The sequence below is a fragment of the Caloenas nicobarica genome, chromosome 4 (genome assembly GCF_036013445.1).
Source record: "Caloenas nicobarica isolate bCalNic1 chromosome 4, bCalNic1.hap1, whole genome shotgun sequence".
NCBI lineage: Eukaryota > Metazoa > Chordata > Aves > Columbiformes > Columbidae > Caloenas > Caloenas nicobarica.
The window spans coordinates 24,658,137-24,901,929 of NC_088248.1; the positions used below are offsets into that span (position 1 = coordinate 24,658,137).

Below are 243,793 nucleotides of genomic sequence, written 5' to 3' on the forward strand. Positions count from 1 at the left end.
AAGCATCGCGTCTCAGAGTTGGAGCATTGGCTCTCTTAGTGCTTTTGCAAGAACTCCAGCTCTCCAAGGTGGCAGGGCTTGGAAGAGTGACTGTTTTGCCCAAGAGCAGCATTTGGTAGCTGTTATTAAAAGTGATTGTGGGATTTGACAGCTTCCTGAAAATAATCTCGCCTTTGTAGACAAACAGCTGGAAACAAAACATCTCACCTTCCTCCAGGGGATGTGCCAACGGGTGACAACAGAAAAAACCCACATTTTTCAGGAGCACAATGAGACGATGAGGCAGGTGTGCAGCACGCAGCCCACACCTGCAAACGCAATGGTTTCCCTTCTGTGCTCTCATTGATTTTTAACATGCACAAATACGCTGCTGTGCTGTGAAGCAGCAGCCTGATCCCCGAGCCCTTCACAGACCCATCGCTGGTGGGGTCTGCACCATCCATTGGCACCAGCTTTGTGCTGCAACTGGGTGGGCTGACACCCAGGATGGCATGGCAGGGGCACGGTGTCGGGTTTTGGTGTAATCGCCCAAGGAGACCTCGCGGTCAGAGCGCCCCTGCCTGGAGCAGGCTGACACGGCTCTTATGTCCAAATTTAATTATTAGTTCTGCAGGGCGGTCAATGAGCAGAGCAGTGTGCTCCTGAACTGCCCGGGGCCGAGGCTGCGGTCGGGCCTGCACCGTTCTATTTCCACGCCCTGGAGCTATTCTGGAAGGAAACCTCAGGGCCAAAAATAAGTAAAGAAAACAAAAGCAGAAGGATGCTCGGGGCGTGTCGGGGAAAAGCCGAGGTGCTGGCTGCAGCCTGTGAAAGGGGTACCCTTGCCATGCAGCACGGTGGCCAGGGCACCTTCAAAACGTGTGCGGGGGGCACCAGGGGCAGCCCCTGCCCCAGCCTCCACCTCTTCCCACATGCTGTCGGGGACCGGAGAGCACATGTGCAACAGCCACAAAGCAATGAGCAAGGAGAGGGTGAACCAGCAACAACGTAAGAATATGGGATCCCTTTCTCACCTCCCGTACCTCTCACAGCACTAACCTAAATGCAAACCAACATCAGCGGGGCACAGAGCTTGTTATTTTTTTGCAAACAGTCGATTTTAGAATAAAAGCAGGAGGGGAGAACACCTAAAACGCAGCATGTGTCACCCTCAGTTATTAGTAAGCAATCTTTATATATTGGCCTTCTGCAACCACACATTTCGTATTATTTTCTTTTTTTCTCTGAGGCAGGAAAGCAGATGAAGCAAATTAACTTTACACACCTGGCAAGAAGTGGGACACAAGCAGCTCTGTAACCTGAAGCACTCTGAGGCAGCCTAAACTCTGGGGAACAGAAACCCAGCAAATCACTGAGGCAAAATTACAGGGTTATCAGAAATACCAGCACTTGCCACTACCATTCAGGTCCTAATGTGTTTGAGCAGTATCTGTATATCATGTTTCCTCTTTTTTCCTTTTTCTTTTTCTCTTTTTTAACCTTTTCTCAGGAGGAAAAAACAATGCACATCAGCTAGAATAAGTTACCAGAACTGATCCCACCACCAGTCTGCTGCCTCCATCCACATGTGAAAGCCCTCAAACACAGCCATACAACAGAAACAGGAGGGGAAAAAAACCCCCAAAATAAACCTCAATAAAGGGCCTATTTTCAGGAGCAGAGCAGGCAGAGAGCCCGGGTTTATTGCAGAGGTAGCCACTGACAATCTGTGCACCCAGCTGAGGAATCCAGCTCTCTGCCAAAGTCAAATCAGTGTCTCTGGACAGACAGACATCTGGATGGCATGGAGACATGCTGTGCAGGCTTCCCACCTCCCCGTCAGTGCACACCCTGCTCAGACCTGCACAAACCCTGTGTTTGGGCTTAAAAAGCTGCCATTTACAGCAGAAGCACAGCGCACAACATCGAAAGTGCTGAGCTTGCACCAGTTGTTATTGTGTACACACATGAGCTGCACAACACACGTATATATAACCATATATACACAGACACGTGCATATCTGTTGCAATAAGTACCTTAACAATCAGGCACTCATTTTGTTTTTGAAAAAGAAGGCTTGGAAAGCTGTCATGCTGTAAGGAACCTACGTTTTTCTCTACAGGTGAAACAGCAGCAGGTCTGGGATGGGAGACCTCTGCTCCCCGGCTGCAGGTCCAGCTCCTGCTTATAGAAACCCGATACCTACTGCTAAAATAAAAGAGCAGCCCTTTGCAGCTTTGTATTTCAGGGGATGAAAACAATAAAACTTGAACTGCAGATCACTTGCTTGCTCTGCAGCTTGTATATCTCCATAGCAAGTTAGGGGTGCGGCGCAGGTAACGACAGCCTCGGTGGATGCTGACCCTTGCATGTTATGTGCCACCTCATGGTGCCCAAATCTTTAGGGCAGCACCAAGGGCATCACAAAACTCCCAGGACATGTCTGAGCCAAAGGGAGACAAAAGTTTTTTTCTGCCAGTTTGTCATTCAAGTGCATGACATTGAAGTAAGCTGGAAGAAAAATTTCCTTAGAGCATTTGAAAGGTTTGTGATGTTTGGGGTTTTCACTGAGGTCAGAGGCTGTTTTCCCATGGCTGAGACTTTTCTTTTGTTCAGGCTGACGGCAGTAGCGATGCCGTCAGAGTTTTTTTCCTCCTGCTGAAAAGGGCAGAGAAACGCAAGCAAATCCTCCCAGCCTCACCACGTGCTTGGCAAGGAGCAGTTCCCATCACAGAAATCCATCACGGAGGGCAAAGAAGAGGCATTCTCATCAGATTTTTTCTTCCACCAATATTCCCATTCTACTAAAGATTGAAAAAGGGCCAAGGAAAAGCCTTGCAGCTGACTGCAGCCTGCCATGGGAACCCCAGGACACTCAGCTGCACCACCAAAAATGCTGATGCTGGGTGGGGAGTGTGCTCCACTGGCCATGAGGGTTTCTCTGTTTCTCCCACCTAAGTCAGGAAAATACAGGGGTTGAACAAACACAGCTTGCCTGCTGTGGCCACCTCAAGATCAGCTACTGCAGTCAGGCTTGGCATTGCTACCTCCCACTGCTGCAGCCACACCAGCTACTTTTTAAAAATATATATTTTTCTTCTTCTTCTTCTTCAAAAGGACAAAAACAAATAAACAAGCAGAAACCTTTATTTTAAGATGATGCACACTCGTGTTTTCACAAACCCAAATGCGACCAAGAATTTCTGCTTTAAACCCCAAATGCTGAATCATGGGTAAATCACTGCATTCAGCTCCACAGGCCACCCCCCAACATGCAAAACTTGTCATCTGGGTGAACAAGAAAAATGCATACATTGATGTGGGCATTTTTTTATCCTTGCCTAACCCAGCGGGCAAGCTGACCTTTACAATTTCATCGCCCAATCAACCCGAAATGGGAAGCAGGGACACCTGCAGCAGCAGCAGCGCCTGCAGCCAACCTTCCCAGCTGCTTTTCCAGCCCGCCTGCCAGCAGAGAGCAGGAACACTCACCTCAGGTGCTCTCTGCAGACACGCACATGCCACAAAAACCAAGGACACGAGCTACAAATTACTTAACATCATTAAAGCAAGCATCTTTTGGCCATGCTATCTCTGGCTGTTCAAAACCTCACCCTGCAGAGTACCATCTGCCATGGAGCCCCTGCTGATGGCATCTGTACACAGGTGAACAGCATTCAGTGCTGGGGCTGTTTATCCTGGAGAAAAGGAGGCTGAGGGGAGGCCTTATCGCTGTCTACAACTACCTGAAAGGAGGTTGTAGCATGGAGGGTGTTGAGCTCTTCTCCCAAGTAACAAGTGATAGGATGAGAGGAAATGGCCTTAAGTTGCACCAGGGAAGGTTCACATAGGATACTGGGGAAAATTTGTTCCCAGAAAGGGTTGTTGGGCATTGGAACTGGCTGCCCAGGGAAGTGGTGGAGTCACCATCCCTGGAGGCGTTTAAAAGATGCATAGATCAGGTTCTCAGGGGTATGGTTTAGTGCCAGAGTTAGGTTAACTGTTGGACTTGGCGATCTTAAAGGTCTTTTCCAACCAAAATTGTTCTATGATGGGGACAGCCCAGTGCCACCAGTGTGCCCAGACACCCACCCACCTTCATGGACACATGCTGCCTGGGAGGTTTCTCAAGCCAAGGGCTGAGTTTCCCGGCTGCGATGCCCACGAGGGACGGTCCCATAGGAAGCCACCCCAGCAGGACTGGCAGGCGGCAGCCAGCCCTGGCACCGGCTCCCTGGCCGTTGGGGAGCAGCCAGCCAGCAGGAGGCAGATTTCGGGCATTGCTGGCGGGAGCGTGTGTGCAACCACAGCACGTGCAGCCGCAGCACGTCCCTGGGAAGGCACACAAAAGGGGACCCACGTGCTGCATGCCCCGTTTGCAAGGCACATGCCCCTCCTGCTCAAACTAACACCAAATCACCCCAGTTTTTCTCTCCATGCATGAAACAAGAAGAGGAGGAGCACCTGCCGTGCCCTTTGCTGGAGGGCCAAGGCGAGCGGCCCCGTCCCCGGCTGTGCAGCGCTGCTGATCACCCCAGCACCACTCGCAGGAGGATGAGGAATGGAAAGAGAGTTGTGCACAAATTGCAAAAAAACCCAAAACCAATACAAGAAACATTTCACAGAGCAATTTCCTCCTGTCCTTGCGATGTCTTGGCCATCCTGCCCATGGGTTGGGCTCACCACAGAGCTGTGGGACGCTCCCCGTGTTCCATGAGGGGCCCAAATAAAACCTCCTGGTCCCCATCCCCATGCAAGCACCACCTCTGATGGCCCCGGGGGATGTGATCCAGCCCCACAGCTGAGCCAGCAACCAAAACATCCTGGTTGCTTGAGCAGCAGCACCGCTTGCTGGGCATGGGAGAGTTCACAGCAGCGCCCTTTGCCACACAGATGAGCTAGCAAACACGTCATTACTACAATTTTTAACCGAAGCGACACTTGTCACCCAGCTCTTTTTGCACCTCTGGGCTGCAAGAAAACCCACGCTTGTTATTTTTCACCCCAGGTATGGGGCTGTGCACCAGCATTTTGGTACCTGCAACCCTGACAGGCATCATCATCACCATCACAGCATCCCCAACTCCTCATACAGCTAACGCAAAGGGTCCAAAAAATAAGGGGCAAGTCGCAGCAGAGGTATCCACCGTGAAGTGGGGGGCAGAGGAGGCAGGGTCAGGAAAGCAGTTTGTTCCCAGGGTGGCAGCATGGAGAAGCTGCACGTTTCAGAGCTGATCTCATGCAGAAACAGAAAAAGCTTACACGTGGTGGAAATTCAGACATGAATTCCACTAAAACCAGGAGCTGTTCAGCTCTCAGCTTTTGTGGTAGTGGAAGAAGTCTACAAATTAAGTGCAGTTTTGCTATAAGTAGCAAAAAAAAAAAATGTTCTCACTTCTTCACTGGTTCTTTAATTCAGTATTGCAACACCCAGCAATGCCAGCGCTGACTCGAGGCAGCTGAAAGGCATGCACCCACCTGCACTGCCTCCTCGGAGGCTGCTCCTGCAGAGCCACATCTCTGCTCTGCAAAACCGTGCAGCTACACAACAGCCCACGGCTTCCTCCATCAGCACCGATACCCACACTATGCAGCTTGTTCTACACGCACGAACAAGTAAGAAGAGATTGCATGGGATATTTAAACAAATAATGTGTTGTTTACTTGCTTGCTGGTAGAAGAAAAAAAAATAATAGGCACACTAAGTAATCTTAGAACTACCTGGACGTGATAAGCCCTTTTCCCTCACTCACCTTTGTCTCTGCTGCAGGGGACCTGGCACTGGGGCCACCACAGGCAGCCAGAGCCAGTGGTCTGGGAGAGCCCCTACACCTCGGGGCACCTCCTTACCAGTGCCTTGGGAAGAGCAGAACAGCCTTAGCTTGCAGCAGGTGGTGGCCATAACATAGCAAAGCCCCAGATGCAGTTCATTGAGGTCATTAATCAGCTTTTCCCCCCACTGCTGGGTCACCTGGTGGCAGAGCTTGGCCTTTGGGGTACCTGGAAATGGGGGAGAGGGGAGTGGGAGCACCTCTCAGCCTCTGCTTTCCCCTTCACCCCCAGCACACTGCAGTGTCCTGCGCAGACAGCCTGCCCTTTGCTTCCCGCTGGCTCCAGTCTGGACCCAAATCACAGCAGCCGTCTCCCCCAGGAGAGAAAAAACAGCAACACTTCAAACCACACCACTGTGGAGTCTGATGTTTTTAATGGTAAGTAAGGAAATCACCAGGGTACATTTCAGCATTGAAATACGAGTGCCATCAATGCAAAAAAAAGAATACAATATAATGTTTTCTGTACATTTCTTACAAAAATATTACATACATCCCATCCCAAAGTGGCACTTCACACACCGCTGAGCCCACGCACCGCACGTGCACACACCAGCTGTAGCTTTTCTTCCTTACGTACAGGACATGGAGCCAAGGGAAAGCTCCTGGTGGAGTCTGCGCAGATGCTTTTAGGGCAGTGGTAGGTAAATATGAAGTGTGAGCGCAGGGACCCTTCTGCTGGGCACACCCAGGCAGAGCTCCTGGAGCACTGAGCCACCACCATGCCCTCATGGCAAGCGGGCAGCATCATCCCTTTGGCACTCACAACTCTCAGCTGCTCTCTGGTTTGGTATCAGAAACAGCTTTTCTCACTGCGGTTTGGCCTTTTCCCCACGTCCGGCATCACCTCCTGCTTCACACCCCACGCCGGGTGCCCAGGTTGAGCCCTGGCGAAACACCTCTGTTTTGTCCACAGCATCTTCTCAGAAAGAAGTCAACCAGGCCATAGAGCAAATAAATTAAACCCCTCCTCCCCCCACCCCACCCCAGTGCCCCCCAGCACTGACAACACTGTGAGGCTCACATCAGTACCCATCCTGGCAGTCGTTGTCATCATAGTCAGCAGCAGGTTTGTTGCGGAGGGCGCCCGGCCGCCGCTTGCGGCTCCCGCTCTCCAGGCTCTGCAGTGAGCTGTCATCCCCACGGCTGCTGGACTCACGGGTGGCATCCTCCTGGGAGCGGCTCTCTTCATCATCATCATCATCCTCCTCCTGGGACTCACTGTTGTTGCTCTCCGTGGACCTGCTGTCCTCACCCGCATCATCCTCTTGGCTGCCATCATCCTCCGGCGATGTGCTCTGGCTCTCAGCTGATGTGCTCGGCACATCCTCATCGGAGTTGGAGTCATTCCTGTCCTCTGACTCCTCCGTGGTGTCCTCTGGAGACTGGCTCTGATCACCATCATCTTCCCCAGACTTGCTCTGGTCGCCCTGGTCTTCCCCAGACTCGCTGTCGGGTACGGATGGCACACTCCTGTCCTCGGCAGACTCCCGGTCCTCCTGCCCTTCCTGGGGCTGGCTGTCACTGCGCTCACTTGATGTGCTGACCACCTCCTGGGAAATGTCCTCTGGGGAGTCCCCCAGCTCTTCATCCCTGGACTTGCTGCCCTCACCCTCCCTGGAGTGGCTGTCCTCCTTGTCCCCTTCCTCCTCCTCGGAGCGGCTGGGGCTGTTTTCCTCTGACTGGCTGCTGGTGGGCTCTTCCGACTGACTCTTGTCCTCCACAGATGGGCTGTCTTCTTCTGATTCAGTATCCTCCACCTCCGGGGACCTGCTATTGCCCTCTTCCCAGCGTTGGGAGCCAGCCGTCCGGATGCTCTCCCGGCTGCTCCCCAGGGCACGGGGACCAGCGCGATGCCCCTTGTAGCTGCCACCAGGGCCATCAAAGACAGAAGGGTCATCACCCTGCATGGCTTCGTCCTCAAAGTCATAGCTCTCCTCCTCCTGGCTGCTGCTGCTGCCTCCTCCCTGCCTGTAGGTCCGCTCGTACCAGCTGCCGCGGTAGTTCCTGTACTGGTGGTGGTCTGCACTGATGCTCTCACTGCTGCTGCTGCTGCTGCTGTCACCAAGCCCTCTGCCAGCCCCGACGTCCCCACGGCCAAAGTCGTGGCCATCCTCACCTGCCCCATCAGCACCAGCCACGTAAGTAGGACCTTCTCCACCCTCCTCCTCCTCCCTGTTCGCATCAAAGGTGTCATCCCCGCTGTCGTCCTCCTCATCCAGGAGCCCACCAGTATGGGGGGGAAGCCCATCGCGTCCAGCACCAGGGTGGTCTCCATCACCACCATCATCAGCATCACGTGCATCCTCCTCCTAAGGAGGTGACAAATGGAGACAACTGTGAAGGCTCACAAGTCATGGGCACTTTCGGCACTGCTCGCCGTGCAGGCCAAGCAGTGCCTTGATTGACAGGAGATTTGGGACTCAGTGCATTGTCCTGGCAGACCAAAACACCCCTCTCTGCTCACTCACCAGAAAACCAAGGCTGTTCCCCTGCCGGGCATTCGTGTCCTCATGGTCCACCTGATTCATGTGCTGAACCTCCCGAGCTCTATCTCCCTCATCTCGGCTGCCGAGTTCCTTGCCCACGGCATTCCCACCCGCCAGATCCCCAGCAAGAGCATTGTCCCCCCTCTCCGCATGGGCAGGAGGGTGTCTGCCATCTCCACCACCCAGGAGGTCGCCCAGCTCATTGATGTCACCTTCATTTGCTGTGTCCTGGAAGCAAAACATAGAAACATTTTAGTTGGAAGAGACTCTCAATATCATCAAGTCCAGCCATTAACTTAACACTCACTAAACCGTGTCCCTAAGAGCCTCATCTATGTGTCTTTTAAACACCTCCAGGGATGGTGACCCCACCATTTCCATGGGCAGCCTGTTCCAATGCCTGGCAACCATTTCAGTGAAGAAGTTTTTCCTTTGGTTAATTAAATGCCACTGCATGTTTACTGCTATTGCTGCAGGACAACATATTGCTCGTATAATCCATGCAAGCACTCAAGCCTTTTTCATTACTTGTACCTCAGCCCTTCACCTGTTTCTGCTGATGCAAGAAAAAAGCAGCCACCAACAAAAAAGCAACCCAGAAAAGCACAAACCATGGTGGTTTGGAGCACAGAAACTCCCTTTTTCAGGAGCACCTCCCACCTTACCTCCTGCTGGGCACCACGTCGGGGGCGGGTGGGATCCTGGCTGGGCACCTAAGCACATCCAGGAGACATCTGATCAGTGACCAGCAGTTAAGCCATGTACCTCAGGTGGGGCAAAACTGCCAGGGCTTGGGGTTTGGGTACCTGTGCAGGGGCTACTTACAGGGTAAGCATGGGCTACGACCCAGAGGAACAGCACCAAGAACGCAGCTCTCATGTTGGTTGTGGTCCTTGCGGCTGCAAAGGGGAGCAAAGTATTTGCACATGCCCCACAAAGCCCTTCCGACTGACACGGTCTCGCCATCCCGGCACATGGCGCCCAGCCTGACACTGTCATCAAACAAGCCAAGGATTTGTCCTCATGCCACCTCCTGGCATCTCCTATGCAGAGACTTCCCTTTAGTTTGGGGTTTGAAATACCTGGCCTTGTTCTTACAGACTTTTTGTCTGAGCATCATTAAAGAGTGGGAAAGCTCTTCCAAATTTCCTGTTCCCACAACGATGACATCCACCGCCCAACCGAGCTTGGTGGCCAAAATGGGAGCCGGTACCACGGATGAGCAGCACTTTGAGACCACTGGCTGCAGAGCTGTGTCTCCCACCTGGCATGGTCCCCAGAAGCAGAGCACCCCGGTAAGATAACCCTGCAGAAAGCCACATCCCTGGTGGCCTCTGGGTCAGTCTGGCATCCTAGGGAAAACTCCCTCAGAAGCAGCAACCCTCTGACAACTGCAGCAGTAGCTGCTGCAGAAAGCAAGAGCAATGCCGTTGATCAGAGAATCATAGAATCATAGAATAGTTTGAGTTGGAAGGGACCTTCAAAGCTCATCCAGTCCAACCCCCTGCCATGAGCAGGGACATTTTCAACCAGATCAGGTTGCTCAGAGCCCTGTCCAGCCTGGCCTGGGATGTCTCCAGGGATGGAGCATCCACCACCTCTCTGGGAAACCTGGGCCAGGCTCTCACCACCCTCAGTGTAAAAAATTTCTTCCTTATGTCTAGCCTGAATCTCCCCTCCTTTAGTTTAAAACCATCACCCCTTGTCCTTTTGCAACAGGCCCTGCTAAAAAGTGTGTCCCCAAATTTACAACCCCTCTCCCCAAATATTGCCGTTTTCACTCAAGGCAATACCAAAGCAACCCAAAGTAACCAAAACCTTTACCTTGAGGCGTTGTACAAACCACCGTCTCCTCCAGTGCTGGGGATGGGGCGAGCCGGCTGCCTGCAGTGGGATGTCCCAGGCTGTGTGTCCCGGCGTGGCCGTGTGGGCATTTAACCGCTGGCCGGCCCCGGCCCCGGGCCGGGGGCAGCCAATGGCACCAGCGGGCAGCGCTGCCCCACGCGGAGGTGTCACCGGGAACCGGCCTCCCACACTTCCTCTGGCCTCCGCCGGGACGCCGGCCCTAAAAAAGCTTCTTGTGGTTTTAGGATGACGAGGCGGGCTGGCAGCTAATGACTGACTGTGCTGGCCCTGTGTTTTGACTGCTAAATTTATTCCCTTCTCACACACTTCCCACCGTGACACACACACAAACAACTACGGCATCGCCCGTGCTGAGCACTGGACCCTGTCCCGGGGACGGCATCCACCTAACGTGTGCACTTGGGGTGGCATTTGCCCCGTGCCATTGGGCAGGGTGCTGAAACCCACATGGGATCATTCCCCTGCCAAGACTCAGCCTTCCCCTGTGCTTCGGGGCAGAAGCACAAAGCGCCGTTCTGCAAGGAGAGGTGAGAGATGCGCCATCCCTGGAGACATCCCAGGCCAGGCTGGACGGGGCTCTGAGCACCTGATCTGGGTAAAGATGTCCCTGCTCATGGCAGGGGGTTGAACTAGATGAGCTTTGAAGGTCCCTTCCAACCCAAGCTATTCCATAATTCAAAGATTCTATGATTGACGTACCTATTTTCATGCCCACCTATGCACATGGGCACTGATGCAAGGGAGAAAGGAAATACTGAATGTAGGTGCATAGGGAAGATTGATACCACGGCCCACACCCCCTGCTCAGAGGGACAACAGCACCCCCAGAGCTTCTTCCAGCTGCTGGCCAGGGGACAAAAACTCTGCTCTGGAAAACAGGGGCAACAACGCATGTGTACGGGCATAAATACACATGGGCACATATATAAAATTATATATATGAATACACATAGATGCACCGCATATACCACAGGGCTTCTAGGTGTAGCATAGATTATCTGCTCCAAACAACACGGTATGCTGGCAGTGCAGATAACCTCTCCTCACTCACAGGTAATACAAGAAGGGGTTTGCAAACCTCCACGTCCGCACACATGCAGAGACCCTGACACGCCACACCTGCACCACTCTGCCCGGGGGGTTTGGGACAGGACTGGCCATACACCCGATGTGGCCCCTGCCTCCCGCCCCTCGCCCTGCCCCAGCCTGGGCGGAAGAAAGTCGATTTCCTCACCTAGATTTGGCCGCTGCTAAATTCTCTGTGCGTGCAACACCCCCTCTCTCCTAATAAAAACATGCCCCACATGCAAATAGGCTGCTTTGAAGAGGGCAACACGTTCCCTGCTCTCGAAGCTGGTTTCTCTCCATGGCCAAGCCGCAGATGATGGGCATAGCCATGGGGAGAGGGGGCCAGGAGTAGAGTGCATATGGGTGTTTTATTGGGGGTGAAGTGTAAATGATGGCATTCATGCTCTGCGAGGAGTGTTGGCACGTCCTTGCTGGCTGGGAGGAGGTGTTTCTGCTGCCCTGGGTAGAAGAAAGAAGCCTTCAGATGGGGACGGGTGGGCCGCTGTGGCAGGAGAATCACAGAATCACAGAATCACACAATGTTAGGGATTGGAAGGGACCTCAAAAGATCATCTAGTCCAATCCCCCTGCCAGAGCAGGAACACTTAGGTGAGGTTACACAGGAAGGCGTCCAGGCGGGTTTTGAATGTCTCCAGAGAAGGAGAATCCACAACCTCCCTGGGCAGCCTGTTCCAGTGTTCTGTCACCCTCACTGAGAAGAAGTTTCTTCTCACATTTAAGTGGAACCTCTTGTGTTCCAGCTTGAACCCATTACCCCTTGTCTTACTGTTGGTTGTCACCGAGAAGAGCCTGGCTCCATCCTCGTGACACCCACCCTTTATATATTTATAAACATTGATGAGGTCACCCCTCAGTCTCCTCTTCTCCAAGCTAAAGACACCCAGCTCCCTCAGCCTTTCCTCATAAGGCAGATGCTCCACTCCCTTCATCATCTTTGTGGCCCTGCGCTGGACTCTCTCCAGCAGTTCCCTGTCCTTCTTGAACTGAGGGGCCCAGAAGAAGCCCACGAAACACGTCTCACCTGGCCTGGCCTGCTGTAAAACCCTGGGATGCCGCTGTCCCCTGCAATGGCCCCTTGGTGCAGCGACTCGAGTTTGCCAGAGGTGCGGGCACAACCCAGGGGACACAGCTGCAGGCTTACAGAGATTCACAGGAGACGCTGGCGCTGCAGAATAAGTGACTTAAGGAAACTTGAGCAGGGTCAGGATTGAGCCGGCAGCTTACCTGAATTTGCCTAGGATATATCACCCTCAGATAACAGCATCCCCTGTGATGTGACACCACCATGGCTCAACAGAGCCTCTTGTGAAACCAGACACGTCACTCTGCTTAATGGCACTCTCCAGAATCTCCTGCCTTTTCCCCGCATCGTTATCAGCTAGGGTACCATGAGGACTGTGCAAGGACCACACTGGTGCTGAGTGTGATGAGCATCTTTTTTCTCCTTCCTCCTTCCCTCCATGCAGGGATGCCCTGGTGCAGCGCTGGCCCCACCGCCCTCCCCGCAGCCCCTCACCCTCGAGATGGGCACCACTGAGCTGCTGGCTCCCAGTCACACATGCATCCTTGGCAGATGTTTTCCCTCTTCTTCCCTACCTGGCCACTGTCACAGATACCGTGGGATGTATTTTCCTCTTGACATGCGACAAAATTATACCCCTGTCCCCAGTTAGATATGAGTTCATGTTGCCAACCTTTTTTAGGCACCTCCAACAATTGCCATCATATTTTTTTTCTTTCTCTTTTTTTTTTTTTTTTAAACATCAAACCTGCATTTAACTCAGCCCCCAAAGACCTGGTGCTGCCATAAGTCCAAGTGCCGCAGTGTGAGAAAGGGACAAACACCAAACTCTGTGTACCTGGCCTTTTTACAACACAGGTCACTTGCTGGCCTGCCGGCCACTCATCCCAGAGGTCACCTCCATCCCCTTGGACAGCTCCAAAACACTGGTGGCACCAGCACAATCAACAGCACCCACTGCCAGGACTCTGACCGGACCCCGATCCCCCGCAACCTCTGCTAGCCATGGGTCAAAAGACCAAGATCTTTCCCCCAGATCTCTTCCAGAGAGCATCCCCCAGCATCAGCCTGCCCAGGTAGCTCTGCCTCCATTTTGCATGGAAAGGAAACCCCAGCCAACACATTGTAACCTCATAACGAGCCTTTAAAGAAAAAAAAAAAAAGCAATAATATTTAGGATTACTGTTGTTACATCAGAGGTGAGAAAAATGGACTGAGGGTGGTGGAAGCAGCTCTCTGACTGGCATTTTAAATGCCACCGTGTTTCCCCAAGTCCCATTAGAAAGAACATCCTCTCTGGAGATGCTCAGTCCCCAGCAATGGCTGGGATGGGAAGCAGCGGGTAAGGGATATGGGGACACAGAGACACCTGGTCAGGCTAAAGCTGGCGCCCTCAGATGGCTGAGTCAGAGACAAGACAACTGGTAGTGCTAGTAAAAAGATGCAGGAATATCACTTTTCTGTTAGACAAGTTGGACTGCGTGGTATTCACAAGAACAGAGAAAAGATATGAGCGCAGACAGCAGGAGAGGTTAGAAATGCCAAAACCAAGTTGGCACTGCAGAGAGCAAGCTGGTGGTGGAGGCACACGGCAGCTGCTCTCCTCCTACAACTGAGATATCTTAGCATTAAAAACTCAAGAAATTAAAGTGTTTTATCCGGGTTTTTTGGATTTTGGTTTGTTGTGGTTTTTTTTTTTTTTAAATTTAATTTTATTTTATTTTTTAAACCAACCACCTCATGGTGCTCTCTTTTTTTTTTCAGGGTAAGGTAGTTACATAATATTTACATTTCTTGTGCACTTCTGAATATACCTAAGGGTTTTGGCAGCAGCATCAAAAGAAGAAGGACCCATGAAAGGACTAGAGCAGGAGAGACCAGAACGAGAGCAGGACTCAAGGCACATGTCCTCGGCCCTTTTCCAAACACTCAATGCCTGCTCCTGCCTCATTCTTGGATCCAAATCCCTTTGCCAAGCACATACTGGTGAGAGGTGCTAAACTGCAGCGCTGCATTTGCAATGGGGAACAGGCAGGAAAAAAGTGTGTCTCCTAAATATTAATTTCACCAGTATGTGCCACGTTAGCACCAGGAATTACCCAGTGTCCAATGCTGAGAGATTTGTTCCCATACTCCTCCTCTGAAACAACGATGCTCAACCTTACAAACCAGCAGGTCTCCATGTCGCTCCCTGCTTTGCGGGGAGACAGACCGTGATCAGAGGCTGCGGGCGAAGGGCAGAGAAGCAGCCTGGATTTTGTCTCCTCTGCACCCGCAAGGGAGCTGAGCAAAGGGCTTGTGCTTGTTCCCTGAAGTCTGAGTAAATATTATCTGCATTAAATAGCAGTAATATGACACATAATGCAGTAGCTAATGATAACATTTTAGATTTTTGAAGAACAGCGTTGATATTTCAAATCTTCCTGGCAGCAAACCTCAAAGATATACTGTGATATACTGCTGATGGATGTTAGCATTGTTTTTTTTCACAGCACGAAGGTGTGCACAAGTTTGGCTTAAGCTCAGCCTTTAAAATTTGCTATTTCTCCTCACTGGGAAAAACAAACAAACAAACAAACAAACCACAACACAAAACCCTCACCAAAATAAGTCATCGGAGTCTGAGTCCTGGAGCCCCAAATGACAGACCCACACAGGGGTCCCCAAAAACCAGACCCCTGCACAAGACCAACAGCCCTCTCTCCTTATCCCCTGACAGGATGGGGACAGGATCATTAACCCACCCTTAGGTATCTACCATGCAGTTTCCATTTACAGTTCGAGAAAACAAACATGTTGAAGGCACCGACCATTTGCCCTATATCGGGTACCTATTTCAGGCTGAAATGCATTGCAGATGCTCAAAGTCCCAGTGACACCACTGAAGGAGAGTGACCAGCGTGATCTTGTCCTTCCCACCCACCTCGTGGGTGTAAGAGGATGGGACCAGACTCTTTTCAGTGATGTCCAACAACAGGATGAGGGGCAACAGGCATAGACTGAAGCATCGGAGGTTCCATCTAAACATGAGGAGAAAGTTCTTTCCTTTGAGGGTGCGAGAGCCCTGGAACAGGCTGCCCAGAGAGGTTGTGGAGTCTCCTTCTCTGGAGACATTCAAAACCCACCTGGACACATTCCTGTGCAATCTGCTCTGTCAACCTGCTTTAGCAGGTGGGTTGGACTAGATGATCTCCAGAGGTCCCTTCCAACCCCAACCATTCTGTGATTCTGCGATTCCAACAAGATGCACCATGCTCTTTCCCAACACAAGCTTCCAAAACCCCTCTCCCCACTTCTCAAGCTAATCCCATGCTCGTTTCACTTCTATTTCCAGCATTTTTCTCCCACCTTCCTCTGAGCAACTGGGTCCCTGCTCTTCACAAATGTTTTCTCCTAGAAGAAAATGCCACGCAGAGAGGCACTTGCCAAAGCGTTGCCTGCGCGGCCGCCTCCATCTCTGCTGGAGGGTGCGGGCAGACGGGCTGGGCTCTCTGCAGAAGGCAGAGATTAACTCTCGAAATTAAAAACAACTATGAGAGTAATGATGCGATTACTTTTTCCATGTGCAAGATGTGCTTGCGTAACAGGTGCCAGCTCCATTTGTTTTACGGGAGCCACAAGTGCTACTTGTGAATAACTGGGTATGTCCCTAATTACCAGTTTTCGGGCATGCTTGACCATCACGTGCAAAAGCCCCTTACCAAATGCTGGGAAGTACACATGGATGCTGCTCAGTCCCTTGCACCTACATTTTTGAGGACAGGTTGAGGCTGGTCCCTTCCACAGCCCCCATCCCTCCTTGCCACTGTCCCCACACATATGACTCCAACCTCTTTTGGGCAGGGGAGCTGCAAAAACAGCATGTGGCCTTCACAATCTGTTTGGGCGAAGGCTCACAGGTATGCATGCCTATCGGTTGTCTAAATGTTTCATGCTATCCTGATTTCTTTTTTGGGGGGGTGGAAAGAAAAAAACATCAGAAGGATATGGCTGATGTAAATTATTATATGAAACAGGGACTGCATGAGTGCAAATGAATGATGCAGAGGCACAGGCTGCCCGGAACGGACAGAGAGGTCAGGACAGGGCTGAAGACATGTGTACAGAGAGCCAGACCCTCCTCCTAGAGGCTGGTCAGCCCTCCTCTGGTTCCTGTACTGTCATTATGGCTCACTTGGGCTAAATTTATCACTGCTCAGTGTAGCTGGACAGGAAGTATTACCACAGTCCCCTGGGAGCCTGGAAAAGCTGGATAGATGCTGTCAATGTAGCCCTGAGCAGGAAACCAGCAGCAATTTAGCTCTTACTTCCCAAGGACAGAAGCAAGTTTTCAAAAGCTTGCGGTGCTTTCTCCACTACGAACTTTTTCCTGCAGAGATGCTGAACAACTGGGAGCCAGGACAGCCCAGCCTTCTGCCAGCTGGCTGGGTGCTGAGAGCAAGGGGACCTGCCGTCACAGCTCCGTGTGAAAGACAGTCCCCAGCACCGACCAACCCTGGAGTGGAAATCCTGCTCCACAGCCAAAGCATCATCTGTTGTGCCAAGGTCCACACGCTGCTTGGAGAAGCATCCCATGCCAGGCCCTGTCAGAAAAAGGGTTACCCGATCCTTGTTCTGGCTTGGGATAAGAAATCATATCTCCAAGTTGGTCCAGCCTGCAATGAGCTAAATCCCTGAAATGCCTGACCTGAGATATTCTCCCCTAATGCTGACAACATGCCTTCCCTTACCCTCTTTTTTATATATTTTTTTTTTTTTAACTTCAAAATGTTAATGGACATCACCCCACAACAAACCCGAAGAACTCAGAGAAGACTCAACAAATAAATACATCCACAGAAAATAGCAGTAGTGCAGAAGATATTAAATTTGTGGGACCGCAGAAGTTCTTTCCAGGAATCAAGGCAGCCTGCTTCTTTACGTGCAAATTTTCTCTTGTGCTTACAAAGTAATTAAAACCTCATTGTTCAAAACTCAACCCAAACCAACCGCAGGACCACACCACTGCCCTCACCAGGCAGACAGGCACAGTGTTCCTCCTGTTTGATTCATCAGAAACAGCCTAATTTCCAGTGCTAAACCCATTTTGAGTAAATTATTATCTAAAGGCATTTCACAGGTGTTTGGCAAATCCTCTACATTCAGTCGATGATTAACTCTTTATTAACTGTTGTTACATGAGTTCTGTAGTCACATCTTTCATAGCAATATTCCATATTGTATAAGGGTCTACATAATAAAAATCCTATAGAATTTAATCAACATTATATAGGAATCTACATATTTATGTTAAAACACTTTCAGCAAGAAACAAGTATTAAATCCGCATCCACACAGACTGCGATAAGAACTGAGTCTTATGGCTTTTAAGATCTAGTTTCAGGACATCTTCTATTTATTCACCCCAGGAATCAGTTTTAACTGAGTCAGGTATCGGTTATAGGGCTGGATGAACTGCTCACTCTCAACAAGATGGCTTCAACACTCTTCCTCATTTGATCTATTTGTGAATAAAGCTTTATTTTTTTTCCCCGTAGTTGTTCTTCGTAATTCTGTACTAATCAACTTAAACGAGCACGCTGTCAATGCCAGACTGAAGTCTTACACAACAGACTAATTCTGCTGGACAAGTATATTCACACCCTGTTAAACTTCCAGCTGAATTCAATGGTTCAAAGGAGTTACGTACATGTGACTGCACGTGCTAATCACAACCTGCTGACTTGGGCTATTTCCTCTTCACTATTCCCACTGGAAGTCCCTCTTGTCACACAATGCCTGTTTCAGCATGCTGAATACACACAAGAATATCATGCAGCAGATCACACAAGCAGAAATCTTTTAAAAAAAAAAAAAAAGGCTCCTAAGAAACGAATATTGGATAAGCAATTAACCTCATGCACAGAATTCACACTTTTTCATAACCATTCACAAACAAAAAGATGGGCAGGTGTTTGATAACCAAGCAGGGAAGGCTGATGCAAACACACGCCTGCAAGGTGCTGGCTGGGGAAGCGGGGTTAAGAACCGCTGCGGTCCCACAGCTGGAGCAGGTACACAAAACTCCCCTGAAATTTTTATTATTATTATTTTTAGTAACCTCAGGGCTCAAGTCACTGACAAAAGCTTTCCTGAGGGTTTCCAGTACTTGTGCCTCTTGAAATGTCCATGAGCTCCAGCGCTGCCTGCCTTCTCAAGTCACGTAAGCTAACTGGAAGGTGCCTGCACTGCTGGCGCAGCCCTGCTCAGCCCAGATGTAATTACAACCTACATTTCGTGGTTTTCTATAAGGAAGTGGCATCGACACCTCTGTCTTCCGCCAGGCACCTCTCCAGAAGCTGCCCAAATGGGAACACAGAGCCATGAAAGGACTTCCTTCATCCACCCAGCTGGAGGAGGAACCCTGGCATCATCATCCCCCAGCTTACACACCCGGGCACCCTCTGCCTTCAGCAGGCTCCAGGCACTCCTTCCTGAAGAAGTTGGGCCAGAATCACAAAAACTGTTCCATCTCACCTGTAGTCTTCTCAGCACTGTGGGCTTAAGTGCTTCACTGCCCAGCCCACGTTCAAATCTTGCCCGTGCCCACAGCCATCATTTCTGTATGTGATTCATGTGCTCCAGCTCCAGCAGGTAAGCTCAAATCTTTCCATTGCTTCCAACGCCTGGTCACACAACTGAAAAATAAATGGAATAAGAGAAGGTTTTGGGTTGACCCTCTCCCGGTTATTTTTCCTTTTAATGAAAACAAAACCCATACAAACCGACCAAGCATTAACACCAATGGCGTGCTCAAACAGATATCATCCAAAACCATTCACCTTAGCTGACTTCTTAAGAAAACTCATTTCCCAGCAGAGATCCACAAGCAAACCAAGGCCAGCCGCATGCTGTACTGGAAGACACCAGCCAGGTTTGCTCCGTCTGAGCTTGTCTTGACCCAGCGTGTGCTGTACTGGGTTTGGCTCTGACGGCCACGTCTGTAGCTGACCAGGTGTTTATGGCCACAATTCCAACATGGTGACACGGTGTAGGGAAATACTGCCATGAAAGGAGGTCGTAGCATGGATGACGTTGGTCTCTCCTCCCAAGTAGCAAGTGACAGGATGAGAGGAAATGGCCTCAAGTTGCACCAGTGGAGGTTTAGATTGGATATTATGAAAAATTTATTCACAGAAAGGGTTGTCAGGCATTGGAACAGGTTGCCCAGGGAACTGGTGGAGTCACCATCCCCGGAGGTGTTTAAAAGACACATATATGTGGTGCCTGGGGACATGGTTTAGTGCCAGAGTTAGGTTAATGGTTGGACTTGATCTTGAGGGTCTCTTGCAACCAAAATGATACTATGATGGAGGTGTGGGATGCAGCACAGGGGGCACCGGTGTGTTGGGTAAGAGACAGGCACATGCTGGGCACTGCAGACCCCTCGGCTAAGCACAGCGCACCAAAGCTGAGGCCTGGGGCTTGTGGCTTCATGGGTAACAAAAGAACTATTAATAGCAAATGTATAGTATTATATAATTGAGAATTTTACATGTAGAAATATTCTAAATTATTATTCTTCCTTTACTTTTCTGTAATGATTAGATCCGGACTAATAACAATGAAGGTCTGGAGGTTTCCAGGCCCATGTAGCACAGAGGGTGTTGGTCTCTTCTCCCAAGTAGCACGTGGTAGGACAAGAGGAAATGGCCTCAAGTTGTGACAGGAGAGGTTTAGAGTGGATATTAGGGAAAAATTCTTCATGGAAAGGGTTGTCAGGCATTGGAACAGACTGCCCAGAAAAGTGGCAGAGTCACCATCCCTGGAGGTGTTTAAAAGGCATTTAGATGAGATTCTTAGGGACATGGTTATTGCTAGAGTTCAGTTATAGTTGCACTCAATGATACTGAGGGCCTTTTCCAACTGAAATGATTCTATGATTTCAATTATACCATTGGTATTTTCTTGGTTTTATATAAGCTGTGAATGCTCTCAGGCCACTCACAAGATTCTGGGTGTAACTGCTCAGAAATGGGCATGAGTCCATCCTGATGTGATGACCATGGAGATCTTGCTCTACAATGGTGGTGCTGATGACAGGCTGCGTTTTTTTTCAGGCTGTGAACTTCAGGAGCTGAATTTCTGGGGTAAGGCAGGTGACAGTCACAGCTCCCCGCAAGGTTGTGCCTCCACATGGTGCTTCATTTGCTCCCAATTTGCATCCCACTTCCCTCTGAGGGCAGGGAGAAGGTGCAGCATCCTTCTCCTTCCCACCACCTCATCCCATAGTAAAACTATAATTTGATTCCTCTCCCCACAGCTATTTTTGGGATTTTCAGCACTGAAATTAGTACAACTCATTCAGTCAGGAAGTCATTGCTACAGCCCTGGAGAAGGGTACCTGGAAATGAATACTAGTCTTTGACTAAAAGATGTCTAAAACCCTTTTAATAAAATGCACTGAAACAGACATATAAAAAAAGGCATCTCAAAAGAATGCTCTACTCTATTATCCGTATTTCATTTAGGCTAAAGGCAGCGGAAACACTTTTATAACTATACTGTATAATTGACCAAGAAGTTTCTGCAATGGCAAGGAAATGATCAAACAAAGGTATTTAAACAGAAGTAAATAGCAAGAAAATTAAATAAATAGAAATCAAATTTTTACTACGTGAGACACATCTTGAATGGCTTAACTACATCAAGCCTTCACCAACCGCAGCCTTTTGCCTAATGGAGAAATGACCACTCAGACAACCTGTGACACATAAACACCTTCTGTGTTTCTGGTGCTGGAGGAGCTAGAGAAGATGGACATCTCATGGCAAAAGCATTTGTCTTTCCTCACTCCTCCCTTCTCACAGAAGGTCCCTGGCACCACGTGAAAAGCAAGCTGCCTCTCATTCCCCTCTCAGCCCACCCTATCCCATCACCTCTTTGCTCCCCTCTCCCCATACAAATCTAGTGACCTGAGCTACCCCAAAAAGGCATTAGGGCTGCAAGAAAAAACACCAGCCACTGTAACACCAATGCTGCTCGAGTCCGCAAGATATTTATCTCCTCTCAGCATCTGCTCTTCATTTTTAGTTAAAATTTGTTTAAAATAAACATCTCTTCAAATATCTTTCCCAACAGACAACTAAATTGTCTTGGGTGTGGACCACCTTCTAAAACTGCTCCCCTCAGGTAGTTGAAAAGTGGTATTTTTAAACCCATCGCTCACTGAACAACTGACATTACACCCACCCACCTACAGACACTTCTTGCAAGAGGCTGTAACAGTGAGACATCACACGTGCAGATGGCAGATTTGATAGGAACCTGACCTTCAGGCTGGCACAAACAATACATGCTCACTCCTCTGTATTTACTTCTATTTGAGGAAGAGGCGATTGCACAAAGTCAGGGATGCACAGAGCAAAACCCCGAGGGAAGGGAAGAGCAGATACCCAGGGCAGAAGACTAGGGGCACAATGCTGCAGGGGATACCAAAACAACAAGGGAAGCTCCCCAAAATGCTGCCTTAGAGGCAGGGTAAAGAAGCACCCAGGAGCAGGGCTATGCAAAACCACAAATTGTTTTTTGCTGAGTCCTGAGAAAGAGAAAGCTGGCATTATAGCTGAAATCATAGAATCATTTTGGTTGGAAGAGATCCCTCAAGAACATGGAGTCCAAACATAACCTAACTCTGTCACTAAACCATGTCCCCAAGAGCCTCATCTACGCATCTTTTAAATCCCTCCAGGGATGGTGACTCCACCGCTTCCCTGAGCAGCCTGTTCCAATGCCTGACAACCCCTTCCATGAAAATTTTTTCCCTAATATCCAATCTAGTGCCCCTCCCCGCAAGGAGGCCATTTCCTCTCATCCTATCACTTGTTACTTGGGAGAAGAGCCCAACACCCTCCACGCTACAACCTCCTTTCAGGTAGTTGCAGACAGCGATCAGGTCTCCCCTCAGCCTCCTGTTCTCCAGGCTGAACAGCCCCAGCTCCCCCAGCCACTTCCAGGCTATATGGAATATGAGCAGCAGAACCATGACCACGACAGGAGATGCTGACACTCCAGGCTAAGGCTGCGCTCTTCCTGCATCAACAAGGAACAGATTAAGTGCAATGCTCTTTTGGACAGAGGCATAGCTGCTTGTCATCACCAAAACACTTGTTAAATACACAATCTTGACAAACTCCTTTGCGAGTCTTCCCGTGCTTTTTGCATCAGCTTCCCCATCACAAGCAGACATGGCTTTTTTCTCCGCTTACATTTGTTGCACGGTGTTCCTCAATGGCTGCAGAGCCACTTCACACGGCAGGTGGGTTCGATACTGAATGATCCAAAATATGTCATGTGTTTTAATCCCCCGCTCCACGACTTAAATCCATCTACCTAGGCAGTCTTAAGGCTCAGTGGAACATCAGCAATGAGGAAAATGAGCCACAACAACATCCGAGGCTATTGGGACGGCAGTCTCTGCTGGGTAACTCTTTGCGTTACACTTCCCCAAAAGCTTCTGACTGCATCGCGTGTGTGAAATGATTAAGTGAAATAGCCACCAACTGAGCTACACGTGGAGATCGCATGACTTCTGTGAGTGCTTTCAGCAGAATTGCCCTTAAAATACTCCCACTGGCCTCAGGTTTTGCCTCTCATTATCAAAGCAAACGCACACTTGAATAATACAGCGAAAGCCCATCTCTGCAACTCTGAACTACAGCAGGGTTCAGGTACAGATAAGAACTTTGCAATTGAGAGACATGTCTACCTTATTCTGGTTTAAGGACCTTTCCTGTTATTTTATTTTTTCTTCTTCTTTTTAAAAATTTGGTCAACAAAACGTTTTGAACAATACAGACCATTAGCTGAGTCTGTCTGTCTGAAGGGCAAAAATAGCCATCCCTCAGTCTGAGCTTTAAAATAGCTCCTCCCCAACAGGACTCAAATGTTCCCTGCCTGGGAGAGATGTTTATTTCTCTCCCTCTTTTTTAAACTTTTAATTTCAGCTTACGTAGGCAATGCGGTCAAACACGACACAGCCCAGCGCAGCAGCTCACAGGAGACAGGATGAGAGTCTCCAATACACCAAACTGCATCACACCTCGAAGGACGAGCACCCGATTTAGCAGCCTCGGCCCATTTTGGAGTCCGTTCCCACACATTACAAGTGCAACTCATGTCCGTGCATCCAGGAGGCAAGAGCCCTGGCTGGCACTCCTCAGGCATCATGAAAAATCACACACAGAAACAAATTCAGCACAGCACTTAATAAAGAATGATAAAGAAAGAAATGCAATTTAAAAAAAAAAAAACAATATATGTTTTTGACAAATCGTGATTCCCATAGGATCAGGTCTTTGCCCCACGCAAGCAGATAATGACACAGTGAAGAGATCAGCTTCCCCACTGAAGAGAGGCTGCTCACAAGACCTGAGATAGCTGCGGGACTAGAAAATGCTGCATAGAAAAGTCAAAGAATTACAATCTGCAAGTGGAAAGAACTCCTGTATGGAATAAAACTTTGATGGTGGAGGGCTCCTGGACTAACACATAAGGTAAAATGTGAAACTACATAATCTGTATAGCTCTTGAACCTGTTTTTAGACACAGAGCTGGCCAAGTAACAGGCTAAAAAGAACATATAGGAGGACTTTTAACTTAGTCTCTCTGTGATTTTTAAAATGTTTTTAATGCCACATTTTGTTGAGCTTTTTCTCTGAAAAACCTTTTAGGAGATAGCTCAGTTTGAAAATATAGATCCTCAGCTCATATACATTTATTATTATGCTCCATCTTAAGAGACACTTGTTAATCTTGGAAGGGCTCAGGACATTGCTGATCTCTAATTGAGAAGGGCGGCTTTTAGAGTCAAAAATGCTGTGCTGAAATTTAATTTTTCAGAGTATAAAAATTTCTAGTCCAAATTCAGTACAAGGATCCTTCAGAAGGCAGTCAAGTTTCCTTTCTTTTGAGGTAAAATAGAAGGAATGAGTAATATACTAATGTAACTTAGTCTAGAGGATGTATTATATATGTGTGTATATACAAATACATATTATATAAACCCTATAATTATCAGTGATTCATTTTACATTTGGTAAGGAAGTTGTAGAGACTTTCCTTAATTTCCTGATGAGCTGTTAATGAATAACTAACACCATCTGGCAGACAATGATCTGCAACACCTGGGGAAGCCCCAGCACACGCACATCAGGGCTGCACCATCAGCCCTGGCTGTGATCAAACTCAAACTGCTTTCATGTCCATCTGGTTTTATTTGTGGTTCTTTCATTTTCCCCTCCAGTAAAAAGAGAAAAAGCAGGAGCACACAAGCTCGGTACAATATCATGGATACAATAGCCAGCTTACGTGCACAGTTCCTTATAAGCTCAAAAAACCCCACTTGAATTCCAATTTGCTTACATTTTTTTTTCAGTTCAACATAAAGCATATTTCACAGAAAAGCCAAACTTTATTTGTGAATCAGAACTACCACCAATGTCAAAACACACTTCACATTTACAAAACCTGTGAATTGAACCCTGGTACCCAGTATGGACGTGGATGGCTCAACACCACTCTCTTGTGGGCAGAGATCTGCAGGTCTCTGGCTGGACCACGCGTGCGGATGTGCAGACAACTCTAGCAAAAAACAACTTGCCTTTTCAGTCTAACTCCCTCTGCCCCCGAGTCAGTCATACCCACAGACCGTTTCTGCCAGGGAATACAATGCAAGACAGGCATGTTAATAAACGTCAGGTAAACTCTGAGCTTTTCCTCTTCTTCCTTTGTTTCAAGTGTCCATTTAGCAGCTGTCATATTGAGATGACAAATCAATTTTCTTCACCTCCCTGTACTCATTTGTGTTCTTTCTTCTGTCTTTATTTTTTCTTTCTTGTTTGCTGCATATTATCCCTTTCACTTTCCTCTATACGTAGCTTTTTTTCATTCCAACAGCCACACTCCTCCTCACTGCCAGTTAGACTTCTGAAGGCCGGCATGTAATATTCACCAGTAAGCACTCATTTTGCATGAAAATACTCCTAAGGAGAACCCCACACATCCAGTTTTCCCACCCTCCTGCTGGATAATGCATGACTTCACCGTAACAGTATAGGGTGCAATTAAAGAGCTGAGGTCTAAAATGAAACTATGTATTTTAGATGAGGTACATCAGTAATTGCACAGTACAGCAGCCCTCAAAAATGTGACCCACTGACACTTCAAGCACACAATCATGAAAGCTGTCACGTTCACTGCTAACGACCATGTGTGGATCCGGCAATTTGGGGAATATCTGAGTTTAATTAATTTAATTGGGGACTAGTCCAAAGCCCACCAAAATGAAGAAGTGGCTCTCCACTGACACATTTCCATATCCAGCACACAGGCTACAAGCACAGAGCCGAAACAAAAATGGAAACCAGGATATAAATATTCTCTTTCCAAATGAAATCATCTAATGAGTCACAAAAATAATTTCTAGGTTGCAGTTTTCCAGCAGAGCAACTCCACGGCTTCCCTCTCTGCCCCCATACTTAGCCATGATGGTACAGCACCTCTTTCTGGTGAGAGAACTGCTAATCCATCAATAAAAAGGTTTCCAAAAAGTACACCACCTCGCTACAGACTACCCCGCCAGCGCTGACGGCTCTGAGACAAGTTCAAGCCGCCTGATGACACTCAGAATAAAAACAGGGATCTTTTCTCAGCCCAAGCATTTTGTCATCAAACGCAAACCAGAAATTTTGATTTAATGAAACATTCTGTAAATATGTAACAGTTTTGATAAACAATGTATGATCCTTCAACATCCTCAAAATCAAAACATTTCCTTCCCCGCCCCTATCCCCTAAGTCCCAAGAAAGCTGTTCAAACACAGAAACAGAAAAGCTTAGAAATCACACCCGCATTTTTCAATAATAACCTTCAAACCCCTACAAGTTTCAGCTTCAAGTTCCTGCACAGTTCTTCTCAGCCTGGCGCTTTTTTTTGTGAATTAACAATTTCAAGGCAATGTTAATAGCCATTGTCTGAAAGTCTTACAAGAAAACGAGATACATACTTAGCTAGCATAAGATTAGCTTTGGAATATTTGTCCTAATTTCTGGGGAGCTACCCGAATATCTTCTGTTAGCTGAAGATCTGTCCATATCTGGAGTATTTAAACAATCACCAAAAACCACTTACCTTCCATCCCCCAATAAAGCTAATCCGACAGTACAAAGAGGCATGTTTGTGGCACACAACAAGGTTATGAACAGATAAACCCATTCATCTTTTAGTAACGCACAACAAAAGAAAAAAACAAACACAGGGAGTTCTGAAATATCACCGCTCCTTTCAGGCGCTGACTGGCTGACAGATCAGCAGAATTTCAACTCCAATAAGCATGAATTAGTTTCCAGGCAAAGCAGCAGAGATAAAAGGGGAAGGGATTTAAAGAATTTCTCATGCGCTTTTGTCAAGGTTTTATTTTCTGCTTGGTCTACAGAGATAGGGCTCAGCTGTGATTTCAGCCTCTCTTTTTTTTTTTTTTTAATTAACAATAAACTTCACAGTTGGTCACATGAACCATGGTAAATCTTCATACATTTCTCACTGTGTCTTCTATAATCACCTTCACAACGTCTATTACCATTTGGGATGAACAGAGTAGAAGACAGTAAAACTGAAATCTTAAAAAAACCCAAAACGTTAAGACATTATCTGAAATTACTTCATTTTCAGCATTTGCATTACTTTATTTTGACCTCACTTTCAATTACATCAGCGCAATATATAAAGTGTACTCGCTAGTAAGGCAAAATATTGGCAGAATGGGAAACTGGAGGCCTGACCTGCTGACTTTATGCCACTGAAGTGCCTCTCTTCTTACATTGGTGCATCTCTTTCACTATTTCTGATCTGAGAACGTCTGAGGAAGTATTTCAGTTCAGGAGGTCCTTTTAACGGAATGATGAAAAGGGAAGGAAAAAAAATTTAAAAAATAAATATTAAACTCATCCATACTGAGTCATTGCAAAACCAAAAGCTACAAAGCATCTGCTGCAGGCAGGTGCCACTCGTAGGGGTTTTCACACTTATGCCAGCTTGCTCTGTAGCATCACGATCAAAGAGACAGCACAGCCATGGTAACAGCTTCCAAATAGCTAACACTTAAGAGTTATGCAAGATCCTCCAACCGATCCTATTCATTACATTTTTAATTTAGAGCTTTGCTCTTCGCTTCTCTACCTTCTTCCTTTTTGCAGGGATGCGTGCCCTGATTTATCCATAGTGACATGAATGTACAGTATACGGAAACAAGATTGAAAAGCTCAGCAAGGAGCAGCATCCCCCGTGTTTTACCTTCCCCCAGGCCCACGCTGTGACGGCCCTGGCTGATCCCTCAGTTCAGCTCTTCTGGGACCAGCCAACACGGGAGGAACCGCCGCACCCTTGGGCTCCCCTCCCCACAAAAGGCTAAATATGTCCTTCCCACACAATGGCTGAGCTCCACTGGCCCACAGCCTGTGAACACTGAATGGTCTTTCAGATTCAATTAATTCAGCAGAATTACACAAGCCCTTTATCCCCTCTCCTCATCCCGTGGAAGCCCAGGAGATACTTTCCTTTACTTTCACCAAAACCCACAGAGCATCTTCCTTCATTGAGGCTCACAACAAAACCCACTTGCTGAGAGAGGCCACATCGGACACCAAAATATATCACAGGAAAAGCAGCAAGATTCCACAAGGCTTGAGGATTTCTGGTTCATCAGTGGCTAACCAAGGAGGAGCACCTCTTCTACTGCTATGGTACTGTTTCTCCTTTATTTTTAATCAAAACCTTACAATACCTTGTATCTAACCCTCTGCAAATTTTTTTCATTTACTGTGAAATAGCTGAAGCTTTCATAGAGTGGCAGTGTTTGTTTTGAGGATAAATCGATTCAGACATTTAGACCTAGAAGCGAAAGAAACGTTCTGTAGAAGAGAAAGCACCGGACAGTTATTGTGTTGGGGAAGATGACCTTTATCTTATCACCAGGACCATTATTTTCCATGTGATCCTGCAAAACAATAAAGCGTTATGTGATGGCCAACAAGAATCAAGACAAATAAAAGCCTCTTGCAGAAGCATACAAACTGCAGTGCAACCTGATTCCCTAACAGTTATCAAAATCTCCTGTAATACCAGTTCAGGAACCTCAATCCAACAGAAAAGACCACAAAAAGCAAGTTCACCCTCCTCTTTTCCCATAACAGAGAGGAGAGAGAGAAACTGTGTGGCTGGTCTCAGAGGAGCCTTTCACAAAGGTGTTGGTAGAACTGCTAAAAAGTTGTAGCAAACAGGGCATCCGCGAAGGAAATGCAGATTTTGGGAAACCACAAAACCTGCCAATCCGTATCAAATATAGAAAATTATTCTGGCTACTAAAAAGGTTTTATTTTTCCTCTTCTCATATTAAATCAAAGTAGCTCCTTTTGGCTTGAACTGGACTAAACTACACATGCTCTGGAAAAAAAAATCTAGAACTCAACAAGCAAAAAATTAATTCAAATGGTAGAAGGGAAGTGTAACAGATCAAACAACTACATTGAGTGAACCTGAATAGTTTATTTAAAATTGTCTTAACATGTCCTGAAATAATAGGGTTTGGGGTTTTCTGTTTGTTTGTTTAGTGGGGTTTTTTGTTGTTTTGTTTTTTCTTTTTCCCACTCCTCTTTTGTTTGTTTGTTTGTTATGCATCAAGGACTTTATGGCCAATAGCTGTTGCAGCTCTAAAACTGGTAGCATTGGAGGGATCAATTCCCACTAGCAGCCATTTGCTGGTACAGAACGAGTGGAACAGTTTTATGCTTTGGTTATTTATTTTCGTATTAAAATCTCTTCTTTTAGCCAGATCAGATCTCTGCATTTAATTTTTATATATGTACACACATGAACCAGCTTATACACATCTATAACATACAAAGACCTTCACAAGGGCTTTTGATATAGATCTATATGTAAAAATGTGCTATACCAGTTGAAATTCAAGAGTATCGTGTACACCTGTTGGTTATAGAAACAACAGATGTTGTACAGAGAATTTTCTGTTTCCACACTCATTAATTCCCCCTTGTACACAAATCTCCATCCCCTCAGAGTACTAGTGCTTTGATCATTACCTGGCCACGAGGACCACATTCTTACAGCACCTACCAGTGAGGATGTGGGCATCAGTATTTCTTGCTAACAGTCTTGACATAGCACCAAGCAGAGAGCTTTTACAAGGATTACAAGACATCAAATTTTATTGCAGTCCAAGAAAGTTTCAATGGGGTGATTTAAAAAAAAATATCACTTTTCTTGGATTCTCGTGAAATGAGCTCTCATGCCCACTCTACGCAATGAGAAACTAAGTTCCAAAATTGACCTGTAGTCTTCCAGTTCTCTTTTCTAAGTGTCAGACAACATTCATTAGTGATGGCAGCGGACTGGGCAACAACTTCTAGAGCCAGATCTGATGACAAAAGCCTATGCAGAGTTTTCTGCCAATGCTAGAGCTGAAAGTAGGTCGGTCTGCATGATTTCTTTTGTTAAAAATGCAGCATGTATTGTCACCTTCAGAAACTGTCTTTGAGAATTAATCACTTCTGGGGGCATTTCAAAAGGCAAGAGAACCTGCCACATTGCAGCTGCAGGAGGTTTGCTGTGCCTGACAACAATGCTGAATCAGAAACAAAATGCAGAGAGGGCAGGAAAGACTGGACTTGGCATCTCATCTATTCTTGAAATTCCCTCTAATTTTTTGCTAAAGAGGCAGACTTCCTGCTGTGAGCAACGAGAAACAGTGAACCCTGTTGAATCTCCTGGGTAACTGAGCTGGACTGGTGCACAAAATGCAAGTGATAGCTGAGAATGACAGGCAACACCAGCAGGCATGCCAGATGCCATTACTTCAGGGCCTCTAGACAAAAATAATGTCACTAATCAGTATTTCAAGTGACTGCTGACACAGTTTATTAGACGGCAGCCCTTGTGCAGCCTTCCTACCAAGGATAAGCTCCCAAGTCGTCTCTCTGATACCCAAGAGTGCATTGCTTGAGTGTCAGCAATGGCACCACCAACTGCAGCAGCATGAGGAATGAAATAACCCCCAAGCAGTCGTCTCTGCAACAGAGGCTGAAGGACATGAGCCATCGTCTCAGTTAAAACTTGAGCTGTTGAGTTATAACCTTTGGGTTTCCAAACAGAAGACACACAATCATGAACCTTTAAATGGCATCTTTTAAAATGTGCTTATCTCAAGGATTAACTGACATTTAACTTTACATCTATTTTTCTGACTCTCCTTACTGGAGGGTAAAGTGCTATTGTTTGCAAGTTTAGCAAATCACGCATATAGAACCATAGAATCATTTTGATTGGAAGAGACCCTCAAGATCATCAAGTCCAACCATAACCAAACTCTGCCACTAAACCATGTCCCTGAGAACCTCATCTGCACATCTTTTAAACACCTCCAGGGATGGTGACTCCACCACTTCCTTGGGCAGCCTGTTCCAATGCCTGACAACCCCTTCCATGAAGAAATTTTTCCTAACCTTCAATCTGAACCTCACCTGGCACAACTTGAGGCCATTTGCTCTTGTCCTGTCACTTGCTGCTTGGGAGAAGAGCCCAACACCCTCCATGCTACAACCTCCTTTCAGGTAGTTGTAGACAGTGATGATGTCTCCCCTCAGCCTCCTTTTCTTCAGGCTGAACAGCCCCTGTTCCCTCAGCCGCTCCTCATCAGACTTGTGCTCCAGACCCCTCAGCAGCTTCGTGAGAATGAGATGAGAAGCATTCAATCTTTTAAAACCTACTGATAATCAGAGGTTTCAGTCACCTCGCCAGATACTTCTGCTCACAGGCTGGACAGATGCTCATGCTCAACGGGCCCTCAGACACATACAGACAACAACGTATGGCTGTTGCCTGCAGCCCGTCATGAGAGGCAACTACTCTGCGTAAAGCAACTCTGCTCAAGCCCTGGCAGAGGCTTGCACGAGATGGACGAACCTTGCGGTGCAGCAGCTGCAGGATCCTACCTTGGAGCTGTCAAACATGCCCCACTGCGTCTGTGTCAATTGTACTTGGTGCACAGATGTACCCTTCGCTCCGTCTCAGCTGGGCAGCTGTGCACTGTCCTCTGAAAAAGGGTAATTCAGAGCAATTATCACATCCACATCAAGAATAGCAATATGTTTTTATTTTCCATTTAAAGCAGAGCTACATGTCTCCTGCTGGGAGCCCACTGCCATGGAATAAATGACTCAGAGCTTTTACCTTCTCCAGGTTTCAGAAAAAACATTCTTCTTTCTGAGTCTAAAAAAGGGGCAGGAGGGCCTAGTTAGTGTTGCTTTCCCAATACCCCAAGCTGAAGTCTTAAATTCTTCATTCTTGGTTTAAAAAAAAAAAAATTCATATTAGAGAAATTTCATATTCATCTTTTAGCTAAGTTTTCCTACACATTATAGCAACTACATTTCTCCAGGGAGATATCTCCTTGATTTTAAAATAGTTTCTTGTGTAATAGTTCTATACTTAGAGTTCTGGGGATTTATACTTAGAGTTGGGGGATTGGACTAGATGATCTTTCGAGGTCCCTTCCAATCCCTGACATTCTGTGATTCTGCTAATCTTACTTGTTAAAAAAAGCTTGTTTTTAGAAATTCTGTTCTGTAGGACAAATTTGGAAATTAAAGCAAGAAAAAAGTGTCTTCAAATTTAGATCTCAGCATAAAAAAGTGAATGTCACAATGCAGATCCATGCATCATATGACAGTTAGCTAATGCTTAATTTCTTCCATGACCATCATCTTAATTGCCAAATATCACACATAACCCACAAGAGCTTTCTCATCTCTGTACCTGCTAAGGCTGGCTATATTATCACTAAACTAAAATTGACTTTTCTTTCGTAACAGTGAAAGACTAAATGAGCAAGTAGAAAAATCCCATTGCCATGAGCAACAACCTTTGCAGTCAACAGGGCTGTAGGCTTGCAGGAAGAGTTCTTTGGGTTTTTTTTTCCATCTAACTAAGAGCTTTACCCTTCGACCTGCAAATCCCCTGGCTCTGGCAAACCACCTAAAACCCTTCACATGGTCTACGTGTAGCAAGCAAAAAGGTGCTCCTGGATTCTGGCAAAAGTTCTTGGCTGCCCAACCAAGTCAACAGAGCCCAAGTGACCATGGAGTGGCACCAACAGAAACACTCCTGTCACCCCTGGAGAACAGAAGGGACCACAGGCCATTGTATAAAGATTTTGTTGTTGTTGTTGTTTTTCTCCCTGTGTTGATTGATGTTGCAGCTTTCATAGCAGTCATCCCAACTTCCCCTACTGCTCTCCCTTCACAAGCACTGTCAGCATTGAAAAGAAAAATCTTTGTGACTATGGCTTTCCAGCCACCAGTCACCAACAGCTCCCTGCACTGGCTGCACAATGGGACCGGTGTTGCAGGAAGGAGACATAGAATTACGTGGTTAACTCAGAACAGTCAGGTCCACTACAAGGCACTGTCTGAACCCCAAAACTCCTTGCTCTGGAAACAGCAGGAGGAGACACTTGCTGCACAGGAATCAGTATTGCTGCCATATTCAGAAAGGCAAAACCCAACAGTTGACACTGGCAACACTTCCACGTGCATTACAGTTTAAGAGTGAGTTTAGAAATGCTACTTGATGTTTGGGGCAGACTATACTATTGGAAGAAATATTATAAATGTTTGCAACTCATTTAGACTACTATGACTAGAAAAGAAAGATACTCAACTATGTTCCTATACTCCATTCAGAGTGGTCAGACTTCTCCAATAAGTAAAGATTTATGCTTCCTATGGGCCACTAAGTTACTAAGAGAAAAAAATAATATAAAAGCCCTGTCCTGCCACCTTAACTCAGATTCATTCCAAACGCCTTTTCATTGTTTGGACAAAGGTGGCAGAAGCAACTTTTACAGCCAGTGCCAGATTTGAAAACTGTAAAACCAAAATACAACATGCAAAGCTTTTCATTTGTAGTTCTCAAACTAGTTTACCAAAACAAATATGACAAATGAGATTTTTAGAAGGAGAAACTCAGGTAACTGACATGCCCAGAGCTGTGCTGCTCACCAAGAGAAAAGAGACGCAGAAATCAAGATTACCTGTCTTGTAGTACTGCCATTCAAGCACTTCTTTCCTCAGTCACCTGCCAGGCCTTCAAAAGCATGGCATACAGTTTTTACAGCTATACATGAAACTGGATGATGCCCCTGCATTTCTGGCAAGTCGCCTGCATGACCCTCAGTCCAACAAAACTGGCCTTGATCTGAAGCAACTGCCCATACACAGCACAGTGAGGCATTTTGCATGTGCTCATTAATGGCTGCTGCTGTTTTCTGTTTTTCCCTCTGAAAACATCTTAAACAACTAACTCGGGATGCCAAAGAGATAATAAATAATTAGATAAGAGAAAGTTAGGGGACTAAATGAGTAAACTGTGAGAAAAATCGTTTGCATACTAGATATGCCCCACTAATTATTTTGCTCTTAATTACCGAAAAGATATTGACATTAAATAATGTATAACACAGGGATCTTCCAAAGCGTACACTTCAGAGGTAAGCACAGCAGTAGCCAAGATGCTTTTGCAAGCTTCTACATCCAAAAAACCCCCACCCAAACAACACCACCACCACACATACATTTCAATGTAAGGCTCCAAGTCCTTGTTTCTTGCTTCACCATTCTGTCTCCCATAAACATTAGCTGACCTGAAATTCTCCTTTAGGGGTTTTGTGCTACTCCTCTTTCCCAAGAAAAACCAACTGGATGAATAACATTTTGAAACTGTACATTGAGCTTCATGTGTCTGAGCATGGTTGACCAAACTGACTTGAAATCACTGCCAGTTCCTTCATATGCCAGGAAGTTCGACCCGCAAAAGACACGATGTTCTTCAACTAAAGACAGGGTGGTGGTTGTTTCATTCATGCTTCAACCAGCAAAAGAAACATCACGTTATTCAATGAAGAACAGGGTGACGTGCGTTTCATTAGGAAAGGAGGGAGGAAATGAAAAAGGACATGTGAGATGGAAAGTGAAAATATTTTAAAGGGCAAGGAAGGGAAGACCAAGGAGATAATTTCCAGGGAAGAACAGCCAGTAGAATGAGAGCAGAAGCAGAGTGGAAAATCCCAGTGATTCTGTATGAATACAGGAAAAAAAACCAAACCAAACAAAAAAACCCCACCACACAGCAGGAAATTAAAAAGAATAAGAATGCAATACAGTAAAAAAAAAAAGGAAACAGCAACAATATGACTTATTTTTGCTTTTCCCAGTGACACAGCTACAGCCATAGAAACTTCCAGTTCATATGCACTGCAAAAGTGAGAAGATTTGCTGGTGACATCCTCGAGGTAAAAATGACTTGCCTGCCTTTCACTCAAATGAGGATATTAGCACAGCCTGAAAAGCATTCCTAATGCACCGTGTGTTCTTCCAGCCATCCGTCTCGCACACTAGTGTGCAGCAGAGTTGGGTTCGTTGCTTCCAAAGCAGAACCACACCAGCCCATCAAGCAGCCCGGACAGCATTTCTGGGCTTTTGAGACCTACTGAGCAGAGCTTCGTCACCAAATTCTTCATACTACAGCCACACAGCAGAGCAGCCAGGAGAGACCTTGGCTGGAGAGATGCCACAAACAGACAATGTCTCAGAATGGAATAAAAAGGGACATCTTTCACAAGAAGAGTGGGTAAAGCTTTACAGGGTTGTATCTATGTGCATTCGTAACTCTGACTTTCAGTGACATCACTAGAGCTTGTGAGCACCGCATACAGCCTAAGTCCTGTAAAAGAACTAAGACCAAAGTGTTCTCTAGATAAGCTGGTCTAATGCCTGAGTTAACATACAACTACACACGGCATGGAAATGTTGTGGGTCTTCAGACTCAGCAAGTTACAGCAGCCACTACAATGCTTACAGTAGTCATTTTTAGACCATTATACACAAATTCTGACTTTTTTTTTCTTTTCATGTTTTTTTGCAGAAAGGAAACCTCCAAAATCTGCCACTGTACCATTAACTGTTGTCCTGTTCAAGATCTGAAAAGCATGAAGGCTGTAGCTCTCTTCATTTGTCTTCTAGTATCAGCTTTTGCTACTCCAGTAAGTCCTCATCATGCTATTGTTACTGTGCAGTTAAAATTTCCATTTCTATGAATACTCTGTTTTCCCATTGACCTGTACAGGATTTTTATTTACATGCAGATATTGAGTATATTTGTCTATTCTAGAGCCATTCCTTAAACTACAAACTTGGAACCCGCAGACAGAAAACTCCAGAAAAGGTACTCTCATTGTTCTTTAAATAGAAAAACATATTTTTCATCTGAAATATATAAGACACATTACCACATATGTAGTGGCTGGTAAATAGATTTGGGTTAAAAAAAGTACACCCCCTTACCCCAGGAATCTCATGCTTTGGATATTACATAGCTAGAAACAGAACAAGACAAAATCTAAAGCTCAGAAGTTTCACTTATTTGAAAAAATTACTTAAATGAATCCCCACATAGAAACATTACACCCATATTCATATAAACAATAAGCTTAACTGACAGCCAAATTCGTGGTCATCACTGCTCCAGTAAACAAGGATGCAATCCTCAAGTTATCACACATCAAGTGATCACACACAGTCTCATACATGCAAGAATTTTAGCCAGCATAGATTTCATTATCCACATTACAGAATGTTAGAGAGATATAACTTATCTTGGAAAAGTGCACTGTGGCTGACAAGCCAAAACCACAACTCTCATGGCAAAAAGAGAGCTTACTTCAGCAGCACTATGCCATATACACATGCTAACAACATAGCTTCACAATTTTGTACTCATAGTTAACCCAAATTAAAATTATTTCTTATTGTACCATTCTGGTGAGCATCTGTGGTTCAGACACAACGGACTTTGGCTCCAAGGCAATGAACGTTTTATAACATCTAAATTCAGAGCATGCTCTGCAGAAGCAAATGCAAAATCACAGCTCTTACGATAACCTTTTTAAAAAATTACACATTATATCCCAGTCTGTGCATCTCTCCTTATGCATTTCCTGCAGATCTGGATGGTGCCCTGCATTATAAAAACAAAAAAAAATTAGCTTTTCATCATGAAGTATCCAGCAGAACAAATTAGAGTATAAACACTCATTTGCAGCCTGCAGTCTCCCAGAAACACATACAGAAGACACTTGCATCAAAACAAAACATTGCCATACCAAATGAATCATCAGTTCCAAGTGAATTTGCGACATTTATCAAAGGTCAGTTGTCCCCTAACAGTAGCTAATTACAGCTACATTGACTGAAATTTGCCATCACATTAAAAGACCCAAATATTTTCACAAGCAATTGAGTCCTGAAAGTTTATTTTATCCTGAGGACAAAGGTCTAACAAAAAGCAGCAGCCAAAAGCCACGTCCAGGAACATCTACCTTGAGACTGTGGTGCACAATGAGCCTTCTTGTCAAGACATGACCCACAACATCTTTCTCAAATACTACTGCTTCAAACACAGGCACTCATAACAGGCAATCTTAATGGCTGTTTGGCCTTATATTAATATTTTCTAACTCTAGAAATCAGAAGGCTGCTTTTTGCTTAAAGACATGTAATATGTTGTACACAGCAGTGCCCAAAAACACATGTAAAGAAAACTCTTGTTGAAATTTAATTTTCAAATGTTTTAAAGTCATTTAGAGATACTTGGCAATATGTCAATCACTTTTTGTAAGGTCTCCAAGAAACACGCATTTAATATGGAAAAACTCTCTTCACTGAATTTCCATTAGATTTTAGCAAACCTACAATATTTCCCTGAAAAGGAAATATATTGCCTGCTACTTTTCCTGCATCAGCAAGTACACTAGGCAAAAGATAAACTCGTAAAACACTTAGATACCACCTTGACTGTAGGAAATAGGATACAGCTGATCTGCCAAGACCCAAATTAATATTTTTTAATCCTACCATTTTTTTAAATATTTGTATAAGTATTTGTTAGTGGAGTGTTTGTTTCCAGTTAGTCTGCCCACACCAAAGGAAATGTTCTGGCAACTTGGGCACCAAGGTCTTGTTTTCATAAATAACTCCCCAAGAGCTTTAAGGAAAATCCTTGTTAGGTGCTATATTGTAGTAAGCAATAAACAACACTGAACATCCATAGGGGTGGTTCAGACATACAGATGTTCCTGCTACTGGAAATGCCTGTACTTACCCAGTGAGTTTATGATACAGTCGTTGCCACCAAATACAAAAGCTACTGATGAATTCAGCTAGGAAGCAATGATGCATCAGACTCAAAGTACATAAATATGTTGATTATGAAACAGATAATATGCAGTGCGCTCCTCAGGTATTACAATTATACCACAGTACCTTGTGAAAGGTGCACTCTCCCCTTGCTCCTCTTTTCCCAGGCTTCCCACTGATCTCTGTAGGAAGAGGAGTATCACACCCACCTTCTCTAAGTGATAATTACTGCAGCCTACAACAAGTGCCTGAAGTTATGACACCAAATTATCAATTAAGCACTTAGGGATTTCACAAGACATCCATGTGCCACGTATCTCCTATCAGATCTTAAACAGAGTTACATAGACTTCTTGAGAAACTCCAGCAATAAAAAGGGACAAACCAAACAATTTGCTGGGAAATGGAAATTACATCAGCAGTGAATTTCATGCTCTGGGCTAGCTTAAGAGGTGCATTTACAAAGAAAACAAAGTCAGCATCATGCTTTGCAATGCGAGGCAAAAATAACATTGCATTGACTTCAAATAAATTCTGAGATTTATTGTTCTATTTGGTTTTGGTGTTGCTTGTTTGGGGGTTCTTTGTTTGGTTGGTTTTGTTTGGGGTTTGTTTGTGCTTGGTTGTTTTTTCATTTTGTTTTTTAAGATTGAAGATATTAATCCTGAAGCTCCAAAGGAAGAGAACACAGAGCATGTAGACAAGGGTGATTTGCTGCCCAGCCACAGAAACCTAAGACTACAATCATCAGTACCAGACACTGAGCACAGAGATGAGCCCAGGACCACTAAAAAACAAGGAAGAAGTGGTAACGAGCATCAAAGGAAAAATAGTCTAAAAAGCATCAATCTCCTTTCACTGCACAATAACCCAGGTTTGGCTTTTCATAACCAGGATGGCAATTTGGAAAGCAATGGCAGAGAACAGTCCGGCTCTGAGCATCACCAGATAAGGAGGCAGGAGAAACAGAGCAACATGGCCAAAGAAAGTGTTCTGAGCGATGCAGAAAATCCCGTGGACACTCTCAGTCTTGATCGTCAGCGTAACAGATGGAAATATAATAAAAACACAGTTGGTCTATCTGAAAACAACCATGAAAGTGATGAAGAAGAAGGTGTGGAAGAGGAGGACAAGGAATGGAGTGAAGAAGCTGGTTATAGAGATATGAATCACAAAGGCCACAGGACAAATCAAGGTAAACAATACGAAAGACAACAAAATGAAAACAGTATGCAATCTGACGAAATCCTGGGAGATTCCAGTCAACCAATCCGGATAACCAAGAGACACAGTGAGAAATTCGACCTAGAAGACGACAAGGAGGACAGTCAGATGAAACCCTATAAAGAAAAAGAAAACATCCTCTCTCAAAAAACCCACAACAAAGAGCAGGATGACAAATGGCAAAGCCAAGAGAGGGAAGATGATATTCAAGTAAGTTATCAGAGTGATCATGACACAGTGGTGAAAGGACAAGATGCAGAGGACAGTAGTGTTGATGATGATGGTCATGACGGTGGTGATGTTGATGGTGAGGAAGATCTCAGCAATATCTGGAAAGAAGCAGCCTATGAGGAAGAGGAGAGAATCCAGAGTAATGACCAGGAGAGCACCAGCACTGAGCTCGAAGGGGAAGGAACCACAGAAGATGAAGCTGCAGGTCATAGAGAGACTCAGGATTACCAAAATGTCAAGATTAAAGACCTCATTCATTCTGAACAAGATTATTATGGTCATGAGCCACCAAATTCTGACAGCGAGCAACAACTGGAAACAAGTAGCTCTGTTCAGGGCATGAATTCAATGGAACACAAAACCAAGGTAATTTCTTTTTAAAATAAAGTTGGAATACTAGGAAACAGGGTGAAAACTAGTCCCAAATTTAAATTCCTAATGACCGAAAGGACATTTTGGAGAACAACAGGTGTAATTTAATAACATTTGGCAGAATCTTACCTCGTTTTCTTCATTATTAGTCTGGTTCGTGCTCTTTCACTTCACATATAGTATTTATATGAATTGTACCAGAAAGGAAGTTAGCACAACTCACATAAGAGCCCCAGCCCAAATAGGCTGTGTAATGAAACGCAGAAATAAATATGGATACATATAAAACCTGGAGGCCAGTCTTAGGCTGATTAGGAAAGCCCGTTCATTCCCCTCTCCCAAAGATTTTAAACATTACCACACAAGAGTGAACAGCTTAGAAAGGTAGGGCTAGAGTCCCCAGAATAATCACCATCCTGGTGGCTATGACGCTTGCACACAAGATGAAGAACGTGAGCTTTGCCCCTTCAGACAAAGGATGATGATGCTCTCAGATCTCCCGTATTGCAGTCAGCCATTAAATAACCAGTGGACTATCAGGGGCATTCTTCAGCAGAAAAGAGTGAGTTCTGCTATGGCTGTTAAATAAGGATCTGTAATATTAAAAAAAAAAAAAAGAAATCAGAGGCATCCATTCTAAAGAGGGCAGGCACCTCCCCACAGCACCAAAGAGGGGTCTGGACTGAAGACACATTGAGAGGCAGTTCATGCCCACTGTACCTAGAGGGCCCCAGCACAAACTAAGACTTGAAATACCAATTCTGTCAACCTCAAGGCATTATACTGCTTGTGTGTCAAGTACTGCAGAACTACCAGGTGTCCAGGAGCCTTACAGGGCTCCTGTATTTCTCTCTCCACCTCCTACATTTTTTTCCAAATAACAGAGCACCTTGATACTACCAGAGGCTTTATGCACTTCTCACGCATTTTGCATAGCAACCTCTTTTTGCTACAAACAGAGCAAACTCTGCCTCAGCTCTAGAGTTGTCGCTGAAAAAAAACGTTATCCAAGTAGGTTTTTTTTCTTCCTAAGACTTACCACAATTTCTGCTTGTGTCTCTGTGATGTTACAGGTTAAGACTACAGGCGGTTCCTATGGGAAGATGGAAAGTGCAAGCAACAGGAGTGAGAGGGCTCTGCTGGGTAAGTCACAAGGCAAAGCTGTCATGTCACTGCAAACTCTGTGACTGGGGAATTTGCTGGTCTGCATTTCTTTTCTGCCTTTGGCAGCATGTGTTTCACATGACTGAACTGCGCTTGTGCATAATTCCTGCAGTGCCAGTTACATTCCCAGAGAATCCCGACCATTCACCCTTGGATTTATTCATTTGTTTGTGAATAACTTGTCTAGACAGTGCACAAATTGTGTCAGTTATACTGGACTAGGAATTATCTTGCATTGAAACCATGGAACAGGAGCTTGGACTCATCTAGGAATGGGACAAGTGCCAGTGCTGGGTTCAGCAAGGACAGGCAAGATATGTTTCACCAAAGGAAGCTGGAAGTGAATGTCAGCCCTTATATAAGAAATAGCTTTTTCTATTAAATTTATTTCCCCATCCAGCTCAAACCTGAGACTGCTAGAAGTCCCACAAAAATCCTTATTTGAAGTTTGTCTTTATTCAATGCAAGATCCAGCCGCATTTTAACAAACTTACAAAAAGCACGACTTCTTGGTGAACGTTGGGCTGTATTTTGCTTTGACTGTCATAGAATTTGACGGGAACACCTGACTTTGTCCTTCCTTCTTCCTATGATCACTAGACCCATGTAGGAACTTCCACTGCAAAACAGGTAAAGTCTGCCATGTGGACAAACTAGGGAAACCCAGCTGTATTTGCCAAGACCCTGCTGCTTGCCCTTCCACCAAAGACTATGAGCATGTAAGTATTTCATTCATTGCACAGCATGGGGGAAAAACAATTAAGATGTTTACAAGATAACACATTCCCCTGCTATTATTTAGAATAATTCTACCCTAAAAAAACATGCAAGTGGGTTTGGGTGATTCCAGTAATTGTCAAAGTATAAAGTACCCAAACTCACTGACTATAGCTTGAAAATAGTATGAACACATGTAGCCACAAAGTGCCTAAAGTGATTTGCTTTATTTGGTCTCTCAGGGATCATAGCTTTTCCCTTCCACTCAAAGTATATTTATCCATTTGATGTTTTAGAGCATGTACTGAATACTAGTACATATCTAATATGATAATCCTGTACTACCTCAGAAACTATATTACTACTATGCAAAAATGGATTCAAGTGTCACAAGACTAGGTATATAAATACAGCAAAGCTAATCCATAGGTAGGCATGTAACAACTATGATTTTCAATACTTCCCACCACATGCATTCCCTGTGGGTATTCACAACTGCTACACCAGATGTTAACAATGCCTTTATTATTTTAACGCCTATAGGAGTGAGCAGAATTTTTCTTGACACAGTGGTGGTGGTGGGGTTGGTGGTTTTGTTTTTCTCTCTTCTTTTAGGTTTGTGGTACAGATAATAAGACCTATGATGGCACATGTCAGCTCTTTGCCACCAAATGTCAACTTGAAGGGACGAAAATGGGACGACAGCTGCACCTAGACTATATGGGCTCCTGCAAATGTAAGGCTTGTTTTTCTATGAAGAAGTTACCTGGGTATAAAGAGCCAGTAGCCTTAGGTGCCAGCTGGCCCCAAGTTACCTGGTTTCTTCCTGTGCTCTCCTCATTTTGCATCAGTTATCTGCTAATTAAGACCATCAAACCCTAAACATGTCTAAAAAGTCACTTTTTCTATAATTAAGGGTATTAAGCATCTGAATCCTAAAGACATCCCTCCAGTGCTTAGATCAATTTGTTGTCAACCCTGTCTTCCCACCTGCACTTACATGCCCCCATTGCTTTAGCATCGAGATTTTTTTGAATACCTTGACTAGAAAACCAGTATTTACAGCCATGTGCACCAAAGAATCATAAATTTAAAATTGAACCCATTAGCAACATTCCAAATTTTATTAATTAACAACTCCATCAATTTCAAGCTCAACTGGAAGTTTGCTAGCAAGAATCAAATCTATCTTGGCTCAGAAATGCTTAAATGAGGACTTAATGGATCACTTGTTAACAAAAACTCTCTTGTTCGGCACAGACATCCCCCACTGCACTGATTATGAAGTGGATCAGTTCCCCCTCCGGATGAGAGACTGGCTCAAAAACATCCTGATGCAATATGTGATGGCCAACAAGAATCAAGACAAATAAAAGCCTCTTGCAGAAGCATACAAACTGCAGTGCAACCTGATTCCCTAACAGTTATCAAAATCTCCTGTAATACCAGTTCAGGAACCTCAATCCAACAGAAAAGACCACAAAAAGCAAGTTCACCCTCCTCTTTTCCCATAACAGAGAGGAGAGAGAGAAACTGTGTGGCTGGTCTCAGAGGAGCCTTTCACAAAGGTGTTGGTAGAACTGCTAAAAAGTTGTAGCAAACAGGGCATCCGCGAAGGAAATGCAGATTTTGGGAAACCACAAAACCTGCCAATCCGTATCAAATATAGAAAATTATTCTGGCTACTAAAAAGGTTTTATTTTTCCTCTTCTCATATTAAATCAAAGTAGCTCCTTTTGGCTTGAACTGGACTAAACTACACATGCTCTGGAAAAAAAAATCTAGAACTCAACAAGCAAAAAATTAATTCAAATGGTAGAAGGGAAGTGTAACAGATCAAACAACTACATTGAGTGAACCTGAATAGTTTATTTAAAATTGTCTTAACATGTCCTGAAATAATAGGGTTTGGGGTTTTCTGTTTGTTTGTTTAGTGGGGTTTTTTGTTGTTTTGTTTTTTCTTTTTCCCACTCCTCTTTTGTTTGTTTGTTTGTTATGCATCAAGGACTTTATGGCCAATAGCTGTTGCAGCTCTAAAACTGGTAGCATTGGAGGGATCAATTCCCACTAGCAGCCATTTGCTGGTACAGAACGAGTGGAACAGTTTTATGCTTTGGTTATTTATTTTCGTATTAAAATCTCTTCTTTTAGCCAGATCAGATCTCTGCATTTAATTTTTATATATGTACACACATGAACCAGCTTATACACATCTATAACATACAAAGACCTTCACAAGGGCTTTTGATATAGATCTATATGTAAAAATGTGCTATACCAGTTGAAATTCAAGAGTATCGTGTACACCTGTTGGTTATAGAAACAACAGATGTTGTACAGAGAATTTTCTGTTTCCACACTCATTAATTCCCCCTTGTACACAAATCTCCATCCCCTCAGAGTACTAGTGCTTTGATCATTACCTGGCCACGAGGACCACATTCTTACAGCACCTACCAGTGAGGATGTGGGCATCAGTATTTCTTGCTAACAGTCTTGACATAGCACCAAGCAGAGAGCTTTTACAAGGATTACAAGACATCAAATTTTATTGCAGTCCAAGAAAGTTTCAATGGGGTGATTTAAAAAAAAATATCACTTTTCTTGGATTCTCGTGAAATGAGCTCTCATGCCCACTCTACGCAATGAGAAACTAAGTTCCAAAATTGACCTGTAGTCTTCCAGTTCTCTTTTCTAAGTGTCAGACAACATTCATTAGTGATGGCAGCGGACTGGGCAACAACTTCTAGAGCCAGATCTGATGACAAAAGCCTATGCAGAGTTTTCTGCCAATGCTAGAGCTGAAAGTAGGTCGGTCTGCATGATTTCTTTTGTTAAAAATGCAGCATGTATTGTCACCTTCAGAAACTGTCTTTGAGAATTAATCACTTCTGGGGGCATTTCAAAAGGCAAGAGAACCTGCCACATTGCAGCTGCAGGAGGTTTGCTGTGCCTGACAACAATGCTGAATCAGAAACAAAATGCAGAGAGGGCAGGAAAGACTGGACTTGGCATCTCATCTATTCTTGAAATTCCCTCTAATTTTTTGCTAAAGAGGCAGACTTCCTGCTGTGAGCAACGAGAAACAGTGAACCCTGTTGAATCTCCTGGGTAACTGAGCTGGACTGGTGCACAAAATGCAAGTGATAGCTGAGAATGACAGGCAACACCAGCAGGCATGCCAGATGCCATTACTTCAGGGCCTCTAGACAAAAATAATGTCACTAATCAGTATTTCAAGTGACTGCTGACACAGTTTATTAGACGGCAGCCCTTGTGCAGCCTTCCTACCAAGGATAAGCTCCCAAGTCGTCTCTCTGATACCCAAGAGTGCATTGCTTGAGTGTCAGCAATGGCACCACCAACTGCAGCAGCATGAGGAATGAAATAACCCCCAAGCAGTCGTCTCTGCAACAGAGGCTGAAGGACATGAGCCATCGTCTCAGTTAAAACTTGAGCTGTTGAGTTATAACCTTTGGGTTTCCAAACAGAAGACACACAATCATGAACCTTTAAATGGCATCTTTTAAAATGTGCTTATCTCAAGGATTAACTGACATTTAACTTTACATCTATTTTTCTGACTCTCCTTACTGGAGGGTAAAGTGCTATTGTTTGCAAGTTTAGCAAATCACGCATATAGAACCATAGAATCATTTTGATTGGAAGAGACCCTCAAGATCATCAAGTCCAACCATAACCAAACTCTGCCACTAAACCATGTCCCTGAGAACCTCATCTGCACATCTTTTAAACACCTCCAGGGATGGTGACTCCACCACTTCCTTGGGCAGCCTGTTCCAATGCCTGACAACCCCTTCCATGAAGAAATTTTTCCTAACCTTCAATCTGAACCTCACCTGGCACAACTTGAGGCCATTTGCTCTTGTCCTGTCACTTGCTGCTTGGGAGAAGAGCCCAACACCCTCCATGCTACAACCTCCTTTCAGGTAGTTGTAGACAGTGATGATGTCTCCCCTCAGCCTCCTTTTCTTCAGGCTGAACAGCCCCTGTTCCCTCAGCCGCTCCTCATCAGACTTGTGCTCCAGACCCCTCAGCAGCTTCGTGAGAATGAGATGAGAAGCATTCAATCTTTTAAAACCTACTGATAATCAGAGGTTTCAGTCACCTCGCCAGATACTTCTGCTCACAGGCTGGACAGATGCTCATGCTCAACGGGCCCTCAGACACATACAGACAACAACGTATGGCTGTTGCCTGCAGCCCGTCATGAGAGGCAACTACTCTGCGTAAAGCAACTCTGCTCAAGCCCTGGCAGAGGCTTGCACGAGATGGACGAACCTTGCGGTGCAGCAGCTGCAGGATCCTACCTTGGAGCTGTCAAACATGCCCCACTGCGTCTGTGTCAATTGTACTTGGTGCACAGATGTACCCTTCGCTCCGTCTCAGCTGGGCAGCTGTGCACTGTCCTCTGAAAAAGGGTAATTCAGAGCAATTATCACATCCACATCAAGAATAGCAATATGTTTTTATTTTCCATTTAAAGCAGAGCTACATGTCTCCTGCTGGGAGCCCACTGCCATGGAATAAATGACTCAGAGCTTTTACCTTCTCCAGGTTTCAGAAAAAACATTCTTCTTTCTGAGTCTAAAAAAGGGGCAGGAGGGCCTAGTTAGTGTTGCTTTCCCAATACCCCAAGCTGAAGTCTTAAATTCTTCATTCTTGGTTTAAAAAAAAAAAAATTCATATTAGAGAAATTTCATATTCATCTTTTAGCTAAGTTTTCCTACACATTATAGCAACTACATTTCTCCAGGGAGATATCTCCTTGATTTTAAAATAGTTTCTTGTGTAATAGTTCTATACTTAGAGTTCTGGGGATTTATACTTAGAGTTGGGGGATTGGACTAGATGATCTTTCGAGGTCCCTTCCAATCCCTGACATTCTGTGATTCTGCTAATCTTACTTGTTAAAAAAAGCTTGTTTTTAGAAATTCTGTTCTGTAGGACAAATTTGGAAATTAAAGCAAGAAAAAAGTGTCTTCAAATTTAGATCTCAGCATAAAAAAGTGAATGTCACAATGCAGATCCATGCATCATATGACAGTTAGCTAATGCTTAATTTCTTCCATGACCATCATCTTAATTGCCAAATATCACACATAACCCACAAGAGCTTTCTCATCTCTGTACCTGCTAAGGCTGGCTATATTATCACTAAACTAAAATTGACTTTTCTTTCGTAACAGTGAAAGACTAAATGAGCAAGTAGAAAAATCCCATTGCCATGAGCAACAACCTTTGCAGTCAACAGGGCTGTAGGCTTGCAGGAAGAGTTCTTTGGGTTTTTTTTTCCATCTAACTAAGAGCTTTACCCTTCGACCTGCAAATCCCCTGGCTCTGGCAAACCACCTAAAACCCTTCACATGGTCTACGTGTAGCAAGCAAAAAGGTGCTCCTGGATTCTGGCAAAAGTTCTTGGCTGCCCAACCAAGTCAACAGAGCCCAAGTGACCATGGAGTGGCACCAACAGAAACACTCCTGTCACCCCTGGAGAACAGAAGGGACCACAGGCCATTGTATAAAGATTTTGTTGTTGTTGTTGTTTTTCTCCCTGTGTTGATTGATGTTGCAGCTTTCATAGCAGTCATCCCAACTTCCCCTACTGCTCTCCCTTCACAAGCACTGTCAGCATTGAAAAGAAAAATCTTTGTGACTATGGCTTTCCAGCCACCAGTCACCAACAGCTCCCTGCACTGGCTGCACAATGGGACCGGTGTTGCAGGAAGGAGACATAGAATTACGTGGTTAACTCAGAACAGTCAGGTCCACTACAAGGCACTGTCTGAACCCCAAAACTCCTTGCTCTGGAAACAGCAGGAGGAGACACTTGCTGCACAGGAATCAGTATTGCTGCCATATTCAGAAAGGCAAAACCCAACAGTTGACACTGGCAACACTTCCACGTGCATTACAGTTTAAGAGTGAGTTTAGAAATGCTACTTGATGTTTGGGGCAGACTATACTATTGGAAGAAATATTATAAATGTTTGCAACTCATTTAGACTACTATGACTAGAAAAGAAAGATACTCAACTATGTTCCTATACTCCATTCAGAGTGGTCAGACTTCTCCAATAAGTAAAGATTTATGCTTCCTATGGGCCACTAAGTTACTAAGAGAAAAAAATAATATAAAAGCCCTGTCCTGCCACCTTAACTCAGATTCATTCCAAACGCCTTTTCATTGTTTGGACAAAGGTGGCAGAAGCAACTTTTACAGCCAGTGCCAGATTTGAAAACTGTAAAACCAAAATACAACATGCAAAGCTTTTCATTTGTAGTTCTCAAACTAGTTTACCAAAACAAATATGACAAATGAGATTTTTAGAAGGAGAAACTCAGGTAACTGACATGCCCAGAGCTGTGCTGCTCACCAAGAGAAAAGAGACGCAGAAATCAAGATTACCTGTCTTGTAGTACTGCCATTCAAGCACTTCTTTCCTCAGTCACCTGCCAGGCCTTCAAAAGCATGGCATACAGTTTTTACAGCTATACATGAAACTGGATGATGCCCCTGCATTTCTGGCAAGTCGCCTGCATGACCCTCAGTCCAACAAAACTGGCCTTGATCTGAAGCAACTGCCCATACACAGCACAGTGAGGCATTTTGCATGTGCTCATTAATGGCTGCTGCTGTTTTCTGTTTTTCCCTCTGAAAACATCTTAAACAACTAACTCGGGATGCCAAAGAGATAATAAATAATTAGATAAGAGAAAGTTAGGGGACTAAATGAGTAAACTGTGAGAAAAATCGTTTGCATACTAGATATGCCCCACTAATTATTTTGCTCTTAATTACCGAAAAGATATTGACATTAAATAATGTATAACACAGGGATCTTCCAAAGCGTACACTTCAGAGGTAAGCACAGCAGTAGCCAAGATGCTTTTGCAAGCTTCTACATCCAAAAAACCCCCACCCAAACAACACCACCACCACACATACATTTCAATGTAAGGCTCCAAGTCCTTGTTTCTTGCTTCACCATTCTGTCTCCCATAAACATTAGCTGACCTGAAATTCTCCTTTAGGGGTTTTGTGCTACTCCTCTTTCCCAAGAAAAACCAACTGGATGAATAACATTTTGAAACTGTACATTGAGCTTCATGTGTCTGAGCATGGTTGACCAAACTGACTTGAAATCACTGCCAGTTCCTTCATATGCCAGGAAGTTCGACCCGCAAAAGACACGATGTTCTTCAACTAAAGACAGGGTGGTGGTTGTTTCATTCATGCTTCAACCAGCAAAAGAAACATCACGTTATTCAATGAAGAACAGGGTGACGTGCGTTTCATTAGGAAAGGAGGGAGGAAATGAAAAAGGACATGTGAGATGGAAAGTGAAAATATTTTAAAGGGCAAGGAAGGGAAGACCAAGGAGATAATTTCCAGGGAAGAACAGCCAGTAGAATGAGAGCAGAAGCAGAGTGGAAAATCCCAGTGATTCTGTATGAATACAGGAAAAAAAACCAAACCAAACAAAAAAACCCCACCACACAGCAGGAAATTAAAAAGAATAAGAATGCAATACAGTAAAAAAAAAAAGGAAACAGCAACAATATGACTTATTTTTGCTTTTCCCAGTGACACAGCTACAGCCATAGAAACTTCCAGTTCATATGCACTGCAAAAGTGAGAAGATTTGCTGGTGACATCCTCGAGGTAAAAATGACTTGCCTGCCTTTCACTCAAATGAGGATATTAGCACAGCCTGAAAAGCATTCCTAATGCACCGTGTGTTCTTCCAGCCATCCGTCTCGCACACTAGTGTGCAGCAGAGTTGGGTTCGTTGCTTCCAAAGCAGAACCACACCAGCCCATCAAGCAGCCCGGACAGCATTTCTGGGCTTTTGAGACCTACTGAGCAGAGCTTCGTCACCAAATTCTTCATACTACAGCCACACAGCAGAGCAGCCAGGAGAGACCTTGGCTGGAGAGATGCCACAAACAGACAATGTCTCAGAATGGAATAAAAAGGGACATCTTTCACAAGAAGAGTGGGTAAAGCTTTACAGGGTTGTATCTATGTGCATTCGTAACTCTGACTTTCAGTGACATCACTAGAGCTTGTGAGCACCGCATACAGCCTAAGTCCTGTAAAAGAACTAAGACCAAAGTGTTCTCTAGATAAGCTGGTCTAATGCCTGAGTTAACATACAACTACACACGGCATGGAAATGTTGTGGGTCTTCAGACTCAGCAAGTTACAGCAGCCACTACAATGCTTACAGTAGTCATTTTTAGACCATTATACACAAATTCTGACTTTTTTTTTCTTTTCATGTTTTTTTGCAGAAAGGAAACCTCCAAAATCTGCCACTGTACCATTAACTGTTGTCCTGTTCAAGATCTGAAAAGCATGAAGGCTGTAGCTCTCTTCATTTGTCTTCTAGTATCAGCTTTTGCTACTCCAGTAAGTCCTCATCATGCTATTGTTACTGTGCAGTTAAAATTTCCATTTCTATGAATACTCTGTTTTCCCATTGACCTGTACAGGATTTTTATTTACATGCAGATATTGAGTATATTTGTCTATTCTAGAGCCATTCCTTAAACTACAAACTTGGAACCCGCAGACAGAAAACTCCAGAAAAGGTACTCTCATTGTTCTTTAAATAGAAAAACATATTTTTCATCTGAAATATATAAGACACATTACCACATATGTAGTGGCTGGTAAATAGATTTGGGTTAAAAAAAGTACACCCCCTTACCCCAGGAATCTCATGCTTTGGATATTACATAGCTAGAAACAGAACAAGACAAAATCTAAAGCTCAGAAGTTTCACTTATTTGAAAAAATTACTTAAATGAATCCCCACATAGAAACATTACACCCATATTCATATAAACAATAAGCTTAACTGACAGCCAAATTCGTGGTCATCACTGCTCCAGTAAACAAGGATGCAATCCTCAAGTTATCACACATCAAGTGATCACACACAGTCTCATACATGCAAGAATTTTAGCCAGCATAGATTTCATTATCCACATTACAGAATGTTAGAGAGATATAACTTATCTTGGAAAAGTGCACTGTGGCTGACAAGCCAAAACCACAACTCTCATGGCAAAAAGAGAGCTTACTTCAGCAGCACTATGCCATATACACATGCTAACAACATAGCTTCACAATTTTGTACTCATAGTTAACCCAAATTAAAATTATTTCTTATTGTACCATTCTGGTGAGCATCTGTGGTTCAGACACAACGGACTTTGGCTCCAAGGCAATGAACGTTTTATAACATCTAAATTCAGAGCATGCTCTGCAGAAGCAAATGCAAAATCACAGCTCTTACGATAACCTTTTTAAAAAATTACACATTATATCCCAGTCTGTGCATCTCTCCTTATGCATTTCCTGCAGATCTGGATGGTGCCCTGCATTATAAAAACAAAAAAAAATTAGCTTTTCATCATGAAGTATCCAGCAGAACAAATTAGAGTATAAACACTCATTTGCAGCCTGCAGTCTCCCAGAAACACATACAGAAGACACTTGCATCAAAACAAAACATTGCCATACCAAATGAATCATCAGTTCCAAGTGAATTTGCGACATTTATCAAAGGTCAGTTGTCCCCTAACAGTAGCTAATTACAGCTACATTGACTGAAATTTGCCATCACATTAAAAGACCCAAATATTTTCACAAGCAATTGAGTCCTGAAAGTTTATTTTATCCTGAGGACAAAGGTCTAACAAAAAGCAGCAGCCAAAAGCCACGTCCAGGAACATCTACCTTGAGACTGTGGTGCACAATGAGCCTTCTTGTCAAGACATGACCCACAACATCTTTCTCAAATACTACTGCTTCAAACACAGGCACTCATAACAGGCAATCTTAATGGCTGTTTGGCCTTATATTAATATTTTCTAACTCTAGAAATCAGAAGGCTGCTTTTTGCTTAAAGACATGTAATATGTTGTACACAGCAGTGCCCAAAAACACATGTAAAGAAAACTCTTGTTGAAATTTAATTTTCAAATGTTTTAAAGTCATTTAGAGATACTTGGCAATATGTCAATCACTTTTTGTAAGGTCTCCAAGAAACACGCATTTAATATGGAAAAACTCTCTTCACTGAATTTCCATTAGATTTTAGCAAACCTACAATATTTCCCTGAAAAGGAAATATATTGCCTGCTACTTTTCCTGCATCAGCAAGTACACTAGGCAAAAGATAAACTCGTAAAACACTTAGATACCACCTTGACTGTAGGAAATAGGATACAGCTGATCTGCCAAGACCCAAATTAATATTTTTTAATCCTACCATTTTTTTAAATATTTGTATAAGTATTTGTTAGTGGAGTGTTTGTTTCCAGTTAGTCTGCCCACACCAAAGGAAATGTTCTGGCAACTTGGGCACCAAGGTCTTGTTTTCATAAATAACTCCCCAAGAGCTTTAAGGAAAATCCTTGTTAGGTGCTATATTGTAGTAAGCAATAAACAACACTGAACATCCATAGGGGTGGTTCAGACATACAGATGTTCCTGCTACTGGAAATGCCTGTACTTACCCAGTGAGTTTATGATACAGTCGTTGCCACCAAATACAAAAGCTACTGATGAATTCAGCTAGGAAGCAATGATGCATCAGACTCAAAGTACATAAATATGTTGATTATGAAACAGATAATATGCAGTGCGCTCCTCAGGTATTACAATTATACCACAGTACCTTGTGAAAGGTGCACTCTCCCCTTGCTCCTCTTTTCCCAGGCTTCCCACTGATCTCTGTAGGAAGAGGAGTATCACACCCACCTTCTCTAAGTGATAATTACTGCAGCCTACAACAAGTGCCTGAAGTTATGACACCAAATTATCAATTAAGCACTTAGGGATTTCACAAGACATCCATGTGCCACGTATCTCCTATCAGATCTTAAACAGAGTTACATAGACTTCTTGAGAAACTCCAGCAATAAAAAGGGACAAACCAAACAATTTGCTGGGAAATGGAAATTACATCAGCAGTGAATTTCATGCTCTGGGCTAGCTTAAGAGGTGCATTTACAAAGAAAACAAAGTCAGCATCATGCTTTGCAATGCGAGGCAAAAATAACATTGCATTGACTTCAAATAAATTCTGAGATTTATTGTTCTATTTGGTTTTGGTGTTGCTTGTTTGGGGGTTCTTTGTTTGGTTGGTTTTGTTTGGGGTTTGTTTGTGCTTGGTTGTTTTTTCATTTTGTTTTTTAAGATTGAAGATATTAATCCTGAAGCTCCAAAGGAAGAGAACACAGAGCATGTAGACAAGGGTGATTTGCTGCCCAGCCACAGAAACCTAAGACTACAATCATCAGTACCAGACACTGAGCACAGAGATGAGCCCAGGACCACTAAAAAACAAGGAAGAAGTGGTAACGAGCATCAAAGGAAAAATAGTCTAAAAAGCATCAATCTCCTTTCACTGCACAATAACCCAGGTTTGGCTTTTCATAACCAGGATGGCAATTTGGAAAGCAATGGCAGAGAACAGTCCGGCTCTGAGCATCACCAGATAAGGAGGCAGGAGAAACAGAGCAACATGGCCAAAGAAAGTGTTCTGAGCGATGCAGAAAATCCCGTGGACACTCTCAGTCTTGATCGTCAGCGTAACAGATGGAAATATAATAAAAACACAGTTGGTCTATCTGAAAACAACCATGAAAGTGATGAAGAAGAAGGTGTGGAAGAGGAGGACAAGGAATGGAGTGAAGAAGCTGGTTATAGAGATATGAATCACAAAGGCCACAGGACAAATCAAGGTAAACAATACGAAAGACAACAAAATGAAAACAGTATGCAATCTGACGAAATCCTGGGAGATTCCAGTCAACCAATCCGGATAACCAAGAGACACAGTGAGAAATTCGACCTAGAAGACGACAAGGAGGACAGTCAGATGAAACCCTATAAAGAAAAAGAAAACATCCTCTCTCAAAAAACCCACAACAAAGAGCAGGATGACAAATGGCAAAGCCAAGAGAGGGAAGATGATATTCAAGTAAGTTATCAGAGTGATCATGACACAGTGGTGAAAGGACAAGATGCAGAGGACAGTAGTGTTGATGATGATGGTCATGACGGTGGTGATGTTGATGGTGAGGAAGATCTCAGCAATATCTGGAAAGAAGCAGCCTATGAGGAAGAGGAGAGAATCCAGAGTAATGACCAGGAGAGCACCAGCACTGAGCTCGAAGGGGAAGGAACCACAGAAGATGAAGCTGCAGGTCATAGAGAGACTCAGGATTACCAAAATGTCAAGATTAAAGACCTCATTCATTCTGAACAAGATTATTATGGTCATGAGCCACCAAATTCTGACAGCGAGCAACAACTGGAAACAAGTAGCTCTGTTCAGGGCATGAATTCAATGGAACACAAAACCAAGGTAATTTCTTTTTAAAATAAAGTTGGAATACTAGGAAACAGGGTGAAAACTAGTCCCAAATTTAAATTCCTAATGACCGAAAGGACATTTTGGAGAACAACAGGTGTAATTTAATAACATTTGGCAGAATCTTACCTCGTTTTCTTCATTATTAGTCTGGTTCGTGCTCTTTCACTTCACATATAGTATTTATATGAATTGTACCAGAAAGGAAGTTAGCACAACTCACATAAGAGCCCCAGCCCAAATAGGCTGTGTAATGAAACGCAGAAATAAATATGGATACATATAAAACCTGGAGGCCAGTCTTAGGCTGATTAGGAAAGCCCGTTCATTCCCCTCTCCCAAAGATTTTAAACATTACCACACAAGAGTGAACAGCTTAGAAAGGTAGGGCTAGAGTCCCCAGAATAATCACCATCCTGGTGGCTATGACGCTTGCACACAAGATGAAGAACGTGAGCTTTGCCCCTTCAGACAAAGGATGATGATGCTCTCAGATCTCCCGTATTGCAGTCAGCCATTAAATAACCAGTGGACTATCAGGGGCATTCTTCAGCAGAAAAGAGTGAGTTCTGCTATGGCTGTTAAATAAGGATCTGTAATATTAAAAAAAAAAAAAAGAAATCAGAGGCATCCATTCTAAAGAGGGCAGGCACCTCCCCACAGCACCAAAGAGGGGTCTGGACTGAAGACACATTGAGAGGCAGTTCATGCCCACTGTACCTAGAGGGCCCCAGCACAAACTAAGACTTGAAATACCAATTCTGTCAACCTCAAGGCATTATACTGCTTGTGTGTCAAGTACTGCAGAACTACCAGGTGTCCAGGAGCCTTACAGGGCTCCTGTATTTCTCTCTCCACCTCCTACATTTTTTTCCAAATAACAGAGCACCTTGATACTACCAGAGGCTTTATGCACTTCTCACGCATTTTGCATAGCAACCTCTTTTTGCTACAAACAGAGCAAACTCTGCCTCAGCTCTAGAGTTGTCGCTGAAAAAAAACGTTATCCAAGTAGGTTTTTTTTCTTCCTAAGACTTACCACAATTTCTGCTTGTGTCTCTGTGATGTTACAGGTTAAGACTACAGGCGGTTCCTATGGGAAGATGGAAAGTGCAAGCAACAGGAGTGAGAGGGCTCTGCTGGGTAAGTCACAAGGCAAAGCTGTCATGTCACTGCAAACTCTGTGACTGGGGAATTTGCTGGTCTGCATTTCTTTTCTGCCTTTGGCAGCATGTGTTTCACATGACTGAACTGCGCTTGTGCATAATTCCTGCAGTGCCAGTTACATTCCCAGAGAATCCCGACCATTCACCCTTGGATTTATTCATTTGTTTGTGAATAACTTGTCTAGACAGTGCACAAATTGTGTCAGTTATACTGGACTAGGAATTATCTTGCATTGAAACCATGGAACAGGAGCTTGGACTCATCTAGGAATGGGACAAGTGCCAGTGCTGGGTTCAGCAAGGACAGGCAAGATATGTTTCACCAAAGGAAGCTGGAAGTGAATGTCAGCCCTTATATAAGAAATAGCTTTTTCTATTAAATTTATTTCCCCATCCAGCTCAAACCTGAGACTGCTAGAAGTCCCACAAAAATCCTTATTTGAAGTTTGTCTTTATTCAATGCAAGATCCAGCCGCATTTTAACAAACTTACAAAAAGCACGACTTCTTGGTGAACGTTGGGCTGTATTTTGCTTTGACTGTCATAGAATTTGACGGGAACACCTGACTTTGTCCTTCCTTCTTCCTATGATCACTAGACCCATGTAGGAACTTCCACTGCAAAACAGGTAAAGTCTGCCATGTGGACAAACTAGGGAAACCCAGCTGTATTTGCCAAGACCCTGCTGCTTGCCCTTCCACCAAAGACTATGAGCATGTAAGTATTTCATTCATTGCACAGCATGGGGGAAAAACAATTAAGATGTTTACAAGATAACACATTCCCCTGCTATTATTTAGAATAATTCTACCCTAAAAAAACATGCAAGTGGGTTTGGGTGATTCCAGTAATTGTCAAAGTATAAAGTACCCAAACTCACTGACTATAGCTTGAAAATAGTATGAACACATGTAGCCACAAAGTGCCTAAAGTGATTTGCTTTATTTGGTCTCTCAGGGATCATAGCTTTTCCCTTCCACTCAAAGTATATTTATCCATTTGATGTTTTAGAGCATGTACTGAATACTAGTACATATCTAATATGATAATCCTGTACTACCTCAGAAACTATATTACTACTATGCAAAAATGGATTCAAGTGTCACAAGACTAGGTATATAAATACAGCAAAGCTAATCCATAGGTAGGCATGTAACAACTATGATTTTCAATACTTCCCACCACATGCATTCCCTGTGGGTATTCACAACTGCTACACCAGATGTTAACAATGCCTTTATTATTTTAACGCCTATAGGAGTGAGCAGAATTTTTCTTGACACAGTGGTGGTGGTGGGGTTGGTGGTTTTGTTTTTCTCTCTTCTTTTAGGTTTGTGGTACAGATAATAAGACCTATGATGGCACATGTCAGCTCTTTGCCACCAAATGTCAACTTGAAGGGACGAAAATGGGACGACAGCTGCACCTAGACTATATGGGCTCCTGCAAATGTAAGGCTTGTTTTTCTATGAAGAAGTTACCTGGGTATAAAGAGCCAGTAGCCTTAGGTGCCAGCTGGCCCCAAGTTACCTGGTTTCTTCCTGTGCTCTCCTCATTTTGCATCAGTTATCTGCTAATTAAGACCATCAAACCCTAAACATGTCTAAAAAGTCACTTTTTCTATAATTAAGGGTATTAAGCATCTGAATCCTAAAGACATCCCTCCAGTGCTTAGATCAATTTGTTGTCAACCCTGTCTTCCCACCTGCACTTACATGCCCCCATTGCTTTAGCATCGAGATTTTTTTGAATACCTTGACTAGAAAACCAGTATTTACAGCCATGTGCACCAAAGAATCATAAATTTAAAATTGAACCCATTAGCAACATTCCAAATTTTATTAATTAACAACTCCATCAATTTCAAGCTCAACTGGAAGTTTGCTAGCAAGAATCAAATCTATCTTGGCTCAGAAATGCTTAAATGAGGACTTAATGGATCACTTGTTAACAAAAACTCTCTTGTTCGGCACAGACATCCCCCACTGCACTGATTATGAAGTGGATCAGTTCCCCCTCCGGATGAGAGACTGGCTCAAAAACATCCTGATGCAATATTATGAACGTGATCTGGAAAATTCTGGATTTTTAACTGAAAAGCAAAGGAGCAAGGTCAGCAATCCTTTTCAAATAAGACCATGCAGTTCCACTGTTAGAGCTGGACAAACCATGTGAAACAAGTGATTCACATCTTATGAGTTCTCCCATTTTCTATGAGCATTCCCTTTCTGGTTAAGGCAATTTAGACTCAAGTAGACTGACAAGTTGCAAAATACATTTACATGCCTCCTTGCACTCATTTAAGCTGAGACACATTTCTACTACAAATGTTCCTTTTCTCCAAGCAAATGCAAGCCAAGTGTATTACTTTGAAGTCAGTGTTTACAGACAAGAGGCAGAAAAATCAGAATTGGTGCACAACTAGATAAAAATCATTTGCTTTAGAAGACACAAAACTGTTTCTGTTTAAGAAAGTGCTTTGTGACAAACCTCCTGGAAAGATCAACTAATATGTAGATAACAGTGACCCAACTCACACAGTCAGTGCCTTTTTCCAAAGGACTTGAGGAAACTAAGCAGCCACAGTATAAGATGGAAGGTCCAGGTATGGACCATTAAAAGACAGAATAAGAGCCAACAGGCAGCCAAGAGCTCACCTGTGGAGAACCATGAGTTGAAAGGACTTGTGCTCTTCAGCTTTCCTTGACTGAACTGGAAGAGGAAGGCAGGTGATAAAGTCTGCTGACAATGCACAGGTATTCAAAGGAAGTCAGGACTTGGACTCACCATGAAGAAAATTGCTCAAGGACCTTGAGAGACTGAGCAACTGGGCAGGATTCAAGACAATTACAATAGAGAGTTCAGGGGACACTCATGGGGGCAGGGGTCCCTGCCCGGGACCAATCAGAAGTAGCTCCTCTTCTGTTTTTGGGACACACCTTGTACTTGGCAATCAATACAAAAGTACCTGAAAATGGATTCAAGAGTTAAGGGTATTGTTTGCACTTGTTAATAGTCACATACACTGTCCACTTACACCATGATATTCAAGGGCTATAAAATTACATGAGTCCCATGCTCAGTTTTTAAGAGATACAGCTGCTTTCTACCATTCAGTAGACCTTCAGCATCACACCACGTCATCTTAAAAAACAGCATGCATCTATTACCATCAGGCCTTTTTTTTTAAAGAAGGATTAATGTCAAGTGAACTGGTAACAGTAGTTTATTTTTGAAGATACACATGCCATAACTGCCTAAAAAGCCATAACTCTTGCAAAATAGTTTCAGTTAGACCAAGCTCTGGGCTGTTCTAACTCTGGAGTAGGAGGTACATGCAGTAGGTCACAGCAGGTTTACACAAAATACACTTGAGCAACACAAAAGCCCACTTACACAATTACCAAGGTGCACACTGACCTACCTGAAACATCTCATACTAAATGATATGAATGAGATGATTTCTCAGCTGGCCTATTTCATGCCAAGAGCTGAGTTGCTTGCCTGAGGACAGAAGATGGACAAATGTGATAAAATTGATTTCATCTCCTACTACACTGAGGATACTGCCCTGCTTAGCTGAGTCTGATGATTAGGTCACAGGAATTTTACTTCCTTTCCAGTTACTACAAAAGTTGACATGGACAGCAACAAAAATCATCCGGACTACTTGAGGCAAGATTTTCTTGCTGTGTATGGTCAGGAACACTGAAATCCATTTCCCCAGTGGTATTTTATCAAGTTTCATTTCTCCAAGCCACCTCCTTTGCTGGATAGTTCTCTTCAGGACAAATCTTCATCCCTAAACAAAAATATCCATTTCTCTGTTGTGTTCAGGTCAAAAAAATCTACCAGAATGACAAGCGCCTTGTAGCTGGTAACCACACAGTTGAGCTGCTCCTACATGACTTTGAGAAGAATTATCACATGTATGTATATCCTGTGCATTGGCAGTTTCACCGGCTTGATCAGCACCCTGTTGACAGGTAAAGAAAAACAATCTTTGCAGGTTCCGTTCTGATTTGCTGTTTAAGCTCAGGCTGTTCTACTATTCTAAACCACTCGAAGGGTTCTCTACATAGAGGACCAGTTCCTCAGCTGACAGAAGCCAGCATCCTCCTTTCTAAGGAAGCATTCATCTCTGACACAACTTCTCTCATTGTTTTGCTGGAACCATGTCTTGAGGAGAAGAGCAACAGGCCAAGTATAAAGGGCAGAGGCCTGTCAGCAATAATTCACTAGCAAGGTACATATAGTTTTCAACTAATACTACAGAAGTCTCTCAGTTTAAGGAGCAGATACGATAAGAAAGCAGCAGTGTTACAGCTCAGAGGAAGCTTCCAGCTTACTTTGGCGAACATGACTCAGATTTCAGTCTTTCGGTCATGACTCAGTGGGGAGATTCATGTTTCAAGGCTGTAGGTCCTCAATACCTCATGCTGATCACATCTACTGTCTTAGAACACAACTTGGCACCACTGCAAGCTTGCTCTCTCAGATTCATGGCAAAATGATAAAACTGATGAGTTGTGAACAAGTCACAGTAATAATTGTTCTAGGAAAAAAATGTTAGCGAACACATAGCAGTTAAAATATTTGAGTTTATCAGGTATTATACATCATTCTAGTGACCTGGGACAGAGTTACTCCAGAAGCACCACAGAAGAATCCACCAGGGCATCTCTGTCAAAGCCACCATTGTCATCTTCTAGCAGCTTGGATCATCTTTGATGATCCTGATGATTTATTAGAGACAGCTCTACATACCTGCTCTTTCTTTCAGATTATTAACACACTCCGAGCTTGCGCCTTTGAGAGCCTCCCTTGTTCCCATGGAACACTGCATAACCCGTTTCTTCCAAGAGTGCGATGGAGACAAAGACAAACTCATTGCTTTGGAGGAATGGTGCCACTGCTTTGGGATTAAAGAAGGTAAACCTAAAAGAACAGGCAAATGGACCAGATAAAATGTTCTGGTCAAGGCTAGGCACATTCTTGGACCACAACGTACAGGAAAGAAACTGTAGCCAGCAGCTCATGGCTCCTGTTGACAGGGGCAAATGGAACAGCAATAAGACTACCAAAGGTGCAAGGTTCTGAATTGTTTTATAAAGATAGGAAAAAGTAATCTTTTCCATGAGAAAAAGTTTGGGATGTAGTTTGTACTAAATACTGAAACATTCCTGTGCAGTGTCTGAACCTTTATGCTCTGCATGTCTCTGTCTCGAGAAATACTCAATTATTTTATCCTTCAGTGCCAAAGGAAAGGCAAAGAGAGCTTGTGCTTCTAAATCAGCCTATCAATTGAAAATGCATTTAAAGGTCTTAGGCCAAGTAGGGAAAATAACCGAGATATCTCACTGATCGCATAACTGTGCTCACCTGTAGATTGCTATATACAACACAAATGCTGTCATCACCCTATAGTTGCAGGCCAGACTGTCTATCTTACCTAACTTGTCAGATGCAACACATGCTTAGATGGTGACCACCAGACTGCGCACTTCAGGAGGCTTAGGCAGAAGCAGGGAGAGTTTCCAAGTCCTAAATGGGCTCGGCATGTGTTTAGTTTAGCTCAATACACACCAAGACTTTGAGGAAAGTGAAAAACTAGGTACTACTGTGCTGGTGATGTCTCTAGAATTAGGCAGCAGCAGCTGAGCAGAAGCTGCCATGATAGCAATTTGAGATTCACATTACTACATTCAACCTACAGCGCTGTTTCACAATCCACCTTCTTCTGATCTAGCCCCGAGTGACAGCTGAACAACGCCACCAGCCATTAAGCAAGGGTAGCAATAGCACAGGTTAATCCTGGAGCAGTTACATGACAAAAAACATTTGGCTAAATGTGTGGACTGCAGAAATGTGTTCCAAATCCTACTAGCAACTCCCTAAATCTAAGTGGAGGCCAATTCTTGTCAGAGGTCAGACATGCAGAACCTTCACTCTTCTTTCCAGCTCTTCTGATGACAATTTACCAGTCACAAGCCACACATGGAAGTAAGCTGCAAGGAGTTACCGTAATACACATGTACTGCTGCCAATGATCGTTCAACCAAAGAGGGGTTTAGGGTCAGTAATTTGGGAAGAGGAGGTGGAAAGGATTCTTGGCTCACAAACAGATCAAGGAGACCTAACACTAGAAACAAGAAAACACCTATCAAGAAGGGTCTAAATGAATGGCTCCTGAATATGACAGCAGCAACCATACTTTTGTTGTTGTTGTTGTTAGGGAAAGCATTCTCCTACATGAACCCTCTGAAAATTTGGTGTATCACTTAAGAGTGATACAGCATAAAAATGTCTTTCTGGCATCAAATGTTCATAACATTTTCTTCTCTGTTGCAGAAGACATAAATGAAAATCTCCTGTTCTGAGCCTGGCTGAACAGAACCCCAGTGCTGCACCAAAACTGGTGAAATATGTGAAACCCATTTATTTCTTTCATTAACAGCTTCATAGTTTAAGACAAAAGTGGCATAAGGTTCACTGCATTCTTATCAACTAACACAAGTGCAGAAAAGTCCTACATTCATTAGCAGCAGGAAAATTTGACTACTCCAAGTGTTTCGTAGCTAAGCAACCAGCGTTTTCCCCTGCATGTATCCATAATCTCCCTGAACCAATAAAAAGTACTAACCTGACGACTGAGCTGTTCACAAAGCTCTTCTTCGGCAGAATTACAGGATGTGGATTTTGCCACATACTGAAGAAAATTACTTTGAAACAGGACTTGTTCCCTTCATTTATTGTATTTTGTCAGTTTAACATTCTGCATAGAGGCCTTAAATAAAACAACACTCTACCCAGAAATACGGGTTTTGGCAGAACTCTGCAAAGAAAAGGTATCATGGCAACAGTTCAATGGAAATTTCATTTCAGATTTCAAGGAAAAGAAGAAACTAGAGTATTCATCATATACACCAGTCCTTAAACCATACTTTCTAAAATATATTTTAAAAAAAAAAAACACAGCACTTTCAGATGCTTCTTTCCCCACCCCTTGAAAAGCAACAGTAATAGCAGCAACGCCACACAACAGAATTCCTGCTGACAAACTGTGTCATGAGCTAGCTGTATAAGCACAGCGAGGGCGGATGTGTGTCAAAAGACTGATTAGCAACAGCTCCGCCGACACAAGGAGCAGAGGATATCACAGCTTCAACGCCTCCTTATTCTCCTTAGCAGGCACATACTTGCTTTCTCCCAAAGAAGCACCAACTACTGCTACCTTTTTTCCTGAGAAAGAAATGGTAACTATTTCTTTCACCATCTCCCAGCTTTTTCTTGCCTGAAGATAGGCACAATTTAAGCATCAAAACCAGGACAGAACAAGATTATTCCAGAATCTGATTAACTTTATGCTGTTAAACCAAGCACTTGACTGTAAACACTCCAGGCATGCTCTGCTGTAAGTAAGAAGCCCCAAATGCTATTCCTACAAAGGAAGATTAGAAAACACCTTTCACCTGAACCACATCACCTTTCCAATGAAAAGAAAATGGGATTCAGAAACACTGGTTTGGTAGCTCAAATAGCAGAAATCCACTCACCCCTCACTGATTTGCTCTTGAACCTGTAAGAGTCCAATTCCAGCATGATGCCCTGGGAGACAGTAAATCAAGCTACAATTCTTTTCAACACAGGAACTTGTTATGCAAACAAAATATTATTTTCCACCAAAACCAGTTTCACTGACAGTTTCTCCCGTAAGCCTGACTTGCCACCCACTTCACATTCTGTAATATCACACAGCAGTGTAAACAAATCAACCTGGATTGCATGTACGAAAGCATATTCTCTGTGCTAATTCCATTTGAAACAGATTCTTTTTCTGGGACTTGAAATGTCTCAGGGATAAAGATGTTTTGACAGTATTTTTTCTGCCTGATTGCAGCCTATTGCTAAGAACAAATATGCTCTTTCTACAGCCAGCAGTCATCTACCTTAAAACAATCAGATACAGTCCACACAAGGACCACTCAAGGCATTGACCTGTTCTCCACTGAGGCTAATACTCACCATCGCTCCACTCAAAATACTAGAAAAAGATGTAACAAAATTGAATTTGTCAAAGCAAAGAGGGAAGATTTTCCTTTAAACAACCCAAATTCTGCAGGGCAAACAACATCCATCACCTCATTGCTCACATTTAAATCATGGCACAATCTTATCTGCTGGTTGTAACATGAACAGGACTAAAATTACCTGACCTACTGACTTACCCTCTGTGTCAGCTAAAACAGCAGGACAATATTAAGGGAGAAGAAAAGCAGATGGGAACGGATGTTTTTAGTCAGGTCCATTAAGGGATATCCAAGTCCAGGATGCAGCCATAACCTCCAATCTTAATGGAAGGCTGACAACACAAGGGATATTGCATGAGAAACATCACCCTGCACTTCCCAATCTCCTCACATTACAAGCCAAAGCACCCACTGCTACAGACACAACAGCTTTCCCTCTGATCCGGGATAACCACTAAATCCTTTATAGATGAAGTATGTCCTCAGGACCTAGAACTGCACGTGTCGGGGCAAGTGCCTTCATCAGCTACAAGTGCTAATTCTTGTGACAACAAATTCAACAGAAATGGCCTGCTCTCACCCAGTTTGGGCTTATCTGCTAAGAGGCAGGACACTCAGCTCTCAAGGCAAGCATGAGCTCCTCCTCCATTCAATGTGGCATCTTTGAGTCACCGTGATTAGAGCTTTCAAGACAACATAAAGAGGCTTAAAACAGGAAAAAAAGATTAGCCATATTTTAGTTTAGGCTTAAGAACAGATAAAACCCCATAAACACCACAACTGAGTAACACCACCCCTGTGCAGTTTCCACCAACCAGCACCCAACAGCAGTTAACTCACAAAACCTTTCCTCCAAAACATAGTGAAATTGCTCAGTTAACTCCACAAGATTCCCAGGGTTCTCTGCATAAACAAACATGACTCCTCCAGATTTCATTAGCTAATTGGGAGGAAAGGGTGGTGTCAAAAAGGAGTAAGCACTAAAATAATTCATTAGTTAAGCAGGATGTGGCTAGTCTCAACAATATACAAGCATGTCACAGTACTGTTACACAAGGAAATTCCAGGCAATAACATTTAACCACCACCCTACATCAACATACAGTTAAAAATTCACAAAGATCCCCTCCCCAAGTCTTAACCACAACTTTTAGCTGTTACTGTCATCAACTCTGACACTATTACACAATGGACAGCAACTACCCCTTGATTAAAAACACAGGCAGAAGTGTCAGCAGCTGTTGCGCAGCTCCTTATCAGCATCGATGCCATTTAAGGCCCATGTTAGCCCCTCAACTGCAAGTTACTCATGTTACCTAAACTGCAAAAAGCACCACAATTTACAAGATTATACTTAAAGGCTGCTCATTCCACCAATCCTCTTTATGGCACAGTCTCCTCAACAGCTGTACTGCCATAAAGAGTGTGAAGAGATGAACCCTGAAATCCAGCTCTCCCAAAACACATCATCAAGTTACATCAGACATCCAGATGTAAACTAAAAGGCAATTAAACATAAAAACTCATATCTCAAAATAAAAAAAAAGAAAATCATTGAAAAGGCTCGTTAAATGAAACCACTCAGAAAATGAACTTCCCTTTATTATACAGCACTTAAACTAAGTCATTATTCAGGTTCTCATTGTACAAGTCTCACATCCCTTAAAGATTCATACTCCTGAAGAGAAGTCAGAGCAAAATTCCAGAGCTAAAGTGAACAGTTTCTGAACTATGAGTCAGAATCCCAGTGCTGTCATGCAAATCTGCAGATATGATGAAATGGCTGAAAATAATGAAGACAAGAAAGGAAACCAAGGCAACAGCTCCACGTTCATCTCATTTCACACTAGCTGAGAAATCCAAAACAGCAATCTGAAGCCTCTGAGAAAGCCTCCGGTTATCATCACCAAGTGTTTTGGCCAGCCAAATTTCACAGAATTTTCACTGAATGTCCACTGGAAACGACAATGTTATCTCCGTTTCAAAGCTGGAAAACTCATTTTCCCCTTCGTGTGCACTGGTTCATCGTTGGCATCACTCATGGCATGCACGACTGGGATCCTCACTCCAGTGGGCTCCCCGTTTGTCAGTCACAAGCTTAATGAAGTAGTTGTGACTTGCATAGAGCTTGAGGTCCTCACTGATGTCAATCCACTTGACTACTCCAGCATCATCACCTGCTTCCAGAGGCAAATTGTCCATAGTTTCACCTGTTCACAAAACACAGAGTGAGAACATGATGCTATTGCATCTTCTGTCTGACTTTTTCTACTCCCATCTGATCAGTTTTGCCCTTCTACATGACTCCTCCAGAGGCAGCGACCTTCAACTGCTTCTCAGAAATCAATTCCATTGTTCACTGAGTCTATGCCGGAACCATTTTTCATACTTGCACTATTTCATGGCAAATCTGAGTGGCAGCGGTGTAACTCCTCATCACCTCTCCTGGGGTACCATCAGCCACACAAAGAGTTCCTACAAGTCATTAGGACAACACATAACCGCCACCACAAGTTTAGTCAAACCCTCTTACTGTTGTTTCCAGAAGAGGTCTTGCCCCCAGTCTCTCCTGATTTGCATGCTCCTCTAATTTCAGCCCAATCTCATCCCAATTTCAAATCAATATACAGAGTAAAAGGCAACTAAGAGCCTACATGGAGATACCTACCAGTTTCATCATGATAGTTCACAGCCTCTGTCTCCATCCAGGCATTATCAGTGTTCCGAGGGTCATCCACATATCCTCTGTACACCTAAGATCCCAAACAAAAGCAAGCACAGTATCACAACAGGAAACAAGGTGCAATCAAAAAGATGGTTTGGGTTTTTTTTCTTTCCCTCCAGTACATTTCCTACATCACAACAACCCCACCATGACAAATTATCTTCATTTCAGCTATACTCTTGCAACTTATTTACGGCTGCAGTTACAGGCACAGAACAAGAGGCTGCCACAAGAGACAGAGCTCACCACAAAGTGCTCCTGGCTGAACAGCTTGTGGAGCTGCTTCTCCAATTCCGCTTTCTCCTCAGGGGATTTCTGCAAGGAGTTCAAGGCCTCCTCCCCAAATTCTCGCTTCAGGGTAGCACTGATCTTCTCCCCTGGGTCCACCATTCCCTTAGAGGGGAGGAAAAAAAAAAGTGACTATCCCTCAGACTCCGGTTGTTATTACTCCCCTTTGACTAGCCCTTAGTATATTCCATGCATCTGCACCATATTCTGGACATCAGAGCAACTCTACACTTAGTAGTAAAGAGCAAGCACTCACATCCTTCAAAACCTGCAGTGGCTTAAACTGTGCCTGCATTAAGCACAAGACAGGGCCAGTATTAAATACAAATAGTGCCTTGTAAGGCAGGAACAGCAGAAGGCACAACCAGCTTATGCATAATTTCCTCTCACCTCTGCAACATGAGGTCGTTCACCAAAAAACATGCTTTTATCACGCATGCACCATGTAACACCCCGCAACCTCACCAGTGGGGAAATGTCCCGGGAGCTTTCCTCTTACCCCCGGAATGGCCCACTCCCCACAGTCTCGCCTCTTGATAGCTACGAACTGCAGAATGTTTTTGCCAGTAACTGGATGAGCAATTTTATTGCCACTTCCATCCCTCTTCCACCTGCAGCAAACAACAAGAACATTCTTTGCTGCTTCTGGACACAAGAGGAGGAGAGGAACAGTGAGAGCCACACTCGCACAGCCACGCTGCCAGCAACAGCTCCTTGGACAGCTATGTGCAGCATCCGACCAACTGCAGCTGCACCAGTACCAGCCCAGAACACACAGGTAAGCATTGCTGCTGGAGCAGCACGTATGTGCAGGGTGCAGCACCTCCCAGCCACGCACCCAGCACCATGCCACAATCACCCACCACTGCCTTCAGTAAAGGATTGAGAAGAACTACCAATAGTTAAAGCAAAAAGCTAGCTAAATGAATACAAAATATTTCTTCATTTCTTCTACTTTCAAGAAAACAACTCGGTAGCATTAGCAGCCTTCTGATAAGAGTAAGATGTAAAATGCATTAGGATGATTTTCACAACGGCTCTATCTTGCATGGCGCTTCCTTGCTTGCACCTTATTTTACTATGTAATCTCCTCTGAATGCTTTCTTTGTGTAAGAAAGTTAGCATGTACACACAGATCCCTCAGGTAAAAGCGCCACTAAAACAGACCATACATGGACCCAAAGAAAAAAAAAAAGAGCCTAATGCCACCTGATATAGCAGGCCAAGCTATTATTTCCTACAGAGCGAAAGCAGGCACATCACTTCTTTTGCGGTTGAGACTTTGAGACAAAAACATATTCCTGCAATTTAGCATGCCTCATTTAAGGCCTTTTGGCATATTACATATACAGCAAAGTAACATGTAATCCTTTCAGTTTTCACGTTCGTTACTGAAGATTATTTTGTACAATGCACTTCTACTGACATACACTTCCTGGGTTGGTGTTGGTTGGTGGTTTGTTTTTTTCTTGTTGTTTTGGTTTTGTTTTAAATCTGCTTCCTCAGCATTTCAGAAGTGATTGCTTGTCAAATAGCAAGTCCTTATTCTCTTCCAAAGACAAAGACTAAAAAAAACCAATCAAACTCAAGTTCCACACATCTATATCTCTCTCCATTCAGACACCCATATCTGAATCAGCTTAGTCAGAGGAACATGCACAAAAGGCCCATGAAAAGTAATAACCTGCCCAGAGATGCACAGAAAAAGCAAAATGTATAATTTTTTTTTGCTCTACTGCACAGCACCTTTCAGTCATGTGTCCCTTACCTGGTTACAATAGGATCAGCAGCATGGTTTGGTCCCCAGCGCCCCAACAATCCTCTGCCTGCAAGGCCAGTCCTTCCCACTGGATTTCTGAAGTAAGTAGCACAGTACATTAAATGTGTTTACTTCCCCATATTTAAAATATGGTCTAAGTATTCTAAAAAAGCAGCTTTAAAGAAGTTTAAATAACAACAAAGATAGCAACGTGCATCCAGTGCCACCATACGCTTTAAAGAACAAAAGAAACAAAGCAGAGTTTTGTCCTCCTTTTTGTGTTGAATAATACAGAGAAAGGCAATGTACAAAATGGCTTTGTCATATCCCAGATGTCATGTCCTGAGATACTACTGGTCAAGCACTACCCTCATTGTGCATACAGCATTGTCTGAGAATGGAATCTAGTTTCCAAGACTACAGATGCACAGAGCATTCAGTTATGGACAAATGGCAGAAAAGTTTTTAGGTGAGATAACTCATCTGTGCTATGCCATGATCTGTCAGTGGAAGAAAATACTCTTCTGCTCTGCCAGAGCACACAAGTGGAGTGCTACAAAAGCTTCAGAGCCCAACACCTGGTCAAACTGTGGAAACGATTTATTTAACAGACCCTACTATTAGCAGTGTTAGACCTCCTCCACCTCCAGTGTCACCACAACCCTCTGCTGTGTGGCAGGCTGACCTTTTAGTGCCTCTCTGCCACAGCCTTCTTCCAGATAGTCTCCCCCAGAGACAGGAGAAATGATACCTCAGTGCAAGAGTTCGATCTTGATTTTGTTCTAGCAAGTACCATGAATCAGAACTGACGGACCTCTAAGAGCTCTGAAACTACATCACTGAAATGAATATGCAAGTAAAAAAACCACCACACTCACTGGGGCCTCCCATTTTCAACCACATACAAGCCATTCAGACTCTTCCTCTCCACTTCTCCATCTCTTTCATTGAATTTGGGAGAAAAACTTTTATCACTGTGTGGAAAAGAATAATTTAACAGAGATTAGTTATTAAATACAAAACATTCCTCTGCCCCACAAAAACCTGAAGGCCAACCACCAGATCTACAACACCCATTTGACCAATAAGTAGTTTTTACCAGAATTTAAGTTGCAGGCCCTTCCTTTTCTACAGGGAGCTATAAAGTCTCAACCTTTACTGTGTGTCTCCCTGTATTTAATATTGCAGATATATGTGCACCCCCTGAAGTATTTATTTTATTCAACCCGTCATGTTTCCTGACTCACTCAAGAACTACAATTCTACTTAAGTTCTTTTCTCATCTCCCATTCAATCCATAAACAAACAAACAAGTACATTATGACGAATTATTCCAAAATTCTTAAAAAGAATTCGGAGATTTTTTTACTTAGGTCACAACCAACACAGAGAAACAGTGCTACACTGGAGCAACCACTGTCTGTTATTCCAATCAACACTACTCTTATCTCAGTCACCAGCTCAGTAAAATCATGTGTCAAAGACCTTCACAGCTAACCAAAATCATTCAGCTCTCCAACTACCGTTTTCCTAGGTCTTGACTTTCACACCTCACTGTAGACTCACATCTAGTTTAAGAAGATAATCTTATTAACTTAGCCAATCACTATTTCCTTCTTCCACGTTCAAAGAAGAAAAGAGCCACCATCTCTACTCACTTGATTTGGGGATCTGCCCAACTGGGTCCAGCCAAAACAGACCTCGCTGTGTACTCCACAGGCTTATAATCTTCCCACTCAATCAACCAGCCCACTTTATCTTCAGGAACTTGGCTACGCTCAATGCGTGATCCAGGATACGGGGAGGTGAGCGCTTTGCTGTGGTAGAATTTCTTAACATCACAACTGTTGAACATGTTAACAGGATGAAGATGAGACCAATAGTCTGCAGATAAGTTACTGAAAGAAAGAAAAAAGCACCTCATTCCTTCAGCTTTAATCCTGTTATTTAATCCCAGATCTGCATAGTACATTTGAGCAAGCAGAACAGACGAGGCTTTTTCCACAAAGCAGCTTTCAGTAATGTGTTACTGCTTCTTTCAGACACCATGCAAATGTATGCCTGGGATCAACAAACTCTGAATTTCACCTTCAGCTTCTTCAAGCAGAAGAGTACTCTAATAGACAGACACAAAGATTTCACAGCATGAGTGAGAATGTGAGAACTAGAACTGTTATTCTGAACTGTGTGGAAAACTGACCAGTTACAGAATACAATCATAAAATCATTTAGGCTGGAAAAGAAAAAAATAACCTCTAGTGATTTTACTTTGCCATGTGTTTTCGGGAGCTAAAATACCGGTCAACAGTAAAATACTTTGAAACTAAAAGAACTCACAGTGCCTGACATCAAGCTCTTAAAAAACTCTGCATGAATTTCCTTCAACACACAAAGTGGCCCTTCTGTACTCCAAATAACTTTTTTTTAACTATTATAAAAATAAAGAGGATTACTCTGGATAGGAGGCTTAAATCTCAGCAAGGGTTTATAACCTGCAAGAATACTGTAAATATCTTGGGTTTAGAAGTTGGTAGGGAAAAGCTTTTTTTTTTTTTTTTTTAAAAAAAAAAAAATCACTTCTGGCATTTAAGGAAATATATCTCCTCTGCAAAAACGCATCCAGATTTTAACAACCGAACACATGAGCAGCACTATGATTGGACCAATGAGTTTCAGATAAAGCAAAAAGCAATACATACATTAAGTAGTAACCCTTCTACTTGAACCCAGATGTGAGTATTAGATTAGAACTAACAGAACAAACCAGACTTTTTCAAACACAGGAGTTCCAGTTCTAAACTCCTCAATCAGGCTATGAAATCTTTGATGGTATCTAGGAGAGTAGGTTCTGCTTCACAAAGCTGAAGTTGAGAATCTACCAGTCACAGTTCCAGTATACATGTTCCATCACATTCACTGCTGAGGTGATGTTTGCCAGAGCAAAATTCAACTCCCAAACCACTTGAGGTACATAAAATCTTTAACAGACACAGGGCAAAGCAAATAGTTGATACACTGCAAACCTCCTCACACGGGTCACTGTTACATCACCTTTCTATTTCACAGAATCACAGAATGGCTGGGGTTGGAAGGGACCTCTGGAGATCACCTAGTCCAACCCACCTGCAAAAGCAGGTTAACAGAGCAAATTGCACAGGAATGTGTCTAGGCGGGTTTTGAATGTCTCCAGAGAAGGAGACTCCACAGCCTCTCTGGGCAGCCTGTTCCAGGGCTCTGGCACCCTCAAAGGAAAGAACTTTCTCCTCATGTTCAGATGGAACCTCCGATGCTTCAATCCCTGCCCATTGACCCTCATCCTGTCATTGGGCACCACTGAAGAGTCTGGTCTCATCCTCTTGAAATCCACCCCCGAGATGTTTATCAGCATAAATATGATTCCCTCTCAGTCTTCTCTTCTCTAGGCTGAACAGACCCAGCTCTCTCAGTCATTCCTCATAAGATGCTCCAGAACCCTCATCAACTTCATAGCTCTCCGCTGGACTCCCTCCAGTAATTCTTTGTCCTTCTTAAACTGGGGAGCCCAAAACCGGACACAGCACTCCAGATGTGGCCTCACCAGGGCAGAGTATTTTTCAATAACTGCACCAGTTCGGGTTTACAAGACAGCCCGATTTTTGCTCCTGCCATGCCCATGTGACAACCTTGGCTACACGTACATCCCTTGCCAAGCTCCCCCTCAGCTGGCAGGGGACGGCACGGCAGCCCCGAGCTCGTCCCAGTGAAGAGCTGGCTGCTCCCTCGGGAATAGGGCACCCCCCAGCGAGGCGAAAGGCCGGCAGAGCCCCTGAGCCGGGCCGCTCCCCAGACTCGGGAGCACCAGCCCGAGCCTGGCCCGGCCACCGCCCGGCGTCACCAGCCACAGGGCAAGGTACCTGAGGGGCAGGCTGCGCTGGAGCACACAGCAGGCAGGCGGGATGGACAGCGTGACCGTGACAGAGAGCACGGCGACTGACCGAGCGAGCCCAGGCACCGCCGCACGCAGAGCGCCGGCCAGGAGCAGCATCGACACCGCCAAAGACCCCACCTCGCCAGAAGCAACCCCAGCCACAGCTCCACAGGGCCGGGCACAGGCTGCGGGGGCTGCACGGGCTGGGGGAGGCAGCCGGTTCCGAGCTGCCGCCGGCTCCCCAGCCCGGGCGCGGAGCCACACCAGCGACACCTCTACCTGCCGGACCCGGCCGCCACCAATGGACCTCGCTACAAGCTCCGCTCTGATTGGACAGAGCATCACCAATCGCGAGAGCCTCCAGCCCACCGTTTTTCCCCTCCCTTGGCCACGCCCCCACCCCAATTCCCGCCCCCTCACTGGTTGCCGCGTCGCCGGGGGGTGTGGCCGGGCGCGCGACAGGCTGGACCGTTAACGGCCACAGCTCCTCGCGCCTCGCTCGCGGCCCGGCCTCGGCGATCGCGGTCCCCGCGTTTCACGGAGCCCCGCACGGCGAGGGGAGCCCGGGGCCGGGCCGGGCGGCGCGGGGAGGGCCGCGGCGAGGGGGCGGGGCCCGCAGGAGCCGTGGCCCCTGACTGACAGGACGAGCCGTGCGTGCTCGGGCCGCGGGCGCCCCCTGGCGGGGACGACTGAGGGAAACGCCCCCGGGTCGGTCCCCAGCTGCTGCGGGGCTGACCGCCCATCGCCGCTCACACAGACCCGCCCCTTCAGCCCCGCTGCCCTCCTCCTGTGCAGGTTTCAGGGTATACTTTTACCTTCTTGCCGATCCCATTCCCTCGCCTGGAACGGGGATCGGGTCGGCGACACGGAAACCGCGGATTCTGTGTTACACCGGCTCCCGTAACCAGTTACGCCCGGCTGCTGCTGCCGCCCAGGGGCGGAACGGGTCTGGCTGCTGGTAGATCAACAACCCACGTCCTCGTCAAGAGAGATCAGAGCTCAGGCAATCAAAGGACTTCAGAAAAACAATGAATCCGCTTCTGGACCTTCTTCTCTTTTTGGGTCTGCTCATCTACTCCTACTTAGAGGCTTTTGTGAAGCTTTTTATTCCCGTGAAGAGAAAGTCCGTCAGTGGAGAGCTTGTGCTCATCACGGGTGCTGGCCATGGTGTAGGGAGAGCGACCGCCTTCGAGTTTGCCAAGCGCCAGAGCAGGCTGGTTCTGTGGGACATCAATAAGGTAATGGTACAATTTGTATCTTGACTCGCTCATCCCTGAGGCCACTGGGTTTATAGCCGTGGAAGAGAGGCTGCACACACATGGCATCTGCGTTGTCTCCTTCCACGCCTGCTCACAGTCAGTTCTCTGACTGGGTCGCTGAGTGTGGGTAGAAGGTTTTGCCCCACTTGCACTGGACGACGTGAGTGTCTGGGTCCCACAGTTACTCGGTGCTGTGAGCAAGGCAGAATGCACAGCACCTCAAAGAGTAGCTGCAGGAGGGGAACGGAGCGCTCAGCTATCTGTTGGTGGAACCGCTGCCTAAGCTGCCAGAAGGGGGCACACTGAGACTAGAAGCCTGTTGCTACAGAAAAGCTGGTTTACCTTCTGCTTGCTCTCTTCCCTCACATGTTATGCGTACATCACTGGAAGACATGTCTCTTTACTGATACAGGTGGCCATTGTTGTTTTGTACTGTGTGTGTTCCGGGCTGCCCTCTGGCACAGTTACCTGCCTGGACAGGCCCTTGATAAATGTTTAAACTAGCCCAAAGTCTCATTGCTGATAATTTGACTAGAGCTCAAAAAGCCTGGCAAGAAGAGGATGGACAGATATGAACATGCAGAATGTTGTTCAGCAAGGATCATAATGTTGTGCACAGCTGTGATCAGGTGTATGGGGGCAGGGAGCGGCTGGGCAGCAGTGTGCGGGAATGGTTTCTGGCACAGTGGATCAGAAAATATAGAGGAGTTTATCATGTCATCCCAAATGTTCAAAACAAAACAAAACAAACACCAAAACCAATCCCTAAAGAAACCAAGAAAAACCTCGTGTAAGGAGCTGTGCAAATAGGGAGGATATTGTCTAATACCTTCAGTGTCTCTTCATGCTACCCGTTACAGCTAAGGCCAAGCTCTGGTGGGGCATGAGAAGGCATGGCTCTTGTCTCCTGATTTGCAGGGACTGCTGCCAAGCAGAATGTTGTCCATGTTCACTGGAATGGGGAAGAAGGTTTAAACTTAGTCATGAGCAAGTCCTAGCTTTGGTGCTGGGAAATCTATTGTAAGGGTGGGTAGAAGCAGGCACTGAAATACACAGCCAAGGGAGGGGGTTTTTTAGGCATGGGCTTTCCTGATGCAGCCTAGAAGAAAACTGCCTTGGCCAAGGCCTCGTTCCTGAGGCCGTTAGCCTTCAGCAGCTGCTGAGGCCCAGTGGAGCTTCTGTTCTGTGCACATCAAATGCAGTTCTCCTAGGAAATCTCCAGCCTCTACCTTGTCTGCTGCAGTGCCCAGGCAGCAACACACAGGCAAGGTACAACAGTTATGCATGTGACTCTTTCTTTTCTGCCTCTGACAGCACGGCCTTGAGGAGACGGCAGCAGAGTGCGAAAGGCTGGGAGCCACTGTGCAAGCCTTCGTGGTGGACTGCAGCAAAAGGGAGGAAATCTACAGCACTGCAGAGAAGGTAGGGGAGCAGGGACACACTCAAAGGCTTACTCAGAGGCGCTCGAGTTTCAGAGAGGTCAGGAAAACAAGAGAAGTGGTATCGTACACAAATCATGCCAGCCCTTGGAATCCTCCCCTGCTTTTTGCTGCTTTCAGGACAGAGCAAGAAGTGACACTTCTGATAGCACAGCCACTCTCATCATCTTTTGAAAAGCTCTGGCATATCACACCACTTTGCCAAGTTGGCTCTTTAGACTTCCAACTCCCAAGGGACTTCTGCCTCTTAGTCTCCCAAACAGCACACAGACAACACTGGGGACAGTCAAAACCTTTTATTGTAAAGAATATGGTTCAGCTGGCTCAAAACAGTCTGTATGTCCACAGTCCCAATAGTCACTACACAGAGCATACTGTATCCATGGGTGATGTGTGGAAGGCTATAAATACTGACAGTAATTAGCAAAAAGCATCAGATCTACACCAGATTTCCTGGTACCACCGCACAGTTCCTATCACAGCTGGAAATGTGGCACCATCTTCCTCTCCCTAAAGAAACAACATTAAGAATTCAATTAGTTGTCACTCATCTTCCACAACCTTGTATCATTTTGGTAACGAATGACACACACCTTTCTGGGTTTCTTCTGTCCTAAAGGTGAAAAAGGACATAGGGGACATCTCCATCCTGGTGAATAATGCTGGTGTGATTACATGTGCTGACCTGCTCTCGACTCAGGACCACCAGATTGAAAGAATGTTTGAGGTCAACATTCTTGCTCACATGTGGGTAAGGGCCACCACCATCTTCATGCCTATGTTCTTTGGGGAGTGTTGCTGAGGAGGCATATTTACTACTGGCAGAGCTGAGCCGAGGGTCCTTGGCACACCCACAGCTAAACTGGGCTGGGGCAGCTTTAAGCTGGGGCTAGTGGGAGCATTTCAGCTGTTAAGGACATGCTGTTTGTGGTGGAAGAATAGACATGCTACAGACTGATGAGCCTTTTCTTGTATGTGCTGGGATGAGACACTAGCAGCCTTGTCGCTGACACCTGAACCCTAAAAAGCAGCATAGGAGAGATGTGAGAATCACTCCTCGTTATAGCCAATTTCCTGAAACATTCCGTTTGGAAAAGTGATTGCTAGTTCAACCAGTTCAACAGAGAGCGCATGCCTCCATGGTTCTCAGAATCTGAGGTGCTGTGCAACACAAAGCATTAGCTATAGCATTCGTTGCTTAATTAACAATAGACAGGGTCATCACTGAACATGCCTAAGAAAACATTGTTCTCTTCCACCTTCCCCAACCCTCTTTTTCCCTCTTTTTTGAAATGACTTTCAAGACCACAAGAGCTTTCCTGCCAGCCATGATGGACAACAACCATGGTCACATTGTCACGGTGGCTTCGGCAGCAGGTCATTTTGTGACTTCTTTCATGGTGACTTATTGGTAAGTGATTTCTACATCAGCTCTCTTCATGTTTATTTTTAATCGTAACTACTCCATCAGCCAGTGCAAAGTAACTGAAATAATCCTCCCACTGAACATGGTACGCTCAAAAGATGGTGCTAAGGTGGAAAAAAAACACAACAACTAGCACTTAAGGATGCCTGGATGTTCCCACCAATTTGCTTACTAACACTGACTGATTGGGAGCAATGCTTGTATGAAGGAATAGCGATATGACACATCAACTAACAAAAGCTGCTATTTTTTTTCTCTCTCTCTCACTGATCCAGACTTTTGCTTCACAAAAAAAGGTATCCTCTTCCCTTCTCCTTAGAAAGTAGGGCTTGTGTGAGGTGGTGTTGTGTTGTCAAGTAAATCTGCAATGAGTACCATTGTAGCAATGACTGTATAGAAATACTTCTAGTATCATGAGATAAAACAGCATTTTGACTTGAAACACAGCTAAAAAAAAAAAATCACAGTGCCTGAACAGTAAAATTTAGAGATTGCGTATTGTCTTTCTGCATCAGATCAAGCCCTCTATGCCAGCAGCTCCAGGCAGAGTAATCTTTCCCTGGGTCCACTCATTCTTTGAGAACCACTCACTGTTAGCAATGTGAGAAGTCCCAAGCCAGGGATTTTGCCTGGATTACACTGTCCAAATGAATAGCAATCAATAACCTGATTCTCTAGCTCCACTTTCATTTTAGAGTTGATTTATACTCTTGGCCTTCACCAATTTCTGTAGCATTACGTTCCTCCATTTTGCATGGATAATGCTCCTCTATATCAAAACTCACCTGTGAGTGTCACAAGATGCTCCTGTGTGGTGCAAGAAACAGTAGGGAGTTGTTATCCATTTCTATGATGCCCATCATTCTTGATTTTACAGATTCAGCCTGCATTCCTTTTCAGAATCTTCTAAGCTGGGGAAAAAAGGGAAGTCCACAGTTCGATGTACATTAGTTACCATTTTCTAATATCTCCTGATGTTCATCTCTCTGTTCACCACTAAGGTGGCTTTTTCCTGAAAGACACCCTGTCTGCCTTCCATAATTCCCCAAGCAGCAATATCTATTCCATCACTACACTCTTGCACAGGGAAAGATAAAATTATTCCCTGCCCTCTCTCTCAGCTGGGTTACATTTTTTCCCCTCCCAGTCAATACTGTGTGATCATTTGGGCCATTTGTAGAAAGTTAGAAATAGTATTCCTGTCTTCTCATCTGTGCTTTTCCTCCCCTGCAGCTCAAGCAAGTTTGCTGCAGTTGGATTTCATAAAGCTCTGACAGAGGAGCTGTCTACCCTGGGAAAGGATGGAATAAAAACCACGTGTCTTTGTCCGGTGTTTATAAACACAGGATTTGTCAAAAACCCCACCGCAAGGTAACTATCCAAACTGTCTTACTTTCCTTCGTTGCATCTGGGCATCACAGATTAGCACCAGGTTTAGGGCTTGTATTCCCACTGACTATATGAAAAAGGCATATAGAATTGGCTAAAGAAAATCTGCAGTGTCATTTCACCCACATCGTAGTTGCATTTGAATTACCCAAGTTTGTGCATATGTGAAATGTACTACCTCAGGTAATACTGCCCGTTTTACCACCGCAGCTCTTACAGGTGTGCTTTCCTTTACAGGCTTGGAAAGATTTTGGAGATCGAAGAAGTTGTAGAGGCCCTGATGGAAGGAATACTGACCAACCAGAAAATGGTTTTTGTTCCATCATATCTAAACATTGCATTACTTACTGAAATGTAAGTAGGAAAATAAAAAAAAGACGGGGGGGTACATTATCAAAACTGAGTATACAAGCAGCAAACGTATTAGGTTTATTCCTGTAGCATAAAAATCTGTGCTTTGGGATTCAACAAACTCTTGGGAAGCATTTTCTGCATCCTGCTGGTTGTGGAAGCGTTTTTCCTGCAAAAAGTTGTTGAGATGCTTGAAGAAGTGGTAGTTGTTTGGCGAGAGGTCAGGTGAATATGGCAGATGAGGCAAAACTTTGTAGTCCTTTTTGTTCAACTTTTGAAGTGCCGGTTGCGTAACATGTGGTGGGATGTTGTCGTGCTCAACAGAAAGGGCCCGATTCTTCTCCAATATGGGCTGCAGGCATTGCAGTTTTCAGTGCATCTCATCAATTTGCTGAGCAGACTTCTCAGATGTGATGGTTTCTCTGGGATTCAGGAAGCAGTATTGGATCAGAGTGGCAGTAGACCACCAGCTAGTGACCATGACCTTTTTTGGTGCAAGTTTGGCTTTGGGAAGTTGTTTGGAGTTTCTTCTCAGTCCAGCCACTGAGCTCATCATCGCCAGTTGTATCAAATCCACTTTTCCTCACACATCACAATCTGATCAAGAAATGGTTTGTCATTGCTGCATAGAATAAGACAACACTTCAAAATGATGATTTTTTTTTTTATTTTGGGTCAGCTCATGAGGCACCCACTTATCGAGCTTCTTCACCTTTCCAATTTGCTTCAAATGCCGAACAACCATAGAACAGTCAATGTTGAGTTCTTCGGCAACTTCTCACGTAGTCGTAAGAGGATCAGCTTTGATGATTGCCCTCCATTGGTCGTTGTCACCTTCTGTAGGCCAGCCACTGCGCTCCTCATCTTCAAGGCTCTCGTCTCCTTTGCGAAACTTCTTGAACCACCACTGCACTGTATGTTCGTTAGCAATTCCTGGACCAAATGTGTTGTTGATGTTGTGAGTTGTCTCCACTGCTTTATGATTTTGAACTCTAATAAGAAAATCACTTGAATTGGCTTTTTGTCTAACATAATTTCCATAGTCTAAAATAAATATAAAATAACAAAGTATAAAATAATAAAGTGAGTAGCAAAAGAACTAAGCGAGAAAAGCACATTAAAATGATGTATAAACACAACCACATTTATTTAAGAATGTATTCCAATATCCAATGGGAAATTTCAACAATGCAAAAAACAATTCCTTTTGCACCAACCTAATATAACACCTCATTCAAGATTAAGTTTTCTTTTATAAGCAACTCCATTTTGCGCTCATGGTAGTAAAAAATATGGTTTGGCAGCACAGAGAAACCCTGGTATGACAGCTGGACAGCAGAAGTTCACATTCAACCCAGTTTCATTTATTTTGTAGTATGATCTTCAGTGTTTGACATCACTATAATCAGTTATTTATCATGCCAGATTTGACATCACTATGCCTATAGTAGCTAGATAATGTGTAACTGTCTGCAGGAGGGAAGAATATTTTTTAAACAACCAGCCACCTGAATTATTTTAGTATGAAAAACACATACCGGTGTAACGAAATAGCAGTGCTTCTTTCTAATGGCAGCAGCGGGCATCACACACAGGAAGATTTTTTGAGTCCTCTTGTAGGTTGTTGTGATCCACTTTCTGCAGCTCACTGTTCTCAGTGGAGAGCTCAATGGCTCTACAGGCTGATAGGGAGGGAGAAGGAGAACAAGAGAACGTTTGTTCTGCACAGATGGCCGTTTCCCTTGGGCTTGCAAAAAACAGCTTCTCTGAGCCAGCAGCCTCAGCGTAGCTCCAGAAAGGGCTGAGGACCTGCTGCTTGTTAGTGTTTGTTTCTTCATGACAACACCAGAGACTGAAGTCACAGAGGCTGGGAAAGTTACTTCAGAAGGGCTCTACTGCTTCTCTCTGCCATGTAAAGCAAGATTGGTATTCTCATATGTCTTTAATATCCAGTGTAGCTGCTCTGATGAGGAGGTGTTTTCACCAGAGCTCAAGTTCCAAACCTAGAATTCACATCAGAACAACTAAATTATATTTTCTGTTAACTTTTACAGTACTTCATGAAACACTTGCTAATATCTTGTTTGCAAAACCCAACACCAGACAGTGGGGAAAAAGCTTTTAAGTATTTTTGTATCTCCAAGAGCTGCATGCTGACAGCACAAATCTGCAGAAGCATGGACAAGTCAAACCTCATGCCATCAAAGCCCTGAGGGCAACTCTGCTTTTTTGTTTTAATTTGAGGCAGGGGGACACAAAGAGACGTGGCTCATGTTATGGATTTACACACACCAGCCACCATCACAGGGTCCGACACGAGTATCCCACTGAGATTGCAAAGTCTGACTGAAGGTTTCCAATTAGACTTTTATTAATTCTTAGGTTACAGCTTATGCCAGGTGCCTCTGAGAGGGACCCCTACCCCCATTCATGCCTCTCAGTTATACTTGTACCACCCATTACCTGATCCTCAAGTCCAACACCAAGTCCAATCACTTAGTTCTGGTCACTGGTCTCTTAATTTCTTATCGGTTTCACCGTCAATGGGATGGCCTTTTTCTAAAGCTATTTCGTTCCCTTGGAGTTGTCCCCTTGGTCCTTATCTTCTTCATAGCACTCTTATCTGCCGGATTCAGTGAGTTCTTTGTTAGCAGCATTAGTTTTATCAAAAATTTTACACTTGGTCAGCTCTTGCAGCCTAAGGCTTCAGCTAATTTAGCTGCTAATGCTAAGTAACACTATTCAGAGAGAAGAAAGGAGTGTTATAGAAGAAATTTGATTAACTGCTAAGAGAAGAAATCCTACGAGAACAAATTGCATCTTGGGTCTCATTTACTATCCCATCCTTCCATAGGTCTGCTGCTTTTCAGAGCATGACAACACTTAATATGCACTTCTCTCTGTTCAATATTGAACCTTCCTGGACCCTGCAGCAGTCTTGAAACCCAAATACTGCCCAGTAGATACCCATCCTTAGAACTGCCATGAAAGGACATGGGTGGGGTTGGAGTTAAAACCAGTCAGAGATTGACAAGAGCTATGTATTCTTTGGAAATAACACCTAGTTTAAGTTTTGGTCTCAAGCCTCTGTGTGTGCACGCTTCTGCCCCCAAACCAGCTCCTCCCTCACCTGCAGTGCCACTTTTTCCCATAATTTAAGTTTCTTATCTTACATATAATTTCATGTTATTATCTCTTTCAGATTGTTTCCAGAACGTGCCGTGAGTGTTCTGAAAAAGATGACCAATGCCAAGTTTGATGCAGTTGTTGGGCAGAGAAGCACTCAGTGAAAAACTATTCTTATTTCCCAGTGGCACAAGCGAAAACAGAGCATATGCTGAGCATAGTTCAGCTGGCTTTATGGAGGACTAAGACAGATGCTTCCAAATCCATTTCCAAGGACACCTAAGGGTTTATCCCACACCTGCAGCAGGGACGTACCCACATAACACAGAGTGTTAACAAAGTAGAGATGCAGCTCTAGAACCCTAAAGAGCTGCTTTGGCTGTACATCACAGCGGCTCTATCTCCTAGTGCTGAGGCAGACAGGAACTCCCACAAAGCCCATCTTTGGGACAGCACAGCTGCTTACCTGAGTGCAAAGGGTTTGCCTGAGAATATGTTAATCTGGACTCATCCTTGAGCTAAAGTAACTTGCAAGAAGCGCAATTCATGGAGGAGGTGCGTGGCCTGTTTCACCTTAATTTATCTTTTCTTTAGAGCACATTTTAAAAGTTAAACACTCACAGTTTCATTTGCTTCTGTAGTGACTACCTGAAATAATACAGCCTTGTTTGTAATGGAATACCCAATTACATTGATTATTAATTATGCAGTAGCACCATCAACACTCCTTATTCTGAATAAATACGGTTCTCTAACCCAAAGTTGTCTCTTGGCAGCGAAAGTCATAACCAAGTCCGAGCACGGAAGGTGGAGTAAGTGGCACAACAGTGACCGAGTCAGCCAGAGTCTGCCAACCCCCAGGCAAGGCTGCAGGAACGAGACAGGTCCCAGGTCATACCAGGAAGTCACCTCAGGATCAGCAAGGTACAGGGCCAGGCATGGCACCCAACAGCTCAGCCCATGCAAGGCCAGGGCTTAAATGCGGGTGCCAGGCCAGAGGGTGCACAGGGGAAGGCTCCAGATGAACCTTCTCACAGCTCCTCACCACAAGTGAGCAGCTTGCTTTAATGGGACCCACCTCGACCAGGAGGTTAAACCCTCAAAGGTCTTTGGCCTGTGATACAGGAGAACAGCACCTGATAAAACACAGGTCAAAGACCTCTGCAGAGCACAGACTGCCTTTGGCCTATGTGCACGAGGACCACCCATGCCAAGCGTGTCTGGCTTGCAGACACTCAAGAGTGGCCTGAACATGCAGCCATCTTTGGCATAGCTGGAAATGAGTGGCTTCCAGTAGAATCCATCCTGCTCATTTGAGCATTTCATGTTATTGGGGAAACCGAGGTTCTTCAGGAAAGGGAAAGCTCTCATCATCCAGCTCTGCCTGTTCTCAGGTAACAACAGGTAGAAGTCTGTGCTGCCGACAACCTAAATGGCACAAAAATGGTTACACATTCAGGTAACAAGACATTCAGAGTGTGTTAAAGCACAAGTTCTCAGCTTGGGAACTGTGGCTTCACAGTGAAAGATTCCTGGAGCTGAGAATGGAAAAGAAAGAAGGGGTTTGAAATTCAGGGCATCAAAAAATGTTACAAGCCATTACTAAGCATACTTAGACATGGTTTGTATTTAAAACCAAAGCTCAGTTGTGTGTTTTGTGCTGGCCCAGGTTTTTTTTGAGCTGCATATTGCGTTCTTGCCAAGATGACATCCTATCACACACTTTAAGACACTTGGAGCCATAGCACATCTGTTTGGCTTTTTCATAATCTTCACTTCCACCTATTTTTACCTAGTAAGGAGTTAAAGGGTCTAAATGTACAGATGCTTCAAAAGCCCTATCAGAGAGAGTCCCATACTGGCCAAAATGTTTGTTCTAAATTCTGGAGCCTAAAGGCTAATTCATTACTTCACTTATCTGTGGTATTTGATAGTTTTCTCTTGCACTGCTGGCAAACATTCTTAACTTTCCACCCAGCTTGACCTCTCCTGGTACACACCCTCCATGTTTCTGCCATTTCGTTGCTTGAACCCTTGCCCAAAGGAAGCCCTTTTTGTACAGTACAGTCCAATGACTCCAAAGAAAAGTGCTCAGAACACTCCGATATAGACAAGTCAACATCCTGATGAGGAGGTCCTCTTCTCAGACAGGGGAAGGACTGGCTCCAGTAAGACAAGAAGATTTGGCCTCTCCTGGCCTGCTATTCCCACCAGCCCTGAGCATCTCTCACATTCTGATGACAACATTAAATTGGAAGACAAAAATCCATCTAGAGAACGAGAGACAGTACCTTCCTGCAGAGCCTGTTTCTCAGCACACTATCACCTAAGGAAGAGAGACTGTGTTCACTCCCACTTTGCCAGATCTCACTCAGTCTCTCAGAGCCCAGGGGAATCATGATGCAATGCAACTTGTGCACTACTCTGTACGTGGCTGCAGTTCCTCTCTGTGTCTCCTATGGCTGTACATCTTCTGCTTGGCATAAATAAACAGACAGAAAAGCAGGGATTTAAACCATCTCCTGAACACCAGTGACAGAACTGAACCATCAAGCCCATTGGGCTCCTCAGTCTCTTCCTAGACACAACAGAATCTTATCCCAAAGTCTAGTCATTACAGGTGCCTAGCAGGAGCCTCTATGAGCAAGATTCATACAGCCACCTACACCTAAGCCCCAAATTTGAAGAGTGGTACCTCACACTCTGGCTTAGGACTCTTTAGGAGGCAGGTTGGTGACTCGTGTTCTGCCTCCCTCTGAGGTGTCACTTGGAATCAGTGCTTCTCTGTCCTCCCTGCCTCTTCCATCTCAGCTACAGCACTGACTGGAGCCTGTGCCAGGAAAATGACAGCACTGCTAAGCCATGTAATTAGGGCCTGGCCCAACCATTGATGTATTAATTAAGAACAGAACACAGTTCCAAGAGAAAAGCAAGAAGTGCCTAGCTCAATCTCTCTGCTGGATTGACCCAGTCTCCCGCAGACAAGATGAGTAATGCTGCAGCCAAACCACCAGGACAAAAAGAAAGGAAAAAAAACATCCTTTTCAATAACTCTAATCTTAACTGGAGACTGATTTTGGTCAGAGGACAGATATTCATGCTACCTTCACTCTTCCCCAAGTGGCTCAAAAATAGCAAGTAAAATTACGAACATGATCTGGATATACCTAGGATTTCTAACTGAAAAGCAAAGGATTTAAGGTTATCAATCTTTTTCAAAATAAAATCATGCAGTTATATTATTACAGCTGGACGAATCATCTCAAACAAGTTTTCTCCAGTTCCCTGTAAGGATTGTTGTACTGCTGAAAGTCCTAGATACTCCATTACATACAAACAAGTACAAGTGTGAGTTGTGCACTTTAGACTCAATCAGACAACAAGGACCCAATTCATGCAGTCAATGCGTTTTTCCAAAAGAATTGAAGAAACTAAGCAGCCACAGTATAAGATGGAAGGTCCAGGTATGGACCATTAAAAGACAGAATAAGAGCCAACAGGCAGCCATATGCTCATCTGTGGAGAACCATGAGTTGAAAGGACTTGTGCTCTTCAGCTTTCCTTGACTGAGCTGGAAGAGGAAGGCGGGTGACAAAGTCTGCTGACAATGCACAGGTATTCAAAGGAAGTCAGGACTTGGACTCACCGTGAAGAAAATTGCTCAAGGACCTTGAGAGACTGAGCAACTGGGCAGGATTCAAGACAGAATTACAATAGAGAGTTCAGGGGACACTCATGGGGGCAGGGGTCCCTGCCCTAGACTGACCAAAAGCAGCTCCTGTTCTTGGGACACCTTGTGCTTGGCTATCAAAACAAAGGTACCTTAGCCTGAACAGTCAAGGGTATTGCTTGCAGTTTTTAATCCAGGTTTATACACTGTCAATCTACAGGTCAAATTTACACAATGATATTCAATAGTAAAAGTGCACATGTGGAGATACACTCTGTTTTTGTCATGATAGTTCACAGCCTCTGTCTCCATCCAGGTGTTATCTGTGTTCTGAGGGTCATCCACATATCCTCTGTTCACCTAAGGCCCCAAGCAAACCAGAACAAGCTCAGTATCACAACAGGAAACAAATAAGATACAATCAAAAAGAATATTTTTTTCATTTCCCTCCAACACATTCACACTTACAGAGCTTCCAACAGTCCCTTCTGTTGCCTACATCATGACAATCCCAGCATGACAGCTTACCTGCGTTTCAGCCACGCTTCAGCTTCCATACAGCTGCAGTTACAGGCACAGCACAAGAAACTGCCACAGGAGACAGAGCTCACCACAAAGTGCACAGCTTATGGAGCTGCTTCTCCAATTCTGCTTTCTCCTTGGGGGATTTCTGCAAGGAGTTCATAGCCTCCTCCCCAAACCTCTTGTTATTACTCCCCTTTGACTGGCCCTTAATATATTCCATGCACCAGCACCATACTCTGGACATGGGAGGAACTCTACACTTAGTTGTAAAGACCAAGCACACATGATTCAAAATCCGTGCTAGATTAAACTGTGCCTGCATTCCGTACAACGCAGGGTCAGGAGTAAATACAAATTGCACCTTGCAAGGCAGGAGCAGCAGCAGGCACACCAGCTGACACCCGGGGACAGCCAGTTTGCACAGAATTTCTCCTCACTTTCATCTGCAAAACGAGGTCATTCACCAAAAACCACGCTTTTATTGCGCACACACCATGTAACACCCCACAACCTCACCAGTGGGGAAATGTCCCGGGAGCTTTCCTCTTACCCCCGGAATGGCCCACTCCCCACAGTCTCGCCTCTTGATAGCTACGAACTGCAGAATGTTTTTGCCAGTAACTGGATGAGCAATTTTATTGCCACTTCCATCCCTCTTCCACCTGCAGCAAACAACAACAAGAACATTCTTTGCTGCTTCTGGACACAAGAGGAGAGGAATAGCGACAGCCACACTCGCACAGCCACACTGCCAGCAACAGCTACTTGGACAGCGACGTGCAGCATCCGACCGACCGCAGCGTTCCCTGAGCTGCACCAGTACCAGCCCGCAACACACGGGTAAGTGCTGCTGCTGGAGCGGCACGTACGTGCAGGGTGCAGCACCTCCCAGCCACGCACCCCGCACCAGCACAAACCAACAGGCAGCGAGTGCAGCGCTGGCCGGGCGGAGCGGCCCACTCACAGCCACGGCCCACTCACAGCCCCCGCCCCGAGCCCCGGACACGGAACCGCCGGGGCCGCCCGAGCGAAGCCGCTACCTGCCAGGCCTGACAAGCTCACTTGTCATTGGACGGAGCACCACCAATACGCGAGCGTCTCCAGCCTTTCCCCTCCCTTGGCCACGCCCCCACCCCAATTCCCGCCCCCTCACTGGTTGCCGCGTCGCCGGGAGGTGTGGCCGGGCGCGCGGCAGGCCGGACCGTCAACGGCCGCAGCTCCTCGCGCCTCGCTCGCGGCCCGGCCTCGGCGATCGCGGTCCCCGCGTTTCACGGAGCCCCGCACGGCGAGGGGAGCCCGGGGCCGGGCCGGGCGGCGCGGGGAGGGCCGCGGCGAGGGGGCGGGGCCCGCAGGGGCCGTGGCCCCTGACTGACAGGACGAGCCGTGCGTGCTCGGGCCGCGGGCTCCCCCTGGCGGGGGCGGCGCCTGAGTTTCCCTCAAGGGCCGAGCCGCGCTTCACCACTCACGCAGGCCCGCCCCCTCCCGTCCCCCTCCCGCCCCGGGCCTGCTCTGCTGACCTCGCCCCGTGCAAGGTCCACGGTATACTTTTGCCTTCTTGCCGATCCCATTCCCTCGCCTGGAACGGGGATCGGGTCGGCGACACGGAAACCGCGGATTCTGTGTTACACCGGCTCCCGTAACCAGTTACGCCCGGCTGCTGCTGCTGCCCAGGGGCGGAACGGGTCTGGCTGCTGGTAGATCAACAACCCACGTCCTCGTCAAGAGAGATCAGAGCTCAGGCAATCAAAGGACTTCAGAAAAACAATGAATCCGCTTCTGGACCTTCTTCTCTTTTTGGGTCTGCTCATCTACTCCTACTTAGAGGCTTTTGTGAAGCTTTTTATTCCCGTGAAGAGAAAGTCCATCAGTGGAGAGCTTGTGCTCATTACAGGTGCTGGCCATGGTGTAGGGAGAGCGACCGCCTTCGAGTTCGCCAAGCGCCAGAGCAGGCTGGTTCTGTGGGACATCAATAAGGTAATGGTACAATTTGTATCTTGACTCGCTCATCCCTGAGGCCACTGGGTTTATAGCCGTGGAAGAGAGGCTGCACACACATGGCATCTGCGTTGTCTCCTTCCACGCCTGCTCACAGTCAGTTCTCTGACTGGGTCGCTGAGTGTGGGTAGAAGGTTTTGCCCCACTTGCACTGGAGGACATGAGTGTCTGAGTCCCACGGTGCTGTGAGCAAGGCAGAATGCACAGCACCTCAAAGAGTAGCTGCAGGAGGGGAACGGAGCGCTCAGCTATCTGCTGGTGGAACCGCTGCCTAAGCCGGCAGAAGGCAGCACACTGAGACTAGAATCCTGTTGGTACAGAAAAGCTGGTTTACCTTCTGCTTGCTCTCTTCCCTCACATGTTATGCGTACATCACTGGAAGACATGTCTCTTTACTGATACAGGTGGCCATTGTTGTTTTGTACTGTGTGTGTTCCGGGCTGCCCTCTGGCACAGTTACCTGCCTGGACAGGCCCTTGATAAATGTTTAAACTAGCCCAAAGTCTCATTGCTGATAATTTGACTAGAGCTCAGAACAACCTTGGCAGGTGAAGGACGAACAGATACAAACACATAGAATATCGTTCAGCAAGCATCAAAGTACTGTGTGTAGGGGCAGTTTGCCTTATGGGGCCAGGGAATGGCTGGACAGCAGTGCACGAGAACCGTTTCTGGCAGAACAGATCAAAAACTGCAGAGGAGTTTATTGTGTCATCCTGAATGTGTAAAATAAAAAAACCCCACCAAAACTAATCCCTAAACAAACCAAGAAAAGCCTCGTGTAAGGAGCTGTGCAAATAGGGAGGATACTGAGGACCCCAGTTCAAGAAGGACAGGGAACTGCTGGAGAGAGTCCAGCGCAGGGCAACAAAGATGATTAAGGGAGTGGAGCATCTCCCTTATGAGGAAAGGCTGGGGGAGCTGGGTCTCTTTAGCTTGGAGAAGAGGAGACTGAGGGATGACCTCATTAATGTTTATAAATATGTAAAGGGTGGGCGTCACGAGGATGGAGCCAGGCTCTTCTCGCTGACAGCCAACAGTAAGACAAGGGGTAATGGGTTCAAACTGGAACACAGGAGGTTCCACTTAAATTTGAGAAGAAACTTCTTCTCAGGCAGGGTGACGGAGCACTGGAACAGGCTGCCCAGGGAGGTTGTGGATTCTCCTTCTCTGGAGACATTCAAAACCCGCCTGGACGCCTTCCTGTGTAACCTCATCTGGGTGTTCCTGCTCCGGCAGGGGGATTGGACTAGATGATCTTTCAAGGTCCCTTCCAATCCCTAACATTCTGTGATTCTGTGATTCTGTGATATTGTCTAATACCTTCAGTGTCTCTTCATGCTACCCGTTACAGCTAAGGCCAAGCTCTGGTGGGGCGTGAGGAGGCATGGCTCCTGTCTCCTGATGTGCAAGGGCTGCTGCCAAGCATAATGTTGTCCATGTTCACTGGAATGGGGAAGAAGGTTTAAACTTAGTCGTGAGTGCTGGGAAATCTATTGTAAGGGTGGGTAGAAGCAGACACTGAAATACACGGCCAAGGGAGGGGGTTTTAGGCGTGGGCTTCCCCGATACAGCCTAGAAGAGAACTGCCTTGGCCAAGGCCTCATTCCTGGGGCCATCAGCCTTAAGCAGCTGCTGAGGCTGCCTGCAGAGCTGTCCTGAGGAGCCCCATACCCCTGAGGCCCCAAAGGAAGGCAGGACGATGGATGAGTTTGCCTTGGTTGATGAGGATTGGGTTAGGGAGCAATTAAGCAATCTGGACATCCATAAATCCATGGGTCCAGATGGGATGCACCCGTGGGTGCTGAGGGAGCTGGCTGAAGTCATTGCTAGGCCACTCTCCATCATCTTTGCTAAGTCTTGGGAAATGGGAGAGGTGCCTGAGGACTGGAGGAAACTAAATGTCACTCCAGTCCTCAAAAAGGGCAAGAAGGAGGACCCGGGTAACTATAGACCGGTCAGCCTCACCTCCATCCCTGGAAAGGTGATGGAACACCTTATCCTTTGTGTCATCTCAAGGCATATCAGGGATAAGAGGGTCATTAGGGGCAGTCAGCATGGCTTCACCAAGGGGAAGTCGTGCTTTACCAACCTCATAGACTTTTATGAGGACATAACCAGGTGGCCGGATGATGGCAAAGCCGTGGATGTGGTCTGTCTTGATTTCAGTAAAGCATTTGACACCATCTCCCACAGCATTCTCGCTACTAAATTGAGGAAGTGTGGACTGGATGATTGGGTAGTGAGATGGACTATGAACTGGCTGAAGGAAGGAAGCCAGAGAGTTGTGGTCAACGGGGCAGAGTCTAGTTGGAGGCCTGTATCTAGTGGGGCTTGTATCTACAGAACCCTCAAGGGTCAGTACTGGGACCAGTACTATTCAATATAGTCATCAATGACTTGGATGAGGGAATAGAGTGCACTGTCAGCAAGTTTGCTGATGACACCAAACTGGGAGGAGTGGCTGACACGCCAAAAGGCTGTGCTGCCATCCAGACACCTAGACAGGCTGGAGAGTTGGGCGAGGAAAAATTTAATGAAATATAGCAAGGGAAGGTGTAGAGTCTTACATCCGGACAGGAACAACCCCAGGTTCGAGTAAAAGCTGGGGAACAACCTATTAGGGAGCAGTGTAGGGGAAGGGGACCTGGGGGTCCTGGTGGACAGCAGGATGACCATGAGCCAGCACTGTGCCCTTGTGGCCAAGAAGGCCAATGGCATCCTGGAGTGTATTAAAAGGGGGGTGGTTAGTAGGTCGAGAGAGGTTCTCTTGCCCCTCTACTGTGCCCTGGTGAGACTGCATCTGGAATATTGTGTCCAGTTCTGGGCCCCTCAGTTCAAGAAGGACAGGGAACTGCTGGAGAGAGTCCAGTGCAGAGCAACAAAGATGATTAAGGGAGTGGAGCATCTGCCTTATGAGGAAAGGCTGAGGGAGCTGGATCTCTTTAGCTTGGAGAAGAGGAAACTGAGGGGTGACCTCATTAATGTTTATAAATATGTAAAGGGTGAGTGTCACGAGGATGGAGCCAGGCTCTTCTCGGTGACAACCATTGGTAAGACAAGGGGCAATGGGCATAAACTGGAACACAGGAGGTTCCATTTAAATTTGAGAAGAAACTTCTTTACGGTAAGGGTGACAGAGCACTGGAACAGGCTGCTCAGGGAGGTTGTGGAGTCTCCTTCTCTGGACACATTCAAAACCCACCTGGACACCATCCTGTGTAATCTCATTTAGGTGTTCCTGCTCTGGCAGGGGGTTTGGACTAGATGATCTTTTGAGGTCCCTTCCAATCCCTAACATTCTGTGATTCTGTGATTCTGTGAGTGGAGCTTCTCTTCTGTGCATATCAAATGCTGTTCTCCTAGGAAATCTCCAGCCTCTACCTTGTCTGCTGCAGTGCCCAAGCAGCAACACGCAGGCAAGGTACAACAGTTATGCATGTGACTCTTTCTTTCTGCCTCTGACAGCACGGCCTTGAGGAGACGGCAGCAGAGTGCGAAAGGCTGGGAGCCACTGTGCAAGCCTTCGTGGTGGACTGCAGCAAAAGGGAGGAAATCTACAGCACTGCAGAGAAGGTAGGGGAGCAGGGGCACACTCAAAGGCTTACCCAGAAGTGCTCGAGTTTCAGAGAGGTCAGGAAAACAAGAGAAGTGGTATCGTACACAAATCATGCCAGCCCTTGGAATCCTCCCCTGCTTTTTGCTGCTTTCAGGACAGAGCGAGAAGTGGCACTTCTGATACCACAGCCACTCTCATCATCTTTTGAAAAGCTCTGGCATATTACACCGCTTTGCCAAGTTGGCTCTTTAGACTTCCAACTCCCAAGGGACTTCTGCCTCTTAGTCTCCCAAACAGCACACAGACAACACTGGGGACAGTCAAAACCTTTTATTGTAAAGAATATGGTTCAGCTGGCTCAAAACAGTCTGTATGTCCAGAGTCCCAACAGTCACTACACAGAGCATACTGTGTCCATGGGTGATGTGTGGAAGGCTATAAATACTGGCAATAATTAGCAAAAAGCATCAGATCTACACCAGATTTCCCGGTACCACCGCACAGTTCCTATCACAGCCAGAAATGTGGCACCATCTTCCTCTCCCTAAAGAAACAACATTAAGAATTCAGTTAATTGTCACTCATCTTCCACAGCATTGCATCATTTCGGTAACGAATGACACACACCTTTCTGGGTTTCTTCTGTCCTAAAGGTGAAAAAGGACATAGGGGACGTCTCCATCTTGGTGAATAACGCTGGTGTGATTACGTGTGCTGACCTGCTCTCGACTCAGGACCACCAGATTGAAAGAATGTTTGAGGTCAACATTCTTGCTCACATGTGGGTAAGGGCTACCACCATCTTCATGCCTATGTTATTTTGGAGAGTGTTGCTGAGGAGGCATATTTAGACTAAGAACTATTTTCAGCTACTGGTAAATTAGAAAAGCATCTTTCTGATGTGTGTAGCACAGGGGTACCCAGTGAGACTAATTGTTGGAAAACTTGATTAACCTCTTACTGATCTGAGCCTGGTCCAGTTTTAATTCTTTCTTTTCTTTGCATGAGCTCACCTGTGACAGCTTCATCTGCAGCTTGGTTTGGTCTCAGTCACAGATGTATCAGTGCTCTTCTTTCAGCTGTTAAGGGCATGCTGTTTGTGGCAGAACAAGAGAGATGCTACAGATTGACGAGCCTTTTCTTATATTTGCTGGGGTGAAACACTGGCAGCCTTGTCACTGACACCTGAACCCTAAAAAGTAGCATAGGAGAATCTGAGGTACTGTGCAGTACATAGCGTTAGCGACAGCATTAGTCACTTAATTAATAATAGTCAGGGTCATCATCGAATATGCCTAATATCCGTTTCCCCCACCCTATTTCTGCCTCTTGATTGAAATGACTTTCAAGACCACAAGAGCTTTCCTGCCAGCTATGATGAAAAACAACCATGGTCACATTGTCACGGTGGCTTCGGCAGCAGGTCATTTTGTGTTGTCTTTCATGGTGACTTATTGGTAAGTGATTTTCACATCAGCTCTGTTTATTTTTAGTTGTGACTACTCCCATCAGCCAGTGCAAAGTAACTGAAATAATCCTCCCACTGAACATGGTATGCCCAAAAGATGGTGCTTAGGAGAAAAAAAACCACAACAACCAGCACTGAAAGATGACTGGAGATTCCCACCAATTTGCTTATTAGCACTGACTGAATTGGGAGCAATGCTTGTATGAAGGAATAGGGATGTGACACATCAACTAACAAAAGCTGCTATTTTTTTCTCTCTCTCTCACCGATCCAGACTTTTGCTTCACAAAAAAAAAGGTATCCTCTTCCCTTCTTAGAAAGTTGGGCTTGTGTGAGGTGGTGTGTTGTCAAGTAAACCCCCAATGAGTAGCTTTGATCTTTCTACCATTGTAGCAATGACTGTACTGTTAGAAATACTTCTAGTATCATGAGATAAAATTGATTTTTGATTGTAAACTTACCTTTCCAAAGGTAAAAACATGACAATACTTCCTGTGTTATGTGAGCAGTCTGCCTGATACACCCAAGAGATCGATGCATTGCCTATTTCTACTAGAAGCCCTTGAAACACATCTGGAAAATCATAGTGAACAGAGAAACTATGAGACTGCATATTGTCGTTCTGCAACAGATCTAGCCCTCTATGACAGCAGCTCCACGTGGAGCAATCTTCCCCTGGGTATGCTCGTTCTTAGACAGTTGTTCACTGCTGCTACTTGAGAACTCCCAAGCCAGGGATTTTACCTGGATTACATTGTCCATATCAAGAGCAGTCAATAAACTGATTCACTAGTTTTATGTTCTTTTGGAGTTGATTTATACTCTTGGCCTGCACCGATTTCCATGGCATTAACTTCCTCAATTTTGCATGGATAATGCTCCTCTATTTCAAAACTCACCTGTGCGTGTCACAAGATGCTCCTGTGTGGTGCGAGAAACCACTTTAGAATCATTTCCTGCCCCCTCTCTCAGCTGGGTTACATTTTTTCCCCTCCCAGTCAATACTGTGTGATCTTTTAGGCCATTTCCACCTGTAGAAAGTTAGAAATAGTATTCCTGCCTTCTCATCTGTGCTTTTCCTCCCCTGCAGCTCAAGCAAGTTTGCTGCAGTTGGATTTCATAAAGCTCTGACAGAGGAGCTGTCTACCCTGGGAAAGGATGGAATAAAAACCACGTGTCTTTGCCCGGTGTTTATAAACACAGGATTTGTCAAAAACCCCACCGCAAGGTAACTATCCAAACTGTCTTACTTTCCTTCGTTGCATCTGGGCATCACACATTAGCACCAAGTTTAGGGCTTGTATTCCCACTGACTATATGAAAAAGGCATATAGAATTGGCTAAAGAAAATCTGCAGTGTCATTTCACCCACATCGTAGTTGCATTTGAACTACTTGAGTTTGTGCATATGTGAAACGTCCTACATCAGGTAATACTGCCCGTTTTACCACCGCAGCTCTTACAGGTGTGCTTTCCTTTACAGGCTTGGAAAGATTTTGGAGATCGAAGAAGTTGTAGAGGCCCTGATGGAAGGAATACTGACCAACCAGAAAATGGTTTTTGTTCCATCACATCAAGGCATTGGTTTACTTATTGAAAGGTAAGTAGAAAAAAGAAAACAAATAAACACCACCACACACCGAACACCACATGTATCAAAGATAACATGCTGAGTGTACAACTATCAAATATGTAACATCTGATTCTAGATTAAGTTATATTTTAGAACACATAACAAGGTAATCAAACACCACAGTCATTCTTTCTAATGGCAGCAGCAGGCATCACACACAGGAAGATTTTTTGAGTCCTCTTGTAGGTTGTTGTGATCCACTTTCTGCAGCTCAGTGGAGAACTCAACCTCTCTACAGGGTGACAGGAAGGGAGAGGGAGAACAAGAAAACACTTGTTCTGCACAGCTGGCTGTTTCCCTTGGGTTTGCAAAAGACATCTTCTCTGAGCCAGCAGCCCCAGTGTAGCTCCAGAAAGAGCTGAGGACCTGCTGCTTGCTAGTGTTTGTTTCTTCATGTCAACACCAAAGATCAAATTCACAGTGGCTGGGCAAAGTTACTTCAGAAGGGCTCTACTGCTTCTCTCTGCCGTGTAAAGCAAGATTGGTCTTCTCACACGTCTTTAATATCCAGTGTAGCTGCTCTGATGAGGAGGCATCTTCACCAGAGCTCAGGTTCCAAACCTGGAATTCACATCAGAACAAATAAATTAGGTTCTCAGTTAAGTTCTACAGTACTTCATGAAACTCTTGGTAATATCTTGTTTGTGTAAGCCAGCAAACTTGGGTCTAACCCCAAATCTATTTTAATGAGGCGGTGCAAAGGTGTTTGTTTTTTCCCTCAAATTCCACAAATTAACCAGAGACGTTTTTGAAGGCAAAGAGAAAGCAAATGAACGCATCTGTGTTCAATATTAAAACATCCTGGATCCTGCAGCAATATTGCAACCTAACTCATGTCCAGTACATACCTGTCCTGGAATTGTCATAAAAGGACACAGGTGAGATTGAAATTAAAATTAGTCAGAGATTGATGCAGGCTACATATTCTTTCGAAATAACACCTGGTTTAAGTCTTGGTCTCAGTCTGTGGGTGTGCACGCTTCTGCTCCCAGACCAGCTCCTCTCTCACCTGCAGTGCCACTTTTTCCCATAATTTAAGTTTCTTATCCTACATGTACTTTCACATTATTATCTCTTCCAGGTTGTTTCCAGAACGTGCCCTGAAGGCTCTGATGAAGATGACTGAAATCAAGTTTGATGCAGTTGTTGGGCAGAGAAGCACTCAGTGAAAAGCAAAAATTGATTTGCATTTCCTACTGGCACAAGCGAAAACAGAGCATATGCTGAGCATAGTTCAGCTGGCTTTATGCAGGACTAAGACAGATGCTTCCAAAACCATTTCCAAGGACACCTAAGGGTTTATCCCACACCTGCAGCAGGGATGTACCCGCGTAACATGGAGCATTAACAAAGCAGAGATGCAGCTCTAGAAGCCTAAAGCACTGCTTTGGCTGTACATCACAGCGGCTCTATCTCCTAGTGCTGAGGCAGACAGGAACTCCCACAAAGCCCATCTTTGGGACAGCACAGCTGCTTACCTGAGTGCAAAGGGTTTGCCTGAGAATATGTTAATCTGGACTCATCCCTGAGCTAAAGTATCTTGCAAGAAGTGCAAGTCATAGAGAAGGGGGGTGGCCTGTTTCGCCTGTCTTTTAAAATTTAAAATATGCTCTAATGCACGCTGAATATCATGTGCCTTTGTAGTGATTGCTTGAAATAATACAGTATTTTATGTTATGCAATACCTAATTACATCAATTATGCATTAGCACCACCAACGTGCCTTATTCTGAATAAATACGGTTCTCTAACCCAAAGTTGTCTCCTGGCAGTGAAAGTCATAACCAGGTCTTAGTGGTGCATTTAAGGTACAGCATCAAGTAATACACCCTTTCCCTGTACCATTTCTTATATTTCTTGTCTGCAACTCCCAGATGCCTTTAAAACACCTTCATGTGAAAACAGTGTAGTATTTCTCTGCAAATTGCTGGGTGCCCTCCTGCATTTCATGCATGCTAGAAAATATTATTTGTTTCATGAGAACACACACCAAGTTGGGATATTTTTCTCCTTACAAGGCAAATAATCCAACTTAATGAAAATTCTGCAGCCTATCTGTTTCAGTATTCATAAGTCAGACTCGTTTATTAAAGAAAAGAGCAAGGTTAAACCGAGCCAGGAAAACCTTCATTCACATGTGGGAGGCAAGATTAAGTTGAAGTCCACTGGGCTTCTGCACCTGTGTACAACACAAAAGAAGGCCAGAATGGGGGAGCTGGAAACTCCTTAATCTGTCTCCATCTCAGCTAATTAACACATTAATCACAGGACAAATATACAACCATACAGACACCAGATGACACATGTGCCTCCACGTATCTCTTTTCCTTCTGTATCTTCAAACGCATGTGCACCAGACTATATTCCACTCCTCTGAAACACTGTCATGCTGCCTGGAGAAGATGCTGCAGCAACGACATCCCTGTGTGCTCCTGGGCTTTACCTTCCCACCTCTGCTCTGCCCTTTCCAGGTGCAGGGGAGCAGTGGAGCAGGGATGCTTGGCAGGAGGAGGCACACCAGGTGCTACAGGTGTCAGCAAGGCAGGTATTGCACCAATGGGGCTGCACCACCGCTCCTGAGCGAGGATGGTAGAGCAGGTGCCACAATGGTGGCCGAATCTGCTGAGCCCCAAGTCAGGCTGCAGGAACGAGACAGGTCCCAGGTCATACCAGGAAGTCACCTCAGGATCAGCAAGGTACAGGGCCAGGCATGGCACCCAACAGCTCAGCCCATGCAAGGCCAGGGCTTAAATGCGGGTGCCAGGCCAGAGGGTGCACAGGGGAAGGCTCCAGATGAGCCTTCTCACAGCTCCTCACCACAAGTGAGCAGCTTGCTTTAATGGGACCCACCTCGACCAGGAGGTTAAACCCTCAAAGGTCTTTGGCCTGTGGTACAGGAGAACAGCACCTGATAAAACACAGGTCAAAGACCTCTGCAGAGCACAGACCACCTTTGGCCTATGTGCACAAGTCCCATCCGTGCCAGGCGTGTCTGGCTTGCAGCCACTGAGGCCTGAACACGTGGCCACCTTTAGCATAGCTGGAAATGGGTGGCTTCCAGCAGATCCATCCTGCTCACTTGAGCATTTCATGTTATTGGGGAAACAGAGGTTCTTCAGAAGAGGGAGAGCCCTCATCATCCAGCTCTGCTTGCTCTTAGGTGGCAACAGGTAGAAGTTTGTGCTGCCGACAGCCTAAATGGCACAAAAATAGTTTCCTTTTTGCTCATGTAACATTCATGTAATGAGACATTCAGAGTGTGTTAAAGCACAAGTTCTCAGCTTGGGAAGTTTGGCTTCACAGTGCAAGATTCCTGGAGCTGAGAAAGGAAAATAAGGTGTTCGAAAATCCAGGAGGAAAAATAATAATAAAAAAAAATAAATGTTACAAGCCAATTACAGAATACTTAGACATGGATTGTATTTAAAACCAAGACCCTCCAAACCCCAGAATATCTGAGAAGCATGTTTTGAGTCCTGAAGGATAAAGGAGACCAGTTTGCATGTCTGTTCCATGAGTTTTGTAAATTTGTTTTCCCTGTGTCAGAGGCATCACCCAAATTTGAGAACCGTGACTTAATATCTTGTGTCTAATGTGAAGTAAGTTCTTTGTTTTGTGTTGGTCCTCCTTTTTTTTAGGCTACATATTCAGCTCTTGCTAAGAGGGCAGACCCATCACAAGTGAGAGCCACTTGCTCTTCCCCATATTGCCCGAGACTTCAAGTCTTCTGCTTGGCATAAATAGAAAAGCAAGGATTTAAACCTTATCTCCTGAACACCAGTGTCAGAACTGTACCATCAAGCCTCCTGAACTCCTTAATCTCTTCCTGGCCACAACAGAATCTTATCCCAAAGTCTAGTCATTACAGGTGCCTAGCAGGAGCCTCTATGAGCAAGATTCATACAGCCACCTACACCTAAGCCCCAAATTTGAAGAGTGGTACCTCACACTCTGGCTTAGGACTCTTTAGGAGGCAGGTTGGTGACTCTGGTCTCGTGTTCTGCCTCCCTCTGAGGTGTCACTTGGAATCAGTGCTTCTCTGTCCTCCCTGCCTCTTCCGTCTCAGCTACAGCACTGACTGGAGCCCGTGCCAGGAAAATGACAGCACTGCTGAGCCGTGTAATTAGGGCCTGGCCCAACCATTGATGTATTAATTAAGAACAGAACACAGTTCCAAGAGAAAAGCAAGAAGTGCCTAGCTCTGAATCTCTCTGCTGGATTGACCCAGTCTCCCGCAGACAAGATGAGTAATGCTGCAGCCAAACCACCAGGACATTGGCTGAAGATCTGTGGAGCTCCTGCTCCAGCTCCTGCAGCTGTTCCACTTTCAGAAGCACAGAGGTGTGAGGACCCCAGGGAGTTTATGTACCAGGTGCACTATATTTTTTGAGTTGCTGCACCCAGCATGCAGATGCTACTGGCTTGAGTACCCTGCTAGCTGACAGAGGGTCTGTTCCCCAGTATGGCAATAAAGAAAGAGAACTATTGGTATCACAAAGCCTGTAGCTGTATTTGTAAGCTACGTGGGCCAGGCACCGCACTCGTGCACTGTTCTGCAGGCATCTATACTGACCGAGTGTTAGCAGGCTTCCTGGCATAGCTCTGGCCTGTAACTGTGTCTGGCAGCATGTGCCCTGACACTGTGCGGGGACAGCATGTCCCCAGGTGTTGCTGGGCGAGCAGTGTGGGTGAGACCATCTGTTGTGCAAGAGGAGAAGTTTACAGACATGGAAGCCTTCCAAGGACACCATCCAAATCAACATACAAAGGAGCAGCTGTGATAGTTTCCCTTTGACCACTATATATGCAGACCTGACTGATCTGAAATTTGAGAGGCTGATTATCAGAGGAAAGATCCACATTTAACAACAATACTTAACAACAGTACTTAGTAGTCATAATTACCATCTTCATCATGATAGGTTACATTTTCACAATTCTCTAAGTGGCTTCAGCTTATCTCAGTCACATCAAGTCTTAATGAATTTCTAATAGCATGGACTAAAGATCCTGGCACCACTGCAGCCTAATCTGTCTCTAGCAAAGTCTAAGAGTACTTATTTGGAGACTGGCTCCACGGCATTTTTCCAGAGTCCTTGAATTGTACTCAAAATGTTAGAAGAATCATCCCAAATTGTGTTTCTTGTCACAAACCTAGGCCACTTAAAAGTGAAAATCATAACTGTACATCCTATTGCCGCTGTCTCTGAGGCAGCACTGAAGCCCCAACCTCACGACTGGGGCAATACCTATATTTTAATGCTTGCAGGTAATGCCAGTATGCATACAATAATATAATAATATGCAATTTTAGGCATTTCAGAAAATGGGTTTCTAAATGCACAGAACTTCCTGAATTAAAGGGTTTTGCCTTTTTTTTTTTTTTTTTAACAACTGCTCCTCTGAAATTAAGCATCTGGTATCACTGGCTGTTCACAGGGTTGCAAAATGTTTGCAAAATTCCATTCTGAAACAAATTTTTGGTACCTTAAACCTTTCAGATGCTTTCATTCTGCATTTGGCATCTGGCTCCTTTCCAAGGACATCTCTTGTTTTTTGTACCTGCACAGTGTGAGCTCACCACTAAGCAGACCACAGTCTTATCGCAAAACTTCTATTAGACTATGAGTAAGGTTACATTTATCCAACAAGCCAGGTGTTACCGGGAGTAAACATGCTCTCATGCAAACTATTTCCCCTCTACGTTATCAGCTTTTTAATGTTCACAGCTGGTACCTAAGCTTTTTCCAAAACATCGCAATCAAAATGTTTTTCAAGAAACGTTCTAGTTAAACAGATAGTGCAACAGGAAGATATGCTCAATGCTCAAAAATAATCCAGTGACAATAGTGCTTGTGTTTTTAGATATTCCACTCACGTTCACTATTGCCTACCAGCTTGCTAATCACAAGGTAATCTCCAATGGAAATAAACGAAACAAACAATACCACACCAAACAACCAACAACAAAACAACAACAAAAAAACCCACAGCACAAAACCGACACTGAGCAGTAACTTGCATCAATCTTTCAATAACCACATAGCTTTGATGATGAAATGCTGCTGACCTGGAATACAGTATATAAGAAGTTCTCTGAGCCCTATAGCACTGACAGCTGCACTCTAAAAGAGGTGAAAATTTGAAGATCATATAATATACCTAACTCTTTTTGATATTATGCAGGGGTGGTGGGCTGCATTTACTCTTATCTAGTAATTTCTGTGTAGTTGCACTGAAATTATACTGGCAAAAGACAAGATTCAAGTCTCTCTGGTAAGAAAAACAATGAGGGAAAAAAATACCTGGAGCTCAGTTCTCAAAGCCCTTAAATCATACACATGCATTTAACACTGGTTCTGGCTGCACAGACATCATCAGTGTTATCTTCTCAGCTAAACACTTCGCTCATGTGGCACATTTCCACTTCCATCCTCCTCTCTCTCTCTGACATAAAATAGTATCGAGAGCCCTTTTAAACACAAGCACAATTCCAAGGGGATTTTAATTAGCTTGTCTGGTGAAGGCTACAAGATTGGTTATTTCCTTAGAAGTACCCTTTTAGGTCACTCAGAGCTACATGTCAGTTCCTGTGAATTTAATGCACACTTTCAGCCAAAAAATTGTGTAAAACATTTTGAGGAAAATAAATTGCACCAAGTTCAATTTTACAGGAGAAAACCAAATACGAACTTTTTTTTTTTTAAAAATTAATGCATCAAAACAAAATATGTGATTTCCATGGCCCTGGTATGAAAAAGAAAACCTTTACTCTGGGATATGATGCAGATCCTGCTTCACAAAGGCTCTGCGTGTTATACATACAGGCTAATTGTTACATGGCAGATCTCCCTGGCCAAGGGAGCTTTCCTTGGGCCACACAGCTAACATTGGCCACAGGATACCTCCAGATCTCACTGTGCCAGTTTAAAATGACACATTTGCTAACTGTTTCTTATTTTAGGAAGTTTAAAAGAGTACAAGTGCAGTAAGAATATCCTACTAAGCTTGAGCTAAACTTTCTTTGAGAAGAACCTTCTTCCCAGTGAGGGTGACACAGCACTGGAACAGGCTGCCCAGGGAGGTTGTGGAGTCTCCTTCTCTGGAGACATTCAAAACCCGCCTGGACACCTTCCTATGTAACCTCATCTGGGTGTTCCTGCTCCGGCAGGGGGATTGGACTAGATGATCTTTCGAGGTCCCTTCCAATCCCTAACATTCTGCGATTCTGTGATTCTGTGTGATATGTGCCAAACAGAGGTGTATTCTCCTTCAGCAGGATAAGTCCACATACACCCCAGGCCTGTCTATAAGAAAGCAGCAGCACAGATTTTTCAGATAGTTATTTTTAAACCCATGAATTGTTTGAATCTTGCCCTGTCACACACAACACGGTCTTTACATCTGCAGCCTCAGAAGTTGTGAACCTTAGGACAGTCCATACACAGTTACACTGAGCACAGAAGTTCTCAAGTTCTTAAACACATAATATGAGTCCTGGGCAACCAAATCCTAAAGCACAATCTTCAAAACTCTAAAAGCAGTTTTAGATAATGCCTGTGCTGTGCAACGCCATGCTATCGCAGTGCTCATTCAAATGCACTGAGAAAGAGATGTTTTGCATACACAGCCCCATGCTTATCTGCTATCTTGGATCCCAGCAGCGGTACATCTGCATTAGTGCAACTCTGTAGTAAAGTGTTTGGGAAAGGGATTGTTCTTCATTCAGCAGCTAACTCAAGGATCTCTGGATGATGACCCACTGCAAATTTATACTCCGTGCACGACACCTTCTTGGCAAGATATAATACAACTACCTTGCATTTGGTCTCTATCTGAAGCCTCCTCAAGGTAGGTTTCTATGCTCCTGTGGGATCTCACCCTGGACGCATATCTAGCACAGACAGATTTAGCTGAGCTTAGCACACAAAGCCACAGTCACTCAACATGCCAAGATCCTTTTCACCCAAGCTAATGTCGTGTCTCTGAGCTGTCGGGTCATCATTCCTCTTTGGTACCAAGTGAACTTTTTCCCCCCTGAAGAATAACATTGACAAATAATCAGATATTTAAGCTTTCACAGTTGGTTCTTTAGTCACATATCTGATGCCTCTTTTTTTTGTTTGTTTTTGTTTTTGTTTTTGTTACTATTAGGGAATAAGCAATAAGCAATAACTTTAAATTAGTTTTTCAGAGGGCAATCCTGTTCTCAAAGCATCCCTGCTTGATAAAAAAATCTCTATCACTTAGCTGACTGGGCACAGTTGGAAACTATTTCTTATTTTTAAACATTAATCCTGGATAGAAGATGTATTAAAATTAGGCAGCAAAAAAGATACATGACAATAAAGGCCAGTTTTAAGAATCTATGTTTTAATTTTTTGTGTTTCTCATTTAATAAGTCAGCCTTTACAGCAAGGAGGTAAGGTATTGAGGTCTTACAGATCCCTTAAAGCCAACCAACCAACAAAGTAGCTTAACAACCATCCTGGCTTTATTCTTTTGTTGCAGGTTATTTTAAATGATCATTATTCTGCTACAAAATTTCCCATTCTACGGGCTCTATGCTGCCTAACTTCAGATACAATTCAAAGCCTGGGAGTCTGAAGTCCCTTTCACTACTAATATGCATCATAGAAGACAGGCTGGTCTTTTGTGTTCTTAAATTATTGTTGCAAAGCTAAGGAGATGGCTGAATAAACTTAACTAAAGATATTAGGATACGAATCAGATTTCCATTTCCTAAAATGTAATTTCTGACCAGTGTAATGATATAAATATTAACTGCGTTTTCTAGAAGACGTTTTCTGATTCTACAATTGCTAACCCAATGAGCCAGTATAGCTTTAAATTCAAGTCTTTAAGAGAACCAAATCACATAACTTATTTTATATTTACTAAAAGAACAGAGGAAGAACATCTACCAGAATACACTGTAGTCACAGTGAATCGCCAGAAATCCAGCCTCAAAGTTTCTCCACGTTCAGGAAAAGGTAACCTCTTTCTGTCATTAGGGATTGTACATTACACATGTAAATCGCTACTTGCAAAGACTTAGTAGATATACGTATCTGAGGGCAGGAGGGGTTTGGTTGTGCTGAAACCCCCAGCAGCAGCAAAACTATATAATGGCATCTTTGTGGGTTGAAAGCCTGATGAAACTATTACTGAAATCAATGGGAGCCTTTTCGGTGATTTCCAGGGGCCTTGGATGAGAGCCACAATACATTACAAGCAGTATCACAACTCTTAAAACCAGAAATAAGAGCACAAAGGCATCAGTTTCTCGTTTAGAATAGCAGTCTGCCCACTGATTCCTCCTACTTTCTTACAGAACAGAGCAACCAGCTTGCTCCAGCCCCTGGTGCTTGTCTCAGGAAGATGGTATGTAAAATTTCCTGTATCTTCTTAAGTGTCAAGCTTCCATCTCAAAGAGAATCCATCTGGGGAAGTATAGGAGCTGCCAGGCAAAGGGAAATGTGCTGTGAAGAAGTCAGACATACGATGTACAAGCAATGAGGCCAACAAAGAATAAAAGCACGTGCTGCAATAGAAGGTAAGGAGAAAACTGCAAAATGCAAAGGCCTGACAAGGTTGTTCCCATCAGACCATTGGCTGCGTGCCTGTGGTTCTGGAGGCCTGCTGGGAAGCCCCGTTCATAACCCTCTGACCAGGGGGTCTGTCTATATGGGTCAGTCCATCCCATCATAGTCTTCCGGAAACTGCTCATGACCAGTAGCATCTCTGCCAGGTACATACAGGTTAGTGCCCTTCAAACGCATGGATAGATTTGGGGAGGATTGCTAGGTTTTTGGTATTCAGAAAGAATAGCCACTAAGGCATTGCTGAGTTGGAATTTTCTGAAATGTTTTTATGTAAAACCTGCAGTGTTTTGGGTTGATCCTAAGTAGCATGCTCTAGGCAGTTCAGCACATCAGATAATCACTTCAGCTGTTTGCTACCCAATTTTCACAACCTTAGACATCTGTGAAATACACAACAGGGTGGGGGTGGCAGGAATAACAACCATAAACCACAAAATACTTTAGATAACAAATATTATGCCCATTTTCCCATGGATAGTGTCCTGGTTCTTTCTCAAATAGGCCAGCTCAAATAGTGATATTTAGTTGTAGATTTTTGCATGTAGTATATGTGCATTCTGTGTGGAACCGTAAACCTCCAGCTACCCATTCTCACATAAGCATGGATTTATAAAACACCTTCCTGCTTTTCAGCAGAATGTGTTGTATTCAGGAAAAAAAGGAAATCCTACAATTATTATGCAACTCTATAGAAGCAAACTTGGCATCCAGCACAAGAGTCCAGCTTTCAATTCTGTGGTATGTAACTGGAAAAACTATGGAGCTATTTAGCTGTGTGGTTGGAGGCGGAGGGCATTTTCAGTTGGCTGGCTGTGCTTGCTTTTGTGCAAGGCAGATATTTAAGAAGACTCCATACTTCCCAGGGCATGTATTTCTTTAATAAGGTCTTTATTCAGTTCTAACAGCCAACTCTTCTCAAATTCTTAAGTCAAGCTTTAAGCAAAACGGAACCCAGGCTTACCCTTATTGCTCCACAGGCGGAGGCACTAGAAACCAAGAGCCTAAAACAAACATGGGGGAAATTGCATAATGGGGAAATACATTCCTACGTAATGGGGAAATACATTCCTACGAAGGGGGTGGATGGCAGCACTGTGTGAGATGTGTATAAATACACTGTAAGGGCCAGAGCTGGTGAACAGATGGGGAGGAAAGAGCTAGTACAACCTTTTCCTCTCTCTCTCTCTCTCTCTCTCTCTCTCTCTCCCCCTCTCCCCCTCCCTCCCTCCCTCCCTCTCCCTCTCTCCCTCTCTCCCTCTCTCTCTCTCCCTCCTAGATCCTTCTCTGTGAACTCATGGAGAGCAGTTCTTCCAAAATCTGAAGCGGAATGACTCTGCTCTGTATTACCTGGGAGATTGTACTGGTGCAGATTTTGGGAGGACAGGGAGATGGTCTTTCTCAGGGTTGCAATTGTTCTGCCTGTCTCTGCTTCCCGTTGAAGGGCAGCTTTTCCATGTGGCGAGAGGAGAAGACATAAGCTTGGGTACACACCACAGTTATGAGAGAACAGCAAGCCAACAGACTTCTCTTCACTGTGAAACTGTCCTGGGATGGATGCCTACCCCATGCTCCAGTGGCACTCCTGTGCCTTTACTCACACGTGAATTGTGTTTTGTTTAAAACTGATCTGGAAAACATGTTTTTCACAAGAAACCACTCTCTATTGGAAAGAGAATAGTCAAAGTAAGAGAACAACTGTAGCAGGAAGAGTCATCATTCTCAAATGCTGCTTGATAAGCAAGTGAAGCTGACACAGAAGGATCAGCTGCCCTCCGCGGCCACCAGCTCTTGCTGACTTCTGCGGTTCTCCTCTGCCCGAGAAGATACAGGAAAGCGCGCCCAGAGCAACTCGCGCCAGCATCCCTGCATCACAGCCTGCCCTCGGAGCTGCCGCAGCTGCTTTGCACCATCGGTGCCAACCGCCTGAGCTGACGTGAACTCCGCTGGCCCACTCTTACATAGCGACAGAGCGCACGTTCCTGTTTTTACTGGGAAACTTGGCTTCTCCCCTTTTTCTTCCAGCACATCATTTCACACCAGTAACGTGCAACCGCCTCCCCCGTAGCGTTATTATATTTTGCCTCTATCTTTAAAGGTGGCCCTAGAACTACAGCTGCTGTGGTGTGCCAAGCCCTCGCAGCACAAAACTCCCGTCCCGTGGGGTACGGTGTGGTTTCTGTGAAACGCCAAAGGAAGTAAAAAAAAATGCGATAGTGGCTCAGACACAGCCCGAACGCCTCCTTCTCGTACGCGGGTTTTGGGGAGAGAGAGAGAGAGAACTGCTGGGTTTCTGTAACGTCACAGGCCCACGGTGGAAGGAGCGGCGAAGCCAGGCGGCCCACTGGGCCGGGGCGCACAGCGGCCGCCTCGCACAACGGCCGCCCCGCCACCGCGGCGGTTGGGCCCGCGCATGCGCTGGGGCCGCCCGCCCTGCGCCGCGTCCCCTGCTCCGCGGGACCCCGGCCCTCGGCGCGGCAGCGCAGGTGAGTGGGGAGGGCGCCGGGAGGGAGCCGACCCCAGCCTGCCCCCGCGCTCCCGCCGCCGGCCCCCGCCGCCGTACCGCGCGTTGCCCTCGGGCCGGGCCCGCCGCCGCCATGGTGGGCTGCCCCGGCTTTGTGTAACTCGCCTGCCCCCAGGGGCGACGGGCAGGCGGCCCTGTTTGTTCTGCTGCGGGGTCTTTGCTGTCCCCCTCATATCCCTCCCGCATATCCCGGGCCGCTCCCGCGCACCTCGCAAGGGCCGGGCAGCCCGCACCGCGCTCCCCGCGGCTGGGCAGCGGCACCGGGCCCGGCTCCCCGGCGGGCAAACGGGTATCGCCACCAGCGGCTTCGGAGGCACAAACCGAGCCCGAGCTTCTTGTGAATTAACCTAGAATTGGTGCACATCACCCACGGCTGGGTTATGCCCCCGGCAAGAGCAGGGCTGGCTGCCCTCAGCATCAGAGGGGGTTATTGTTTGGGAGGCAGCCCTGGAGCCCGGTGCCTACAGAGCTCTAAGTTGCCATATAGGTTCAAGCACAGAGACCAACCCACACAAACTGAACTAGGAGTCCACACGTTTCAATATGCTGCATGCAATTCACTGCTGTGGAAACCGCAGCTCGAGAAAAATGCCCTGATCAGCTCACTATTGACCTCTGGTAATGGGTAACAAGTAAAGTTATTTCAGTTATCCCAAGCCAAGTATTTCTTGTGTTAAAAAACAATGAGAAAGTAGCTGTTGCCACTGGGGAAGAGGCTCAGGAGTTCCTAGCCTCCCCTTCTTAAATAAATGAGAATTTCAGATGCTTCAGCTCCACCAGCTCTTTGTATTGCCTGCTTGAGTTTCCTTCCTGCTTTGATAGGTTCCACCTTCTCATCTCCACTGAAGCAATTGATTACTATCTGCTAGGAGGTATCAGTTCATCGAAGTCTTATCTATAAAGGGGTGTGTAGGTAGTTCACAAACTAAATAGGGCTGCCTAGTTCGTAGCTGTGCATTTCCTCCTTTGCCTAAAAATTGCTGTGTATTCTGTGGTAATGAAAGTTAAAAACCTCAGGCTTTTTGTGCCTGTTGCAAAGGCTTCTAGCACTATAATCAAGAAATACTTCACACGTTTCACTAAAGTGCCCCAGCAGGTAAAATAACTCATCAAATGTTAACAAGCTAAAACCACAACAGGTGTGTCACATACAGCTTGAGCTGCTTGTAACTGAGGTCCACCCTTCATCTTCAGGCAATTGAGTCTGAGGTTTTTTGAGTTAGTTTGGGCTGATTCACCTATAATCTCTGTGTGAGCTCTTGTGCTATGCAAGAAGTGTGTCTGTTTTGTAACATGCCAAGATTGTACTTGTGGTTTCTATGCAGCATTTGACAAGCAGTATGTCCATGACCTGGTTTATTTTATAAACTGTTAGTGACTTATCAGTAGGCTGGTATCCAGTTTTCTAGTTAGCTGTTTATTTTTAAAAGCAAGTTTAATCAGTGTGGTTACAACAAAGGACACAGTGATGGTGTAATTACTGCCAGTAATTTGATGCAAGGCATTGTAGCACCATGTTAGCCAGCATCTTAGTTCTTCCTCAGCAGGCTTCACCAAACAGATTTTGTAATAATAATTTCCTGCGTCAGTAGTAGTAGCTTCTTGGGTTGTGAAGCCTTTTATCTTGTATTACCTTTGCCCTGTCCCAATTTCAAATGGATTTTGAAGGAGCCTTACAGCTCTGGGACAAAAGGAAGATAATATTGCTTTATGGTTTGAGCTGTTTGACTTGTGTCACGTGAGGCTGCAGCCTCAGTGAATCTAGACAAGATAATATAACGATGGTTGGCAGCTAAGGCAGGGAGGACTGAGAGGATGGGAGTGGTGGCTAAATGGGAAACAGTGTTTGGCTATAGCTCTAGGATGCTGTGGTGGGTACTGTGCCTTGATTTACAGATCTAGGATAAAGGGCAGCTGGCAAATGACTTTGAAATTATGTTGCTCTTAGTTAACTCTTCCCAGGAAGGTCTGGACTAAACATTGCTGTGTAGATCATTAGACTATTGTTATTTTTAATCAGGTCCGTCACAGAAGACAATGGTGCCTCTCCTTGGTAAGGGCCTGGTCCATGTTCTTACGAAGGTAAAGTACTAGTTAAAATTTCTACCCCATATCTATCAACACTTCACTATCCTCCCAAGAATTGCACTGATTTGCAGTGTTTTTTCTTGTGTATTCTACTTTTTGCATATTCTCAAAGTTACCTAGGATAAATAAACCACTTCTTAAGTACACCTGTATCTGCAAAGCAGAGTTCTTTGCTCTTCTGAGGCTTCTGATGGTTTTGGTGGTTGTTCTGAAGTAAGCAAAAGTAGTTCAAGTGTAAGTAAATCATGGCATATTAGGTTGTTTATTTCTTATGCAAAATTGAACAAAATTGTCAAGCTGCCATCCCATAAAGCCTAGAAGACAGTTGCCTTTTCTAATGTTTGATGGAAACTGGGAATAAAGCTCAACAGAACTTTGTTGATCATATTCATATATTGGATCAAGGGAAGACGCTGTCTCAAAAGAGGATTATTGCGTGCAGATTGCCAGCAGAATGATTTCCAAAATTAGATTTCCTCTGACTATGCTTTTCATGCTCTAGAAAACACCTTTTCTGTCCTTTTTCTTGGTTATATGAGCAAATTAAAGATAGTACCAGAAGTAAGGAAGGTTTCTACTTACCCATTTTACTGTTTTCTGAACTACTTATGTGACAAGTAACACAAAACGATAATACATGTCAGGTTTTGCTACAAAGAACCTTTGAAATACTGAAAGGATCTGAAAATTTTATATTGGTGGTGTTTAAGAAAATTTTAAGTGGATTTCTACAAAAGAAAGCCTCATGGTTTTAAACCAGCTGAACCAGTTAGATGTGTGGTATCTGATTTTTTTTTTTCTGCTAAATTATCTTTCTGCTGAAAAGTACAGTAGGCTTAGGCTTGCAATACAGTGTGTAACATGAGCTTTCCCATGTTTTCCAGCCTTGTCTGATTTGACCTAATTAGCATGGGCATCTGAGCAGTTTTGCCTGAGGTTTCCATAACTCCTTTGATGGAATTTGAAAACAGGAGAGCACTGAGGTTTTTCTCCACTATTTTGTCTATCTTTTTTTCCCCCCATGTTCCTTCCTGGTGATACAGCTGTAAACCAGACTGAACAGCAAACAGCTGCTTATGTAGTCCCTGCCGAAGCTGCTGCTTGGCTGTAGCTGCCTCCTGCTCCTCTCGCTTCTCTGCCAGCTGCTCTTTTCAAATTTTCAAGTTTTCTTAGTACAACACAGAAAACTGAAGTACTAAGGCCTGAGCAATGGGCCCCAAACCGAAGCTGACCTCTGGATGAACCTCCCAACCAAATGTTGCATGAGTATCTAATCATTAGTGAAATCTGTATGATCATTAGCGAAAGATGTGGCTTAGATAAAATATAATCATTAGCAAAGATGAAACGTCATAAGAATATGTTTCCTTGTTTACGCCCAGAAACCAGATATCAGGCCTTGTTTGGAAATATGTAGTCAAAGCCAAATCTGGCCGTGAGAATCATCCCTGGAAGCCATCAAAGCTAGAGATCCATTAGCAGAACAGCAACTCCTCGGACACGCCCGGAATCCCGGCCAGATCTGAGACGCGCCCGAGTGAGGATGCCAATCCACCAGATGTTTTTGTGCATTTTGATATATGAATTTGTTTGTTAAACTGTATAAAAGCACGACCCTCTCACAACAACGATGGAGACCTCACCTGCGAGTGGGTGCACTGCATCGGACCTCCCAATTGCCGGGAAAGGCTCTCTGATCCTTTGCTGTGACAGGGGCTCCCCAGCTGAAGCACGGGTCTGGGTGATGCTGAAGTATCAAGGCAATTGGTGATGTATCTTTCTTAATTGCTATAAATAATTCTATGGAGTAATGGTTAGGTACATTGCCTTGCTTATTCTTTTGCTGCTTTAAACCAAAGTAAAAGTGTCATGGTTTTTTCCTGAGGTAGCAATATAACCATGATAGCCACTTGCTCACTCCCGCCCCTCCCACCCTGAATAGGGGAGAGAATTGGAAGGGAGAAACTTGTGGATTGGGATAAACACAGTTTAATAAAATAACAAAATAACACTAATATACTACTACTAATAATATTTAAAAAATGGAAATAGAAGATAAAGTAAAAGATACTCAATGCAATTCCTCATGAACTCTGCACAGAGCAGCCAGTCCCAGGAATTGGCACCCTGGTCCCAAAACAACTGATCCTGGAGAAAAGAGGAAAAGGCAGAAAGGCACAGAGACCTCTGCAAAACAGCAGGATGGCAAAAGGCTGAACTAAAGAAAGTCCCAAACACCTCTCCCCCAAAAAGGTCTCTGTCTCGGGTCCGACTGAAGAACTAATGGGAAGGTACCAACTCTCCTTAAATATGAAGCATGACGCTAATAGCACTGAATATTCTTCATGATTAGTCTGGATGTCAGCCAAGGTCTGTCACATCTCTGCCTCCTTTCCCAGCTGCCTCGCACCTGTGGGCAGAGCACTCAGAACATCCTTGGCTCTCAGACAAGAGCAATTAAAAACATTAACTCTGTCCTGGGATGTTATCTTCGTGTTCGCAAGCTTAGTCCGAACAATGACCGTGCTAGCTATGAAAAAGAAAGGTTTCTAACTTCATGAAGGAAAATTAACTAGTTTTCAGTCAAACCAGCACAAAAAGTAAGCTTATCTTTTGAACTCTTTGTCTGTGTCCTTTGTGCTGACCCCATCCACTGGCAAAACAACAAGAGCTAGACTTGCTCTCTTAGCTAGATTAAACTAGAGAAGATCTGTTCACTGCATATGCTTATCTAACCTTGTGGTCAGCAGCACCAGTGTATAATTACCCACAGAAATTTATCAGGCTCTGTATTAGACAAGTTAGTTTTAGAGAGCCACAGATATGATCTTGTACGTATTTATATGCATTCAGTCTGTGCTCAAGTCACTTGCAAAACCTCCCTGCTCACAGGGCTACAAACTTTGCCTTGACAGAAGACAAGCTTCTTGTCTCCTTCAATTAACGGGCCCTTTTGCTTTCTAAGTGAGACTAAGTGCCCTTCTCTGCACACATCATGATGTGATATCTGTTCGTCTCGTGGGTGGGTAACCAAAAGTACATACGGGATTGTTGGTGAAACTTCACCTCTACCTTGATTTCTCCTGGACTTCTACCTTCTTTTTTCCAGCCTCAGTATCATTGCTCATAAAGAGCGTTGGATCTACAGGTATCATAATACCCCTCATCTGAATGCTGCCTAGTTGTGGTTATACTGGGAGTCTTGGTTTCGTTTCCCTTCTGTGTCACCGAAATGTCTTCCTCCCTTGTGCCAGTGGCAGAATGAGGACGATCACTTTTTTCTGGGGCACTGTCTTCCACGGTACCTGACAGGGAAGGAGACCGTGAACTCCAACATCTAGGTTGGCTTGGCAGCTAGGATTCCTGGGGTTTTAATTGCATGGCAGGGGAAAACAGCCGTGTTCGCGTCCTGCCACTGTTGAATGTCTTCCATTTCTTCCAAAATTATTTGAGGTGTTTTACCTCTACTGAACATAAGTACTCTGTCTGACTTGAGGAATTTTACACTTAATTCAGTTTCAGATAACTTGGCAAGAATGTCTGAACCAAAACCTCTTCACTTTGGGATGTTACTGTTATCTGAATTGCAGCAGATATAACACGCTTGTTCTCCGGCCTCCCATCCCTGCTTCCTTTCTAAGTTTGATAGTGAGGAATAGCGAGGAGGGGACCCTCGGTCCCTTGCCTGAGGACAAGCCCTGAGGACCAGAACACCAACTCTGGGGTCTGGAATAGCTGCACTCTGGGAATAGCAGACATCATCAATATTTCTAAATATTTAACTTGAAGAGGAAAATTGCTGACCTGCTGTCAGGTGAGCATGGTGAGCTATAAACAATGTGCAGTGTTTTGTTTTGGTTTTTTTAATACAGTTATTCCTTCATGGAAGGTGTCAAGCAGCTGTCTACAAGGAATAACAACAGATGATGTTATGAATGAGGCACTTCCTTTTGTTTCGTTAGAGCCAGTCACTTCCGTGATGGTCACTTACACTCTTGATGCAGTCAAAATACTAGACTGTAGGGAGGCTGGAAGATGTAATTGCCAAGATAAAAAGGGAGCACATGTTATTAAGGTTTTGAATGGCCATGGCAGTGTTTTGTTCTAAAGAGGAAAGACTGTGTGTGTGTAGGGCTGCAGCATTCACCCAGTACTAAACTCGGCAAAGTAGAGGGATGTTACTGTTGCATTACTGTTTATTTGAGGAGCAAATCTGTAAATGGCTTTTCTGCCTCAATTTGTGGATTCTTAGTACATACTTAAAGAGCATCATGCACGCCAACCTAAATGCTGACTAATCCTCCTAGCTAGTGGTTCTTAAACTAGTGAACTTCTATATAATTAAGGATGTGAAAATACAACTTCAACTTCCTGCTCTTTTCATATGCCGTCCCTTTAAGGGTGTGCAAGGGCAAAACTATTCACTCTTCCATTCGGGCTGGAAGGAGGAGTATGTTTGGAGTTGAAATATACTGACATTCATGACTTCTGCATGACCTTCAGATTTACAGAGTTTATTATCTTGACTGAAGCACTATTAAAACTCATTTCTGTTCCATTTTAAATCTAAAGGCCTATAGCCAGGCAAAACAGTATTTTCTAGAAATATCTCTTCTCTCCTGCCTGGATCATGATAGATCGTATCACACACTTCAATACATGATATTAATATTGTGGTTTACATCTGTAATATTACTTCTCTTTGTGTTTTAACTTTACTAGTGCACTATGTTGATAAGACTGGCTCATTACAGAAGTATGGTAGTGGCACTTGGCTTACCTTAAACCACTGGTTGTGAAAACTCCTTGATTTTTCAAATGGACAATGTAATTTGCAACAGTGATATTTCTAAGCCGGATACATATTGTTACCCTTAATTATTAACAGTCAACTGGGTATATACAGTGACCTAGCTTTCTTTTAAAGTTAGCTTTACAGCTGTATCATGTCTACAGCTGGTACTTTCCATAGTAGATAATCTTGTTTGAAGACTCATAACTGAGAGATGCAATAATTAAGACAAGTAGAGGGTTTGTGGATAGATAATTAAAAAGATTTGGATCATTGAGATGTATCACAGAAACAAATTTCTCCTGAATTGGTGACTTGGGGGATAAATAAAAATCTTATCTAAGGTATTACCTGTCACAAAGATGCATCAGAATGAAACTGTGTCAGACTATTGCTGAGTATTTCCTTAAGGTTATATTAGACATGTTAATTTTTAACATGTCGTGGAAACTTCTTTTTACCGGAGGAGCAGTAACTGACTTGGTCTCATGGTCCCATGAACTTAATATTGCTGTACTGGGAGTTCCCCAGTACACATGAATCTCCTGTTAATGGCCTTGGTCTCCTCTGGTGTGACTTCTAGTTTCTTCCCCTGCACTATCAAGTGAGTATTTAGTATGTACTAAATATATCAATCCAAATATGTGCTCAGCTTCTTTTCTTACAGGTGAGAGCTCAGAGCATCTGCAAGAGCTTCATTTAGTATAACCATCATATATAGCTGAAAAGCATTGTTTAAAATCAGTTATGTTTGGCTTGTGTGTTATGGCTTATTTAACACACAAAAACCAGTCACCCCAAAAGCACTGATCTATCTTAAGACTCATGGGTTTTGTGTTGGTGTTTACAATGGCATACCCAGAACAGGTAAAACATACAAAATCAGCCTGTTTTACAGTGGGCCACAGAACAGTTTTGGGAAGTATATACGCAGTTGAAATTAAAGCGTGCAGATAAATGTAGCATATAAGCCAGATGGAAAAACCTTAAGACTTGGGAGCTGCGAAATACAGTTAGGTGTGAGCAGCTTGGGAGAGGTGAAGTGAGAACATCAGTTACGGACCAAAATAAAGCAAGAGTTCCTGAGAAGTTCAGGGTGAAAATGCTATGTCTTCTTACATGATGCTTTTAAAACCCTTGTGTGGCATTTCAGTGTCTCCTTTCCCTCCTGTTTGTCTACATTCACCTTTGTAACATCGGTAGGTTGCACCTGAAGCTCCATGTTGGCTTCATATCTCCATGGTAATAGTGACTTCTTCAAAGTTGTTAAAGTTGGCGAGTACCAGTAGTGGAGGATCAATTTCAAGTTAAAAGAAGAGAAACAACTTACCAAGTTTTATCCTCCTAACAAATTAGAAAAACATCTTAGAATAGTAATTTGTCAAATCTGGCGTAATGGAAGTTAGGATTTCAGCAGAAAAAGATATTCCTTGCCATACATATCCCATGATCTGTAATATCTTTGAGCTAGTTTGTGCTTTTGGAAGACGGGAGACCTTTCTCTTAGATATCTTTTAAAGGAAGAATACTTACCTTGCTCACAGCCACGTAAGTGAATATTGTAGGCACGTTCAACCTGCCAGGCGCAGTGCAGCTGGCAGCCTTGTCACCACAGAGGACTTGGAGCTGGTGACAACCCTGTGATGCAGAGCAGAAATTAGTATGGTCACCTAAAGTCACTCGCTGTTCCTTCTCTGGTACTGATGCATGGGGAGCTGTAAATTCACTAAGAGGCATAGATACTTTTAAAGTATTCCAGAAGATAACCAATTCTCCCGAATACATAACTTACATTTTCATTGTAGAAGAATCTTTTGTTACTTCAAGTCAGTCCACGTCGTCCAACACCAGAGTCCATGAGCAGAAACCACAGAACTACAGCAGTCATCAACTCTTAGTGCAGAATGAAGAACAAATGCATAATAAATTAACCAAAAAACATGAAAACCAAAGCTAGCCAGTGTAAGAGACAAACACGCTGCTAAATGTCTTTCCTGCTCTCCAGAGACTTCATCATAAAAACCCATTTGCTTCCCTTGCCAAAAATCTAACAAAACCATTTGCTTCCTTTGCCAAAGATCTAACAGAACTCCAGCTTGTAAACTGAATCAGTAACCCCATGCTTTCAAACATTATTTCATTTTTTTCTAGTGGGCTTCGTAATCTCTTCCACAAAGCACGTGGATGCACAGCCTAAATCCCCCTGAGGTGATGGGATGTATGTTTTCATGGATTTTAAACACACAGAGCTGAAGCTTAAAATGTGCTACTGGAAAAAAAAAAAAAAAAAAAAAAAAAAAAAAAAAAAAAAAAAAAAAAAAAAAATCACTTTTCCCTTACTGCTTAACTTTTTTTTGCAAATCAAAAGGTGGGCTTCAAACTTCACCTACCGGAAGTTCACAGTAGCAGGAAGAATAAAATATTTGAGTGACAGAAGCAGAATCCTTCTCCCCATTGTCTATGGTATTCTGGATTTGTCTTTCAGCTCTGGGTAAGCTGTGATACCAGTACAGCTAAGATTCCTTTAGTCTGAGCTATATAAATCTTGAACACCTTAAATATCTTCAGCTAAGCTGAGTAAACGTAATCTAAAATAAAATCTAGCAGGCAGGGATAAACTTTTACATAATGCTCATTTCCACGCTTTAAATATCAATCAGTTGGATTAGTAAGTTTGGTAGATAAAAGGACATTATTTTCTTTCCAAGATTTTTCTGTAAGTGTAAATTCTTGTTCTCTGTAGTTCTGTAGAAGCTTTTTATATTTTGCTTACATTTGCATAAATGCACAAAACACTTGAGCTTGCTTTAGCTTTCTAAGAGACCTAGGAAAGCTGAGTAATAAGTATGTACAAAATAACTGCTGGGGTCAGATCAGTTGTCCATCTGTGGCCGTAGTGATGAGAGGTGCTATTTAGGGACCAAAGCAGCACAGCTGTCTGTGGGCCACGTTCCCTCCTGCTCCTCTACCATGCACAGTAGTGAGATCAAGAATGTTGGAGGAGACATTCTTGCCTGTTCTTTTTCATGAAGTGTGGGCAACGAGTTCACAAAAAATGGCTTTTCCTAGAGATACCTGCATAGGATTCTTGTCTGTGGGTCTTGCCCCGCACCCCGCCTTCTCCTCCCACCTTCCCCAAGCAAGATTGTAGGTAGTATTTCTAAGATGTGATCAAAGTGTTAGGTACTAGCAGTACCTAATGTCTCATCTGCTTTTTCTGTGGTGTCTGTTGGTTTTGGTTTTTTTTTTTTGTTTTTTTTTTGTTTTTTTTTTAAACAGGAAGATGAACAGAACTTAACTGCCTTTTAGGACTTGACTTCTGATGGGCTGGATTTTGTCTTGGTGGGAGTTTTTGAAGATTCATGTAGTGAAAGAAGAAACAGCCAATGGCTTCAGAATCCATGGTCCCAGAGCAGGCAAAACATCATCTGACAAAGGGAAAAAGGCGGCAGCAGCAGCAGCAAACTGGGTCTTCCAACAGTGACGGTGAAGGTGACATCTTTGTATTTGAAGCAAATGAGGCTTGGAAGGATTTTCACAGTTCTCTTCTTCACTTCTTTGAAGCTGGAGAGCTCTGCGATGTTACACTGAAGGTGATGTTGTCACACATCCTTTGCATTTAACAGTCTGTGGTGCTGGAGGTGGCTGTGAATTTGGGCAGGAGTGTGGAAGCCATAGAATGCCTGTTGGATCTGAGGCATCTCTAGATATGCTCTTGTTTTTTTGGTCATTTGGGTTTTTTTGTTTGGTTGGGTTTTTTTCTTCTTATTTAGGAATTTCACAACTGAAATATAAACACTTAAGGTATTGACAGTGGGAAATAGGACATACGTGACACTGACCTCACCCAACTTGCCTTCTAAGCAAATTCCCACAGTTAATCAGTATATTACGGTGCATTTCAGCTCCTTGTAGCCTCTTTGTTCTCCCCCAGTTTTATCTCTATTTTTGCATTCCGTGTTGCTCTGCTAGATCTTTCCTGACAAACAGAATTTCTGGAACAAGTCTAACTTCTAGAAAGAAAAAAAAACCCAAACCAAACCAAACCAAACCAACCAGACAACTATGTTCTGCAGCTGATCGAAGAGTAAAGGAGAAGGAGGAAACCAGTTTTGTGGTTCTTGCACAGCATTGCTTTAATGCATTCTTTGTAACTCAGCTGTGTATTACTTATATCCTGATCACAATAAATTTATATCTAGCATCCATAACAGTGGTTGCCAGCACTTACAGACATTAAGCACTGCTGAGCTAGACATTCTAGTAGTGCAGGATAGTTATTTAAGAAAGAGAGATTAATCTTAGTTCCTGTGACAAGAACAAATGAGAGATGCATTTGGGAGAAATTGTTTGCCTGCCACTTTTACATATTAACAGGGAAAACTCTTAACAGATGCCTGTCCCTGGTGTCCTCTGCAGGCGTCCCATCTCTTTAAAATGCTAGGGAGACAATGGAAATCTCTAAGAGGAAGAGGGTTTCTCTCCCTTCCACACCCCTGTGGACAAAAGGGGTAGAATAAGCAAGAACATTTTTCTGTTCTGCTTCACAGCAGATACTAGATTTTTAACTTACCTGTCACCAGGCACAAGATGCAGCAGCAGAACAGGCCTAGTGGCTCGTAACAGTCGAGTTAATGCTGAGAGGACACAATGACAATCCTGAAGCTGCTCTGAACAGCATTAGTGCTGTGAAACAGAACTTGCCTGAAAGCTCAAAATCAGGTCCCTTTACATCTAGCATTTTAAAAGGTCTTTTTGGGAAGAAAGTTCATGTTAGAACTCTTAATCCTATTCTTCCTTTTTCTTGACCTTATCCTCACCTTTTTCCCTTTCAACCCACTCTTGCAAAAAAGGAAGAAAGTCTTATAAGAATAGTTAAATCTATACTCCTGCTAGGGAAACCTGGATTGGAAAATACTTTTTCCTATGGCTGCAATTTAATTTTCCTTAAGTTAGGCTTGTATTACTGTTCATTTGTATTATTTGTATGAAGCTACTTTGGTAACGTTAAGAGTATTAGATTGTATGACTTGGCTTCCAGTCCTCAAGTGGAGAATATAACCTATGGAGGCTAGAGCAACCTGTGGATATCTTACCATAAGGCTTCCTAAATGAGTGATTTTGGTAACTGGTATCTGTATATTGCACTAGAATTTTCTGGAGGGCTTGATTTTTCTTTTTGTAGTGCTCAGGCATGTCTTGTGTTTTGAGAAGAATTACTTCTCTTTGACCTTTCTGCTTTTGTTCATGATCTATGATAGTGAACAGTTTTGGCATTGCTGTTGTCAGGCCAATTATTGATTTAACTGCTGGCTCTCAAAATATGATTTGTTTTTAATGTATGATAGTTAATAAGTGGAGGAGAACTCTGATTTTGGAATACCAAGAACATGTTAGAAGCAGGAGGGTGGCAGACACGTACCATCTGCTTTTCTCCCGCTGGTTTGGTTTTTGTTGTTCATTTGTTTGGTCTATGAATTGTTTCTTCTGGAGCAATCTAATTAACTCACATTGAACCGTTCCTCTTTTCCATTCTTTTAATTTCTGTACTCTTTCCTGTGCATCTGCTTTCTGTATTCAACTTGCTGCTTACCAGGCAGGTTATACTTGTGTTGATAATACACACTTTTAACAAGGGTAGAACAATTGTGTACTCAATCACAGCTAGAAAAAACTCCACAGTATCCTTTATCATTTAATATCCTTTAAAAAAAATATTGCAAGACAACTCACTGTAACACCTTCGTCTGAAAACAAAGATGTAATTTGAAGATGTCAGGGAAATTGGTATTTAGCTCAGCCATCCCTTGATATTAGCACAGACTGCAGAATGACAGAGGCTGTAAGAAAGCACTGCTGTAAGACAGCTAAGTACTGGATTGGTCATTTACCTTCAATATTTACACTATCTTTTAATGTAACTGAATTATAGAATTTTGTAAGTGAATACATATTTTGCACTTTCTGATCAGAATTTTGAAGAATACCTCTTCTTTGTAGGGAATATTGTATCTTTTGTGGCTAAACAACTTCTAAATTCTGGAATTGACTTAATTGGTAACTTGTAATAATCCCCGTAATAGCTGTTATTGCTGCAGTTTTACATGAATTTCCTTCTGTAAACAGCATTATCAATTCCTTAACAGTAGTAAAAGTCCAGAGGTTTAAAGTAAGTAGTCTAAAAAGGTCTCATTACAATTCCCCCCCCTTAAAGTGTCTGAATATACATAAACCAAACAAGGGGCTAGCAGTCTCCTCCTGCCTCCACGATGCTCCTAGAAGGCTCCTGAGGAAGTTCCACTTCAAAAATAGGACATGGCTCTTAAAGAAAAAAATAAGGTCAGTGCAGTAATGCTGTTGCTTCCTGGAGTAGCCTTGCGCTACTCTGGTGGCCAAGTTACACTCCCAGCTGTTTGGGATACATTAACCTAATGTCAGAAGTACAGGGCAAATGGAATGCATTTTTTTCAACAAAATACAAATCGAGTCCGGAATTCACATTTCAGCTTAACTGTCCTTTCTTTATAGCTGAAAGGAACTAATGTTTCAGTAAAATATTGTTTTGTTTTTCAGGTTGGTTCAAAGCTCATCTCCTGCCACAAACTGGTGCTGGCTTGTGTTATACCTTACTTCAGAGCCATGTTTCTTTCAGAAATGGCTGAAGCCAAGCAGACGTTGATCGAGATCAAGGACTTTGATGGTGATGCGATAGAAGATCTGGTGAAGTTTGTGTACTCCTCCCGGCTTACCCTGACGGTGGATAACGTCCAGCCTCTCCTGTACGCTGCTTGCATCCTTCAGGTGGAAGTGGTGGCCAAGGCATGCTGTGAATACATGAAGCTGCACTTCCACCCTTCCAACTGCCTGGCGGTCAGGGCATTTGCAGAGAGTCACAACCGCATTGACTTGATGGACATGGCCGATCAATACGCTTGCGAGCACTTTACTGAGGTGGTGGAGTGCGAAGACTTCGTGAACGTGTCACCGCAGCACCTCCATAAACTCTTATCTTCCAGTGACCTGAATATAGAAAACGAAAAGCAAGTTTACAATGCTGCTATCAAGTGGCTGCTGGCCAATCCGCAGCACCACGCTGCGTGGCTGGATGAAATGCTTGCGCAGGTAGGGCAGACCGAGGCGCTGGGTGCCTGGCTCTTTTCTGGTTTAATTCTGAAATCAACTGTTTGTACTTAGGTAGACTTCAAGATAAAAAATGTTCTTACCAGTTGGTGCCTCATCTGGTATTCACAGTTGTGAGTTGACAGTGGAAGCAGGTCAGACCTCTTGAATATCAGGAAGGAGTTGTATTCCCCAATTCCTGTAGAGAGAAGAGTACTCACTTTATGCTTATGGCTGGGGGGTGGGGAGCCAACAAAACCCCGCATCTGTGCTAGAGCAGAAACTTCTTAAATTTACATGTAGTGAAACAGAGAACATAAAGCCATCACTTCAACCTGGTTTGATACTACTACAGCCTGAAACACTCGCTTCCCTTGCTGGTAAGTATTTGTACTTAAGAAAGGAGAGCAAAGTTTTTCAGGAGTTTTGTCACATGGCTCAGAAAGTAAAACTCATGGAGCTAGCACATCAAGTCGTGCTACTTCTGGAATGTTCTGTATATTTAATTAACAAAAGACCAAGATGTGTTAGCCCTACGAGCAGGCCAGGAAACATATCCTAGACCTTTTAATGTTCACTGGACTGGCATTGCTGGTTACCTGTAGGATCCAAAAGGAGTTTGCAGTTTGATCCTTTAGACTTGATACGAGTCCCGTACTTCTGAAAGAGACACATACAGGTATCAAAAGGTCACTTAGCTGAACTTAGTTCAACACCCATCAGACCTCCTCCTGTCAAAATGTTAGGTACAGCAGTCGTTCAGGCTCCATATGTGCTACTTATGGGGGTTTAAAATACAATATTTGAGACAGGTACAGAGAACTTGTGCTGGGGAAGAGGGGGAACATGCCATACACTGCAAAATGCCATATATACCTTAGCAGGTAGGACCAACTGTGCTGTTTCAGTTGTCAGTGAACTCCCACTTGAATATTTTGCATTTGGCAGAATTGCTAGTATTTGCATCGTGTGAGTAACAAGAGGTCCACCAACATGCTGCTGTCATTGTCTTCATGCATCATTTTTCACATTTCCCAGTAAAAGATCACACTATTGTTAACTGTCTTCCAAAATCCTTCAGTTTCATCTAGACTAGCATGAGGTTTTTGGTGCAAAAACCCCTCCTTTAGTACACTACAATTAAATTTGCAGGCAATATAATTTGAGATTAAAAAAACCTGACTTTTATCATGCAGTTACATTAGTAGATTAACAGCTTTATTCTATTCATGGAAACCAGAGTCTAGAATAAAGCAATGAAAAAGTAAACCCCTTGCATAAATATGGGTTATTTGCTGAAGTATATGGAGACATCAGTTGATTTGGACCTTATTGCTAGCAGAAAACAGGGCTTATTAACAGTTATTATCCACATCATAATCAGTATGATAGCTTTTCCTGTTATAATGGGGTTCTGAATTTGTCAGCCTTGAGCTCTTAACACATCACTAACCTCACAAGTCTATTAGCAGGGCTATGGTGGTGCTTTGAATCAGCCTAAAATAAGCCAGGGCCAAAGTAAAGGAAGAAACGGGACTGAAAGCAAGTGGGTAACAAAGAAGTGGTAGAGACACATGCTTGAAGACAGGGACACTTGCCAGCCATATGACAGTGCCATCCCGCTGCTCTGAGAAGCACTGGAGATACTGGACTTCTCCTCCACCATTGCTGCTGAGCTGACTGGGAGCTGCTTGACAGTGTCAGCTCCACACCTTAGAAAGTCGGGTGGTGGTTTCCTTCAGTTCCCTCCTGCTAACACCTGTCCCACCTTTGCACCTTCCTTTTGTCACCCCCATGTGATTGTACTTATCTGTCTCACAAGGACAAATGAAGCATTTGCAGAAATCAGTGACGGGGGGATGGAGGACATTTCAAGGCCGTTTTGGAGAGGCTGACCTTATTTCAGATCTGCCCTGGCCCTGGGGATTGCTCTGGACAGGGGTAACTGTGTGGTCTCACCCAGAAACAGCCTGCCCTTCCTCAGCCTGGTCTGAGGGACCACAGGAAGGCCTTGGGGAAGGAAACAATTACCTCTCAACCTTTTTTTTTTTTTTTCTTTCCTTAAAATCCTGTAGTCTGTTCACACTAGAGAGAGGTGTTACTGCACTAGCAATACCTCCTTAATAGATGCTTAGTTCATGTTGACAGCGTTTCCTTTTTGACTTGCCACCCAAAAGCAATGAACCATTCTAGCAAAACTCCTCTTAGCCAATTAGCAATGAGCTGACTAACCTGACACGGGCTATCCCGGTGAAGTCACAGATGCTGCCAGCATCACGCTGGGCAGACATGGTTGCAGCACGGGCAGTGGCACTTCCCTGCTCAGCCTGGGCCAAGGGACAGTTCTCCACTGCTGCTTAAATGCAAATGGTTGTAGCAAACATTTGTCACTAAAATAATTATTTGTATCGCTGTTATTCTGGGGAAAAAAAAAAGGTACGAAAACCGCTCTTTTTAGTGCAGAGCATGGGGCTGGCAGCTGCCATCTGTTCTGTGTGTGTCACTGCGAATGGTGAGACTCAGCCAGTTACTCCAACTGTGTTCATTTCTGTCAGGTACGGCTGCCTCTCTTGCCCGTATGTTTCCTTATGGGTGTTGTGGCAAAGGAAGAGATTGTCAAGCAGAATCTAAAATGTAGGGATTTGCTGGATGAAGCAAGAAACTACCACCTTCACCTGAGCAGCAGGGCAGTGCCAGACTTTGAGTACTCCATTCGCACAACACCAAGGAAGCAGACTGCTGGTAATTAAATGTGTGTCTGATTATCCAGTATGGAGCGGTGTGGAGCAAAAGGCGGCACATCTGTGCAGGGTTAGATACCTTGTTAATGACTTAATGCAAAACTGGGAAAGCTATTGTGTACCTCTCTGGTCATTAGGCTGCATTTTCCTAGCAGAACTTTAGCACTCGTTTTCTCTAAAACATTATTTGTCCTGATCAGCTCTATCTGTATTAAAGCTAGAACTGTTAAGTATGTTATGTGCAGGCAGTATGCTCAAAGCTATACAGAAAACAGTGGACACTTACCTTCGGTGTGAGAAGGTTGAGCTAACTTTTAAACTCTTGTCTAACCTAAGCCAAAAGTGAGTGATGAATATTAACTGCAAATCCTATTATTTACATTGTTATATTTAACAGTCTGTTTATCTCCATAAGCAAAAATAACAAAAAGCATATTTAAAAGACATGTTACTTTTACAAGAGCATAGATAGTTAATTGCCGTGACAGCATGCCAAGCAAAGGCCAAAATCCAGCATCCACTATGCAGGGCAATGTCTGTACCCCTTGAATTGCAATCTGACTTCTCCTGACCTACATAATTTTCAGCCCACTCTGCTATACAACTGTATCCCTCATGTTCCCGCTAGCTTTCTGGAAACCTGTTTTGTGTTCTTCAGGTGTGCTGTTCTGTGTCGGTGGCAGAGGTGGATCGGGTGACCCGTTTCGCAGCATCGAATGTTACTCTATCAGTAAGAACAACTGGTTCTTTGGCCCCGAAATGAACAGCAGGAGAAGGCATGTGGGTGTGATCTCTGTGGGAGGTCAGTAATAAACCTATTCAAGCAACACTATTCAAAAGGCGCTTGTTTGCTCTTTTTGCTGGAATTGGTACTTTTACTAAGTAAGTCTCTCCTGCAGTGGCTTAACTGTTGGATATTCTTCAATTCAGTAAAGCTTTTTCCCCATGAAGGGGTTTTTGATTCTGAAGCAATCTGAGAGCATGCTTACTGCAAAGACATTACTGCAATCTGTATATAGCCTGTTGCCTTAATAGGCAGTTTATTTTTTTTTAATCTGTTCATAAAGAAATGGCCTTGCACAGCAGAGACAGCCAGAATTTGCTAGTACTTGTACGAGCTCCCTTCATACTTAAATCTGTACAGGCAAGTCACTAAGACCATAACTCTTCCACGAGCAGACCTACCTTTATTTTTTGGGTCTCCATCTTCTGAAACCAGGTCCACGCAGTGGAGATCAGCTTAGCACCCATGGTACAATTTTTCCTTGTACACAGCAACCCTTGTGTTGCTACAGCAGAACACAGATATATTTCCCCTGTAGAAAATCTGGAGAGATCAATATAAATGTCCAAAACTGATCTGACCTGCAGTACTTGAGTTAGGGGAAGATTTATTGTTTACATATCTCAAGCTTTGTATAAAAGTCCACATTAGAACAGATCTCTGGTTGAGTACAGCATATAGAAGTGTAAAGTCCTTACTTATTAAAATTGTGATATTGAAAGCCTTTGAAAACTCTGACTTTTCTTGGAGCTTTTTTTCCTCCACATGGGCAGGGATATGACATAAATGAAAACTGAGATGTTGCTAAGCGATCTCTGTATCAAAAGATGTGTATGTGTTTCAGGTAAAGTCTACGCAGTAGGTGGACATGATGGAAATGAACACTTAGGAAGCATGGAAGTATTTGATCCTCTCACTAACAAGTGGATGATGAAGGCGTCAATGAACACAAAGAGGTATGTGTCCCATATGCAAAATTTTAAGTCCTTGTCTGTGATACATCATTTCTTGCTGATGCTGAAAACCATCATGTCTGTCCTGCCTTTATCTGGGTTTCTAAACTCTGCTATTGTTAGGATTTTTTTTTCCTGTTTTGGGGCTCGAATGCTACCAAACACCTTTATTTACTAGATGTAAAGCAAACACAAATCTGCATCACGTTACTTGCATATATCACATATTTGCACAAAGTTGTTTGTAATATACTGTATCTCATGGCAAAACTTCATCTCTCTAGGGATAGGCCCTGTCTGGTAACACTGGTTATGTTTGCACTTTGGCTTTAGTTTGTTGCTCCATTATATTTCTGCCCCCCTTTTTTGGGGGGTTGGCTTCTGGAGCAGAGAGCTCTTCCACTCCAGCTGTGTTTACATTCTGATATCTAGGGCCTTTCTGCTATGCCCGATAAAGAACTTTCAACTCGTTAACTGGTTCTGTGAGGGCTTTTTGCTCTTTTTAAGAGTGAGCAAGACAACTGCCAGCAGAACGTGCACAGTTAAATACCTCATGCCCAGGAAACCACAAAAGGCTGGAGGCACTAGAACACTGAGAGCCACATTGAGGATTTTTCTTGCCTTCTGACATGATTCTTTTAAAGAGTTACTGGATTCACAGATCTGTAATTTTTTGTTTCTACTGTCATGTAAATCAGCCTCGTTAATTCTACATTCTATTTTGTTATTTGTTGTTTCTAAAAGTGTCATGTATAAGTAGGAGTAAAATACTGAGGACAGCTAGGTCCTAAAGCTATTTATCACTGTGACCTAATCAAAGTAGAAGACTCAGACTTCTAGAAATGGCTTCTTGCTCCTTTTCTTCCCTCTTGCCACCCCCCAGGCATATTCTTGGCAAACATCAGCCCTGGACTTCTGTGACATTTCTTACCTGATCAGTACTTCAGTAAAAGAAATGGCTGCTGTGCCTTGACAGTGCTCCCCTCCTCCTGTTCACAAAGGTGGTATCAGAACACTAAATTGACAAAAAACTGCCACCACTGAAAGTGCGACTACATTATCTGCTGAGGTGATTTAAAATAAGCCCAGGATATCAGCACAACATTTGTTCTCTAGAACAACCGTCCCTCTCTCACTCTTGTCTATATATGTGCAATCCTGCCCTCTGTGTAACGAGACCAGAATGCTCTCAGTGATATGGTAAATCACCAGTCCTAGTAGTTAAAGCAGAAACTTAACACTTACTTCATAGAAGAAGGTACCATACCACCATACTTTACATGGAGTTTTTTAATGACAATACTTTTAATTTTGTGGTACCGATTGTACTTTCATATCGGTAGACTTAGTAGAAAAAAAAAATCTGGCAACTATTTCAACACAGACTTAATAAAAAAAGAACTGAATAGAAGAAATTGCAATTAAAGCTTGCTAGAGTTCAGTCATCTAATATCCAGCACAGGTTTGCCTTTTAGTAGGTATTAACATCATGCCCAAAAAATTAGTTCCCAAATTGTAGCAGCAGCTATACCAAGAAAGTTAAAACCACCAGGTTTTGGCTCTCCATCAGATTCAATAAAACAAGATAGGAGGTGTAAAATTCAGTACCAAGGTAGAGAAATGAAATAACTAAGACAACCTCATATATCGAAGCATAAGAGTAGAGGACTTAGGCCCTAGGTGATATTCAGTCAAAACAGTATTACATGCCCCTCTGTCCTTTTCTTTTTTTAACAGGAGCTTTGTCTTTTTGCAGTCTAAAGATACTCTAGCTGCAGCAGTCCTGTTCATGGACCACACAATTACACACAGGTGCCTGGGAAAGCAGAGGTGAAGTTAAGATAAAACTCCCTTCTAACAGGAGGCTGCAAACATACAAAAGACATTCAGGATAATGCTGCAAGACTGACACTGGTGTGCAGAGGGCCAGCCACATTTATTAGTGATTATTTATAATAAACCTATTAAATTTTTCATTACCTTTTTCCCCATAGTTTGAAACAGGTGCTAGTCAGTTAACATAGCACTTGGTGTGACATTCCCCTTCCTTAAAGATTTGCAGTGAGATATTGATCCTATGGTTTTCTCAGGAGAGGAATCGCTCTTGCCTCCCTTGGTGGCCCTATTTACGCGATAGGAGGTTTAGATGACAACACTTGCTTCAGTGATGTGGAACGATACGACATTGAGTCTGATCGATGGAGCGCAGTTGCCTCAATGAACACTCCCAGGGGAGGGGTCGGCTCTGTAGCCCTCGTGGTAAGTGTCTCTTTCCTCTCAAATTGCAGCCAACCGAGGAATCGACCTCTGGGGCTGCTTTTCAAATACGCTTTACAAGGCAGAACACAAGATTTGAAACAAAATGCAGTTGGTAGGTCTAAGCAATGAAAATCCTATAGAACTGTGCAAAAGGTGAGGAAGGATATTTAGGAAAACACTCAAATCAAATTGAACTATGCTCCCTGTTGCAACAGTGTTTGAGATACTGCAAGTACGTACCAGGACCCTTGCAACAATATCAGGTTAATGCTTCACCTGGCATTCAGAAGGCTTGGGTTTGTCATGGTTACTGTGTTTACAGGTACTGCATGTAACTGCTGCCATGTGTACTCTGCAGCACTATGTAAGTTTTTCAGTTCTTTAATTGGAAAACAGCATTCACCAGTTGTTAGATAATTAAGTCTGTTGTTGAAATTCTTAAATAAAAGTACATAATTAGGACCGTATGGATATACCATGTTTTCCTCTCATTTTAAAACTGCTTATGAAAAGCTGAGTAAATACCTACACATTACAAATGATCTTTCCCTATACAACTGTTATCCAGAACCACGTTTACGCTGTGGGCGGCAATGACGGCGTAGCGTCTCTTTCCAGCGTGGAGAAATACGATCCCCACTTGGATAAGTGGATCGAAGTGAAAGAGATGGGTCAGCGACGAGCTGGCAATGGTGTCAGCGAGCTCCACGGCTGCTTGTACGTTGTGGGTGAGTAGGCGCGTGGCATTTTGTGGCGCCGTTCCTGCCAAGTGCTGGCATTTGGAAGAGGCCGTTGTTGCTAGAGGAACTGATAGACTGACCTGTACTTTGTGTTCTTGGGCAGAAGTAAGCAAGCACAACCAGAGCACACTTAAATGAAACTGCGTTAGTGAGAAAATAAAAAGCAGTTCCTAACCCATATTTCAGGAGGGCTGTAGTGCTCAGGACAGTGCTCAGACAGTATGTCTATATATAAAGTCCTCTTGAGACTCACTAATCCTGACTTTCCTTTTAGGAAAGTTATTCTTAAGTTCACACACTTTTAAAGCACTCTAGTTCTATTCTGAGTGTAGACAACAGTAGCTTTTTCACACGGTGATTACACTTATTCCACAGCCTCTTGTCCTAGGACTGTCTTGCTCTGCTCTACCTGGCATTTACCTGCTTTCCTGAGGGAGGAAGATGCCAGGCAGGAATGCTGTAGTGATAGTTGCAGAGCTCTGCCTTGTGCATTATTGTGATTAAAAAAACCTCTTAGTAAAATGCTTCTCTGACAGCTGTCCCAGCAAGGGGAATGTATCACTGAAATCTTGAGGATTTTTTTCCTACTTACGTATTCAGCAATGCTGCAATTTGAAAACACTTCAAGAGCTTGTTTTGCTTAAGCCAAAGTAAGATCAAGACCATCCTTCTACTTAAGTTTTTTTTTCTATTCCAAATTGGAAGCTGTTTCATGACAACTATGTAAGATGAATTCAAGGAGAAAAAATAATATAAATAATACTCCTTGCAACATGAGTTGAAGAAAACTGTCATTCTTGGTGATGCTTATACAACAACAGGAAGGAGAGCTGTTAATTTTTAGGAGCTTGTGAAATTCACATACAGAAATAGAGCTGGACACTCTATTCCCACTGAATGCTGGGATTAGCCTGATAACGCTGGTCCTGGCTATCACCAGCACTAGAGGCGGCTACAACCTTGATAATGTGATGGCTCTTTGCAGGTGGCTTTGATGACAACTCTCCCCTGAGCTCAGTGGAGCGGTTTGATCCGCGCAGTAACAAATGGGAATACGTGGCAGAGCTGACAACGCCGAGGGGCGGCGTTGGCATAGCGACACTGATGGGTAAAATCTTTGCAGTTGGAGGTCACAACGGCAACGCGTACCTGAATACAGTGGAAGCGTTTGATCCCATAGTGAACAGGTAATTTAACTTTTTATTTGGCTTAATAAGGCAATTATATCTGCCTATATAAAACCACAAAATAATAGAAATCGTGTAGAGCAGGAGTCTCACTGTTGTTTCCTGGTGATCACTGAGTAATATCCATGACTAGTGATTACTAGCACTGCTTATGCCACTAGGTTCTTGTTATAAATATTTAAGCAGCACCTTCTCTCCATCCCTTGTCCTCTTCCCTTCATTCTTCTCATTGTTTCAGTCTGATTTTGCACTAAATTGGCAGAAATAATAAGCAGAGTGTATTTTTGTGCAGAGTAAACAGCTAGGCTGCATAATAGAATTTCAAACACAGAAAATAAATGCTTCCAAGTTGCTCAGAAAGGGCAGGAACTTTTTTTTTCCTCTGCCATTTTCTGCAGGTGGGAACTCGTGGGCTCGGTGTCGCACTGCAGGGCAGGGGCAGGCGTGGCTGTGTGCTCTTGCCTCAGCAGCCAGATCCGCGATGTGGGCCAGGGATCCAGCAACGTCGTTGACTGCATGTGAGCGTTGCTGCTGCCCTAAACGCCAGGGGAATGAGAGCAGGGAGGCTCTGCTGGGCTTTTGAACACTGTGTTCTGTATGGTAGGTGAAGAAATAAAACCAATACATTTTCTTTGTGAAAATGTTACCTTCTGCAACTGTAAAGCTTTTGGTGGCTTTCTGACAACGGTGATACGGAAAAGCCTGTGGAAACATGGAATAAAAGTGTGACTCACAGGAGAAAACCTGCCAAGAGCTGCAATCATCCCATTTTTGAGAAGCTGGCATTTCAGAATGACTTGAGGCAGCTGTTGCAGGGACTCATTATTGAACTATAAGCTGGGCATGGGGTGAGGAGAGAGAACAGCAGTTTGTACTTCTGAGCCTTACCCAACAGCCCTGCGCTGTGTTTTCTGGAGGACTGGAATGCCATTTAATATAACTCATTTCCAGGAATGTAGTCGTAAACATCTCCTAATTGTACAAAAGCTTTGTAACGCAAAGTCTCTCAAGTTTTAGAAGGTAATGACATCCCTGTTGCACACTAAGGTGACTGGAGCAGAGAAATTCACTGCCCACCTCCCAGGGGACTGCTGGTGGCAACAGAAATTGCAGGTACTCAGTCTGAACATGTCTTTCTAAGTATTTTTTCAAGCTAATACACTTGTTAGAAAGCTGAAAAGATTCTTGACCTGAGTTTAGCCACTAGAATACTGGAATTCTCAAGTCTTCAATAAAATTTGTAGTAATTACTCCCCCCCTCAAAAGGCAATTTTCTGTTCAGAGATCATTCCTGAAGTAACCAGAGTAATTTGTCCTACTTTGAGATGATAGTGTGTGAAAACATAGGCTTCAGTGCTGCCCAAATCACCGTTTTTTTATGAAGTGTAAACACATAATAAAAGTTGCAGTATTCTGTAAAAAACCTTTAAATGCAACTCTAGGAGATGAAATGTCCAATTTCAGTATCCAGTAGCAACTCCGTGGTAATTCTAGAGGCTCTTTTAAGATATTGAAGCCAGGCAGATTACTTAAAGCTTACACGAACCAAAGAGAACCAGCAACAGAAAGAATTGGAAACAAACCAGTACTTACATCAAAAATTGAAGCGGGAACTTGTGCTGCGTACAAAAGTGTCTTGTTACCCAGTCAGAAACCCTGAATTCCAAGTCCCATCCAGGTGGAAAGACGGCAAATTCCTGTTCCTGTGACACCTCGAACAGACCAATGACTGACAATCCTTTGTGACCAAAGTCTCACATTACCAGGTTACTCAATTGACCGGGAAGAGCAGCAAAATTCTCTGCATTCAGTACCAGGGAACAGGCAGGGCAGTACAAGCATAAAGCACAGTCATGTTTTACTGTTGAGTTACCACCGTTTAGCTTTTCTTTTTCAAATGGCTCGCACTTGGGTCACACCCAGGTGCATTCACAAAGTGGATGGTACTGTAAATAATGAAACACTGCAATAAAACATTTGTACTTCAAAGCACCTTGTTTGTAGTATGATTGGAACCTCATATTGTGGGGAAACACAACAACAGTCGTTTTTGGTTTCTGCAGAATATAATTCTCAATAAGAAATGTTTGTCAGCAGGAAAAATCAAGTGTTAGAGCCACAAGCCGTACTGCCTTGCTGCTCTGCAGGGATGTGGTGTTCACCCTGCCTTTTTGCTCTTGATCTGGCTGGGAGGGGTGGAGGTTCCCTCTCTGGAACCAAACAGGTTCTTCTATGGATGTCCTGGCTAACAAGAAAACTTAAAAAACAAACACACACCAAAAAACCCCAAAACCTAAAGATAAGTTTTCCACAAAGTAACACTGACCATGAAACCAAGCAGCCTGGCAGTGCCGCTTGTCTGCTGAGACATTTCTCCTCCTGGTGGTAAAGTGCTAGCACTGGTAGGAGCAGCCTGTGAGTAACCAACAGCAACCAATCACCTTCCAGGCACCAAAGGGAGACGCGTGTGTTCAGCAGGGAAATCAGGTCACAGCAAACGCATGGGGATTCTGTGCGGTGTGGAGGGAGCTCTGCTCTCGCCCCTGTGGCTAGAAGTGAAATGGTCGTAGGGCTGAACATGTTAAGACAGATGCTTCTGTTGTATTTTAATTTGCACCCCCCCCAATGCCACCACTTGAGCTCAGGCTTCTGGAGGTATAGGCTGGCAGGAAAACTGCAAAAAAAGGTTTACGAGAAACAAGCCTGTTGCCAGTGTTGTCCACATTCTGCATCTTAGCTGGCAGCAGAACTACAGATACTCATGCAGAACTGATTTTAGAAAAGCTATTGCTGAAAATGTGATAATGATGTCAAAGTATTTAAAAAAACTGCATAGGATTATGACAACAAACTGTAATGACTTAACTGCGTATAAAGCCGTTGTGATTTAACAGCAGCAAACTCTGATTTTTTTATCTTCCAATACCGGCAAGAGGATAATAATGATGCACAACTGATGACAAAGAAGTGACCCCCTCTGGTGGCAGCCGGCCCTAACTGCCACTGCATCTTCTGATTTCAAACCAAACCTGGCATTTGCTGTAGCAAAACTTTAGAACATTCAGGATCATGAAATCATCACATCTAAACATGACATGTGTCTGATCCTAAATGTAGAATTGTTACTGCTTCTGTTAATGTTATTTCCTGCATCTAAAATCCATGACCTCACCCATAAAATTAATAAACCCAAAGATGTCTGTTAGCACATCCTCTAAATACAAAGAAACAATAATTTTGGAAGAATCAAGCGTATGGTCACAGTTACTCACATCTAAGTTTCCAGCCTGCTGATTTTAACCATCTCAGGGACTTCCAGGAGGAGAAAGACCAGACTCTGGACCACCCCGACCAGCCCCCTTGGCCCTGCTGTCCTGTCCACCCCACATTTCTGATTTTTCCCCCCCCACCCCCACCCCAAACATGCCATAACACCATGATGATGCAAGGCTCTTGCATGTATTAGTGTTAATTTCAATTTCGTAAAATACTTCCTTTCAAACTGATCTTAAACTCATGCCTTATTGTTTATGTTCACAGGGGTTTGTGAGCATTTGGTTAGACTTTGACAGCTTTGAATACTTTTAAAAATGGCTTTTCCCAAAAGCATCTAATTTCTAATAGAGCCACGCTTGGAGCAAAACTGTTTGGATTAGACATCCTGCTAAAATATTCAGATGTGGGCAGAAGACTTTAGGTGGTGATACACATTACCTGCATATTTTAAAATGTAAACAAAATATATATATCTCTCTATCTATAGAGATATACCTATATATCTATATCTATATATATATGCACTCTTAGTCCCGTCAGAAAGACTACAGCCTTTCCTCCCATTTGAAAACTTGCTGAGAGAAAATTATTTCACCAAAACGTCTGCCTGTAGAGGGGGATGCAGCCCTGCAAAGAAGACAGATTTCACAGTGGATTGTGCACACAAGGTGTATTTATGCAACAGAACCATCAGGCAATCAACCAGTGGCCTCAGGCTGCTGCATGGAAGCAGGAGGTGACAAGGATGCCAGCCGGGTACTGAAGGGACCCCATGTCTGTCTCTGGGATCTTCTTTTGGGTGTGGTGGGATTTCAGGGCAGTTATTTCAGCATCAGCGTTGTTACAACATGGTGTGAGCGTAGGGCAGGCTGAACAAGTCAGAAGCAATTTATTCATCAAAAATAAGGAACTCATCTTGTTCATGATCTGGTTACATACTTCTTGGTTTAGAGCAGTGGGAAGGTAATTAAATAAAAGCACAATTGCCGCGTGACTGGCACCAGATTCTGAAACCAACGCTTGGGCTGAGCAGCCTCTTCCTCTACGTGACTGCATTCGAGTGCTACAAATAGAGATGCAGGCAGTCCGGCAGCAATTGGGCTGTCAAAATCCCAGGGAATTTTATGAGATTGCTTTGCTGGTCTGTACTTTTGCACGCACTTACCTAAAATCAGGCCACCTTCTCACATCTCCACTGCACAACCTCAGTTCTGTGTCTTACCTCCACTTAAAACAACATTTTGATTCTGGAGTGATTGCATCTCTTCTAGGAGTTGGAAATGAGCTGCATGAGAAAATTCACATCAACAGGCAAAAAGAAATCCATGAACGGTAAATGCTGAAGAGTAGGGGCCAGGCCTTGCTGGCTCAGGCAGGTAAAAGATAAAACCAAGTGCTGAGAACACAACAGCGATAGCGCAGCTTCCCAGCACCTCCAGCCCAACGCAACCGCCCTGCACCACCTGAGGAGCAGGAGCAGCTGCCGTTACCGCGTTGGGCGCACGTCTGCTCCCTCTGCTGAGCAGCCGCGGGATGCTCAGTGCCGTCTCCTGTGACGCGACCACTACTCCGATACCACGCAACACTGAGATTCATTTTACGAACGAGTTGTCATCGGGCAATTAAAAAAAAAAAAAAAAAAAAAAAAATCAGGCAATTAAGCTGTTCAAGCTCAATTAGAACAAATGCCTGCAAAGTCCATAACTCCAGATTACTCCCATAGTTATTAATAAGTGGGGATTTCTATCTCTATTTGGGCTGAAACTGCTTTTAAAACTATTTTCAACATTGCTGCAGTGCAGTTTTGCAAACCCGAGTACTTTATTCCAGATGCTCCACTAAATTTTTTTTGCTGGCTACTTTTACCACATCTGTGTTTTATAAACGTTTGCATGTTCTCTCAACTGGAACTGGCAGCAAATAAAGCACTCCCAGCCAAGAGATCAAACTTTCTTTGTAATTCTCTCCTGGCTCCATCAGCAAGGCCGGTGCTGCTGCCACTTCACAGCATTTTAACGCAATTCCTTGGATTCCGGACAGTTTCATTTTAAGCCAGTTCCAGCACACACACACACAGCGCCAACAGGCAGCTATATAATTTCTGCCATCTGACTTGTCTGGTCTGCAGGGGTTGTTGTGTTCCATCACTTTGAGCAAAAAGCCCGGGCAAACACTTACCTGCTGTAAGCTCTCCACCGAAACAGTGACTCAGTCTCCCAGTAGGTGCACAACCTGTGTGAGCTGGTGCGGCACCCGCGCGTCCTGACAGAAATAATAAGACACACATGCCCTGGGCCGTGATGGAGAGAACACACACGTAGCTGCAGCTGCCATTTAACACCTGCCAGTGTCCCGCAGGAGAATTTATCTCATGGTTATTAAATTAGTGGGTCTTGAAAGTTAATGCTCTAAGCAGGAAACTATGCAGTTATAGCCGCTCCTGGGAGTGGTAGCAAGGCTTGGCTCTGCTTACATAGCCAGTGATAAACATTTCTGTGTCTTCATTTGCTTGATGGGTGAGCCTTAGCACAGGCTAAATTATCCTCCCCTGCACACGTTTTCCAAGAAATAAAAGAAATAGGTCAGTGCAAGTCAGCACACCTAACTCAGCACAGGATGCTGGGAGAGAGCAACTGCAAATCCCCGCAGTGCTCTGGCACAGTCCGAGCCAGACCTCCGACTGAACAGCTGCCAGGTGAAACAAACAGCACGTTACAGCCGCCAACATGATCGCGTTTAGAAGTCACGTTGTCATCGTGCATTACGCCCGCCACATGGCAGCTTTCTCCTCCCTTTTCTCACGTTTCCTTTGTGCAAGGGGCTGCCAGCTTCCCCGCCAAAACCACGGTCGATGCAGGACAGAAAGGACAGAATGGAAGAGCAGAGCCGAACAGCATCTCTACTCCGCATGCTCAGGCAAAACGAGCTGATAAAACAGAAGACCGACTCTGTCTTCTTTTGCACATTACCAACCAAAAGAGAAAGGCAGCACAGGACTACTACACATGCCATCATTAGGAGAGAGGAAAAAAGGAAAACACATACTGGGTACCCAGAGCTCCTGAGGATACCTGGCCCAGTAAAACACGCCCCAGTCTCACACAAAGTAAATGGGATTTGGAAACATGCTTGAATATTTTGACAAAGTGGTACTTACAAATGACTCCCAGCATCATGGTCTCATCAGAACAGCCACCTGGATTTCAAACGTCAAGGTTAAAAAAACCTTGAAACACGCCATTTTGATATCTCCCCTCAAAAGGGGACAATGAGTCGAAGACAGTGTCAAGTTCGTGCTGTTGAATATTTCCAGAAATTCAACCATGTGCCAGGGAAGATGCTTGACATGACCACACGTTGTGCAGCCACAGAAACCCTCGCCGACGAGCAAAGCTTGTGTGAGCAGAGTGCATCAGAGGGGGACACATCTCCGCTTCAGATCAGCAAAACAAGAAATTCCCCCTCCCCAGGCAGCTTGTTTTTTATTTCACCTTCACAGATTTGATGAACATCTCTTTCATCTGAAGAACTTGAAGACAATCAAGTCAAAATTCTTATTTTAATTTTACATATACATACACGCACACATGCAGCAATTCATCCTTAGTGTAGAAGACAAACAAATGAGATCTGTGGCACAATTTCTTTGGAGAGTTTTTTTTGTGGGTTTGTTTTTTGGTTTTGTTTGTTCGTTTTTTGGGTTTTTTTAGCTGTATCACAGATCTGGTTTTCTTCTTTTGCAAGGACTATAAGAGGCAGCTGCTTCTTATTCACAGAAGCCTCAGAGTGTGGATTCAGTGCTGAGGTCAAACACATCAGTCTCCTCCCCTCGTTTTTTTTTATTTTCCCACTGAAGACTCCATTTTGCAAGAGGTTCAGCATCCTCATTTCTCCATGAGCTCTAGGATATTGACACTGCTGCGTTCCAGCTCACCCCCATTTCCCAGGGTCCTCCGGAAAAACAAGACAAAGCAAAAAGCCTTATCCCAAATCCCAACTAGCTCTTTTCAGAACAGTGAGCAAGCTCACGAGCAAGCTCAGAGCCTGCTGCACCTCACGTGTAACAAGGAAAAAGCGTGCGGGTTGGAGCAACTTTCAGAAATACCTTTCAGCTACCACAGACGGGCTGGCACGCACCTTCAAATATTGAGAGAGAACAGAAAGAAGCCATCAGTTGGGATGCAGTTTTGATGGCTTTACAGAAGTGGACAACGTTGCTGCATTGCTACGATAGGAAATGCTGGACCCAGAGAAAACCCAAACTTCAGCAACATTGAGCAGGAGAGAAAAAAACCAGGGAAATCCAGGAACCCCGGACCTTCACAAAACATATCGCAAACAGCAGAGATCATGCGCTGCCGCTGTAACACGCACAAGTCTTTGTTTCAGGAACACAAAAGTCTACAGAAAATGCGTTCAGAAACACTGACGATGCCCCAGGAACACGGGTAGCAATGGGTTACTAAAAGTGCAATTAATATAAAGAAAGCACAGGCTGCCAAAGGGATATCTTAGTGTTTGGAGACCAGCACAGGGCTGAGAAACTGCAATCAACTTTAACATAGCTGTTTTGCCAAAAATAACATTTGTCGTTAAAAAGGGTGAGCCAAGCCAAAGAGAGAAAGCAAGCTAATCTATAATGTATTAATGTAACAGATCTCAAAATAAATTAAACATGGTTGCAAAATTAGGTTTGGTCAATAAAGGCTCAATAAATAAACAAGCAACAACATCAAAACATTACTGAAAAACAAACCCCAAATATTTTTGGCCTGGGGGGCCAGGGCTCTGCGCAGAGAGCTGAGCGGGGCAGCCAGCACCTGCTGCAGCCCCACAGCTGCCCCTTCCCCCTTTCCCTCCTGGCTTTCGGATGACCTCCTCCCTCTGCTCCCCACCTCCAAACCTAACCCACTTTGGGAAACGCACCTTTTGGGGGCTGAGGGGGAAGGAAATGGTGGGACAGGAGACACAAATGTCCCAGGAAAAGCAGTTTCCCCCCAGCCAGCAGGCAGGACAGCTCATGTCCAACTACCCCTTGCACCCCACCAAAACCACAACAAAATTCACAGATGCTTAATTCATGTCTGTACGGCCCAACCACACGCTATCTTCCTATGTTCTTTCTTCTTATCCTCCAGCCTGGGGCTGACCTGGCTTGGTGAGACTTGAAACATGAACTCATGTCAGTGAACTGTGTCTCAGACCCACCTCACCCGAGCAAACACACCATCCAGGTCCTGCTGTCTAGTCTGTAGCTAAAAATCCCACCAGGTGTTCAGCTGGGGATGTTTCGCATTCTTTTTTTTTTTTTTCTTTATAAACTAGATATTTTTTCCTTTTATTCTTACTTCAATGCCAATTTCATCAGTGGGATTTTAAGTGTCCAGTGACAAAGTGTACTGACCTAAAAAAGGCGTACCATTTCTTTATACATCTGTAACAGCAACAGATCTTGTGGGTATTAAAACAGGTTTCAGTGTCCTCTGCAATTTACATACTACATTAGAAAACCACATCCGTTATTAGCAAACATCGCAGGTGTAATGCCTGTTGCAGAAAGGACCTGAATTATACACACACGAATTATACCACAATAGTGCACACAAATATGCAAAAATCATTCTTCTAAGGAACGGTTACATTGCCCGACATAACGCGAAAAGTGGAAAAAGCCCCAAACAAGATGTACGAGGCCACTGTAAAGAGATCACCTCGCACAACCATGGAGAAGCGGAGCTACCACAGGGCACGAAACCCTGTGGGATTCCTCAGGGAAACACTGAGACCATTCAAAGAGAAAAGGCAAATTTCTCTGCAAGCCAAGAAGACGAGGACTCTTGCAACAACTCATAATGAATTGGCTACTTCATTTATCATTTATTTCCCCATATGAATGAATGAATCACCCATCTCGGAAGCTCCATCACACACAGGGCAGAAAAGGTTATTTACAAGAGGGACATACACCCCCAAAATAAGTTTAAGATGTACAGATTTGTAATGGGAACCAAGAGGGAGGGGAGAGGACAAAACCAAAAACGAGGACATTGCAGTCAGACTTTGACTTTCAGTTACAGAAGAGATCTCTATCTTCATGTAAGTGGGGTTTTCAACTATTAAATAAATGGCATCTTAAAAATAGAACATTTGACAATTTCAACACGTATTATTTCTTCTAAATAAATATTGCATGGAAATGATGCTACTTTGCCACCATAGCTGCCTCCTCTCCTGGGACTCAACCATCATCTCAGTTTTTCCTTGAATTCATGGTTTTGTTTCCTAATGGCAAATGTTGTTTCCTCCACTGTTACATTTTGGTTTGGTTTGTTTATTTTTGTTTGGTTTTTATTTTTTTTTAAAGGCCTGAACAGGCCCAAGTGAAAACGATGAGCATCTTTCCTGACCCTTTGCAGGCCTCTGACCTGGTTCAAGGCTGAAATAGGATGGCTTTAAAAAAAAAAACAAACAAAAAACAAAAAACCCAAACCAAACCCCTATTATTTAAACAGTCTTCTCCATGACCTGAAACAAAACAGAGCTTCCTGCTGTGTAGTTTGGTACTGATGCTCCCACAGACCACTCCCGGTTTTTGAAATGAGAGCCCCCAAATCACTCCTGACCTGCCTGTGACCTCATTTCCTCCAAAGTTTGGGGGAGTTTTGCCCTTGGTGCGGGAACCGCCCTTGCATGACGGCAGAACGTGTGCTGCCTTTTCCCGACTGAAAAGAAGCAAATGCCACTAGTCCACCTGCCTTCCCCGGGTGTCTTCTTACCAACTTCACTTGGCCAACATCCTTGCACGAGCTTTCTTAGGAACAGGGCAAGAGACTATCGCTACCTGGGCAGCAAAGTGCTTGCGAGGGCAGGAGCCGGCGCACCCGCGGGCTGGCAGCAGGGAGGGAGATGGGCATATGTGAAATGCAAGTACCAGGGGTACTTGTGTCCCTGCTTCGCCTCACACTCACCCCTAATGCTCCGCTACGGTTCTCAGACTCCCACGTGGGTTTTCAGGTTCAATAAAAGCTTTCTTCCTTCTTCCTCCTCCTTGGCTTGTGGTCCTAAAACTAAGCTTTGTTTGAAGACAAAGTCAGAAGAAGGCATTGACCCACCAGTCTGGAATCGAGCTCCAAAGTGCACGTGAGGCCCTGAGCCCGGCTGGCCATCCCCGCACTTCCTGAGAACAAAACAGCCAACGCTGAGCCAACAGCCAACACTCTGCCCCTGCCTTACTCGGAGTAGTCGCTCCTCCAGCAAGGAGGAGCCCAAGTGAAGTTTGATAGGTAAAACAGGGAAGGGGGGGACACACGGACCTTCCTTCCACTGGTTAGGGCAGCTTATCCCTGAAATGCACTAAGGCTTTCAATAAAGTGAACATAAAAGGACAGTCCTTTGAAGGTGTGGGGAAGACCCAGCAGGGATCCCGGCCACCCTCCACTGCCAGGGAGGCGAGGGGGGAGCTCCCGTGTGCTGGGGCAGAGCCGCAGGCACTCCTGCCGGCTCCTCCCAGGCACAGGAGGCCTCCAGGCTTCCCCGTGGCAGGCGCCATTTCTACAGAAACTGCTTTTGGAAATGCAGACCTTTTTGCTGATATTTGTCGATTTTTGTGAGCAGACCTGTTCCTCCATCCTGAATGTGGAAAAGGGTGCTAATCCACAGGAGACGTGTTCTTTGCTGTAAGCACAATTATTTTGGGATACTGTCCTCCCATTCACCACCCCCACAGGTCTGTCAGAGATAGGGTGAGGGATGCAAGAGGGGACCAGAGGGCTAAGGCACACTATGAGATAGGAGGATGGCAGGATGCTGCTGTCACACAACAGGATATCTTTGGGTAGAGAAGGGTGTCATCTGACTGATTGCTGCGGATGCTGCCTTCACCATTACTGTCAGCTGCAAAATCGCAAACACGCAGCTCCTGGAAAGGAAAAAAATGCTTTCCAACAGCTAATAATTTCCTTTCGTGTTCCCTTGACAGATTTCTAAGTACTTGGGCCCATCCTATAGTCTGGTTAAGAAAGAGCACATGAGTTATCTCCCACACGAAGGATGCCCTACTTTGGTACCAAATCTTGCTCTTCGATATTCACCAAGACCAGCAGTGGCTACAGGCAAATATCCAAACACAAAATTTGTCTTATGTTCCACATTCAGCCACTTAGTTCCTCCTGAAACAGAAGTGATTCCTCACCATGCAAGCTCTCAGACTCAGAACAATGTCCAAGCAATCACAGTGACCCAGGACAGCCGGTCCACCCCCACTCACTGTAACAATAAAAAGCAAGCGGGCAAGGAGTCCTCAGTGCGAGTGTTGTCCCTTCAACGCAGAAGAGAGGAAGAGCTGTTTCCAACCACACCTAGTTGCTTTTGCCACCCCAACTGTGTTTGGCTGACGAGGCTTAAACCAAGCAAGACCCTAAAGTACCATAGTTTCAGTGCTAAGGGCACGTGCGAGTGTGTGACGAGAAGGACCAAAGCAACGATGGCTTGAGAAGTGAACTTGCAGCACTGAAGGCAGTGGCTTCACCCGATTCTCAGGGCAGCAGCTAGCTGGCAAACACAAGACGGTGCAGCTGGAAAGCAGGCAAGGCAGGCCACTTCGCTGTTTTTACTGTAACGTAATGCTGTCGGGGGCTGAGGAGATTGCTACTTGCCATCTGAGAAACAAAGACCCAACACCAAAGATTGCATCCGTGCTTGCAAAAAACACTCCTCTGACACATCTTCTGGGCACACAACTGTTGTGGACTGTGGGATGTTGCATAATAACCTCTGGAGGCAGATTTCCTACTTGTCGGCACTTCTTCATGAGTGATTATTGTCCTGCTGGTTATTTGTAATAGAAATGTTTATAGACCATCAATACATTGAGCCATTGAGACAGTTCATTGCACTTCATCATTTTAAAGGAAGGTGCCATCAATGTTGAGGCTTTCCTCCATCTCTTCTTTATTCAAGGCAGCAAAGCGCTACCCTAAAAACACAGTTCAAAGTTTTTCCAGTGTAACCAGATCCCTTCCACTTTGATTTATATTCCCTTGCAGGTGCTTTGTATCCAATGATTCAACAAGTCAGACTGTTTCTGAGGCTTCCAAAGTGCAAAAGAGTTCAAGGTACTTAACCACCTTGAGCACCAGTTAAGGCGTATTTGTTTCCAGTCTCAGCCACTGTAAACCCTGTCTAACATAGTGTACCAGTTCAGTCATGCTACTGTTCAGTGCCAGAGTGCATGTCGCTGTGCTGAGTTCGGCAAAAAACTCTGGAAAAAGGGGAGGGAAAGAGAAAACATTTGATTGGTGTCACACAACAGGTACATCTGACAGGCACGGGGACAGCGAGAAGCAACAACAGCAAGAGCAGCACACTGTCAGCAGGTCCCATTAAACACATCATTAATGCAGAGAGCTCAGCAATATTAGAAGGCTGGGAAGCATAACAAGGACACGAGGTAGAGCATGTGTGAGGAAAACGCGCTCACACACACGTGCACACACCGAACTGCCTCCCCAAGCGCTGGCTTTGATAGGACATCAAGACTCAGTGGTAAGTGGGCAAACATTCAGGTGTTCACACCCCAGCAGTCCCTGCTGCGTGTTTTATAGACTGGTTTGGGTTGGAAGGGACCTTCACAGCTCATCTAGTCCAACCCCCCTGCCATGAGCAGGGCCATCTTCAACCAGATTAGGTGCTCAGAGCCCCGTCCAGCCTGGCCTGGGATGTCTCCAGGGATGGGGCATCCACCACCCCTCTGGGCAACCTGGGCCAGTGTTTCACCACCCTCGTTGTAAAAAATTTCTTCCTCATATCTAGCCTGAGATGGCTCTTGCCACACATCTGACCTGCCCGGAGGTGCCAGCAGGCTGTACGCCCTGCTCTGGGCTGGCAATTGGCTGTGCAGGTGACGGTGAATTACAGGAAATTGCCACACCTATTCCTTTCCAGTCACCTTTCCAAAACATTCCTGCATGACCTGCCTTCCAGCAACACAGGCTTGTCCCAGTCCCTCTAGTCTTGACTGTGTTGCCAGGTGCCTTTGTCAGAACCTGGCCACCCCCGGCTCTCCTTTTTTACACATAAAGGTTGAAACTGGAGGCTGAAAATTTCTGCTTGGCTGTGCAAGGAACACTTCAGAAGCAGAGCACACGTTTTCACTCTAATACTTTAATTTCTCCTGATTTTCCTGCCTCTTTTTTTTTTTTTTTTTTTTTTTTTTTTTACAAAACAGATATCCATTCCCTCCATGGGGAATGGAAGAGCTGTAAGCAGGAGTCCAAACCCCATGCCTGAACAAACAAAAGATCATCTGATCTGTGACCACAGCACAGTGTGACAGGAGAGCGACTTCACATGCACACGTGCAACCTCAGCTTGTCCTCGCTGTGGGAGATCAGAGGCCAGAAGACAACCTGTTTGAGCCCCATGATCCACAGCGCTGCTCTGAATTACAGTGAGGAGCTGGGTCCTGAGCTGGGAGCACCTGCTTGGGGACTCACCAAAAACCACTTCAGCTCTGCACAAGTGACTCGGACATTAATGAGAACTCACTGCTTTCCACTAACTTACGACTTCCCTGTTTAAGGGAACATGATAGCTGAAGGCCTCTGCTCTTTCCTCTTCTTCTTATGCTCTATGAATCACATAAAAGAGTCAAGGATGTGGCTTTTTTTTTTTTTTAAGTTTCATGTACTTACTCTCTGTACCTCTTGGCATCTGTACGTTACGCTTAATATCAACAAGTTCCAGTTTTCAATCTTTTTCACTGTCCTGAACAGTGACAACACCTGCAAAGCCCACACATGCTGTTCTCCTGCACAGATCCACTCCATTGGGGGTATTTACTACCCCAGTCATCATTCCCCTACATGAAAATGGCAATGCAGAGCAAGTTTCAAATTTAGTCTGGATTGATGCAAGATTGCGCTCAGGCTGCCCTCTCATGGGTTTTCCTCTGTGACTCATTCCTCTGGCTTACCAGCAGCATCCGCCGCTCCTTCTGTGCGATGGTCTTTTATCAGCCTTTTGAGGATATAATCCAAAATACTGCACATGAATTGCTGCTGCGAGCACAGATTCGCTCTGAGCACAGCCAGCAACTGGAGTTACTTTGTTGAAAGGTGATTTGCAAAGACTTTTCAATTTTAGCAACTGCATGATTAGCCTGAGTGTTTTTACAGCTTTCCAACAACTCAGCCAGGCACATCGTGCTTATTTTCTTTTGCAAGTTTGGCAGCAGATTGTGGCAATACACCCCTTCGCCCACAGTAGCTCACAAAATTTGTGTTTTATGAAAAATGACACTGCAAATGCCACATGGGATGGCAAGTTACAGACTGAACTGCACCCGCTGTAGGGCTTTTGCCTTTTCACCACTGCCTGTACCACAGGAAAATACAATATTTTTAACAACTAAACTGTAAAATAAAAGAAGTAGCAGCTATTTTACGTGATGTTACTGGCAAATGCTGGTTACATGCCCAGCAAGAACTCCAAGTGCTGCTCAGCTTCTCTGTTATGGAGAGAATCCAGCTTCACTGTTTTCAAGACAAAAAACACCTGGGAGTTTGACAAGCAAGCTAGAACACAAGGCTACAGGCCACAAAGCTGTTTGTGAAAAAAGTAAAGCAACTCAGAAAAGCTAAGTGCCCCAAACGGAAAAACAGACAGCAAAAAGCCCCTTACACTTCTTATGTTACCATGAAGTGAGCTGGCTGGTTTCCTGCACTTGATACCCTCATCCCTTAGCTCCTAGACATTTGAGGATGCCAAGACAACCTTTTAATCGGAACACTCACCAATCTATCACCATCAGGTATCTCTGCCAATAACCTGCCTGTATGCTGTAGCTGCCTATTCCAACATATTTAATGCCTCGATCTTTAGGTAGGGTGTTTGCTACACAGAACATTAGGATTTAAGCAAGTACATACACATAACCACAACACAAGACAGAGAAGATGGAAGGCAAAAACTTACCCTTATTCTTCCTGGCCAGTGCATCAGCCTGTTCCCAAATATCATACGCATAGAGGATATAGGAAGTGATGTTGACATAGGAAGAAGTGATGCTTGGGATAGTATAGGGGACGGTGAGTGAAGAGCCAATGCTGTTGCCACTGCAGTTGCTAGCGTTTGATCCTGGCTGAGAATTCGCAGAACTGGCAGGAGACGGCATTGGAGAAAGAGGAGAAGGCATACCTGTGCTTCTGCAGGAGAAAGAAACGCCACCGTGAACATTTATTTACCTTCAGAGTCTTGCCACGAGACTATCTTATGCCAGGAGCTATGTGGTGTCATCCAAGCCTGCAATATGGCGTGCTGAAAACTGCCATGTGTTCAGGTATGTAACATGTAACTGTCCTTCCAGTGCAAGACCAAAGTCTTTGAAGTTACTTACAACTCTAAGGACTCCTCATGATAAAAGAAAGTGTGGGACCAGACAGCAGAAAGGGCCATGCATTTACCTTCCAAAAATCTACACCTACTTGTGGAAACCTTCACTGGATTATCTGAGTGTTTTTTCCTAATGAATTTCACTCCATGTGTGCTGAAGCTCCCCACCTATGGAGGCTGGAGCTTTCTGACAGCTAGTCAAAGCAGCCCAGGTCAGCCTACACACACTTATTTATAGACCTGGGGAAGCTAAATGCAGTCAGCTGCCTGCCCTCCAGACATAGGCTGGCTTCATCACATCACTTTGCCCCACCTAATTTTAGTTGCTGGTATGACAGGGCTTCCACCACTGCTCTTGGGAGAGCATTTCCTTCCCAATAAACTACTGTGCAAAGTGGCAAAAAAATAACTGGAATTTCGGCATCACTATCAAAGACCAAACAAGCCTCTCTCAACTGCAGAACTTAAAAAGGACAGACATGGAGCTGGGTAGCTATCTGCCAAATGCGCTTACCATAGCACACAAATAAACTTTCTTACTCATTGTCCTTAAAACACAGGCCCAGTCTTCTGGCATTGGGTCAAACACCATTAGGTGACAGTGTACTTTTGACTTTTGCTGCCATGTACACAGCAACACTGCTGCAGATACACAGAAAGGACAAAATGTTCAATAACTCACAAATTAGAAAATCAGTTTGTTAATTGGTGACTGAACTAAAGAAAAAAAACACTTGAGTGTCACCTCAAAATTATGCTACCATAGGGTGAAGGCTTAATCCTACCAGACAGCAGCCAGGGAGATGGGGATGGTATCTCATTAAGTCTCAAGGGATCTCTAACAGAACAAAGATGACAACAACAGGGGCTCTGAAACAGCACAGTGACAATACCTTCCTTGTCCCTCTGACCACCTTCTCTGGTGGAGAACTGCTCTACTTGGTATGTGGTAATTTGTGACCTCATAACAAAACCCCTCCATTTCCAACAAAAAAGACAGGAAAGAGAGCAGAAACATACTAATGCCCCTAACAATATGATTTCAGGTGGCAAGAAAGAACAAGTGACAAGGTGCTCTCAAATGCAGTATGCAACTCAAATACTCCAGCTACTGTTTTCACACAGTATAACGTACATGTTTTTAAATCTTACCTTGCAACACACGGAGAAGGTGCTTGCGTTACTCTGGAAGAACTCTGCAGCAAGGAACAGAGCTCTCATTAGGTTTGGGCTATTCAGTTGACATTAATAAGTACTGCAGCCATCCAGGTGGCAGCTTAGTAATATATATGCCCTACCTTGAAGTGGTCATTCAGGATCCTGGAATACTTTATTGCAGTGTCTTTTTTGTAACGGAACATGGCCATGTGCAGAATGGACTGGCAGCGCATGCTGTGAACAGAAACACACCCAAGCGTCAGTGTTCATGCTCACATCAGCACTACTGCAAAGTCAAGAAAGCTCAGAACTTTACTACTCCTGCTCATCTCAAAAAAAAGACTCTGAAAAATCACAAGGAAAAAAACCCAACCAAACAACAATAAAACCCAAAACAAACCCAAGGAAGGGCCACGTCTGGTCTTCTATATAAAAGCAGGTGCTCAGCCTCTTCTAGGTGCCAAGGGCTGAGTAAGCCCTTGGCCAGAAGTGCCTCAGCTATGTTCATCTACAGCTTCAGTTACACAGCTCAAACATGGGCAGCCAAATTGCATTATTTCACCTTAGGTGAAAGCCCTTACATGCTCTCAAGTTACCAGCAGATCAAATTTTTGAGCCTGCACTTTCCACGTGTGGCCACTTGTGATATTCCAGCTCACTTTGAGAGCTGTCCCAGTTCATTCTGGTTTTTATATTGTTGTTGGTGGTGGTGGGGTTTTTTGTTTTTTCCCTTGCAGAATTCTGATTCCCATTTAACTCATTCCTTCACCCCTGAAAGTAACAGGTCTTTTGCTCTATCCAGTCTAAAAACAGAATATGAAGGCACAGAAAAACAGTTACCCACCATAACACAGCAAAGATTTTTTCATGTGAAGATGCTGAGGAGTCTGTGAAGGATATCAAAGTCATGATGAATCTAAGGAAACAAAACAAACAGAATCTCGTCAGCCATGGGTGCTCTTCAGTCCCACTGCATAAGAAAAAACAGTGCATGCTGCTGTCTTAAACACCAGTTCCAAAGACAGGAAACCCAAGTTCTCAGTCCTGGCACCAAGTGCTTGGGCATGATCTTGAGCAGAGGACTGTGTCTCAAAACGCACTGTTTTTCACGCAGCAGGAACAGATGTGGCCCCTTATGCGACTCTCTCTCCTCTTACAATGATCTACAAGGTAGATGTGCCCCTGCCATGGGCCAGTCACAAGTCTGGGGCCCAGAAGATGTGCCCCCGCTACTGAAGGTGAAATATCAATTCAAGTGTTTCTGGACAAGACAGACATCTTAGTGGAAATCTTTCTTTTTGCAAAAAAACAAATGAGCATATCTCCCTTTGAAAACAGAGCAACAACAGCACCTTGGAAATACAGTCCATCAAGACCAGAAAGCAAACAATGTAATTTTAAAAAGTTTGAAGTCTACCAGAAAAAATGACTGACAGCTCTAGGGCAGGAAGTCAAGTCAGCTCTCAAAAAACACTCACATAACCTGTAATTTCAACATGACTAAAGTGATACCTGTCTTTCTTCTATCCAATATCTGGTTCCTTGGGTTAGACTGCCTGTGTATGTCATACTACTATCTACATACATCTGCTATGGCTGTGAAACTAAACAGGGAAGTTTGCTAAAAGAAACCCAAATAAAGTGTGCTGGCAGAAAGACACACGGGAGAAACCAGTAACATCTGCCTTCAATCAAACTGCAACATGTCTGGGGCACAAACTGTTCTTCCACACACTGTACTGTTGCTTTGCCTTTTTTAACTGACATGCTACTGACGCTCACATGCAAAAGCAACTTCAGATCTGGATAAAGTAAAAACTCCTTCAGCCCTTGACTGTCATAACCAGTGTCCTCTGGTGTAGCTCAGCTGCAAGGCTCATACACTGAGGACACTGTGCTGCCTTCTTCTCATGAGCAATGCCGAAACATTTCAAAGGATTTGTCTCTGGTGCCTCAGGACTGTCTGTCTGTTTGTCTCGTGCTTGTACAGCAACCCAAACTCTGCTCTGTGGTGGGAATTCAGAGCTGCCGCAGTTGCAAACAAGCAATACAGGTAACCCTTCCCCTCCAAACACACTGCATAACCATCACACTTCAAAAACCACTTACTTGATGAGATCTATGGTGTCACTGAATATGCTGTAACCTGATTTTGGTGCTGGTCCATCCGATTCCATGGCAATTCCATATTCAATGAAGAAAAGAGCAGCTTCTAAGTACTGAAAAGCCTTTCCAGTCTTGTCAGTCTATTGGGAAGAAAATTCTTGTTTTTAGACTAAGAAAAAAACCTGTTTCTCTCAAGTGTACCTGAATTCCTTTTTCTTCCCTAGGTAGGCACAATTTCAAGAAAGAAAAAGATACAAGTCAGGCCTCTGGGTGGTAATTAAAGGCTTCTCAGCAGAACCCCTAATGTGGTCCCAGTCATCAGCTTTGTGTGCTCTGGCTATTTGCCTCTCTTCCTTCTGCTCAATGTTTTCCTCTGGCAATTTATTATCTTCACATTTTTCAGATATTATTGCCTGGTCTTGGAGGTCTGCCTCATGAGAGGCAGATGAGGCTTTCCCACTGCAGTATTCCCTCACTTCATTTTCACAGAAAAATGGCAAGTAGCAAACGCACATTACCTGACTGAGCCATAATTAGCACAAAAAGTAAGTTCAGTCATGCACACTGTTAAAATGTGCACAGCAGAGAAAGCCAGTTACATCTGCAAAGGGCACTCCAAGTCTTGTTCACCAGCAACACAATTACCATCAGGATCCTGACATTTTGGAGTAAACTATCTTAAAACTAACTCTTCCATCTGTCTTCCAAGGACTTTGTGATAGGTCTGGCAAAGCAAACAGGCCCGCTAACCTCAGACAACATTACTTCTGATTCCTGTTCTCTAGGTGTGTTTATAACAAAGCGAAATGTCTGAAAATTTGGCAGTTAAAGACAACCTCCCAACATATGACTCAAACATACCCCCTTAGGTGGAAGTAATGCTAGCCAGAGAATCTTATCCACAAGCACAAAGGTATCGGGTCTGAATGCACACGGCCAAGACTCACCATGGCATCAGCTTTGTGCTTCAGCCTCTTGGCCTCTTCTATGTAGTATTCCATTGGATGCTGTCTGAATTGGGAACAGAGGGAAGAAAAACAGAAAACGGAGAAAAAAAGAGTATAAGAATTACCAATTTTACCTTCATATCTAAAGGATGCTATAACACCAAACACCCTGTTTTGGTAAGCCTGTTACAGCCTTATCAAACACACACTACAATTATGATGGTCACTAAATGAATGTTGTCTGCATGTTCAGAAACAGCACCTGAATGCACAGACAAAATTAATTGATTTCTTAAAAAAAGTTGGAATAACACTGAAAAGTTGCGTTTTGAAATAAAAAAACACCGGAGGTCAGGCTACTATGAGGGCAAGTTTACTTCTTTGCTCTCCTCCTATCATTCTTCAAGTACAATACCACAAGTATATTTTGATTGAAACACACAGTAAAATTTGCAGTGCCACACACTCCTCAGACCAGAAGAGCTTGCACTTAAGTCATCTGCTTACAAGAGATATGGTCACCAAGGCTTCTACAGGCCTTGGTATCAATCGATGGATAAATGATTGACCAAATGAATTTCTGTGCACTGGGACAATCTATTCACCATGCGAAGGGCACACAGCCACCTGTGTAACTAACAAAATGAGAAAAAAAAGGGTCATGCCCTCTCAGAAAAGTCAATCACCTGCCCAGCACCTTGTCACAGAGGAGTCTGCCACTTGTCAAGGATCAGACAAATCAAACCCCATCACTCGCAGGCAGGCACACAGAGACCTCTCCTCTCAGAGGAGGATCTCTCCTAGCTAAAAAGCACCAAATTTCTAGAGTAGCTTCCCTCAAACAAACGACTATTGAAACGAGACCTTTGCTTTATGATGGGTGGGGTAAGCCCCAGACACAAGGCAGCAGCACAGGGCAGGTCCCAGACATCTCTCTCTCCCGCTTTCTTCCCAAAAGAAGAGCGCATTGTGGAGCAGAAGCCAGGATGGCTGCAGGGCCAGCCTTGCCCAGTGTCTTCAGAAAGTACAGATGAGAAGCATAAAAACAAAACTTACTTTTCTAACTTGAGTTGAGGTCTCCTTGGCTTGGAGGTACCATTTGGCAATGAAGGCACAGAAAAAGGACTTGTGACATCCCCTGCAGATCCCTGAAAAAAAACACAGAGCAGAAATAAAGCTGAGTAGAGAGATCCATCTAAACCAATTCAAAAGCCTGGCTTTCCTAAATTTCAAGAGAAAATATTTATTTGTCCCAGGCATTATCTATTCTCCAGGCTCTCCCCCTTCCCTGGTACACCCTCCAATAAGGGAAAGGAAAACTTTGCTTCTTACCTGACTGTTAGTAAGGCTTAACACCATTCCAACCTTTCCCAAGCACGGAAAAATTAAGTAGGTTTCCTTGCACAATGGCTAAGACAGCAGTAAGGCTGCCAGCAGCACGTTTTTCACAGCCGCTAGCCAAGGCAGGAACAGGTAATATCCATTCACACCTATTCTCACCTTAACCACACAGTAATTGCTGATTCTGCATTACTAAGTACATTATCAGGAAAAAGCAGTCAGAAGCCAGCTACAACAGCATGCACAGTCTGGCTTAACAGACACACACATGACAATGTCATGGACCACACACACAGAGCCACTAGTGAACAGTAATATAATTGAATTTTATAACCCAATAATTCAAAGATCCAGCTGCAAGGATCATAAATAATAATTTTGTAAGCAAGCTATAAAACCCTACACTCAGGCTGCAGGCAAAAACACAGGTTGCTTGTTTTTTGTTTTTAAGCAATCCACTCTTTCTTTTTGTAAATGTACTGATTTTTATACTAATATTATACTTGCAGTTGCCTACAGTCAGAAACAGTTCCTGCCCTAAATATGATTCTCTTGTCTTTCGTTTTCACATGGTCACCCTTTCTCACTGTTTCACTGCTAAGACAAAAACAGATGATAGAAAGTCAGGAGAGACGTTACAGTGCAGGCTTCTGGGCTAGCAACATATGGTCACAGATAGCCATTAAAGGGGCAAAAATACTTCAAAGAGCTTTTTCTGGTGATTGGCTTACCTTCCTTCCTTTTTAATATCCTCAGGGCATGTTTCTAAACAGAATCACACAGCACTCACAGGTCACAGGAAACATCCCACCAGTTACAAGTGGTACCTACTTTGATGCCCTTCGACAGTTCAGTGTGATTTCTCTCCACTTTCTTGTGCTTGGAGAACAAAGGATCCTTGTGGTTGCTCTTGTTCCTGGCAGTGATGTCCATGGTAGGCAGCTCGTCACTCTCACTTCGGGGTCTCTTTTGGGCCGTCTTGGTTGACTTTGATGCAGGATATGCAGGAGACATGGGTGGCAGTGGAGGGGGTAGCAGGAGATCTTTCTTCTGGGTCTCAAATGAAGCTTTCAGTGCTCTGGAGAGGGGAAGCAAATTCAGCAATTGGAATTAATATAGTGTATAGATAATGTAGGGATTTTTTTTAAACTTAGTTACGTCACGTACCAATTCTGTTTAAACTTCTCTGGAAATGTGAGATGACTTGTTAACACAAAGAATCCAACAAAAGCAAAATGAAACTTCAGGGACTTCATTGTGCATTAAATATTACATCTTTAGCTGCCAACGAAATATAAGCAAGTTGCTTTTCAAGTAAGAATAAGTCTCAGGACTTGTTCTTGGAGTAAAGACTTGCAACCAGAATATCAGGATGTTGCAAAAAAGACACCCCTCCAACACAGCCCTTTTGCACTGAAAGAGGAAGAAAGGTAATTACAGTGGCTAAAATCCCTGAGACAAATCACCCAACAAGGCAAACGAACTGCAGCACTGTCTGTCTCTCCCCATTATGGTAGAGGATATCTCCTGTGGTCAGAGATACTCACCCTGACACTTGATCCTGTACATGCTTTGACAGAATTAAACTGAGTTGTTCCTTTAAGACTTGCCAGCTCAACTAGACAACACTTACAAAGCTCAGAGGATTCAAGGGAGAGAGACTTAAAAGGTTCTTCTTTTGAATGGCAGAACAGAGCACATTTAATAACACAGTGGCATATCAGATTTCTAATCATCTGGGGTTAGGATTACCAGGGAACTCCAGTAAGCAGCACCAAATAGCTCTAAACTTTGTTTCACTACTGCTCATTTACAAAAAAATTTATTTTGGTTCTCAAAGTTTCCAAGAAAACAGAGGGACTGCAACTCGGGGGCTGCAACATCAGAAGAGGAGGAAATTAGGTTTAACCCCGTGAGTGGACTGAAGAGTGATGTTGCACACCTTGTTTCATTCTGCTGTGCAGGGGACAGTCCTGTCCTCTCCCCTTTTCCAGTGAACCACAACCCACTTTTCCCATGGTACAGTCCCTACACACACTCTCCAGCTTTGCTATCTCGGTACAGCTGACACTCCAGAGAGGACTATTTCACAGGGAGCACAGCAGCATCCCCCAACCTGATGCAGAACCCTCTGTCCCCAAAAATGCATCCTGTTCTTCCCACTCCAAAAGGCAGAACGTGGCTAAAAGGTGTGCTCGTTCTCACAAAGAGAAAAAAAAAAAAAAAGAGGAATGAACCCCAGAATGTAAACCTTTTCCTTACTACCACAGCTGAACCACCCCTTCACCCAACTCCATGTTAGCCTCAGCATCTCAGTGCTTTAGGAGTACGTCAGTGCTTTCTCTGCTGAAAAGCAGTTTAGTCGGTTTGTGAGGACACAAACCTCAATGTTGCATAACAAACCCAAGTCAACACCTCAAATTCAAGCCCCAAGCAAGCAGGAATTGAATGCAGTAGCCCATATCTGATGCACCAGCCACCTCTCCCGGGAGCACTGCCCATTCAAAGATATGCTCTTTGAAGCGTTTGCTTTAGCATAAACCCAGCCAAAATGCTGGCAGTACGCTAATGCACAAATTATGGGCTACATTTCAGCAGATCTACCAGAAGTACTGTAATCGCTATGCTGGAATAAATTAGAAATTACTGGCCATAAAGGCCACCTGAAATTCCAGACAGAGATACTGGTTGTGTGTCCATTAGGTCACATTCAAAAAAAGACACAAAGATGATGAGATTATTTTAATGAAGAAGGAAAATGCTGCCTACCCACCTATACACACAAATTTGTTTTCTGGACTGGGTTTTGCAACATTTCAAGACAATACAAATTTGGGTCAGTCACAGTGAAAAACCTACTAGGACTGCAGCATCTTGGTTTGGTTAGACAAAGGGGGAGTTTCGTATATGTGCTATTCTAGAGCATCCCAGTTCAGATATTCTCAGCAGACTCACACGGCAGCAAGGTGAGAAGAAAACAGAGCTCTGCGATATCCACCACATCCACCTCTGTTTTTTCCATTGGGAAAAGACAGGTCCCACCTTGCAGAGACACCCTGTGCACCAGCAGCCAGCCAGCAAACGCTATTCAAAGCCTGTAACCGGCGACAGAAAAAGCAGCTGAGGGAGCAGACAGTATTGGCCTTAACACCCAATTTTTTCCTTTCAGCAGGACCTTTCCAATTAAGAAAATTGCAATGATCACCAAATCAAAATTACACAGTTACTCTTAGTGCAAGATTCTTTCCCAAGAGGCTGCCAGAACTCTCTTTGCTGTCGATATGATTGCTCAGCACCTTGCAGTAAATAAAGTGAATTTTCTGTTAGTTTTTTGTCTATAGTCTGGGAATAATCTCTATGTGTCATTGTGCCTATTTGTTTGTTTAATGTGTGGTATGCTCTTATAAAGGTATTTAAAGTGAATAACTGTGAGAGGTTATGTCACGGGAATCAGATTTCTGGGCCACACTGTCAGCCAGTCCATCTGTTTGCAGCAGGAGTCTGATCAAGCAACTCGATTTGTCTGCATCTCAGTTTCCCCATGTGCAAAACGTGTTCACGTCATCTTCTCACCTTACATAGACTAGGAGCTTTAAATGCTTGTGAAGTATCACGAATCTGATAAAAAGCTTTCTGCTGCTTCTCATGCTGTGAGAACACAAACTTCCCCAAAATACGTTTGACAGCAGAACCCAGAATGAGGGAAGACACAGGCAGACTTTCCCTGAAGTCCCTAAACTATTGTGCAGAACAAGCATACACTGCACCCCGCAGAACAGCTGCCACCTCCCAGATTATCTAGGGCAAGTGTCTGCTGACAGATTACCAACATGCCAGTTTGCATCCCAGCAGGCAGGCTGTCTACAACACTGTTTTGGAACTCAAACAACATACAACTTTTTTGCAAAAATTCCTTTCCTGCATTTGGTCTGAAAGACAGCAGTGCCAATGGCTGCCCTATCAGCTTAGAAGGAAAAGGCAAATTTCTTGCAGTATCAAGAGATTTTTTTGAGCTACGTGTAATGTACAGAACAGAGCATGCAGCAACCTAAGGTTGCAGGATGGACAAGTTCCTGTTTAAAAAACAGTCAAGTCTTCATTCCCATCTCAACTGTTAGGAATCAGGACAAATGCCACAACATTCAATGCTTTCGCAGCCATGTAAATCAAATATGGGAGGATGACCAGCCACTGAAATATCAGCTCATGCGGAATTATTAGAACCAGAATCCTCAGCATTAAGAAGGGAGAGGAAGATAAGTGACACCCAACTATCATTGTACATCTGCAACAAATAAATAGGCAAATAAATTATGTTCCCTTAGCCACATGGTTGGTTCCAGGATGTAAAGACTGATTTTCAGCAGATTAAGTTTCAGAGAGCACATTACTTTATCAGCAAACTTACGAGTATAACGACAGGAGATACAGTTACTTGACTTAACCTTTTTAAGAAATACTCAGTGTCAGGCACCTTTCTGCCATCCCACCACTGTATACTCACTTTGATTTACTGGAGTCTTTGTTAGCTGAAGACTGCAATGATTTTGTTTCTTTTTCTGATTTTGTTTTCTTCCTATCAGTCTCCTTCTCCATTTCCCTCTAACAGGAAGAAAAAAAAAAAAAAAATCACTCACTTTTTGAAAGCTCGTATAATAAAGTACAGACAACACAGTTATCTTTGATCGATTCTGGCTACAAAAAGAAAACACAAGATATTGAAAGCCAGAGCACAGCAGATGTAGATTTCAGGCTCACTGACAAGGACCCTAAAATAACATTTTATCTGCTTTTGCTTGGACAGATTAATTATTTTGTAGTGGAGGGGATGGAACTGCTATGCCTCTCATTGCTAACAGTAATCAATCAATATTAAGGCACTTCCATTCCTGAAAATAAGCATTTCATCTGTTCTAGGTGGGCTTTTTTCTCCTACTGAGTATGAATCGTACAGAAATGTATTCAGATTCCTCCTGGCAAAGTCATGAACTGAAAGTAATTGTGTTTTGTGATACACCTTATCAAAAGGAAGGAAAAAAAATGCATTCACAGGAGAGTTAGATCACTTGGATTTCCCAGATGTGCAGGTGTTTTTGGTATTATTAACAAGAATCAGATACAGGTGAAATTTTAAACAGCCAGTTAAAATTGGTGCCATTGGCCTCCAGAACAGGAAACATTAAGGCAGAGAGGCAATAAATGATACTTTTTAATTCCACTCCATAGATCTTACGATACGAAGCGTGCAAATCATCAGCTCACCTGAGTGAAAAACTTCAGACTAATTTGCTACAAGCCAAGAAAATGTAAAAGAAATTGCACTTTTCAGTCAGCGCTACCTACAGTGTGCCTGGTGGTAGCCAAAACCACTCCCGGACCGTCTGTCTGTCTCTCCCAAGAGCACATCCAGGCTTATGTCACTGCGATGGAGCTCAGCGGGTCGTGCCTGGCACAGAAACTACCTCTGGCAGCATGACTAGGGCAACGCTCCAGCACCTAGATCATGTCTCCTGAAGCTGTTTCTCAGGTTGAGCTCCACACTGCTGCAAAAAAAATGTCTGACAGCTGTACCTGACCTAGCTGGCTGCGATGAAGCCTGAGCCTCCAAGGACACTGATGAACGCTGACATAATACAGACGGGTGGGTTTTCCTGCAACCAGACACTCACACTGCAAGGGGAGACGTGCCTAACATCAAATAGCTCCTCTTGTGGGTCTTTGAGAGAGAAGAGAAGCGGCAGATTTACTGCCCGTTTACCTTTCTCCCACTACTCTGCATGAAAATGACTGTCAGGGTCTCTCAAGTGTCTTCACCATTTCCCTGCTCTTCTCAATTCTGCTCCCACAGCCACAGGGAGTTCAGAAAACGACAAGACTAAATGAAACGGTGTAGGAACCAAGGTTTTTCACCCGCATGTGCTAAGCCAGCTGCCATGTGAGGAGGACCAAAAAGGTACATAGGCACTGAAATATCCACTGTGAATATGTGCAACATATCTATTCACCCTGTGAGTCCTGCAGCCAATGCTTTGCGCAGCTGAACCAGATGGCTTGGAAGTATATTAATGGTCTTCTCTGGGAGTTACCTTTCCAAAAACCACTTGTGAACAACTACTATCTCAGTTAAATAAAAGGCTGCCTGGTAATCCAAGGAAAAACAACTATTATAGCTGAAGAGGTCTCTGGAAAGCCCCTTACTGGACACATACATCTTTTAAACATTAGCATCACTGCTAGTGCTACAGCAGCTCCAGGGAAAACCAAAGAAGTTTTCTACATATTTATTCCAAGGGCTGAGATACAAAGCAGGGTTTAGTGATGGTTGCTACTATCAGTGGACCTGGTTCAGTTAAAAGTCTGCATTTGCGGAAAAGCAAAAGGCGTGGGGCTGCTGCCATAACCCCTAGTAATAACAGAGTTCACACCTTACTCTTGCGCAAGCAAGCAATCACAGCTGTTCCGTGGAAATAAATGACTCCACAGAGACAAAGACTTACACTACTCAGACTGAGGTTGCACGGCTAAAGGCAGCAGAAATTGCATACGTGGACAAAACCAAAAACCACAGGCCAGGGGGGCCTGGTGTGGTTTTCCTTCTGGGCACTCCCACAAATTGGAGTCAGGGTGCTCTCCAGCAACAGAGAGTGCAGATGGCTGCATATCTTGGGAGGCTCTTCGGATACCGTGATGCTTTTCAAAGGGATGCAAGGGGAGAGGGCACCACCGTTCTACAAAGCTCTGCTTGGGTTGAAAGCCAGAGAAACCCATGAATGGTACTGGGGGGCTGGTCAGCCACACACTGACATAGCCTGCTGCCAGAAGCTCCTCTGACGCAAAAGGGCTGGGGTTTCATTGTCTGAGAAAACACGTATTTCAAGAAAACACAGCAAAACCTGTTTTAAAACAAAGGATTTGTTAGCTTACAGGGCGTTTTGTTTGCTCAGTAGGAGATTTGTGAACAAGAAGAAGGTTTTGACATCCTTCCCTTGAGAAGTTTGATAACACCTTTATAGGAGGAGTGTGATGGGTCCACTCCCAACCTATGAAGTGGAAACTAACCCTCTGCATGGTTTTTTTCAAACACCGCCTTTGTCCTAGCACAAACCCACCTCCACCCTCCACCTCTCACCTTCCTCTTTTGAAAGGATTTGTCAGGAGTGTCCATGTTTTTCCTCTCCAAGTCCTGCTTCCTTGCACCAGGGAGCTCCTTGGCCTCTGCTCTCTTCTGGTGAATGCCTTTCCCAGGGGGCTGGGGGACTCTGGACAGGAGAGGGAGATCTATTTTCACCATGAGGGACTGAGGGGCAGGGGCGTCCCTCACTGGCGAGAGCAACTTCTTCTCCTTCGTAGGCAAGGGAAGTTTTTCCTTGTGAAAATTCTCTCTGGCCACGATGGTGGGCTGGTGGCTGCTAGTCCTAGTGGGGGTTGTGCCCTGTTCTTGAGGAAGGGGACTGAGAGCGAGATGCTCCTGGGCACTACCAAGCAAAATGTCTCTCACGAGCTTTGGGTCCAAGCAGGGTTTGGCATTGGCCTGATGGACACTCTTGTGCTTTCTGTTCTCAGAAGGTTCTTTCAGCGCCGGCTTCAGGTCTTTTCTGTCACTGGATTTTGGCTTCCCTTTCGTTTTGACTTTTGGCTTGTCTCTGGAAGACTGGTCTCTGACCTCAAAAGGACCAGGATCACTCTCCACCTTCAGGCCTCCCTTGGGCCCCTCGTGCGCTGGAGCCTTGCCAGGTCTTTTGATACCCACAGTCTGCCTGGGCGAAGGCTCCTCGGTGCGCACAGGAGACCTCTGGCAGCTGCGTTTGGTGGGAAGATGAGCACCCTGAGGAGCCCTGGCCGCTCGGCTGGAGCTCTTGTGATGAGACTCCCTCGGCTCGACATGCTGGTGGGAAGAATTGCTGCTGACACCCTGTCCCTGCTCCTTGCCCTCCTCACATCCATCCTCATGGGCGATTTCGTTGAGACTCTCTGTTGGCACTGCTGGTGGGTTCACCTTGGTTAGCCAGTTGTCAAGCTGCCACTTATTAGAAGTTGGTGGGTCGGGCTGCAGACAAAAAGGAGAAAGGATGGATGCAAGACTGATGCCTTTATGGGCCATTTCCATCCTAGCACAGCTTACCAGAACCCAGTAAAATTCCCCCTTACTGTTAAAAGAGCTTGAAAGTGAAAACCATGAGACAGCAGGCATGCTTTAGCACATGCACATCATACTTCAGAAACACAGACCTCATTTTTGTACAGGCTCAATCAAATGTATTGCATGGCACTACTGGATCTCTGCTAGCCTAACCTGTCACTCGGTGAGAGACCAGAAGCACAGGAACAGGCAATGCCACTGTGTTTTTAAGTCAAGCAATCGGGGCAGGAGACCAGCTTGGCTGAACAGGGAACTCCTCCTCAAGAGGAAGAAGAAATTTTATCATCTGTGGAAGCAAGGTCAGGTTTCACAGGAAGACTACAGAGCTGCAGTTTGTATATGCAGGGAGAAGATACAAAATCCTAAAGCTCAGTTAGAGCTGAAATGGGCCAGTGTTGTGTCAGACAAAAAGAAGGGCTTTTAAGTATGTCAAAAGAAAACATTGGACCAATACTTGTTGAAGACTGTCACCTGACTAATAGGGATGAAGAAAAAGCAGAGGCATTCAATGCCTATTTTGCCTTAGTCTTTAATAATACTGATAGACCTTGGGCTGCCTGATCCCCTGAGTTCTTAAAGACTGACCAGCACTCGTGGACTCCTAAGCCCTCAAAAGCAGATTCCCAGGGTACTCTGCTAAATAGTTCCCCGAATAGCTTAAAGTTTGCTCTCCTGAAGTCCAAGGTAGCTACTCTGCTGTCCTTTTATCTCATTACATTGAAAATTTTGAAGTCAACCATTTCATGACCACTGTGGCCAAGACAGCCACCTACTATTGCATCTCCCACGAGTCCTTTTCTGGTCACAAATATCAAGTTTAGGAGGGCATCTTTCCTAGTTGGCTCACTGAGTACTTGTGACAAGGAAGCTCTCTCCTAGAAACTTCAAGAATTTCTAAGAGCTGCTTGTCACAGCAGTATGATATTCCCAGTTGATGTCTGGGAAGTTGAAATCTCCCATAAGAATTGATCCAGAAACTTCTGTAATTGCCTGTAGAATAACTCATCAATGCATCATCCTGGCTGGGCAACCAGTAGTTGATACCTACTACAACATCTCCTTTGTTTTCCATCCCCCTAATCCTCACCCAGAGGCTCTCAGTCTAACACAAGAACTTCATCTTGTTTTGTCACTAACTAACATCATGGCACTATTGGACGACATATATAAAAAAGCAGCAATTGTAAAAGCAGATTAGGTCATGTTCTTGCAATGCTTTTAAAAAGTTATCTGCACATAGCACTGCTTTCAAAATGGACGAGGGACTGTGCCAGCTGTCACGTTCCATTGAAGTCTGGCAGGTAGGCTGTGGTTTAAGCATTTACCAAAAGAAACAGTATAGCTAGCCTCTTCTGAGGCCTCTGCTTATACAACCCAACTCTCGCTTCGCTCTGGTTCAAGCAAGAATCACAGAATCACAGAATGTTAGGGATTGGAAGGGACCTCAAAAGATCATCTAGTCCAGTCCCCCTGCCAGAGCAGGAACACCTAGGTGAGGTTACACAGGAAGGCGTCCAGGCGGGTTTTGAATGTCTCCAGAGAAGGAGAATCCACAACCTCTCTGGGCAGCCTGTTCCAGTGTTCCGTCACCCTCACTGAGAAGAAGTTTCTTCTCAAATTTAAGTGGGGCCTCTTGTGTTCCAGCTTGAACCCATTACCCCATGTCTTACTGTTGGTTGTCACCGAGAAGAGCCTGGCTCCATCCTCGTGACACCCACCCTTTATATATTTATAAACATTGATGAGGTCACCCCTCAGTCTCCTCTTCTCCAAGCTAAAGAGACCCAGCTCCCTCAGCCTTTCCTCATAAGGCAGATGCTCCACTCCCTTCATCATCTTTGCGGCCCTGTGCTGGACTCTCTCCAGCAGTTCCCTGTCCTTCTTGAACTGAGGGGCCCAGAACTGGACACAATATTCCAGATGAGGTCTCACCAGGGCACAGTAGAGGGGCAGGTGAACCTCTCTCGACCTGCTAACCACCCCCCTTCTAATACACCCCAGGATGCCATTGGCCTTCTTGGCCACAAGGGCACAGTGCTGGCTCATGGTCATCCTGCTGTCCACCAGGACCCCCAGGTCCCTTTCCCCTACACTGCTCTCTAATAGGTCATTCCCCAACTTATACTGGAACCTGGGGTTGTTCCTGCCCAGATGCAAGACTCTACATTTTCCCTTGTTATATTTCATTAAATTTTTCCCCGCCCAACTCTCTAGCCTGTCCAGGTCTCTGGATGGCAGCACAGCCTTTTGGCATGTCAGCCACTCTTCCCAGTTTGGTGTCATCAGCAAACTTGCTGACAGTGCACTCTATTCCCTCATCCAAGTCATTGATGAATATCTTGAATAGTACTGGTCCCAGTATCAACCCTCGAGGCACTCCACTACATACAGGCCTCCAACCAGGCTCTGCCCCATTGACCACGACTCTCTGGTTTCTGTCCTTCAGCCAGTTCATAGTCCACCTCACTACCCAATCATCCAGTCCACACTTCCTCAGTTTTGCCGTGAGGATGCTGTGGGAGACGGTGTCAAATGCTTTGCTGAAGTCAAGGTAGACCACATCCACTGCTCTGCCATCATCTATCCACCTTGTTAGGTCTTCATAAAAGGCTATGAGGTTGGTCAAACACGACTTCCCCTTGGTGAAGCCATGCTGACTGCCTCTGATGACCCTCTTATCCTTGATATGCCTTGAGATCGCACCAAGGATAAGGTGTTCCATCACCTTCCCAGGGATGGAGGTGAGGCTGACCGGTCTATAGTTGCCCAGGTCTTCCTTCTTGCCCTTTTTGAAGACCGGAGTGACATTTGCTTTCCTCCAGTCCTCAGGCACCTCTCCCGTTTCCCAAGACTTGGCAAAGATGATGGAGAGTGGTCCAGCAACGACTTCAGCCAGCTCCCTCAGCACCCATGGGTGCATCCCATCTGGACCCATGGATTTATGGATGTCCAGATTGCTTAACTGGTCCCTAACCCAGTCCTCATCAACTAAGACAAACTCCTCCATTGCCCTGCAAGCAAGGCATGAGTGATGACTGAGGTTTGAAGGCTTCTGGAGTCACAGTCAGATAGACAACGTGGTTGCTACAAGCCCTGCCTAATCTAACAGTAGTCTGACAAATTATGAGAAAAGCACATACCACCAACCCTAAAACAGACATCAGAAACTGCACATGAGGGGCATGATTCTCTGGGGCCTGTTCTGAAAATACCATGTATATGTCAGCATCACTCAAATGTGTAACTCATTATCAGGGCACCATCAAAGCACAGCTACACTCCCACCCTCACCCACTCTCCCCAGTCATTACTCTCCCTTCTGAGAAGGGCCACAACAGTTCCCTGAAAAGAGACACCCTAGCACACAAAATGTTTTCCAAGACTAATCACTTCTGCTGTGATTTTCTTGTCTATCCAGACTCAGATCTGTTTTGTGCTGTAGAACATGTAAATAAACAAGACATCCTCAACTGTGTTTGGGTGAGTCAATCTAGAAGCTCTGTAAATAAAATTAAACCACACATTGCATTATAGTTTTCAGGTAATAAAAATCTCCTTCATTTTCATTGGAATTATAACCTCTTAGCCAATCAAGAGCAATTTTTTTGTCAAACACTATAAAAACATGGCCAAAAGATTCAGCAAACTTTGGTTTATAATCTGGATTGCTATCAGAAAGCGGTATACTCTGATCCTTTTCTAGTATTTCTACCATCGGTTATCTTGTTTGTGATCTACACCTTCATATAGGTTTTTGTTAGGTTTTCTGAACACAGTGAATGGTAAGAGACTATTTTTTTTAAAAAAAGAAGGAACTATTGCCTATAGGTCTTAAAGTCTATGCCTTTGCATGTGAAGAGCTGACTATAATCAAACAGGCCACATGCACTAACTTGCTCCTTCAGCACCATGAATGAACAGTTTGCTAAATAAAATAAGGGATAAAACTGTCAATGGCAAATAGCTAGGACTTCACTAGAGTGAGAAGGACCTTACAATCTAGCATTTTCAGGACAAACCAGGCAGGATTTGGTAAAAGAGGAGAAGTGTAACATCTGTTTCTTTCCAAAGACACTCACATTGGAGATGACAAAGTCTGTAATTGAACTGCTGGAGAGTAAAGTGTAGTGGATGTGAAATGAAAAGATATGCCGTCCCAAAGTTTGTTTTCTGCACATGAAATTCACCCTGTTCATGTGCTTCTAAGGTAAAAGAAAAGAAAGCTAGGGCTGGAGTGAGGAGGAGAAAAAAATTGCAAGGTGAGAGTACCTCAAACCTGTCAGTGGACTGGTTTACATCAGCTGTGGTCCACAGTATATAACCATGTGCTTTCCACTGGCCCAAGAATGTTTTACAAGCCAGAGGAACTGTTTGAACCCACGGGACACAAGCATGTCTGCAGCAGATTTTTAAAATGCATGGTCTCAATTATGCAACTTTAAGGCACCAAGTTCTCTTTGTCTGCTTTTCCCAATAAAAGCCTCAGAAATGCCAGGGCAGTGCTACCCGTGCCAAATTCAACAACAGCAAGTCTGAGCACATTGCAGCCCATCCTGCAGGTCTGATCACTTTAGCTGTGATCTGGGAGATGCCGAATCTGTCACCCACGCACAGGAACAGCAAGGAGGCAGTAGCTCCTCTTAATGTATCAGAAAACTGGTCTCACCCTGAAGCAGTCCATAGCCTCAGCACCCATAAAAGCTGCAGCGGCAGAGGTGGGCCTCAAACACTCCAGACAAGCCGTGCTCCCCATCTGTGCCTTGCTTGTGCCTGGCCAGCAAGGGCACTAATTCCTCCAGGGGTGCTAACCGATGACGCCAAAGGAGAAAGGGGAATGCTTCAAGGTTAGGTACATCAAAGTCTAATTATGCTGTTACTAAGGGTTATTTAATTAACAAACTCTAGAGGGGAAGCAAAGGGCAAGAAAAGTCTGATGATGCAGCACAGATGTCAAGGAGACACCTGAATGTTGATTGCATTTCAGATCTCCTAGTCCTGATCGCCCTGTGTTAAGCAGCCTCTGCATTTTACTTGCATTCACCTCAGGCGCTGGTGCTCTCGGAGGGTCGTTTGCTTCACTCTCACTCGAGCTGCTCTCTGTCTCCGAGTCTGAAGAGCTGTCTGAGTCACTGGTGCTCCCTGACTCCGGGCTGCTGGAATGTGCTGATGCCACGCTCTTGGGCTGGGACTGTAGGCCACTGCAAGGCCACCAAGAGATAAAATTAGAAAGCAGCATGGGTGAAGGTTACTTACTTATGATATCAACATAGCAGGATTCAAAAATAAAACTGAAACCCCATGTTCTGGCACGGAGAGGAGAGGGGAGAAGGCCAAGGGAATACACTGCCATATTCGAAAGATAAAGCACCGGAAAAAAAAAAATCTCTGGAAATAATAAAACCTTCAACTCCAACCCAGTCAAACAAGTACATAAGCAGGATGTCACTGCTACAACATGAAGCTGCATTTAGCCAAAGTGGGGGAAAAAACAAAAACCAAATGAAAACACCCCCCCCAAACCAACAAGTGTGTTTCTGAAGCCCCAACCCTAAAAAGAAAAATTTCCAACAAAGGCTAATGAGACAGAAATATACATTCCACGATAGTTTCTCTTGTTTGTATTATCCTCCTTAAGTTTTCACTTCTTCATCCATGTTACTTGGTCAAGGTGCTGTAACTGTTTTGTTAACAGCCATGTCAAGCATCAGCAATTTTTGCAACACCCACCCCTACTCAAAAGTTATTTCCTCCAGCTCTGGCAATGGGAGTGGATGGAACTGAGAGAGAACCATGACTTATGCACAGCTTTTTTGTTTTGAAATAGGCTTAAGAAATCAAAATGTTGATTTCTTTTTTCTTTATTTTGAAAACTGTTTCCCATGTCAGTATCAACACATTTTTATGATTTGAGAGCAAGTTCTTTGCTCATCCAGACTGGCATCATGAGAACACTCTGTTTCAAGAGCTTGCAGAGACAGTGGATCACAGCAAGAATCAGTGTGCCCTTCTGCAAGTCTGACTTGGTAGAATAACACCCTGTGCTTGACGAACACAGATATCAAGCCAAAAATGCATCAGTCCCCTCCTACAGGAAAAATTCAGGACTTCTCCACCTTTCTTCCTCTAATGCAGGCAGATGGCTGTTCAGCCTACCTTGAACATTGCTTCTGATTTACAATACATGGCAGGAGCTGCTTACAGCCCACTGGCTTTTCAGGAGGAGCTGAAGCAGCTTTAATGAGTATACCTAATCCTTTTCTGTTCTCCACCTGCTTGGCTGTTTCGGGCCCCCTTCTGAACTAAAATGGGACTCACACCTCACCCATCATTACTACAACTGAAAATCCCATCAGCTGCAGCGTGATCTACTCTGGTTCACAGGCAAAATACAACTCTGGTTCACAGGCAAAATCTAGCATGCTTGGATTATTCATTTCTAATCAGAGCTTTCCATAAAAACCCACACAACTAAAGCAATTTTTTAACAGCAGCTTCAGGCAGCAAGAAGACAAAGCTGTATCTATGAGAGAAACCAGGAACCCTTTCCCATCTACCCCATACATGAAAAGTAGTTTTGGTTTTCCTCATTATTTGGTCTAGCTAGTAGTTTGAGAACAAACCTGTACCTTGGAGGAGCAAACGAAGAAGGTGGCTTTTCAACAACCTGTTTTGTTGACAAAAACAAAGAGGAGAGGGGGAGGAAAGGTTAGCTTAAGGAGCTCAGAACAACGCAACAAGGTGTGGTGATTTAAAGGGATATCTGTGTGCCTAGTGTATGAAACATCTAAAACTGACTTGGTCGTCACCACTCTCTTCACTATCACTGAGCTGCAGGTCGTCCTGGAGCATTCTGAAAGACAACCAGAAGATAAATATCAGCCAAGGCAGACACATTTTCAATCAGCAGACACTGAAAAAGTCTTGGTTTGCCCTTGCCAAAACAAACCAACCTCCCACATCCTTTTTGAACATTGGGCATGCTCAATCTGCTAAACCCTCTCATAACCTGAATAAATGATAACACACAACCCAGGCCCTTTTACTGGCCTTTCCAATCGATCTCAAGACATTTTGCAACAGAGGTCAGTATCATTGGCTGCCATCTACAGACAACAAAGTTCTGCGAGGAGAATGCTCCTGGACAAAGGGTCTCTACCACACTACCACAGCAGGGCTGGGTGGAAGAAGTCTGATCCTTGTACAGCAAGAGACTGGCACTTTACTAGCCTGCACTGGCTGCCCAAGGGGCAGAAAGCATCGTCTTTGCACCAGAAGCTGTGCATGTTCACGCCCTTTGCTCTCAGGGGCTGCAAATACTACTTCTGTCACAGGGCTTCTCTTTTTGCTGCCGAAGTTTCCTATCACACACACGTAAGTAAATGCCAAAGTCAAGCCCATCTCCTATTTCTTCTCTAGACAGTGAACTTCATGCTCCTGCACATCTCAGTGGTAACCGTAACATCGAGCAGCTCAAATACACAAAGCCATTTACAAGCAGGGAGGCACAAACTCGGTTTTACTATTGCTAGATTAGAGAGCAGGCTGTCTGCAAATGTTTCCGAAAGTGTAACTTAGTCCTCAGTCAGCAGGTGGTAACTACTGCGTCTAATTTCAATACATTACCAAGGTCCTCAAAAGGCTGGAGGGGGATTTGTCAGAAGGGACCCAAAGCTCTCCTAAATTATCGCTCTCTTTGGCAACCATGCAGGCATCCCAAAAGCAGATGGAACACAGGCAGGCAAAACTCTTGCTACTCAGAAGTCTAGTGATTCAAATCTCAAAACTAGCTGGAGACCAATTCTTCAACCCAAAGAAGTACACAAGTCTCATTCCAAAAATGGGATAAAAAAAACTTGGGAACCAAAAGAGGGATTTTAATCACTCAAATCAAAACTCTGTTTATTTCAACCTCATTTCGAACTAAGGGCTCTCTGTGAGAAGTTTTTCTCATGCCCAAATAAGAGAAATAAGCTTCCCATCCCTCACGACAACAAATTTTATAGCAAGAAAACAAATGTGAAAGATCCCCAGTGAGCTACAGAACCTTGGAAAAGTGGGGAGAGAGTCAGTGTCCCTGATCCTTGTTAGGAAAAGGAAAACTACACAAACCTTCACACCCTTTCAAGCCTTCATGTCATGTTATGAACAAAGCAAAAAAGATTTACAGCTCTGTCTGTCATGCCTAATGACCATGAGCAGTTTGCTTTTATGACTCTGTGACAGAGGAGTAAAAACCTTGAATAAAAAAAATTATTCCCTTATTTGAACACTATCCCCACTAACTAGACAAATTATTTTGCACTTATACCAAAGCTGCTGACGTGCAAGGAGAAGTTTACATTGAAATAGGACCATGTTTACTGTTGAAGCTGGCCACAGTCTCACAGTGAACAACAATTCCACAAACCAGAAGTGACAAATCCCAAGTACAAATTAAATTTTAAGAGCATTTTGCCCATTGGTGAATAGATAAAAATCTATTTTAGCAGTCAGTAATGGGTGCTCAGGGTTGAACAGTAACTTAGGCTTTCTCTCAGTACCTTTTAACCTCTCCAAGCACCAGATTAAAGTGCCATAATTCACAAGAAAGACTATATCTTCCCTTTAAACAGAAAGCTACGTCATTCCTATTAGGGCTAATGGAAATTACACATACAGAGTCAACAGAGAACAGACTCAAGCGATTATTCACAAGGTTTTTGTTGTTGCCTTTTTTATGTTTCCTTTCAATACCAGTAACAAATCCTTCTCTTCCACCATTCCAGGAGAGAGCCCAGCCCCCTTAAAGAAAACTATGGAAAGCACAGTTAGTTATTTCCTGATATTTTAAAGCATTTCTGCTTGTGCAGAACGCAAATCACTCTCCTTTCTGGGGCACCTCAACATGACCTAGAGCAAGCAAGCTGATGAAATCAAAATGGAGTCCTACAGCAAACTCCACACCTACCGACAGTCATATGCCAGAAACTACAACACATCAATTAAGCGGGACTTGCTGACTATTGTTACATGTTTGTGACGCCATCCCTTCTTTCTAGGAAGTAAGACAAATCCTTAAAGCATGGGAAATGACTAGCACGGCTTTATGGAGGAGATCTGTGATGAGGCTTCGCCATCTCAACTGCTGCATACTTGGGAGTGAGTTGTGCCTGAGCCATTCGCAGCACTAACAACGGAAGTGGCTTCTCTACTTTCATAGAAGTAGTTTCATAAAAATATGTATTTTGTTGTGGATGCCTCTAAAGAAAAGAAATATTCAAAACACTAGAGTCCTTTGGAAAGACAATTTCAAACACATAAAACCAAAAGCTAATTTTTTTTTAAAGCAAGTCGAGATGCTAATGCTCGTGTGATTAAGGTCTGAGCATGCAGCATCCCTAAATTAACTTCACTTCAGGAAGTGCTATACATCTTTGCTATGAAAAATCAGGACTTTTTACCTGAAATTTAATATCCACTAACGAGAAGACCCAAAATCTCCAGTCTCTTTTGGAAATGACACTCAAACAGCACTGCAGGCTCTTTTCACTGAATGACACGCTGCATGTCAAAACTCCCATCTTCCTACATTGCTGTCACCCCATCTGCTTGCACTATTAAGCTGAAGAGCATCAGCAATCCAATTTAATCTCTTACTAGTTATGTTGCCAGTTCAGACTTTTTTTCTTTCTTTCTTTTTTTTCTTGTGGTGTTTGGGTAATGGGCTGTGCCTGTTACTGTGCTGGAGAGCTAAAGTAAGCTGTTTCACTTTTACATTTATTCACCAATTATTACAGTTCTCAGTTTGGAAGGCCAGAAAATAGAAATGTTTTCTTCCTTTTAAAAAAGTTTTTTTATCTAATCTTTTTATTTAAATCTTCGGACCTAATAAAAACTAACGGTTACATTCTTGGTTTGACAAGATGGATACTTTGGCACATTTTCCTTCCAAAGAAGATACAGTTGCAACTCTGTAAACCAACTGAGGATGCTTATTAGATGGCTGCCCTCTTTCTAATGGATTTTATTTTGAAGTTGTAAGCCCCTTAAAACTTGGGACAGAACGCAAAGATGAGTTATATGTCAGGGTGTCCAAATAATAACAAAGAGACAAATTAAGTCCTCTTGTCCTCCCTTCCCTGAGCCCAGACAGACTCACTACTTGCACTGTACCACCAGCAGTGTAACAAATCGCTGCTAAGGTTATTTTTCCAATTGCTCAGTCTTTTGTGGAAACATGTTCACGCAGCCACTACTGTGCCATTCAAGGAAAAAACCTGGCTTGAATGGGATATGTTTCTGCATGATTCCCCTGTGAGTCAGTCTTTAATCGAGATTAAGGTTGGGACCTCTGCTCCTTCCCATGGAGCAAGATGGTGTGAAGAAACCCCAAAGGTCTCTGGTGTCCACCAGTGCAAAGCCAACCCTTCCCACACAGGTGACACCTCCTGCGAAGGTGCTGACCCCACTGTCCCCGAGTACCTCTCACCAATGCAGAAGAGGCTCTCAGTGCCACAAGGGCTGCTCTGTCTGTTTAAGCTTTTTTTCCCCACAACCCGTTAAGGGAAGTAGTCCTTCAAAGGTAATAATGAACACACTTCCAGGGATGCTAACAAGTCCTGAGACTGTTTTTGGGTCCAGACTTCTGGACTACAAATGCATTCCTTTAGAGGTAAGAGCATAACACAAGAAAACACTACCTAGATCTTCTTTGAAATCTGATTTATCTGTTTGTAATTAAAATTACTGCCTTTTTCACCTGAGCTGCTGGTAAATAAAATGTATCAGCATAAAAGAACATTGCAACTACTTAAGTTCAATATAAGATCAAGGAAGAACACTAAAAGTTTAAATGAGTCACACTTCTGCAAGGATAGACAAAGCTAGTTTCCCCAAAACAAGGTTTCAACAAATTGTTTAATAGCCTAGTTAAAGAAAATAAATCTGCTTTAATAATTTTAAGGCTTTAATTAGCTGAGGAGCTAATAGATGCCTAGTTTTCACTTGATGGCCCTGTTCCTTTGCAGCTTATATACACACCATCCATCTCCCTGTAAAGCTACTTAAAAAGAGCTCTTTCAGTGAGAGAAGCAGCGCTAAAGTTAATATCCCTTGCCAAACAACCTCACTGAAAGCACAGGCTGGTCCCTCTCTGCCAGCTGGGTTAAAGATGCATACCAAGAATGAGCTTGGCATCTCCCCTTTTTAGAAAGAAGGGCTACTTCCATTCCAGTGCAGCCAGGTGCTGACTTTGGGGCTGTATTCAAGAATGAAAGCCATCTGGGAAACCTTTGCACGCTCTGTAAAGCTGAATGCTTAATTTGGGCACGCAGATGCACCAGGATTTCAACCTCTAATTAAGCAGCACAAACGCTGTTTGTTTTCAGTCAGCTACACTTTCTAAGGCGAGCTACTCGAGGCAGCTGGATTTTCAGACAGCCACGTGGGCTTTGAACAGCAAAGAAAGCAAGCCCTGTTGTGCAAATGAAAACAAAAACAAAACAAGAAAGAAGGGATGCAGCAGTTCAAGGGAAAGATGTAGAGGAAGTCCTTGAGCAAATATGGCTTCTCTCCATTTTGGACATAAACCTAAGCCACCCTGATCCTCCTGCTTCATCTGCCTTTGTCAAATCGTGGGGACACATGTCACTGGTAGACAAGCGCTGGCTCTCAGCCTCATCCCATGGGGATGCTAAGCAGAGGGGACATGGGCTGAGGATAGAGCCACATACCGTGCCCAAGTTTACAATTCTTTGGGCTGAGATTTTTACAAGCAGGAAACAAGAGTTGAAATAAGGGCGATGGCTGGAGGGTAGCTGAGGAGGAAGGCAAAATCTGAAGCAGTCGAAAATAGTATTTTTAACAGCACAATGAAAATGCCAATAAATCACTTAGGAGGAGCAAGCTGGGGTAGGAGAAGGAGGAACAAAACAAAAAATGGATTAAGGGAGCAGGTGACTGCTCAGCACAACACGATCCCACACTCCCAGCCAGTGAGGGCTCCTCTGCACCATGCTGGAACAGCACCAAGAGGCTTTACTGATCTTACTGATCTTGAGAGTAAAATCCTACCAACTCAACCGAAATGGTGAGATGCTCTTCCTCTCACTTGTGACTGTCCCAGTTTTGTTGGGGTTTTTTTGTTTGTTCATGATAAGGAAAACAAGTAGAATAAGCTTTGTAGTCTGTAGTTTGCAGCCTTCCATGGAACAACATATAATGGAGTAACATGAGATCTTTATATATCACATGAACTGACAGGCGTTTAATAGTTGGGCAATTGCCTTGCACAGGGACCACTTAGCCTTCCAGGCGTGAAAAGATTTCTATTCATTACTTGAGGCTCAGAACCTATCAATGCTGCCATCTGGCCAGGTTAATCCTGAAAGACTCAAGTCAGCCCACACAAAACTACTTGCAAGCAATTTCTGTAATTAACCTAATTAATAGATAACCACTTTCACCTACTAGGACAGCATCAAGTTATATTATTGTGATTACAAATCATTTCCACCAACTTAAAATTTCCTGTTGGAGCAATTAATTTATTAGTTTGCATTCCTTCCTTGCCTTGTAAAACTCTTGTGATTACCCATAAACATCTTACAATGAGACTCAAATTCTAAGAACTTTCTTCTGAGAGAAAACATAACATGATAGGGAAAAGACTACATATATAAAGAAAAGTAAAAACATATATATACTATCAAAAAAAGCTACTGAAATTTCACCTTCATCTCACTTTGCACCTAGCTGACATGATTAGAATATAAATTGAGGTTTTTAGAAAGTCCTCGTTAAAGGGATATATTTTTTTAAATATAAAAGTAAAATTAAGAACACTTTTTATAAAACTGTTCCTTGGGCATTTGCAGGAAGTTATACTATATGATATCTTTAAAATTTCGCATCTAGTTTTCAGAGTTATCATAGTTGTAGCTTTACCAGCCCTCACAGGCTTCAGAATGATACAGAGAATAGATCAGTTTGTTTTCCTTATAGTTTATGTCAGTTGAATGCATTATTAGAAGTTCAAATAAGACAAAGTATGACAAGATGTTAAGAAGCCACAAATTAAAAGAGAAAAAACTCCACAATCTGGTACATTAATAGTTGGAATTTCTCCTTCAGAATTGTTTTGTTTATGACTATTGCAGTCATGAAACAGTAACGTTTCTGTTGGTGAAAACTCCGTGCCTTGAAAATTTCTGAGAAAAATCAGACTGATAAAACTTCAATCTCCAGAAACATCAAGTAACCCAAATTTTAATTAATTCCAGATTCTTTTAAGTAACTGCATAGTAGAGCATGGGAACGGAGTCTGGTTACTTACGATGTTCTTGGCTGAGAACTAGGCAACGTTTTTGAAGGTGCGTCATACTGTTCTGTAAATCAAAAATGAATCAGTTGGGGTTTTTTTTGCCTCACTTGTAACATATTTTACCTTATGATCTCTGAGCATCAAATTAGAAAGTCACTTTCTTCCAGGATGTAATTTTTTGCCACTGAGATTATTCATCATTCCACACACAGTTTTCTAATGAAATACTGTTTGGTTCATGTTGAACTGCTGCCTTAATTTCTAGGTAATGAATGTGTACAATCTCTTAAGCATTTTCTAAATGAATCACTGTTCAACAAAGCACAAGAAATCATGCTCCTTAATCAACATAAACATTTGACATTCTCCTCAACGTGTAACACACAAAACTATCTGTCAACTTGTACATAACAGTGTGCTTTCTTCGGATTTCTACTTACTCTGATTCTGTGCTACAGATCCAACATGCTGCGATTCCTAGAAAGAAAGGACAAAGTGCAAATTGAGAACAAAATAAATCAGCTCTCTCTTAATAGCAGCGTATCGATTATCTGTTTTCCACATGTTACGTACTGTAATAAATGCTTCAACTAACTTGTCAAAGTATGACTTGTCCAATAGTCTAAGCTGGCCTGACAAAGCTTAGCATGGACAGAAATGATACATGCTACTGCCACCAAAAAAGTGTTGCTAGCACATTAGTCCTATGTATGTTTTTGAAGAAGTATTTTCAAAAAAAGAGCTGCCAAATACTTCTGTTTAACAGAGTCAGCAAATATTGTTGTTGATAATAAAGATAAAACTTTTTTTTTTTTGGTGCTGCAACACGGGTGCTTAAAATGTTTCTGAAAAGCAGTCACATTTGAAGCCCACAATTATAACAAATATGCAAGTCATGGAAACATTATTCATTCATCCCCCCCCCCCCGTCTCAAACATCTCACAATTCAATAAATACAAAGCTTGCTTAAAAAATATTTAAAAAGGAAAGATAATTATGCTACCATATAGCCCACTCAAAACCAATTACTCTGAACCACAATCTGATCTAATTCTCAATAAAACAATACATTGCAAGCAGCTGTTCTATAACTCAGGATCCATTGTGCTTTAATGTATGTGACTTAATCTAAAGATAACCTCTCTCAATAGCCTTTATCTACGAAAGGGGGAAAAAAATCAGATGAAAACACACAAAAGAGCAAGAAAGCTCTCTTCTAATTTATCAAAAGCCCTGGCAAAGAGAGACAGTTTTACCTTTGTTGGGAATGGAAATTTGGAGGGCTCTGCCGTACTGGGTGTATGAATAGCTGTCAGGGGAGGTGGCCATGAGTGGGTCATTTCCTGGAAAGAGATTAAAAAAAGTGGCTTACAGTGTTTTTGCTGATAGACATAGGTGAAGTTTTATGCTTAAGAAATTCACATGGATATACAAAAAAAAAAAGTCTTTGTGAACCCACAAGCCTGAGAGACGGTTCTGCAGCAAGAAGCCGTCCTTTGAGCGCAGTACACAGACCATGGTGAGGACTTATTCCTTTTCTGCAAGCATTCTTGCCTTGCCCAAGTAACAGCAACCTCAGCAAAGCTTGTAGAGAGTTAAGTACTTACTGTGTTTGCAGGATAAGTCCTCAGCCTTACTGCTATTGCAGTTAATAAAGGGAAAAAGAAATAAAACTCATATATGAGCAGTTCTGGGGTTTTTCAAAGCACAGAACTCTCCCGTTACAGAAGTTCTGATATCCCCTTAAAGCAACAACGCTCCAAAAGGCTTTTCCTAACTTGAGGTCAGCCAGAGAGCTCCAACCCCGGCTATTCTTGATGTTATTCTGCCTGAAACACCAGATTTTTGCTACAACCGATCAACATATCTTTGACACAGAGCTCCGAGACACAGTTTCAAACCAGAGGAAGAGACCACCCCATGGGCTCTTGCATGAATCCTCCTGCCCTCGTTCCCTGCCCTTACTCTCACCCACTATTGCTACCACATACCGGCTGGTTGGGCTCAGCCACAGTCCAGGTGAAAGCAGAACACAAACACCGTGGCGGTGAGACAGGGCTCAGCAGGTGAGATCAGGCTCCAACCTGCCTCTTCTGGCAACAGCAGGGCCCAGCCCAGCGTGCTCAAGCCTTGGCTTGCACTGCAACGAACACACGCGAAAAGCCCAACACAGACACCACCTTTGTCTTCAACATATAGAATCACAGAATCATTTTGGTTGGAAGGGATCCTCAGGATCGAGTTCAATCATAACCTAACTCTAGCACTAAACTATGTCCCTAAGAACCTCGTCTAAATGCCTTTTAAACCCCTCCAGGGATGGTGACTCCACCACTTCCCTGGGCAGCCTGTTCCAATGCCTGACAACCCTTTCTGTAAAGAAATTTTTCCCAATATCCACTCTAAACCTTCCCTGGTGCAACTTGAGGACATTTCCTCTTGTCCTATCGCTTGCTACTCTGGAGACCAACACCCTCCATTCTCCAACCTAATATACTAAAATACTTAAATAAATACTTTAATATTTTTATACTTTAAAATTTAATACCTTAATAAATAAATTAATTTCACAGAATCACAGAATGTTAGGGATTGGAAGGGACCTCGAAAGATCATCTAGTCCAATCCCCCTGCCAGAGCAGGAACACCCAGATGAGGTTACACAGAAAGGCGTCCAGGCAGGTTTTGAATGCCTCCAGAGAAGGAGAATCCACAACCTCCCTGGGCACCCTGTTCCAGTGCTCTGCCACCCTCACTGTGAAGAAGTTTCTTCTCAAATTTAAGTGGAACCTCCTGTGTTCTAGTTTGCATCCATTGCCCCTTGTCTTATCAATGGTTGTCACCGAGAAGAGCCTGGCTCCATCCTCGTGACACTCGCCCTTTACATATTTATAAACATTAATGAGGTCACCCCTCAGTCTCCTCTTCTCCAAGCTAAAGAGACACAGCTCCCTCAGCCTTTCTGCATAAGGGAGATGCTCCACTCCCTTAATCATCTTTGCGGCCCTGCGCTGGACTCTCTCCAGCAGTTCCCTGTCCTTCTTGAACTGAGGGGCCCAGAACTGGACACAATATTCCAGATGAGGTCTCACCAGGGCACAGTAGAGGGGCAGGTGAACCTCTCTCGACCTGCTAACCAACCCCCTTCTAATACGCCCCAGGATGCCACTGGCCTTCTTGGCCACAAGGGCACAGTGCTGGCTCATGGTCATCCTGCTGTCCACCAGGACCCCCAGGCCCCTTTCCCCTACACTGCTTTCTAACAGGTCATTTCCCAGCTTATACTGGAACCTGGGGTTGTTCCTGCCCAGATGCAAGAGTCTACACTTGCCCTTGTTATATTTCATTAAATTTTTCCCTGCTCAACTCTCTAGCCTGTCCAGGTCTCGCTGGATGGCAGCACAGCCTTTTGGCATGTCAGCCACTCCTCCTAGTTTGGTGTCATCAGCAAACTTGCTGGCAGTGCACTCTATTCCCTCATCCAAGTCATTGATGACTATATTGAATAGTACTGGTCCCAGTATCGACCCTCGAGGGACTCTACTACATACAGGCCTCCAACCAGGCTCTGCCCTATTGACCACGACTCTCTGGTTTCTGTCCTTCAGCCAGTTCATAGTCCACCTCAGTACCCAATCATCCAGACCACACTTCCTCAGTTTAGCAGAAAGGATGCTGTGGGAGACGGTGTCAAATGCTTTACTGAAGTCAAGGCAGACCACATCCACCTCTCTGCCATCATCAATCCACCTTGTTATGTCTCCATAAAAGGCTATGAGGTTGGTCAAGCACGACTTCCCCTTGGTGAAGCCATGCTGACTGCCCCTAATGACCCTCTCATCCTTGATATGCCTTGAGATCGCACCAAGGATAAGTTTTTCCATCACCTTTCCAGAGATGGAGGTGAGGCTGACTGGTCTATAGTTACCCGGGTCCTCCTTCTTACCCTTTTTGAAGACTGGAGTGACATTTGCTTTCCTCCAGTCCTCAGGCACCTCTCTCATTTCCCACAACTTAGCAAAGATGATGGAGAGTGGTCCAGCAATGACTTCAGCCAGCTCCCTCAGCACCCATGGGTGCATCCCATCTGGACCCATGGATTTATTTATGTCCAGATTGCTTAACTGGTCCCTAATCCAGTCCTCATCAACCAAGGGAGACTCCTCCATCGTCCTGCCTTCCTCTGGGGCCTCAAGGGTACGGGGCTCCTCAGGACAGCCTCTGGCAGAGTAGACAGAGACAAAGAAGGCATTCAGTAATTCTGCCTTCTCTGTACCTTCTGTCACCAGGGCACCCACCCACCCCATTCATCAGTGGGCCTACATTGCCTCTGGTGTTAGTTTTATCTGCCATGTATTTGAAGCAGCTCTTTCTGTTATCCTTGACCCCTCTCTCCAGGTTTAATTCTAAGGAGGCCTTAGCTTTCCTAGTTGCCTCCCTACATCCTCTGACAATAGCCTTATATTCTTCTCAAGTGGCCAGTCCCTCCTTCCATGAGCTATAAACTCTCCTCTTCCACTTGAGTTTGCCCAGCAGTTCCTTGTATAACCACCCAGGTCTCCTGGTTCCCTTCCCTGACTTCCTATGTGTCGGGACACTCTGATCTTGAGCTTGGTAGAAGCAGTCCCTGAATGTTAACCAACTATCTTGGGCCCCTTTACCTTCAAGCAGCCTTGCCCACGGGATTTCCCCTAGCAATTGCTTGAAAAAGGCGAAAGTTGGCCCTACTGAAGTCCAGGGTTGCAATTCTGCTTGGTATTCTGTTCCTGCCACACGAGATCCTGAACTCCACCATCTCATGGTCGCTGCAACCAAGGCAGCCCTCAACCTTTACTGCTTCAACCAGACCCTCCTTGTTAGTGAGGATGAGATCCAGCAGCGCACCTCTCCTAGTCGGCTCCTCCACCATTTGCATCAGGAAGTTATCGTCAATGCACTGGAGGAACCTCCTGGACTGTGGCTGGCTGGCTGAGCAGTCCTTCCAGCAAACATCAGGGAAGTTAAAATCCCCCATAACAACCAGAGCCTGTGACTGTGAGGCCACTCTCAGCTGCCCATAGAAGGCCTCATCAACTTCCTCACCCTGATCTGGTAGCCTGTAACAGACACCCACAACAGTATCACCCCTGCCAGCCTGCCCCTTAATTCTTACCCACAGACTCTCAACTTGCTCCTCATCCACCCCTGGAGAGTAAATTTATTAAATTAATACTTGAATAAATACTTCAATGGGGGTTAATCTAGGATGAGGCCTTTGAGGAAGTTGGGGCTCAGAAATTCAGAACCACTTTCTTGAAATCCCACAAGACAGAATATTCTTGCCTCCCAATCCTCCAGTTTTAAACTCTGAAAAGTATGTAGGGGCTCTAAGAAGCGAATTCATTTAGCCTGCCACTCTCATTGCCTTCTCAGGAATCTCTCTCTCACGTTTTCCTCCCCAGCCCAACATCTACTCTATACTCCATGTGTGCACCCACATCCCCATCCAGAGTGGCCGTCATCACAACTTTTCCCTCCCGGCTTACAAAAAAAGCAACATGGCAATGTAACACAGCACTGGCACTTTGCTCAGCTCAGAAAGTTAGGAATCACGTTGATTCTGAACACGTCTCTGGATGAGGTTGCACCACACACAGTTTGCTCACGGGCTTAAAAGAAATTAATGAGGAACATGTCAGTGCAAAGCACATTTTTGTACCTTTGGCACCAAATAGATTGATGTGTGAAAATCTCTACTGCATCATAAATTAAAAGTGCTACTTTTTTCATCAAGGCACGAATATGAAAGCTTAGAAGTGTCTCTAGTTTCCTTATTTATGGGAATAACATAAAATGCAAAGATTTACAAGGAACACAACCAAATTGCTACTTTTGGCTTTACAAGCAGGAATCAGAGCAATCTACAGGGATTTCTGTGCAAGACCTAGAAGCAGAATACAACTAACCTGGGTAGCTATTTGATTGCATTGTTCCCAATCCTGCCTTCCCCTTTCTCCCTTCCCACCATTCTGTTCATTGCTCACTTCCCTCACTAGCTGTGCAACCTTTCAATAGGTGATAAACTCCTCAATACACTGCACTACATCTCTCCATATATTTGGCAAGCTTCCCTGTGGTTGCTACAGAAATAGAATTATGCATCACCAACAGGCAAGAAAACAGGGTGTCCCATGGAACAGAAAAGGATACAATACTTCCAGGCAGGGGATTTGTACTGCAACACCAACCTGAGTGCAGCAGCTAGTGAACACCTGGGCACAGGTACCTTTCAGATGAAACGCTGCCCCAATGACAGGTTCCTGACAGCAATAAAAGCATCAGGATTTTGCAGCTTGAAGCACCAGTGAGGGAAGCGAATCACAGACACCAAACACCTCCATTAGGACCTCAGTGTCTCAGAATAACACTTGACATCAAGGAGCTGTCTTCTCAGCATCAGCATGACTGGCTTGCAGGTCACAGTGCATTTTGACACAGTGTACAGTGAATGGGCGACACTCAGACCCAGCTACTGAGTGTCCATGTGCTGCTCAGAGCCCAGGCTGACACAGGGTTACAGAGGCAGTTTTGCATCAGAGCTAGGTCAGCTTTGCAGGAATGGACTAGAACAACAGCAAAGGAGAAGCAGCCCAGCAGCAGCACCATGGGAACGATAGGTGCACGCTCCCATTCCGAGCCAGGCTGCCCAGGCTGGCAGCACGGACTAGAGGCAGCAACATCCAGCACGTGCTCATTAACAGCAACTCCTGACTTGATGAAGGAGCAGCTCTGGCTGGTTTGACTTCTCTCATTAGTTCTCCATAGTGTACCCAAAGAAACACTTTTAATGATTGTAACATCTGCTGACAGAACAGAAGCACAGCTATATTTTTTCCCACACGCTACTTAAACACATGCAAAATGTAAGCAAACACAAAGACCCATTATTTAAGAGCACCCACCTTCAAAATTTCTTCAATGGAGTGGACGTCACTGGGGAAGGTTTGCTACAACAAAAAAAGAGAGAAGGAACATGAGTTTGTTTTTACCAACCGACACAAGACAAACAGATGCACTCATCAAATATTTGCTTACCAACGGTTCTATACATTTAATGGAAGCTCATTAATAATAAAATGCTAGTAAGAATTAAAAGCTCATCAGAAGAGCAGTTAAGCTTCTACACAGCCTGTGGTTTTCAAGTCTTCAGTAGAAGGTACATTCTAAGAAAGGTGAAAAAAGAAGGAAAGTGTATCCAAACAACATCTCTTGAGGAAATGACATAAAGAGAAACAGCTTGTTAAATGACGATGTTTCTTCAGCTGACAGGATTCCTCTTGTTTCATGACTTGCTGTCTATGCACCCACGTGCACTCAGCAGAAAAAAAAATAGCCAGTATAAGGACTCAAACTTGGAGAAGGCAAAGTAGAGATGGTTTTAATTGGAGGAATGACACACCAGGCCCTTGAATACCAGCTCTTGGATTTGCGGGAACATCAACCACCATTAAAAACAGAAAAGCAATACAACTGTTACTTGTGCAGTTCAGAATAAAACCTTGAACATACCACTGGGTAGGAGCAACATGGTGATGTCTGGAAAAGGCTGCAGATAATCTAGACAGAGGGATTGCCCCTGTACCTCCCCCGATCCATTTCACAGAATCACAGAATGGCTGGGGTTGGAAAGGACCTCTGGAGATCATCTAGTCCAACCCACCTGCTAAGGCAGGTTCACCTAGAAGAGATCACACAGGAATGCATCCAGGCGGGTTTTGAATGCCTCCAGAGAAGGAGACTCCACAACCTCTCTGGGCAGCCTGTTCCAGTGCTCCGGCACCCTCAAAGGAAAGAACTTTCTCCTCATGTTTAGATGGAACCCCCTATGCTTCACTGGAACCCAGGCAGTGACCCCCACACACCTGCCTGGCAGGGCCTCCCCAACACAAGCAAGGTGAGGAGCTCTGAAGGGAGGCCAGCCCCCTGGCAGCACCCTGGCCCTCCACCACCACCACCTGAAGAGGACCAGTCAACAGCCCCAGCAGCACCCACAGCCGCCTTCAACCAGGCTCAAAAGCACAGCACAACGTAACTCTGAGGAAGAATACAAAGCAAAAGCAGTTCTAATATTTGCCAGTTATGGAACAAACAGCAGACATTGCAGCTTGTGCAAACGTACATCTGCTTTTAATGCATCAGCAAAAACACTCAGCAGCTCCTGGCAGGACACCCCCCTGCACACACACACACACCCCACCATGAATCAGCAGTGTGGGTACTACCGAGCAAGGCAGGGCTGGGATGAGCCCAGCAAATGCCTCCTGCTCCCCAGGCACGTGGGGACAAGGGTAATGGCACTGCCAGGTGAGCGGCCATGCCCCTGGACAGAGTGGATGCAGCTGCAGCTGAGTACTTATAACCAGCAAAGTATATCCAAGACCAGCTTCTTGCGTACAAATAGGAAATTCAATGGAAATGTCCAGCAATCTGCATAACTGATCAAAGGGAAGGTCAGGAAGACGATCCCCATGTTATAGGAAGAGGACGGTGAGCTACAGTGTGTGATCAAAAGAATCTTCCCCAGACAAGGTAAACAGCAAAGCAAGCAAACACTATAATAAAGTCAAGAAGTGTCCTTAGTGCTCTCATAGAAAGGTCACTCATCTGTTTCCCATATGCTGCACTATTTACATTGCAGGGGGAAGAGGAGATGAGGAATCTCTTTCCCCTGCAACCTCGTTTGTCTGTGTCTACATAAAGCTTTCATCGAGGCAGCGCTCACTTGACAAAGACTTGACTTTTCTTCAAAAAATCATGCATGGATATCTGCTTCTGACCTTACTCATCCCAAGACAAACAGAAGCTGAGGCAGGGTCAGATGAGTAACAGGAAGGAAAGCGAGGGGCTGGGATCCAGCCAGGCTTGCAGGAGCACCCACAGCAGGCAGGAGGAGGGGACTGGAGAGGACAGAGCAGGGAACTTCTACCACACTTTGTAACTCCTGGTGCAAAAAAGGGATCCCTCTCTTCCTTCCTAGCAACCTTAATCCAGTAGCTCAACTACCTAAATTACTTCTTAATTTCATGAGGGGTAAATAAACTTGCATCTCACAAATGCAGCATTCAACAAGCAGATTAGTTCAGAAAGCTCTGGAGACACCCTGTGAGAGCATCACAGTAAAAATCCTTCCCACAAAAGAAATCAAGACCCCTGCCTGGACTAAGTATTCAAAACCTCCCTCTACGATGGATCAATGGCAACAAATCAAGTTCCATTTGTTCCTCCCATTCCAGAAACTTAAGTTTTATGAGGTGATAACTGATGACAAAAGCGGAATTCACTTAACCTGAGAGTCAGACAGTATCTGCAACAGCCAGTTTGGACCTCTCTTATCCTTCCCAAACAACTCACATCCCTTCCTGAAAGTCCTTTCAGATAAGTTTGATGATGCTCTGGAATTGGTACAGGTTTACATACAATGAGTATTTACAGTGCAATAGTCAGGAGGATCACTGCTCAGTGACTGTTTGCTGTTCTTCACAGGTCCAGTTGCTTAGCAGAAAGGGCTTTCTTCTTCAGAGCACAAAATTTAAAGTAAAGCAAACACACGACACTGAACTAGTACTGCACAAGCCTGCATTGACAGCACTAAGACTTTTTTTTTTTTTTAATGACACAAAGTTTAAGTACACACCCCCAAAATATGCGCAGGAGAGATACAGCACATAAAGCTTCAGGGATGCTCAGGATTGCTTTAGTCTTTGGCTAACAGTTTACTGTTAGTATACACTATGAAGCCTATGCCCCTGCTAGAGACTCTCCCTGAAGAGCATGGGTTTTCAGGCATCTTTATTCTCTGTTCCACTATCCCGCTACACTGTAAGACTGAAAAACTGAACGACACTTTCGCCAGCAGTAAAATATGCAATGGGCAAACAAAACCGTTGCCCACAAACAGACTTGCAGCACTCATATCAAGTACATGGTGAAATGCTTGCTCTAGAGATAAATATCAGAGACTGACTGGGAACACACAGAATTTTTTTTTTTCAGTGCCAAAACCACAAGGGAATCGGTCAGAGCCATTTGACTGCACCAGGGAACCCTCCTGTCTCTCAGGTAGGACTGTGACTCTCATTTCTATCACGAGCCTGCAGAAAATCACAGTCCCTGTGCCCCAAACCCACTGGTGCGAAGAGAGCGGGCATGCACCCCATCACTCCATCCAAGCTGCGATGTCCCAGCACTCCCTGTCTCTTACAACGCTGCGCCTGCAGCGCCCGAAGTAGCTGGGCTTTTCTGCATGCTGAGTAATTATTTGCCCCATTTGTTTCCTTCAAGTCACATCTTGGCTTTGTTTCAGCCTGGCAACTATCATGAAACCACAGTTACCACCCAGCAGCTAAGGGCTGTCCTTTTGCCAGTTTTAAGAGAAGAGTTAAGGGAAAATGAGAAATACAATATTGCTCAAAGAAGACTTAAAAAGCCCTAAAGCCAAAGAAATCACTGAAAGGACATCAGCTCCACTGAGGCCTGTGGGTGGAGAAGATCAAATATTACATGTTACTGTCTATTCCTGCCAGCAGTTTTGCAGCCTTTACAGGGAATGCTGTAACAAACTCCCCACAGACAACTCCATTTAAGCCCTGCACACGTTTTCTGGCTGACACTGTCATCTGTACAGTCTCCAGCTCAGATTTCCTCATGCCACATTCATGCTTGCTGTCAGTTTGAGAACGATGCAGACACCTCCGAGTGCCACTCACAAAACATTCTGATGGCTGAGGTCAAGCCTTTTGCAATTACAGGACATCCAGAACCACTGGGTCACTGGGTTTTTGTTTTGAGTTTTGCTTTTTAATGCCAATGTTCCTATCCAAACTGATGCTGCGCTTCAGCAACAGCCACCCCCCTCAGCAATAATATGAATTTATGTTCCAAATGTGGTTTTGCTCTAGTGAAGTCCCAACTCCCAGTGATGTCACAGGCTCTGAAAAGGCATGCAGAGGAGCACATCTCTCCATTTACCACCTCCCCCAGCAGAAAGCACCACCAGAGCTCAGACACATACATCCAGCTGTGGGAGGGTTCTCACGTTTGGCCCAAGACTCCAGCCCAGCTCCTCTGCTGATACAGGCACAGACTCTGGAGAGATTAAATAAATGGATATAACTTGGAAAGAAATCTTGTTCAGAAAGGCAGAAAACTAAGAGCAGGCTGAAGAAACTATAAAACCATCTTTGTAATTTGCAGTGCTCATCCACAAAAATCCCAGTGAACAGCTAGCTAGACACAGACTGTGTAACATGTTTCATGCCTGTTACATAAATTAAGGGACAGATTTGAAATTATATGACAACATACAATGAGAGCAGAATCTGGACTGATTAATTTGCATAATAAGTTTTGCAAGGCTAATTTAATAGTTAACTTCCTTGCAAGCTTAAAAAGAAAGGTTTAACAAGGCCATCAAAATAAAATCAAGTATCTCTTTTATGAGGATTCAGAGACTTAATTGGCAAAACAGACACTTCAGAATATCAAGAATAAGTTTGTTTCTACGGTTTTTGGAACAAAAAGCTCGATAAACATAAAGTGAAACCATTAAATAACTTTTGCCTCCAGAAAAATGCAGACACTACCATTAATATGACCTTTAAGCCTCAGTTACTAAATAACAAGCAACATGTTGTTAAAATGGTGAGACACTGTCACATCCTCCCCTTTTTATACTTTTTGCAATTTATTCATTTTTCCAATTCGCCAACCTGCAAAACTAGCTGCTGAAGGCCAAGTAATATTTTGCAAATGCATATCATCTCCAGGTTACCAAGAGACAGTGCTACAAGGCAACAGCCTGAAGTATCACCAAGCACAGCTGGAGTTGGCTGGAAAGCACTTCACTCCAACCTTGTGGTTCAATGTAACAGCTCAGACCAGCGACACCCAAATGCCATATCCACTCTCTCCCCCTTCCTTCTTCCTTGCTACTAGTGACCTCGGCCAAAAAGAAATCACTATGCAGATACGTGTTAAAGTTTAAATACATAAAAGAGGTACTACATATTTTCAGGGTGGGGTGGGATTTTTTGTTTGTTTTGGATTTTTGAATGAAGGAGTTAAGCACTTTCATTTAGCATCTACTAAAATTCAGCATCATTTAGCATACACCACTTTGGAAACCTCTGATATATGCAAGTACATATATGCCCAGATAACGATGTGGGAAAGGAGATGCAATTCAGAGTCTTTTCATAGAATCATAGAACTATTTCATTTGGAAGAGACCCTCAGGATTATCGAGTCCAACCATAACCTAACTCTAGCACTAAACCATGTCCCTAAGAACCTTGTTTAAAGACCTTTTAAACCCCTCCAGGGATGGTGACTCCACCACTTCCCTGGGCAGCCTGTTCCAATGCCTGACAACCCCTCCTGTGAAGAATTTTTTCCTAATATCCAATCTAAACCTTCCCTGGTGCAACTTGAGGCCATTTCTTCTTGTCCTGTCACTTGCTACTTGGGAGAAGAGACCAACACCCTCCATGCTACAACCTCCTTTCAGGTAGTTGTAGAGAGTGATAAGGTCTCCCCTTTCACACAACACTGTTATACTAGTTTTCCTGCTGGCAAAACACAGTTGAGAAAGTTACTTCAGAGACATTAACTGATAAATTCCTACAGATTCCAGCAACTCCTTTTCTGCTCACTTGCACACAGCACAACACAATAATGTATCCAGAAAGCCAGTGTATGGTTACAGAAGGCAAAAACGTATATTAATGCCACATTCTCAGATGGTAAATTTTTAATGCAGTTTCTTTACCAGAGTAATAAAAACATTAATGCTCCCTTCACTTTGTCAGAGCATAAACAACTTAAAAGGCTAGAGACCTGCAGGAATTATTATCTACACAGCAGCCTCCTGCAGCTGTCCAGATGAAGACAGTTTTCCTTTGCTCTATAGCATCATGCTTCCTTTGAGGAAGTTAAATATTTGTCTTCTGAACCATAATGCATTCAACTACATGAACAGTAGCTTTTCTTATGCTACAGGAGGTGAAAAGAAGCCAAATTAACAGTTAAAGCATCTATTAAATACTTGGCTGTGAAAGATTTTGCATGGTGCCCTTCCCATACATACTTGGGTAGCACGCAATCTGCTGATTTGACTATGCAATGGGATTTACCCTTGCCCGTTAAAAGTAAACCAAACCAAATACACACAAAAAACCCACCACCACCACCACATCAGCCACTGGAGGATTGAGTATCACTTTGATCCTGAGCTGAAAAGGACTTCAGGATCGGGGCCCACATAATTTCAAGCATCTACACAAACATAAGGAGCCCTAGAAGTTCTATGAGGAACTGGTCTGCCTTTACTACAACAGGCTTGCAAAAATGCACAGGTGCACATACCCACAAAAGAAGAGAGGGAGGTCTTAATTTAGAAAACAATTTAAAATCTGTGCAGGCACTCGATTCAAGCTGCATAGCAACTGTGTGACAAAACTCTCAGAAATACCTCCAAGTCCCCTCTTCTCCAGCAATTCCAAAAACCCACAGAATTTCATGAGCGCAAGGCTCTGCTCACATCCCGAGCCTTGCACAGCTCTCTTAGACATGCTAAAGGGAGATGAATGAAGAAATTGCGATAATAAGAATCACCCAAAACTGGACTAAACTGCTCGAGGAACCACCTGGTTAACAAATGAGATGCTCCACTGGCCATGATAATACATGGGCGCCCGACTGGCAACCAGCAGCCGTGTGGTGCCCAGCTGGGAGGTAACACAAGGAAGGGACAGCATCAGTTGTCCCCACACAGAGCTCTTCTCCTGCTGACAGTGACACCCACCAGACTGTCACAGCAGGAGGGACCACTGGCCAAAGCCAGGAAACTAAAAAACTGGGCATTTTCAAAAAATAGGTTTTGCCATAGATACTACAAGGAATAAGCAGTGACTTTTTTGCTAATGAGGACAGGGCTGAAGAGCTTTTAAGGTTGTTTCTTTTTTTAAAAGGCATTCAATTAAAAATTACAGCACACATTTTTATCCTGCTCTGCCACATGTGTCAAATGGAGCTGAAGGACTGTATGGCTCGCACGTGTGGAACTGGAGGGGGATGAAGCTTTCTCCCTGGTTTTTAAATAGCTTGCCTCGTCAGGAAGCCGTATCAGAATAGGTTCAAGCAGGCTGTCAAAAAAAATCGTCTCCAAGAGAGAGCTGGCCATGCATTATTTCAGAGGTCACTGAGTGGCACCACTGAGATGTGTGGGCTCAAACCAGGCCAGTGGCAGTAACAGCATATAACTCACACAGAGATGAGGATGGGAGGTCTGGAAGCAGACATTAACTGGAACGGATACGGGCTGCCTTTCAGGCAAGCATTAAGGTGTTGCAGACCTTTCTGTTCCTTCTCATCTCTGTAATTTCCACACGGCTGCTTATTTGCATGCCTCTGCTGTCGCAGCCTGTTTGGAGCTGCCCCTCTGACACCCAGCGCATAAACAAGCCCTCATGCTTTGCCGTCACAGGTGAAACCACTGCCTGTAGATACCCAGGCGGGGTAGCTGAAGAGCAGCTACAGTAGGTCTGCATTTCATCCACTGCCTGGTATCTGCTCCTCATCTAAAAGGATTTGCAATGTGTGTGTGTGTGTGTGTGCATGTGTGTGTGCGTAGCCCAAGTATTCCAGCTACCGCTCTTTCTCCAATTTCAGACTAAATTATTAGTGCTGAGAGAAACCCAAGCCAGCAGTTCAGCAAGGATAAGAAAAGCCAATTACGAGTTCATTGCCCTTCATTGTGTTGTCAGTTTTCTTTGTTTCCTAATGAGAGCTTTGCCACTGCAGCTATCAGCAGAGAAGGTCAGCTGTTCATGCTAAAAAAAAAAGCTTCACATGTACAGCTGCTTCCCATTTAATAGCATATTTACTATAATTACTTATCTTTAAATTTACTTTTTCTTGTCAACTGCCCAGGCTTTTGCCATTTGAATGCAATGAAGATCACAAAACTACATACGTATGAAGGGTTTGTTTGAAAACACCAGGCAGGACAAAAATCAGACCAAACCCCACCATCCCGTCCTCACTCCTCCTGTATGTACTCAACCAGCCAACAGCAGGAGATCTTGCACATTAGCTGGACTCCCCTACTCGCACACCATCAGGCGAGGGATAACACGCTAGCTTACTCTTCAAAGCAACTTTCCACTCGCATTTTTGTGCAGTTAGAAATCCACCCTCCCCATATTATAGATGTACGTGAGATGCACGCACACACAGAGCACATTTCCAAAATGACCCAGTCAACAAATGAGACAAGACATATTTCAAACAAGTTTCTACTAATCTTGACTATGGATGCAATAATGTTCTGCTACATATTGAAAAATGTTGCCAAAATTTGAAGCTTAAATTGTGTTGTTGATCAAAACAAACACATAAATACAGAAATATTTTTGCATGCTATCATGAGGAATGCCAAACACCAAGCAGATTCTCTGCCAAGGATGTTTAATTGTTCCATATCGCAAACCAAATTAAAATATATCCGTGATACAAAGTCCAATGATCTGAAACCTGGCTTACTTTATTCCGCCTTTTTTCGAGGATGAGGTGACAAAGCTGCTCTCAGGGAAACCTGAAGCAACAATTCTCTAGTTATCTATTCAGAAGGGCATGTCTCAGAACAAATATGAAGGCTGTGTGAACACATTTGTGATAAAAATCATTTCTAGTCAGACAGGCACCATCCTGCATGCAAACTATCAGCATGGGTGGTCGTTCAGCATGTTTGTAAAATATGTTTATATTTTGCTGCAAACACAGTGCACTGGTTCAACAGATCTCTCTCTTTCATGCACTTAGTGATTCCCAAATGCAGGGGAACTCTTTCTTAGGAGGTCATGCCAAAAGTTTTTCTAACTCTACCAGCTAAGGATTTCTTTTGCAGATAGACAAGTTCCCTAACCATCTTTCAAACAGTATCCAATCAATTAGACAACATTGTCTTACAATGCCTAACAATTTTTAAGACATGCTTAAAAAAAAGGGGGTGAGGGAGAACTATGAAGAAAGACAAATTAGATAAAGCTAACATCATGCCTGTGAGCTCTACATTTTGATTTGTCTTGTTTTAGCAGTAATGACTTTCAGATAGAAGACACAAAAGGAGCACTATAAAATAATCCCACCTAAACCAGCAGCCTTGAGTCCAAAATCAGCCTCCCAAGTCTTTCGAGCAGGCAAGCAAGCTAGCCCTCCCAGCAGTCACCAAAAGCAAGACTCAGTGCTTTTGAGGTTTTTCCCTTGAGTGGGAGGGAGCCAGGGAGAAGAAGGGAAAACAAAACAAAAATAATTTTGAAGGAGAAACGGCTCTGAGGCTGGAGGATCAGGTCTGACAGCCCTCGGTGGCTGCAGAACACGTGGTGGCTCCGTCCCCGGCCACATGCACCTTCCCCTGGCACTTTCCTGAGCCTGTCCAGGACTTAACCTGGCAGACAATCACCTGCTTTTTTGTTTTATCAGTAGGATTTGCTTTTTGTTGATTCAGCTCCTTTGATCACCTGGCCACAGCACCAGATGAACACCAGAAGCGGTACAGCTAAGGGGAAACAGAGTGCACTCCTACTAATGCTCAGTGCACCTGCAGGGAGCAAAGGTCTTAATTTTACATAGCTTCCAATGTTTGGTAAAGCTTTTGGATCCAGAGCCAACCACCTACGGTCAAAATTATCTCTGGAAGCATACAGTTCACAGCTTAACCCTGCTCCTACAGTGGTGAAACTGCCATGAACTGCAGTAGGAAAAGTGTCACACTTCTTTGCGTTTTACAAATCTGAAGTGCCTCTTATGCTGCACCTGATAATTTTTAAAACTTCACAAACTGGGTACTTTAGATTTTCAAAAGGACACAAAGAAAATCTCCCATGGAACCAATGTACTTTTTGCTACCAGCAAATTTTCTTCTCCCTAGTATGCAAATGGGTAAGATTGTGTTGTGACACTCCATCTCTTCTTCCGTGCCCTAACCTAGGCCCAAGGCACTGTTTTTGTCTCAGTGCTCTGAGCTACAGATCAGGGGTTTTTAATTGCTTGCAGATAAACAGATTGGAAACAAAAGCAAGTGATGACTTGGTTTTGAAGTGCAGGACGTGCTAATGAAACTTATTACCACCAACAGCTCTCTGGGGCATAAAACCACATTTTTCTTCCAAACCCACAGGTTTTATCAGCTTCCACACCTTCTAATACAATGCAACTTGTTCAGATCTGGCACCACCAACCGTTTAGGTGAACCTGATTTCACCTACTGAGGGAGAAACCAAACAGCTTCTGTCTGCAGCTATGCCCGTAGGCGGGCTCCTCAGTGCCTGAGAGTGACCCAATCTTGAAGTGTAAAGCAAATCTTGCACCAACATCACCGGTGGAGGACCGAGATCAGTAAAGAGCCCACAGGTGAGGAGCAGAGAATTTTTTTAAGCCAGCTGGCACCTCTTCACAGGGCTGCGGAGCCCACGGCACTGGGAACAGAACAGAACAAGCCCTGGGCACTCTGCAGGGCTTTACTAAGCGCAGCACCATCCCGGCTGGCAGAGGAGCTTCTCCGCTTCATTCCTGCACCATCTGCAACACTGTGGGGATTCAGGAGCAGCAGGAGAAGGCAATTCAAAGGGCATATGGTTAACCCAAAACCTAGCATACATAAAAGTCAAAATTATTCAGACGTGTCATCTGCGTTTGTAAACATGGGTGTTTTTACAAGGATATGCAAAGGGAAAACATCACTACCACAGCTGCTGGGGTAAAAGAGACCCTTACAAACCCTAGGAGAACTGACTGCACATGGCAAACAGTGATAGTGATGAAGAGCAAATCAAAGCAGCAAAATGGCATAGAATAAAAAAGAGGCAGGTAGTTAATACAAGGTTTTCTTCCAGTTTCTGTCAGGTTCAAGAATTGTAGTGGTTGAGCTTTTTGCTTGCTTCTTTTTTAAAGATCATAGAAAAAAGTATTAGCTTTTTAAAAGTAAAAATATGGAATTTGAGCTAAAACTTAATGAGATGAGTAAGTCTTTGTACTGTTGCCTGTGAGGTCTGGATTAAGTCAATAACAAACCAGACAAAAAAAGACTTAGAAACAAGCTGTGTTTTAAGGATGAGACCATCCCTTCCTTAAGTGTGGGAATACTTGAATACATTTAGGTTTTCCTTGGTGCTATTTTTGTACTAAGCTCAAAAAATTTCAGAAAGGAACTTTTATTACCAAGTTGTGAAATCTTTGCTGATACCATTTGTTTAACATCTCAAATTGTACAGAGCTAAACATGTCCTTAACAACTGGCTTCATAAATTATAGCCACAGATTTTAAAAGCCATTTTGTTATGCAGAATATTGCCTGAGGTTTCATGAATCCTATAAAATAATGCGCAGATGCTATTTGGAAGCACGGACCCTGTAATGGGAACTTGGGCTGTTCTAGGAAATTTGGGAAGCTGCTGTCAGAGAATGAAAAACCCATGAGAAGGGAAGGCAATTTTCTCAGCAGGTTGCCTAAGACTAGGATTAATTTTCACAGGAGGTTAAAAATTACCGCAAGACATAATTTTCAGTACAGAAAAAAAAAAAAGCTTGACTCATTTCAACAAAAACACAACCACCACAACAAAAAAGACACAGATGTAAAGAGAAGGACAAAAAGAGGAAACGAAACAGAAAGAAAACTGAAATAGAAAACCAATTTTATAAAAACTTTGTTATCAGGCTATCTTTGTGGAGAGAGAAGAAACTTGGTTCTAGTGCAGTATTAACAAGGCACCACACACCGCAGCAGCTGTAAAAAAATACATGTTTGGGGGATGCATTTGTTTGCATTCCATCCCAGCTTCAGGTACCCAGCTGCGTGGGTTTATTGGTGAAGGATGAGCAGAAACGAGCGACACATCCTATGTCTGCCCTCTCACCAACTTAGTTCTCAAACGTAATGCAGCGAGACTGGAACAATTCCAGGAAATCAAAGCAAAGCTAAAGTGGATCTGCTGGCCATTGCTTACAGAGTTGTTTCACTTCTATAGTTCATGGAAAACAAAAACCCTGTTATACTTTTCAGTTTATGTGCACTAAAACAGAAACATACAGAAGGGCTCTGCCTCATCCAGTGGGACAAAAATCTTCAAAATTACATTATAAATGCATTTGCTTTCACCTTTACATTTATGCTGCTTGCTTGTTTTTGACACACAAGACTTCATCACAGACTACAAATCCAACCCACCAGTCCCGAAGTCCACAGGAGCTTTCTAATGTAATTTCTCTGGGTGCTATTTCAGGTCCTCTGTGGGCACCAGCAGTTTGCACGTAGCCACGTCCCCGGAGGATGGTTTCGCAAGCGCACTTAACCCGTTTGCATCCGCTTCTCTCCTTTCCAAGGCAACGCTGAAGTTATTTCACCGAAACAAAAGCTGCACCACCAGGCACCCTCCTGCTTCTGCCCCAGCATCAGCCCAGCAGCTCCTGCCTGCCACCACCCTCATCGCGGGTTTCAAAACAAATCAAACCATTTCCATGAACTCCTAAACTCCTGCTTTCTTCAGGCTGACACTGAATGATCCTGGCAATTTAAGCGTTTTTTACATCAAAATGCTCAGTAAACAATAGTCGTACTGTCGTGTTCCTGCGTGGGTGCCTGGAGGAAATAAAACATTCTTTAAAGATTTTACACGCTTTTCTAACTCTGAGATGGATTATTTTGCTCAATCTAAAAATAAATGCATGGGCCTCCTTGTGTTCAAATAGCATAGAAAAAAAAAAAATCACTATTATGTCTTCCTTTGAAGGAGCAAAGGGTTTTGTGTTGTGGGGCAACAGACTGTTGATATGTTTCAATAAAGGATTCTTTAATAATCTTGAGTTGCTGAAAGCAATTCCTGCATCACTTGTTAGCCTCCATCTAATAATAATATAATTGAAATTCAAACAAACTAAGCATAAATGCAGCACTACCTGCATATAGCCATGTAGACCAGAACTCCAACCAAGGCTGATTATTTCACTAGTAAACTGATTTAAGTCAGGAACCTTTGCGCAAAAGTACCTCCCCATTGTAACTACCACCCGTATAGTACCTCACAATAATCTAATTCTGACCCCTTGATCATACAAAACTTTCTCACCTCTTTAAATAGGCCACTGTCCCCTTAAAGTCTCTCCAATAAATGATTTTTAATACTGCTTAACATGAATCTATAAGTATTGCATCTGTAACAGGCTGAGTCTTGTGTCCTCTTGTTCCCTTCAGAACAAACACAAGATGTCTTTCAATCTAACTGCTGAAGGTATGAAAAGCATGAGTAAAAGCAATAAGCCATGATTTCAAGTATGTTCTCATTTCCAATACCACCTTGTTGCAATTTACGCTACAATATATACTTTGTACAGTATTTTGAGTAACGTGACTCCCAGCCTACTCCAGAAAAAAGCTGGTCACTGCAACTGATACAGATAAAGCTATACAAGTAGCCAACTTAAACAGAACTCATGTTATTGGAGATTTTTTCTTGATAATATCTGCCACATAAATAAATCTGCACATGTACTCTCCTGACATAGCTAAATTTACATATGAATTTTTGCTATTATAAAATAGTCATAGGAAAGGAGCAGGGCAGGAGGAGAAATCACAGCTGTGATACAATTATTCTGGCAGCTGGAGGAGAAAACAGCACAGATCTGGTTGAAAGATTATTTTCAACATTTTTCTAGAAAAAAAAAGGCATGAAAATATGCATTAGGGGTGCATCAATGTTACCTGCAAAATTTAATACGTGATCATTAGTAAGAATGTTGTATCAAAGCTAATACATATATCTACATAAGTGATATATCAACTACAGTAAAGCTATTGCAAAACTATGAAGTGCCACAATTAAATAAATATGCAGCACAAGTGAGGAAACTCAAATGATGTGGTACATATTTCAAAGGTTTCGAGTTTCTCGGTAGCTTTAGCTTTACTTCATCCAGTGATCTAATCATTTAAGGGCTCAGGTTTTGCTGGACACCAGCAGGAATTAGGCTCTTAAAAGCAAATAGCATTTCACAAATAAACTCTATTCACTTAGACTCAAGCCCAGCACAGCCACTTTCAGGGGTTTTAGTTTGTTCTATTTTAAATCTGTGCGTTAAGATACTTGTTAACAATACCAGAGTATAAAAAGGATGCACTTTGGTTCTCAAATCAACAGGTTTAAAAGAAAAATTTTAAAAATCCATCAACACTTCTGAAAGCCTGCACACCCTTCCAAACCTCCAGTCTTTCCCCTCTCATTCTTGACCACTACCGTGTATCTTACGAACACCCACTGCCAGTATCACAAAACCCTGGCTATTCATACTGCAAAGAACTTCAAGTCACATTAGGAACTACAGTCTTTGAGCAGGTTGACTTCTGATGTTAACCATCATTTTGGGCACTAGGACGTTTTCCCTTCCACAGCAACAGCCATGTAGTATGTGTTATTTTATTACAGATGGTATGCTTCATTTCCAAACCCCTTAACGTGAGCCTGATCTTCATTTGAGTTCAACAAAAAGGTAAGAAAACAGTAAGTACATTTGTTAAGACCATCAAGGAAATTGGGGTTTTTAGTAGTGAGAGGTATCCCGTCTTTCTGAGGATCACCTCAGATAATTAACTGCTGCCATCTCTCAGAAGTTTCTCCCCTTTCCAAACACTACTTTTCCCTTGGAAAAGCAGCCGAGTTTGATTTATGATGGCAGTGGTGACACTTGATTCATTTCCCATTAACGACTCAGTAAACAAGACTTGGAGATGCAGGCTCCTGCACTGTTTTAATACTTAACAGGACCGCTTTTCTGAACCAAGACCTTTTATTTCCCTTTCTGTTTTGAAGAACAGTACCCCATGCCACCTCTCTGCATTGCCACCATGGCAAATAAAAATTTGGAGAACAAAAGGAATTGAAGAGGCAGGCTGGAGCAGCAACAGCAGCTCTGAGCTGCTGCCTGGGACAACTGTCCCAAATTAAAAAACAAAAAAAAACCCAAAAAAACCCAACCAAACAAACAAAAAACAAAACCAAAAAACCAAAAAGGAAGAAAATGTGTGTTGAGAGGACAGGAGTTTTATCCCTCTCCTTATAAAAGCAAAGTTCTTAACTGAGAAAGAGCCCAGATGCTATTTTTAAACCTTAACAGAAATTTAAGAAATATTTCTCCATGCTTCCAAACCAAGGCACTTAACCTGTAGGGAAAAAAATAGCAGGATATCCTTTTGCCTGTAAAAGTAACTTTCACCATCATTTTATAACTGACCTAAATGCAAACAGAATATTTCTAGATTTTATGTTTTCGGGTTGGGAGAACAGAGTACCTTCTTCTTGTTCAGTCATACATACACAGATGAAAACTATCCTCCCTGAAATGAGTATCAGACCAACCTCTTAGAAAGCTTCCCTACCTTGCCACAGAAGAATGGAAGCCACATCAAGTCTCATCTGCCGGTCACCTGGTCACTCTTTCACTATAAAAACAATCTGTTGAAGTAGCTTAACTTTAACTTTCAGCCGTAAAAGCAGCGTCCAATGTTGACAAGGCCTGCTTCTGAGATGGTCTTACTGTTAGTCAGCTCAACACGCACACGGGCACTCTCACTCTCTCCTCAGCAACCAGCTTTGCGTGCTCAGTGTAAAGCCCACAGCATCCTCAGCTTGTTTTCCAGGTGGGTACAGAGACCAAGGCCAGATGCAGCCTTCTAGGACCTGCTTTGCTCATGCTGTGCCTAGAACAACTGGTTTAAAATTAATATTTAAAATCTGTACGTAGAAGACCCTCACCACTTAAATTTCAAAACACAAACTTCCTTGGAAGACATTTTTATCTTCCCCCAAAAATCTGCATTATAGACCACAGATTGTGTCTTCCCAAGTCCCAGAAATTCTTTATGGCTGGGCTCAAGTGCTGCAGAGCTGTCACATACAATTTTTATCCACAGCTAAGCAAAGCTGGAGGTGCTGAGCTCACGTAGCTGGCTGGCATTTGAGAAGTGATCCCTCAAAGTCAGGGGTGTTAGGAAGGTTACGGGCCGTCACCCTCCCAGGCTCACACAGCCGTCAGCAAACAAAGCTATGCTGAGAGGACAGGAGAGGGCCAGTTCACTGTTTCTTTTCTTGTCTGTCTAATCTGGAGAGAAGAAGTGGCTTTTTTCACCTTTTAACATACCATCTGAATGGTTTATAATTAAAATGTGACCAAAAGAAGATCGCTACAAGAGTTATCAAGACACCAGCCAACCCCAGCCTAATGAAAAGCTTTCTGCATCTTTCCCTGAAGCAGCTTTTGAGGACAGCAAACTAGAGGAGACTTAATTACTTGTGGCTCTCGCCCACTATACTAATTTCCAGATTTTCAGTGTTACTGTTTCACTGCCTGTACTTTCCTTCATACATGATTGCTCATATGATGATTTGTGTGAGAAGTTCCCAGAGATCAATGTCAAAATATTCAAAACTATTTGAAATATTTCAGGGGTGTAAGCAGGTCAATAATTTCTAGTCATATGATGGATCAGGTTCAACACCTTTGTGTACTGCAATTTGTTCTTTGTGTCCTCTCAGGCAAAGTCTCTACATGAGATATTTTCACACGCAAAATCCCCAAACAATCTCCTGCTAGGTGGATGACCAGCTCGTCCCTGCACACACAAGCTGTGGGACTCCGAGGAAATGTCTGGGAAGGAGTAGGACACACCCAGGAGGTTACTGCTACCATAGCAAACAGGAAAATAAATAGCACGGTGCTTCTCTTCTGGCTTTCATTATGGAAATGCACATAGTATTACTGTGGTAACATGAATTCTGTATTAGCAGAGAGATGAAGGAACAGAGCCGACCCTGCAAACCACAGAGGTAGGGAAGTCGGCGCATCCCTAGGACAGGTGAAGCACAGATGGTTATTATTTCAACACATCCAGCCAAGGATTAACAACGCAAAACTGCAAATAGACAGGGAACACAACAGCCAACAGTGCCTTCAGTAAAATGCATCCTTCGAGTGAAAACATTCAGGCTGAAAACACTGCACCTTTCACCTTTAGCAAACAGATGGTGTCCAACTGAGCCTGAATTGCAGCTTGGTCTGAACAACAATGAGCTGACAGGCTGATGAAAGGAACCAAAATATTCCTTGCATAAGGAAGAGAAGGTTGGCAGGATCCAAATTTGACATGACTTTGTCTTCTGTTACATTAATTCATCCCCCCATCTTCCAAATCCTACAGCCTTCTTCATAAGCCACTGCTATTCAAAATGCAATGTGCATAAGGCTTCTTAAAAAAAACTCCAGTGTACTTATGCCATGTTAAAAAAAATACTACAAGCTTTAAAATAAATATATATCACAGTGTTAATAAGGAATTGTTCTGCACATTGTTTATTTTACAATAGACTTTTAAAGTGTGCGGTCACCCTGCCATTGTGCTTGTTCTAGAGACACAGAAAAATATCTCTGAATATATACAGTAATCGGTCTTAAAAATCATGGGGAAGTGCTCAAAATTTTATGCATTTCTGTGGGCTTGATCCCTAAACTTTAGGAATTTTTCCCTTTGGGGGTGCTTTGTTTATTTAATTCAATAGTGCATTAAAACAAATATTTGAATTTAGGCTCTCCTTCAAGAGGAATAAGTTCTCTCAAAAATTCTGCTAATACAGAAATGTAATTTTCTCAACATGTCTCAAGAAAAGGAAAAAGTATTGTTACGTTGCTGCTATTCATTCTACATTCAAGCAGCAAAAGAGGAGAAGAGATATTCTGAAAACTTTAACTCTTTTTTGTTTTGGTTTTGTTGTGTTGTTTTTGTTGTTGTTGTTTTTCTTTTTAATGGACATATTTTTCTTTTGACTAAATGGAATTTAAGAAGACAACCAAGACAATATTTCTGCCTGTGGCATAATCTAAACAATACCACAATGTATTAAATAGTGATAATTACTATTTATCTTGAAAGGAAAGTACACATCTGGATAAGTCACCCAAACTGGAGTTCCTGTAAGTAACCGGAATGGAAGTTTAGGTGACGTTTTATTTCTTTTACAAATATTGAAGCTGACTAACCAGTTAAAAAATAGCTATCAAGCTCTATTTCCTTAGCACCCAAAGCAAACATCACACTTGTTCTTTCCTCCTTCGATTAAAGAAAAGCTCTTTCGTAAGAATAGGCAGAAAAGGCCAAAGCTATTAAATCCAGTACCCTGGAGAAGCAAGACTCATAGACAGCAGTAATGCTTTTTATGAGATGAAGATAGCTGTGGGGAAGGGAGGGAGCAGAGGACACTTCCCAGCAGCAGCTCCTTCCCAGGCCCAAAACAAACACTCAGTCGCGTCCATGGGCAGCTGCAGTTTGTTTTCCATGTGGCTGGGTACGTGCAAAGGCTGATGGCAGAGCCTCTCTGGGACGCACCCAGACCTGTTAGTCGGAGCAGGGTGGCCGGCCAAGATCACGTCTCACACTATTTGCTATACCTGACTGCATTCAAAAAGAGCACCTCAATATATAATGACATTTATGAACCGCTGGACCAGTTGAACAATTTGGTGAGAAAATGCAACGCTGCTAACGCAGTTTAGAAACAGAAATTAGTGTGTGGAAAAGCAGCAGATCAAAAAGGTAGTAATATCACCTTTTCCAACTGGGAATGAAAATATTCTGCTGCTTAAAACAAGCACTAATTTATTGTCTAAGTAATAAATGCTCACCATTATGATGATGAAAACTGGCAGCTAAAGCTTGAGAGGGAGGAGGATATAAAAATCATTCAGACAGCGACATCATTAGACATCAGTGAAAATGAAAAATGAGACCTGAAACTTCAAAGCCCAGAACAATCACGCAAGGAAACAAATAAGAGATGCATAACTGATAGGAAACAGACTATGCTGAGTGCTACGCCAGGGCAAGAATACCACTGCTTTCCAAATGCTATTTCAAACGCTGACATATTGGTATAGTTGAGCTTTGGAGACAGCACAGCGCGTCAGCCAGAAATGCTGAAATTCAGGATCGGTGTAGCACTGGTTTAGCACCAGCTAACTTGGGTCCCCTCAGGCAGGGCTGCTCCCAGAGCTGAACCCCAGCTCTGAGCCCAGCCCTGCCAAGGCAGAGGTGGAAGCGGCACCCATGAGCTGTGCAGAAGCCAACGTTGCGGGCCCCAAGGCAGCAAGTGCCTACACACTGCCTTCTTCAGTGAGCTCCGGTGATCTCACGCCCTACTAGGTCACACCGGGAATCACCTCCGCAGTACAGGAGTGTACCAGCTGCACCCTGATGTCACTTATCAAAAGCAGGAAAACTTCTCTCCCCTTAATGCTTAGAACACATGCATTGAAAACCAGAGAACTGACCAATACTTCAGTGTAGCAACTTCTTGGTGCAGCACCTGTATGGGGCAAGAGCACTGAAATCACCACAGAGCCCAAGAAGTGAGAACAGTATCGTCCAACTCATCATAATGTGCATCACTTGTGACACAGACGATGCCTAAGGAGCATCCTTAAACTGCAAAATCCCACTTCTGCCATGGTTCACTGGCACCCAATAAAAACCCCGTGAAGTAAGAAATAAAACATGAAGCGCGTGCTAACCATTTCTTTTCACTCCAACAATGCAAAGAATCAGATCAAAGACCAGAAGGTGCTCAAAATACCATTAGGGAAGTATTAATATGACGCCCAGCGGACAAAGAGGAATCTACGTTTTATTACTGAAAATACATCTCTTAAACAAGACACCAAGGGCTTGAAACAGGCAAAAATATTGCCAAAATAATTCAGAGGCTTGAAACAGGCAAATTCACTCTCTGAGGAAACATCTCCAGCAGCATTCAGGATGGTCATTAGAAGAGCGACCCCCAGCCTGGCATGTAGCTATGAAGTGCTGCTTGGCTGGGGAGGAGCATAACTATACACAGGCATTTTAAGACTTGCCTTGCCTGTAAGCTCTTCCATCCTTTGCTAACCACAGAAGTTAACTCGATTTACATGAGGCAGCCTCCAATTACAAGACTCACTGAAAACAGCCCCGTCTCCCCACCAGACCATCCTTCAGCAACCTGCTCCCAGCCAGACACAGAAGCCAGACCCAGGTGAGGTCCCCCCGGACCTCACGAGGCTTGGTCACCTGCCCGGGGGTTTCACCTCCTCCCACTCGAGCCAACGCCTGGAATCGCCCTGGCAGAGGCAGCTTTAATACCCAGCCACGCTTGTGTGGTGCACTTACCTCCGTGAACATGTCTTACTGCCTTCCTACATGGCAGGGGAAATTTCCTGTTTTCATACATTCCCTTGTCAGCCCTAATCAGTGTCAATAGGTTGTGGTATCTTTTGTGCTGGCGGTGGCAGCCCCGACAGGAAAGAACTTTTAATCTCTTCCCTCGCACCAAGCCATGAGAAGCCGCGAGCGCTCCCAGGCATAACTCCCTTGGCTCCCCTCCGAAAAAACGTTCTCTCAAGCACACGGTTGCTTAGCAATATTTGCCTTCCCCCTGTACAGTTCAAATTGGCAACATCTGTCCCTCCGGCACTTTCTACTTGTGCAAGAAACAGTGCGGAGAGTTTCAAAAATCTACAGACAGGTTGGCGGAGGACGTTTCGCATGAGCTATTAGAGCTGCTTTGGCATTTTATTGCTGGTTTATTTCTAGCATGGATAAAATGCGTGGCTTCTTCCAAAGGAGAGGCACACAAGGGAAAAAAAAGTCTTTTGCACCCAGTGGGACTCCCTGTTAAATCAAATATAACAAGTAGCTTTTTCTGTTTACATAATTACGTCTGCATGCTATGGATTGGTTAAAAAAAAAAAAAGGCAAAACAACAACAACAAAAAAACCCAAACCAAAACACAGCACTGCCATATAATTCTCCACTGTCCACTGGGATGGACTTTGATTTTTCCTAAGATACTGCATGCACATCAGGCGAAAGAAAACAAGAGAAGACAAAATCTGTTTATGTATTTTAAAATGCAAAGGCTGTATGCAATCCCGAGCCCATCACCAGCAGCACTCTGTCAAACCCCCAAACTGCTCATGTCTGTGAAACCAGCCCAAGGAGCCGTGATCAGGGTCCATGCCTCTGGATATACCTGCAGAACAGCTGCTATAGCAAAGGAGAGGGAAAAAAAAAAAAAAAAAAAAAAAAAGGAAGTGTAAGAGCAGAAAAGGTACCGACTGCTTTCGCTTCTGACAGCCAAAAAGGGCCATGAAGACGCAGGTCAAAGGACACATCTTCGGGCACTTGGTATAACAACAAGCAGCAAAGAATCCTGTATTTGGGCTTTCTCTGGCTGCAGTTCATTTCAGTTCACGCTTGCCACAATGCATAAGGGTTACGAGAAAGGTCTCAGGGTGCACAGCTTTGGATTTTTACATGCAAGTTATTAGGGATGTTTTCTGGGAATGACATAGCTCAGTTTAAGTCCTTATAGTAAAGATTTGTTTGTTTAGGGTTTTTTTTCTTATACAAGACAGTCAGAAAAATCAAATTGAGTTAATCAGACTAATGCTACTACAAAAAGCCTGAGTATTAAAGTATCATTATATATGTGTGTGAAGAAACTATAAAAATAAATTGTTTTGTCAAGTGATTTTTTTAAAAAAGTAATTACAACTCCCTATTCTCCTAGAAACACACAATTCATCCACTTGCAAAGCTGTGAGTGAACACCCCAACAACTCCCAACATCACTGATGCCAACCACTATGCCCAGTAAGAGGATACTGGTGGAATCAAAGTTCAGTTTCTTCTAAGCAAATGACTTGTGCCACGTTTAAGAGTGAGTGCCACCCCAGACCTAGGCACTTTACGCCGCAATATAAACCCCAATAACAAACTCCATCCTGGTTGTTGAAGAGATGCTTCTAAGGGGAAGTCCGATGAATGGCTAGCTAACTGTATACTGCAAAAAGCTGATGGATACTTTAACCTACGGAAAAATAACTTGAAGAGCTGCCACCACATTCATGCTCCTCATCTCGCACACCACGCCCATCCCACTGCTCCCTGGCTTGGTCCAGCAGCAAAAGGGGTAGGAGAGGAAAGACTGGGAAAAAAAAAAAATCACTGCAACATAAATGCAGGAGGAGAGGAGGGAAAGAGGTAAAGAAACTGTGATTCGTGGTCTCCAACAATATGTTTATCTTTCTTTTGCCTGTTTCATTTTATTTTAACAGAGGGAAAGATACTGCGGCTTCGAGGTTCCATTGAAGCTTGAAGTTTTCCATAAAGGTTTCTAAAGTATGGTCGACTAATGCAGTGTGGGCTGCAGATAACTGATGGATTAAGTCAGCTGTGTACAGGATAGAAAAATTTTCAACTTAAAACTCCAAAGGTATTCTTAAATAAATCATAAATCATTTTCAAACAAACCATAGACACCCCACATTTAAACAGATATCAGGTCAGAAAGAGATCTACCTGTCAAATTTTCATTTTAACAAGCTTATTGCCCCAGGCTAAGAGAAAATAGTCTGTCAGGGACTGCCTAACATCAAGAGCAATGTGGATTTTCAAAAGAGTGTGGGTTTGTTGGTTTTGGGTTTTTTCCTTCCAGAATTACATCTAAAACCAAAAAAACAAAACCAACACCAGACACCACACACAAACAAAACAACAAAATAAAAACAAAACCAAACACACCATTATTTACACCTCTTACAATCAAAGACCTTACGACTGCAAGATGGTGGAGTCTGGATACCAGGCGGAGAAACAGATGAGGCCACCACAGTCATGTCCTCTTCCTCCAAGATAAATGTCTGGCTTTACTTTTGAAACTGGCAGTGATAAGCTGTCAGTGGCTGTGTTTTGTTTGGAGCTTGTTACCATGCATGTCGCCTGCCACCTCTCCCATCAGTGCTTGCTTTGAAGTTGCCTTGTTGGAAGGTTTGGCTGTCATCTGCTCTTTGCCTTCTCCTCAGGCTTTCCAGATCACTTCTCTTGTTTATTAGTCATAATATTAGGCAGTAACAACCATTGCATTAGCAGTATGAAATGCCTCCTGTAATGTTTCTGCGGCTAATCACAACCTCCTTGAATTTTATTCGTGATGTGCACCCGCAAGCAAGGAACTCAAGGTCTATTTTCACTTGCTGCTTCTTCCCCGTAACAATTCCCTCTTTGATATGTCACTACATGAGCGTAGTTCGCACTCTGTTCGCAAAATGGCTTTGCACACCAGCAGTCACCATTGGAGACCCATATGAACAATAACCAAAGATAACATTGACACACAGTTTTCTTGTTTCCACAAAGATTTTTAGCAGGAGGGTTAGGCAATTGCTACAAACTATTACTATCCACACAAGGTTTGAAAACAACCACTTTGGCTTAACAAAACGGTTATAAACCAACCAACCAATCCCTCCCTGACATATCATCCCGGGAGCTGGTAGTTCTTCTCCCTTGCAAGTTTACTGTCCCAAAGAGGCTGCTTCACGACCAGTAATGCTCATGCACCTGCAGCACCCTCCTGACAGTCAGGGAACAGTTTCCATTCCCAAACTAGGCTGTTTAATATATTTTTCTGCAGTCTGCTCCCTTCATTGAATTGCTCCTTTCCTTAAGTTGCTATCGAAGCAGCAAAGCCTTGTCTGCAAAGGCACAGGCTGCCTCTGCATTTAAAAGATTTGTGCAGAAAATTTCATCTGTTAAAAAAAAGTTGCAAATAATTGTTTCCAATTCTTAATTTTAGGAAAGCAGTAACATTTGTCATTTGCCCAACTAAAATGAGACTCTTTGATGTTCAGAAGTAAATAAAGCTGCCTATAATGCAACCATCTGCAAGGTGCAGTTTGATGCTTGGCTTCAAATTCAGAATACTGTTCAGGGTCAGGTAATATGTCCTCCTTCTGCTGAAATTTAACCTTCGGCAGCTCTGGCAAAGGACTTTACCATGATCACTGGAGGGGCAGCAGATGTTCAAGCAATGACAGCAATGGTTAAGGTTTCGGGGTAGAAGACGGGAGCCCTTTGGATGAGCCAAAAAAATTCCTTCAGAGGAAGGAAAATATCTAGCACACAACTCACAGCATTATGGTTTTACTCCTAAGTTGCATCAACATAACAGTTACAATCAGTGAAACCGAAATGATGATATTTCTCAAGACACATGATTCCAGGTTCCCAGAAATAAATGCTACTTCTTTTAGACAAGTGCTTTACCGGAAAAAAACAAGCCAGGCCTCCAAACTTTTCTAAATGACTAAAACAGAGACCACAAACTTCAGACTAAGTACAGCATGCAGACAAGCACTGCAAGTGTGATTTGGGTTTGCTTAAGCAATTATAACACAAGGAAGGGATCCTCATATCAAACTCTTGCAGGATAGACACTCTTCAACAATGTTTTCAGACACCGTCAAATGATGTTTCCTTCCCTCCTTGCTTCTTTCCTTCCCTGGGAAACACATGCAGCACCAGCAAACACCAACAAACAGCACCACAAACTCTGTGCTGTCCCTCAAACCACAGCTCCCTTAACCTAACTGCAGCCCCAGCAGCACAGCCATCTTCCCCTCGCTCTCTCCAGCCCATACAAACTCACGTAGTTGGCAACAGACAATTACAGCTTGAAAAAGAGTTAGGAAACCTCAGGGATCCAGCAAAACCATCTCACTGAAATTTTCCATACTCGCTCACAAGGCACTGAGTACATGCAACTTAATGCTTTTATGTACTTAGGCACTTGTCCCGATCCACACGTTGCTGCTGCCCTGCACTTCAAGAATATTAAGCTGACAACGTCAAGTGCTCAGGAGAAATGTGAGAATTTGTCATATATATGTTTTGCGATTTGTTGCATTAGACACAGCAACTTACAGCATTTGCTGGTTTTCTCCTCAATTCCAAACTATTGCTTCTTGCTTTAGTTACCAGAGCCCACAACTAACACTGTGCTTTGAAGACAGGGTTATCAATTTCACTTCAATACCACTTTTTTCGCATGACTACATCTGAATGTTTCTACAGACATTTATTCACTTACCTTCGCAACAGTCATGTGTGTTTGTCCCCATTGTACACATGAAGGTTTGCAAAATTACTCTTACATAAAACTGCTGGATGTGCATTTTACTCATTGACACACAACCATTGATACAAAATGGGTTATTGCAGAAAAGAAGTGGCTGTTTACATAGACAACATTTAATAAGCACTAATTTTGTTCTGAACAGCAATAGTGACAACAGAAGTGCTCTTAAGTTCTCCTTAAATTCAGCTTGCTGGCTCCTGACTTCGCAAACTGCAGAGGACTACGGTTTTCTTTTGTTGGGTGTTTGTTGGTTTGTTGGGGTTTTTTTGTCTCCTCTTTTTAAAAACAGCACTCTTCACAGTGGCCAAAGTGAAAGGCAACGGTCTAAATGCTGTGCTGGAATCATAACTGATTCTGGTAAGGATGGCTGATCACATGCCCTTCATAGGAAGAACAACCACCTAAAATACCTCAACCAAAATACTTCCCAGTGATTAATATGCTGTGGCAGCTCTTTTAAACCCAAGTTGCTCGCAGCACTCTGGATGACACACTAACTTTTAAAGTCATCTGGAAAGATGCAAGGCAGTTTATGGACCTTATCTATCCTGCTCTTGCTCTCTGCAGGATTTGAAATCCCCATCTAACTACTCTTTCTCAGTCTCCTGTTGCTTTGCAAAGTGATGGATTTACCAACCAAATTTGGACAAACATTCTGCAATGGTGCCCATAGACACTCTGTGGAGGGAAGCTGAGCTTGGTTTAAGCCAAAGAGCTAAGTCCATCCATGCCTGATGGAAGAAGCTGGCAAGGACTCAACCACTCTCTCAGAAACTCTGTTTCTTGGCATCTTCTCCTTCCCTTCCTCACCACACACTCCAGGTGGATGCAGGCTCCCTGTTCCTTTCCTTACCCTGACGCTCCCTAGTTGGACTTCCAAGCAACAAGAGCACAAACTACCCATCTCTGGTGGCCTGATGGCTGAACGTAGCGCTATGCACTATTTATCTCTCTTGAAAAACAAAAAGTCCCCTAATATTTAGTATTTTGCAAAAAAGCCAAGCCCACACCTTGGAGCCCAGTGAACAAGCAAGGATCTCGAACTTGGAAAGCCTTGCAGCCGAGAGTCACTAGTTGAACACTGGACCTGAATGTGCCTTCTCTAAGCATCACAAAGAGGAAGATGAACAAGACTACTGCTAGTTTATGACTTCTGCAGTCTGACACATGAACTCTGAACATCAGAGTCTGGTTCAACTGAAGTAACAACACAAGATGTCCTTTTGGCTTTTGAACCAACCACCTGCTCCTTGCCCCACGTGCCCTCACCCTTCAGCTCTTGCAGAGCGCTCTTTGCTCCAGAGGCCACAAGCAAACATTAAAAATCTAGTAGTAACAATTGTCATCACCATTTGATCTGCTTCTTTAACAGTCACACACCAACAAAAAGACAGATTTGCCAATGAAGTAAGGAAATCCTTCTCCAATCACATAAGGCACTTCTGACCACAAAGAGGACAGCAAGGGAGATGCAGAAGTAACACCCTGTTACTTCTTTCTTGGTGCAAAGCAGGGGGAAAGAAAGAATCAAAAAAGCAAAACAAAGGGGAAGGAGAGAAAAACTCTATATCACTAATCTCTGTCCTATTCAATACATGACAAATAGGTATAAGGTTGGTAGAAAGAAGATTATAGTAGCTTAATGCTAAATATTCTTGTATTCATTAGGTATGACCAAATGGCATCACTATATATATTTTTCAAGATTTTCATTTTTAAAGGACACAGGATTACAGCAATACATTTATTTCAAGTTTACAGGGCACCTGTCTGACCGCTAGAGCCAGAAGAGCTGCCATGAACAGGTCAGTGAAAAATTATTTATCTATTTATTTTTGTCATCTAAACTTCTTTCTAGGTATTTAGTTATTTCTATATACTATGCACCAATCATGTTTTAACAGGTGACCATTCATAAATGTTTACTGAGGTCAACAGAGCTTGATGACAGCAATCTTGTATGTACCCTGTGCTTCAGGATAATACAGTATTACCAAAAAGACTTAATATGTCCAGGCTTTTTAATTGATTATTGGTAGTTTTGTTTTTTGTTTGTTTTAAAAATTGGTTGCTTCCCTATTTGTTTCCTCATTTCCAGGTGAAAGAAGAAAGTCCAATGATGTCTCATTAAGTGAGATAAAAGGAGCTGCTCCCTAATGTTATGAAACTGCCAGGAAAACAAAGCCAAATCTTCGGTGAGCATCAAGTGCTTTACATTCCTACAGACACTATGCCCTTGGTAATGCTTTAGGCTTTATAAACACTCTCTCTCAAGGCAGCCTCACTTCATCTCGGCCTTGCCGTCAAGCCAATTCCCTTGAAGACATCACAGTCTTTGTCAATAGAGGCAATACAGGGGTCTCTGTTGGTGCTGTGGCTCTCCTAAAGATATGAAAAGAGACAACAGCTTTAAAAGCATCTTTGTTTAGGGGCTAGGGGAAGAGGTAAAACCTGGCATAATAAGAAAAGGGATACATCTAAGCTTCATGTATGTTATATTTTTAAGTCTTCTCAAAGTAAGTTTGGAAAAATGCCTTAATGAGAAGGGAATGATGTTTGCAAGTGAAGGTTTTTATTTGGGGAAGAGGGGAAAGAGCCATTCAATGTCTTTGTGTGAACGTAAAGTGAGTCACTGCACAGTTATCCAGTGGATTAATTCACTCTACAGTGAATCTGCTTGTCTATTCAGACTGGAAGGCTTAACTTGTCAGTGTTGCCATGAACAGAAGCTGTCAATAACAAATTCACAGCTGCAGGTGACATATGCCTTAGAAATTCAATTAGCCAACGCGGTAAAAGAAATGGCTTTCCTAAGTCATGTCAAGGAACATCACGGGGAAAATTGTATTGGGCATGCGGCTGTTCAGTATAACTGAGGCCAAAGAGCATAAACAAAATGTGTAAAACCATGCTCCCAGTTGCTGGGAGGAAGAGAGAAGAGAACAGGAGAGTTTCTGCTGGCCTAGACCTATTCACTGTCAGGGTCACGGGAGGGCAGGAGCTTCCCTGCAGCTCCTGTTTCACCAAAAACAAAAGGGAGGCCCAACCTTTTGGCAAAGTATGCCCTGATTAGCCTTCCCAAGATCCTTCCTTTGGGGGAATTGTTCACCTCCACGCAACATACCTCACTGGATGTTTCCCAAAAGCAAACCAGCCCAGCTCTGTTCCCCAGTCACCTCTCATCCTGCATATCCAACACACAGGGAATATACCCGGGTGTGCAACCACACCGGTTCTTCCTCTTTGCTCTCCAGGCTTTAGTGCTGAAAGATCGTATCATCAAATGGATGTTAATCATTGAAACCAAGTAGAATTAAATATGAGAATGACAAGCCTGACACAAGCAGGAAGTCACAGATTTTTCACTAGAGCTTACAGAGCCATTACCCAAAATACCTGCACATAGAAAACAGTCAGACGCCACAGCCTTAAAGATACCTACCCCAAACAAGGATCATTCAGCATATTCACAAAAGGTTTCATTTATCAGCTTTGAAAAGGACTAAGTATATAATTAAACCAAGGGTTTGGCTTGTGCAGAACCATTTCTTTCATTAGCTTCAATTCTCTTTTTATTGTATTCTTACTCTGCCACAGATCCAGTAGCACTCCCACACTGGCACAGGTAATGCTACTTATGCTCCGGCAGCCGTAGGATTTTTATGGGGATTTGGATTCAGAGTCCTGTGCTCAACAGAAAGTGAGAAAGAAGTTTCGTTCAGCATACAGCACCAGAGATAATGCTGCCCTATCTAAAAAATCAGATTAAAACAGAGATACACAAGACGACATAAAAAGCACAAAGATGGGAAAAGAGGATGAAAATAGAAACAGGACCGGGAGAGCTGGGAGAGAATAAGGAAGTCTCATTTCTGAAAAATAAGGATGGTCTCTCTCAAACAAAAGAAAAAAATTTAAAACCCCTACACCCAAACCACAGGCATTACAAAGAGTTTTAAAACCAGAAATGCCCTTTATCTTTTGGGTAATGGGTAATGCAGAAGGTAAGGCCCTGTTCTGCTTTACTTCTCCCCCAGGAGTAAAATACCCAGTCAAGCAAATAAGGAAATGCAGACCACATTGCACTTCCTATTTTGAGGAATTGTGCAACGCCAAACCTACTTCAAAGCAAATGAAGTCTCTCAGCACAAAAGTATTTTCACAACTTCTCAACAATGTCTTTTTGCCAGTTTCCTCTCATTTTCCACAAGAAATGGCCTACAGTTATTTGCAGCTGATCAAATAATCCTACAACACCCTTTTCCACAAAATGTAGACCGCGCCCCCCACCCTCCCTTTGTAATAAAAAGGCAAAACAATTTGAAAGCTATCTCTCTAGCTCCCCTCACCCAGCTGCTTTAGGTCAGTGCTGTGGGATCCCACATCCCATTGTGCACAGCAACATTCTAAGAGCTGAAGGATGAGTATGGCAAAACTGCCAAATGTACCTGGGAACTGAGTGCTTCCGCATTTGCAGGAGGTCAAGCCACAAGGCTGGCAGAATCTGCGCCGGTCCCTCAGCAAAGCTGAAACAAGGGGCATTTGCTGAACACCACACATGCAACAGTGCTGCTCGTCCTCTTCAACTGCTTTACCAGCACAAGCTTCAAGCTGCTTTATCCTACAGCAGGTCTGAGAAATCCGAGGCTTCTGCCTCCATGACAAATTAGATAGGAGGTCTTGGGGTCAGCAAAAAACTGATGGAGTACAACAAGGAATTTTGCTGTACCAAAACAATGATAAAGGAAAAAACTGCTTCTCAACTGCCTGGTTAAGAAGCTAGCATGCTTCCAGCCATTCCCCTCCCCTAAACACCACACCTGGAAGCCACTACACTTCACAGCACAGCCCAAACACAGGTGAGAGATGCCTTCTGAAATCTTCAGAAAAGCCTTCCCAACCACTCTGACTACTGCCCTTTTTCTCTCCAGTGAAAGCTAAACCAGACAAATCTAACCCTGCTCAGCTGTGCCAGACTCTACCACACATTGCATATGATCTCTAACCAACTCAAAATCCAGGGAGAACTATACAAAATATCTGTATTCTCAGAAGTTTTCTTCCCTCTATTAAGAGGGCCACTTATGTACAAGAACAACAGCATCGTGTTCTGAACTGCACCTGCTAATCTGCAATTCCCTGCACTCAGCCTTGATGCAACCAATTGACATGTCTCAACCTGGAAAAGAGCAATTCATGAAAATGACCAAATGAACAGAATGAAAGACGAAAGAGCACCTGATGACAGAAATCTAACTGCAGCTTGAAACCACAGATTCACACTAAAGATGGAAATCTAAAATGTTCTTCATTTATAAACAGGGGGCAGATGAAGAAGCTAGCATTTCAAGAAAATAACAAATGTGAGGAAGAAGCTGCTCTCAGATGAGCAGGAAGAACCAGAGATTTACTTTCAACACATTTTGGTCTTTGGCCCAAGTGCCACCTCTTGAGTGTAACAACTGCAGCTTCCCATCCCATGCCTTTTGCAACTCCCTTCCCAGTCCTTAGTAGAGAAAGGACAAGTGTTACAGCTATTACAGAAGGAAGGTTTACTTGAGTTCATTGCCCAGGCTGCTTTTCTGCTGATAGGAACAGACATGCAGCAGAGTTTTGCTCATTTCGCTCATAGTTGGGACAAGAAAGACATTGTCGTCTTTGCTCAGGGGCAAAATTTTATACAACTTTTAGCATCTTGCTTATCATTGATAACTCCACCTTTGCACTGAATTTACTTAAATCTTCAGAACTTGCTCAAAAGGCATTTGATGAAGCAGGAGACAGAATGGTGTCATGTTTCCTGAAGAAGCTAGGCTAAATCCATCTGGCGGAAACCTGGAGAATGTTTCTTGTCCATATCAATATTTTCCTGATGGTCTAAAGTGAGATCTTGCAAACTTACTTAGGAGAACCTTCTGGTGTTCGCGGTCACTTATCAGAAAGTCCCAAAACCTTCAGCCTATCAGGTGACCACAGTTAGCTGTCCCAATATTCAGGTGAAGATTTGGGGCCTCTACACCCCACAGTACTCAGACTGAGTACTGACACTCTGCATGTCCCGACTGCAGGTGCTTCACCATTTGACCTTCTCAGCACATAATTTCCCCCTTCTCCTTTGCAACAATCTTACACAGGCAAAACAAAAATCACAGCAAGGAAAGCAGTCTCTCTAACCATAAAACCTGCTCAAGCCTCACTGAGAAAACCACAGAATCATGACAATCATACCAAACAGGCATCTTACCCAGGTCAGCAAAAGTCATCCTCAAAATGCACCTTCTACAGGTGATAATGTGTGCACAGCCATCATTGCTTCTGGTGGCCTCTGCTCTTTAGTGACCTGTGCTCCCACAGCTGAACTTACCCTGCTGTGAGCAGGGACCCCCCAAGAGCTGCACTCACCTCCATGGGCTCAGAAGGGATTTTCAGTTTGGATAGTTTGGCTTTGGCATTCGCCTTCAAATCTGAGATCTTTTCGTAGGGTTCTCCATGGTATTCCTCTGGCAGATGTTTGAGCTCTGGTGATTCAACTGGCGCCTGATCTTGGCCATCCATTGGTCTGACATAGGCAGTTGGTTTCTGCTGCATTGCACTGGTTTTTGATGGCAAAGGCGGGGGAAAAGTCTGAGAGGAAGGCTGAGTGGTGCTAGTCAGGCTAACAGCTGAGCTGTCCCGACTTTCCTTCTCCTGTGATCCTGCCACTAGGTCCTGAGATGATTTTGTTTGACTGTAGGTCGGCCCATGACTTTTGCTGCTGTTCTGCGACCTGGAATTGATATGCTGGCTGGAATGTAGAGGTGACAGGGGGGCCACCGGAGAAGACAAAGATGACAGTAATGGAGAAAGCGCCAGAAAGGAGGCCTGCAGTTCATTAGGACGACCTTCACCAACTGCACGCCTGTCATTTCTCTTGTGGTGAAAGCCTGCATGACTTTCCTGGCCACCACGATTGTGTTCTTGACCTTGGCTCTGACCATTGGATAAGCTGTGACTCTTGGCGTGCAAACCTGAAGCTGGTTCTGTTCTGGACTGTGCCTTTTGGTAGTGCATGGAGTGGCTCAGAGGAGGAGGAGCTACAACTGTAGGTCCCATGTGTGGATGTCGAGTTGTATGGTGGAATGAAGATGTTGATGTATGGCTGGTCTTTTCAGGGAAGTATGGGTGATCAGGCTTTCCTTGTGGAATCAGAGGAGCAACGCTTTTTGGAATCCCTATGAGATTCTGATGGGATCTGTTGCTGATAAGCTCCTTGACCTCCTCATAATTGCCCAGCATGTTCTGAATTCGGCTTGACAACTCATCTTCTTTATTGGTCTGCAATAGAAGGACAGGGGAAATTTTAAAAGCAGTGACCCTCTGCCCCAAGAGATCCAGCTCAGGAAGAGACTTTCTTCAGGATCTTATTTTAATTACCATGCATCAAGTTATGCAAGCTCATGTTGATCCTGCATGCAGTCTCTTCAAAGCAAGTGGGACTGCTCTAGGCAGTATTAGCTGTTCTGCGCCAAGGCTGCAGGTGTTCCTGCACTCTTCAGGAACACAGACATCAGACCAGTTTGTTCCAACCACAGCTGCAGACAGGCAGCCAAGCTGCTCTTGAGCACTCTCCCTCAAAACTCCCAGACTGCAGGAGGCCCCCAAATTGCCCTGCCCAACCCAAAGTCCACACTGCACTTCCATCATCTACAGAGCTTTAAGTATGTACCCTGATGAGCAGATAGTAAGGTGCTGTGTTTCCACGTATCCTGCTCATCTCCCATACTGTACACAGAGGCCACAGCTCTCCTCTTCTACCCCAAACCTCTTTTCTCCTCTCCCTCCACCACGCACCACTCTACTATTACCTTGTAGGGTTCTGCAAAGAGGGGAGTCTTCTCAGGGAATATGTCTCTCTCTTGCAGAGCCTCCTGATTCCGTCTCTCTTTCTCTCGAATACGCAGCAAGTTTCTGTCCTCGTTGTACAAGCTTTAGGAAAGAGAAAATGAAAGCAGGGTTAACACTTCACACCAGTGTTATCAACAGGTATCTACTTTGTTTAGAAACAGTGGTTTTCACACAACAGTATACGTCAAGCATGGAAGTAATTTCAAAATCCAGAGAATCCCCTATTTCGAAGGTGTTGCCACTTTCAGAGATTAAACTTTACCTACACTATAAACAGGCTTGAAAACTTATCCTCTACTTTAAATGGACATTTGGAAGCCTGATTACTTGGCAAACCATGTAGTTGCATTTAAAGCAATCCCACAAATGTATTTAAAGTGTCAGGAATTTGTAAAACACCTGGCAGAATCCCTCCACTCCACCTGAACCCCATATACACGCACTCAACTCTGTCAGCCACATATCAAAACAGCATCAAAGCTGTGACACAACAGGCACAGGATGACTTCAAGGAAAACCAGATTCTGGAAACTACAGCTCCTCTGTGAAATATTAGTGCAAAATAAGGGAATCCATTGCTCTGATATTTATGGATGTTTGGGAGGAAAAAACATGCAGGCATAGTATGCGGATGCAGGCATTTCTCTCCTCTTTATACTCTACTGCATAGTCTACTACATATGTAGAATTCCTATACACTTCTCCATACATTCAACTTCTCAAATGTCCCAGTCTGGAAGGGAAAAGCCTTGTTTTCCCCACCAGTGACATTTTCTCAAATACCACCCACACATAATCATCTACTGAAAGTTTAATCATCCCTAAAGGAGAGGCAGACAACTGGCTTTGCTGTCACAGTTAACCAGGAGGCCCGACTACTGCAGAGGGGGCTTCCTGACTCAAGGGGAGCTCTGGAAAATGGCAAACTTCCATATATGGAACCACAGCAAGGATGTACTTGTGCCACTGACACAGAAAAACATATTCAGGGGTTAGACTATGCACATTTAAAATAGTTTCCAACTTCGTTAGGGCTGAACTGTTTCCAAACATAGCAAAACAGAAGTCTCCAGTAAGCTCTATGTGCCCCACTTCTGCAAAAAATGCAAATAATTCTAAAAAAAAATAAAATCAGTAAATATACTCAATCCTTGTGTTACAAACTATATAACAGAAACATTTTCCTCTGTGCATCTGATGTCATGTTGCATGTGAGCAATTTCATGTCTATAATCGGTTAGCTGGTCTGTTGCCTGGTGTGTGCAGGGGAAGATTTGCGCAGCCAGATATGGGTGATACCAACTGTAGAAGACAAAAAATTCAGAGCGATTCCAAGGCAAACTAGAAGAAATCTTGGCTACATCTACTGCTTGAAATTGTATGCAAGTGGGGTTTTTTTTGAAGTGAACGCATTTCAACTAGACAGCATTTTTTAAACAGATCTGTTCAAGTTATCTGGAAAATTTTTACTGAATGAAGCACCATTTTCCAAACATTCCAGGAAGTAAAAAATGACCCTATAAATATCTTTTATACAAATTTCAAAAAAAATTCCCTTAACAAAGCCCCAAAAGATGGTTTTAACAGCTAAGACGCTGGCTTTTAGTGTGAAGGAAACATCTGAAACCTCCTCTTCACCAATTTGTGTTTGACAACACGTCCCAGTTTCAGGAACACCAGCACCAACTGTAAAGCAAACTTTTTTTTTTTTTAAATGGGCATGATTCAACCTGGATCAGCTCCTCTTCCCCCACTGGTCCCCAGTCCATTTCCCCTATGGCCCCACAAGCACTCAAGCCAACACAACAGGGAGGGCAGAGGAACAAAACCACTGCCCTCGGTGGCAGTCTTGGCTCTTTGCCATTTCCCAAGCCTCTTCCACCTGTAGTCAGTATCTTCCCTTCACAAATTCCACAACTCTTTTACAAGGAGGTCTTCTGATCTGGATTCATCAAGACTCTTACAGCAATCAGGCGCTCAGGTCCATCTCTCCCTTACCCATCTTGACTTTTTCCTTTCAAAAGCTTCAAACTATGTCATTGACAAAAGGATAATTTAAAGTTGGTATTAACTCCTCCTCCTGGCACTGCCAGGAGACAGGATCTGAGATTACAAACAGAAGTTCATACAAAATGCAGGTTGGTTTACCCAAGCCTCATGCCACCCATTTACTTTTGTTTCACCACAAACTACAGCAAGCGGGGAAAGCAGAATACACACCTTTCGGACATAATTTCATCTCAGGCTGGAATTGGTTTTCTACAAAAAACTTCTTCACCATTTCCTTGAGCATCAGCTGTTTTCCCTGTCGTGTTTTTCTCTATCAGTTCTTCAGCCACAATTTTCATCATTTGACAGTGGGACATCGAGGAAATCAAAAGACACAAAGGGGAGATCTGCTTTTTACAAGTGTGACAACTGTGTTGAAGGGAGCAAAGCTCCTTCTGCCCCTTGGTGTCTTTTGATACACATATATATTTTGGCCTGCACAAAACTGCCAACATCTCAGCCCACCCTATTACTATTTCTGTCTTGATCCACACCATGAATACCAAAGCACTCAGACCTACACAGTAGTTTTTAATACAACTGCAACACCAAATATATGTACTGCGTTGTTTTTTTTTCTCCCTTCTCTCTAGTACTTATTAAGTTACTCACGGTGTTGGCCAGGGTACACAGCACACACAGAAATTGTGCTAGCTTTCCCCCAAATAGATTTTGTTACTGCAGTTTGCAGATTGTTGTTGCACACACCAGATCCAGGCCTCTTGCAGACAAGCTGCTGAGCTGGCAAAGCTCTCTGCTGAAGCCCAAGATTATAAAAAATGAAATTATCTTAAAAGCTCATCTACACAATACAAAAGGACAAAAGCCACAGCCAATCTATCAGTTTTTAAAACAGATTGCTTTAAAATGAGGCAATCTCATTTTATCTTCCCAGGTAAGAGACTAGATGGCTCTGAGGAGATGGAGAAAGACATAAAAGCTACAAGGTCAAACACAAGTCTCTTGGGGAACACTGTCAAGGCTCAAAAAGTAACTTCTCTTTTCATAGACCCATTCCTGACCTCCTTAACTACCTCAGTTACCTTTCAAGAACTCGAACATCACAACTGCAGCATACCACAGCACTTTACAGTCTGCATTATTCTTTAGTAAGGCACATCCAATAGGACTTGAAGATCTTTCAAGGTGCACTACCGTAGTAGTGGCCATTCCTGTAAAGCGCCGAGGACTTTGAGTATCAGCCCCCGCACACTACGGGAGTCAAGCATCATACCTTGTGATGACTTCCCTACCCCCTGCTTGTCTACCTTTCAGCAGTAATACAAAATACTCTCCCCAATCAGCTCCTTCACGTAAGATTTATGACCAAGTAGATAATGTAGATCAACTTTCTTAAAATAAACAAACAAATAAAACGCACACAATACTCTAGATGGAAGAGCAGTGAGAGGATGAATCACTCCACACTGAGACTCTGCTGCAAAACAAACAAGTGGAAATTCTGACCGAGAGGTTTTGTGTTTTGTTTTGTTGTTTCAACTTGCAGAGCAGAGGAGTGAGCCAAAGCCCACTGAAATCAGCAAAAACTTCTTATTGGTTTCAATGGACTTTGTGTTGGGCAATGAGAGTGTGTTCTTCAATCATGCAAAACAGGCCTGACCTAGGGCACACATGAGCAGACCTCTTGCAGAATGAAGGGAAGTCATCATTTGGACACTATACATCAGCTCAAAAAGCTCAGCTTCTGCACCTTTAAAAAAAATTTTTAAAATCCACATAACACCAAAACCAAACAACCCCCAAACATCTAAAGTTTGAATTCATAAATATTAACCTTGAACCAAAGCCTTAGCACAATATTACTACTCATTTATTTCATTCTCTTACCACAATCTCTCTTAACAATGACATCAAGTCTATTAAGACAAAACAGAACATGTGTGTGCACATACATGCATGAGCAAAAACTTACTGGAAAGGAGGCAAGAACAACATCAGTTCGACATGTTGGAAGGATTAGGGAAAACCTCATGGGCTGTTTTTGTTTGTTTTCCCAGGACAAAATCTGCTGTCAGCACTGACTGATCGGGGTTCTTGTTTTACATTACATCTTGCTGTAAACATCTCCACTATACCCCAACTTGGAGCATTAGAAGCCCATAACTTGCAAATTTGAAAAATAACAGTAGCAATAAAAAAGACAATATATTATGACCCTGCAAATTGTTTTCTACTAAAATACTATGCTATGTCCATGTGGATTACGGATATCCTGCTATTTCTAGGCTGGCGAGCATCCAAATTCAGAGCAATCAAGCTGTTTTCCTCAGAGGTCCTGATTACGTTCAAACAAAAGAAAAACTCTAAACAACTGTAACTTGTGTCTCTTGCAATGATAATATTTACAGTGAGAAGCAGTTATCTTTCCTGTATGTATCCCGACACTGAATATAAAACATCTTACATGCCGCTTGCTGTAAAACGAGCAGCTGTAACACATCTAAAGGCCTTTTCTTCCCCTGAACCTTCCTTGACCCCAAAGCTCTCTCCCCAGTAATAAATTCTTTCTAAAGAGTGTGTGAAGAGAAAGTGAGGAGGGACAGAAGGGAGGGGAAGGGACACCACATTTTGCCATAATGCCATAAGTGCTTTCATGGTGACCAGAGGCCCAAGCTGCCGGCCACGCACCACTGATGATCCAGCCAACTAGTCAAGAGGGGTCATTCCCCTCTGTTTTGCCCTTCAGGATTGCCATACACCCTCTGCCTCCCTTTCTGAAAGGGATCAAATACATGTTTGTGAGGACTTTTCCCCTGGCTGCAGTGCACTGGGGGAGGTACAGGTTTAAAAGCAGAAGGATAAGGGAATAAACACCAAGTAGCTACGTATTTGCTCATGCAGCTGAAAGCACCAGCCCTCCCTTCTCTAAGTTACAGACAAGCCCTTGAACTACCTGAAGACAACAGCTAAAACTCATTCTAATTCATGTATTTTTATCACACAGGTGCCAAGTTCCTGTGCACACTGCCTCATCTCGTACTGAGAAGCTTTTATTAAAAAATAATAAAAAATAAAGTTGTATTACACTAGATGGCATTCCTAATTCAGAAGAGAAGCATCTGCAGTAAACACACAAGTCCAATTTTTAATGCAAGCCTGTAGTTATCCTGCTCCAAACATATCTAGAGACACTGCTTCAGTCCGCCATCAACCAGGTGATTTATGGTATTTGTCTATATGCTTTTGAAAACCTGGGCTATGTTGTAACTTGTACCACTACACAGTTTTCCCCAGATTCAGTGTTAGGAAGCCAGGCAGAAAGCACTGGAGAACTGCAGTCAGCTCCGGCCCTGCGTGGAGCCGTGCCAAGGGGAACGGAGGCCTCCAGGGCCTGCCAGGCGCCATGACAGGAAACCCCGGCAGCCACACCGCCGGCCAGGCTCTGCACGCTCTCCCTCACAAATGTGCTGACCAGGCCCTAACAGCGCCAGTGCCAAAGCTCCTCTTTCTTCAGGAACCTCTCCAGATTAGCAGCTTTGATATTTAGGTTTTCCTAGCACAAGAACTTAAAAAAAAAAAAAACACCACACAAAAGCAAAAAAAACCCAAACCAAACAAAACCAACCCACACAAACAACCACAACAAGCCCAAAACAAACCCACCTCCATGCTCTTCCTCACTGCTTTGTGGAAATGCTCTGGGGAAACGGGACCTCCAGGCTTAACACCAACATGCCAAATGCATAAGGAGCTTGGGAACTGGGGGACTTCATGGTCTCACCCTGTTCGTCTTCAGAAGGGCACAGCTCAAAAATTGGGAGTTATGATAGTGCTGCATGCTCTGCAGCTGGGCTGTGCTTGGCATGTCACCAGGCAAACCCAAATATCCCATATATTCTAACAGGCAGATGAGACTGGATGTCTGCCCTGAAATATTAGTTCAGTCTTGATAATCTTCAAACATGCATAAATTTATGATCTCTTGAGCTCCAAAACAAGTAAGCATATGCACAAATCTCCCCTCCTCTCCCACAAGGAGAAGAAACAAAAAAAAAAAACCAAAAAAACAAACAAAAAAAAAATCATGCTTTCCTACACACTGAAGTAGTAAAATACTCTTTGGCTCAAATCAGCACATGCTGGGGAAGGTAGTCCACTTGCTCAAGTAATAAGAGATTTGGTTCAGAAAGTTCCACAAAGCACAGACCCTGACTCACAACATCACCCAGGCTTGAATCTGTAACAGAAACCATAAAAAGATCGGTTCAGTGACATGATAATCTTTAGTATGGAGTTTCAAATGCTGATATGTGATAATCCAGCCCGTGACAACATTTTCAAAAAAATAGAGCAGTGCGGAAAGAAACTCTGCCTCTCCTCTTGTCCTCTGTGTTCTCCGTATGAAAATAAAATGAAAATAAAAATCTACTTCATTTTTGATTGTAATAAGATATGTTGCTGGGTCCAAAAAGGAATTATTCCAGCAGCAGGGAAGGGGGTGGAGAAATGCAAACACACACAGCACCCACTTCCTTCTGAATGCACAGAACCTTTTCCTCTGAAACATTAAGAGGGAACATTTCCTTTCAGTACAACTGCAGGAAATCACAAATTTATTGAAGCCCTTTCGCCATTAAAACAGATCCTTTTTTATCATGAGAAGTTGCTGATCAACATTTCTCAAGATTGAGACACACATTCTTGTTTAATTTGAAGGCAAGTCACATTGCCCCCCCCCAAATGATTAAACAGAAATTACACAGGATGCACTAACAGCCTCACTGCAGTGCCTCAGCTGTGCTGCCCTGAAAGTCTTCACAGAACTGCCACCCATTTATACAGACAGGATCACACCTACAAACATTAAATATGCAGTTTCATTCATCAGCTTGAAAAGAAACATGGATAAATGCATGGCACAGAAAGGTACCACGCAACACAGATGTGCTCGACTCTCACACTGTATCACCTAAGCAACTTGCCTGGCAGTAACTGTAAGACAAGCAGATGAAAGGAGGACATTAAAGTTATTATTAAACAGGCATCAGAAGTGCCTCATCCCAATGTTTCCTTCCTTTCCTTTATGGAAACATCATCAAGTTGTGGCTTGCTGGATATTTTTAAGTTCTGTTTGTTTCACATCAAACGCTATTTCATAGAACATACACGGTTTGAACAGAAACAAATGATAAGAGGAAAACATATGGCAGAAGAGGAACAGATGGTATAGTTAGTCAATTATTTTCTGCATCATCATCAACCAGCTTTGGAACATGCTTTCCAAAAATACATATCTTCACACTGGAGAAATGAGTTGGAACTTGAAAAACAAGTTTTTGCTTCCTCTCCCTCCTTCAACTCAACAAGTGCATCCAATCCTGTTTACTGACTGTATGACAGCAGCGTTAGACCGCTGAGCAAGGCCTCACAGTCTGTACTTCCACGATGACTGCAAGAAACCTCCTGGCAAATACTTTTGAAAAAAAAAAAGTTCCAAGAAAATCCAGTACTGCTGCAAGCTTTCCTTCAAACCATATGAAAAAATGATGCTGAATACACCTCTTCCTATGTTTTAAATACATGGCTCTTTAGATTATACCAAAAAGCTGATGTGGAGAATGGCTGGGATGTTATAACAGGCAGCAGGGTACTGCCAGTTTCCTTAAGTAGGAGGCAAGTTGGCTTTTGCCAGAAAAAACAACTCTGTTCCACCTATGTAACATTAAGCATCTTCTCATTCTGCCTTTTCACACTAATCTTTGGATTTACTTTCTTACTTGTTTCCTATTTCTATTGCCAAGTTTAAAATATATTCATTACTCAGCCATTAAAAGGCTTTAGCTTCCTTTCGGCATCAATAGGCCTTTATTCATCCAGCAGTTCCCCAGAGTAAGCCCGAATGTTTCCTGAGAAGGGCTGAGACCCTGCAGCGCCCAGTGACTTCGGCAGGAATTGGGAACTCTCAGATGTTCTTCAAACATGACAAACCCTTCACTGAGCCTAAAACACTCAAATGGCTATGTACTTAAAAACACAGCCCAGGATCTGGAGCAGTATTTCTCAGCCTATGCTCTACAAACCACTGATGGCTCAAAAGCGAAAAAAGCCTTGTGAAAAGATGCAAATAATCAACACTAGCAATCTCTTCTCCACCTACTCAAAAAAAGCAAACAAATGAAAGGTTTATGACTTCGATTTTCCCTCAAGCATTGAATTAAAATCTAATTTTACTTAAGTGTAAATGAAGGCCATTACAGCAATGTTGCAGTAGACAGGCCTTGGATACTTTTGAAAGAGATGTGGTGCTCTCCAGACAAAAATGCTTCCAACAGGACCTCTCCAAGCTGGGCCATTCCCTGAGCAGCAGGGTATCCTATTCCTCCTCCCCTCCGCAGCAACCAGAGCTCTCATATCCCCGTCAACTGTTCCTCGGTCTCCACAGACACACCATTTACCCCAGGAGCAGAAAGCTTTTGATTGCAAGAGGCCAGAAAGCCTCACACGATGAATATATCACAGGAACAATGACCCCCTTCCAAAGCAGTGAACCCCTGAGAAGCCAGAACACAGCATGCAGTCGGACTCTGTCAGCAGAATGATGCTCCCAACAAAAGCAGGAGCTCACACTGAGGACCAGCCTCACTTAACAGCCGTATACAGCAGCAACTTATAAACTGAAGTGATTGTTGCATCCTTCCAAATTTTCTACAATCTTTTCTTAGTCGTCTTCAATAACAGTACTTAATGATTTCGCCATAGTTGAAGTGCCTGAACAAACCGGGAGGCAGACTTTCCACTCAGGATGCTGCAGAAATGAAGTCTCTGAAGACAACCAGGCTTTCAACCTCACCCCGCATATGCTGTTAATAGAACGCTGTCAGCAAAGGTGTTAATTATAAGTTACACAGGGAACACGAAAGTTGTCATTCTCCATCTAAATGCAAATATACTAGGAGGGCTTCTAAGAAGGTGTGGATGTGTGAAGTGTAATTACAAGGAAAGCAGACAAGGTGTTGGAACAATGATGAATTTAAGGCTTTGTTTGATCTGGATATGGCAGGCAAAGGAGGAAATGTGAAAAATTTAAATCACCAGGTACATGCAATGAAAAATCCTGACCACCCTGCCTCTCAGAGGTGAGGCGTTCTGTATACAGCAGCCTAATTCATCAGGCACACATCTCAGGATTTCCCCATGCCCAGTAAGTGGTGTGCCTGCCTTTCAGCCCTGAAGGCACACGTGTCTTTTTGGGTAGCTAAGGAAAGATCTGCAACTCAAGTGCTATTTCAGTAATTGAGTACGCACAGAAAGATTCGGACAAAGCTGCTGTTGCTTTGGCTGCAGCACTGATGGAGCAGCACTAGATGTGCAACCCAGGATGGGACCTGAGCCCAGGACTATTCCCAGGGTCCGAGAGCCCCCTCCCAGCTGCACACCAAGCAGCTTTGGTTGTGGTGACCCAGCTGTGACAGACTGAACTCAGGGGCAGCTTTTGCAGGCAAGAAGAGTCCATGTCTCTTCTCACTTCATCAGCAAGGATCAAAATGTTAGCCTGGTCAAGACACAGACATACACCCTAATGTTACTTTGCAGAGGTGACAGCCAAGAATGAGTTACTCTAAACTTCACTCTTTGTCCCAAGATCAAAGACTTCACTCTGCCACTAACAATTGTTGTGCTCCTGTTACACAGCCAAGCAATCATTTTCACATAGACTCAAGTGCCTCCAGAGCTGCTTCCACAGCACGCTCTCAGACGCAACACCAATCTGGTTCAGCTCAGCTTGGACTTTGAGAAATGTACACCCAGATCCCTCTGAGAGCACATCACATCCTGGCTTTGTCTGACAATTGGTCTGTTTGGAGAAACAGCATTCCCTGCTGAGCAGATCCTGCTCTTGCAGGGAGGGGACTCTGAGTCACCCATGATCACCCCAAGACCTGTCTGCAAAAAAGCCAGAGGAAACGATCACACAAACAGAAAAGACATTTACCCTTCAAAAGGTACTTACATCACGCTTTCCTAGATCAAAGGCTGCTGGAAGTAAATACAAGGCCTTGGCACTATCAACAAACATACAGGGTGTAGCCTTTCTACCCAAATGTAAACTTTGGGTCTGCTTGGAAGTTTAGCTCAGAAAGAAAACATCTATTGTCAAAGCACAGGAAAATTTCAAAGGCCAGCCACTCTTCTCACTGCCCCCACAGCACTCATGCAACTAATTAACATTTTTATCCCACTCCATTCAACTTGTTCTCTTTCAAGTGGTCCCACACACCATTTCTAAGCATGTCCTGCTGCCCCTCCCAAAATCTGCTTCAGCACGCAAGTTCACCAGCTATTTAGAAAGGACTTTTTACAAGACTCCTAGTGCAGCCGTCATTAAGCACCAGCCATCACCACACTGAGTGCAGAACCACATTTGAGTTTTCATCTATCATTCTTCAGCTTTCTCCTGGATTTGCCCCAGCATCATCTTGCATTAGCTTAGGCCCCATTCTGACAAGTCTTGGATGTTGTTTTCCTGATGGTTCACATGTGCTGAGGCAAACTCCTTCCACAATGGCTTATTTTAGGCCAAGAGCATCTGCACCTCCACCACCACACCACCACCTCAAGTGCCTCCACATGACAAAGCAAGCGTTGGCAACATTTCACCTTCCTTCTGAGCCCCAGCAGATCCACCAAATGACCAGAAGATGCACGCTGCCTGGGCTGAATCAAGCTAAGGACAACTGAGTTGAACCCTTCAGACAACCACGTTGGTTCAACGCCACAAAGTGCTTCTCACGAGAGCAGAACAGAACTTTTCACTGACATACCTGACAGCTGTCAACATCTTGGAAATTGCTATGCACAGACTTACTGTAGTAACTCACACCACTCTCTGCTTATACTATGCTCCTTAAAAATCCATCTGGATTGCCCAAGAAACCACCAGAAACAGGCAGTTTCTGACATTATGTGGACAAGAAGGTAAAAGACACCACTAAATAAGTTCATTTAGTTTACTAAGGAGCAAATACTTGGTAGATGGCTTTTTATCCTTCCATGCTTCTCCAACCTTGAGAAGCATTTTTTCTGAGTTGACACGGTCTCTTCAAAGAAACTCTGGCTAGCATGTATGCATAATTCTAAGGCAATGAACACAAACCAAAGCAACACTTTTTTCTTTTTCAGAACAGCATAGTATGACAATCAGCACACAAGAATTCCATGTACTTTATTTTTTTCCCTTTGACAGAATCCTACAAAAAACAAGCACAGAAAGAAGGGGTTTTATACTGAACGCGCAGTCAGTTTCGCATTTAAAATACTGTCCATAGAGGGTCATTTCTGATCAAACACTTCATGTGCACATATAATGGCTTCTCTCATAAAAAGCTACTCCCCAGCAGCAAGCCTTCCCTAGTTACAAACAACGGATTGTCAACAGCTATCGAAAGATATCCCTAAAAGTCTACGATGCACCTTCACCACAAAAAAATGGCTATTCCTTTTCTGTGTTTTTTTTTAACCTACCAAGTGCCATGCACGCTAGGAGAGCAATCTTACCAGCACTTACACCCGTGAAGATGAACATACTTTTACCTGCCTCCCTAAAGCCAGCAGAGATCCCCACGTAAGAACCGTGACATGCTGACAGATCAAAGCCCAGACTTCTACCAAATACTGCAAATGGAAAAAATTGTTACAAAGCCTTCAACCAAGTATCACACACACTTCTGTAGAATTAATGCAAAAATGATGTGAGAAAAGAATAAGGAAACAAGAGAGGAAAAAGACAGGGAGAAACAAGTGTCAGAATTTTCTCCAGGGTTGCTTCTTCCAGAAGAATGCCAGACGTTGAGAAACCTGCCAAATTAACGTGTCAATGGGCAAGGGAGAAATTATCGCTAATGATGTACTCTCATTTTGATTTCCTCAGATAAGGAGGAGGAAGATAGATACAGATGAAAAACACATTCACACAAGCCGCAGTTGCTTTCCAGGGCTGATCTTGCTCCACCCAGTCTAAATCTTACAATAAACACAGAGGCAAAGTAACTTTAAAGGAAGTGATCGAGGATCAACTCTCACTAGGGAAAGTGTCTGTTTAAGTAACCACAGATGTGCTGTAGTAACCCAGGGTTGCAAAAGCACTGTTATCACAGTACACAGCCTCCTGAAAAAGTAACCAGTCTTCTACTTAAGTGTGCTACTTGCAGCCTGATTGTTAAAAACTGCAGTTATGATAAATCTTCCTGTAGCAAGAGCTCAGCTTTTAAGCCAGCTGTTTCAGGTGCAAATCCATCCTAAACACAAGATCAAGATCGACCTTTTCTCAGAAGTGACCTTTTCTCATCTTTATGGATTTCAAAGTCAAAGGCGGTCAGTCTCCCATCAACAAAAGGCCACCTTTTATTATTCCTAACGTATCACAGGGCAAGCTCAGGCAAGCTGGGCAACCAGGTAACAAGCCACTGAGCAGCAGCTGCTGTTGAAATAACTGTTTTAGTGGTACTTACCCTGTCCCTGCAGCACCTGGAGCTTGCTGCAAGGTGTTTTTTCTTTCCCCTTGATGAAAACAGAGGTAAAGCACTTAGCAACTGCCATAAATCAATAATGTACAAATCAACTCAAATGTGGCCACGTTAGAGCAGCGCAGTGGCAATTTGTTTGGATAAGACAGTGTTCAGAACGTATGAGCACACAGAAAATTATAAATAAGAAAAAAGACTGAGGCGAGTACACCCATTAGAGACCCTGCTCGACATGTTCTGTTCTCCACCAAGATGACAGCAGCTGGAACAACTCTCACCTGTCAGGAACAGACTCTGCTATAGCATCATCCACTCCCATAACATTTCTCACTCTTCTTTATCTGCATTCTGCTCATAATAAAAACAATCGTGTGCTTTTCCCAGTCACTTAAGACACATTAAAAAAAAAAAAAAAAAATCTAACTCAAGTGTTGGCTTATAAATCCCAGCTCAGGAAAATGATGCAACCGAAGTAAAACCGGTGGCAGAGCACTAAAACTCGAGTTTTGTGAAGCACGACCGGATCCTCCAGTACCTCTGCACTTCAGCTCTTATCTCTGTGCCAAATCTTTCTATTCCAGCTCTACAAGTACAGGAACAGGGTAGCTCCTAGGTGGTAAGCAGCAAGCCTTTTAGAGAAGAGATAGTCTTTTGCTGTGTGCATGTGTGCACGACTGCAATGTTTCATCAGCTCACCCACTGCTAGCAAAGTATCTCTGTTTCTAACACTGATAAGGCATACTGAGATAGGCAGAAGTGATTATCAGCTGCTGCCTGATGAATTTGAAAGCTTTCTGCAGCGAAGTGCTGCATGAAATCTCCCATCGCACACATCTGCCCGGGAATTCCTCCTCTCAGAAATCTGGCACCTCAAATAAACTGCTCCAGGTTTGCCTGGGAAAAGCAAGAATAAAACCTACGTTCCACCCCATGTAAGACCTATCTTACCTGTTCATTTGCTTTTGCCTTGACATATTTTTTTTTTGTTGTTATTGTTCTTCAGTACAATCATTTTATGGGTAATAGGTTTAAAGGCAGCAAGAGAACTGTGCGTTTGCAGTAGCAATCTACAAAAAATTTAATGTAAAAATGTAATTGGGTTTCTATTCCTTTAAAATACTGGGGTTTTTACTGGCAAATCCTGGAGATCTGAGAGATTAAGTCAAAAGGCTGTTTCAAACTGGTACAGGTTGGAAAAAAAGCAAAGTAAACAAGTAAAGGATCAAGAAAAAACAGGTTTTGCCATTAGTGCTAATTTCCCAGAACTGTTTAATTAATTTTTTTCACATAATTACAAGATTTTGATTCACACACACATTTCCACCTTACTGATTGCAGCAAAATGATACTGTGATTGCTTCTACCTACTGCTTCTTTACGCCAACTGACAAAATATTTTATTCCTGAGCTATCACAGTAGCATTCGGTAAAGCAAAGCCCAGTGGCTGCCACCCAACCCAGTTACTGTTTCCCCAGGGTCCTCATAAAAAATTACAAACCTTTCAAAGAACTACCTCAGTTAAAAGGTCTTAAGAAAAAAGTAGGTTACAGCAAAGTTTAAAAAAAAAAAAAATCTAGACTATATCAGCTACCACATTTCAGAAAAAAATAGTGTTTAATTTTCCATGTGAAATAATTTTGCAAGTTAAATCAATAATTCAAGTCTTACAATCCATTTTTCTCCGTAATTTCTTCGAGTATACATAAATGTTTACTGCAGGTTCAAGAAGTCAAATGCAACAAATTTTCTGCTTTAAGACTACATTTAAAAGTATTCAAGTGGACATCTCTTTTGTTCACTGGTTTTATAGAACTGGCTATTAAACAAAACCCGCATTTTTGCTCTCTTCTGCACCAAAGAAGAATTTCAATAAGATACACAGTAAAAAAGAAACTGAAATGTTTAGTGAGCACCTGCTTCATGTGCCTGCATTTTAATTCTCTTTTTAAATGAGACTCCTCCACAGGTGGGTAACAACCCTGTACATCCAGCTGAGTCAGTAAGTCACCGGTTTTCCGGAGGAGCCCACTGTTAGCTGTGCCCACACTCCGTCAAGCAGCTCCCAAGTCCATCACCTGTACTGCCACGCGGTCGTCAGGTGCCACATCACAAATCTATTGCCACACAGCACATCGTGTCCTCATTTCACAGGCAGCTCAACCACAGCGCGGCTTCTCCACGAAGAGCCCCCGTGCACTCCCCAAACCACATCATGTCGGTGGAGTACCAGCTTCAGCATCATTTCCATCTTGCTTTGTGTGACACACAAACACATGCAATGGTCTGGGCTGGAAGGAAACTTAAAGATCATCTAATTCCAACCCCCCGGCCATGGACAGGGACACCTTCCACTGGACCGGGTTGCTCAAAGCCCCGTCCAACCTGGCGCTGAACACTCCCAGGGATGGGGCATCCACAGCTTCTCTGGGCAGCCTGTTCACCACCCTCACGGGGAAGAATTTCTTCCTTATGTCTAATCTAAATCTACCCTCTTTCACTTTAAAGCCATTACCCTTGTCCTATCTTATCTTGTCCTGTCTTTTATCAATTCTCTTGAGGCAACAGAACCATTGTAAAGCCTGTTGCCGCCTTCTGCACTTCTAAAAAGTGTAATCAGTTGTTTAATTTGCTATGAAGCATAACAAAAGGAAAACCTACCAATATAAGCATTTGAAACTGTCTCAAATATGGAGATGTGCAATTCTGCCTCCTGAATTTTTAACCCCATGCAACCTAGTAAGCACATGAGCATATTTATAATATTTTTTGTGAAACATACTGTGTGTAAAATTCTTCCTAAAAAAATTGACTAAATCAGACCTAATGTGCTATGAACAGAAACAGCACTGTAACTAATTAGTGCTTAAGAAAAAATTAAAGAATATTGAAGACCTAAATTCTTTTATACATTCATAAAAGCAGCAGCAAATAAATCATGTGCAAATTAAAAGGTTTCCTATTCTTTTGAGTTTTCCACTTACATAACAGCATGTACCAAGTAACAGGTTGGACGAGTCTTATCTGCCTAGCAAGGACTAAGTAGGAACAGAAAGAGATTAGCAATGTTTGTAGAAAAGATCTGTTTATGAACTGAAAAGCCTATTTTAAAAAAATCTTTCCTGCAGTCTCTGCCAGACCATAATTATTCCAGAAGTATTTCCTAATTTTTCCATCTACACACACAAGCACCTGCTAATTTTCCTATGTTTTGTAACTATTGTTCAATTTTATTATGAGGCGCACATGCTCATATCCGAGTACCTCTGTGCTGGAGTTTCAAACTGCATTCGAATCATTAGCCTGATGTCTATATAACAAAGCATCTCATTGTCATTCAAAACAACTTGGAAAATGTTCAAACTATGCAAGAGCAATAATCCATGACAGGGTGCATTAGGCAGGTACCGATGCATGCCTAATGCACATTGCAGACCTTGTACCGTTCCAAAATACACTCTGAAGTATCTTTATCTTTCCTTTTTCATGCTTTTTAAAAATACTTACGTGCAGTTCATTTTACACAAGCTATTGCTATCAGCAGCTACAAAAAGCTATTCCTTTAAGAGAACGGTAAAAAAACCAGCTACAAATAATTCTCCCTTCAATTATGAACATGCCTTTCTAATTTTTCCAAATTTAAAAATAAATCAATAAAGACCATTTTCCCTGCATCATCTGAACCTCCATTGGAAAAGCTCCTATCTTTCCCTCGGTATCGGAAGGCAGATGAGAAGCACGGACTGCTCGGCCTCACCATGGTCAGCAATGCTTGTGTACGGGCAGTGGGAACGTCACGCTGGCTTCCACCAAAAGCAACAGCCAGCTCTGGTTCCCACGGGCAGGCAGGGTGGGTTTGGCACTGCCAAGACCCACTGGAAACCTCTCCAACTGTGCTTGGTGACGTGCACACATGTGTGCCCCAGATAGAAAGCCCAACAGGCATGTGGGATGGCCCAAAACCTGCAAAGAAAGGCTTGAGTGACAAAGGGGCTTCTGCACAACGTAGCACAGAAAAAACAAGCTGTAAATTGTGGGAAAAGGGAGGGCTCGTGGGAACCAGCCGGGCCACTTCCAAAATATTTACCTTGCCTCCCCTGAGCAGCACTCGCTAGTCTCAGAGCACATATTCCCTGATAACCCTGTTCTGTTCTGGAAAGCACACAGCTGTACACTGAATCAGCTGCCAGCTCAATACCGAGTTCAGCTATTTTTACCTGATGCTGCCTAACCTAGATGAGATACCTGAAAGATGGACACAGCTTCTGTAAGGACTAATGCGCCTTGAAAGGTTTGCAGCAATACCGAAAAATGACAACGTCAATGTGCCTTTGAGCCATCTGTTTAAAAACACGCAGTATTTTTTGTGAACCACGTAACGCAGCAAAAGCCACTTTTTTAAACTTTTTTTTTTTAAACAGGGTTGCAGACAATGAGTTTTCTAGCTGAAATGGCAAACTACTACACACCAGGAGTTATCTGCCAATAATTGGGCAATCTGCTGATTAATAGTTTTTCTGGGTTGTCTAAGGACAGTGCATGCATGAGTATCTCGCCACTATTAATTAATCGCTCTTTGTGCGTTTATCCTGATAGAATGTACGTGTCCTACACAGCGAATGCCCTGAATGAGGTAATTTCTACCTCCAAAAGCACTTGCTATTGTCAATTTATTTGCCCTGCTAAGCCTCACGCTCAGATTGGCTATAAATCATCATTCTTAGCAGCTGAAGTGTTTAGTGTCTTTTATTCAATATTCTTCCCTCCCCACCGTCCCCCCCTGCAAGTACAGTAATCATGTGCTGAACAGTCTTTTACAGCACTGCAATTAAGAGATTATTCCATTAGGCTTTGGATTTCTATCCGGTTTTACATTTCCATTAAAAGCACTTTGTTAAACAACCGAGCAACCCAACGTAATGCAACGACGAGAGTCTCACGAGCAGATGCCCATCAAAGCAGCCCTGGAAAGGCAGGCAGCACTTGTGGGTCAGAGACACCCTCATCTCATGTGGGGTCCCCAAATCAGGGAGAAGACAGGTAGCATGACTGCAGATGGGCCAGTGTGGAGCGAGCAATGGAAGAGTTGACTGCCATCATGTTTCAGTGAAACTGAGGAAGAGTCACTGCCCGGACACCTAAGTGTAGGATGAGTTTCTCTGTTGTGTATCTAGATTCGAGTAAGAAATAGCATTCAAGTTTTATTTCTGTGATAAGTGACCTCTCCTGGTCCCTTACATTTCAGTACACACATGGGGCTCAGTAATTCATCTATTTCAAACACCTCCAGTGTTCATGCAGCCTCCGTCAATACAAGTACCACCAAGAAAACTGGACACTTTCTGTGGGTGATGTAGCTCTGCTGACCATTCCCACATCCCTGCCCTCTGCCAGATCCATTTTAAGCCCAGGAGAACTAGAGGCTACTGGTGAGAGCTCCCCCTTGCTCCATGACGTGCGCAAAGTTTCAGCCCTTGGAAACGGTCAGTACCAGCAAAGCCCTTGCAAAGTACAAAAGCTGTGGCAAATGAGGAAGATATTCTTCCTCGGATCTCGACAGGAAGCACACGGGATGAACAGATGTTAGATGCAACTCCTACAAATGGAAATTGAAGAGGAAGCTCAACTTTAGCCGTATTAAAGATATGCCTGTCTCAGCCATCAGAACATACGGTCACATCACAGCTACTCTCCTTTTTCAAAGAAAGCAAAACCTGACAGCCAACTGGTAAAAGGCAAATAGTCAAAGTACTTCTTAATTACATTACAGCTCTCCTACTTTATTGGCTTGGAGACTCTTTGTATCATTTTGCTTCCAGTTTTAACCTTCTGAGGAATTGGTATCTTTCCAAGACTGCTCTCAACCCTCTGTCCTTTTGTCTGGGGAAAATACCACTCTCGAAGGAAGTCACGTCTGCCCAGACAATAATGGTGGTGGTTTTGTGCCAAGCGTGTGACCAGGGCTGGAAAATTGCACTGAAGTGCTGCAGAAATACACAGGAGGAGATTCACCAGGCACATGCAGCATTTTGTCCGCTCAGCGGTGACTCAGGACGTCTTTCAGGGATACATCGCTTTCTCTGATACAACCCATCAGAGCCTCTACCCTTATGAATATTTTCACACTAGCAACCAACAGCCTCTCTTTCAGCACCTGTCCTCAAAGCCACGCTGGCAACAGAGTGTTTGGAAGGAGAATTAATCAGCTCTGCCTCTCCCTGGGGTTTCCTCATCCCCTGTCCTCCCATGCACATTCCCAATGACACTTATTCATTCCCCTGAGCACGAGGCAGGAGGTCTGAGCTTTGCCCTGCCAGGGGCCAAGCAGATGTCCTACAACAACCACCGCGTCAAACTTCTGAAGAAGGTTTTAAATTCTTCTGTGGAGGCTGCTGCATTTTCCCCTCACCCTCTGACTCTGTCTGGAGCTACATTCAGCATCAAGCGTTGCAAGTCTCTCGATCAACCTGCTTCCAACCAGCCTCCTGCATCATCAATGGGGACACGCTTCCTCTGGGTTGCTTCATTGCTCTGTAGTCTCTGCCTGCCCTACAGACTCATTCGTGAAGCGTCCACAAACACAATGAGTAACAACTCCAACATCAGCTAACGCCCCAAATAACCCGAGTCACATCCAGCCAAGTCATCAGTAGAAAGCTAGGTGTTTTCAAGAAAACACAAGCTGATCGTAGGGATTTGGAATATTTTTTCTTTTTAAACCACAGGAAAACTAAATCTCCCTAAAACCTCAGCAAATACTTTCTAACACATTCTGCATCTTTTCCTATTACTTAATTCCTTAGTTGTCACAGTTACTAAACATACAACACAAAAGAGTAGAAGTTTTGCACAACAAACGTGTTATACATTAGTATTTCTGGAAGGCACTTGAAAAATGGGAGGAAGGAAGGAATGGAGAGAGTCACTATTTCTGCATTTTCTTATTCCACCTGAAACCTTCCTTTTACTCAACCTCAGATCAATTCTCAGAATCCTTCTCAGCTGGCATATTGTGCCTTAGCCCCAGATTTTTTCACTTAACACAGCCCTGATTAGAAACATGAGGCTTGTAGCAATACACAGAGAATGAAAAAAAAATAGAGGAAATATTAAAGATTAATATCCCTTCCCTCTCCCACCTCTCTTTTTCTCTCCATCCTGTGCACATGTAGAAGTCATTACCCAGTTTCAAGCTGTGAATCAGGAACCTATTTCAAGCACCTGCTTATACACATGTACATGCAAAAACCACCCTCTGCATAAAAGCTCCAGGTCAAGAATTCATTTTGAGCACAAGCTCTGAGCACAGCTCCTGAACAGGAATGCTCTCTTGAATTGGACTTGAAAGCTTAAAGCCAAAGGAAACTAGAAAACCAGATACTGGTCTAAATGGCTCCCTTCATCAAAGTAGTTTGTTGCCTTATAACACACAGTTTAAGCCCCTCAAAAGATGTGGAAGGGAGGGATCAGCTGGAACCGAGCATACATGCTGAAGACTCTAATTTGACCCCGAATGAGGCCGACAAAGAAAAACCCGAAGCAAACAACAAAGTCCAGAGTAGTGGCAGTAAAACCACCTTGCACGTACACCCTGCTGAGCCCTGGCGCATTGCCTTGGCTTCCAGCACACCCTTGGCAGGGCCAACTCACACAAACTCTTTCAACCCTCCGCCGGTTTCCTACTTTCCATCAAGACTTTGCTGCACATCAGCAGGATCCGAGATCTGTATCTAGTCAGCGCCTGCACCTCACTTGCACTCCCTCTTATTTGTACTTACTCACCAAAGAGGAAGGGGTGAAAACAGAGTTCAAGGAGTTTCTAAGAAAACGCCATGACTTAATTAAAGACTTTTAAATGCATCGTATTAACCCCAGTGACTGCTAATGGTTTTTCAGCCCTCATGCTCTGGTTCTTGTGTGTTCAGGGACTGAGGAAAGAAAGCAACATTGAACAAGCAAAAACAAATCATTATTTGCTTGGCAGATTACTGTACATAAACGGTCTTTAAAGTTGTTACACTCAAGTAAGCATAGCTTATATCAGTATCATCTGTGCGTTTCTGTCATTAGGCTGAGAGGGCGGAGGATGGCCCACTTTCAAGGAAGCAGTTTCTTAAAAAGGAAACCATTAACTTGATGTTTAATCAATGTACAAAGGAACAGGGAAGTAAAGTAGTAATTTTCCCAGTATTTCCCCTGTCTGTAAATTGCTTGCTTTTTCATCTCCTCCACATATGACACCCCTTGCCCACCAAATTAACAGCTAGAAAGCAATGGACCATAGGAAAAAATGAAAGTATGGCTAATACAGAAATCCATCAAAAGAGAAGCAAAAGATGGGGTTGGGACACAAAAATAAAATAGTTTTCTTCACAATACCTTCTTTTACACAGCATTGCTACATGACTCTTTTAAGGGGGGAATATTTTTAAACATGACTTTTGAGTTTTTCTTTTGCTGTAGCTGAAAAAAGGACTTTTTTTCCCCCCTCCTCCCTGTTTCGGTTAGCACAAATAATTACTGCCAAATCAGAAAGCTACAGAAATAAGCACTCTTGAGGGAGCTGAGTGGAAACGGTATCGAATGCAAGACCCTCAACTGAGACACTGGGCGCTTCATGCATGTCTCTTTAGAATTAAGTACAGCACAAAGTCAGTTCTTAGCGTAAGGACTGAAACAACTGTATTTGGCCACAAAACAACACAAGGTTCAGCCCAAAGGACAGAATGTCAAGTAAATATCCACTGGATTTAAAAATTAACCCAGATCGCGTCTGGCTTTATAAACATTACAGGGGTGTTTGTACGGGTTTTTGAGTGTTTCGTTTCATTTTTAAATAGCATAGTTCCTAAATTTTCATGATAAATTCTCTTGCAAGTTGTTCAGTGAAAAGCATCAACACACACCAATTAGGCTGCCAAGACAGAGCCTGCAAAGGTTTTGGCTGCAATAATCAGATTATGTTATGATGACAAACTGCTTTCATTTACTTAAGAATCACGGAGAGAAGGTTCTGGCTGTGAAACACAGTGCTAGACTATCAGCTGTCTATGTTGTAAGAAAAAGAAATAGCAACAGGCTACCTGCACGTAAATTCAGCCTGTCCCTCCAAAGGTGTATCAAAACACATAATGAGAGAAACCTATCTCCTCTAGGTCAGTTCGTTCAGTTTACTTAACCGACTTGGAAAGAAAACACACTTTCCAAATCATTAGGAACTAGACCGACTCACATACTTAAGTAACGGAAGAACTGGCTTGGGAGCCAAGTTTGAATCTGGTCTGGAAGGAGGAGTGAACAACATCCACAAAAAGTTAAGGGCATCTTCAACGGGAAAGTCTAGGTTTTGCTGAAAAGAAAGCTGTTAACTTTTTTTTTGTCTCCTTTCCCAGACTAAACTCTGCATTTCAAACTGGCTAGGCTGCCTTGTAGGCACAATTTCACGCATCTACACAGAAAGCCTTTGATTAAAAAAAAAAAGTTTCCAGCGTGGCTTATTCTTGCACAAAAGGCTGCAGTCTGTAGATAAAATGTACAGCTATTCACAATCAAACCTTAAGCACACCTTTGTACTCAGAAATACTCATTTTTGTGACAGATGAGTTTAAGTCAGTAACTTTCCCTTCAGCTGTTGTTATTAATGGTTTCACAGTAAGCTACAAAACTGCTCAAACACTTGTATCCTGCTAAGAAAGACTAGAAAGAAAAGTGCTTTTTTTTTCCCCCTCAAATGAAACTTGCTGAATGATATGCTAAAAATAAGGTTTTTTCCCCCAAAGGTAACTTACGGAAAAACACACTCCAACATCTGTTACTACTAGACAGCACATCTTTACAGTGTTATTAGTGCCACCCATGTTGTTTTTCAGCTTTCTTACTTGTTATTTCTTGATTACATTATACCATCTAACTTATTAACTCTGCGGTTTCCCAGCAGGGAAGAATTTCTGCCAGCTCCTTCATACATTATACCATTTTTATCCCGATAGCCTGATAACATTAAAATTTCCCTATAACTAGAAGAACAAAAGGCACATAGGTATTCCTTTATTGGCATATGCTTTGAACAGAGAAGGCTGGGAGTAGTGGCGCCATTTTTGTTACAAATAAACAGAGAACTGCAAAGGAAAGCTTAGTAGCACTTAATTCACTACATGACTAAAAGTCTTTTTTCAAGAGTGAAATACTGAGTTACTGAATTTTTCCAAGTCAGCCAATCTAGGAAGTTTTTTTTTTGGTCCACTATTTTTAATGCCTCAGTGTGTGAGTCAACTGCTTTTCATGCAGAATGCAATGGGAAAAATCCCCCATGTTTCCAAATACCACACCTCATTACTGCGGTGTTTCTAAAAGGAGATTAGACTTTCTCAAAGAACAGAACACAATTCTACATGTTTTTCAGTCTCTCTCTGACTTGGGTAGTTACATAGAATTTTCTTAGGCTCTAGACTAGTAGGGTTTTTTACTCTTGTAGTCCACTACTCAGAAACAGGCATTTCCTCTTTGGAGGGTCACAAACTACCAGCTAAGCAAAGAAAGCTTATTACTAGTTTGATGAAGACAACCTATGTAAAATGGATAGAGGTTTGCAAACAGATAAAGATCATTAAAACTGTTCCAAAACCTCAGCAAAGCGATCACATTCTCTTAAAATAGTAAGAGACTTGTTTGTCTTGTTTCCAGAATGGAATTTATAGAATATCATGTTAAATCAGAAACCTTCAACCCCAAAACTTCATTTATTTAAATACTTGAGCCACACAGTATCCAAACAAGTTGAAAATCATGAGCTTTTGAAAATGAAAGTGCATAAAAGACATTCTCAGACACAAGGAAAAAAAATATATAAACTCCAAGTGCTTCTGAATTAACATTCTTAAGGCTTTAAAAGTAGATAACTATTTTTGAAGGAAGAAGCACTGCTTTGAGTACTGCCATAAGCTTCCCATCAGCCTGCATGGGAGACAAGTATGGAGAAGGCAAAGCTTCTTCTCCAGACCGGGACATACCTCAAATCTGGGTATCCAATAGTCACGATCAACCCTGCAGCACAAACCAATAATAAACTGCAAGCCAGGTTACAAATGAAGAGTTTACAAGTGAGCTTGACTTTCAGGTAGCAAATATTAAAGAGAAGCACAAGTGAAAAAACAGCAAGCAGCCCAAGCTGCACAACCACACACGACAAGCAGGTATCATGCTGGTGAAGGCAGGCTCCAAAATGCCTTTCTCCGAGAAGGGTAATGAGTTTTATTTCTGATGTGCGAACTCAGGCAGCTATTAAAATTTAGCACAAGAATCACAAGAGACAACGTGATAGGAAGTCTCAAGTATAATCACATTGTTTCTACCGGCTGCTTTCCCTTCTATTTTCCCTTTGAACAAGTAGCAGAACCAAATACAATCACCTCACACACTGAAGAGGCAATATAATGGTTTAAAAAAAAAAAAAGGGAAGAGTAACTGTACAAAATATTTTTGCCAAAGGACACTCAGTGGGAACAGAGAAGTAACTGCAGTCCTCGTGTCAGACAACATTGCACTAGTAGTGGAAAAAATTAGTTTCTCCAAAAGAAAGAGGCACGTACTATGAACCCAGTAATTTATGCATGAGGCGACTTCATTTTTCTACTTATAGAACCACGGGGGTTTTAGTGCATTGTTTTCTTGGTTTGGTATTTTTGTGTGTTTTGTGGGGGTTTTTTGTTGTTTGCTTGGTTGGTTTGTTTTTGTTGGTTTGTTGTGGGGTTTTGTTTGTTTTTCTTTTGCTTTTTAATTTATATAGCTAGACACTCCTAGAAGTAGCTTTAAAAACAACATCAAAAGGCAGGTGTGACATTTCGGTAAAATTGAAAAGAGGCTCTCAGGTTGGACTACAGGAAACATCACATGGTCTCACTGGACAGAGATGGGTCTTTCACCTATGACGAGAGTTAACTGCTGGAAAAAGCAGACAATCCTGTACAAAGGGAAACACAAGTAGTCCAGAACATCTCTTTAGCCAACATAGCTTACAGCCACCATCCATACCTGTCGCCCCAGAAGCCGCATGCCAGAAAAAGCAGCCTTTATTCACCGATATCACGCAGTTTACACTAAGCTTTGGCCAACACAGTTATCTCACCTCTGCAGTATATTTGTTCCCTCTACTTTTAGCAATGCCAGCAAAACTTTTCAGGGCAAACAAGGCCTGGAAGCTGCAGTGACAGACAGATGTGGCAGCCATCAGGGATGGGGGTCTCCAGGTCATGGCAATGGTAAGGTAGTCTTAGAAAAAAAAAAAAAAAATAGTTTCCCACTCCACAGCACAGTTAGTCCATGCCATCTCTCTGTTAGCACATGTTATTTTAGCAAAGGTATGAAGAAATAGGTCCCTAGAGTGACAGTGTGTTCTCAGCAGAGCCACAGGCTTACTGGCACCAGGAAAACAACTTTTACTAGAACAACGAGTTCTGCCGAGGGCTGTGGGGACAGGGAGAAGAGAGAAGCATTTCACCAAAGTGCTTCTGAACTGCTAGCACATTCTGTGTGTTCAGATTGGGATGATTTTTCCAAAACAGCCTACTGGGGAGAGAGGATCCTCGAGAAATAGCTGCGGACCAGTTATGAGGGAGTGTTTCTAAGCCATACTCGCAAAGATGAATTACCTCTATAGCATCTTTTTTAAACACAATCTAACAAACTGCAGAAGCACAAGAATACTGAAAGCAATTTCTTACCAAATGTCTACAACTCCCCAAAGATGTAAATATCCCTTTACTGCCATACATTTTAGTAATTCCTTTCAATTTCAGATGCTGGCAGCTATCCGTATTTTGAACTGTCATGTCCAGGGAAGATGCACATGCACTCATGCTCATACCTCACATACACACCAGCTGCTAAACACCACAGCCGTGAGTGAGCCATTCATACATTGATAGATACACCATTTGCTGCTTATAGATTACACAGTATATGGTATTCTAAGCCCCCAAAAGTGTACAGAATAGAAATACTACCATATGCTTGTGAGTTTGCTCTCATTTCTTTTTAAAAAAGGCTTCCGCTCTACTCTTCACATTTCTGAAAAAGAGTTTTACTGTTGTCTCTGAGATTAAACATTAACATTTTGCTTTCTGAACTTGCACTGAAAATTAAAGCAGAGATATTATTTTCTCTTGACCTGACGGGCAGCATTGCAAAAACAACACTAAAGGAAAACTTTAGGTCACTGGTACAATAAACACTCAGTACAACTTGTAATGACAAGTCTACACACTAAACTATATTTAAGCCTACACTAATCCAGAAGACAAACATTTCCATGAAACACACAGCACCTGTGATGAAGGTTGACTACCCGAACCTGCTTAGACACCTCAGCTTGACAATGCTGAGAACAGTCACATATTCAGTATTAACATTAGCAGAGCACCTCCTCAAATGCAGTTTGTGCCCACATACCTGCTTTTTCTCCCTGCCTGCCACTCCTCCCTTCCCCTACAAGAACAAGGCAGCAAAACAAATGCATTTTTTAAAAACTGTGCAATTAAATAAGGAAATCATCAATTTCTGCACCTTGGCAGTGTTCGGCCAGCTGGGGGCTGGCTCTGCACAAAGCAGCTGTAGCAGGGGAGCAGAAAGATGGGGGGAAGGATCCTGCCTCTCTCACCACTCTCCACAGCTGCCCAATTCTGTACAGATCTAGAATGCAACTTTTCTTCCCCAAATTGCCTATGAATAGGTGACTGTGGAAAACCTGCTCATAGCAGATGCAGCAGCTCTTGCCTGTTGCCCATAAAAGCATTCTGCTGGAGTAATACAGCTCTGTCTTAATCTGCCGATGATAGCACTACATTTTGCAGGAATATCTGCCCCAGCCAGTTGCTCCACCTCGGCCAGCGCTACGTGTGCTTTCTCATTTTCACCACAGACACGGATGAGCTGCAGCAGCCAAAACTGCAAAACATAATATGGCCAGTCACTTCTTTCACAATAACATAACACACAGAAAAAAAACCTCCACATTGTCTTCAAGCCTAAACAAGATGAGTACTTTCCCTTTTTTTTTTTTTTTTTATTTTGAGGCCCAGGCATCTCTACACTAAAGTAACTTTTTCATCATGTTGCTCATGAGCTAGGAATACTCTTCCTCACTGCACTGTAGTGCACCTTGTGAAGAACAATGTCTTTGCAGCATTCCTACATACTTTACTGAGATGGCTTTTCTATCATATTTTAAAGGCCTTTAAAAGCTTCATGCTGTCATTCACTATGAGTATACTCAAAAAGAAAGCACCAAGGAGAATTTATGCAATTCATTAAAAGCTTGTTTCCTGCTATTTGTGCTGCATATTGCAGTTGAGCTAGAAAGTGATTTTATCATAAAAAGCAGTGAGAAGATTCCTCTCTCCACAATACAGACCCAGATCCAGGAAAACTATGTGATTTAAGGAAACATTCCCTCCCATACCAGCTCAAGTATGCCATAATAATACTATTTCGGAGATTTCAGGGTGCTTGGCTATATTAAAACTTCAAACCCCCACTGAAAAAAAAACAAAAAAACCCCCCAAACAAACAAACAACCCACAGAACACACCACAATCCACTTGAAAAAAAAAAAAAAAACAAACAAACAATGAACTTTCCTGTGAGCATCTCTTCTCTGTGGGGGAGCTTCACCTGCAGGCCTGCCCCAAAGCAATGGACTCCAGGCCCAGAAAGCCCAGGTAATAATTAACTGTGAACTGAAAATCCCCAGCAACCTGCAAAACATGCTGTGAATTAGGCAGGCATTTCGTTGTGGAGAAAACAGGGTTGTATTTCAATAGGCAGGGCTGGTAGCAGCATACTAGCAAACCTGTCAGGAGTTCACAGGATGTTTTAGCTTAGAACAGCGAGGCAAACTTCAACCAGACACTGTTTCAGCCCTTCTTCACCTGCATCAGCTGACTGGAATGCAGCATCACCGACACCGGCATTTGCCTGTGTCAACAGGCCCCACAAAACAAACCAGTTATGAAACACGTCTCTAGATCTGGCCTGGAAAGCTGTGAAATGACACCAAACAAAAATCAAGCTGCATCATTCAACGCAGCTTCCCCTCAGGGAAAAGCCTCAGCATGATTCTCTTTAAAATTATCTGTTTTGCTGCATTTACCATGTTTTAAATGCAGATATGGCCACATTTTATTTACGCACAGCGTCACTTTTTTTTCTTCCCCCCCCCGCCCCCCCCCAAGTGGTACAGCCTCATTTCAAGATTCTTCTGGGTTTAGCTGGTATGACTTGGCTTTAGGGGGTGGAAACAGAGGGCTTCCCAGACTGCTGCCCATCATTACCCTTCACTGCAGGGCTGACTCAGGAGAAAGGGCAAGGTGAGCCCAGCAGGGATGACGGCATGACACTCGGGTTTCATGTTGCTCTGACCGTGCTACGGACAAAGATTAGGAAATTGCATTCATTCTGCATACCTGTGATCATACTAATCCTGACCACGTCAAAAGGCGAGTTATGTAACAACTGGAAATTCTTAGCATCCACAACAACAAAAGTATTTCCTTATGCATTGATTTTAAATAAACTGTCACTGACAGGGTCTACAGATAGTTTGAAGTGATCCCAGCCAGCCTGAGGAAAGCAACCTACATCTTCAAAAAAGCAGCTATCCTGTCCCACACACCTCCCGGAGGTCCTGCCCCATCCCAGAGCAGCTGAATGGCACGTGATGGATAACCACACCATATCTAACAAGACGGCAAACTTGTCCTCATTCATATCGATTCTGCTTCTGCTCACACGTTCCTGAATATATCACGAAAATCTGACACAAACCCAGGGGATACTACAGGCACCAGATCATCTGTGTGTTCCAGAAGCAAGTGCATAGAAAGCTACAGCTGCCAGCCTACAGCTCAGCTAGCAACTTAAAAAAAAAAAAAAAAGAAAGAAAATCTACATTGTACACAAAACAATGCAAACTGGGGGATAGTTTCTCCACATAATAGCTCTAGGTATAAGCTATTTACAGCAGCCATTGGTATAAGCTGCTTATTCTCCAGCAGCTGAAACAAATACATACCCAACTCACCATGTAATCATTTCTCAAGATTTACTATTAAAAAAAGTTATGGCATGCATTAGCACATCAGTTTCTCAGTCACCACTATTACAGTTTTTAAAAATGCTGACAAGCAGCAAAAGACATGTTTTATCGCCTTGCTTTCCTTACCCTCCCACCCTTCAGAACAGTGAAACCCAAACTCCAGTTATCCACCCAAGATGAGAGCACTGAAGCTGAACGACGCAGGATCTTCTTGTTACCAAACACGCATCATCCCCAATGCCACAACCCTGTCACTAGCTGAAACATTCAGCGTGACAGCGAGCAAACCCAAGCAGACGGAAAGGCCTCCTACAGAGTGATACCCCAAATCGCAACACTGCTCTGTATCACACCACCTTGTAAGTAACTTACTGAGCTTGCAGAAGTTGTTTGTATTTTTTACAAAGGAAAAAAGAACACAAAAAGCTCACCCACAGCTTTTGTCAGCCACCTCACAGAGTAAACCCTGTGACATGTTACGGCAAATGAATTCTGGAGACATCTGGCCTCTCAGTCCCATGCAGTATAACTCCAATTATCTATTATGAATATGAATTCATCCTTTACTGTTGAATAAAAGCTTCTACACACTCTCAAAGTATAAATCTCTTGGACTGAGATTCATACCCCTGCTGATCCATGCCACCAAAACAGGAATACCACAAGCACCACAAATGTAGCCTCTTCTCTTGCAAGAGATCCATTTATGTTGCTCATATTCACTCTTGCTCCCTTTTAAATATCTTAAAATGAGCAATAATCAGACCTTAACACTGACCTTAGAGCACGCAGAGGTTACCTTACCCGCTTTGCTGAAATGCTCTGACGCAGTTTTACAGCTCGAGCACCCTGACAAGAGCAAAGCTGACGCACGCAGCAGAGGAGAAGGGAGGGTACAGAACGGCAGGTGCACATCTTCTCTCCAGGCCGGTCTCAAACAGCAAGCGTGGGCCACGGTCCTTTTATCTACCCCATAGTACTCAGCCCCACAGACCCAGTCCTCCGTTCCATTTTCCTCGCATTCAGTTTGAACCACTCGACATATACAACTTTCTTCTTGGCGCCATCCACCTTACGGGTTCAGGAAGCAGACTGCTGACCCCACTGCCAAACTTGCCGTTTCTTGGCCCGTTTGCTGAGGCTGAGGGCTGCTGCTGGGACCCAGCCCCACCTGCCCTCCCACCACCCAAGAAGAGGGTCGTGCGACCTCCGAGACATCAAGCGCATCCCTGGAGCCCAGCCAAGCTGCAAGGTATCCTCTCTTAGTCTGTTAAAGCAATGCGCTGATAATGCAGGTTGGTAAATCATGCGGATAAGTGATCATACAACGGGGGAAAAAAAAAAAAAAAAAGCTGGAAAATTAAACCTTCACCTCTTTGTTAGGTCCTCCCAGTCTGCTCACAGGCAGAGAGCGCGGGCAGCCGGAGCTAGAGAAGAGTTCAACTGCTAACGAAACAATCAATCTTCCAGTCCTTCCTCCCCAAACCTCAGGGTTCTGTCATTTTGCAATTTGTAATTTCAAGCCAGGTCTTGGCCTCAAAGCTGCAGAAGTGCACCACTCTGAATATTCACTGCAAGTGCTAAACTTCTGTTTAGGATATGCCACCATTTTAAATTTTTGCTGGGTTTTTTTTGTTTGTTTGGTTGGTTGGTTGTTTTTTTGGTGGCGGTGGTTTTTTTTTTTCCTCTGCTTGGAGGAAAGGGGAGCAGGGTGGCTGTTTGGGACTAAAGAGCGAAGAAAAGAGGAGTTTCTCTACTCGGCATTTCTGAAATGCCCATTAAAGCATCATAAAACCTTAAAAGGCATTTAACAGGTACCTTAAATAGCACTGCTTCATCAAGTACTATGACTTAAGAAAAGCTGCCTCCCCCATGCCGGGTGTGAAAATTTACTTTAGACAGGATGCCCCCCTCACTTCAGTGCAAGCAAGAGCTTGTTTCTTTAAAGCACAGTTAGTTGAAAAGCGTTTAACCAGGCTCGGTATTTTTGTTTTAATTTTGCTCCCTGACAGGAACTACATTTGATCATTCTTTTTCATGCTCTTCTCTACAACCAGTTTCTGCCCCCCCGCCCGCCCAGCAGATTTGCACACAAGCAGACACAGCCTGCTTCCATTTTATACAGCTGGCTCTCCGATCCGACCCAATATAAACCACCTACCTTTTAAAATACTGCTGTAAGCAATCTCGGAAACCTGTTTACACTCGTCTAGTTACAGGCAAAAATAAAACAAACAAATAACAGACAAGTCCACAAGGGAGAAAATCAGTTTCAGGTAGCTATTAATTTGTTGGACTGGGAGAGATTTGATAGGGAGTAATTAAGGCTTTGTTTTCCCTGTTAAAAGAAAGTTTATGTTGAGAGGAGGTAATGGACCCTCAGTGAGAAAAAAATACACACGAACAAATCTATCCAGGACGCGTCTTCGGACACATTTCTCTGAAAGACAGTGTAAAAATCAACAGCGAACTGTGCGTGAAAAGGGGCGAGGGCATCGCTAACACCACCAGCCCGTGCAAAACCCGCAATGAAATCTACCGACAGCGACAAAAAGTTATTTAATGCCGTACCTCGACTGGGCAGCCATGGCGAAGTTCATACAGCCAAGCGTCCTCTGTCCATGAGCTCTTTTCCCCGGCTCTCCAGGTTCTAACCCGCCGCCAAAACCTTCTCTTCCATCTGCCGGGCTGCCCCCCCGCCCCGGCTCCCGCTGCCCGGGAGCGTGTCCCCCTGAAGCGTCACCGCGGCCGCTGCCCGCCGCGCCGTCCCCAGCGCGGGCTGCCTGGCGCAGGCTGCGCTCTCACTCATCATGTTGATCGACATCCGGGCACCCGGGCCCTCCCCCGGCCGCCTGCATTCCCGGCCGCCCGGGAGGGGGAGGCGGCCCCGCACCTCCAGCTGCGGGGGGTGGGCAGCACGCCAGCCCCGCTAAAAATCCCGCGGGCCGGCTCGCAGGTTGCGGCACTCCGCGCTGCTCGCCGCCGGCGCCCGCCTATTTCTGCTTATTCCCTCTTGCTCGCTGGGCAGCGGGTCTCGCCGCGGTTCGCGCCGCGGGTGCCCGCACCGTGCGCGCCTCCCCCTTTCCTGCCCATGCTCCGTGGTACAACCCAGCCTCCCTACATGGAGATGCTGCGGGACGGGCCCACGGCAGCGCCCGGCGCGGGCCGGCAGGGCGGGGCCGGGGCTCCCTGCCCGGGGCGGCCCCTCTGCCCCGGGCCCGGCGCGGCCCCTCTGCCCCGGGCCCGGCGGCACAAGAGCGGGCGGCGTCGCTCGCCGATGCCCGGGGCTGGTGGGGAAAGAGCACGCGTGGGGAACTGGGAGATGCGGCGGCTGTGGATGATGCTCCCCAGTCCCACATCCCAGGGCTTGTGGAGTTTTTTTCCTTTTTTTTTTTTTTTTTCCCTTTTCTTTTTGGTGGTGTTATTGGTGCTTATTTGGGTTTTGGCTTCGTTTTCCTTCTTGTTTGTTTGGGTTTTGGTTTTGTGTTTTTTGGGTTTTTTTCCTTAAGAAAAAATCAAAGGAAACGTCTCACCTAGTTTTCCAAATACAAGACCACCTTCAAAACAAATACAGGACCTAGATGTAAACACGGTACCCCATCTGGCAGCGCCGACGTAGCAGATGAAAACCCGACTATGCCAACTAAACGTGCAGGTGTCCATACTTCAAATTGCAGGCTAAGAAACTTTTTAAGTGTTAGCAATTTCTTCTGGGTGCTGGTCCTGACTGTGGCTTGTAGACTCACACAGAAAGCAGCAATACCTGTCCCTTGCTCCGGGTGTTCCCTGGCACAATTATAAAAACAAACTACTACAATTCCTTTCAGTCAGTAATTAACCAAGCATTCAGCAAGCAACCTTTCCGGGCAGACTATATATGGCTAAGATTTCTACCAACACTGCGACAAAGTTACAGTCCTCCTATTTTGCTGTTTTAAAGCCCAACATTGTGTCAAAATACTCAGCAGATACCAGGAGAAGAGAGTTTATACCCCAATTCATCAGAAATAATAAAAAATAATTTTAAAAGTAAAAGGTCTACAAGCATATAATTTTAAGAATGTAGTTTAAAATATTCTAGCTAGGCTATCAGATTTCTTTCCTCTCCTCTTCCTTGTCTTTGCCCAAAAAGGAAAGATTGTAAATAGAAAACTGCAAGAAAAAAAGTTGCTCTGATTATAAAGTAAGCAGATAATACCACTGTTCTATCAGATAATCATGGACCCAACTGCTCATCAGTGACTGAGGATTTCAGGTGTCACCTTGATAATGGACAATGGCTATTATGAACTAAAAAAAAACCCCACCACAACCCCCCCCCAAAAAACCC

At 43.9% G+C, this 243,793-nt stretch overlaps 8 protein-coding genes across 12 annotated transcripts; 5 read left to right on the top strand and 3 right to left on the bottom strand.

Moving 5' to 3' along the window:
* Positions 1–6,836: 6,836 nt before the first annotated feature.
* Positions 6,837–15,089, bottom strand: DMP1 (dentin matrix acidic phosphoprotein 1). Its single transcript, XM_065633953.1, is given in 10 exon segments — positions 6,837–8,123; positions 8,283–8,528; positions 8,966–9,013; positions 9,126–9,199; positions 10,125–10,148; positions 10,151–10,491; positions 10,493–10,773; positions 12,277–12,384; positions 14,376–14,470; positions 15,035–15,089. Coding segments are annotated over 10 exon segments (2,559 nt in total).
* Positions 15,090–35,371: 20,282 nt separating this feature from the next.
* On the top strand, positions 35,372–42,658 carry LOC135988196 (SPARC-like protein 1). Its single transcript, XM_065633957.1, has 7 exons — positions 35,372–35,425; positions 35,554–35,607; positions 38,226–39,398; positions 40,478–40,547; positions 41,169–41,287; positions 41,901–42,021; positions 42,546–42,658. The coding sequence occupies exons 1-7, from the start codon at positions 35,372–35,374 to the stop codon at positions 42,656–42,658; spliced, it is 1,704 nt and encodes a 567-aa protein (XP_065490029.1).
* Positions 42,659–49,668: 7,010 nt separating this feature from the next.
* LOC135988309 (SPARC-like protein 1) lies at positions 49,669–61,247 on the top strand. The gene is made up of 10 exons (XM_065634191.1): positions 49,669–49,722; positions 49,851–49,904; positions 52,523–53,695; positions 54,775–54,844; positions 55,466–55,584; positions 56,198–56,318; positions 56,843–56,979; positions 58,705–58,853; positions 59,651–59,799; positions 61,219–61,247. The coding sequence occupies exons 1-10, from the start codon at positions 49,669–49,671 to the stop codon at positions 61,245–61,247; spliced, it is 2,055 nt and encodes a 684-aa protein (XP_065490263.1).
* Positions 61,248–64,481: 3,234 nt separating this feature from the next.
* On the bottom strand, positions 64,482–71,877 carry NUDT9 (nudix hydrolase 9). The gene is made up of 8 exons (XM_065634668.1): positions 71,563–71,877; positions 69,328–69,567; positions 68,548–68,643; positions 67,679–67,765; positions 66,410–66,521; positions 65,869–66,015; positions 65,566–65,650; positions 64,482–65,107 (listed from the first exon to the last, which is right to left on the bottom strand). The coding sequence occupies exons 1-8, from the start codon at positions 71,691–71,693 to the stop codon at positions 64,932–64,934; spliced, it is 1,074 nt and encodes a 357-aa protein (XP_065490740.1). The 5' UTR covers positions 71,694–71,877; the 3' UTR covers positions 64,482–64,931.
* A 135-nt stretch (positions 71,878–72,012) lies between these two features.
* LOC135988053 (estradiol 17-beta-dehydrogenase 11-like) lies at positions 72,013–81,299 on the top strand. The gene is made up of 7 exons (XM_065633596.1): positions 72,013–72,814; positions 74,150–74,257; positions 74,894–75,025; positions 75,579–75,685; positions 76,934–77,071; positions 77,327–77,443; positions 80,643–81,299. Exons 1-7 carry the CDS (start codon positions 72,605–72,607, stop codon positions 80,728–80,730), a joined length of 900 nt encoding a protein of 299 aa, XP_065489668.1. The 5' UTR covers positions 72,013–72,604; the 3' UTR covers positions 80,731–81,299.
* A 4,663-nt stretch (positions 81,300–85,962) lies between these two features.
* LOC135987991 (estradiol 17-beta-dehydrogenase 11-like) lies at positions 85,963–95,173 on the top strand. The gene is made up of 7 exons (XM_065633453.1): positions 85,963–86,735; positions 90,225–90,332; positions 90,969–91,100; positions 91,666–91,772; positions 92,874–93,011; positions 93,267–93,383; positions 94,498–95,173. Exons 1-7 carry the CDS (start codon positions 86,526–86,528, stop codon positions 94,583–94,585), a joined length of 900 nt encoding a protein of 299 aa, XP_065489525.1. The 5' UTR covers positions 85,963–86,525; the 3' UTR covers positions 94,586–95,173.
* Positions 95,174–105,476: 10,303 nt separating this feature from the next.
* Positions 105,477–130,194, top strand: KLHL8 (kelch like family member 8). Of its 4 annotated transcripts, none has more exons than XM_065634827.1 (11): positions 105,477–105,504; positions 107,563–107,624; positions 115,702–116,015; positions 118,996–119,544; positions 122,097–122,283; positions 122,941–123,084; positions 123,911–124,022; positions 126,110–126,278; positions 126,847–127,006; positions 128,004–128,205; positions 128,604–130,194. In XM_065634827.1, the coding sequence occupies exons 3-11, from the start codon at positions 115,809–115,811 to the stop codon at positions 128,725–128,727; spliced, it is 1,854 nt and encodes a 617-aa protein (XP_065490899.1). In that variant the 5' UTR covers positions 105,477–105,504; positions 107,563–107,624; positions 115,702–115,808; the 3' UTR covers positions 128,728–130,194. The 4 variants fall into 4 exon arrangements, with proteins under 4 accessions (XP_065490899.1, XP_065490900.1, XP_065490902.1 ...); XM_065634828.1 differs by lacking the exon at positions 105,477–105,504 and adding an exon at positions 109,732–109,921 and having other exon boundaries at positions 107,560–107,624; XM_065634830.1 differs by lacking the exon at positions 105,477–105,504 and having other exon boundaries at positions 107,571–107,624; positions 115,732–116,015.
* Positions 130,195–136,164: 5,970 nt separating this feature from the next.
* Positions 136,165–242,211, bottom strand: AFF1 (ALF transcription elongation factor 1). 2 transcript variants are annotated; one of them, XM_065633433.1, is made up of 21 exons: positions 242,035–242,211; positions 210,803–210,923; positions 209,361–210,272; positions 177,806–177,850; positions 172,121–172,207; positions 171,304–171,340; positions 170,876–170,927; positions 164,359–164,413; positions 164,190–164,227; positions 162,605–162,761; positions 156,553–157,470; positions 153,928–154,025; positions 150,255–150,501; positions 149,139–149,230; positions 148,083–148,146; positions 147,139–147,275; positions 145,874–145,945; positions 145,170–145,263; positions 145,024–145,067; positions 143,455–143,684; positions 136,165–140,740 (listed from the first exon to the last, which is right to left on the bottom strand). In XM_065633433.1, the coding sequence occupies exons 1-21, from the start codon at positions 242,061–242,063 to the stop codon at positions 140,619–140,621; spliced, it is 3,651 nt and encodes a 1,216-aa protein (XP_065489505.1). In that variant the 5' UTR covers positions 242,064–242,211; the 3' UTR covers positions 136,165–140,618. The 2 variants fall into 2 exon arrangements, with proteins under 2 accessions (XP_065489505.1, XP_065489504.1); XM_065633432.1 differs by having other exon boundaries at positions 164,184–164,227.
* Between the last annotated feature and the right edge of the window lie 1,582 nt (positions 242,212–243,793).

Coding starts and splice junctions, on each gene's coding strand:
- KLHL8 (XM_065634827.1), top strand. CDS start 115,809: ATGGCTTCAGAATCCATGGTCCCAGAGCAGGCAAAACATCATCTGACA. Junction 119,545..122,096: donor TGGATGAAATGCTTGCGCAG/GTAGGGCAGACC, acceptor CATTTCTGTCAG/GTACGGCTGCCTCTCTTGCC. Junction 124,023..126,109: donor GCGTCAATGAACACAAAGAG/GTATGTGTCCCA, acceptor TGGTTTTCTCAG/GAGAGGAATCGCTCTTGCCT.
- LOC135988053 (XM_065633596.1), top strand. CDS start 72,605: ATGAATCCGCTTCTGGACCTTCTTCTCTTTTTGGGTCTGCTCATCTAC. Junction 77,072..77,326: donor GTCAAAAACCCCACCGCAAG/GTAACTATCCAA, acceptor TTTCCTTTACAG/GCTTGGAAAGATTTTGGAGA. Junction 77,444..80,642: donor ATTGCATTACTTACTGAAAT/GTAAGTAGGAAA, acceptor TATCTCTTTCAG/ATTGTTTCCAGAACGTGCCG.
- LOC135987991 (XM_065633453.1), top strand. CDS start 86,526: ATGAATCCGCTTCTGGACCTTCTTCTCTTTTTGGGTCTGCTCATCTAC. Junction 91,773..92,873: donor TCTTTCATGGTGACTTATTG/GTAAGTGATTTT, acceptor CCTCCCCTGCAG/CTCAAGCAAGTTTGCTGCAG. Junction 93,384..94,497: donor ATTGGTTTACTTATTGAAAG/GTAAGTAGAAAA, acceptor TATCTCTTCCAG/GTTGTTTCCAGAACGTGCCC.
- NUDT9 (XM_065634668.1), bottom strand. CDS start 71,693: ATGCTGCTCCTGGCCGGCGCTCTGCGTGCGGCGGTGCCTGGGCTCGCT. Junction 66,522..67,678: donor GCTGATCCTATTGTAACCAG/GTAAGGGACACA, acceptor TGTTTGCTGCAG/GTGGAAGAGGGATGGAAGTG. Junction 65,651..65,868: donor TCAGCCAGGAGCACTTTGTG/GTGAGCTCTGTC, acceptor TTGGGATCTTAG/GTGTACAGAGGATATGTGGA.
- LOC135988196 (XM_065633957.1), top strand. CDS start 35,372: ATGAAGGCTGTAGCTCTCTTCATTTGTCTTCTAGTATCAGCTTTTGCT. Junction 39,399..40,477: donor CAATGGAACACAAAACCAAG/GTAATTTCTTTT, acceptor GTGATGTTACAG/GTTAAGACTACAGGCGGTTC. Junction 40,548..41,168: donor GAGTGAGAGGGCTCTGCTGG/GTAAGTCACAAG, acceptor TATGATCACTAG/ACCCATGTAGGAACTTCCAC.
- AFF1 (XM_065633432.1), bottom strand. CDS start 242,063: ATGAACTTCGCCATGGCTGCCCAGTCGAG. Junction 170,928..171,303: donor ATCTGTAGCACAGAATCAGA/GTAAGTAGAAAT, acceptor TTTGATTTACAG/AACAGTATGACGCACCTTCA. Junction 164,414..170,875: donor AGTTCTCAGCCAAGAACATC/GTAAGTAACCAG, acceptor GTTGTCTTTCAG/AATGCTCCAGGACGACCTGC.
- LOC135988309 (XM_065634191.1), top strand. CDS start 49,669: ATGAAGGCTGTAGCTCTCTTCATTTGTCTTCTAGTATCAGCTTTTGCT. Junction 49,723..49,850: donor TATCAGCTTTTGCTACTCCA/GTAAGTCCTCAT, acceptor TGTCTATTCTAG/AGCCATTCCTTAAACTACAA. Junction 56,319..56,842: donor CTATATGGGCTCCTGCAAAT/GTAAGGCTTGTT, acceptor TGTTCGGCACAG/ACATCCCCCACTGCACTGAT.